Consider the following 288358-nt stretch of genomic DNA (forward strand, 5'->3'; position numbering starts at 1 on the left):
TTGTCCAATGAATACCCGTTTATCATCTGTATTTCACCTTGGTGTAGCAATTTCAATGAAATTGTACGTTAGCTCATCATAATATTGTCATGAAATCGTCAGTTATTTTTATTCCCCAAGTTAATAATTAAAATCGTAATTTGTAAAACTTCTATTGGAAATGAGCATGTTAGTAAGGAGACAGGCAGTTTAACGTCAGGTGTCTTGTGAACGTTGTAAATCGGTGAGGAGGGGGAGGCCTGTCGATAGCCAGTCGATAGCCTGTCGATAGCTTGGAGAGGCACAGTACCCTTTTGTAAAAAAGTGGAGGTTACGCACCTCAGTGAAATTTCCCCGAAAGGATAACGCCGGAACACCAGTGACGTACTGAGCAACCGCCCATTCCGCCTTGGGCATATGGATTACTGGAGTCCACCTACAAAGTATAGTTGAAGACATGTAATCAAAGAAGTGCTGCGCCACGAATAAGTACTGTACAGGCGTGGATTTGGGGAATCTTTGTATATGTCACGCAGCTTTGGCTGGAAGTCAGTAGTTAAGAAACCGACTGGTACATCGGATGGCAGGTATGGAGAATGTTGGTATTTTTCAAACGATACTGTGAGCCAGGGCTATGAACCCGTACGCTGCAGTTACAGCAGCGTCTAGTGACCTGTGTGTACTAGCCGAAGCGGGCTGAGGAAATCTGACGTCGTAATTATGAAAAAGTTCTCCAGTTGTCCTCTCCAGAGGGTCTACTTTAAAGGCGTAGGGAGAAGACATAAAAAATCCAGCCAGATGGCTCAAATCTGGCAATCGTGTCGCCATTCTGTCCGCGTCTAGATCCGGGCAGAATGATTATTGTCTAAGTTGCAGGCCAACCACGACGACATTTTGGTGGTGGATAACGGCAGCCAGCCGGTCCGCTGAAGCTGCCTATTATCTCCGCTGCACGGACGCGTCACTGCTGTGGCGGGGTGAGTCGCACCTTGGAGCTACACCGGCGCGAGGAGCGAGAGGGCTGCTGGTATCCGCTCTCTGGGTGACGTCGCCCGTGCGGACAGCACGCTGCCGTCAGCAAGGGTGCGACCGGAGCGCGAACTTCCGTCCTCCCGTGTACAGAGCTTGTCTGCGGTCACTAAGCAAGCTGCCCTGGACGGATGGATGGAGCTGAAAGGCTCATTACAACGACGGCAGCCGGTCGTTTTCCTTCTGCGCTCTTCATGAGGAGCGCGACACGCGCGTGAGGGAGCAATCTACATCTACATCTACATTTACATCTACATCTACATCTACGTCTGCATGATTACTCTGCTATTCACAATAAAGTGCCTGGAGAGGGTTTAATGAACGACCTCCAAGCAGTCTCTCTACCATTCCACTCTCCATCGGCACGCGGGAAAAACGAGCACTTAAATTTTTCTGTGCGAGCCCTGATTTCTCTTATTTTATCGTGATGATCATTTCCCCCTATGTAGGTGGGTGCCAACAGAATGTTTTCGCAGTCTGAGGAGAAAACTGGTGATTGAAATTTCATGAGAAGATCCCGTCGCAACGAAAAACGCCTTTGTTTTAATGATTGCCATTCAAATTCACGTATCATGTCAGTGATAATACAAAACGAGCTGCCCTTCTTTGTACTTTTTCGATATCAACCGTCAGTCCCACCTGATGGGAATCCCACACCGCACAGCAATACTCCAGAATAGGGCGGACAAGCGTGGTGTAAGCAGTCTCTCTAGTAGCGGCTGGTCCCGGTGGAGGTTCGAGTCCTCCCTCGGGCATGGCTGTGTTTGTTTGTCCTTGGGATAGTTAAGGTTAAGTAGTGTGTAAGCTTAGAGACTCATGACCTTAGCAGTTAAGTTCCATAAAATTGACACACATTTGAACATTTTTCTCTTTAGTAGACCTGTTGCACCTTCTAAGTGCTCTGCCAATGAATCGCTGTCTTTGGTTTACTCTACCCATAATGTTATCTATGTGATCGTCCCAGTTCACGTTATTTGTAATTGCAATGCCTAAGTATTTAGCTGAATTTACAGCCATCAGATTTGTGTCACTTATCGCATAATCGAAATTTAGCTGATTTCTTTTAGTACTCATGTGAATTGCTTCACACTTTTCTTTATTCAAGGCCAACTGCCACTTTTCGCACCATACAGATATCTTATCTAAATCATATTGCAAGACGTTTGATCATTTGATGACTTTACAAGATGGTAAATGACAGCATCATCTGCAAACAATCGAAGAGGTCTACTCAGATTGTCTCCTATGACCTTAATCTAGATCAGGAACAATAGAGGGCCTATAACACTTCCTTGGGGAACGCCAGATATTATTTCTTTTTTACTCCATCACGTTCCGTCTATTACAACGAACTGTGACTTTTCTGATAGGAAATCACGAATACAGTCGCACAACTGAGGCGATTCTCCGTAGGCACGCAATTTGGTTAGAAGACTATTGCGAGGAACGGTGTCGAAAGCCTTCTGGAAATATAAAAATTTGGACTTAATTTGACATCCCCTGTCGATAGCACTTATTACTTCATGAGTATAAAGAGTATATTTTCTGAATCCGTGCAGACTATGTGTCAATAAATCGTTTTCATCGCGGTAATTCATAATATTCGAATACAGTATATGTTCCAAAATCCTACTACAAATCGACGTTAGTGATATAGGCCTGTAATTCAGCGGATTACTCCTACTTCCCTTTTTTCGGTATTCGTGTGACTTGAGCAATTTTCCATTCTTTAGGTACGGATCTTTCAAAACGGTTCAAATGGCTCTGAGCACTATGGGACTCAACTGCTGTGGTCATCAGTCCCCTAGAACTTAGAACTAATTAAACCTAACTAACCTAAGGACATCACACACATCCATGCCCCAGGCAGGATTCGAACCTGCGAGCGTAGCAGCAGCGCGGCTCCGGACTGGAGCGCCTAGAACCGCACGACCACCGCGGCCGACGTACGGATCTTTCTGTGAGCGAGTGGTTGTATATAAGTGCTAAACATTGAGCTACTTTATCAGCATACTCTGAGAGGAAATTGACTGGTATACAATATGGACTGGAGACCTTGCCTTTATTAAGTGATTTAAGCTGCTTTGTTACAGCGAGGATATCTTCTTCCATGTTTCTCATCTTGGCAGTTGTTTTTCACTGGAATTCAGGAATATTTACTTCGTCTTCTTTGGTGGAGGAGTTTCGGAAAACCGTGTTTAATAAGTGGCATTATCATCAGTAACTTCACTGTTGTTATTGCGTAGTGAAGGTATTGATTGCGTCTTGCCACTGGTGTGCTTTATGTATGACCAGAATTTCTTTGGATTTTCTGCCAGATTTCGAGTCAGAATTTCGTTATGGAAATTATTAAAAGCATCTCGCATTGAAGTACGCGCTATATTTCGAGCTTCTGTAAAACTTTTCCAATCTTGGGGATGCTTGGGCATGCTTTCACGTTGCTGCTGCAACAACGATCTGACCCATTTTGTGTACCATGGGGGTTCAGTACCATCACTTATTAATTTATGTGGTATATATCTCATAATTGCTGTCGATACTATATCTTTGAAAGCATTCCACAGCTTTTCTGCACTTACATGATCAGATCGGAAGGAGTGAAGACTGTCTCTTAAAAAGGCGTTAAGGTCATTTTGATCAGCTTTTTTAAACAGATATACTTTTCGCTTCTTTTTGATGGTTGTAGGTGTTACAGCATTCAGCCTAGCAGCAACTGCCTTGTGGTCGCTAATCCCTGTATTCGTCACGATACTCACTATTTGTCCAGGATTATTTGTAGCTATGAAGTCAAGTGTGTTTTCGCAACCATTTACGCTTCAAAAAATGGTTGGAATGGTTCTGAGCACTATGGGACTTAACATCTGAGGTCATCAGTCCCCTAGAACTTAGAACTGCTTAAATCTAACTAACCTAAGGACATCACACACGTCCATGCCCGAGGCAGGATTCGAACCTGCGACCGTAGCGATCGCGCGGTTCCAGACTGAAGGGCCTAGAACCGCTCGGCCACACCGGCCGGCATTTACGCTTCGAGTGGGCTCATAAACCGGAGAGAATGATGCTTGTCTAAGTTGCAGGCCAGCCACGAGGACCTTTCCGTGGTGGATATCGGCGGCCAACCGGCCCACTGATACTACGTCCAACCTCCGTTACACGGACGCATCATTCTTTTGGCGGGGGGCGTCGCATCTTGGAGCTGCACTGGCGCGAGGAGCGAGAGGGCTACTGGCCCGCGCTCTCTGGGTGACGTCGTCCGGCGGACTGGAGGCAGCTGTCCGCAGGGGTGGGGCCGGAGCGCGAACTTGTGGCCTCCCGTGTACAGAGCTTGTCTGCGGTCACTGAGCAAGCTGCCCTGGACGGATGGATGGAGCTGCTAAGGCTCACTACGACGACGGCAGCCGGCCGTTTTCCTTGTGCGCTCTGCATGGGGCCCACGAGTCGCGCGTGAGGGAGCAGTCAGCCGTGTTCTGGGCCAACACCGACTCAAAGGAAGGCCTCGGCGCTTGTTCGTGACGTCACGTCAGCTAGGCACGGCGAACGCCAGGTCTGTTGCAGCCAGATACGTCTGGGCGTTCTTATCACTATAAATCTCCTATTTTTGGAGAAACTGTTAGGTATTGTTTTGGATTCTGCAGTTTTATTTAGATGAAAGATTTTCTTACTATCGTAAAGCTACAAATGAAGGTCATAGTTCTGTATTACTGAATCCTGTCGAAACAAACGTAGATCAATATGAGAAGATGCTTTGCCCCATTACAAGCTTCGCAAATTTTACATTCAAGTAACTATATTTGGTTGATACATTTTGCTATCGAAACTTACCCCAACCTCCTTACAATTTACTCGTTTCTTTTATTTATTTTCGTTTGATATCGTCACTGGCAGTGTGAACTAATTTACATGTGTAGGCCGGCCGAAGTGGCCAAGCGGTTCTAGGCGCTACAGTCTGGAACCGCGCGACCGCTACGGTCGCAGGTTCGAATCCTGCCTCGGGCATGGATATGTGTGATGTCCTTAGGTTAGTTAGGTTTAAGTAGTTCTAAGTTTTAGGAGACTGACGACCACAGCAGTTAAGTCCCGTAGTGCTCAGTGCCATTTGAACCATTTACATGGGTAAATGTCAAACTGTTGCCAGTCATTAGATTACAGTCGTTTTCAACGAAAGGAATTCTAAAGAGGAAACAAAATAGCTTCATACCTTGAAAATACTGCTGAGCTTAAACTTTTTAAACATGCACATTAGAAAAGATAAATATTCCCCTCTTGCAACTGAAAGGAGAATATAAGATAAAAAAGAATTATTTGATAAAACAAGTATCTCTCTTTTGCCTCTTCTTCTGTTCGCCACCCCCTCCCCCAACGTGTACAACCGCAAGATAATTCATTAACATTCAGTGCTCCTCACCCCATAGTCAACCAAGATACGTAAGGAAGAGCACCAATATGTTCACAGTTTCTTGTAAAAGCAACCCAGTACAAACGTAACTTCCTCAGATTTACAAATAAGGTAAAGAAGCACGAATTCTGTTGCTGCTGGACCATGAAGTTGTTTTTGTAAGTCAATCCTTAAAACAGGTGGAAATTTAAGTTCAGGAGTACACTATTTGTTAAGAAGTGTAATGAATTGCACAATTAATTGATTGCAGAAATCTCTCAGAACAACGTGTGTTGGTCAACTACCGCCAATAGTTTCACATTTTCTCGTGTCAGAGAGGGAGACGCCACCATTATGAGTATGCCTGCAACAGACCTGGCGTTCGCCGTGCCTAGCTGACGTGACGTCACGAACAAGCGCCGAGGCCTTCCTTTCAGTCGGTGTTGTCTTGGCCGGCGGCCAATTAGCCGTGGCGTGAATAGGAGCGCTACGTCCGCAAGGCTAGGCGAGCGGGCGCGGACGGTGATTCCGACGTTGGCATCGGTGCTGACGCACGTACACACGGTGTACGGCGCCATCGCCGAGCTTATCAGAAGGCCGGCTGTGTACCTCCCCATCGCACCCCCCTTAGATTTAGTTATAAAAGGGCACAGTGGATAGGTCTTGAAAAACTGAACACAGATAAATCTAGAAAACAGGAAGAAGTTGTGTGGAACTATGAAAAAATAAGCAAAATATACAAACTGAGTAGTCCATGTACAAGATAGGCAACATCAAGGAGAACTGGAGCTCAGTGGTGCCGTGGTCACGTGGTTAGCGTTGGCAGCCACCGAACGAGAGGTCCTTGGTTCAAGTCTTCCCTCGAGTGAAAAGTTTATTTTCTTTATTTTCGCAAAGTTATGATCTGTCCGTTCGTTCATTGACGTCTCTGATCACTGTAATAAGTTTAGTGTCTGTGTTTTGCGACCGCATCGCAAAACCATGTGATTAGTAGACGAAAGGACGTGCCTCTCCAATGGGAACCGAAAACATTTGATCGCAAGGTCATAGGTCAACCGATTCCTCCACAGGAAATCACGTCTGATATGTTCTATACGACACTGGTGACGGCATGTGCTTCACATGGCAGGAATATGCTGTCGACCCACCTAACTTGTACACTTGGCGAATGGGTAAAAAGATTCTTCTACCTTGCCCGATTTAGGTTTTCTTGTGGATGTGAGAATCACTCCCAAAAAAGTGATGTAAACATGAGAGTTTGTCATAAAAAAATTAAAATTTCCAATCGAAGGAAGACTTGAACCAAGGACTTCTCATTCGGCAGCTGCCGACGCTAACCCCGGGGCCACGGCACTACTGAGCTCATATTCTCCTTGATGTTGCATATCTTGCACATGGACTAGCCAGTTTGTATATTTTGATTATTTTTTCATAGTTCCACACAACTTCTTCCTGTTTTCTCGATTGATCTGTGTTCAGTTTTTCAAGGCCTATCCACTGTGCCCTTTTATAACTAAATCTGAGGGGGGTGCGATGGGGAAGTTCCCTTGTTAGATGTAATAAAGTCAGTGACACAGTTTCCTTTGTTTCTCTGCACGCTTCGGCGTAAGTCACTCCGCTCTCTCAAATCATACATCTACAGAAGGCTCGGCTCCCACAAAATCATCGGAAGAGAACAATTACTACGTTGGTGCATAACTTCGTAACGTTTTTCCATAAGTTTATTAAATGCAAAAGAGATACACATAACAGAATCTTTATTTATCAGTAACATATTCTCCTTCTGTGACTGTAGAAATCACGGGTTTTGAGGCGTAGAACTCGTGGGATGCATTTCCATCTGTAAAGGAAGCTCCTTCAAGGTTGTTCGATAGAGCTCGGAAATGGTGAAAATATGAGGCCGCAAGATCAGGTGAACAAGGTACGTGTGGACTGACTTCCCAACCCAACTCCTTCATAGTGTTTATTGTTCGTCTAGCAGAAGTCGGACAGACGTTATCGTCGAGTAGCGTCACTTCACTCGGTCTTCCTGGTCCTGTTTTTGGACTGCGTCTGCAAGACGTCTCAGTTGCTGACAAGAAATGTCAGCAGTGATGTTTACAGCTCCTGAAGCAATTCGTAGAACACTACACTGTCGCTGACCCAGCAGATGCACATTATCTTTTGTGGATGCGCACAGCTCTTTGTATGGGAAGCTGCTGTTTTGTCTGGGCTCACCTATTCCTTTCTTTTCTTTATGTTAACATGAAGACTCCATTTCTTGTCACCAGAAACAAGGCAGGAAGATCGATGTTGGTCATGAGCCATTTGACGACAACCTAAGAGAGATGCACATACGGCCACCCAATGATATTTGTGACTTTGCCTTAGAGGATGCTGTACCCAAACACCAGATTTTTTAATCTTCTCCACTGCATACAGATGTCGCACGATGGTGGAATGATCACAGGTCATCACATATGGTATTACCCCCATAGGCGGCGCAAATGTTTCTGGCTGTCTCCGCTGCTGTCACACCTCTATTGAATACAAACTGAAGAATACGTTGGAAATGTTCCGATGTCTCCACTTGGCACATAATTTTCTAGCGTCCGCAGCTCCATTCACTATTTCCAAATGACAAAATGACTATATGGGAACTCAAATAGCAACAGTAAACTAGAAAAAAAATGACAATCGATAAATAAACCCATAGCAACCGGAAAACCAACATGCACATGCATCATTGTTTCGATTTTGTTGTTGAGAGCGACATTTCAAGACTAACACGGGCAGTATAAGGCACAGAGCAGGTTTCTTTCTCATTTCTCTGATTTTGCAAGCTACGAACTTATGCATCAGTCTAATATTTTTGCAATCCTTAGTTACCATGAAATATTATTTAAAGCGAAATTAGCATGCAGGAAGGTGTCGCAAAATTATTAGCACGAACACTCATTGTGCGACCCAGTCTGGAGGCGATATCGTTGGAAAACTTGCCTTCTTTCTGGGCCTTTGTGAGCGGCTGACGCACAAGATTTCTGAATCGAGACTCGTAAGCTGGCTGATAGTCTTGAGTATAGCGATGCACAACACTGGTGAGACATTGTATTTCAGTTACCTTGCACCAATGCAATATGTTTTCCCCAATCAAAGTCGGTTCCGTGCATAGCCGTTTTGTTCCCGGGTTCGATTCCCGGCGGGGTCAGGGATTTTCTCTGCCTCGTGATGACTGGGTGTTGTGTGATGTACTTAGATTAGTTAGGTTTAAGTAGTTCTAAGTTCTAGGGGACTGATGACCATAGATGTTAAGTCCAATAGTGCTCAGAGCCATTTGAACCATTTTTGAACCTAGCCGTTTCAAAATAAGTTATTAAAGTTAGGCTTAACTTCTGCTTCCCAACCGTAAACCAACACTGCGTTCTAAATGGGGCGTCACTATAGTTATAAAAACCAGTCTTATTTTGACTTAGCTCTGTTTTTATCCAGGTTGGGACCCGGTGGCGAACTTCACGTTTTATTAACCCTGTTGAACATGTTCCAAATTCTGCAGGTGGATGTATCCGCTGTACAACAGCCCACAGAGGTAAATGTACAGGTGGGCATCAGATGTGTTGGAGCATCAAAAAGCAGATCTCTGGATTCGATTTGGATTCGACAAATTACGGAATCTGTGCGCAATAGCACGACATAGTAAAAGCATTACGAAACCCCCTAACCCTGGAAACAACTTATATTTGCAAGGTGCCGGTATAATTTTACCCCTTAACATACCATTTTAAATGTAGAAACGTAATCTCCGCATGAAGCTGAGGAGTTTGAAATCACGTGTGCCCCACTTCAGGTAAAGTAAGGCTGATTTGCATAGTACGGAGAGTAATCATTCGTACGTGGCCGACATGGACTCTATACTAACAATCATTCCCTAATTTGCATGTTAATAGTCACGTAGTATCGCAATCATTTTTAACTGAAGTGGACGCAGAGAGTTCCCAGCCATAGAGAGAAGTAGAACATGGAACGCATTACGAGAGGACGTCGCTAAGCCAATAGTTTAGCGAGGGAAAAACACAGTTTTTCGCCTCACGAAAACTCAAGGCAGTTTTCGACTGCTGAAGTTTACAGGTCCGCACAGCATCCACGCGCCGCCGTCATCATACGCCAATGCCGACCACAGCAGCCGCCAACCAAGCACGGTAAATATCGTGTTTGCTCAGGCGCCCAGTAAAAGAGTCACTAACTTGTGTGTGCACTTCAGTTCTATTGCAGATTGGAGTTATTTTAAGTATTTTCTTCTCATTCCCTCGTTTCATGCTACCCACGTATCGCGTGTGTGTTCGTAAGGCTTAAAAGTCGAGAAAGGCATCGGTAAATATACGTTGTTGTCCAGCTAAAATAGCATAGACAAAGGGCATATTTAAGTGTTGTGAGTGTAATATTTTGGAGCGCCAATTGCTTTGTGATCATTGTATTGTAAGTTACGCTAAGGGTTCATTTCTTATGTAAGAACGCTTTTGAAAAGGTTGTTATGTGTTCACGTTTATCCCGATTAATTTCATTTAGTTTTGTGAATTCATTGTCAGGATCTTCCTTATTGCAGAGGAGTTTTCAACGTCACCAAATACACACGTGAACCCAATGTATGAGGTGATTCTGTAATAAAAAATTTATTACAGGTAACAGTTGTTTGTGTGTTCCAGAGTGGAGGCTATACCTTCCTCATTGAAATATTTTAGGGCATGTATGACTGCTGTTATCCTGATATGTAATCGTGACGTCATCCGAGATCTCCTTACGTTGCGGGGGCTGATTTCCCAGGAACTTCAGTTCTGTCAGATATCTCCGTGCGTGGCAAGTAGTAAGGGTCATAACGATCGGGGGAGTACATTAGATGCTAAACGGTTGAAAAGTGACAGTGGGACCGTTCCCAGCCCGTCCCCTCTCTGAAGAATGTAAAAAACTTTCAATTAAAAAAGGTTACTTGCTGAGTTTGACTGTTCTTCATCCTAGTATAATAATACAAAACACACGATTAATTACGTCATGGGGACGGGGGTCATCGCTGTTTGGATTTTGGTGTTGAGCGCGACAGTTCAAGCCTAATGTGGGCAGTATAAGGTAGAGAGAGGGTTTCTTTCTCTGTTGTCCGGTTTTGTAAGCTACGAGGCAACGTATATTCCGGTCGACGTACTGAAACTGAAGCGCAGGTTAAGTTTTCGTACAGTATTACAATTGGATATTTAACTATCACTCTCTATAATTTATAACAACACGTGGAAGAGCTTCAACCAAATGTGAACTTTAAGGATCGCTTGCAGCTTAATACGTCAGAACTTCTAACAACCGAAGTTCAGCGCAAGAAATGAGACTGTTTGCTGTAATATCTGTCTTCACCTCAGAAGGATTATGATTTGTTGTTCAATGTACAAAATAGACATAAGACGGAAGAAATTCACTGCAATGCACGATACTTTGACTATTCCTGTCAAAATGAATATGACAATTCCACAGCGTGCAAGTTCTTGACATACGATTAACAACCACTCAAGTTTGCCAGTAACTTCAAGAATATGCAATGCACGAATAGATCTCCGCGCCTAATCAGAGTGGAGCCAGTGACAGGTGATGGCAAAATAGCTGAACCATCGAAAAATTCGTGCGTTTCTGCCAGATACTGGCGGAGAGAAGTACGGAGAAAATTTCTTACAAATTGTGCTACGAACACCAAAATGACATGAATCAAAATAAGTAACAGCATGATAACATTACTCAGCAGAAGAAAGTTGACAGGACCTGACAGAATGCCTATGCGATTGTACATACAGATTGCAAAAGAAGTTGTTCCTGTTCTAGCAGCAGTATGCCGTAGGTCGATGGAGGAGCGAAGCATTCCTAGCGATTATAAGAATACGTTTCCAAGAAGGGCCACCGAACAGATGCTCATAGCTACACGCCCATATCGATGACGTCAGTACATTGTAGGTTACAGAATACTTCTCACCAGAATGAAAATATCCTCTGTGGGGATAAACATAGAGTCTGCAAACAACGGTTGTGTCAAACCCAGCTCACTCTGTTTGTTGTCGAGATCCAGAAGGAAATAGATACAGGCACCCGTGTTGATACCATGTTGGTTCAAATGGCTCTGAGCACTATGGAACTCAACTGCTGAGGTCATTAGTCCCCTAGAACTTAGAACTAGTTAAACCGAACTAACCTAAGGACATCACAAACATCCATGCCCGAGGCAGGATTCGAACCTGCGACCGTAGCGGTCTTGCGGTTCCAGACTGCAGCGCCTTGAACCGCACGGCCACTTCGGCCGGCTGATACCATGTTCATTGACATCTGAAACGTGTGTGTTAGAGCACCGCAGAGTAACTTAATTAATAAAATCAGAGTGTACGGAGTATCAGTCTAACATTATGATTGGATCGAAGAGTCTGTAGTAAATGAAACACAGCATTGCATGCTTAGTGGAGAATGCTTTCCTTCCAACCTTAATCTAACACACCCGTACGAAATGAAGGTTCCAACCCACTCATTCCTTGCCCATCTGACATTCCACTCATCTCTTAACATCTACAACCCACATGTCAACCATCAGTTCCTTCATACGTACAAATGGTTCAAATGGCTCTGAGCACTATGCGACTTAACTTCTCAGGTCATCAGTCGCCTAGAACTTAGAACTAATTAAACCTAACTAATCTAAGGACATCACACACAGCCATGCCCGAGGCAGGATTCGAACCTGCCACCGTATTGGTCGCTCGGTTCCAGGCTGTAGCGCCTAGAACCGCACGGCCACTCCGGCCGGCCTTCATAGTAACATCCTGTTCCATACTTCTGATCGCAGAACTCTACACCTAGTGGCTTCAAGGGCTCTGGACTGGCTGTCACACCTGAACATATTCGTTTGATTGAAAATACATTTGTGTATATTAATTGAGGTGACAAAAGTCATGAGCCAGCGACACGTACATGTACAGATGGCGGTAGTATCGCGTACACAAGGTATAAAAGGCAAGTACATTGGCGGAGCTGTCGTTTGTATTCACGTGATTCACGTGAAAAGGTTTCCGTCACGATTATGACCGAATAACGGCCATTAACGGACTCTGAATGCGAAACGGTAGATGGAGCTACATGCATGGGGTATTTCATTCCGGAAATAATTACGGAATACTGGCGTTACCATTCACCATGTACAACACAGAAGGCGACGACCTTCACTTAATGACCGAGAGCAGCGACGTTTCCGTAGAGTTATCAGTGCTGACAGACAAGAAAACTGCGTCAAATGTTAACAGAAATCAATGTGGGACGTACGATGAATGTATCCGTTCGGACAGTTCGACAAAGTTCGGCATTAATAGGCTCTGGCAGTAGACCGAAGCGAGTGCCTTTGCTAATAGCACGACATCGCCTGCAGCACCTCTCTTCAACTCGTGACCATACCGCTTGGACCCTAGGCAATTGGAATACCGTGGCCTGGTGAGATAATCCCGATTTCAGTTTCAAAGAGCTGATGGTAGGGTTCGAGTGTGGCCATGGACCAAAGTTGTCAACAAGGGAGTGTGCAACACAATGATGGTTCCATAATTGTGTGGGCTGTATTTACATGAAATGGACTGGGTCCACTGGTCGAAATAAACCGATCATTGACTGTAAATGGCTATATTCGGCTACTTGGAGACCATCTGCATCCGTTGATCTGTTGACTTCATGTGTCCATACATGTCACCGGGCGCCAACTCATCGTTATTGATTTGACAAACTTCCTGGACAATTGCAGCGAATCATTTGGCCACACAGATCACCGGCCATAAACCCCGTCGAACATTTATGGGGAATAATCGAGAGAACATTTCGTGGAGAAAATCCTACATCAGCAACACTTTCGCAATTACGGACGGCTATAGAGGCAGCGCAGCGCAATATTTCAGCAGGAGTCCTCCAGTGACTTGGCATATCGAGTTGCTCCACTGCACCGTCAAAAAAGGAGGCCCGATACGATATTAGGAGGAATCGGATGACTTTTCTCGCCTCAGTGTATGTCGAAACAGAACTTTTTGCACCATCGAATTACTTTCAATCGTGGTACTCTATATATTCCGTTAACAACACTTAGTCAAATGGTTGGTTCAAATGTCTCTGAGCACTGTGGGACTGAACATCTATGGTCATCAGTCCCCTATAACTTATAACTACTTAAACCTAACTAACCTAAGGACAGCACACAACACCCAGCCATCACGAGGCAGAGAAAATCCCTGACCCCGCCGGGAATTGAACCTGGGAACCCGGGCGTGGGAAGCGAGAACGCTACCGCACGACCACGAGATGCGGGCAACAGTTAGTCACTTTGATAATTTGTACAGGTATCATTTTTCTTTTCCTGACATCTCGCTATTAGTTCGGTAATGAGTGAACGATTTGCTTGTGTGGTGTTATAAACAGAACAGTGGTAACTCACACGTGGATGTGTTACTTTAGTTTTGCTGCCAACTCAGTGCGTGTGGGGAATCATTAGTGAAGAGGAATTGGTAGTCGAAGATACACCTGTAGTGGTATGAGTCTGGTGCATCTACAGGGTTTGTAGGCCTTCTCCTCAGCCCCTCGAGGTAGTTCCGTCATTCTCAGCACTCGGGTTCCGGCGGGCTTACAGAATTATCGCACTCCACGCTCGTATCAATCAGGTTGTATGGTAAAGTATGATAATGCGGTATATTTTAGTTAAAATCACTAATCTGCTATTTTCCAGGCCTTTTTCGGAGAAGATCATGTTGTGAGAATCATCTGTACTAATTTTGAGCTTAATTTCAGTGCTCCTTGCAAACCAACCGATTGTGCCTAATCTACTTACGCCTTTTGCACTTTTATTGTACTTGTTTCACTGCGTGCTCGTGTTTATCCGTTTTCTGTAAGTTTTTTGTAACATCTTTCAATGACTGTCTCCTTGAGAGCCGCGCTGAGTGGCAGCGCGGTCAGGGGCACCATGTCACGGATTGCGCGGCCCCGCCTCCCGGAGGTTCGAGTCCTCCCTCGGGCTTGGATGGGTCTGTTGATCTTAGCATAAGCTATTTTAAGTAGTGTGTAAGTCTAGGGGCCGATGACCTCAGCAGTTTGGTCGCTTAGGAATTCACTCACTCACATTCTTGTTGAGATGGGCCTTATGTAGCCATATGGTCGCAACCGCTCATACAAAGGGCGAGTGCCTGAATATAATTGTTCGAGTTCGGGGAATTATACGTGCGACCAGTGCGAAATACTTAAGTCTTCCTGCGAGTGAAGTCAGCTGATTGTTTTAGAGAGACCTGTATGGTGTTTGTCTTTATGCATCCACACAGGCATGACTGCATGGATCCCCCATCGAGTGCCTGAATATAATTGTTCGAGTTCGGGGAATTATACGTGCGACCAGTGCGAAATACTTAAGTCTTCCTGCGAGTGAAGTCAGCTGATTGTTTTTGAGAGACCTGTATGGTGTTTGTCTTTATGCATCCACACAGGCATGACTGCATGGATCCGTCATCAAGATTCCGTATCACGTCTTGCGTGTGTTACGTGCGCAGTTTTGTATAATGATCCAAGAACGACCACCTATGGGGAGTACAGAATTTGCTACTGTCTGCCATTCACCCATGAGGTGTCGGCTGCACAGTCAATGAGCCCAGATCGCTCTTGCAGATTTCAATAATAGGTTTTGTGTGTGCGTTACGTGTATCGTGTTCGATAATGAGCGAAGGAAGATCGCATACGGTGAATGGATGAACTAATTTTTTATTACTTCTATTCATCCATATACTGTTAGCTGCATAGTCAACGAGCCCAGATCGTTCTTGCAGAATTTCATGGAAAGTAATGCGCGTCTTCGTGTGGTGACTGGTTAGGACGATTTTTTGATTTGTGTGTTGTTCGGTACAGAATATTTATGTTTGCTTGACCCCTCCACTAGCCAGCATGAGATGGCATGACATCTCGCATCACTTTTCCCGCCAGATCTAACCGGCCCCAGTATTTACTTTGTGCGTAAGCTCACTAGAAATGGGAAAACCAGTCATGTGTTTGAGAGGCGTGAGTAGGAAGGTAATCCATACAGATGAATTTAACCCCACTAGCAATGAGTGTTCGTATTACCAATACCCATCCCGTGGACTATAAAATTAAAATATGCTACGAGCCACTTAGGCACAGGAATTTAGCACCCTTAACGCCTGAAATACTTATAGTTCTAATCCCAGGCTTGCGCAGTGATCGCTAATAAATTGCATATTCGAACCACATATATCATCTTGTTGTTCAACTGGTTACTTCAAACGCCTAATCACGCCTAATAGTTCATTCTTAAGTAGATATCAACATCCCGGCCGCATGTTATCCTGTTCTAATACTGAGTTATTGTTTTACAATCTCATGTGAATAGTGCTCATGTGAGAGTCGGTAATGTAATTTTTTTGGCTGCTCGGTCCCCTCTTCTGCGTTACCCGTTGTGCTAAAGTTTCAAATGTATGGACAAAGTAATGAATTTATTCAGGAACTACTCGGGTCGACCCTCGTTGTTTATTATCTAGCACTGAATCATAGAAAATAGCGTCGTCGTATGCAATTTCAGAAATATTAATACATTCCATTCAATCTTTCACTAACGGTACTGCACAGAATAATCAAACGACAATCCACATAAACACCAAGGAAGGTATAATGAAACAATCAAACACCTCTCAATGTATAAAGACAGCGAAGGGTGGGAATTTAGTGAATGCGAGCCCGTCCCAAGCAGAGGGAATATAAATAACGTTTAAAAACAGAAAAATTCTGAGGTATTCTGTGGGCGTCCATCGTCCATCACGCTGTTCACTCAACGAAGCCCCTGGACTACCCTACAGACAATGACTACAGCGCTACATGGGTAGGCCGGTCGACGTTCTTTGTACCAACAACTGCCGTACTATTTATGACTTGCTGAGAAAGGGTTTATAAACTTCCACTTCGGTCTGGCATCTGTACAAACACTTCACGTATGGACACGAGTATTGATGCCTGTAGGGACTTTCTTGTATTTGAATCTCAGCGAATCCGGTATTTCGGAAAGATGAATAATTCTTGATATAGGACTGCGTGAAAGGATGTTGAGAGCTACCGTCAGTATGGTTCAAATGGTTCAAATGGCTCTGAGCACTATGGGACTCAACTGCTGAGGTCATTAGTCCCCTAGAACTTAGAACGAGTTAAACCTAACTAACCTAAGGACATCACAAACATCCATGCCCGAGGCAGGATTCGAACCTGCGACCGTAGCGGTCTTGCGGTTCCAGACTGCAGCGCCTTTAACCGCACGGCCACTTCGGCCGGCCCGTCAGTATGAATCTACCGATAGGAGCCTGTTAAAAATGGTGACTCTCAGCATATTTTTTCGCAGTCCGAAACCAAAAATTATTGATGGCTCACGGAAAATGACTGATTAGTCAACACGGCTTAAACCATTGAAATATTTTCTGCGAGTATCCCACTACAACAAGCTTCATAGTTACAGAGCAATATGTACAAACCGCTGACACTTCTTCTACCAGGTGACAGCGGTGTATTTCATTTCTGAGAAGTAAACTCTCGTCCTAAGTGTTGCTTACCTCCGGCAGCAGCCAGTTGTACGTTATATTTGGCGACTACATCGCCATGTTTGGCAGCTCACTTATATTTAAAAGGATGGGACCAACTACAGCGAAAACTCAAAGAAAGACGCATGTTAGAATTTTCCTTTCTTATTAAAATTCCTGCAATTGTTCGGCAACGCTATAGAGGTCTAAATCGATTAGCTGTTCTCTGAACTGATTGTATATCTTCCCTTTGGGCCGTTACCCATGTATCATGTCAGATACAAACAGTAGTCGTGGCTGTCTTTTAACCTTTTACTACCTCAGCTTCTCTCTCTCTCTTTCTCAGATGGTTCAAATGGCTCTGAGCACTATGGGACTTAACTTCTGAGGTCATCAGTCCCCTAGACTTAGAACTACTTTAAACTAACTAACCTAAGGACATCACACTCGTCCATGCCAGAGGTAGGATTCGAACCTGCGGCCGTAGCGGTCGCGCTGTTCCTGACTTTAGGGCCTAGAACCCCTCGGCCACTCCTGTCGGCTCTCTTTCTCACTCTCTCTATATCAGCCAACCATCTTTCTTACCCTACGATTACTTGTCTACAAGGTGAAACGCAAGTATTTGCCGTCAGTTCCTTGTTGTTCGGGATTCTGTCACAGGTCATTCAAGACCGTTGGAAAATGAAGGTAGGCTTTGCGGAGAACACATCGATTGGCTGTATGGCGCTGTCTATTGAACTACGTAATATATAACACTCAAGGAAAAGCAGCTATGGCCTCTACCAAAAAGCTTCAAATTTGCGTGGCAATAACAGAAAATAAAACACAATTAAAATTATTACACGGCTGTCTGACTTACTGCCACATTTAACAGTGAACATAGAAGATGTAAAAATAATTCCACATTCAAACCTTATGAGCACAGACGCTATGTTATTCTTTAAAACACATAGGAAATGTATATTTCGTAAAAAAAATTATAAAATAATTACAAAGCACAAGGGGAGACAAGCTGTATGCTGCGACTATTAGAATTTATTTGATTTAAATTTTGTATCTTTTGGACTATATTTCTATTTATTTAATCATCGCGGCGAGGTATGCGGTTCCTCTTACTTACTGAATAGTTCATGGATGGCGACAAATGACAGCAAGATGGATAGTTGGTGTGACTTGCCGTTGCGTTACGGATGTAGAGTCTACTAATTTCAGTGGCACCTCATATAGGTTTTAATTATAAGTACAATAAAATCAATATGCTTAATAGCTTTTATTACCAATGTACAGTCATCTAAACTGACTTAACGCGGAAAATTTCTGCAGGTTCAATGTTGTAACCATCGTATTAATGCAGAATTATGTTAACGGCTGCTACATATTGGCAAGACAGTATCCATTTCCCTGGTCAAGCTGTTCCCTGCTTCCTAGCAGAACGTTTTGAAACAGTTCCCAAAACTGCGTGTTTTTGTTAGTGATATGATCGTTAATCAAACTGCAACTAACGTTTTTATGATGGAAAAATATCTCTAGTTCTTGAAGGATGTGGAGGAACATGCCCTTCCCACACTTATGCAACTAACCTTCATTAAATGTCTAAGTCGCCAACTTATTTTGCGTTGTAAGTAAATGAGCGGCTATACTCGATTCTTCCCGGGGTGGCCGAGCGGTCTGGGACCGCAAGACCGCTACGGTCGCAGGTTCAAATCCTGCCTCGGGCATGGATGTGTGTGATGTCCTTAGGTTAATTAGGTTTAAGTAGTTCTAAGTTATAGGGGACTGATGACCTCAGAAGTTAAGTCCCATAGTGCTCAGAGCCATTTGAACGATTTTGAACCACGTGGCAACGTTTCTGTCCAACACGACATGTTTCCCAAACATAATTTCCAGCTTCCTTTCCGTTTGCCCAACGTGACAGGCCCCATAGTCCAAGCAATCAATTTTATAAACTCCAGAATCATTAAATATATTCTTTGCATCTACAGTACGTTGCAAAATACATTCAAAGTTACTTTTTGTTCCGAAAGACGCTGCCACTTTGTACTTTCTAAAGACAGTTGTAATCCTTGTACTCATTTCTCCATAGTAATATAAACAAACAAACTTAGAATTTTCTTTAAAAGTCATATTGTCGTAAAGGGTAAACTTATTTTCGTATTTATTAGCTATGTTCTTATATATACTACCTACAAAGTCATGTGGATGGTTATTCGCTTTTGCAATATGCCTTATTATTGCGATTTCATCCTCATGTTCGTCTTTTGATAACGGGATTTTGTAACTTTTTATACTATCCTCTGATTATGTACCTCTTGTATTTTTTAGTAATAATACAGGCTAGGCACTAGCTCTAATCCAGATTTACTTTAATAAAACATGGAAGGAAAGGACGACTGATTGCTGAGCTCCATCATTTTGAAAGTACTTTTTCTTTACATTTTGTCAACAAAAAAATGGTTCAGATGGCTCTGAGCATTATGGAACTTAATTTCTGAGGTCATCAGTCCCCTAGAACTTAGAACTACTTAAACCTAACTAACCTAAGGACATCACACACAGCCATGCCCGAGGCAGGATTCGAACCTGCGACCGCAGCGGCAGCGCGGTTCCAGACTGTAGCGCCTACAAACGCTCGGCCACTCTGGCCGGCTTTTATGAACACACTTGTAGCTATAGCCTTTTACAAATACGTACTAAATGCCAAATATAGTTTAGTAATGGCCATATAAAGCATAAATTACACTTTGAACTATGCCAGAAAGTTGACAGATCCACAAATGTCTCACACAGCGACCAAGATGCTGGGTCTCCACACCTACCCTCCATTTCATAGACTCACCAACTCAAAGCATTCGTATACAAGAACATGAGCATTCGTGTTCTGATTAGGGTACTCATCCTTGAAAAGTCGGAAAATAATCTGGTTGTCTAGAGAGTGGCTTTTTTTCAGTTCTGTTTTTTTTTGTTATCCCAGGCGTAAGCAGCTTAAATGTCTTATTAAATGATTTTGCGTCTACGGTTTGATTTTCTGGTCTGATCGAGAGGTAATGGGTAGGGTGAAGGAAGAATTAATAAATTTAAGGTCTCGTTGGGATTCGATCCCGCGACCTTCCAATTTGCAGACATCCGCGGAACCACCAGATCACCAAGTCCGAAATGGTGAAAACCACGCATTATTCATTCCAAAGTGTTTAACACGTTCACGCCGTTGCTGAGAAGTGGGTTCTCGCTGTGGGGTTTCATGCTTCCCTTCATCTGGTGTTGCCGCTTTTCCTGTTTCTCGCTGTGAGGCAGCGGACGTATTCGAAAGGCTTAGGCATCTATTTAATATATTGAGCATTTACAATGAAAGTGGTGTAAGTCCATTTCTTTAAAAAAAAAAAAAAGCAGAAATGAATGTAATTGTACACTGGATTCATCACAAATTATGTGATAGCTGAATTGTCCAGTAAGCTCTCTCGTTGTAGGGGCGCATGGGTAGGTAAAAATTGTTACTGCTGTTTCATAGACAATACATCGTTCGTTAGTGTATTTCTGGTAGCATAACTGGTACAGTCGAGCTTGAGCCACAATGAGTACACTTGGAAAGGCTATGACGTATTTGAGCCGATGACGACATATGCCACGGGGGAGCAAGGGGGGAGGGGGTGGCAGTAGATTTACTGATAATGGTTTCGAGGTCGTCCACCAACAGATAGCTTATTGGTACAGTCACCAAAGCGCCATGCCATCTGTGTCCACACTTTAATAGGAAATGCTCACAGCCAGAAAACTCCGTGTGGAGCAAACGTGTAGAAGCAAACAGGCAGCCATATCACAGAGACCCCCTCGTGCTTCCTACAGCCAACTGGACGAGTTTGAAAGGGGTCAAATTGTGGCCTTGCCTGCCTTGCCTTGCACCATTGGTGTTTCTGGAGGGGATGCTAACCAGCGCTCGGTACTTGCATAATGTTGTTAGACCCGTTCTTTTGCCGTTCTTGCAACAGGACGGTTATGTGTTGTTTCAATGGGATAATGCTCATCCACACATTTCCCGTGAAACTCATAGTGCTCTGCAAGAAGCGCAACAACTTGCCAGGCCTACACAATCTCCGGACTAGTCTCTAATCGATCAAGTGTGGGATACGAGATGCGACGAGTAGTGACTCGTGCGACTGGTCAAAAAACAACTCCTGTAGAGTTACGAGAACAGACCGCAAAGGCGTGGAATAACGTGTTCCAGGACAGTATTCCACATTTGTATGATCGTCCTTATTGCAGAGTCAGCGCCTGAAGTGGCGCAAGTGGAGGCTACACCACATTAGAGATGGGTAGTTCGCGAACGAACGTGTGTAAAGGAACGGTTCACCAAGATGAACGGAAGGACCGAGGAACGAATTCCAAGAAACGATCGGTTCATAGTTCACTTCGGTCGCGGCGGCCTACTTATAGTTCCCCGGAACGAGGAACGATCGGTTCATAGTTCACTAGTTCACTTCGGTCGCAGCGGTCACTTCGGCAGTTCTCGTTCCAGCCTCCGTCGCGTGCTCGACTCAGTCTCGGTCTCCCTCGGCCGCACTCGTCGTTCTTCGCATGACCACCTGTCTCAGTTCCACTGCCGACTGCTCCTAATTAGTTCAGTATCCAATTGTTCGTTTCGTTCACTGCGCTCGCCTATTTTACGTGTGTTCCAAACTGTTCTTGCACTTGGTTCTGGCTATTCCGCGCCCGCGACCGGTAATCAAAAAGTATTTTATACCTACGTAAATTGCATAAAAATTACGTTGTATGTAATAGGTACGTCTTTTCAGGTAACAAAAGGGCATATCAGCTCACTTCACTATATCGATGAACAGCAGAAGACATACTTGTAACAAGGCAAGTTTTTTTTGTTATTAATATATTTTTTGGTTTCATCGACTTGATTTAGCACCTAACTTTCAATAATTTGCCTGATTTTTAGTGTAAGAAAATTCATATAAAACGATTTTCGTGTATCTTTCATATACAAAACGTTACATTTAGGAAGGCTCTAATTATTTTTAAGTTTCGTTGTTTCCAAGTTGCATTACCTGCCAGTTTGGTTTCTTTGGGAAAAAAAGTGAGTTGTGGGTCATTTTGGCTCAGTAGAAAAAGCGGTGCCTCTCCATTTGAAAAGACACCGATTGCCCTAAAATCATATTTATTTATTATCCCAAAAACATTTGTTCAGAAGGAGCTTTCAAACCAAAAATTTTATTACTGCGAACTTAATTATTATTATTATTGCTGCATTAACGTTAATAATGCAACATAAAAACCTAATTTAAACTAAGCGTGTGACGCAAGTATGACAAAACCACATTTTATTTTATGCTTCCATAAAGTCTCTACTTCGCCTACGAACTCAGAGTCAACGTGAAGTATATATATAGGGTGTAAACGATTATTGTTTACAACGTAGCATAGCTATGTAGTGGAAGTCGAAACGAAGAATTTAATACAAGACACTTGTGATTTATGAAGTTAGGAAACAGCCACCAACAGGTTTAGAAGACCACATGAGCTACAGCCCATGCGCCTGGCGTGAGATTTTCATGTTCTCTTCTCCAGCTCTCTACACATCGTCATCGATTGTTTCGCAATTGTTGCTTGCATGACCTTGTTATTTCTTCACTGCCTAATTATTACATGTTTGTCTGTGTGTTGTATCTGCTCGTAACGGGCAACACATCTTCCGTAATTGGCGAGCAGTCTTCACTCGGGGCCAGTTTTCCGTGCGCCACCCAATATTATTTCCCTGCGATCAGCCACAAAAGACGACGGTTGGCTAAACGACAGATTCTGCAGAATCACAGAAATTACTTCTAAAAGTGTGTAAGAATTCTGTAATGAATAAAAACTCTATACTCTTGGTGTCCTCCATCCTTCAGTCACCTACACTACTAGTTTCCAGTTTTTCATTAGAACAATATACCAAGCACAAATGAACGGTGAACGAGTAAAAATGAACGGTTCCCAAAAAAGAACTGTCAGCAGTGAACTAGTTCCCAAGGATGAACGAGTTTGCCCATCTCTACACCACATACCACCTGGGTCGATAGCTGGTTATCTCAGAAGCGCTTGTGCTATTGACGTGTTAATATATTCACTTCATGTGCTCCATATTCCCTGTTGCAACAATAAATCCTGAGTGAAATGGAGACCTCTACAAGGTTGTACATTTTTTTGGCAGTTCATTTAAATATTAAATAGTCTCTAATACATATACATTAAACATTTGATGACGGAATACATGAAAATGATCCCATACTCGCAAAAAACTGTCGTAGAGAGTAGACACAAGAGATGCTGAATTTAATTTCATCTTTTAGAAGGTTGCCTGCTATATCAACCGAAATATTAGTACTTGAACTACATCACGACGAGATAATAGGCAGGCAGGCAGCAGGTAGCCCTTCTTCAGGCCACAAGTGGCCCATCGGGACCATCCGACCGCCGTATCATCCTCAGCTGAGGATGTGGATAGGATGGGCATGTGGTCAGCACACTGCTCTCCCAGTCGTTATGATGGTTTTCTGTGATCGGAGCCGCTACTATTCGGTCGAGTAGCTCCTCTATTGGCATCACGAGGCTAAGTGCACTCCGAAAAATGGCAACAGCGCACGGCAGCCCAAACGGTCACCCATCCCAGTGTCGGCCACGCCCAACAGCGCTTAACTTCAGTGATCTGACGGGAACCTGTGTATCCACTGCGGCAAGGCCGTTGCACGAGATAACAAACCCAGAATAATTTAAATGAGCTGTGACAGCGAAAACCTACGTTCATCTATAGACGGTACTTGGTTGTGACTGTAACTGGTTTACAAAGAACAGGTTATAACTTGTGGACTATTCTTGGAAATATCGTTAGAAATCGATTATGTTCTGTTCTGTGTTTATAAAGGAATGTAGGCATGTGTTTGAGAAGAAATATCATCTGTAACACGCTTTGCTATGGATGTGACATGATAGTGGAGGACAGAGGAGGATAAAGATGGGCATTCTTACAACAGTCTTGGTTGAGCGGTAACAACTAATTGAGGTAATTCAAAAGTCAAGTAAAATCAAGTCTAATTGTTCCGAAAATTTATTCCAAACAGTTGTACATGATATATATATATATTCAATACGTATGCTTTGCACAGATATATTTATGCTGCTTCTCTAAGCAACATTTTCGTATTCTACAAAACGTATTTACAGTACTAAAATACACAGTCAAAACATTTGATACAGGTATGAGTGTCTAAAACTAATTTGTAAAATACATCAAAAATGAAGTATTACGTTTCGTCAGACGAACCAGAGATTCATCTCTTTTTTTAAAATCACACATGGTAAACAGACATCACACTATGAGCAAGATTCGTAAATCAGACCGTATACTTCACATCCGACACAGAGTTGTTGGCATCCGCGGAGCTGGACGTTGTCCACGAAATCCGGTTGTTACGGCCGCACCTCTCGTCTGAGCAAGTTTCGTGGATTCGGTGCCCATCTTCTACGCTAGCACTCGTTTCGCTGTTGGGTGACTGGGAGTTTGGGTAATCCAATTTCGCGTAACCGGGAAGCTCGTCTGCAAAGGGAGAAAAACAGTCATTAGTTTACATAGCTCACTCAATCAACTATACCAAAACAGATGGTTCAAGGGATTGTCTAGCTGTTGAGACCACCCTCCATGATTACCAACTTTTTCTCGAAATAAAAGATCGGGGTGATCCAGATCATCTTGAGCGAACACGAGACAATCATAAATTTCTTAAAGTAATTTGTACTGAGCAACGTGTGATGTTCACATGTAAATTATGCAACTGCGCACTATTCTTTGATGAGGATGGTGCAGTAGACGTACAAACGGGATGTGTCTCTGGTTGTTTTTTCCGCTTATTGAAGCAGATGGAAATATTCATGTACTTGAGGAAAATACTAAGAAACTGTAATATTTCACAGACGCTAAAAAATTGTGTTATGCATAAGAATACAAAAGTATAAGGTGCGAGAATCGTACATGATACAATTTTTCTTCATATGCGCTGGAATGGCTTGCAAGATATGTTGGACGGAAGATACAGCCAACACAGCTAGGTATTTTAGTTGGGTGTCAGCAAGGAAAATGCTAAAGTTATGGAGAGAAGTCATAAAAGCTACTTGTTAAACAGAAGAATAAGAAAGGAAGAGGAAAAAAATTAAACAATCCTCGTATCAACGAAAAAAAAGCTTAGAAAAGATAGGAAAAATCAAAGGAGTCATCAAAAGAAAGCTGTCGCATCCGAAGAAACACTTCATCAACAGAAATCTTCTACTGACATCAAAATTGTGATGTAATTCAGGATTATCTTTCTAATCTTTGCTTCTAGAGCAAACTTATGTGCAATGGGACCACGGCTGACGGAGAAACTAATAATTTGAAATATGTTACAGAAGGATATCTTGCGTATTGACATTGTGCAAAATGACGAGATACTGCGATCATAGCCTGTTTGGCCTCAGGGTATCCAATAAAGAACAACAGTACAAATCGTCTAATACCGTGAATGCGCTATCAAAGAGAGCACTGGAACGCCTGGAATGAATCGGGACCAATGCCATCGGGTTATCTTCATAGAGGAGTACATGATTCCTCTGACCATTGACAACTGTTGAAGAAGAGTTCGTTGGTACCCACGGCCGGTTCCCGAACACTAATCGATGTACATTTGGCGCCCCTTCCCCCTCTCCCCCCCCCCTTTTTTCCTCGTACAGTTCCATCCGTGTCAGTTTTCAATACTAATTGTGATGCACACTGTGTACAAATCTTGGTCGCACTTGTCCCTCGCCGTTCGCTGTGTCGGAGCGGTTCTAGGCGCTTCAGTCCGAAACCGTGCTGTTGCTACGGTCGCAGGTTGGAATCCTGCCTCGGGAATGGAGTTGTGTGATGTCCTTAGGTTAGTTAGGATTAAGTAGTTCTAAGTCTAGGGGATTGATGACCTCAAATGTTAAGTCCCATAGTGCTCAGAGCCATTTTTTTAACTTGGCCCTCCTCTCAGCTTGGCAGCCCAAGGGGTGGCTTATGTCACTCGGGTCGTAAACCGGCCTGCTGGTACCTGTCAACGCAATTCTCATGCATGCAGGTTTACTGGTTCAGTGTGCAGAAAGGTAAGACATGTTTCGAATTTCTAACGTCTGTAAGTGTCACTGTACACTATCTGGTCAAAAGTAATCCGTATGTAATGCGGAACTGACCAGAAGATGTCGCAAGTGGCGGCCCCACCAGTATAAAAGAAGGCGCGGAGTGTGGTTTGGTCAGTAGGCCAAAAGAAGCAGTTACAGCAAAACGTGTCGGTCAAGAAAGGTCAGTGACTTCGAAATGGACAAATCACTGGATGTCAACTGAGTAACAAATCCATCATGGACATTCCAACCATTATAAAATTGTTCAGGTCCACTGTTGGTGATGCGAACTGCGAAGAACAACTACAACTAAACCAGGACCAGACAAACATCGTGTACTGACGGACATGGGCTGTTCAGCACTAAGGAGATGGTTGTATAAAATCACTTGAAATCAGTGGAAGGAATCTCTCAAGAGCTACCAGCAGTCAGCCAATACGACGACTGTGTGTAAGAAATTAGAAAGAATGGGGTACGATGGTCGGGAATCTTCTGAAAAGCCAGACATTTCTGTAGCGATTCTTGAGATGGTATAAAGACTGACGTCACTGGACAGTGGATGCCTGGAAACGAGTCATTTGGAGTGATAAATAACGCTATAACCTGTGGAAATCCGTTGGAAGGGTTTGGGTTTGGAGAACGTCTGGAGAACGTCACTTGTCTTCATCTCTATTGGCTACAGCGAAGTATAGAGGAAGTGGTTTTATGGTATGGGGGATGGCCCACTTATTGCGCTTAAGCAAAGGGTGAGTGCAGAAGTATATGAACACATTTTACAGCATTGTGTTCAACGTGCTGTAGAGAAAGAATTCGGAGGCGATGATTGCATCAGCGTGACAGTGCAACTCTGTCATGAGGCAGTATCTGCGAGGCAATGGTCTGTGGACAATAACATTCCTGAAATGGACAGGCCAGCTTACAGTCCCGACCTGAACCCAATGGAACACGTTTGTAACCTCGACTTCGTTCCAGACACCAGCGTCCCACAAAACTACCTGCTTTAGTTTCGGTTCTTGAAGAGGAATGAGCTGCCATTCCTCCACATTCAGACGCCTGACTGAAAGTTTTTCAACAGAATTCGAGTCATCATAATGGTGAAGATGGGAAGCATCCCACATAAATTTCCGCTAATGGGTGTTCGGCTGCTTTCGATCGGTTAATGTCAGTTGCAATCAGTTGATGGATCAACATCAGATTAAATGTCACCCATCAATAAAATTTGATTACACTGTTCTACAGAGACATGTACATTAGAAATGCCTGTCTTTCTTGTGTTTTACTTTCACAGTAAAAAAACTTTTTTAACGTTCATAATACTTGATGTTTCATTTTCCTCGATCTAAGCCCACACAAGTTCGTAACAATGCAGACAGAGCATATCTTTATCTCAACAGTTTATATTTTGGCTAACAAACGGATGAAGGAGATTAAGCAAAGAAAAAATTTAAAATATTTTAAAGCAGATTTTGAGACTTTTGATGACGATACCGTGGACACTATAAGAGGTAATGTATTGGTTACCCTTATACAGGTGTCTTTCTCACTTAGAAGGAGGCACTGCAAAGATATGGTCCACCTACTGGCAGACGAATCAAAACGAAAAAGGAATATTTTATTACCATCTTTAACCTATGCCTTAACTGATCAATCCAAGTTGTTATTTGAAAGTGAAACTTGGACTTTGGTCAACGTAACATCAGACAGAAAGGGAACCAGATATAGGTAATCGATGCCTGAGGAATGGCACGTGATGATATTGAATACTATAAACCTCGCTTTGTCGCAAAATGTTATCGCCATATACGAGACTGGACTCTGATGAAACGTTCTCGGCTGCTATTCGTCATTCTTGTTAACTATAGCAACTGAAGTTGATCTTTACACTGACCACATGGATGCACCAACCATGACGCTATAAGGTGATCTCGATGAAGAAGTCTACATTCGTCAACGCATACGCTACGTGAAGAAGGCAGAGGAGACTAAGCCTCCCATCTAAAGACAGAAATTTGTGATTTAAGGCAGGCTTCATGCGTTTGGTATGAGAAGTTGGATTCGAAATTACCTAGAATGAACCTATAGAAACCAGAATATGTTTCCAGTATTTGTTACAGAACTGAGAAGCAATTTAAATCCAAGATTTTATTATTTGGATGTCGACAAACGCCTCAATGCACCGGTCATTAGACTGTGCTCTGGAAAAGTCTGCTATCCGAGCCACCTCCATCAAGTAAAGCTTTAGCACGAACCGTTTTTTCCTCGATAGGCTTAAAAGAAGCCAACAGATTTCTGGAATGCAGAAACTTTGAGAAGGAGCAAGAGGAATTATACGGGAATCTTAGGAAACAAGGAAACAGAATCGCCACTTGAATGAAAAGGAGTTTGGCTGTTTCATAACTGTGCCTCCAACGTTATGTTTTAACATACCTCTGAATTTGTAAGATTCACAAATACTGAGCGTTCCGTTTCCTTTCGTTATTACATCAGTGTCTGAAAAATTGCTGACTATCTGGCTATACAGTTTAATTCACTGCGGACTGAGGCCATTTTTAAGCGCTTGCGCCAAGCGCTGTATCCTTGGACGTCCACATGAATGACAAATGGAATCAACTTCCTTTCAAGCAGAGGATGAGTCGAGAGAAGATCAGTGTTAAGGCATAACTAGAACGCTACAGTAAAGTTTATTAAGGTAGTGACTGGATTTCTCAATGTGGACGTAAGTGGTAGTTGCTGCTGATCAATAGGTGCCAGGTTTCCAGCCACAAGATACTGTTGAAAAACAGCGATGTTTCATAATTATCACCTTCAGCGAAGTGCCAGGAAAGCCCACGGAGGGAATTAAGCGTAGCCTTCGGCAGCACTCCAAGATCTCTCCCACATCACCAGAGTACGCTCGACCACATCACCGCATGCAGGAGGAGCAGGTAGTCTCAGCCCTCGCCAGAGTGCATCACCTAAAATGTGCACCGCAAAGGGAAAGCACTATTGGTGTGTGGTTTTCACGGAATGGATTTGTAGTAAGGGGCTCGTATTGTTGATTGTGCTAACATAAACTTTTTAAACAGAACAATGCCTGTTGGCATCAATAATTTAAGAGTAGGCTGAATTTGAATTTCTGTTGCGTTTGTTGCAGGATTCTGGTGCAAGTCATTTACGAGATACAATATTTTGAAAATCTCACACACCGACACTCCTACACTACATATGGTGGCACACACTACAGAGTAACACAAGTGCATACACTAGTTATGTGGATTCTGCCCTGTAACGGGACAAATGACCATGACAGGTTGTGTTCAAATTGACCACCGGTAGCGGCAATACACGCTTCCAATCTGGTATGGAACGACTGATGCACACGTTCTAGCATTTGAGTGGAAATATCTGAGCAGGTTGCAGTAATACGTCGTTGCATAACATCGGGTGTAGTTTGAATGTCCTTGTAAACAGAGTCTTTCAGCTTTCCCCTCAGAAAAACTTCTACAAGCGTCAAATTCGGGAAAAATGCCGGCTAAGGTACAGGTCCTCTTTGTCGAATCCGACGATTTGGAAACAATTCGTGAAGACATGCTGCAGTACTTCGTGCACCATGAGCTGGGCAGCCTTCATGTTGTTACCACACGTTCCTCTTAGTTGCAGAGAAATATCTTCCAGTCTCCGTGGAAGATGGTGAAGAGGTTGCGATACATGTGCGCATTCATGTTCCGCTCTAAAAAAAATGGTTCAAATGGCTCTGAGCACTATGGGACTTAACTTCTGAGGTCATCAGTCCCCTAGAACTCAGAACTGCTTAAACCTAACCTAAGGACATCACACACATCCATGCCCGAGGCAGGATTCAAACCTGCGACCGTAGCGGTCACGCGGTTCCAGACTGTAGCGCCTAGAACCGCTCGGCCAATCCGGCCGGCCCAGTGTTCCGTCTATGGAACACAGGATTATGAGCTGATGACTCACTTTCCCACACCACAAATTTACACTACATGGATGCTGACGTTCTACCTGACAAGGCCAATGGGGATTTTCAACAGACCAATAGCGGTTTACCGCGCCCTGGTTTATAAATGTCGCTTCAGCACTAATCAGGATACATGATAAATCTGGAGTATCCTGTCGCATTTCTCACGTACCGAAGTTAACACGACTCTCATAATCGTTTCCATGCAGCTCTTGATGGAGAGAGAGAGATGTGATACGGGTGTCGATGGGGAACATGTTGTGCACTTGCGTGACTCATTCCACTTTGTGAGATTGCGAGGAAGCTAATGTGCACATCGACTGCAACAGGAGCAAGAGCATTAATTTCCTCTTCTTCTGCCGGTCGGAGTGGCCCAGAGGTTCTAGGCGCTACAGTGTGTAACCGCGTGACCGCTACAGTTTTAGGTTCGAATCCTGCCTCGGGCATGGATATGTATGATGTCCTTAGGTTAGTTAGGTTTAAGTAGTTCTAAGTTCTAGGGGACTGATGACCTCAGAAGTTAAGTCCCATAGTGCTCAGAGCCATTTGAACCGTTTTGAACCTCCTCTTCTGTCGTCACTCTAGCAAGTCGCAATGCACTCAAGGAACACACAAGCAAGCCGTAAGCAAACGCAGCAACATCATACGTAGCAACTATGCGAGTTGAATGGCATAATCAAATGTAGGTTTGGAAACCTTTCTATGTACGATATCTCGAAATGATTCGCACTAGAATCCTGCAAAAAAACACCTCTGACAGTCTAATTTACCATACTTTTACTTTGTTGGTGTTAACAGGCATTTTCCCATATAAAAAACTTCATTTATTCACACAAATACCCTTTCTAAGTATTATTACAATTTGTCCATTGGCTAACAATACGAGCCGCTGACTTATCAATCCATTCTCTGAAAACCGCAGATCGAAAACGCTTTCAATTTCCGCCATATTTGTGGGGCAAGTTGTAAGTGATTCACCCTGTGTATACGGACATACTATATGCTCCGATACATCAGCAGAAAATGATGACCGTGACACTCGTCGAAACATCTTGTGTTTTTAACAGTGTCATATGACTGGTTTTCGTCACCCACTGGGTTGTTTGAAGCAAGTAACTGACCGGGCGCCCGGAGAGAGTACTGGATTGTTGGAGACGGACTTACCTGTGGCGGGCTCGACGTCCTCCATGGGCGAGGGCGCCCCGGCGCAGCCGCTGCCGGAGTCGGAGCTGGCGGTGGGGGAGGCGGGTCGCTGATGGTGACAGCGCCGGGGGACGCGGCAGCGGCGGCGGCAGCGGTGCCGGCACGCACCGCCCTCCTGCGCACACCACGCGCGTGTATTCACTACGGGTACAAGCAAGGCTGGCTTAAAGCGCAATCGTCACAAGGCACCGCTGTGAGCGCCAAGCTGACAAGGCGACCGCGCAGGCATTCTTCATCAACAATTTCGTTCAGATTTATGGTACCGTGAGTTTGCGAAATCTCTCGGCAACGGCGAGCCTCGCGGCGTGCATAAAGTTGGCAGCACACTCAAATCTCGACTGCACATGTTCAGTTGACCTGCAGTGGTAGGGTGGGGGTGGCAGTGTTGCGCGTGTGCGTAGCAGCTGTTAGTTGTGTTATCGTCTACAGGGTGTTTCCGCAAGAGCGTGCAAAAATGTAATAGGACATAGAGAATTTTCCACTGAACAATTTGAGTTAGGCAATCGGGGGTCAGAGAAGCCAGCTTAAGGAGATATGGAAGTATGTCTAGCATTGATGTTTCCCGGCTGATTTACATCTAACATGCGTACAAGTTTACACATACGATGCTGTTTATTTACATGTACATTTTTCACTTCCTGCAAAGAAACGAGGAGGACGAGCCTGCTTACTAGGAAGTGTTTCCTGGTCACTGGATTTGAAGGAGAGGTCCATTGCATGACCTGCGACATCACCTACCCTGTAGGTCCTTCATTATTTCCTATGGGATTGCTAAAGTAACTTGCTAATGAGATCACATTAGATAAGGTGATGGAATTAGTTGCCAGAATTGCAGCTGCCTGTGATGTGATTCGAACCACGCCAGGAATATTAGTAAGGGTGTGTCAAAAACTTGTTCGCCAATGTCACACTTGCATTGAGGTTTAGGTCGTCAGTTTTAGCACGTTTTGTAAGAAACAGAACAGACGCTATGTTCATTGTATCAGTGATGGTATTTGCAGTTAACTATACGTAATATAAATAAAAAATTACTCAGTACTGTGATTTTATTCCTATTGTCTCCTTAAGCTCGCTTCTCCGAAGACAGGTTCGCTAACTCAAATGGTTCAGTGGAGTATTCTCCATGTCCTGTTAAATTTTTTCACAACCTTACGAAAACACCACGTGTAGTCCGTTCAAAATTACTTGATAGTTGACGTCCGTCACTTGGCGCTGCAGTGTTGCCACATCGGCTATCGCTCGGTTAAAGGCGACACGAAAATACGGTGAATCAGCTCACAAGTGTTGAAATGCTGTTCACGTAACGTGGAGCGATGTTGGAACGCGCTAATATGAGGTACCTATGTCGGGAAAGCGAGACGCTTTTTCCACGGATGATTTTAAATGATCCATGACTGAACTGCGGCAGACAACGGGTTTTGTAACGCTGAATTTACACTGGTATCCTAACCTAACCGCAGCCTCTAGATGTGCAGTGTATCCGAGAAAACGGCGATCAGGAACATGCGTCTGAACTATTAATCACGCTCGCTTTACTGACGGCGATTGAAGCTGACCTGTGCGAGCAAATTCAAGACGGAAATAATTCTGTTTCGGAGCTAAAAGCGAACTGCAACATCTTGCATTTGGTTCGTCAGTTGACGCTATACTGACCGATGAGCAGTCCTGGTTTGAACTTGGGTTGAGTTGGCTTGTTTTAGTGGAAGAGACCAAACAGCGAGGTCATCGGTCTCATCGGATTAGGGAAGGATGGGGAGGAAGTCGGCCGTGCCCTCTCAAAGGAACCATCCTGGCATTTGCCTGGAGCGATGTAGGGAAATCACGGCATACCTATATCAGGATGGTCGGACGCGGGATTGAACCGTCGTCCTCCCGAATGCGAGTCCAGTGTGCTAACCACTGCGCCACTTCGCTCGGTGGTTTGAACTCATTGAGGGGCTATGGGAGACACGGGCAGATTCGGAAAAATAGAAAAAAATTGCAAATAGTAGTAATCAGAATCGTTTTGATAAAGGTGTAAAAATAAAATTATCAGCCGACCGGATTTGAAACCACGACTTATTGAATCTCAGCCGGTAGCTGAATGTTCAGCGTGACGGATTGTCAGTCCTCTGAGCCCGGGTTCGATTCCCGGCTGGGTCGGGGATTTTTCTCTGCCCAGGGACTGGGTGTTGTGCTGTCCTCATCATCATCCTATCACCCTCATCGACTGCAGGTCGGCGAACGGGGAGGGGGGGGGGGGGGGGGAGGCTGGGCTTGCCATACGATTAAATAAATACCTATAGAACCAGCTGCAACGATCATTTGCTGCCTTCAAAAAGTTCAGTTTCACGACATGTCGTATGAAGTTTACCTACTGCAAGCCAATCTCTGTGACAATGCTGAGTATTTGAAGCCGAATCGCATCTTGGGCAACAGAATCTAGTGGTCTTTGGCTAGTGGTGAGTACGAAATGTGCATTATTTCGATGCCATCGTTTTGTGTGTGTTGTTTTGGATATGTGTACGATGTGTGATGAATTGCGAAATAAAGGGGCCGGACCCAGGATTCACGATCCAAACACAGGACAAAGGCAGACCGGGAACTGGAAGTGAACTCACCGTTTGTTGTGGCAGTTTGGCAAAGGCGAACAGTTCGGCGGCGACGTTGAGTGTTCGTGTTTAGAGGAAGACACCTCCAACATGTGGGGTGTCAACTATCAAGTAATTTTAATCAAACTATAGTTCTTGTGTAGAATGAGTGTAGTGAGAATGCTATTGCAGAGAGAGCTTTTTTAGGAGAATAGGTTTTCCGTGGAGGAGGAGACTTCACGAACCGTGTGAGGCGGAAATTTAGATTGCGTTTCCCTGCTTTGAGGTGTCCACATCGTGGCATTGTAGTTCATTTAATTCGCAAATTCAAGACAACAGGTCCAGTTCATGGTGCACCACGAACTGGTCCGCCGACAATTTTAACAGACGAAAGCTTAACGATATTTCAGACGTCATGTTGCGGAGTCCAGCAACTGAGGAGATTATCGCAAGAAGCCGAGGTCTCTCGTACGACAGCGCAAAAGTACATAGCAAAAAAACTGGCGATGTATCCGTACAAAATTACTGCTGTGTAAAAATAACATGGTAGAGACCATGAGAAACGAATACCGTATTATGAATGGTTTCAGGTATTTGTTAACCGACATGGAGTTGATGTTTTAGATGAAACGTTTTTCACTGATGAGGCTTCGCTTCACAAATCTGGCTGCATTAATTCCAAAGATTCTCGAATTTGGTGATTAGAAAATTTAAAAGCCTTAAGACAAATGACATTGCACGCAGAGAAAATCGGACTGCGGGTTGCTATGATGCGAGCACGAATTATAGGACCGATCTTTTTTGGTACTATCGTCACTTCCGATGTCTATTGTTGCCATATAATTTATCCATTTGTTACCTTTCTGAATCAAAATGAGATCCGTCATTCTTTTCCCAACAACAAAACGCTACTGCTCAAACAGCACACCAGTTCCTACGACTTTTAGATAAAATCTCTGAAGACAGGGTAATTACAAATGGTCTCTGGCCCCGACGTCACTGGTTCTGTTTGCGCCCTACTATTTCCTTTGTCGAGCGGCTAAACCATTTGTGTATCAAAATAATCCAAAGACAATAGATGGTCGAGCGAGGTGGCGCAGTGATTAACACACCAGACTCGCATTTGCGAGGACCAATGTCCAAACCCGCGTCCGCCCATTCTGATTTAGGTTTCTCGTGATTTCCCTAAATCGCTTCAGGCAAATTTCGGGATGGTTCCTTTGAACGGGCACGGTCAGTTTCCATCCCCATCCTTCTCTAACCCGAGCTTGCGCTTCGTCTCTAAGGACGTCGTTGTCAATGGGACGTTAAACACTAGTCTCCTCCTCGTCCATAATAGATGAACTGAAGACAACGATGATTGTTTATCAGCATGGGATTACACAAGAAACATTGGTAAACGTGTTGAACTATGCCTTCGAGAAAGAGCAAAATATTTCGAGCACCTACTGTAATAATGTTGAATCCCATCTTCCAACATAACTGCAGCCACTAGCAGTGGATCCCGGCCCCTAGCGTATACAGCGACATGAATGTGCTGCCAACCTTAAGCACCCCGCAAACCGAGACAGGAAGATCTCGACTCTGCGGAGAGACTTTCCGGACGCACTGTACATGCAGGGCTGAGTCAGAAATGAAAATTACAGAAGTGGGAGATCCTGATGGTCAAGCTTTTAGAAAAATAAAACAGCATTTCTGGCACGAGTCGGGTGAGTCACTGGCTATTTATGTAACCGTATTTTCCAGCCTGCAGTTGGTGCAGCGGAAAAAGAGTACAGAAATGTCAGCCGAGGATCGTGAAGTAAAATCAATATACTGAAATTTTCTTTTTTATTTTATAAATTTTTAATTTACCAACACTGCAAATAAACCGATAAAATGCTCAGTACATTATACTGGTATACATGTGATAGCATGCGTAGCTAATATGCTCCAAAACGCCAGTGCATAGAAACGGAAGTTTCAGATAGTCATACCTAGGGTTCTACTGGTCATAAAACGGTAGGGACATAAAAGTGTTTTGGATAGTCTTTGGGCTAGGGACCATTTGTACACCCAATAGAAAGCTCGTCTCAGTGTCACTATCCTATAGTACAGGATCAAAGTATGAATATTACACACTTCCTCCTGCTTAGGCAAATGGAGCAAATGGGTTGGTTATTCTTGCAATTGATGTTGTCTACGATGGGTCTGGTCGGACCTCTTGAGGCACGATTAGTTCATGGGCGGTTCCTCGGAAAATCCGCAAAAAAATAGTTATGTATTATATTTTCGCCGTCGCCACGGGACCAAAATCCAGCTTAGGATTCCAAAACAGGTCTACACAGCAAATGGCTTTAACTCCTACGATATTTTCCTTGAAGATTTTCTTCATATCTTTACTCTTTCCCGAGATACTGAGATTAAAAGCTGCACTACTTGCAGACGTAAAATACGCACGTAAAATCCAACGTGAGGCGAAAACTTTATATATAAGGTGACATAACACGGAGAATTATGACGTAATATGTTGCATAATTGAAGCTCAACCAACACTGTTTTGCACGTGGAATCCAGTATGTGTAAAATTACTTTTGTGTTATTTCACTTTCACATAACTATCTAATTTTTACTGACCAATACATTTCTTTTCATATGAGTTACATGCCCGTCTGCAGTAAGAAAAACAAGAGGACTAGCGGAAAAGTGCTCCTTTCCAAGCACAAAAATGGGAACATGTTCCTGTTTATTTAAAACACTCCTACTGAGAAGTGGGGTACCATTTGCCTCATTATACCTTCCTCAGAACCTTTAAAAAATTTCCCAAAAATTTCGGCGTGTGAACGTATTCGCGCTTTTTGTGTTGAGAGAGAAAAAGACTGTGGTAGTCTCAAAGAGCCCGAAAATTAGCAAAGTACTGGAAGATATTAGACAGTGGTTTTGTTAAAGAAAAAGCGAAGGAGAAAGTGGCAGGATGAGAGAAAGAGAGGAATACGGTGGCATTGGAACGTAACTGACAGTGACAGAACAGTGCTAGGAAAAAAAAAGAAAAATGAAGGAGGCAGTACAACGGGGAAGGGGGGCAGGGGAGGTAGGAGTAAAGAGAATGAGAAAGTGGAAATCGGTAACAGCCAGTGATAATGAGACAATGAGCGTATGGCAATGACAACGAGGAAGACAGCGATAGTGACAGTGAGAAGAGGCAGCAGCTGTAGGAAGGAAGGAATGAGATAGTAGCAGTAAGAGAGGGCAACAGGAAGACAGTGTCACTGAGAGAAGACTGTAATAGGACAGAGAGAAAGGGAGTGTGGCTGTGACACAGCTGACAATGATAGAGAGAGACACAGAGAGAGAATGACAATGAGGGAGGCTGAAGGGGCTAGTGAGAATGGGCAACTGGGAGTGGATGGGTATAAGCGACTTGGGGCGAAGGAGTACTGCGTGTGAGCGAGATGCATTTACGGGAACTTGTTGAAGTTAGGAATGAGCTGCATGTAAGAAACGCGCGAATATACTCATTTATGTACCCAGCGATGGTGTATGCGAGTACTAAGTTAACCTGGCGTCCGACAATGCCTCATGTGTTTTCCGCTTTCCTTGTCTGGTTGAGTGCTTTCCGTTAACATTGCGGCAGATGAAACAGAAAGGTTACGAAGATTGTTTGTCGTGCCGTCAATGGTTATGTCACTGAAAAAAGAATACAGGCACACTTAGGGCAAGGACGGAGTAGTAAAATTAATTTCATCCTTTTCAAGGAACCATCCCCATATTGGCCTTAATCGATTTAGGGACATCATGGTAAACATAAGTCTGAGAGACCAGCGGGACCTGAACCTTGTTTCTCCCGTATGCATACTGAGTATACTGATTAATAACGCCGTTGAGTCAGTATCTGAAACGGAATTCATCTGTTATAGTGTAAGTTTAGCATCGCCTATCAAATCTTTTAAACGGTTCTTCGTTTCTGGAGGTTATTGGTGGATCCACAATTACAAATCGTCTGACGCAATCTGTTGATTCCTGTAGTGACAGTCGAAGCACTGCTAACAAACAGGTTTTCGTAGACATTTTCCGTCAGCATTCAACAGTCTTGGTGCGTATATAACAAAAATCCTTACCAAAACCAATTCTCTATGTGAGATGTGTCGTATTAATTCTATCGATGTGTGAACCAACCTCACCTATTAATATACCTTAAATCGCCGACTGTTCAGTGCCATATCGAGCGCTTTCCCCATGTTTCATCTGTCGTTCCTAATTACAAGACGTCGTTCCCTTGGACCGTTTTCGAGGGGAGTACGGCTGCTTTTAGTTCACCTGCCCATTGCTTAATTGTTGAAAATGAAGAAGCAGGCTCTTCACAAACCTTCGATAGCTTTAGATAATACACTCGTTGATGGTATACCGTCCAAAACAGAGAATGTTACGATGGCACCGTCTCCTAGTTCATTCATTTGAACGAAAAAGATAAAACTCCGCTTCTCTTACAAGCTTACACTTGTCTTACGTTCTGCGCGACATGACAGAAACAGAATATATGTGATGTCGACACCATTTCTCTTACAGATCCAAATCCGTATACCTCAACCCCAGCACACAAAGCAACCTTAAACGCATTAATAGCTGTAAAAGAAGTTCTTACGTGACATTAACTGCATGACTGGTGCCTTTCAGGTGAAGCCAGGTATGAAGAGACTTCCTGCCACGAAGTTTGTATTAATTGCGGTACACAGTAAAGAGATACCGGCGGGTTTCTCGTATCTACATTGCTCTCTGTATGCCTCTGTGCGCGGCCTAATCTCTTTATTCTTCATCTTACGGACCTTGTACCAGATGTTTACACGACTGAGTCTTAATTATACTCTCACTCAAATATTTGTTCTCTGAAGTTTCCTCACAAAGTTCTCCGAAAAGAGCATTTCCTTCCAAGGACCTCCGTGTAACTTCCCTGAGCAGCTCCGTAATCTTTCAGTTAAGTGTGAAACAATCAATAACCACCCTAGTAGCAAAGTTATAAATTTTATCTACCTCTTCTGTCAGTTCGTCCTGACGAACATCGAAAATACTCGAACTAATATTGTACGAAATATCACTTGAAAGTGCTCTCTCCTTTACCACTACAATCAAAAGAAATTTAAGTTGTCGATTAACTGTCCTTAGCCATCTTTCTGTGCTCGTTGCAGGTCATACATCGATTTTGTATCACTACAGTTAGTTAACTATGTAATACAGATAAATAAGTCCGCCAAATTATCATCAGTACAGTACTCAAAAGGCCCGAAATTTCCCTTCTACTTAAGCGCATTCTCTCATACTTACGGACATTTACTCAAACAAGGACCCAGGTGTAGCAATTTGTAGGGATATGAAATGAAACGATCACATCGGTAAAGCAGGTGGCAGACTGCGGTTCGTTGGTAGATTACCAGGGAAGTGCAATCAGCACCCAAAGGAAAATTCGTACAAAACATCAGATCTATCCATCCTAGAATATTGCTCAAGTTTGTGGGACCCGTACCAAATAGGACTAGCCGCTGGTATTAAACGGATACAAAGAAGGGCGGTATGAATTGTCGAAGGTTCGTCTGAGACGAAGATGCTGAAAGAAGTGAACTGGCTGACGCGTGAAGAAAGCGGAACCTATCCCGTGAAAACGCACTTAAAAAGTTTCTAGAACCAACTGTATGAATGAAAATCGGAATATATTACAACCCCTCCTCCCTCCGTATTGCTTGCACAGGGATAGCGAAGACAGGATTAGACTAATTACAGCACGCAAAGAGGTAGTTAAACAATTTTTCCCGTACTCCAAACGTGAATGGGAAGGCAGAAATCTCTAATAACTGGTACAACGGGACGTATCCTCTGCCTTGCGTTTACAGTGGTTCGCAGAGTTCAGGTGCACTTGTAGATGTAATCATTTATTTAAAAAAAAAAAAAAAAAAAAAAGAGTTTTCGTCACATACTCCAGTTGTTGGATTTCACCTGGATTTCACTGAACGTAACTTCTTGTAATCGTTCACAAATTGAGGAGTTCCGGACGTCGATTTATACCAGATTCTTTCCTCCTTGGTTCATATAAATAAATAAGTAAAGTAAATGACCAAACGAGATGTCAGAACAATGTCACTGTCCCATTAGAACTGTGTATTTTCCGAGAATTTAAGTACAAGTAAGTTCCGTATTTGAATAACTCTAGGCGAATGAAGAACGATTTGGAACTAAATCTGCTTGTTAATGAATAGAAGTTTGTTGTAAGTGTGCATAACAGTTTGTTGTAAGTACGAATAAATACGAGCTAATACGCTTGCGTAGGTGAGATGATATCGAAGCTTATGGGTACATCGTCGATGGTACTCTGCTGTACTCATTTACGTTTATTAAATAATTATCTATGCGTATTGTTAAAAATTCTATGTATCAAGTGCGACGAACGCAGAAAGGAACAGTATGAAGGGCTAATCGGCTACCGATACTTAGTTTCATTTGTATTATTTTGGAAAAGTGGATCGCATCTGTAATTAATATTATTTGCAAGACTAAGTATTTCGACTATTCTTGTCTGTATTTGAGAAATCACACTAAATTCTCGTATCTCTGTTGACAGTCGACTTCTGTCTATCGCACTGCGTACGAAAGAGCTTTTTCCCTGACTGCGTGTCTACAACGTCATCTACCACGATTCCCGCCTTTTTCTAGGGTGCGTTGTTCTGAGATTAAAAACAAAAGTAGTCATCGGGAATTAGGTACACCAACCAGATGTTTCTACAGAAATCAGCTACCGGGTTAGAGACACAGTGGCACAGGTTTCTCGACAAGTTGCTTACGTCAGAATTACACACAGTACGGGTGCCGGCTTACCTGCCGCGGGAAGTTCCTGGGCTCGGTGTAGAGGCAGCCCACGTCGCCAGAGGAACAGCAGGACTCGCTGCCGCACCTCCCCCCTGCGGGGGCGTGGTCACACTCCCGCTGTTCCAGGCTGCCACCTGCGTACATAGAAAGGATGGCGGTAACACCTGGGAGGTCAGGTTGTAACAGCCTATGTAGCAAAGCGCCACGGTTCTATTGCTCATAGAAATCGTCAACACAGTTATTAACAATATCAACTGTTCCTCAGGAGATGTTTTCATTCGTGTCAGATGCGATAGATTACAAATTAATGAAAGGATATCAGTTAAGGGTTCTACCAGACAAGTGCACAAACTCAGTCCTGTGGTCTACTCCTCTTGAATACCACTAAGGCGACCGCCGAGCTTAGCGTTCCTCGTTCGACGAATAGAACGCCATCAGCTGTGTCGGAGGTTTGGAGCACTTCTGTCGAAAGCCATTTCTGTGAAACCCGGAGCTTTTGCTACGATAAGTGGATTCTTGCAGCTAGTCTGTTTGTGTGCTGGCGAAGCCAACGAATGTGAAATAAAAAAAACCGGGTTGTGGTGACAGCGTGAGCTGTACCTTAGACCGAGAAAAACAATCCCTGTCCTTTCCTTTTGTGTTATCCCGCCATGTGTTTGTGTACACTTGTGTATTTGTGTTCTTTCTGTCTTTATGTGTTTATCTGATAAGAGTTATGTTGTAGAATTTTTCTAATAATATGTTATTTTCTTTGTAAAGATGTTTCGACATTATTTATTCTTTCCAGAAGATTTTCACTCTGCAGCGGAGTGTGCGCTGATATGAAACTTCCTGGCAGATTAAAACTGTGTGCTGGACCGACTCGAACTCGGGACCTTTGCCTTTCGCGGGCAAGTTCTCTACCATCAGAGCTACCGAAGCACGACTCACGCCCGGTCCTCACAGCTTCACTTCTCCCAGTATCTCGTCTCCTAGCTTCCAAATTTTACAGAAGCTCTCCTGCGAACCTTTCAGAACTAGCACTCCTGAAAGAAAGGATACTGCGGAGACATGGCTTAGCCACAGCCTGGGGGATGTTTCCAGAATGAGATTTTCACTCTGCAGCGGAGTGTACGTTGATATCAAACTTCCTGGCAGATTAAAACTGTGTGCCCGACCGAGACTCGAACTCGAGTTGTCAGAATTATCAGTGAATCCCATCACTGAAAATTAACATTTATTCCAAATTGAGAGAACGCGTCTATTTAGCTTCCATCTAAAGCGTAACAGCCCTCCAGTGACCAGTGGCGGGCTTCGTATCTGATCATTATCCAATTAATACAGAACATTTAGAACGTATACTTTGTGTTAAGTCCTTAAAGGTACGATCATACACCCAAATACTTGAGTCGGCCCTACCTTGCGGGTTATGCCTGCAGCAGCGCTGCGACCTGTGGTAGAAGGAATGCCTGTGGCAGTGGTGCCTCTTGTGCTGCGGGTGACACTGGCTGTACTTGTGTTCGCCGCCATTTCCGAAAGCCGTGACCGACTCACAGGCCGCTAGGAAACCTGGAAACTGCAAAGAAACATCTATTTATATGCCGTATTTGGCTTCAGGCAGGAAGCATGCAATTCGACACATATTATCTAAATTAGAGGTTCTATTACAGAAAAAAAATAATTAAATGAACTGCCGAACAAGACATGTGACGCACGCAGACGACACAGTTCTCTGTGTGTGGCAGAACGTCCACTGGGGTGCATTAATTCCGTTCGTATTTAGTACTGTTATCAGGCCTGGTAGGGTATAAAGGTGACGTAAACAGCGTGAGATGTTGAGTGACCGCAGAAGGCCACGAAGATGCCGTGTACTCGTCTGAGACAGCGTTATCAGCACCTGACTGTTTGAAAGGGACCACTTTGAGGGTCTCAATTTGGTGTCTTGGGCGAATCTCGCAATGCTCAGATTTTTGGGGCATTCGGGAGTGACAGTTAATTGACGCTGGACTGCATCCTGTAAAATTTTGGAAATTTGTGGAAAGGTCTTCTGAGACCAAACTGCTGTGGCATAGTAACTTCTTCACAACCACGCCTGCTATTCACGAACAAGCAATGGACACCTTGCGACATTCTGTGTAATCTCGCATTGTTGGCCGGAGACTGGCAGCAGCCGGACTAGAGAATCACCGCCCCACGTGTAGGCTGCCGTTAATACCACAACACAAACCGTCGAGTTTGGAGAGGCGTCGTGACCGGGAAGCATGAACTGCTTATGATGGCGTCGCACTGTGCTGAAGAATCACTGTTCTGCATTACCGCGGATGACCATGGACGGCCGTCCGGTGTGGCCGAGCGGTTATAGGTGCTTCAGTCTGGAACCGCGCGACCGCTACGGTCGCAGGTTCGAATCCTGCCTCGGGCATGGAAGTTTGTGATGTCCTTGGGTTAGTTAGGTTTAAGTAGTTCTAAGTTCTAGGGGACTGATGACCTCAGAAGTTAGGTCCCTTAGTGTTCAGAGCCATCTGAGGCGTGTTTAATCTGGACGTATTAGGTTACACAACTATTTATTGTTCTCGAATTAATAAGGGTCTTTTCAGGGTTACTGAGGCATTATTCGTTACGTTATTAGTATCTATTCTCCTTCGCTTTCTACTAGTGCCTGATCCAGATGATTTTATTTCATTAATTTTTAATGTTTTTCCATATAGGTTGCCTTTAAGTATGTTTCATGCGATGTAATGCCTCCTCGACGGATGCTTTTTGGAAGACAGTTTATGACCCTTTAACATGAGTTACATTATGTTTCCTCGTGAATATCACACAACTGATTTGTCAGGAGAAAAAGTGAGCCCATTTTTGAACTCCTATGCGACCAATATTTCACATGCGTGGGTAAGCCATAGGCGTGTCATCCAAAAGCATGAGGAGTGAGCGTGTATACAGACGTCGTCCGCATACTGTAGAACTTCGACGGTGGGGCTGAACAAAGTCTCTAGGTCGGCAACGTACAGAGTAAATAGAAAGCGACTCAGTATCGCTCCTTTCGGGCGCCCGTAAGGCGATTGGTGGGGTCCATGCAATACATTGCCCTGATCGCGAGTATATACGGTAAGGCAACCTAGAAAATTATGTATAATCCGTAAAATCACCACCGGGAGATGCGGCAGTTGCAATTTTCTGATAAGTTCTGGTATTAGTATGAGCACCAAAATCTGTCTTCCAGTCATCTAGAACGTTTCCATCCCTCCAGATGTCATTAAAGATGTTCACAAGAACACGTTCTGTATCGTCAGACAAATTGTGATCCATGTAGTAGTGGAAGTGGTCACAACCGGACGATGTATCTGATGAGGACGTTAGGGCCCTGTGGAGTTCGTCGAGAGAGAATGGTGTGGATAAACCGCCTCGTATATCGGCAGCGGCACCTGTCGCCACGAGATCGATGGGTTCCGGCATGACAGTTGAAGGTGCGACAATGGCGGCAAACTCCAGATATGCATTCGCTTGGCAGGTACCGATTTCCGTTTGAGCGAGTTCACCATCGACCACATACGTCAAACAGGAGAGTGCTCAGATAGTTATTACCAGAACTTCTTCCAGAGTTTTTTCTTGCGGGTCTTGAGAAAGCGCACAGTGGACGATTGCATCCGTTTGTTCTCTCATGTGGTATGCTGTTTAAGACGACTGCAAGCCAGTCTCCGATACGCCACCAGACGCGAACATTCTGGGTCCCCCAGTGGACTTGGGCATCCATTAGTGCGTCATACCGTGACCAATCTGCCTGCATAACGTTCCATTTACGAGATGGCCTATAGGCTGTGATGGGCGTTGCAGTGAAAGTCGATATAAGAAAAGCGTAGTGATTAGACAGCACAGGATAGGGAAGAGTAGTCCATGTAAAAAACAAAGAAAGAAACGCCGAACACAGAATCAAATCGATGGCTGAGCTCCTCTTCCCAGGTAAGGGAAGTAAAGTAGGGAATCCATCATTGAGGAGGATAAGATTGAACTCGTAGAGAATCTCGAAGGATCCTGTCACCCAGACTATCTTTATAGACACAGTCCCAAAGCCTATTGTGCGCGTTAAAATAGCCACAAAATAGGAATGGAAGTTCCAACTGCCAAACCGGTGCATACCATTTTTCAAGGGGAATATACCACCTTGGCGGCCTGCAAAGAGCCACGATGATTAGGGAACTGAGTGCAGCAAAGAAGCTGGCCGCTATCGCTTGAAAGCTATTTACATTCTCGTTGGATATCTGTACTGAGGTGCGATACAGTCCATTATTAATGAAGACACCTCTTCGACCATCTTCTCTGTCTTGGCGATAAACTTTGTATCCTCGAAAGCAGACAACAGAAATCGGTTGAAACCACGTCCCTTAGATGGCAGCCACTGCTCTCTTCCGTGTCCAAAGTGCATGCGGAAGGACACCTTTACTGGCGATCGTCGATCGTGCATTCCATTGGAGGACCCTAAAGCCCGTCACAGCTCCTAGGCGTAATTAGGGTCATTAATACTCCATTGGGTAATACATACTTTCGATTTTTCCTTCGTTTTCTACTAATGCCTGATCCCGATGATTTTATTTCATTAATTTTTAATATTTTTCCATACAGATTGCCTTTTAGCAAGCTTTATGCGGTATCTGGCCTTCTTAACGGATGCTTTTTGGCAGACAATTTGTGATCATTTAATGAGAGTTACATTACGTTTCTCTGTATAATTTTGTGCTTTCGGATTTTGAAGCATATTTTACTTTTATAGTTGCCCAGAATAATACCACGCCGGACTGATTGTTGGCCCCTGTATTTTAGGATAACCTGCTGATGCCCTGACCGGGCGAAATGCGTCGTTCTTAAGTTAATAAAAACATTCTGCAACCTGCTATTATTTTAAATAGCAGATTAATTATTGAGTTTGTTATAAAAGACAAATTAATATAATTCTTAATTCCTCTATTATTTTATCATTATTATGAGTATTACTACTATTATTGACAATTATTAATTCTTTAATAATTGAAATTATTATTACTGTGATTGTTGCATAAAATTTTTTATACCTTATTCTTTGTCAGATGTAAAAGAGAGCGTTACGGCTCTAATCTGTTCAGACTACATAAGCACTTTTGCACTACTTTCGATACGGCCACGGTATCCTTTTTTGAAAACTATTGTTTAATACGATATTAGAGTTATAGCAATAAATCAGTTTATCAGCAGTCATTCGTTGATGAGTTCCTCGTAGCACTCACTTATTAACTTGAGTCTCAGGTGCGACGTTTCGAAACAAACGTAGCCTTAGGCATTAACTGCCTTGCCGCAGTGGTAACACCGGTTCCCGTCAGATCACCGAAGTTAGGCGCTGTCGGGCTGGGCTATCACTTGGATGGGTGACCATCAGGTTTTCCGAGCGCTGTTAGCAAGCGGGGTGCACTCAGCCTTTGTGAGGCAAACTGAGGAGCTCCGATCTCGGAAACTGACATACGGCCGGGAGAGCGGTGTGCTGACCGCATACCCCTCCATATCCGCATCCAGTGACGCCTCTGGGCTGAGGATGACACGGCGGCCGTTCGGTACCGTTGGATCTTCCAAGGCCTATTTGGACGGTGTTTAGGTTTTAACACTGTCGTAACATTGATATGACTGCACTTGTGCATATGACGTATCGGGGAGGCCAATGGTTTCTGATACTACCTTTATTAGGATTGAAATAAATGGCGGTAGCTCCGTCATAAGTTGTATAAAGAAGTATGTTCTTTATTTCTTGATGGCCACTACTTTCGGGCACCTACGTTCATTTTCAAACCAAACGTATCGCAAGTGTGACGATACAGGCTAATGCCTATGTATAAAAAGTGCCCCTGCAGTTACGATCAAAGCGGATATATGGCCGACTTAACAACAGTAAATAGGATTATTTTCTAGGTTCATTGTCCTCTGCTCGCTCATTTCGATTATACCTATAATAATTATCCACCGTGTATAAACTTGAAGGAACACAATCCATTTGATTGTTTCCATCATAATCAAATATCATAAAATATTTAGAATGATATTTGAATTTGTGTTGCACACACACTGTTCGTTGCTCACTAGTTACCAGGAGTCCAGACAGCGTACGTCAACTTACCGAGGGGTGATGATCCGGCACCATTGTGTATCTGACTGGGTCGTTGTACACGGAGCACACGCTGGCGTATCCGTCTTCACACAGAGAACTCCTTCTGTCAGGTGGCACTGGCCGTATGTTGAAGTCGGCTGAAAGACAGACGAAAGCCTTTACACTACATTCAACACAAAAATCACGTGTCTCACTACTAAAAAGTTTATTCGCGAGAGAAACTGCAGTTCTGACACGTTAAGTGAAAGGTTCAATACATAATGTAATAAAATGTAATTTATAGTTGTGCGAGTTGCATTACATAAAAATATTTACTGTAATGTTCAATATTTTTTTTTTGAGCTGTATTTCACGTCCTCAATAACTACTGACTCGTTAGAGATACTGTAATCACATTTTCACTTAGGGAAATGGTGGCCAGGGACTCATGAAAGAAAGACCAACATGTTTCCGCAAATTTAATGATCACCGAGGTGGCGGCATGAACGTAGTTTTATATTAATGGAACTATGGTACTTTTCCCGCGGTAATAGCTGGTGTGTATGAAACTAATTCCAATGTGTAGCTATTTTGTAGGTCTGACAAGTATCCACGGAATAAATACGTATTGAATTTGCGGATTTTTGTATTGTTGCTGAGGCAGTTTGCACGGCACAATCTTAACGGAAACTAGTGCCGCCTAAGTTATAGTACGTGATGCAGAGATACTGAAACGTATTTACTGGACTGTATTCGAGGAATGATTATGAAAAGCAGGGACTCACAATACACAGAGTAGTCCCTCATCTCGTATTGGAAAACAGCAAGAGAAAATATTTTTTGTGGATATATGTGATGTACAACACTACTGGTCATTAGAATTCCTACACCACGAAGATGACGTGCTGCAGACGCGAAATTTAACCGATAGGAAGAAGATGCTGTGATATGCAAATGATTAGCTTTTCAGAGCATTCACACAAGGTTGACGCTGGTGGCGACACCTACAACGTGTCGACATGAGGAAAGTTTCCAACCGATTTCTCATACACAAAACAGCAGTTCACCGGCGTCACCTGGTGAAACGTTGTTGTGATGCCTCCTGTAAGGAGGAGAAATGCGTACCATTCCGACTTTGATAAAGGACGGATTGTAGCCTATCGCGATTGCGGTTAATCGTATCGCGACATTGCTGCTCGCGTTGGTTGAGATCCACTGACTGTTAACAGAATATGGAATCGGTGGGTTCAGGAGAGTAAAACGGAACGCCGTGCTGGATCCCAACGGCCTCGTATCACTAGCAGTCGAGATGACAGGCATCTTATCCGCATGGCTGTAACGGATCGTGCAGCCACGTCTCGATTCCTGAGTCAACAGATGGGGACCTTTGCAAGACAACAACCATCTGCACGAACAGTTCGACGACGTTTGCAGCAACATGGACTGTCAGCTCGGAGACCATGGCTGCGGTTAGCCTTGACGCTGCATCACAGACAGAGCGCCTGCGATGGTGTACTCAACGACGAACCTGGGTGTACGAATGTCAAAACTTAGTTTTTTCGGATGAATCCAGGTTCTGTTTACAGCAACATGATGGTCGCATTCGTGGTTGGCGACATTGCGGTGAACGGATATTGGAAGCGTGTATTCGTCATCGCCATACTGGCGTATCACCCGGCGTCATGGTATGGGGTGCCATTGGTTACACGTCTCGGTCACCTCTTGTTCGCATTGACGGCACTTTGAACAGTGGACGTTACATTTGAGATGTGTTACGACCCGTGGCTCTACCCTTCATTCGATCCCTGCGGAACCCTACATTTCAGCAGGGTAATGCACGACCGCATGTTGCAGGTCCTGTACGGGCCTTTCTGTATACAGAAAACGTTCGACTGCTGCCCTGGCCAGCACATTCTCCAGATCTCTCACCAATTGAAAACGTCTGGCCAATGGTGGCCGAGCAACTGGCTCGTCACAATACGCCAGTCACAACTCTTGATGAACTGTGGTATCGTGTTGAAGTTGCATGGACGGCTGTACCTGTACACGCCATCCAAGCTCTATTTGACTCAATGCCCAGGCGTATCAAGTCCGTTATTACGGGCCGCGATGGTTATTCTAGGTACTGATGTCTCAGGATCTATGCACCCAAATTGCGTCAAAATGTAATCACATGTCAGTTCTAGTATAATATATTTGTCCAATGAATACTTGTTTATCATCTGCATTTCTTCTTGGTGTGACAATTTTAATGGCCAGTAGTGTAATTATACTAACCATACAGCTGATGACACACAAATGTCATTTTACGACTTTACGTTGCGGTATCGTTATTCTCTCGATAGTATGCAGTAAGACAGCAGTGCAAAACTGTTTCGTACCTGTATCAACCCGTGGCAGGTGAGTGAGAGGCGTCTCCTCCCTGGAACACGAGTTGTGCCCGCTCAGAAGCGGAGTGTTTGCATTGCACTCTTCGGCTCCGTTGAGGTTGCTCATCTTGCCTTCATTGGACACTCTGCGGCACTGCGGCTGTTGGCAGAAAAACGACGATACTGTTAGCAGTGACCGAAACCGTGTTTAATCTGGGCGTATTATGTTACACAACATTTTATTGTTCCCGAATTAATGCGGGGATAAACGGTGTTTTCAGGATTACATAGGGTTTATTCGTTATGGTATTAGTATCTATAATGTAAGTTACTGAAATGTTTACTGTCTAGCCTTTCGTTATATCACGTTTTCTTAATTAAGTGATACGTTGAAAATTTAATCTACTAACTCTTACTGTACGCACTGTCAGTCGCTGTAGTCACGGCGTCTAGATGTTGCCTAGCAACAGTCACGTTTAATTGCCAGGGAACATTAGCATGCGGAGTTATTTCAGGTGTGGTTTTTTCTTTAATAACAGAGGTAAGCGGTGTACGAGGGGGACCCAAATATAACCGGTATTTATTTCTAGAGAGCATATACTTTATTATTTTCAAATACAACCTTAATCTCCTTCGAAGTACTCTCCATTATCATTAACAAACTTGTGCAAACGTTCATTCCAGTGTTCGATGCACCTTTTAAATTCGTCCTCTTTTGTATCTGCCAGCATTTTCATGACATTGCGTTTTACGTCTTCCACATCCGCAAAACGCTTTTCTCTTAAATCTCATTTCATCCTCGGGAATAGGAAGAAGTCCGAGGGTGTTAAATCTGGCGAATAGGGCGCGTGGGTCAAGGCAGTCGTCTTCGTTGAGACCAAAAAATGACGAACGCTGAGAGCTGTGTGCGCGGAAGCGTTGTCGTGATGCAGGAACCACACGCCAAAATCTCACAAAGCCGTACGTTTTCGCGACAAACTTCTGCGAAGCCGTTTCATAACCTCCAAATAGAATTGTTGGTTTACTGTCTGGTTTTCAGGGACAAATTCAGAGTGTACGATCCCTTTGACGTCAAAAAAAAAAAAAAAAAAAAAAAAAACAGATCAACATCGTTTTCACATTTGATTTCACTTCTCGAGCTTTTTTGGTCGAGGTGAGCCAGGTGACTTCCATTGTGATGACTTGTTTACTTTCTGGATCGTACCCATAGCACCATGACTCATCACCTGTAATGACTTTGTTGAAAAAATGTGGATCATCTTGGAACGCATCCTTCATTTCGAGACAGGCTTGAACACGACGATCCCTTTGATCTTCGGTAAGAAGCTTCGGCACGAATTTTGCTGCCACTCTTCGCAAATCAATGGTCAAGATGCGCTGAATTGAGCTCCAGGACAACCCCGACAAGTTCTCGAGTTGGTCGATTGTCCTGCGTCGATCTTCACTGATGAGATCACGGATTTTGTCGATGTTGTCCTCGCTTCGAGCTGTTGAAGGTCGACCGGAAAGGGGCTGATCTTCAACAACCATTTCTCCCTTTTTAAACCGAGAAACCCATTCTTACACTTGCTTTTTACTAAGAGCATGTTCTTTGCAGGCTGTCTGAATCATCGCAACAGTTTCTGCTGCTTTCTTGCCGAGCAAGTAACAGAACTTCACTGCCGCTCGTTGTTCGTAAGAACTAGCCATTTCCTCGTATCACGTCTGCACTGTACGCACACTCAAAGAACTGCCAAAGAAATCACACTTCTCACCGTTGGCAGAATGACTCAGAAGAGCTCCTACTACAACCCTCTGGCGGCGCAACCTGCTACTACAAGTATACGATGTGCAGCATTACGATTCCGGCTACTTTTGGGTCCCTCCTCGTATTACAACTCTTTGCAACTTAAGAGTTATTTCCGTTCACAGTAACGGAACATTAACAAGATCCGAGTATGTGTCTGTTATAAAATCCACAGATTACTGTTTAATTCATTAATATTGTTTTAACTTCTCGAATTAGATAGGTCTTTGAGTACAATAGTAAATGAAAGAAAAGCGTAAGTGTTGCTCTCATTGCTATGGAGTTGTTTATAAAACTTATCATTGCGCGGCTGGTATTCGGCCTTAGAACTACTCGATGAGCCAGAACATAACCATCTCTTTAACAGCATTTTGGTCCACCTTTGGAACGCAGTACAGTAACAATCCTACGCACCATAGATACGACAGATCCTTGCCAGGTTTGCAGAGGTTGGTGGCATCAAATGTCTACGCACAGATCACGCAAACCTCATAAAATTCGGGCTGAGCTGGCGCCCGATGCCACCCCAGATGTGTTCCGTTGGAGAAAATTTGATGCCAAGACAGCAACGTGAGTTCACTGTCACGTTCCTCAAACCATTGTAGCACCAGTCTGGTCTTCTCACATGGGAAGTTTTTTGCTAAAACATGCCACTGACTTCGGGAAAACGTCAAGCAATAATGTTTGCGCGTTCCAGAGCTGTCGGCTCTGAGCACTATGGGACTTAACATCTATGGTCATCAGTCCCCTAGAACTTAGAACTACTTAAACCTAACCAACCTAAGAACAGCACACAACACCCAGCCATCACGAGGCAGAGAAAATCCCTGACCCCGCCGGGAATCGAACCCGGGAACACGGGCGTGGGAAGCGAGAACGCTACCGCACGACCACGAGATGTAGGCCAGAGCTGTCATGGTGCCTTTGATTACTACTACAGGTTCCATGGACGCCAAAGTGAAAGTCGCCCGTAGCGTAATACCATCCCCACCGGTCCCCGTCCGCCGTCTGAGTAGGCAACACGTTTCCATTGATCCGTGATCCAGACTTGATGATGCAGTCCTCACTGCAATCGTAAATAACAATTTCGTTGGGTCAACTTGGGAATGCTCAGGGGAAGTCTACTGCGGAGCCCAATATTCAGCAACGTCGGTACGCTCCGACATGCGTATACCTGCACCAGCGCTGTCCACTGACGTCATCTCCTCCACTGATCACTACACTAATTCGCACAGTGGGAAAGGGGCCCCCCTCCGCTTTCTGTGATGAGGCGTGGATGCCGAACACGCTGTCGCCTAAATGTGGTTTTGCTGTGCTTCAACCAATTTGAGTGGACGCCCATCACTGTAATATGCGAATAGACGACCAGCTTCATCGTTTCCGAGATGCTCATTTCCCAGAAGCCACGCCATAACAGTCTGCCCTTGTGAGAGTTGCTCATGTCATGGGAATCCCCATTTGCGGCCTGTGTTGTTGCTAGAATGATTCTCCGTCTGCCTTCTTCAGAAATAGTGTTCGTCTGTTGAGCTGTTTGGTACTGTGTTACACGAAGGTACTACCTACTAGGTCTGGTGGTGGGCGCTGTATTTGAACTTGCTGAATGTGTCTTCACTTGTGGCATATTTTAATTGATAATATCTAATCTGTTGTGGACCACTACCTGTCCATTAGGACCACAAGATGCTTGCAGCAGCCTGTGTCTTCTTTACGCTGACCTAACTGTCTCATGAGAGCACTGGGTGATTGTCGCAACTTACTATACAAATGTTCTGAGTGCTCATTGAATCTCTTGATCCCTTATTTTTCGCCGGCCGCGGTGGCCGTGCGGTTCTGGGCGCTTCAGTTCGGAACCGCGGGACTGCTACAGTCGCAGGTTCGAATCCTGCCTCGGGCATGGATGTGTGTGATGTCATTAGGTTAGTTAGGTTTAAGTAGTTCTAGGTTCTAGGGGACTGATGACCTAAGATGTTAAGTCCCATAGTGCTCAGAGCCATTTGAACCATCTGAACCTTATTTTTCCCCTGCAGCTTTGTGAAGACAGCAAGACGGAAAAGTAGTTGGGGACGTGTTGTATGCACTGGAGCACTTTATTCTGGCAGCGATGGATTTTATCAGTATGAGTTTTACGGGACAAACATAGTCTGTAAATGATCGTGTCATCGCTCGCAAGATCTTCAGTATGCAGTATTCACAGAGGGCAGATATCTCATAAAACAGCAGTTAAAAGTCTCCCACGATGACGGAATTTCTTCCAGGTGTCTTCGACGTTATGTTTCCACGTGAGCTGCTGATCAGGAGTGATTCTTTATTATTTTACACACGACGTCCACGGTATGCGGGTGGGAGAATGATGTCTCCTCTCAGTCTGGGCCGCCGCTTTGTTAACAGAATCACCTGGCTGTTGGCAGCGTCAAACCTAATACGTCAATTTGATGCCCATTCCGAGTCTCTCCAGGTCCAGCACTCAGCGTACTATCACACCTGGTCGTTTGTGTCTGCACATCAAGGCAGTACTTTCTGCATCGATTAATTTGATAGCATCGAGTGACTGCTGTGTAGGCAAGACAAAATCCAGCACCGAGCATTGAAGCACCGCAGCAAGTACATTTCTGCACGGTGAAATGGCGTCCCCCACCCCAACAATGAAGGAGCGACCTTGTAGATAGGTGATGAGAAGTTGTAACAGGAAGCTCGGTAATCCCTGCGGGAATAGTTTCTAAATCAGACCCTGATGCCAGGCGCTGCCAGTGGCACAGGACACATCTAGGAGGATCATGACACATTGTTTCCTGCAATTAAATGCTATGGTTTTTTCTTCCACCAGTCATAGGAGCTGAGAGGCGTGGAGTGACATGCCAGGAGCCCGATCAGCTCCTGGGACAACACGGCTACAGTCGTTATTGAGCTGCGGTAGCAATATCCTCTCGGAGACCTTGCTCACCTCGGAGAGGAGGCTGATAGTCTCGTAGCTGGTAGGATCTGCTCAGTTTTTCCCCGGTTTTGGGATTGCTATTACGACTTTCTTACGAGATAAGGGATACTTCTTATGAGTCAGGATGCTGTTAAAGATACGGGCAATGTATGTAACGCTCGCTAGCGGCAATTCTTGGGCATCCAGGCGTTGATTTGATCATTCGCATCTTCCTATGTGGCAGTCGTTTGAAAGTTCGCTGTGATTGTCTCCAGATCGTCTTCTTCCGGTTCAGTGGACATATAGCCGGCAGCTTTGACAGAGCGGTTCTAGGCGCTTCAGTCTGGAACCGCGCTGCTGCTACGATCGAAAGTTCGAATCCTGCCTCGAGCATGGATGTGTGTGATGTCCTTAGGTTAGTTAGGTTAAAGTACTTCTAAGTCTAGGGGACTGATGACCTCAGATGTTAAGTCCCATAGTTCTTAGAGCCATTTGAACCATTAGTGGACATACAAACTTGGAGTCGTTCCTCCACCAGTTGAATATGGGCGTCGTTGATGTTCTCCATCATGGGTTTAAAGTTGTTTTCAGATAGCTGTAGCGTTGGCTTTTCCCATTAGAGCGTAGGCCTGACCAGCAGTAGTTGTTAACGGTGGCATCCTGGGCTTTCTCTTCGTAATGAAGTGGGCTACGTCCCATGCAGTGGCATCATGTTGAAGTGCGGCCGTCTTTTCCACCCACCTACAATTTCAGTGGCTAATTAAAGCCGTCCTGATTTGCCGCTGAAGGAGATTTTTAACTGCGTGCTGTCTTGTAAGGCGCCACTCCTTGTTCGGTCTGTTACTCTTTCAGATAAGTCGAAGACTTCCAGCAGGACTGCTGGGTTCTGTGCTAGTGGAGTGGAAGACGTAACTGCTACAATATTGGACGTAGATACACAGTTGTATTATGCGTACTGGTGCCAGCTTGGAGTACATGATCACCGATTTTGCTTTGCAACTGTCAGCGGTATTCATACGAGTTGGCTTTTAGCTGTGTTAAGACGCCTTTTTATGGTGGTGAATTTTCCCTCTGGGGAAAATACCACATGGGAGTGATCAGGAGAAAGCATGTGTACGACGTCCGCAGTAATGAAACCAGGAATTCACTTGACGATACAGACATCGAATACATACGGCAAGTTTCCATTGGCTAGGTAGCTGTGGAGTTCTTCAGGTCCACATACTTACACTCCTCATTAGTGTTCTGCTACTCAGTGTGAGGTGTGGGCAGTGCGAGTGATTGTCCAGTATTGCCGCACCGTGGCATTAAGGTCCCTGACGATAATGTACTTCCCTCTAGTTTCGAAGAGGTTAGTTGCATGCCCTTTAGGGCAACGAGGATGATGGCTTGTCTGGTCTTCAATGCAAATGAAGTGGTTTCTTCGTCGTGTAGCGCTGGCTTCGGTGCAGTATAGTGGTAGAGCAGGTTCCTGACCTAGACAGCAGTTCAACTTCCAGCTGCAGGGCGTCGGTGCGAGAGCACGCACGGTTGGGACCGTTGGTTCGCAATGTAAGTTTTAATATGTTTCAGCCACAACACAAACGTCAAAGATGAGGTCCTTCATGAATTGCGTGAACAACAGCAGGTGGTCGTACGTGCCGTTGGCATTCCAAGTCGAAAACCTGATGAGTTCAGTTAGTTTATTTCTAGGTATATGCAGCTGGTTGATTCCGCTGGTTATCATCAACATGATTCTGTTGGCTTCTTGTACTGTCGTGGCTGTGACTGATGGCAGCGTGGCAACGGTTTCTTTATTTCAGTAGGAGTTTACGAAGTGCATGTATTAGTCCAGTAACCTCTGATATGCTCTGCCGTGGTCTGTGGCACGACGTGGGACTGTAGTCTTGAAGTTTGCACCTGGATGAGTCTCAGTTCTGCATGAGTGGCAGCGGCTGCATCCTTGCCAACATTAGGGACTAGCTGATCACACCTATCCATGTAGAGCATTGCATAATAAGTATGGGGGTTGGAACTGCTGTTTTCTGCGTGGTTGGCGTTGTGGTGCAAAGATAATTTTAGGCTGCTGGTAGTTGCGGATGCTGTATTTTTTCGCGGCGTCATTGGGCTTTAGTGAAGGGGACTCGTCTGTCAGCGTCTAACGTTTTTGTACCTGATGTGGCCTCTGTAATTGGATGGATGTTAGCCTTCTATTGCAACATACCGCTGCAGATGCCGAATTTAGTGGACACTGTCCTCTGCAGTATCCATGGTCACATTTCATGCGTCTCGGTGCCATTGGACAATGACGCGCCAGATATTTTTGGCAGATTTAGCACTGGACTGGGCCTCTGCTAGATCGTAATTTTTCATGAGTGACAACTTTTCTTCAGTGACAACTACGTTGTAAGATCTCTACTTGTGGAAAAATTTTCTGTGCTTCTCTGTATCCAGAAGGCTTCGGCGAGACTTTCTGTGAGCGTGGAATCTTGAGCCACTCCACAACTGTGGTGGAGTATCCCACTTTTTACACATCTGATTTTACATCGTCGTGACGGATAGTCGTGGGGAACATTTTAATGGCAGCACTCATCCATTCTGCTTTCACAGTCGGGAACGTGTTACACTGAATCCTTTCAGCTACGATCATACTTATCCCTTCAGCTACGATAATATCTATTATTTTGGCATAATCAGCAGTGCTCGTAATCATAAACTTTAATTTGTCTCCGCCAACTTGTTTGGCGGCGAAATGTCTACCGCAGTACATCTTAAGGTAAGTATTCAGCTTTTTTTAGTCGTCCGAGTACTGCAGCGCTACAGGTGATATCTTCTCTAATTGTTGTTGCTGGTGTGTTGTTCTCCAGCCCTGCTTGTTGTTCTGCTGGCTCTTCGCCGCGTAGGGCGTTGAAAGAATTATTTGTTTCTAGCGCAGGTGTTCCACGCTCTTCCCTCAGTCTGGTTAGCATCTTCCTAGGTCACTTCCATCGGTGCCACCTGAGACTAGTGGCTATATCGGAATGTTTACTCTTGGAATCTGAGGTAAATTAATGCACATCCGTGTTGCCTTCACTGACTGAACCCGTACCAGGAAACTTCTCGCATTCCGGCTTTGTATATCGCGTCTCGTTAGCCGGAGCGACTAAGGGAGCCGCCGAGTACGGAAACTCCTTCGTCATCGAGGCAGGTGCTTCGACCGCATGCGTAAACAACACATCCTTTTGACTCGAGCTCGCGAGAACCACGAGAATGATTCCCAGTCGTCTCTGTTTCGCTTATTATGATGACGCTATCGTAGCAGTTTTAGGTGGGGAGTGAAACTTTCTGGCAGATTAAAACTGTGTGCTTGACCGAGACTCGAACTCGGGGCCTTTGATGAAAGGCAAAAGTCCCGAGTTCGAGTCTCGGTCCGGCACACAGTTTTAATCTTCCAGGAAGTTTCATATCAGCGCACACTCCGCTGCAGGGTCAAAATTTCATTTAGGTGCGGAGTGTTTTGAACTATGGTTGCGTTAGATACCGGTAGTGGTCGGTCCTGAACAACCACTGCCAACCGCAGAAAACAATTACGCTGTAATCACTACCAATTGCTTTGTATATTCCAATTTGCTTTGCGTTGTGTTTTCTTTCCAATTTGGTTAGAGTAAAGCGACTAATCGTGATGCATGAAGGGATTATTCGAATGAAAATCTCACCACTAGAAAAGGAATCAGCGACCGTTATGTCAGTTCTGCTTTCCCGAAAGCACAGAACGCGGACGTAGGATGGCAGCCCTTCGAGAGGGAGGCGGTGTTTATTCCCGCACACTGCTCCTCGCCCCTCGGACAGTCAGAGTTCCAGTTTGTTTATGGGCGCTGCCGACTACCACGATACACTGCCAGCGTAATATATACTTTCCTTATCGAGTCAGCCGGCCGGTGTGGCAGAGCGGTTCTAGGGCCTTCAGTCTGGAACCGCGCGACCACTACGGTCGCAGGTTCGAATCCTGCCTCGGGCATGGATGTGTGTGATGTCCTTAGGTTAGTTAGGTTTAAGTAGTTTTAAGTTCTAGGGGACTGATGACCTCAGAAGTGAAGTCCCATAGTGCTCAGAGCCATTTGAACCATTTGAACCTTATCGAGTCACGTGCCTGCAACGCCACCAGGCCGCATTCAGTCGCAAGGCGGGCAATGGTCTTAACGTCTGCCTCATCACAGTAAGCTCCGCTTGGACGCGAGAGTATGACAGCTGTTGTTGCTACTTCAACAAAACCATCAGGGCTTTCGCCATACGTGATTCACGGAAATCACGGAAAACACAGACGGGATTGTGAACCCGCGAGTCCAATACCTAAATCACAAACATACTACAGAGGACAGTTGCCGAGTACTGGCTGATGTGTTACATGTCATGCAATTGATCTTTTGGGCAAATGACGTCACTGACACTTGCAATGCCAAACTTCGAGAGCAAGTTGGGTATCTCTCGTTGCTTTTTGGAAGTGAACAATGAAGAATTTCCTCCTTTTATCGTCCGTACTCGGCGTAAATAAATAAATAAATAAAAATATAAAATAAAAAATAAAAATCTACACTTTATTCTGTTCCGTATAGCCCTATTCTTTATCGTCCTATTTCATTTTATGTTCGTGACCAATAAGTGAGATGTATAATGTGTTAAGATACGCTATTACTACTGAAACGTCGCCCATCCATAAAGCCTTTCTTGTAGCGTGCACTTTGTGCAGCTTCGCAGCTTTCGCTCTGCTCATGAAATACTGTGCGGCTTATGTTCTCTTGTAATAAAATGTTACTTCGATTTTATTTTATATCGCACAAATTTCTTGTATAGTGAAAACTGCGATAAATGACCAGAACAATCTAAATCTCCATCAATCACGGTAGACGAATGAGGGTGGAAAATATTTGTATGGTACTAGACACCAGTGTTTGTTCTTCTGTTGACAGATGTTCTTCAATAAAACCAAAAAGTAGAAAAATTCGTCCAGGTAACAGGCGATTCGCCATTCCTATCGTAGAGCATGTTATTACTATTGTTGCGGTGCTCTTCCATTGCCTCGTTTGCTGTTCGATGAGCATGATAAAACTTCCTCTGGTATTCATCCTTCTTACATATTCTTTTCATGCAAGAGTCACCTTTCTTTATTTTCCTTAACTGTATATTGTTTTAAAAATGTTCGTTTCTCATCGTTTATCTAACCACTTTTTTACAGCCTTGAACATATCTCAGGAAACTCTTCTCCAATGTATGTATGTTGTTAAATCACTCTGTGTTTGTCTTCTACGTCGATTACAAAACTTCATAATAACGTAGAGACATATCAAATAAGATTCGTGTGATCCGTGAAATTCCTCAGAGTACTTCTTGTAGCTAAAATCCGCCAGACGTCGTGGTCACAAGTCACTCCAGTACTTATAAAACGATAAACAGAAGAATGCTTCCATATGCAGGGATGCAGCTATACCCAACTTGGCGATAAAGGAACGAGTCAAATATTTAATCATATTTCACCATCTCATCTTGTTATTTTCCCTTACTTCTTATGTTAGGGTGAAAGAGCATCTGGTGCTCGGAACGAACCTGCAGAAGGCAGCTCACGTTGCCGTTGGCCGTGTCTGAAGGCAGTGGTAGCTCCGACCAGTTGCTTCTGTGTACGTGGGTGCAGTTCTCTGGGTGCCTGCCGATGTTATCTGGAAGCCAAGATGCGACGCGTTTAGTTGAATTTACACCTTTCTGTATTCACACAGCTTACAACTCCCTGCTTGGGTTACCTGGATAAAAGTTCTTGTCTTCGGAACAAGAGCTGCTTGACATGTATCCAGCGCAAGAGTTTGTGTCCGAACTCAGTAGAACGGTATTTGCGCAGGAGCCGCTGGAGTTGGATGTCTTCATTTCCATCTCGTGATCCGACTTCTGCGTTGTCTGGCACATGTCCTGGAAATACAGTCCACAGAACTTATTATCTTCGAGTGAACTCTTAATAGAGCCGTTGTGGTGTTCCTCTGCTTCCATGTTCAGCTCCTAAATAAAAATATCTCGCCCATTTTTCTGCTTTTCCCAGACGAAGTAATCCATTTTCAGACTGAAGTTATGTGACTTGGACATTAGCGAGTCTCGAGCACGTATAAACTCAAATGCTAAGGTTACTATTATTATTGTGTCCTGCAAGAGCTTATCATTCGTAAAAATTTGGTTAAATGTTGCTTTGCCAATGCAGTATTATTGTCTAAGAGTGATTCAGATTTCTGGACGAAATTACGTTTTCGCATAAGTGGAAAGAACTAAACGTGTATTGAGATCTGCATTGCATATACAGATTCTAAATTATCTTTTCATGCTTAGTTGCTTCGCTTGGTGAAGGAAACGAGTTAACTTCTATCGCAGTAGCAACAGTAGCGTTTTGAACTGTAAACAACACACGTGCATTTGACCAGTCAGTTGTGAGAGGGAGTGCTAAGTAGCGGAAGTGCAGCCTCAGCGTGTCTGCGCTGTTCTGTCGCAAATCGCAGAGGACTAACATCTCTAAATTAAGTATACGAGACATTCTCCAGAATGCGTGGATGCCTATCGCTACTCGACTGAATCGCTTTGACAACGTAACTGGAAGTCAAGCCAACGTGAAGCGCGGGGTGAACAACATCTTTAAATAAACGACTTTTCTGGCAGATTCACATGGCTGAATCAGCGCTGTGGGCGTAGCGCTCGTGTGTGAGAGGAGGAGAGGGTGGGGGGGGTGGGGTGGAATTCCACAACACCCCATTTTTCCCAACGGCCTTAAGTGATACTGACATTTTCACTCAACACACTCACGTAAACCCACACAAACCATACACCACTGACGCCAAATACAAATCAAACTCGCGCGCCCCACCCAGCAAAACACGCTACGAAACAAATGAACACTACACGCCCACAACAACACGTAATGGCAGCGAAAACTCCGCCTATGCTTTGAGAAATCGAAAACGTGCAGTGCCAAGCGACCATACGTTAAGAAGTAAGCCTATTTTCACCGTCAACAACACAGGAGAACTCACCACAACTTCAAAACTGTAAGTTACACGAAAAAAAATTATACAGACTCATTTCCGTTCCTAAATGGATAAGAAACAGAAAAATAAATTACGTTTTACTGTTTGCAGATGACAAGTTGTATATTGTGTAGCAGAATAGCTACCAAAAGAAATGGACAATAACATCATGTAAGGTATGTTAACTAAGGCTTACATCCACTTTTCGCCAATGAAGCTATAAATGGAAGTTTTACATAATGTTGTAAACAACACAAATGTTAATATGTAACAACTATTTTACAGTTAAAAATAAAAATTGAACCCACTGACGATAGCACGAAAGTACTGAAACATGTATGGGTGAAAAAAAAAGTGTCTTGCATAAGGCGGAAATTCTCATCCCCGAGGCCACTAAGAAGTACTGAAACATGTATGGGTGAAAAAAAAAGTGTCTTGCATAAGGCGGAAATTCTCATCCCCGAGGCCACTAAGTTCAGAATCCTTTAAGAAAGGTAGTCATAGTGACTTTTTCTTGGCAACCGTACAGTGAGATAATGGGAAATTCAGGTGGCTGTCGTCTGTGACAGGCAGCATCAGGGGGATGGAGGTGTTGTCCCGCCTGAAAATGATGGATCGGTCTTTCCCTAATCCTCCTAGATTAGTTGTGGCCAAAGCCCGTATGGCTGGGTTAAAGGTCTGTGATTTCCTATGATGGCCACTGTTTTCTGATACCCACTGTAGAAAACGTTCTAGACGTCCACCCAGGAAGCAGCATCTTACAGAAGTTCTGTTAACGGCGGCAGGAAATGGTCAGTGAAAATATCTGAATTTTGCTCTTGATTCTGATTGGCTGGAAGGCTTTGTAGCTCTCGAAATCAAGAAGTCAAATGCAGGCGTCGTAGTGGTAGGTCGGGAGTCATGGGTCCTATGGTGTGAAGCTGAGCTTTAAAAGTTGTGTATGAGATCAGAAGTTAATGATCATCAGTGATCAACTTAGTTGTTCCCTGGTTTTTGTGAGAAAGGGAGCGACTTAATGAGCGAACATTTTGTACGGAGTCAGAAGTCTCATATTAGAACATGGAGACATCAGCTAGCTGGCGGCAGTGTTTGATAACGACCAGGCATAGCAAGGTCTCATGAAAGATAATAAATTCTGTCTGTTCTAGTGGAAAACTTGTGTTATTTGCGTCCCCTTCTCCCTTTTCACTTTAGGCAAATACCTTGTTTTGTTTTTGGAGATGATAGAAATCTGTTGAGGAAGCCCGTACTGCCCATTGATCTATCACCTTCTTGTGAGCATGTCGAATCTGAGAGCTGTCGAAGGGGTTGCCTGTGCATAGTCGCCTAGGAATTGGTGGAGGATTGTCTCTGCACAACACCGAGGGTGTTACCGAACTGGTGTTCTTAGAGGCACCCTTTCCTGTTTCATTCATGCACCCTGAAGGCGTCTCTTCGTTTGTTATATTTGTCATTTTATTTGGAATGTTTACCACTTTGAGCATCTCTGCATACCGGAACATCAGTGATACGTATTCTTCGGCAACCTGAAGTTGTACCATTATTAAGTAGAGCTCAGGCAGGCGAAGGATTCGGAAGTAGCTGTAGGCTTGTGATGGGGAGAGAGGATTGTGTTATAGCAGAATAAGTAGCCTGGACATCAGATGTGCTGCAAAAGGAAGGAATTTGTTGTTTCAGATGATTTAATTTAACATTAAGGATAAGGTATGATTTTTGAGGGGATCCTATAGAGAGACAGCACTTTGGAAAAAGTAATTTGCATTAACCTTTACTTTTTACAAGCGCTAGTTCAACAATTACTGTAGCATAAAGATTTCATTGTATTTAACAATACATACATGTTGGTATCTAGTGTAAATTATCAATCGTGCGTTCAGTGTTCTATTAGCTTTCTCCTTCTACAGTTAGTTAAAGTATTTTATCAAGAGAGGCAAAGAGTAATTATTATGTAATCTACAGATTGTGCACAAAGGGCAATTTTATGTACGAGTATGTGACAATGCTAATAAAAAGTAATAGTCCGCGTTAGTAAAAGTGTCTTATCGCTTATTAAAAGCATTTAACCTAATTGCAAGGTACCCTCCTACTTATTTACAAAAGATTTCGCGAAACATAACCTTTTATTAGATGAAAAGATAGATTTGGCAAAACCTGCACCATCACATCTTGCAGTATTGCGTGAGCAGTGCCCCATATTTTCAGAAAAGGAACAAAAGTTTAATTTGCAAAACAAAATCCCGAGAAATAAGTTAACAAGGCAAGCTGCCGCGCAGTGATTTATTTCAGCTTGTCAGTCTTACAGTGCAGAGAGGTCAGACCCGAGTTATCCGCTGCGAAGGTAAGAATCTGCTGTAAGGCCTAAATGAGCTTTTGTGAGAATATTAGAAACAGTTTTCATATTCAACATTTCATATAAATTCAGTGGATGCAGGGCATAGATTTTGTTACGCAACAGTTAGGCATTGTGTGTGATGGTTTCATGAGAAAGTCATTCTGAGTGTTGCTGATAACTAATCTTTACCTTTAGTCTCATTTAGAAATAGTCAGATGTGTTTCAGATTAATCCAAATCACGTACCTAAAAAAAGAATACGTACAGAAAAATCCGTGTTTAAGCACGGTAGCAAAGGCGATTCTGGATCAGACTCGGTAATCGGAATTTCAAAAGGGCTTGTTAGGTAGAAGTTTTGACACACACACACCTTCCAAGAACTAAAATTAAATGCATACAAATTAGCTTCAGGTAGTCAATGTCGTACTCCAACTCCGTTCTCCCTCAAAACCACGGCGCAGGAGGATCGAAACAGGTGGGCTGCCAAAGCATAAGTAGACCTCGCTGGTTCAGATCACTTTCAATACCGTCACACGGTTTTCAGCGGTACCTGATGGTTTACAACCTGTATATCACAGAAAAACTGCGAATGCGCTACACTCCAAAGAGCTCATATCACATTCAATGGAGTTGCAGCCCAACTACATCCTTAAAGGAGAGTTGAGTCCCTGGGGCTTCTCAGCAGTATCGTAAGTTATCAACTTCGTCGATCTGTTACACAATGCCCTGCAAACTACCATTTTCGACCGCCAAATTTGAGTAAATGAACGCCCCGAGATCAGGGGTGGTTTTCCTGATGGACTTTATGCCACTTCCTCAGGGATTTTTGTGTCGATCCTGATTGGTTGGGCGGTTGATTTTTGGGAGGGTACCAAACAGCGAGGTCATCAGTCCCACCAGAATAGGTAACGATGGAGAAGGAAGTCGGCCGTGTCCTTTCAAAGGACCTTTCCCGGAATTTGCCTGAAGCGATTTAGGTAGATCACTGAAAACCTAAATCAGGATGCTCGAACGCGGGTTTGAAACCGTCGTCCTCCCGAATGCGAGTCCAGTGTGCTAACCACTGCGCCACCTCGCTCGGTGTCGATCCTGAGCGGTAGGGCGTCTGAAATATTTTCGTCGACCATATATAAGAAAATCGCACGATTCTAACCTCCACCGCACAGTTGTCAAGAGAGCGTGTGAGTGTTTGTAACGGGGGTTTCAATGAACTTTCCGTCGTGAGACACGTTAATGAATGCGTTGGGAAGAAGTTCGGTGAAGTTTGGTGCCAGAGTAACGTCATTAACCCACCTTATACCTCATATGAAAGTCTGAGTTTGGGCCTTTTTTCGCACGTGTCGACACCATGTTGCCTGAATCTTCTTCGAGCCCGAGGATGACGTCATAGGTCGCCTCACTTTTGTACAGTTGCAAAGAAAAGTTGTAGTCACCCCATTTTGGTATTGTAGTTTGGGAAAATGACGGGGTTCTATTGCACGGAGTAGATGCATTGCTACAGAGCACTGATTAGTGGTTTAGAAAGAGTGACTATTTTAGTCCTCTCTCATGGGTCCATGTCAGGCCTCCGAACTTTATTTAGCATGATAGTATACAGTATTGAACTCTGCCCGAACAAGCCATGAAGGCCCAACCGTACCGACCGGCCACCATGTCATCCTAAGACCAAAGGCATCACTGGATGCGAAAATGGATGGGCATGTGTCAGCACATCCCTCTCCCGGCCGTACGTCAGTTTACGAGACCGGAGCCGCTACTTCCTCAATCAAGTAGCTCAGCGCACCTCACTTGCCAACATCGCTCAGCATACCAGACGGTCACTCATCCAAGTGCTAGCCCAGCCCGACAGTGCTTGACTTCGGTGATCTCACGGGATCCGGTGTTGCCACCGCGGCAAGGCCGTTGGCATTACGTGTAATAGAGCACGGAAATAACGCTGGCGCCTTAACAAACGCGGATCTGCGGAACAATAGGTCGCATCATTTGTGTCGCATATGCCACGGCGCTAAGAGTGAGTGGACTCGCAGTCGTTGAGAGCAGGACTTCACCCAACAATACGGAGAACACTGGGCGGGAGGAGCAGGAGCGTTTCAAATGGGGAAACGAATATCGAGACCTCTGGTCGCGGAGTGCTATGTTAGGCCTCAGTCTGTTTGGCAAGGCTATAAACGAAACAGTTCGGTGACCAACCAAGACTGAAAAAAGTGGTGTTCCAAGATGTGAAGTAGAGGGCTTCGTTGAAGTGGGAGTGCACTGTGGTAGAATGCGTGGAGGATACGGTGGCCGATGCGCAGTGACCAGTTCTCGTTCAAAGTGCCGGACGAGTTCATTCGTTCGTTTGTAAAGAGAGGCCGCCATTGTTTGCTCAGTCTCGGCTGGTCGGTGGCGTGCTGCGATGACATAAACAAGGCGGAAGTTCTACAGTCTTTTTGAAACGATTTTAAAGAAATATTGGGCAAAAAAAATTATTTTTCCGTTAGTTATAGTGAAACGGTACAGTAGTTTCGCTGCTCGCTCGCACCGGGAAATACAAACGGAGCGGCTCCGCTGCCAATTTTATTGCACGACGCGGCCGGCCGTGGGTGCAACAGAACCCATGTGGACGGGAGGAAAGAAATGTGTCAGGCTTCATAATATATTTATAATGTGTCGTGTACGTGAATGTGAATCTGCACATGAACTTTTCCAATCCTCCTTACACCTTTCCATAAAGCGTGGCCAAATCTTAGCTGGGAAGTAGTTCTGTAGTATAGTAGTGCCTTACACCTGGGTAGGGGATCAGAGAGACAGCACATGCAGGCCAAAGTCAAAGACGTTCCAGTGTCACAAGATTTGGGGTGGAGAGGTTAGTCGCGGCCAAGTGTTTCGACCATCCCCTCCACTGGGGCACAGGAAGACCTCCGGGTGCCCGGGATATCCTGGGAGTGTTACAGAAGACGGGGAAGTGAGCAGATGTGCCCTCAGTGCGTCTGTCTCAATGTTCACGAGTGGAAGAGAGGTATTTGAATATTTGCACTAATTCTTTTATTTCCAGCTTCGAACTGTGTAAGGAAATGAATGTTCTCGATTAATTTCGGAAATTTGACCTCCTATGTTAATGTATCTGGTCTCCAGTTTGCCTGTTATCTTCCTCACATGGTGGATGACCCATGCAAAATATTGGGAGTCTTTGGTGGTATACATTTGGCCTACGAAATTCCATTTTGCCCGTAGAAATGTATGTGCAGATTAGTATATAATATACCCGAGTTATAAGTTGTAAAATTGTAATATCTGTAAACTGGAACAATTGTTGCAATCGCTGCAAAGTCGAGTGATAATGTTTAAAATAAATAGGTAATCAATTGTCATCAATCTTTAACATACCCTAAAAATCACAAAGGGGTCAAGTTAAAGGAATTCATTTAAAATAAAAGATATAGAATGCAGGGGCTCACACATCAGTGTGTGAACCCTCCAGCCCCTTGCCTAGTATCGTACAGAAACGTAGCGCTCTCAAGCTCCCCTCCCCAGATCCGTTGCGCAATTTTCATTCAGGGTTTGACAACATCAACTTTCATCTGGCGTCTCTAGGCAAGGCAGTTTGACGGTAATCTTTCAATAGCTTTGTAGATATTTTCATTTAAGTAAGTTATTGCGCGAAATTCGAAGAAGTTTTTGATTAAAGGAAAGACGTAGCCATAGTTTTGCGTTTGCTGCATATCACATTATATGTTGGTGCTTATGAACTTCAGCTACCATACATAAGTAAGTTATTGCGCGAAATTCGAAGAAGTTTTTGATTAAAGGAAAGACGTAGCCATAGTTTTGCGTTTGCTGCATATCACATTATATGTTGGTGCTTATGAACTTCAGCTACCATACTGAATTTTTTATCAAACTTGGTGGATGTCTCTGTCTGCCAAGACTCTTGAGGAAATTCATCTGATGTCGCACACCAATTTGCCATCGCGTGTACCAGCGATAAAGACAGAATGATGTATCCACAGCATTCCTCATACTTCATACCGGTAAATGATTTCAGGTATAGAAATACGTTTTGGCTAATGATACCATACAAAGAGTATTTCGTCATATGGTTATTACATAAAACTTCACCATGTACTGTGGTATTCCATTAACTATGGAATAAGTTGGTGTGAAAAGGGAATCGATGTGATCTTTGGAACAGCATATGTGAAGACATTACGTGTTCATTTTTATACAGAGGATATGCTTTTCCATAAGCTATTAACCTTACTTCTCCTCGGTTCCTCACTTAATAAATTTGATAAACCATGGTTTCAGAGCTCGGTCGCACTCCCATCTGCACAACATGTTATTGAGGTGACATTGTATAAACACCGATGTATTTTGGGAAAAGAAGCAAATTTGAAGATAAAACATGAGCAATGTAGGTGTTGCTTAAAAATGATGTCACACGGGGCTTCTCTGAAAGTTACACATGATCAGAAAGCGGGGCAAAAATAAATCACTACTTTTATTCTTTACAGATTTTAAGCAAAGCAGAGGTGCCAAGAGGCCTTTTTGAATGGTCAACATGCAAATGTGGGCACGGAGGTGCTCCATTTATTGTTTACAAAAAATATGAGTGTAGGCTTCAGTTTAGAATGGCACCTTCCCTTCAGCGCTCGGCATTTCCCCTACAGCGCCTGCCTGTAACCCCCACCACTACTGCTCTCCCCACGCGTGCCCTGCCGACTGCGCATTTACCGTTCACGTTAGTCTGCATGGAGCAGGAGCGGGTGGCGGGTGGCGGGTGGCGGTTGGTGGCCCGGCTTACCTCGGCGTCCCTCCTGGCGGGCAGCAGGCTGGTGGTGGCATACGGCGCAGGCCTGGGGTGCAGCGCCAGCAGCAGTCCGCGGGCGTCCACCTCGGCGTACTCAGCGTGGGCGGCGGCCAGTTCCTTGGCCGTCTGCGCCGCCCCCAGAGCCGCCGCCTTCGCTTCGGCGCCGCCCCACGCGCTGTCGCCCCCCACGCCGACGCCGCTGTCGATCCACAACGTGTCCTTGCCGTCCGTCAGTTTCAGCTGGCAGATGTCGTTTGCGTTCATCACTGGCACGGAAGGGTCGGGTGTAACAATGGCACTTGCTAGCTGCGAATTGGGCAGCCTAAAGGTCTACTCCAGTGACAAGGCACTTCATCTCATTAACATACCCTCGCTCTAGCAAGAATCATTCTCTGTGTGACTGAGTGTATGAGAATTGTAAAACTAACTACCAAATTAGAATTGTGTGAGAATACAAGTTTATTGGTGAATTTTACTGATGAAATCTTCTCCAGTTATAAGCAAAATGAAATTCTTAATCTATAACTCGAATCATTCTCTATACAGTACAAGGGCAATAAAAGTTCTGTATAAATTACTGTCGTATAGGAACACAAGAGTAGAAGTGTCGTCCTGAAGTAACATTCCGGTAGGTTTTCTAATGGTGACCACCAGTGATGTTACTTCTCCTCTACAACAATGAATGGTTAACTCGGTAAAACGTTCTTTCAAGAAGAAACTACCATTTGGCTGATAACCGGGGAAGATTTCTCCAGTGTAATTACAAGTGCATGCCGCATCTAGACTCGAACCCTTTCGCAGAGTAAAGAGGTGTCACACTGCTATGTAGCGCAACACATTAAATGTCACGCAAATGGACTAAATGGTGTGGTTAGTGATGACTCCTGCTAAAGTAACAAAGTAGGACACGTGCGATCTTCCACCGCGTTATTACCTTGCTGTTGTGGCAAGGGTCACGCGTCATTGTGAGGAAGAGTATCTGCGAGTAAGAAATAATAATCTGCTGCCAGAGAGAGTGAGTGCACTGTTGTCGTGCAGTCACTGCCAGCCACGCGAATAGACACTGCCCGTTGAAATATGGATTCCGTCTAGAGCTGGAAATACTTGTAAATCGTCGTGAACGTGATGCTCAGATACTGTATATTTATACGCCACACACCAATGGAATCCACGACAGTTGCTCATTAGATGGCAGCGCATAGTCTGGACGACGATCGACAATGTATTTTGAGCGACGACGGAAGACCTAGTAACTCTTTATCGAATTTTCCTTTACAAGGGTAGATATTCAGAAGAGCTACAACACCCAAAATACGATTATTAGTCCATATTCGTATCTTATCCCCAAAATTTTAGGCACCCGAATACAGGTTCTCCCAACTAGGATTTTCTGATACCTGTAACACCTTATATCTTTATTTTGGATTTTTTAAAATTTTGATATAATAATATACAGTAGCTTCCGTTTTTATGATTTTTGCTATAATTCTGTTCTTTTTACACGACTTTTAGCAAAATAACTTTTTCTTAATTTCACTCCAGCGTGATAGGAATTAACCTCGCAAGATTGCTAATTATCATTTTCTCGTACAGTCCTCCGCCAATAGCGACAACAAATGCTTTCGTCATCAGAAGAGGCTTCAGTCTGCGAAAAACGTATATATCGGCATTGGGAGATCAGTTATGTGGGTCAAAAATAATGAGGGATAAATAGTGAGCCTTATATGTGAATATAATCCACGTTTTCCCATGTTTTGTTTTACACAATTAATGTGCTGGCTTATGATCCCTTTTACTTCATGTTACATTAAATCGGATTCCTGCAGCGGTACAACATTAAGCGCTCCTTAACCAGAATTCCTAACTTCAACGTTTGCCTCAGGCGGGATGCGATGTTAATAACACACCTTTTAACTAAGATGTAGGTATCAGGTAAGATAACACGAAAGAGTTAGCATAACAAGAGATGGTACAAGTAGGAACACCAATCTCATGTATGACTTCATAGCTCAGATTATCAGAGCATTTCCCCTTAATGGAAAAGGTCCTGATTCGAATCGCTTAGCAGCACATAATTCAGGAGAAGGTGTAGCACTCTTAACATCCCCAGTTGCGAAACCAGACCTTTGCCATTAAACGAGAAATGCTCTGATGAACTGAGCTATTAAGCGGTACCTTAGATCGCTGTTTCTACTTGTACCATCTCTTGGTATGCTAACTCCTTCGTGTTATCTTATCTGGTAGCTACGCCTGACATACAAGATGTGTTACTAACAGAGCATCCGAAACGATGAAGTTAGAAACCCGGATTAGGAAGGGTTTAAGTCGTACCGTTAATTTTATGGAAAATAAAAAGCATTGTCAGAAGGCACACCACAAGTATAAAATAAAAGCATGGAAAAATGTGGAATGTATTTTCGTCGAAGGCTCACTGTCCGTCCCATAGTATTCGTGATCTATATAACTGTTCTCCCAACGCTGTTGCAAGCTTTTCTCCCATTCTGCAGACTGCCAATTACGGAAACACTGTCATGAAGTATCAATTCAATAAGGTAACTATACAAGTATGCTATTGACTCAATACGTACAGATTCATTGTGAATGTTATAAAGACTGTCATCAGCGGTTCAAAGAAAATAATTAACGATATGCAAGGTCCAGAGATATTAATTTTATTAAATTAAGTAAAACTCCATGTTAAAATGTGTTATCCATCTAGAAAACATATGAAAAAGGCACAAAATATTAATTAATTGCGTAGAAACTCAGTCTCATTTCTCAGTTCCTCACAACAAATATAATAATAATAAGAAGAAGAACGCAGTCCAAAAAATTAGTAATCTGTAGGAGACATCACGCTATACCGTGTAACTTGGTCTCCAGCCTTGGTAACTGCTTCAATTAAACGTGGAAGAGAGTTTCTTCATATGTACTATAGCCACTTGTTCGTGTTCAGATGTCGTAGAGCTATCAAATTTCGAGTATTCGAATGCTACATTTCACCTGCTGTCTCAAACAGTCCCTGACATTTTTTTTGTGAGGCTACGGTCGGGTGGTTTAAAGGTCCAGTCGCGGATCGATTGCTTGCGTGATCGTTCGTCAAATGAGAAATGCATGCGTGCTGCCCTGTGAACACAGCAGTTTGTCCTCTTGCAAGACAGGAGCGTCCAGAGTATACTCGTCGTGAAGAAGTAGAAGATATGGCGACACTTCGTCCTCGAGACTGTCGAAATGAACATCCTAGTTTATGTTCATGGCGTAGAAAACACCCCAAAACATTAGGGAAATTGTACTTTCGGCCTGAGCTACACATCACGCACATACACACTACGCACATTGTGAGTTACACGCCTCACTGGGCTGTCGGTGAACTTGACATCTTGGATAATTTGAACAGAGGCGAAATCGCGACTCATCACAGCACACTATACGCCCTCAGTCAGTTATTGTCCAGTTTATGTGTTGTTTGGGTCCACTGAAGATGTGCAACTTCACGTGTTGTTGTTTTGTGAACTAGCCTAATCCAAGTATCCACTGCGTACAGTTTCTTTCGCAATGTCCGCTCGAAAACTGGTTAAGGTGGAACTGCCTTCGCTGGCGTACGTACTTCCTTTTCGGAATAACATCGACTGTCATTCATAAGACTTGACACTCGTCTCGGATTTCTGTCGGCTACTCTAGACAGACAGCATTGCTACACCATAACACAAGGCAACTTCTTTCACGGTGTGGTCATAGGCACATCCATACACAGTAGTTCTTTTCTAACCATTTAATCATTTCTCAACATTGACCCATTTTACTACGCCGATTCCACACAACAGTCCGACATTTACGACCTAATTCACTATCATGATTTACGACAACGGTGGAACTCAAAGAAATTTCGGGCTTGCAGCCGGCCGTCGTTAATTAGGCCTTCACTCCGCGACGTTTCGACTGGGCACCTGTCAGCCGCTGCAGATAAGCCATCGAATACGGTGTCTTCGGTGGCTCGCCGGAGGCGGCTGGTAGGTGCTCAGTCGAATCGTCACGGAGTGTAGCTGGCAACGACCGGCTGAAAGTCCGAAATTTTCTTTGAGCATTCAATTCGACCGGAAAATTTTCGAATTGTCAACGTTGGAGAGTCAGACTACGGCCTGATACCAGTTCTACACCACCATAGCGCTCCAAAATGATCAATATGCTCTTGAAAGGAAAAAAGTAATATTTTGTCCGGTTGGTGTGAGTCACATAGCTCCTGGCGATCGTCACTAAATAGCTACCATTTTATGGACGTAATTTAACAATGGTACATTTTTGACAGATGACTATGTGGCATATGCAGCCCTTTTCTGTGTCACCTACATTTATCATCAGTTTTTGTTTATCGTCTTGTATTTGGCTTATAAATTATTACGTGCGCACCAGATTTTCCAGTTCCTTAAAGTATTTTCTATTATTGTGAGACGTAAGGTGTGGCTCGCTCGCATTCCTGGTGCCGTTCTTACCGTTCAGGTTGCTGATGTCTTTCTTGATGGCCTTCCGGTGCCTCAGGTAGTAGCCGGCGGACAGCGCCAGAGAGACGGCCAGCACGAGGCCCACGATGACCGCGGGGAACCACGTCTCCTGCACCACGCTGTGGACGCTCCTGCTCGGCTGAACCCTACCAAACACACCACACAGCACAGCCGTCACAACACACTTTCCATCAGGCGACCCGTCACACATGATCTAGATGTATATCTGATTGTTGTTGTGACCTTCAGTCAGAAGACTGTTTCCATACACCTCTCCATGCATTCTACTGTGTGGGTTGGATTGCTTGGGGGAGGAGACCAGACAGCTAGGTCATAGGTCTCATCGGATTAGGGAAGGAAGTCGGCCGTGCCCTCTCAAAGGAACCAGCGCCACCTCGCTCGGTATTCTACTGTGTGCAGACCTCTTCACCTTTGGGTAACTATGCGACCTACATCCTTTTGAACCTTGTAACTGTACTCAAGCCTTGGTCGCCCTCTACAATTTTTATCAACCCCCTCCCCCCCCCCCCCGGCCCCCTTCCACACAGGCAAGTCGATCCACTACCAAACTGACTAGTCTTCCATGTTTCGAGAAGTTTCCTGTCAACCCTTATTTTCTCCCAAATTAGTTTCGTTACTTCCTCAATAGCTATTCGATATATATAGATAACTTTCAGTGTCCTTCTACAGCACAATATTTCAAATGCTAGCAACCTAGCCGGCCGCGGCGGCTAAGCGGTTCTAGGCGCTCCAGTCGGGAACCGCGCTGCTGGTACGGTCGCCGGTTCGAATCCTGCCTCGGGCATGGGTGTGCGCAATGTCCTTAGGTTTAAGTAGTTCCAAGTCTAGAGGACTGATGACCTCAGATATTGAGTCCCATACTGCTCAGAGCCATTTGTACCATTTGCAGCTACCAACTTCTTCTTGTCTCGGTCTCTTTGCTGTCCACGTTTCTCTTCCGTACAAGATTACACTCCATGCAAGCGTTGAGGTGACGAAAGTCATGGGATAGCAATATGCACGTATACCGATGGTGGTATTATCGCGTAGACAAAATATAAAAGAGCAGTGTATTCACGGAGCAGTCATGTGTACTTAGGTGATTCGCGTGAAAAGGTTTACAATGTGATTATAGCCACACGACGGCAATTAACAGACTTTTAATGCAGAATAGCAGTTGGTGCTAGACGCATGGGGTATTCAATTTGGAAATCGTTAGGGAATTCTGTAGTTCGAGATGACAGTGTCAAGAGTGTGCCGAGAATACTAACTTTCAGCCATTACATCTCACCACGAAAAACCCAGTGGGCGACGTCCTTCAGTTAACGACCGAGAGCAGCGGCGTTTGCGTAAAGTTGTCAGTGCTAAAAAATGGTTCAAATGGCTCTGAGCACTATGGGACTTAACATCTATGGTCATCAGTCCCCTAGAACTTAGAACTACTTAAACCTAACTAACCTAAGGACAGCACACAACACCCAGCCATCACGAGGCAGAGAAAATCCCTGACCCCGCCGGGAATCGAACCCGGGAACCCGGGCGTGGGAAGCGAGAACGCTACCGCACGACCACGAGATGCGGGCTGTCAGTGCTAACAGACAAGCAACACTGCATGAAATAACCGCAGAAATCAATGTGGGACGTACGAGGAACGTATACGTTAGGACAGTGCGGCAAAATTTGGCCTTTATTGACTATGGCAGTAGACGACCGACGTGAGTACCTTTGCTAACAGCACAACATCATCTGCAGCGCCTCTCTTGGGCTCGTGACCATAGCGATTGGACCCTAGACTACCGGAAAGCCGTGGGTGGCTTGGTTAGATGAGTCACGGTTTCAGTTGGTAAGAGCTGATAGTAGGATTCGAGTGTGGCACAAACCCCACGAGGCTATGGACAAGTTGTTCAAACGGCTCTGAGCACTATGGGACTTAACATCTGAGGTCATCAGTCCCCTAGAACTTAGAACCATTTAAACCTAACTAACCTAGGGACATCACACACATCCATGCCCGAGGCAGGATTCGAACCCGCGACCGTGGCGGTCGCGCGGTTCAAGACTGAAGCGCCTAGAACCGTTCGGCCACACCGGCCGGCTATGAACAAGTTGTCAACAAGGCATTGTACAAACTGGTGATGGCTTCATTATGGTGCTGGCTGTGTTTACACGGAACCGACTCGGTTCTCTGATCTGACTGAACCGAACATTGACTATAAATGGTTATGCCCGGCTACTTGGAGACCATTTGCATTCGTAGAATTCATAGACTTCATTTCCCAAACAACGATGTCACGGGACACAATTTTTCGCGATTTGTTTGAAGATATAATTGAGACGTCAGTTCGTGCACAAAATGCTGCACCGGCAACACTTTCGCAGCTATGGACTGCTATAGAAGCCGCATGGCTATTTCTTCAGGAAAATTCCAACGACTTGTTGAGTCCATGCCACGTCGAACTGCTGCAACACAACGGGCAAAAGGAGACTCGACACGATATTAGGTGGTGTCCCATGACCTTCGTTGCCACAGTGTTTATGGTACTATAAGAAAAGAATTGCTAACATGTAAATTTATAATCGATATTAACATGTTTCACGTTTTAAGAAAAGGTTTGTTGCTATTACCAATCTTCTATTTACATCCCCCCCTTCCCCCCTCCCCCCCCCCCCCCCCCCACACTTTGCTCATTCACAGTTACTTTGCTGCCCAAATACTGATCTGCTATTTGTAGTGTCCCATTTACTAGTCTTATTCTGTTACCATCACCTGATTTAATTCGACTACATTGAATTACTCCTGTTATACTGTTGTTGATATTCATGTAACCTATTTTCAATACAGAACCCATTCCATTCAACTGACCATCCAAATCCTTCGCATTCTCCGACAAAATTACAGTGTCAGCGACAAAACTCGAAGTTTTTATTTCTTGTCCCTCATTTTCCCTTTCCAAACTTTTCCTTCGTTTCCCCTGAAGTAGATCAAATAATTTCGATTCGCCACTTTTCATTCGGTTGGATATTTACATTCAATTTAACGTAATTGTATTTATGGAGATTGTGCAAACGCATGTTTACTTTTGGTTAAAGCGATAGCAATGATTCTTATGGAAGATTACATTTCCTCTTTTGTACTGTACTACAATTAACTTGGAGCAGGCTCTCATAACTTTCAAGCTGTTGCGTGCGGGGACGACATTCAGGGAAAGGAGCATAGGTACAGCAACTGGGGTGCATGCCTCGACAGCTGATAAGACCATCTAAGCTAGGGCTGCTGCATCTCCGCTCCGATGCCTTGTGTGGCGTGGGTTTTATTCCTTGTGACTGACTGCGGCGCCGCCTTAAGTTCATGACTTTTTAATTATTTGGTGGCACTTGATGGTGGAGCTTTAATCTTAGATACTGGTCGTGCAATAAAAAAGTTCAGTTACTTACAACTGAAGCGAATTTTTTTTCCCTTACACTGTATGGAAGGCATCAGTCAATAAAAGAAGTTCCTTTTGAGGAAGCCTTCTTGATTTCACTCTCTGCATTGCTGGAGAACCCATATCAAAGCTCCCTCCACACACAGCTCCGAGGCCAGAAATGTCACCCGCAATATTTTTAAAATTAAATACAACTGATTGTCAATCCACTTTTCTTTCATGGAATATTGTCTGAGTGTTAAAGACGCAGGACAGTGAGTTTGGCGTCTGGAGTAGACATAGAGTATGCTCACCTGGGAGAACTTCGATCGCCCCCGAGCGCGGCAGCCGTGGAGAAGGGCCCGGAACCGACCACTGTGTAGGCCGACACCTGCACACTGTACACGTTATCCGACGTCAGGTTGTTGAGCAGCAAGGACGCCGTGCTGGCGTTCACGGACAGGTGCGCGAAGACGCTGCTGCCGTTCACCATCACCAGCACCTGCTCGGCAGGAAGCGAGTGTATTACAACCCATGTCACACTGGCAAATCAGACGTAACGCTACAGCATTGTTTACACTGGAACAAGCATTCGCAGACAATTCGCCATTGTTTACTATTAATCGCTTGCACCTTGTGAACAAACGTTTCCACTGGAGAGAACAGGAGACAACACGGGAAGACTAGCACAACCGTTTCAACCCTACGAACAATAAGGCATTATTTTCTGGCGTAATAATTGTAACACAGATTTCGTGCGATAGCATTAACAACGCTTATTGCAGCCACGATAGAAAACATTGATATTCATAAAGGATTATTTTGCATGGCGAGCAAACCGTCTTTAACGAAGCAAGAAAAATGGCACACCAAAAGAAAAAAAAAGTGTAGGTGAATTTGTACGTAAGACGACAGCTGTGGATGTAATAAACTTAACACTGCTTTAGAGCTTCTGCTTTCCTTCGCATTATTCCAGAATTTTTCACATGTGTCGAATGACGCATTCTGCTGGCTTCTCTTTACAAACGAGGAATACATTTAAAAGCGCAAGACTAACTAGTGACGAGCAACGCAAACGGCAGAAACGCTGCCATTCACACTCCGGTTATTAGAAAATGGATACATGTAAGCCACTAACTGCTTCGCATTTAAATTGCTGCTATAGATTCCTAATGTCTGCATGGACATATGCAATGCACCATTAAAGTAACTATAAATAATACAGGGTGCACATAAAGTCCGGGAACACTTTGAATTATTTATAGCACCAGAACCAAACATTATACAGATATCATACATATGTCATTTTGAAGAGAAACTCTGAAAGTTTTAATTTTTTCATATATACCACCAAAGTGTACTTTGGTAATTTGCCGATAGTCAGCGCTAGTCGCAAACATGGCGAGTTCAAGTGCGGAGCGAGCTTTCTGCGTGTTGGAGTTCGAAATGGCCTCCCCGACCACCAGCTATCACTCCGTGTGACCTTTTTCTTTGGGCACACATTAAGGATCTGGTGTATGTACCGCATCAACCACGTGATGTAGCAGAGCTCCGGAAGAGAATACGGGAAGCGACTGCTACAGTCGACGATGCCATGCTGGGAGGGATATGGAAAGAATTCGATTACCGTATTGACGTCTGCTGAGTCATTCAGTGTTCCCATATCGAATGTTTGTAAAAAAAATTTCCAGAGTTTCTCTTCAAATGCCATATGTATGACATCTGAACAATTTTTAGTTCCTGTGCAATAAATAACTGAAAGTTTCCCAGGACTTTAAGTACACCCTGTATAATGTCAATAAAATATCATTAATGAAAAATGAAATACACGTACAACCTGTCACATAGGCTGCTTGATATAACTTGATATACAATTTTTTAAATGGTGGACTGTGTGCTCGCCAGTGCATGATTTTTATTTATTCGCTGTTTACATAAAAAATCGGCAGTATGACATTGACACATCAGCTGTGTAATAACAGGTACCATGAACTAAAAAACGAGACTGATAAAGCTTTTCCTGTAGCTATGTTACATTTTAATCGCCATAATATATACATATTCGCATTTGTTTAAATTCAGGTGCTTTCCAACGTGGTCATGACTATTCTAGAATATCTGACAAACTTATTTTCCTTCTTTTATTCAACCATACCGAATCACTGTACTTACTAATGATCAAAAGTATGCGGATACTCGCATGTAATGCAAGATTGATGCAACGGGAGGTGGAGCCGCCAGTATAGAAACTGTCGTGGAATATCGTCTTGTCAGTAGAGAAGCAATAACAGGAGGTCGGGTGGATCATGAGAGCTCAATCACTACCAACGAGGACTAATTGTCGTGTCTAACCAGAGTAACAAATCCATCAGCAGCATTTGAACTTTTCTCAAGTTGTCAAAGTCGACCGCTTGGGATACAATTGTGAAGCGGAGACAGGAAGGAGCAACCGCTCCCAAACAAAGACCAGGCAGATCTCAAATAATGACGGACAGAGACTGTTGAGCCTTAAGGAGGCTGCCTAAAAAGTCAGACGAAATCGGCGTAAGGAATCACTCGTTAGTTCCAAAGTGCTAAGAGCAGTCCCTCTAGCAGAACAACTGTGCTTAGCGAGTTAAAATGAATGGTCTACCAGCTCCTCAGAAATCACACTTTTCAGTAGCAAGTGCGAAGTGACGCTTGAGAGGGTGTAAAGCAGATGATGATTGGAAACAAGTGGTTTGGAGTGACGAATCACGCTATACCATGTGGCTACGCGATTGAAGGGTTTGACTTCGGTCGATGCCTGGAGAACATTGCATGCTGTCATGTGTGGTGCCAACAGCGACATATGGAGGAGGTGCTGGTACATTATGGGAGTGTCTTTTGAGATTAGGGTGTGGGTATCCTACTGCACTTAAGAAAATGAAAAATGCCGAAGGATGTGAATACATTTTACAGTACTGCTTACTGGTACAGTGCAGGAAAAGTTTGGAGTACCTGACTGTATCAGCATGAAAATGTAACCTTCGAAAGCAGCAAGCACCATTGGTGAGGAAATAGTTTGTGGACAGTAACATTCCTGTAATGTACTGGTCTGCCCAGACACCCAACTTGAACCCAGTGAGACACCTTCGGGATGAGTATGAATGTCGAATTCACTCCAGATACAAGCGTCCAAAATCACTTCCATCTCTGATATCGGCTATTGAGTAAGAATGGACTGCCATTCCTCCACAGACATTAAGACACCTCACCGAAAGCGTTCCCAGCAGACCTGAAGCCATCATAAAGAGGAATGATGGATACACCTCATATTAATGTCCACTAATAGATGTCCAGATGCTTTTGATCATATAATGTACTAGTGAACCCATCTACAATTTTCAGTTGCTGAATGTGTATGGGAGTCGGGTATACGCCCTAATGTCCTTCTCACTCTCTTTGTCCATCTCCTCCTCCCTCCCCTTCTCCTCCTCCTATCTCTGTCCATTATCTCCTGTCCCCCTCTCTGTCCATCTCCTCCTATCTCTCTGCACCTTCTCTTCCGCACTCTCTATGGCCATCTCCGTCTTTCCTCTCTCCATGTCCATCCCTCCTCCCCCCTTTCTGTCCGCCTACTCTTCTCCCTCTCTCTCACCTTGAGCCTTGTTTGTTGTTACTGCCAACGAAACCATGACTTGGAAAGAAGTCGTTTGAACGGATAAACTTGTTGGGATAATTGCTCTATGGTATATGAGAAACTTCCCTGCTCTTAGATCTGGGATGATGGTAGCGCCAGTGATAGTATTTCGCATAGTTTTAACCTGCAGTCGGGTTGGATAACAAAATTTCGGATGAATCAGATCCCGTAATAATATTCTACTAATAAGCTGAGAAACCATAAATACAACTTTATTTTTATCTGTTAAAACAGATTGCGAGGAAGGAAACGAAACGACTCATTTTTTTCAGCCCAGCACAGCATTTTTTTCGTCACAGTCGGTTTTAAAAGAAAACCTCTTCATTGTTGTTTACAAAAATACATAGCTGTTTTAATCTATATTAGACTACTGCTTAAAATTTGAAGTATGTCGGTCGATAAATTTCAGGATTTTTGCCGATAGCTTTTTCCTAATAAAATACGTAGCCTATGTTTATTTGAATATCGTAGAAAAGTTCGAAGTAAATCAGTCAACAACTTTTCGACTTTTTTTGTTACTCTTTGGACCAATACACACATCCCACTAAAAGAAAGGATCTTTCGTCGTCGCACCTTATATGTGGTGTCTGTTCTTTCGGACATGGCCGAAAGAGCAGACAACACACGTAATTATATGTATCCAATAGTGTTTTGCAAAAACATTGTCCGCTTTTCTTCAAAGATTTGCATTGAAGTTCACCAAACACTTACCTTGCACTTCCTTTTGGGCTACCTCAGTCTTCTCCGATCCTAGCACTGCTACTATGAATTCGTTCGATGTCGACCGTCACACCTCCAACACCACAGGAATGGTCTGGGGTTTGTCACTCTGGTGTCTTGTATGAGATTTTCTTTGCCGACACATTGACATTTCCTAGGACTCTTCCAACAAATCTGCGTTCCCTACTAGAGATTTCACATCCGTTACTCTCTTGTTATAGGCCATAAATCCTCCTCTTCTTCTTTTCTTGTTCTTTTTCTTCCTCGGTGCGTTTCCCAAAATGTAACAGTGTTCGCTTATTTGTCTCTTTGTCTCCACTTGGCGGGTTCTTGCACTTGGTAAGGGTGGAGACGGGGTGTCGTGATGGGAAACAGGCAGCCAACGTCATCCCTATAGGTCGTTTATCATTTAAAACGCGAAAACCCGCGTTTTTCCGTTGTTTCTTGATACGTCCAAAGTACGTGTCCGTACCACAGTAGACAATTTTACGTCTTCTTTTCCACGATAGCTCCCACTCGCTACTGAACGCAAATTTCACCACTGATCACATGATCACGAAGTCTCAGTCAAAGTGTCCACCGACGTATTTTGGTTTGCATTACAGCAAGTCGCTGCTCCCTAAATATATAAATGATTTCACATGTCCCATGCTCTTTTAGTGGAATAGTATCGGTGTTTTTTCTTACTCACTAATTTGAGGTAAACTACAAAAAGTCCACAATAAATTAATTATTGTTGGACTGCTTCAGAAGGCGTTCGTGAAGCAGAAAGATGTACCAGCGTTTTAAATCATAGCAGTTTACCTGGAAGATTTGTTTAAAAATAACAACTAGTATGACTTACATTGTATCCTTGAAGCATTCCGTTTAGATACTCAGGCGCAACAGGATCCCAAAAGATACTGGCTGCAGTAGAATTGAGCCTCCTCACTCGCACATTTTCTGGGGATGCTGATGGAGCTGTACAAAAAAAGGAGGCAAGGCGGGTATTAATGCACATGCGAGCTGCGAAATCTTTGCAGGAGATATAATCTTTAACATTCTCCACCTCTCACTTCTCGGTTGCTAGTAGTAATATTTTAATGATTTTTTTGCTGTGTCTATGAACAACGAATAAATCGGGTTTTCGTTTTGCCAGACACATTTCACCTGGAACTATTCACGCATCTTCAGTGGCCTGGAGTACGAAAATTTTTTCACTTAATTTTATTACCTTTAACTCACATATGGCACCATGGTACTAAAGAGCTACAAACAGTGGTGTAGGCGGAAAAAACAACTTTACCAGCAAACGACTAGGGCGCATAAAGAACACCTCCTACACAAACTGCAAGTGTTCAGCATGAGAATGACACGCCCAGAATAGTTTAAAGTGCGAGTGTAATACAGGCTACTGACGGTCGCTGAATAAGTTAATGTGAAATGCTTCTGGCAAAACGTAAATTAAACGTTTTTAGTTGCCCGTAGACATCATGTCAAACTTGTTAATTTCTTTCGTGTTTCATACTGTACGCCGTGGTCCGAGGCATATTTCTCTGCTGAAGTTTCGTTTCGCAGTGCTAGAGACATTACTAGAATATGCAAAGACTCAGAAAACTGCATCAGACTTTAACAAACTTAGTAGACCGAACCGTTTATACATATCCACTCAAGATCGGTTCGTGGTATCATTACACAGCTGTCAAAGATCACAGAATCGCGACTACGTATGTTAGGGAGTTTGTACTGGGGAAGAATTGGAGCTATTTCCTTTACTTAAAACTAAAACCCATAACTTACCTAATTCTTATAATCAGGTCTTCTTCTTTTCTACTAAACTACTTTTTTATGCTTTTGAATTTCCATTGCCTCTCTGTACATCCTAGTGTAGAAATTATTGGATGGTTCCCGGGTCTCTGATAATAATCAGCTACTGTCGATTTATCCGTGTTTCTCTGACTCCTATTGCTCATGTGTTGCTAAAACCTGGGGTTTTGTTTTGTTTTAGGGCGCAAAAACATTTACGGTCTTACGCGCCTACGTCAGAGCTGCAGAACACGAAGACAAAGAGAGGAGTTGAAAACGACTACATATTGATCGCAATAGACGGAAGAGAAGACAGGTAAAACCAGGGACGTAGAGATAGGTCTATAAAATACGCCATAGAGAAACGGAGGTCCTAAACCAAAAATTAAATGGCCTTCGCCATATTGCTCCGACGGGTAAAAAGTAAAACGCGATTGACAGCCCGCCCGTCGTTAGCTAAAACGGCCGATAACTCAGACGTCATACACAAACGAGAGCATAAGTGGTTAAAAAAAGGGCATTCCGTCAGGAAATGGTGGACCGTCAAAGGCTGAGCGCAATGAACACAAAGGGGTAGTGGAGTTCCACGCAACAAAAGTCAGTGCCCGATACGCAACCTAGCTACTAAAACGATTTCCCCCACAGAGAGCAGGCAGAAATGAGGTCGTTCAACCCGCTGGGAGAGGCTTAATAACCCGGAGATTTTTCCCTTGAAAGGAGGACCAGTGGTGATGTCAAAGTGACACCACCTGCTGATTGACAGCAAGACACGTATCATCGGAGGGAATGTAAGAACTAGCAGGCCGAGGTGCGAGGACTGCAGCCGTGACCATCTGTTGGGTGCAGCACTAAACTACGGGCCTAGTGGTCCTGGGTTCAGTCCCGAAATGGGTGTTAGAATTTTCCTTCGTTCCAGTCGCTCGTGGAAAGCCCCAGGTCTACTCAGCCTGATATCAATTGATACCGGTCATCTTCCCAGGGGCTAACAGTCAGCTAGGGCGATACACCCACCACTCTCGCTCTCCTAGTACCACGGCGAGGAAAGGCTGAACTCCACCTGCAGCCACACCAATAGCCCGGTCACGGGCTTGCGCCACAGTCTATGTACACTGGACATTATCTGCAAGTGATTTTATACACTCTTGCTGCGGCAAAGGCGAACATAGGTCCTTCCCAGTGTTCAAATGTTCGCACACCTATCTTGTTGGTTTAAAGACAGTGTCAGTACTGTGTCAGCATTCTGATGACGTCCGCACCATAGCTGAGTGGTCAGCACGGCTGACTGCCATTCGGAGGACCCAGAATCGATTCAGGGCACTGCCAGGGATTTTTCCATGCTGGGATTACTGACAGGGAGTGGACCCCGCTCACTATGCCAACTGAGCGATTAGTAGCAGTTCCAAAAGGTCAAGAAACCCGACAACGACCGAGAGAGTGGTGTGCTAACCACATGCCCCTCCATTCCTCATCCGACGACGCCACTGGCACAGGTTTTTACGAATGAGAAGAAAAGTCTCCCTTCAGTTGATGCTTTTTCCTAGTTATTTTAGGCTTTAGCCTTTTTTTTTTTTTTGAGTAGCTCTTTCTTCTCAAACCATTACTTAAATAATCGATCTCGTCCTCCAAGTAATGTGGGTCACAGCCTCGTTTAGCCATGTCGACTAATGAAACTTCCTGGCAGATCAAAACTGTGTGTCCGACCGAGACTCGAACTCGGGACCTTTGCCTTTCGCGGGCAAGTGCTCTACCATCTGAGCTACCGAAGCACGACTCACGCCCGGTCCTCACAGCTTTACCTCTGCCAGTATCTCGTCTCCTACCTTCCAAACTTTACAGAAGCTCTCCTGCGAACCTTGCAGAACTAGCACTCCTGAAAGAAAGGATATTGCGGAGACATGGCTTAGCCACAGCCTGGGGGATGTTTCCAAAATGAGATTTTCACTATGCAGCGGAGTGTGCGCTGATATGAAACTTCCTGGCAGATCAAAACTGTGTGCCCGACCGAGACTCGAACTCGGTAGTGGTACTTGGTAGAGCACTTGCCCGCGAAAGGCAAAGGTCCCGAGTTCGAGTCTCGGTCGGGCACACAGTTTTGATCTGCCAGGAAGTTTCATATCAGCGCACACTCCGCTGCAGAGTGAAAAATCTCATTCTGGATGTCGACTAATGTTTTGATCACCCGTCTGTTCTGCTTGAGATGATGACTAAAATTTTTATGAAGGTACATGTCTGTGTGAGTGGTTATCCATAGACTTTGTGCTCTAAAGTTGCCTCTCGGCAGTAAGCTATGCCTAGGACCACGGCCTAAAACCCTGCGAACAAAAATCATCAAGGACTCAAATACAGTCGGGAAGTACTGCAGTGTATAATCATCTATATATACCCAGGAAGTGTGCACAGTAGCCGGCTTGGTGCTTACCGTCCTCGAGGGTGCGTGCCGTGATGGTGTTGGAGGGCCGGCCCTCGAGGGCCTTGTGGAAGGGCACCAGGAAGAACTGGTAGCGCGTGAAGGCGCGCAGCCCGGACACGGTGTAGCCGGTGGCGCCCGCGTTCATCACGGTCACCAGGCCGAAGGAAGGCTCGGCCGCCGACAGGTCGCGGTAGCGCACGTACACGCCCTCCACCAGCTCCTCAGCGCCCAACACCTGCCAACATCATCGCCAGTGCTAAATATCTGTTTTGCCGATGAGTTCTCAGGCGTAAACTATTGCCCACCTATCAGCCGCGTCAAGTGTTTTCAAATGCACGAGCTTCCGGCCGAGTGTTTCTCCATCATTGTTATGTGTACAGTGACTGTGGTGCGTGTGGGTTTTCATATTTTTTATTCTCTACACAAAGCATGCAGTTGGATTTCTGACCCACTGCAACATTAAGACTTTTCACCTGAGCTCTAGACGAGCTAATAGAGGGGCAGACAGAGTGCCTGTTGAGGATATCTTTCTGAAGGGATTTCCGGTTCTAGCATTTTCCAATAAGAGGATGACTGCTGACGGCACGCAGTTGTTGACCTCCAGACCTGACGCAGACGTTCAGAGTTAAATGCCGAAACTCAACGCATTGCTCCATACAGTGACGTCATATGAACTTGCTAGTAGTGACCACTCAGTCTGCTCGTCATCACTTCGTCCCTCGTATGCTACTCTGCTTCCCAAGTAGCAGAATTCATTCACTTCGCAATCCCCAGTTCCGATGCTACGTTTGTCGCTAATCTTACATTCGCTACTCACCATCACTTTCGTTCCTCTTCGGTCTACTCGCAATCCATAGTGTGAGTTCATTATACTGCTCATTCTACAGTTCTTCCTTACATTCACTGCAGCGACATTATCAGCGAAACTTATCACTGATATCTTTTCATCCTGAATTTTAATACCACTCTTGAACCTTTCTTTTATTTTTGCCTTTCCATCTTCAGTGTAAAGACTGAAGAGGTGAAGCGAAATACTACAATTGTGTCTTATACCATTTTTATTCCTATCTCTTTGTCCTTGATCCTCTTATTATTTTCCCCTCTTTCCCTTGAACCTATTTACATTGCCCGTCTACGCCTATACCTTACACCTACTTTCGCGAGAATTCCCTACATCTTGCACAATTTAACGTTATCGGACGCTTTTTATAGCACTAAAAATCCAATGTGCAGATTATCAAATGCAACGTCAGAACTGCTCCCTGGTGCCATTAGCTTTCCTAAAACAAAACTAATGGTCATCCAGCACTCAGCGCATAATGCGTTAAGTTGATTTTGCGATAGTTATAGCACTTACTTGCCCTTCATATCTTCAATGTCTCCATCTTCTTCTTCTGTGACAGGTCAGTTGCGGACTGTTACGGTACCCACGCTATCTTGGTCTGACACGATCTCTTTTCCCTTTTGCAATGCGGGTGCGTTTCTTTATCTGAAGCGGTAGTCTCAGTAGATCAATTCTTGTAGATGTTCGTTAGATTTATTTTTGTTTACCCCCAGTTTTTCTTTCACACAGCACATTTTCAGCTGCTTTTGATTATCTTAATTTCGTATTTTATCCATTCATTTACATCCCTTTACTATTCTAAGAAATGTGCATTTCAATCCTTGCATATTTTCTTTCGCTCTCTCTTCTCTCTCTCTCTCTCTCTCTCTCTCTCTCTCTCTCTTTCCAGTGACCACGATTCACATCCATATAATAGGGTTGGCAATGCGAGTGTGTTTCTTTCAGTATTTTATTGTTTAAAGTTCTATCATTTGTCCCACAGATACTTTCAAATCTATTTAACTCAATCTGCATATCTTCTTCGTATTCATAAGATATTTTACAATCAAGATAGTTAAAATATTTTACCTGTTCTATTGTCTTTTCATCAACTTCTACCTTGGTCTTAACTAAATATTTTTCACAACATGCCACTGACATAGACTTACTAGAAGATATTTTCATATCGTCGTTTGCAGATATATAGTTTAGTTCATAAATTCGTTTTTGTAAATCGGCTCTTTCTGAAAATTTTAGTGCAAAGTCTTGAGTATATAGGAGTTATTTTAGCTTTACCGAATTGTTTAGTTGTGCCTCAGTGTTAGTCCTAGTATTCCATCTGCAGACTGCGTCCTCAATGTAAATATTGAACAGTGTATAGGGTAAAATGCAGCCTTGTCTCAATCCTTTATTTATTTGTATTATTCCTGTAAATATATCTTATATACCCAAAATTAATGAGGTTCATTATACAGACCTTTGATAGCTGATATAAAATGTAGTGGTCCTCCATTATTCATAACTTTTCTCTTACCACATTATTAAAGGCTTTCTCAGAATATAGAAAGCAATATGTGTCTCTTTGTTGAACTCTCTGTTTCTCAACTGCGTCAGTCGTTGATCATCCATTTCTCAATACGGCCTGTTTCTCCAATAGCAAACACTGTACTACTGTTTCCAGTCTCCTCTTTAAAATTCTTGCAAATAGTTTATATGGTGTTTGAAGTAAGCTTATCCTTCAGTAGTATTCTCGTATAATTTTTTCTGTTTTCATATATATCGATATTACTTTCGTCTTCTTCCAATTTTCTGGTACGTCTTCTAGCTCCCAGTATGTATTAAACAAATGTAACAATTGAAGGTGTAATGACAACGCTACTACATGTTTAACTGATTCTGTACTCATTCGATTTAAACCTATTGCTTCTCGATCTTTTGTGGTTTTCGAAGGTGCTACGAATTCTTTCGTCATCGTGCTATCTAGGGCTTTTACTTTTATTTCTGAATCTTTTTCTTTCTTCTCTCCCATGTCTCCTTAGGCTCCACAAAACCAACTTGAGTATTCCTTTGGTTGCACTTCCAAAAATTTTAGCAAACCCAAAGAAGTGCTATCTATCACTTGAGCCTTAGGTAATCGCAAATCTTTCAAAATTATGTGGAACTCTGACTAATCCTAAGTCCCCTACGTCTTCCGTGTCGACTCCCATTTCTTCTTCTGTCACATCACCTACCAACGTAGAAGACTTGCGTATTCCACAGATAATGGCAGAGCACAACTGTTATTATAAAATCCAGCTCGAGCGTGTTGAGAGTCTTTCTACCAGCGGAGGGAAAGTGGATAAGATAGGAGTGAGCTTCTCGGATGTCTAGCCTACTTCCTTAGAAGATCGCAGTCATGTACTGCTGTGAAACCCCTTTAGGGGGTTGTATGGTTTTAGTAGTCTGGTGGGTAGCGTCCCTACAGTAGGATGGTGGCACACACCTGCCAGCGAAGTCGCACCGCATTTGAGCTGATGGGCTGAGCGGCATTGAGGAGGATCTGCAGGCGGCCGAGCGCCTCCCTGGCGGCCTGCAGGCGGCGTTGCTCCTGGGAGTGGGGGCGGCTGCCGCCCCCCGGGGGCAGAGTCCGCGTGGGGTGCGACGGGGGGCTGGCGCGTGACACTCCCGCGGGCGTCTCGGAACGCACCACCACAGCATAGCGCGTATCCGGCCGCAAGCCCTCCACCTGCAAAACGTACAAGTCGGTCAACACGTGCAACGTAGGACCAAATGCAGAAGCACCTTTCTCTTTAGAAACCTCTTCTCTGGGCACGAGAGCCGTTCAGCAGTAGCAGCGACAAAGGGCTTTAGGAAAAACAGGTCAGTGACAATTACAAATAAAACATCGTTCCACTGGCATGACGGCTAATGAAGAAGCGACGTATGACAAGTTTTGTGACGTCATAACGAGCAGCTACGAGCGTGAAGAAGCCAGCACGTCGAATTTTCTCAATGTACTTTGAAACGTGAATTAAAGCGATGCAAAACAGCTGTCTCCGTTATAGACGAAACGATGCAGTCCTCCTATTGGAATACAGCTGAAGGCGTCTTATTTATTTGATTTTGTAGAACAACGTTTCTGTTGCAAGATTCAATTATATCTTTAACTATGTTTTGGCATCACCTCGCGTGTGTAATAACTTTTCAAGCTGTTTCCTCTACATTATTTTCTTTGAGTGAGTTTGTCTTATAGGATATTAGGCTGTCAACCATAACTGCATATTCTTTGCAGTTAAGCTTAGTTCTTTCGCACATGATTGAGGTTGCTAATTTAATTTAAATTGTTTTCTAGGACCTTGCGTTGTCTTGCTACATCTTCTCTTCAATTGAGTATAATTCTTTGCACGTCATTGGGCTTGTTAACTTAATTTAATTTAAATTGTCTTACAGGCTGTTAGGTTCTTTATACCACCCCCAGAACATCTTCTCTTCACAATCGTTTCCACGTTTAGCCTTTGTGGTGTCACTGCCAGACACCAGACTTGCTAGGTGGTAGCCTTTAAATCGGCCGCGGTCCATTAGTATACGCCGGACCCGCGTGTCGCCACTGTCAGTGATAGCAGACCGAGCGCCACCACACGGCAGGTCTAGAGAGACTTACTAGCACTCGCCCCAGTTGTACAGCCGACTTTGCTAGGAAAGGTTCACTGACAACTACGCTCTCATTTGCCGAGACGATAGTTAGCATAGCCTTCAGCTACGTCATTTGCTACGACCTAGCAAGGCGCCGTGTTCAATTGATATTTATTGTGTGAAGCATGTATCATCAAGAGAGATGTTCTACAATTGTGGATTAAAGTTAAGTATTACATCATCTACGTACTTTATTTGCAATTCTCAAGACATTGTCCTGTTCCAGACCTCACGCCAGTCAGCGTGTAATTAAACGCGTGCGTTTCGGCCTCCTCTAGAAACACAGTGTTGGCTCTTCTGCCAACACTACAGCCTTAATGTTTTCTGGCTCGTTGCCTTTACCTTCATGTACTGTTAGGTATAAAATTTTTAGTTGAGTTACTGCTGCGAAGTCATTGCGCCTCACTCACTTTCAGTGTTGTACATCCTTTTAATGGTGATACACAGTAACAGTTTGCTGAGAACCTCGTAAGCATATAAACAGTTAACGAATTAAAAGAATACGGCAGAACATCCAAAGTTATGTGCTTTTCATTCACAATTATGAAGATGTTCGACGAAGCAGCGACAGAGGGATTAACCAACAATAAAATATGCTATTTCCAAATACCGATGCATTAAAGAAAATCTCTCACTACCGCGTCATTTTTGGTACGATTTGTTACAGTAAAATTTTGATAAATGTGACGTCGCATTTTATATATAACAGTCTGATGACAACCTCGTGAGAATATAACCAGTTAACGAATTAAATGAATACTGCAGAACATCCACAGTTATGTGTTTTTCATTCACAATTATGACGATGCTCATCGAAGCAGCGACAGGGGGATCAACTGACAAGAAATTATGCTATTTCAATATACCAATGCATTAAAGAAAATCCCTCAATAACGCGTCATTTTTGGTACGATTTATTACAACAAACTTTTGATAAATATGACGTCGCTTTTTATATCCTTTCGCTGCTGTAAGCGTGTATACAGGTCCTGCCAAGCCATCCCCATGTGTTGTGGACGTCTATAAGTGCGCCGTTTGGGTTTTCCCGCAGTTCTATGGACGTCTGAATACGTCTTCTGCCGCCCACCTCTGACTGCTGCGGAGGAGTACTTCCGTATCTCGCTGAATAAAAGGTTTTCGAGGTTGGTGTATAAGTTGGTAGCGTTTTATCATAAGTTTAATAAACACAACGGATAAACATAACAAGTACTTTTAGTCATCAATAATACTATGTTCGTGTTCACTGTGAATAGCAGTAAGCCAACGATGGGGTAACTTACCGACTGTAGAAATCACAGGGCCAATTTTCATCTGGAGAGGAAGTTCCTTGAGTGATATTTGGTAGAAATCGGAAAAAGTGAAAATCTGAGAGGGCAGTATTAAGTGAGTAAGGTGGATGAGAAATGACTTCCCAACCAACTCCTGTATAGTGCTTTTTGTCGGACTAGTAGGATGAGAAGGGGCGTTATCGAGGAGTAGCACCACTTCACACACCCTTCCTGGTCGCTGTCTCTGGATTGCGTTTGCAAGGCGTCTCAATTGTTGGCAACAAATGTCAGCAGTAATGGTTACATCTTGGGCAGGCAATTCGTAGTACACCACAGCGTCGTTGTTCCGACGAGGGCATAACATTACCATTTGTGGATGAGCGTATGTCTTTATTTGGGGAGGTGTTGCTTTGCTTGGGCTCAATTATTCCTTTCCTTTCTTTACGTTAGTATAGAGACACCATTCCTCGCCACCAGCAACGCTACAGGATAGGAACGGTCGGTGTTGTTCAGGAGCCAATTGATGACGAGCAAGCCGAGATGCACATATGACCACACGCTGATTATTGTGATGATGGCTTAGAGAATGCGGTACCGTACACCTGAATTTTAACTTTCCACACTGCATGCAAATGTCGCACCATGGTGAAGTGATTACAATTCATCAGTTTGCCAGTTTTCGAGTAGCTACTATGACGTGGATAATCGTGGATTAATGTGTTTGAACCACCTTCATCAAACACCGAAGATCTTACTGAATGTGGAAAGTCACTAATGCCAAAACCATTCTTCTTAAAACGATACAACGATTTTCCTGCCGTACTCTATCCAACGACGTTACCTCATACTCGGTGCAAATGTTTTCGGCTGCCTCAGCTGCTCTCACCGCACTACTGAAAACAGAGGAATATGCCGGAAATGTCCCGATTTCTCCACTTGACACTACATTTTCTAGCGTCCACAACTGCACTCACTATCTTCAAATGACAAATGACAAATAGCAGCAGTGAAATACAGATAAAGTGGCAATCGGTAAATTAAAATACCACAAACAAAACAAAAACGCTACCAGATTATGGGCCAACCTAATAATACGACACTTGTGTCTCATTGCACGCTCTCATTTGTAAAAGAAGAACTGAAAAAAAATCTCGTTTTGATATCGTGAGACGATAATGAGATACGACGATTGTTATGACTACATGATTCGCGAATAGGAAGGACGTGAATGGGCGCGTCGCTCGCGCCCTTCCTTCAGATAAAAAACCCACTTACTTAACTTCATTTGTATTGCATTGTATGTTAACCGAGGGCCTAGAAACGACGGAGAGGTTTCGTCCCCGCCGCAGCCGCAGTGGTCCACAACCCCACGACGACTACCGCAGTCCACTTCACCACTCCACCACTCATTCAGGGTTATTGTGCGGTTCGGCCCCCGGTGGACCCCCTCCACTAGGGAACGTCACACACTGGACGACTGTAACCGCTATGTTTGCGCGGTAGAGTAGTGGTGGAGTACGCGTACGTGGAGAACTTGTTTGCGCAGCAATCGCCGACATAGTGTAGCTGAGGCGGAATAAGGGGAACCATCCCGCATTCGCTGAGGCAGATGGAAAACCTCCTAAAAACCTTCCACAGACGGCTCTCCGGACCTCGACACAAGTCCGCCGGGCGGATTCGTGCCGGGGACCAGGCGCTCCCTCCCACTCCGGAAAGCCGTGCGTTAGACCGCAAGGCTAAGCGGAGGGGCTAACTTCGTTTACTACAATGTATGAGCTAAAGTCAACCATAATCGTTTTTACCAGTGCAAAATTTTTTTAAATATCGTGCAGCGTTCTAGTTAATTTGATGGCGGATAATGGAAGGAAATTCCATTTTTTATCGAATGACGACATCAGACAGTAAGATGTGCAAAAATCATTTTTTTCACGTAATATTTCTCAAAAAATTGGGTGATAAGAAGTTCACATCGGCCGGAATACCGTCTCTCAAGACAGGCACCAGAATTTTGCGAGCACTTCAGCCATAAGCAAAAAGGTTATGATGATGTTCTAAGAAGCAGCGACGGAAGTATTACCTAACTATAAAATATGATGATCAGGATACCGGTGCATTAAAGAAAATAACGCGTCATTTTTGGTAAGATTTATTATGATAAAATCTTAACAAATATGACGTCGTTTTTATATGTGGTACCCTACATTATGGGGAAAAGGTGAGGATGGAAATATAAACGTCTCCTGAAGTTTTACTCAATCAGTCATTGTGTATATCTACACCGCATACGTGGAAATGAATTCTCTAGATAAATGTTGAAGATGAGAAAATAATCAAGTCAGAGTTAAATATTTTGAGGACGACGATTGTGGATGTAAAACTATGGAAATGTATGAAACATGATTATAATATCTCTAAAATGTCAGAAATTTTTATCGCCTGTTCCAAGCAACTGTCAGTGTCATTTTGTCTAGGGGGAGGCAGAATGTTTTTAGCTCTTCATTTTCAAAATCTTACGCACTCTTGAATCGACTGACATCTTCATAACTTTCTTACGGATTATCTCCAGCCATTATCGATAATTACTAACACGTAAAAAACCACCTCTTCATCATTCTGGAAATGACTGCCTCGCATTCGGAGGCCACACGAGTGAGGCAAAATCTGATAGCACAAAGAAGCCGCATGTATGACTGTATGGTGCAAAAAGAACTGCGTCGTTGTCGTGGAGTAAAAACTCCCGCGACGCTGTGTGTTGAGAGCCTCCTTTTATCTCGTCAGGGCATTTCGGTAGAATGCTCCTATGACAGTAAAGTACCACATTACGGCAATCCCAAAGAACACTGAGTATCGCCTAGTCCCGATGCTGGTTGAGCCTTCGCCTTTTTTGGCGGTAGTGAATTCATAAGTTTTACTGACTTCACTTCTTTGTGTCTTGTTATAGCGATAACCCAGCACTCGTCCTTGGTGTTTAGGCGATTGCAGAGATCAGTAGTACACAGCTGCAAGATATGCGCTATTTCTTTGGTTCTATGGGATTTTCCAGTGGGTGTGAGGAGTCGCAAAACCCAGCAAGTGGCAATTGTTTCATGTTCAGAACTTCGTGTTAATTTTAGAAACAGATTTATAACTGATTTTTCACTTTTCTGGGTTCCGTACTTCAATCAGTAAGTAAAATCACTTTGTTATCCGACTATCCGTCTGTCTCTCCGGCTGTTAGAAACCTTTTCTCTCAGAAACGGGTTGACATGCCCTGTTGAAATTTATGTCGTCTACAGTCCCTTCATGCTGTCAGAAACGTAAGCTTCTAAGTAAATTGCAATAAAATGATACGGCCATCTATGTCACGTATTTGGACTTGAGCAAACTCACTCAACAAAACCTATAGGATGCTTTCCTAAGTCCTAGCACCACGAAATTTGGCAAGTAGGCCTAGCACGGTTTCACGTTGCAAAAACTGGAAAGAATTTGAAAACAGTAAATTTGTAATTTTTTTTATGTTGTCATATGATACCTAAATGTCTGTCTGCCCTCCGTCTGTTAAGACATCTTATTATCAGGAACGGATATGGGTATCAAGCTGAACATTATGTCACATACTAAGGTTAATGGTCCCTTGGCACTGTAATATGTGTAAGCTTCTGAGTCAATGCAGTCAAAAGGTACGGCCATTCATGAGAAATATTTTGATACTCACGAACTCACCCCTCAAAGCTTATAGTGCACGTACCGTTGGCATAGAATCATGAAATTTTGCAAGAAGCAAGCTTTCACAGTACGAAAAAATAAAAAAATCCGAAAAATATAAATTTGCAATTATATCGCAAGAAAAAATATTTCCCTGATCATTTGTTAACCGATGTCAGACTTGAGATTAAAACATTCTCCAAAGTCTTGGGATTCCTGGGACCGATATCTTTGCCAGTACCAATGTCGGTAACAGGCAAGATTGGTCGAGATGCTCGATTCCTAAAATAGATGAGCTGCCTATATACATAATTAAGTTTAAACGGAATTTTCAGAGCGCGAGTCCTATTGGCACAAGAACAATTTAAATTTCACTGTCGCCCCGATTGTGATACGCTGATACTTCCATAGCGATTCCCAGCTCTAGCCAGAGAGACGGACCGCCATACCGTCTGTCATTAATCTGGCTAGTTTGACCACACTGGAAGCGCCTGCTGCACCTAAAGACTGTGTCAACTGATGGTGTATTATTGGCGTATACTTCCACCGACCATGCTTTGATGGTTATGACGTTATTCCTTGAAATGAAAAAAAAAGTATCGCACGATAATCCACTGTATTGATGGACTGCACGACATCTCTTAGGCTCTTCTAGCGGCATGCCACGGTCGTGTGGCGCTGGAATTTTAACGTGTACCAAGACTGGAGAGATGTAGTCAAAACATACAAAAATTTAATTATCTACCTTTATTTTTTCGAGATGTTATTCATAAATTTCATGTATACCCTCGTACTCGTTTCCACAGCTTAAACCCTTTTCACCATACCATATCGATATTCTCAAAGAAATGTCTTCCAGATTCACACTCATGAATAACAAACATCTTATCACAGACTGTTGTTAGACTGACATTAAGGTTTCGGGAGGGGATGATATTTTGAAATTAGCAAAATACCTTCAGTTCAGCTTTATTTCTGTTACTAAACTGACCGCATTGGTCGCTAAGGTTGTGAACTTGACGTACAATGTGTTTCACCTGATAATAGTCTGCAGTAACCCTTCACTGAAATTAGAAGGCACTCTGTTAAGGAATTTTTTTCTCAGATATTTTGAGAGTAGGGCCAGTGAGGTACTCACGGTGAAGGTGTCTGGAGGCAGCCTCCTGCCGGCCACGACCCACCCGCCGTGCAGGTCCGGGCAGCAGTACTCCAGGGTGTAGCCCAGTACGTGGCCCTCCACGGGCCGCCACGTCACCGTCAGTGACGTATCCGTGACGTCAGCGACACGCGGCTGTGACGGCGCCGGAGGCAGCGCCGCGGCGCTCCAGGGCACCCCAGCTGCCGAGCCAGACGGCGTCTCGCTCAGCGACAGCAGCGCCGAATGCATGCTGCGGCCGCCACCGGAAGCTGCCCAGCAGCTGTACTTGCCCACGTCCGACGGCTGCACCTCTGCGTTTGAAAAGCAACGTCAGCGTTAGATATGTACTGAAATTGATCATGTTGACGCCACAGCCGACTGACACATATATTAATGAGTAATGAAAACCAGAAAAGCGGTATTATCACATATTTATGACATCACGACCGGTTTCGTTCATAGATCATCTACATCTACATCCATACTCCGCAAGCCACCTGACGGTGTGTGGCGAAGGGTACTTTGAGTAACCGGCCGTAGAGGCCGAGCGGTTCTAGGCGCTACAGTCTGGAACCGCGCGACCGCTACGGTCGCAGGTTCGAATCCTGCCTCGGGCATGGATGTGTGTGATGTCCTTAGGTTAGTTAGGTTTAATTAGTTCTAAGTTCTAGGGGACTGATGATCTTAGAAGTTAAGTCCCATAGTACTCAGAGCCATTTGGTACTTTGAGTACCACTATCGGTTCTCCCTTCTATTCCAGTCTCGTATTGTTCGTGGAAAGAAGGATTGTCGGTATGCCTCTGTGTGGGCTCTAATCTCTCTGATTTTATCTTCATGGTCTCTTCGCGAGGTATGTGTAGGAGGGAGCAATATACTGCTTGACTCCTCTGTGAAGGTATGTTCTCGAAACTTCAACAAAAGCCCGTACCGAGCTACTGAGCGTCTCTCTTGCAGAGTCTTCCACTGGAGTTTATCTATCATCTCCGTATTTTAAATCACTCCTATTGCCTACTCCCAGATAATTTATGGAATTAACTGCTTCCAGTTGCTGACCTGCTATATTGTAGCTTTCTATGTATTCGAAGCACATTACACTTGTCTACACTGAGATTCAATTGCCATTCCCTGCACCGTGCGTCAATTCGTTGCAGATCCTCCTGCATTTCAGTACAATTTTCCATTGTTGCAACCACTCGATATACTACAGCATCATCCGCAAAAAGCCAAAGTGAACTTCCGACGTTATCCACAAGGTCATTTATGTATATTGTGAATATCAACTGTCCTACGACACTCCCCTGAAGCACACCTGAAACCACTCTTACTTCGGAAGACTTCTCTCCACTGAGAGTGACATGCTGCGTACTGTTATCTAGGAACTCTTCAATCCAATCACACAATTGGTCTGAGAGTCCATATGCTCTTACTTTGTTCATTAAACGACAGTGGGGAACTGTATCGAACGCCTTGCGGAAGTCAAGAAACACGGCATCTGCCTGGGAACCCGTGTCTATGGCCCTCTGAGTCTCGTGGACGAATGGCGCGAGCTGAGTTTCACCCGATCGTCTTTTCCGAAGCCCATGCTAATTCCTGCAGAGTAGATTTCTAGTCTCCGGAAAAGTCGTTATACTCGAACATAATATGTGTTCCAAAATTCTACAACATGTTGTTGCTAAGTTGTGCCATTTCGTGACAGAAATGGTCTGGTCGTCGAATGTAACGTCAGAGACAAAACTCTGGAGTCGATGATCACAGATATTCGGCTGACCGCCTGTCGGAAGTATAGCGAGCTGACACGGCATGCTTGCGATCACTGTTTCCAGATTTTATGTGTAACGTTACATATGACAACCACACCATTTAAATCATGATACCGGCACAACCCGCAACCTGATGATATTCTAAGAACACATATACATAAGGCGTTCTCCTAAGAGTCATCAGGCGGAATCTCTCTGGTGCTTCCTCAGATATCTGCAGTTTCGTTTTTGTAGTGTTTACCTGGAGTCAGCACAAACAAATACAGTTTATCATGTCTTTCATACGACGCCCACAGTCAAGGGACAGTGACGGTTTGTTTTCCAGATTAAAAAAAGGAAAGGTCTTCAACGTGGAATTTTACGTGTCCATTAGTTAGGATGGTCCTGAATAGTCTAGTGTGATATTTGTTTTATCGACTTGAACTAACGGAGACAGTAAAACACGAAGAATAACCAGTACATCAGCAGCGACTGAGCGGCACTTCTCCATGGTGGCAGCTGTCAGTAAGCGCCATGGCATATACACTGAAGAGCCAGAGAAACTGGTACAACAGCCTAATATCGTGTAGGATCCCCGCTAGCACGCAGAAGTGCCGCAACACGACGTAGCATGGACTCGACTAATGCCTGAAGTAGTGTTGGAGGGTCCGCAGCTCGTGGTCGTGCGGTAGCGTTCTCGCTTCCCACGCCCGGGTTCCCGGGTTCGATTCCCGGCGGGGTCAGGGATTTTCTCTGCCTCGTGATGACTGGGTGTTGTGTGCTGTCCTTAGGTTGGTTAGGTTTCAGTAGTTCTAAGTTCTAGGGGACTGATGACCATAGATGTTAAGTCCCATATTGCTCAGAGCCATTTGAACCATTTGAACTAGTGCTGGAGGGAAGTGACTCCATGAGTCCTGCAGGGCTCTTCATGAATCCGCGAGAGTACGAGGGGGTGGAGATTTCTTCTGAAGAACACGTTGTTGCAAGGCATACCAGATATGTTCAGTAACGTTCTTTTCTGGGGAGTCTGGTGGCCAGCGGAAGTATTTGAACTCGGAAGAGTGTTCCTGGAACCACACTGTAGCAATTCTGGGCCTGTGCAGTGTCGCATTATCCTACTGGAATTGCCGAAGTCCATCGAAATGCACAATGGACATGAGCGGACGCAGGTGATCAGACAGGATGATTAGGTACGTGTCACGTGCCACAGTCGTATCTAGGCGTAATCGGGGGTCCCATGTCACTCAAACATCACACACCTCACACCATTACAGAGCCTCCACCAGCTTAAACAGTCCCTGCTAACTTGTAGGGTCCATGGATTCATTGAGTTGTATTCATACTCGTGCACGTCCATCCACTCGATAAAATTTGAAACGAGACTCGTTCGACCAGGCAAAATGTTCCCAGTCATCAACAGTCAAATGACTGTGTTGACGAGCCCAGGGGAGGCGTAAAGCTTTGTGTCGTGCAGTCATCAAGGGTACACGAATTGGGCTTCGGTCCCGTAAGCCCATATTGATGGTATTTCGTTGAATGGTTCGCACGCTGACACTCGGTGATGGCCCAGCATTGAAATCTGCAGCAATTTGCGGTAAGATTTGTACCTCTGTCACGTTGAACGATTCTCTTCAGTCGTTGTTGGTCCCGTTCTTTGCAGGCCGCCGACTTCCTAAACAACCTACGATACTGAATGTATCAGACATTAAGCTGATAAGAGCAGATTTTGCTAGCGTAGAGCGCTGAAATGGCATTTTACCTCACACGTCTCCGTCCCCCGCAAAGACCATTCGATTTCTGTTCATCATTTTCAGCAACTGTTTTTGAAGAACGCCAATGTGTAGAAATAGCACACTAATTGCTTAAAAATTGATTTTTAACGCAACTGGTGTGCTATTTATTCACATCAGAAATCTTCTTACTCCGTTCGCACCCCCCCTCCCCCCCCCCCCAGCCCATACTTGCAATCGCACTTCTTCTTTGGTACCACCTACACTTGCTTCACATTCAAAGAGGATGACTGGACGTGATGAAAGCTCAAAAAATGGTTACGACTCCTTACCACAGTGAAAGTAAAATTATGTTCAATTTCACAAGAACAATTTCAAATACTTGCCGAATATCGCAAAAAAAAAAAAGCAAAATATCGGCTCTCGGATTGCCATTTCGTTATCGATACATAGAGGAAATACATATCGCTGAAATATATAGATACTTTTTAGTGAAGATGCCGGTATATCGATACTTTGTGAACTAACCTAGGCTGCTGATATCGCGTCTCTTCTCCTTTCCTCAGTGGCTATCAAGGCGACAGTTTGAACAAGACCCGATAACACTCCCGTCTCCTGACGCGCCCAATAAATCTATTCGCCTTACTACAGGAGCGCCCTTTATCAAGTTGCAAGTCTCTTCAGTTTAGTTACTCACGAATATATGATGAATTGTCGGTTACTTGTTCAGTGACTTCAAGGTTTTCTATGCTTATTTACATTATTTCCCTCTCGCAGCGCTAGTCTTTAATTTTTTGCTAATCTTCAATAACATCAAACCCGCTTATTTTCAGCGACTAGTATTTTTTCATCCCTGTGGTAATGCATTTTATACTGAATGTCCACTTGGGGTAGCCGTTACTGTGCAACGGAAAAAACCACTACCCGACGCATTCGATATTCAGCTTTTTGGTCCTAGCCTGAAGGCGGATCATGTGGCACAAGCTTTGTTTTGGAGTAAGCGAAAGCGACACGGTTTTCTTCACCTGATAAATAATGAGCCAAGCTAGTGACAGCAGCTTGTGTGTGTACATAACTTTCAAAGACAGAACTACGATGGTATTATTACAGGATATGTTTGTGACAAGTGAGAGGAACGTAACACTCTTATCAACAAAATCGTCATGAGAGGAAATAAGAATAACAGAAAACAGTCAGTGGTGGCCGAAGTTTACAAAATAATCCTTTGTATGAAGGGAAATGTGTGTTTCATTGAATAACTACAAAGAAAGATGGTTTAATATGAGAGTTGCGTTAAGCTAGCACTAATAATATTCTGTAGAAAAACAAGGTCCTTCATTTATGGTATTCTGTATTCGATGCTGAACTCAACTACATATAGTTCAGATATTATTACTAGACAATAAAATTTTAACAACATAATGTCTCTTAATAACTATAAAATTGTTACTAAGGAAGGTCTCTTTGAACCAAAATGTAACCGGCCGCTGTGGCAGAGCAGTTGCAGGCGCTTGAGTCCGGAACCGAGCTGCTTCTACGGTCGCAGGTTCGAATCCTGCCCCGGGCATATATGAGTGTAATGTCCTTAGGTTGGTTAGGTTTAAGTAGTTCTAAGTCTAGGGAACTGACGATCTCAGATGTTAAGTCCCATAGTGCTTAGAGCCATTTCCATTTACTTCAAAATGAAGTATTTTGGTTTGTAGGAATTCGGGTTCTATCTGGGATAATCAGTTCGGTTGCGAGTGATGTCATGAGGCTGATGTTACTGTAGCGAAGGCCCCTCAACACCGAGAGACGTAGGCGTTTGTACGCTTTTATGGACAAACTGTGGGCTCGTGTTCCTAAGGTGAAGCAGTGATCGATAACAAGCGCAGTTAGTACATCTTGCAGTTCTGATTATGCACGACATCACAGATAAAGAACGATGCTGTCATGCCCCAGTAATGCGAATGTGTGGCTAAACAGGAGGCCCATTATTCGGTGGCAAGCAGCGTCGTGACCTGCTAAGATTAATTTCGGTGGATCATTTTTAAGCCGTATTAACATGACGTTACTCTAAAGGAACGACACTGATTGGCAATTTAAATCGATGAGTGGTGACCGACTGGATGGCAACGTAATCGTACAGTGCTCTACTCTGAAGCAGAGGAAACTGCAGTAAACGGCTGCGAGCACGTATGACCAACGGTACTGCTTGTTATCATGTAAGATCATCTTTCTACTGCAGTAGACACTCCCAGTGCAGACTCAAACTCATAAAATTCAGGGAAGATGTAGTATTATTACTGTTATCATAGACGAACTAGCGACATGTCCTGGCTTTACAGTGGTAGCACCAAGCATCTACCGCTGAAGGACTTGTTTGGGTTATCAGTAAATTTGTTTACAGGCCACTGCGTAGAATAATGATTAAAATTCACAGAACAGGGTTAGATAACTGAACATTATAGCCAATGTAAACGATTCAAGCAACAAACCCCTGAAAATGTTACGTGTACCACGTGTAAGTGGCGTTTGGAACGGCATCTCGTCATAATGATGGGACCTATGAGCTATTGCGCCGCCTGGTCCACCTGTCTCCTGAAGCTGCAACGTTCAACTTCACCTCGCAGTTTTGACACTACAACTGCAAGGTCGCTGGCGTTGGCAGAAACGAATAAACGGAAGTCGACAGGAAGTGTTGTGTACAAATCCGATCTGTGACGATACTGAACGACGGACCCATCGGACACCTTTTATTATGACACTCACATGTAGTTACCATTGCTGGCAAACTGGTTAATGCCAAGCGTGAACGTGTATTGTTTTTCTTTCAGTCCTTGCTCTAAGGGAATGGACAGGCTACTGGCTTGTTGATGCACGGAACCAATACTTACAAAAAAAAAAAAAAAAAAAAAAAAAAGGTTCAAATGGCTCTGAGCACTATGGGACTTAACATCTGCTGTGGTCATCAGTCCCCTAGAACTTAGAACTACTTAAACCTAACTAACCTAAGGACATCACATACATCCATGCCCGAGGCAGGATTCGAACCTGCGACCGTAGCAGTCGCGCGGTTCCGGACTGAGCCCCTAGAACCGCTCGGCCACCGTGGCCTGCCAATACTTGCATATATATCTTTAAACCCGACAGTATATTTACAATGTGCAGGCGATACTTTTATAGGCTCGTAGGTCGATACTTTTTCTGTCAATATACCGACATGTCGGTACTTTTATTCGATAGATCGACGGTCTGTGATTTCATTTCTTAAATACCGATATATCGGACTGGAGTCCCGATATTTTTAGAAACATCAACAGTCCTAATCAGCACATGTTATTTCTCCCAGTTCTTCGGTGCCCGATACATGGGTCGTTCTACCTCCAAACTCGTGTAACCACGGGGGACTGTCTTGTGCCAGTGCGTGAAGTATGTACCAATAAAGTATACACACTTAACAACTGACAAGTGTATTTCTATTCTGTTCGGCTCTTAAAAGGCAACCTCCTTGCTTAAGAAGCTAAGGAAGGCACAGACACACCACGCAATAGTCGATTCAACAGTGACCAATATGTGGCGGTAGATTAGGAAGGAGACTCACATAGCAATTGAAGCACGTATCAACATGAAATTAATTTTATCCGTAGTGGATGCTGTCGAACTCCATGACTGTTCCTTCATAAGGTGTAGAAAAATTTGCGTCACCAGTCACAATAAAAGATTATTTATTTTTCACACGACTGGTTTCGGACTTGCGCCCATCCTCAGGTGTTTATACATTCATGTACATGTTTATACTGCTAGTGATCACTGTATAAATACAAAAATATTATTTGCTGGTGACTAAAGAGATACAAGTGTTACAGTTGTAAGTGACAAACACCTGGGGATGGGCGCCAGCCCGAAACCGGTCGTGTGAGAAATTAATAACCTTTTATTGTGACTGGTAGCGGAAATTTTTCTACAACATATCGTGCACTAAAATAGATGACGCTGTTGCGAAGAAAGACATTTACAATGACAAAAAAGAATACAAGTTTGTACCATCCGGAGACTTTACCTACATGATTAAACATCTTGATAGAAAATGCGTAGGACAGAGAGTAAAGAGCCTCACAGGCGACGACGTGAAGGCACTGAAAACGAAATGAAATGTCGTGTGACGAGGGCCTCCCGTCGGGTAGACCGTTCGCCTGGTGCAAGTCTTTCGATTTGACGCCACTTCGGCGACTTGCGCGTCGATGGGGATGAAATGATGATGATTAGGACAACACAACACCCAGTCCCTGAGCGGAGAAAATCTCCGACCCAGCCGGGAATCGAACCCGGAACTATGCTGCCATAACAACAACGACAGCAACCAGCCCTTGGTACTGTGGACACGGCTGCCGGCAAGGATTGATAGTCATTATATCCCGTTTGATATTCAATCAAGGTCGATTCAAACATTATTATCATCCGATCAACATCATTTACCATCTCCTCTGTACGACTGCGATGAATACGAATACCTAAATCAGTTGGCTGCAAAAACCAACAGGATTTGACAAAAGAGTTACAAAGACACATCACCTGTCTGAAATACCTATTAACAACCTGAGCACACGTATCGATATTATCAACGACATTTCAATATAAACGAGACTACCTGCTATTTTAGTCGAAACAAAAGTATCATTATAAGGAGCAACGTGAACTATAAAGTAATTATTTTAATAGAATGAAATTTTCACTCCACAGTGGAGTGTGCGCTGATATGAAACTTCCTGGCAGACTAAAACTGTGCCGGACCGAGACTCGAACACGGGACCTTTGCCTTTCACGGGAAAGTGCTCTACCGAATGAGCTACCCAAGCACGACTCACGCCCCGTCCTCACAGCGTTAATTATTTTAATGTTGGAATCCTATTGTAATCATATTTGCTATATTTTCGTACTAACTGTGAAGTTATTGTAGTTACATCTTTTCCTTTTATGTATTACCATACCGTTTTCCCTTCAGATCTGTAATATCTTTAGGTGGCTGAAAGGCTAAAAAACCAATATCACAATTAAAAATAACTTGACACCGTCAGTGATTCGGTTAGAGGAAAACCGTTGCTAAGAGAGTCAAGTAACGTGGGCATCAACGTTTTGATGACAAGTCTCTATCATTGTGTGGAGGAGACTAACAGCAGATGGGAGCGTCACAGTGGAGCAAACAGGCGCCAGTTTAATGCTAGATAACGGCAACATGTAAGCAGGCATACCATGCAGAATCATGTCGTCGTTATGAGCTACTGATCCATCCACAGCACGTAGCACTTGGCACAGATTAGCAGCTGTGTTGAATCACTACAACTTGAACCATGAAGTATGGAGGAAGGTCAAAAAAATAGTTCAAATGACTCTGAGCACTATGGGACTTAACTTTTGAGGTCATCAGTCCCTAGAACTTACAACTGCTTAAACCTAACTAACCTAAGGACATCACACACATCCATGCCCGAGGCAGGATTCGAACCTGCTACCGTAGTGGTCGCGCGATTCCAGACTGTAGCGCCTAGAACCGCTCGGCCACACCGGCGGGCGAGGAAGGTCACCTGGAATGTTGTTGGATCGCGCTAGACATTAGTATATACCGATGGTAAATTTCGAGCGCGCTAAAAACCACAGGACGCGATGTCTCTAACATGGCAACACGGCATCTTTCAGGCAGGCGGTGGATGAATTTCTCGCCTGGTGGTTTTTTACGTGGCATGAAACTGGGTCCCAAATACGACTACCGTTGTCTCTGACCAGCACAGGGCGTAGAAACCTACTGTTCGATCAGGTGCATCCTTTTGTTTCCTCGCAGCTCTTTACAGGTTAAATTGCACCTTTCGCACGATTCTTGATGTCCAGCGCAGAAATAATGAGCAGTTGCTGCACCGCTGCGCTCCCATCCGTATCTATATTCCCTGCTGGTGAATCAGACTTACACAAGGAGTCCGTCAATTTTTCTCTCTAGTAGTGGCGAATTTCCTCAAACTGAGATACTCAGCCGGCCGATGTGGCCGAGCGGTTCTAGGTGCTTCAGTCCAGAATCGCGCTGCTGCTACTGTCGCAGGCTGGAATCCTGCCTCGGGCATGGATGTGTGCGATTTCCTTAGGTTAGTTAGGTTTAAGTAGTTCTAAGTCTAGGGGACGGATGACCTCAGATGGTGTCCCATAGTGCTCAGAGCCATTTTTTTTTTCAAGATACTCACACCACTAACTTACTACGCTGGCTCGCGGCTGTACGAGTTCTGTTAAGGAATGGCTAAACCACTGCACCCGGACCGTGTTAGAACAACTTTAGGAAGTTTCAGCAAAGATGAGGATAGTGGTGCGGTGTACGACGTCACCTCAAAGACGTCATCGAGGGATAAATGCACGCCTTGGACTTAACTCCGACATGAGCTGGTGCTCCTACTGAGCTGGTGCATCGTGAGGTTCCAAATGACTTTCGAAGGGTGGTGGAGTCCGCGTTCCGACTTCTGAACGCCGTCATACGAACGAAAAGTGGGCGATGCACGCTGCTGGACAAATGAGCTCATCGTCCCCCCCCCCCCCAACCCCCCCCCCCCCCCCCCTTGAAGGCTCAAAGGATGTTTACCGGCCACCGTCTGATCGTCTGCCTTGCGGTGTCATGCGGATGTGGTATGGAGGTGCATGTGGTCAGCATACCGTACTCCAGGCCGTTTGGCAGCCTTTCGAGACCATGGAGCCGCTACATATCTTCTAGGAACCCCTCAATTAAACTCACTAGGCTGAGTGGACTTCGCGCCAGGAAAAAAAACCTTTGGTAGCAGCAGGAATCGAATGAGGGTCCTTCGTATGGCAGCCTTCTACGCTGACGGCTCCCCTACGTAGGCGAACTACACGCCTCTAGATAGGTGTGTCTAGTTCGATTGTCCTTCACTGTATGATGGGCCGTGATTCAATGACAAACGTGCTGCAGCCTAATTTCCCGCTTTTTAGGGTCCACAAATGAAGGGCACCAGTCCTTGCGGGTGAAGTAATTATCACAGTTCTTTGGCCATGTGTTATTACGGCCACTCCAATATCATTTACTCTAAGAATCTGGAGTTTGGCTGTTTGACTGCCGAATACGTGACAGAATTCTTTGATACAAAGCAGTTATCAGATAAAGGAGGAAGGGAGTTTATACAATAGATGTAGACAGCCACAGAAGCTCTGCGAGTCAATAATTTACTAGTAGATTACGATCATTTATTTCAAGAGAGAGAGAGCGAGACTTGCCCTGAGAACTTACCCTTGATGACAAGCGTTCCGTTGACCAGCACTACTATCCGCCCACCGGGAACCAGAGGATCGTCATTCTTCTGCCACTGCACGGATGTCTTCGCGGTACCAGCCGTGAGGCAATGAAACACTGCTGTGCCCTTTGGTGCGATCTCCATATCTCGAGGGCCGATGTCAATAATAGGAGGAAGCTCGTCGCCAGGGGCCAAAACCTAAAGAGCATTCATTCCAATGTAAATAAAAATTTCAAAATATCTGATAAAGTTGTCACACATTATCTCCATTAATGAAATTTTTGTCTGCTTCACATACAGACATACAGATAAATAACGGGATGTAACTTTTAATTTATATATGTCTTAGGCCTTTCATCGACTTGTCCTCCAGAAATATGTAATCTGTTCCGGTTTTATTATCAGTGATTTTCATTGATGAATTTTCCTTCAATCAGTCAGGAACGCAAACACATCAGGTCAGTAATACACAGAGATTGGAATAAAACATGGGAACACGCCAAGATATACATGCCTGAGTATAAATGTAGATGCAGGCCAGGTTTCGCTGTTGTATCTGACCATGTACGGCACATGTATAATGTGCTCAATACGTTGCGAGTGTGAGTCGTGAACAGAACAGTGTTCTGTGTAATCGTGAGTACGCATTATGTCGAAGCAAAATGACGCAAGCACGGGCAAACTGTTCTAGTGCTTCGAGAGGCATCGTATCGAAGATTTATTCTGCCTATATGGTAAATGGAAAAACACGGTCCGCTAAGTGAATACGTGAAAAGAGGTGTGTATTGTATGATTGTGAAGGACGGTCATTGAAAACGATTGTGACGATAAATAAGAGGTCGACAGATGCACAAATCACTGTAGAACTGAATCTCTCAATTACGTACATGTGAGCACCAAAAGAACACGAAAGGAGTTTTATAACCAGGGAATTGCAGGGTGAGCTGGAATTCCAAAATCACTCATCAGTGATACAAATGCTAGTAACAGGAAACCGTAGTTTCGGAGCCATAAAACCTGGAGTATGGGGCAATAGAAGGATATCATTTGGTTGGACTATTCTTTCGCACTGTTTCAAACACCTGGTCGAATTTAAGTCCCATGAGTGAAACGTGGTGGGGTTTCGATGATGAATCGTGGTATTCCAATGGGCGACATAGTTACACTGCAAGGTGGCAATAGTTCCATGGATTATGTGGCCAGTTTAGCTGACAAGGTCCATTATATGACACAATGTTTTGTTCTCAACTGTGATGCTGTGTTGGAAGAGGACAGGCCCTTGATCACACAGCTCGCATCGTTCAGATATGGTTTTCGTGAACATTGGATGAAATGCCTGACCACCACAGTCACCATGTCTCAATATTATTGAGCCTTTGTAGTTTACTTTAGAGGGAAGGGTACGTGATCGCTACCCATCAGCGTTACCTGAACTTCCCACTACTTAGCCGTAGGATGGTAAAATATTCCCTTGAAAAACAGAGGAACTGTACCTTCCCATTCCGAGACGACTGGAAGATATTTTGAATCACAACGGTTTTCCTACACCGTTTTAGGCATGGTAACTCTACCAAGTGGAGAGAAAGATGTATGAGACAGGTGAAATACCCTCAGGCTTCAAGAAGGATGTAATAATTCCAATCCCAATGAAAGCAGGTCATGACAGATGTGAAAATTACCGAACTATCAGTTTAATAAGTTACAGCTGCAAAATACTAACAAGAATTCTTTACAGACGAATGGAAAAACTGGTAGAAGCCGACCTCGGGGAAGATCAGTTTGGATTCCGTAGAAATCTTGGAACACGTGAGGCAATACTGACCTTACGACTTATCTTAGAAGAAAGATTAAGAAAATGCAAACCTACGTATCTACCATTTGTAGACTTAGAGAAAGCTTTTAACAATGTTGACTGGAATACTCTCTTGCAAATTCTGAAGGTCGCAGGGGTAAAATGCAGGGAGCAAAAGGCTATTTACAATTTGTACAGAAACCAGATGGCAGTTATAAGAGTCGAGGGGCTTCAAAGGGATGCAGTGGTTGGGAAGGGAGTGAGACAGAGTTGTAGCCTCTCCCCGATGTTATTCAATCTGTATATTGAGCAAGCAGTAAAGGAAACAAAAGAAAAATTCGTAGTAGGAATTAAAATCCAGGGAGAAGAAATAAAAACTTTGATGTTCGTCGATAACATTGTAATTCTATCAGAGACAGCAAAGGACTTGGAAGAGCAGTTGAACGGAATGGACAGTGCCTTGAAAGGAGGATATAAGATGAACATCAACAAAGGCAAAACGAGGATAACGGAATGTAGTCGAATTAAGTCGGGTGATGCTGAGGAAATTAGATTAGGAAATGAGACACTTAAAGTAGTAAAGGAGTTTTGCTATTTGGGAGAAAAGTAACTGATGATGGTCGAAGTAGAGAGCACATAAAATGTAGACTGACAATGGCGAGAAAAGCGTTTATGAAGAAGAGAAATTAGTTAACATCGGTTATAGATTTAAGTGTGAGGAAGTCGTTTCTGAAAGTATTTGTATGGAGTGTAGCCATGTATGGAAGTGAAACATAGACGATAAATAGTTTGGACAAGGAGAGAACAGAAGCTTTCGAAATGGTGTGCTACAGAAGAATGCTTAGATGGGTAGATCACATAACTAATGAGGAGGTATCGAATAGAATTTGGGAGAAGAGGAGTTTGTGGCACAACTTGATAAGAAGGGACCGGTTGGTAGGACACGTTCTGAGGCATCAAGTGATCACAAATTTAGCATTGGAGGACAGCGTCGAGGGTAAAAATTGTAGAGAGAGATCAAGAGATGAATACACTAAGCAGATTCAGAAGGATGTATGTTGCAGTAAGTACTGGGAGATGAAGAAACTTGCACAAGATAGAGTAGCATTGAGAGCTGCATCAAACCAGTCTCAGGACTGAAGGCCACAACAACAACAACAACGCATCGTGTTTATGGTGTTTCAGTTGAAGTTTACATCCGCAATAACGTGGCGCATTGTAACCTTTCTTTCTGACTGCTGATCATGTGTTACATTAGTTGTTCATCTGATTCTGTTTGTTTTACTGAATTGAGCATAATGTGTTTTCTCAAAATTTCGAGAGAATATTTTCAAAGAAACACTTAACAATTCCTTTTAAAAGATCATTGTAAATTGATATGCCGCTTCCTCTGTTGTAGGATTTATTAAAACACTAGTATCCCCAGCAAAAAGTATCAGTTCCGCTTGATGAATGTTAACCGGAACGTCATTCCCTTATGTAAGTAATTGGAGTGGGTCCAAAATTGAACCCTATGGAACACTCTTTGTAATTCTCTTTTTTTTTTAGCCAACTCAGTACAGTTTTCTTTCCTTGCAGCATTGTACCATTCAGCACAAGATAACGCTGAAATAGAGGAATATACAAAAGTCTTTCCAATAATCGAAAAATTTTTACCACCTTTTGGCTTTTGCTGATGTTCTGGCACTCATTGCAAACAATATTGACGAAGCTAAGGTTCAAGTATCCAGCCTACAATCAATTGCTGCTAAGACTGGCCTAAAAATAGCAAAAAAATATCATTTAGCAAAACTGAATTCATCACAAACATCAAACACGCTCCTCCTCATATTGAAATACAACAAGAGAAAATCAAGCAGTCGAAGAAATTTAAACATCTTGGGGAAATAATTACACCTGACGGTTCAGAAAATGCAGCTGTATGAAGAAGGTGTTCTAAACTAGAAGGTGATTTTCATCTGTGCAAAGACTTATACAAAAGCAAAAGCCTGTCTTTAAACCTAAAACTTTGTCATTATAACACCGTAATCAGACCGTCAGCTTTGTATGCATCAGAATGTCTAAATATGACCAAGAAAGGACCACTACGAAAACTTGAAATAAAAGACCGGAAAATTTTGATGATAATCCTTGGCCCTGTCAAAGAAAACGGAGAATTCCGGCGAAGACACAACTGTGAATTACACGGACATACAAAAGACATTGTTACCAGCATGAGGAAGCGGAGAATAATGTTTTTTGGTCATCTGGAAAGAATGAACCCGCAATGACTTACTCACTGCATACATTCATCAATTTCAAAAACAAAATCGTATTCAAAATGGGTAGGCCAAGTTAAAAAGTATTTACAGGGAGCTGAAATTTCATTTGATGACATTCGGGATCGAGAAGTTTTCAGAGAAAAAGTCTAAATTACTAAAAACCTTATTTCGTTTGCTACGCCAGTTCCACGTCCTGCCTGCAAATGGTCAAAACGGAGAAAAGAAGCACAGTCAGCCGAAATGAAAATCTACTGGCAAAAGAGGAAAACAGGAAAGCACAATCAGGGAAGAGATAAAATTCTTCGTGGTGCATAGCAGGCCGAAACGATAGCAAAAAAAAAAAAAAAAAAAAAAAAAAAAAAAAAAAAAAAAAAAATGTACAATGAGGAGAATGAGGAGTACCTTCTGCCATGAAACATGTCATGTGATTAGCAGAGTAAGTAGTAGATGTAGTTACACAGGACATGCGGCAGTAGGGTACAGCAGAGTGTGGTGACTACCTGTATCTCGGCGCTGCTGGTGGCAGATCCCGCGGCGCTGACGGCGGAGCAGACGTAGCGGCCCGCGTCCTCTGGCTTGGCGGCCCGCAGAGTCAGGGTGCCGTCCGCGGCCACGGCGAGGCGCGGCTGGCCTTCGACCGAATCCTGCGCCTGTCCCTGCTCCTGGGAGCTGCCGCTGCCGCTGCTGCCTGGGAAGAGCAGCCGGCGCGAGCCCTCGCGCGCCCAGAAGACGGAGGGCGGCGGCCGGCCGTGGGCGGCGCAGGGCAGCGACGTCTCCCCGCCCTCCGCCACCGTCGCGTCCGATGGCCGGCGCCAGAACGTGGGCGGCGCTGCAACACCCGCCACCACACACTCACCTGGCGTAGCTGACTGTAGCGCCCGATGCACTACCCCTCACAGAGAAACCATCAGAACCGCCCCATCGTTTTTAAAATGTAAGCATCTCGGGTTAGTTTAAAACACATGACTTGGTTGGATGAGTAGGATGAGTGATGCACACCGAGGCTAGCTACCACCTGAACTTTCACTGCAGCTTAATCCTGCCAGGCGACCGCATATCTCAACCGTGCACGTGTTAACAATGGATTGCTGACGCTCATAGAACTTATTTGCTCGACGTTTCCAACCGAGGGGCTGGTCTGCGTATCGCGTGAGGGAGCGGAGTTGCTCGCCGAGCCCACTTAATATTTTCGCCATTGTGGGCTTGTGTACACATGCCGTTGGCCGCGTTGGGTATCCGCTAGGTTCAAAATGGCTCCGAGCACTATGGGACTTCTGAGGTCAGCAGTCCCCTAGAATTTAGAGCTACTTAACCCTTTGTTGCCTGACGGTACCTAAAAGTACCAGTAAGTTTTGACTCTCATTATTTTCTCGTGGTGCAGTTTCGTGATCTGAGAGCCTGTCGGTACGTAACAGTAACTCTGCTCTACTGTTTCATAGATGTTATTGTGCAATACATAGACCTCTCTGGCGGTCAGAGCTTGAAATTGTTTTTCGCGCGCTGCTGTGAAAACAGAAGATTGTATGTGCTTGTTTCCATGGTGTTGCCTGAATATATTCGCAATTTATTGAAACTTCCGTTGAGTTTTCCATTGTACGTACTTACCTTCTTTGTTTTTTTATAACAGTTTGAAGCATTACATTACAAGTGAATGAGATAAAGTGGAAAATATAAGGCGGACTTATTAGTACCGTCAGGTTGTGCGAACACTTTATTGTAGCAACAACGCGTTACCTCTCACTAGTTGTTCTGTCCACTTTTTCTCACACAGAAATCCGTAAATACATTTCCCTGTGGCACAATTAGAACAAACAGGAAAGGTTTGCCAGGGAATTTACCTAAAGAAAAATGTCTAAATCAAATCACAGAGAGTCATCTTTAGACCTAACAGTATTTCAATGGAAGGAAAATAAAGTAGTGTATTTTGCGTCAAACTTCCATGGCATTGAACAGAGCGTAGTGACAAGAAAACAGAAAGATGGAACTAGTATGACTATACAATGTCCAGTTATTGTATGTGATTACAATAAAAACATGGGTGGTGTGGATCATGCACACAGATTACGTTCAACTTATGGTCTTGACAAGCGATCAAGGAAATGGTGGCACCGTCTCTTCTGGGGAGCAATAGAAATCGCTTTTGTCAATGCTTACGTCATTTTCAGTGATCTGCATGGGGCACTGCCACTGCTGGAATTCAGGCGTGCTGTGGCACTAGGGCTAATGAATGTACAGCAAGCGCCAAATCTCAAAAAGAGAAACTCTGGTAAAGATGAAATAACTCTCCCAAAGAGAAGGAAGGATAACTTTTCTGTTCCGAAGGATGTACGTCTTGGCAACCGAGGAAGCCATTTTGTAGTGTTCAGTTGTAAAAGAGGACGATGTGAAATGTGTGCGAAAAATAAAATTCAGTCGAGACCACATTCACAATGTAGTACATGTAAAGTATATTTGTGCTGCAGTGAGAAAAAGAACTGTTTCCTACAATTTCATGAGGTATCACTAAATATGTGATATGTATATATTGTCAAAAATGTATAGCTAAGTTACTATGTATTGTGAAGTTGCTCTAGAATAAATCTATGCGAAATTTAAAAAAAAAATCAGAAATATCATATTTCTGTTAATTAATTTTTTAATGTAAAAATATTTAATATTTATGTGGAATAAAGTACAAGTTATAAAAATTGGAGCATTTTTCTGCGCATGTTGTGATTCTGTCCATGGAGTCTGACGGTACTTCTGAGTACCAGGAGAGAAAAAAGTTGCAAAAAAGAAAAGAAAATTTTACAAAAACTCCTACCGTCATTTGAGGCCACAATAGCATAAATTCTGCATAGAAAATGTTAAAAAGTAATTTTTTTCTTATGTCAGGAAACAAAGGGTTAAACCTAACTAACCTAAGGACATCACACACATCCATGCCCGAGGCAGGATTCGAACCTCCGACCGTAGCGGTCGCGCGGTTCCAGACTGAAGCGCCTAGAACCGCTCGGCCACAACAGCCGCCTATCGGCGTGGTGTAGGGCGCCTTACTACAGTTCGCGCTCCTCCCGTCGGAGATTCGAGTCCTCTCTCGGGCTTGGGTGTGTGTTGTCCTCAACGTTTATAGTTTAAGTTAGATTAAGTAGTGTGTAAGCCTAGGGAGCGATGATCTCAGTAGTTCGGTCCCTTCGAATTCACACACTTTCGAACATTCGAACACATGCTGTGACGCCGTTATCCATGTGCTGTGGACGTGCTCGACTTGTGTTTTCCTGCAGTGCTGTGTGCTGTGTCGTTGACACAAGACATAGCCTGAGCTAAAGCACCACCGGCGCAAAGATGCGAGCTGGTGCCAGTGCCATAAAGACTCGCCACTTGCACGAGTTCCAGCAGTGCCTCGGGCAGCGCTGAGGATGAAGATATCGACTTCATCTCGGCCAGTTGCTAAGTACAATCCGACAATGACTGGACGACAACGGACAAAGCCTCCTCGGCAGGGAGATGAGCAGCTCTCTCCCACTTGGTTATAGATCATCGTCAAGCACTTAGACAGAGAATGTCGTTTAGCGAACTCTTAGAAGTGAACATACAGTTATTGTAATTGCATTTGTTATGCACTGTGAAGGTTACCTACGATTATTTGCACTTAACTGTAGAGGGCCTTCTTTGCGTGGTATTACAAGCAGTGTGGCTGAATTCATTATTCGACTAGTCACAAAGATAAGTAAACCATTTAAGGGGCTCCGGAAAGGCTCAAAATCATGAAAAGTTCAATTTTTACTTTTTTGCGTTTTCTGAATCTGCAGACTATTACCTTTTAATAGATATATAATTTATTCAATTCTGAAGACTACAACTATTTTTAAATTTCTTTTGAAATGTGTTCTACATGGGCGTGACCCACTGTGGCGCTGTTAAACTGCTGTCAAATGGTGTTATTATTAACGTCCGTGTTCATCAGGTACATTTTAGTGATGTGAGATAAAGTATGTGTTGTGGCTAACCTGTGATGGTTCAATATATATCGCTGGTGTGATTGTCGATTGTTTCATGTTTATTTACTCTGTCGTTATCTCGAAAATACTCGTAATTAATTCTGTTTCTTGAGTCTCTGTTTTGTTGAAGTATAATAATGAGTAAAAGTAAAGTTATTAGAAATCCTCTGAAGGCTTTTAAGAAAAGGAGAAATGCTGGAAAGCCAAAGGTATGTGTTATTACTGTAAACAATAAAGACGATAATCAAGTGAGTGAACCTAACTTCTCAAGTACACCTGCCCATAGCAGTCAAAGTGGGAAAGAAAACACTTCACAGAAGAAGCTTGGTTCAATGAGGGAAAACTATGAATGTTTTATGGGCGAATCGGATGTGAATGAAATATTTGATAAGTCGGTTCTCAAAGGAATTTTTTCAAACTGTGTAAGATGTATTCATTGTAGTGAAGTTGGTCTGGAACTCTCCATAATAAAGCACGTAGGACTTGCTAGTGAAATACAACTGAAATGTGATAAGTGTTCATACATGACCACCTTTTGGAACAGTGTTGCAGTAACTGCAACTGAAGAAAATGGTAGCAAAATCTACAAACACAACGAGCGAAGCTTGCTTTAGACAAGGAACGCCTTCGGGTTGCAGACAGGGCTGTAAAGAGTCTAGAAATACAAGCAAGAGTAAACAGGAGGAGGAACAAGAGGAAGCTGGAGGAGGAGTTTGCAGAGGATGAAGATAATCCATCCTATGGACCTGGAATGCACTAAAAAGTTAATCCAATCTTTGTCGCTCGATTCCCAAAACTTTTATTTTCTCATACTAATTACATGTTTTCTAAGGATCTTCCAAACATATTTGTTTCAAACTTTCAGTAAATGTTACACAGTACGTTCTGCATAATTTAACACAGCCTTTTTCCAAAAAACTGTATATTTTTGAATATATAAATAAAAAATTGCAAAAAAAATGTTGTGAATTTTCATTACAATTGAAAAAAAAATCATCTTTAATAACTGAACTAAAATTTTGCAAAATCCCTGTGTTAAGTTGTAGCCCATATTACAATAAATAATCTGTAAAATGTTCAACTTCCTACCTCAAATACTTTCTGAGGAAAGATGTAATTTATAAGCGTTATTTTAACATTGCAAGTATAGGGCGTTCCGGAGCCCCTTAACTCATTTGTGTCGGAGGTACTAATTTGTTGGAGTGTTGTAGAACCTTCGCTCCCCTATACTGTTACCTGACCCTGGGGCATAGCTACATAATAGTGGCAGGTAGGAATTGACTTAGTGGTGTACTGCACCAGAAGCCGTTTCACGAACTCACAAACACGATTTACCGCAACAACAGTGGTAACTCGGCCCCTGCCGGACGCTGTGGCCGAGCGGTTCTAGACGCTTCAGTTTGGAACCGCGCTGCTGCAACGGTCGCAGGTTATAATCATGCATCGGTCATAAATGTGTGTGATGTACTTATTGATTAGGTTTAGGTAGTTCTAAGTCTAGGGTACTGATGACCTCAGATGTTAAGTCCCATAGTGCTCAGAGCCATTTGAACCAATTTTAAACTCGGTCCCCGCGAGGGGTAGCAGAGCGGTCGGGGCCCCTTGCTACGGTCCGCGCGGCTCTCCCCGTCAGAGGTTCGAGTCCTCCCTCGGGCATGGGTGTGTGTGTGTGTTTCCTTACCGTAAGTTACTTTGAGTTAGGTTAAGTAGTGTGTAAGCCTAGGGACCGATGACCTCAGCAGTTTGGTCCCATTGCAACTTACCACAAATTTCCAACTCGGCCTCCACAGCAGTAGCGACGAGAGCGACGACGCCTTTCCAAAACTGGCGAAGAGGGTTTACGAAACAATGGACGTTTGAATGCGTGCTCAGCCGCCAATCTCCCACTGCTGCGGACGAGTTTCTTCCGTATCTTGGTGAACAAAAAAGTCTCGAGTTCTTATCGCACAAGATATGTGCCTCGTTGCGTACTATCATTTGGAAAAAAAACGACAGTAGTTATGACCACATAATTCATGATGGCCAATGACGTGACCGGACGCGAAGCACGCAACCGTCCATCTGATAAATATCTCAACAACTGGAGAACGGAATGAGATTACCTTCTGCTCTCAGTTTTAAGGAAAATTTCCGTATCTTTCCTACATTTCATTTACTGCACTGTATGACCTCTTACACGCACTGTCTCTCACCACACGCACCAGCATGTGGGGAGCAGTACAGCCGTAACAAAAGTCGTCTCAGCAGGGAATGCAAAGGGCTCGGCTGTAGCAGTGAAAGCGTTAACAAACCGCGCACTCTTTCCTGTTCTGAATCTTTGTATGGCGTGTGGTTTAGTAACTGCGATTGCTAACAGAGAAAGGATGTCCAACTCATCATGTTATCGGTGGCTGTGGAAAGGATGGGCATACTACAGTTCTAGAATCAATTCTTCTCTCGGCTTGTATGGTGGCGAAATTGCCTTGTCGAAATACGTACGTTTCTCATTTCGGCTGCCTTCGTTTTGATGCTGTGCTGACTGTATTTACTTGCAGCCAAGAACGGACGTACAGAGGAAAGGCTATGCGTATGACAGTTGAAAAATCATTGATTCCCTATGCCTCCATGGTTGCGGAATTGAGTCTTCAGAATCGGCACACTTCTTATTTCTGCTGTCTGACCTGTGAATACTGAACTATAGAAGTTAACTTAGAGTCAAACACAGGTGTACTAACAAAATGGGGAGCAGCTCTGCCACGTGTTGCTGAACCACCTGAAATACTATTGGCATTCGCGAAATCCTTTGTGCGTTGTGCGAAATTCAGTTTGGGTTCTCGCATATAACGCCGCCTACCTTTCTTCGGTGACAGTAGAATTTCTTTTAGATTGTTATTGTCCATCACAATTCCGGGTTAATAGTTCAAGCCCGACTTATTTAGAGCCTACGTGTAGAGGGTAAACGGAATATTATATTTTAATTTTGATTGTTTTGTGGAAGTTCTATTTAGAAACCAAATGTTAAAACCACGAACCGTCTTGCTTTGTCTGTTTTCCTTTGAACTGTTACAGTAATTTCTTTGATTCGCCATTACAGTGGCGAGGGTACACACATGAATTGCTAGTTAAGGTTATGAGGGTCTCGTATAATTATATGGTGTGCGATTTCTGGTTGTCTTGTATTAATGTCATTCTATTTTAGGCCTGAAGGGACCGAGAGATCTCTGAGCTAAATCAAGACAGTAGCCTTATGTTAACATACCATTTGTTTCCACCTCTTTTCTGCGTTATTCTTAGGAAACTAATATACTTGGTAAGATTTATTTTCGTATTGCTTATCTTACCTGAAACTTATGTGTACAAACTTTAAAGCTTTTGGTTGATACTATGTCATTTTCAGTGCCGTAATCATGGATGACTTTATAGTGGCTGTTGTAACACTTCTTGTCATGTTTCTTGTCAGTGTTAAAATACCGTTGAGGCAAGTAAATAATATGAAATGTTTTTTTATTATTATTTTGATCAGCACCTTACGACTCCCACATCCAGGCTCCCTACGATTTCAGTCTCTCCTTGGTACTCAGATAGGCTTCTGTCGAGTATAGCGTAAACATCACGTACCGTACCTACTGCTTGGGCTGCAATACTTTCCCTGTAGAGTGGGGTAAACTTTCAGGCGGTGGGACATTTAACGGCCAAAACGACAACACTGAAATTATCGCAATTAACGTATTTTTATTCCGTGTTTCCTTGTTAGGTAGACTGAATTTGCTTCATAGAGATCTTCTATTAAATATATTTGCGTGGTATCTGTTTTGCGGACACATCCGAAAGAACAGACGCCATTTTCATTCTGCCGACACTATGAATCAAAACACGAAGGAATTAAAGACATTAGCTGAGGTACCGGACGTTTTGGCCGAGCGGTTCTAGGCGCTTCAGTCCGGAACCGTGCTGCTGCTACGGTCGCAGGTTCGAATCCTGCCTCGGGCATGGATGTGTATGATGTCTTTAGGTTAGTTAGGTTTAAGTAATTGTATGTCTAGGGGACTGATGAACTCAGATGTTAAGTCCCATAGTGCTTAGAGAGATTTGAACCTATAGCTGCGGTGATCATGGTTTTAAACCAATCGAAAATTTGTGCCAGTCTCCTGCTTGCTAGGAGGATGCCCTGACCATCACGCCATCCGGACACAGGACCGCCAGTCACGGGAGACGTGCTAGGGTAGTATGTGCTGCTGTGGTGACCGATGAGTCCGGATATTGTGGAGGTCAGCGTTTCTGCAGCACGCTGGAGACCCGAGTTTGAATCGGTACAAATTTTCAACTTGTCACATCGATTTAAATAAATGTCCTTCGGCTGTTAACGTCTTCAATTCCTTTGTGTCTTGCTATTATGACGAGAAGGGATGCCACAGTTCCGTTGAGAATAAAGTTGATGCCTGTATTTTCGTTATTAATGAAGTACGACAACGCGCTGCCGTGAGTTCAATGAAACTCTAATCATTGTCTGACTACAGTATAAACAGATAACAAATGTGTTGCGGAACGATGAATTCTCTTCTTCTGCTGGCCGAGGTGGCCGAGCGGTTCTAGGCGCTACGGTCTGGAACTGCGCGACCGCTATGGTCGCAGGTTCGAATCCGGCCTCGGGCATCCATGTGTGTGATGGCCTTAGGTTAGTTAGGGGACTGATGACCTCAGAAGTTGAGTCCCATAGTGCTCAGAGCCATTTGAACCATTTTCTCTTCTTCTAGGACGAGAAGTGCTCAGCGACTGCTCGTTATTGTGCTCCAGCTGAACCACCCCTGTCGCTAGACGATCGGCCCAATGAGAAGACTGATGCACAGAAGAATCTCTTAAATTATCAGAGCCATTTCGTGTAAGGGCTACAGTTGTATGAAGAAACATGAGGATCCTCGTGAAATGCTCCTCGGACAAATAAATTTCTGATAAAACAGACAGAGAGAGAAAGAGAGAGACAGACAGACAGACAGAAAGAAAGACAGCGAGAGAGAGCACCTGAAGGTCATCAGTCTGTCGATAGCGCTGCTGCTCTTGAGCTACGACGAGCCTTGCCCGGAGTTGATAGTCAGTCCGTGGAGACCTGCCGAGGGAGCAACCAAGACATGTGTGAGCAATGCGAATAGAGCTGCAAGTTCGCCTGCGCAGCAGTGGGGTAGTGTGGTTTGGTGCCGGCCTGAACTAGCAGCCAATGGAACATGTTATCAATGAGCGGACATGGGTTCCTCTTCCGAGTGGGTGGACACTGACTGGTCTCTTGGGGAAGCCATGCTGACGGTACACAAGTGGATACTATCCGCGGAGTGTGCTGTTGGGCTACGGAGCACAAGAAGGCCGTCTTGCCAGTGGTGCTTGACCAAAACATCGGTTGTGCAGTCGCTTGCATTCTGGTTGTGGTTCACCTTCAAGCTGTCCTAACAACTGGAGAGTACATTGTTTTCATGTTTACAGTTGTCCATACGGCCCGACCACTGCTGGCCGTAATTGTCTTTGGCTGAAGTGCGTTTCATTTGTCGAAGACTTATGTGAATTAGACCTTGGGGGGTGTACTCCACGTTGTTGTCAAGTTATATTTAGATGAGTGATCTCCATACAGACTGAAGCGTCGAAGAAACTGGTATTGGCACATGTATTCAAATACGAGGTGCGGCTAGAAAAAAAACCGGACTCATGCTGGAAAAAACATTTATTTACAATTATTTACAATTTCATGTTATCTCCTTCAATCTACTCTCCTCCTCGGTCTCTACACCGCTCCATACGAATTTTCCACTGTTCATTGCAATGCTGCAGATCATTTTCGGTAAGTCTATACATTACTTCCGTCGCTTTTTCTTTTACTGCTTCAACAGTCTCAAATCTAGTTCCTTTCAAAGCTGACTTGACTTTAGGGAAAAGAAAAAAGTCTCAGGGGGCCAAATCAGGTGAGTAGGGTGGATGATCTAAGATGGGAATGTTGTGTTTTGCCAAAAACGTCTTCACTGACAACGCACTGTGAGCTGAGGCATTGTCTTGGTGAAGGATTCATGACTTTTTTCTCCACAAATCGTTCCGTTTTCTCCGTACTCGCTCACGTAGGGTAGCCAGGACGCTAATGTAGTAATGCTGATTCACTGTTTGTCCCTCTGGTACCCAATCAATGTGCACAATCCCTTTGATGTCAAAAAAAAAACAATCATCATTGCCTTGAATTTCGATTTTGACATTCGTGCTTTTTTTTGTCGTGGAGAACCAGGAGTTTTCCAATGCATCAATTGGCGTTTAGTTTCGGGATCGTAAGTAAAAAACCACGATTCATCGCAAGTAATAACATTTTGTAAGAAGGTGGGATCACTTTCAATGTTTTCCAGGATGTCAGAACAAATCATTCTTCGGCGTTCCTTCTGTTCAATTGTGAGACACTTTGGAACCATTTTTGAACACACTTTGTTCATGTTGAAACTTTCATGAAGAATCTGCCTAACACTTTCCTTGTCAACTCCTGTTAACTCAGACACTGCTCTGATTGTTAAACGGCGATCTTGTCGAACAAGTTTACCGATTTTTTCAATGTTTGCATCAGTTTTTGCTGACAATGATCTGCCAGTGCGAGTGTCATCACTGGTGTCTTCGCGGCCATCTTTAAATCGTTTAAACCACTCAAACACTTGTGTTCGCGATAAACAATCATCGCCGTACACTTGTTGTAACATTACAAACGTTTCACTTGCAGATTTTCCTAGTTTGAAACAAAATTTGATGTTAACACGCTGTTCTTTCTGTACACTCAACATTTTCCGACGCACAGACAAAACGTCAACTACTTAAAACAGACGCCACGGGCAGACTGAGTGCAGGAGGCAGATGAAACTCGAGCAGTAGGCGGAGCGAGAGTCACGTGACAGGCCACGCGACTTTCACCCTTATTGCATTCGTTTTATTGTTTCACCAGTATTAGTCCGGTTTTTTTCTAGCCACACCTCGTACATGGATATGTAAACAGCCAGAATGCGGCGCTGTGGTCTACAACGTCTATATAAGGTAACAAATGTCTGGCGCATTTGATAGATTGGTGACTGCTGCTACAATGAAAGGGTATCAAGACATGACGACTGCACGACACAGAGCTTTACGCCTCGCCCGGGTCCGTCAACACTGACACAGGACTATTGTTGCCTGGTCGGATGAGTTTCTTTTCAAATTGTATCGAGCGGATGGACGTGTACGGGTATGGGAACAACCTCATGAACTCATGGACCCTGCATGTCAGAATGTTAAAACCGGTGGAGGGTCTGTAATGTTGTAGAGCGTGTGCAATTGGGGTGATATGAGAAACCTTTGCGTCTAGATACGATTCTGACATTTGACGCCGGCCGCTGTGGCCGAGCGGTTCTAGGCGTCTCAGTCTGGAACCGAGCGACAGCTACGGTCGCAGGTTCGACTCCTGCCTCTGGCATGGATGTGTGATGTCCTTAGATTAGTTGGGTTTAAGTAGTTCTAAGTTCTAGGGGACTGATGACCTCAGATGGTAAGTCCCATAGTGCTCAGAGCCATTTGAACCATTTTAACACTTGACAGGTACGTAAGCATCCTGTCTGCTGCATCCATTCATGTCCATTGTGCATTCCGACGGACTTGAGAAATTCCAGTAGGACAATGTGACACCCCACACGTCCATATATGCTACAGAGTGGTTCCAGGAACATTCTTCTGAGTTTAAACACTTCTGCTGGCCACCAAACTCCCCAGACATGAACATTATTGAGCATATCTGGGATGCCTTACAACGTGCTCTTCAGAAGAGATCTCCCAGGTTTCATAGTGTCCATTCTCTCCAGCACTACTTCGAACATTAGTAGAGTCCTTGCCATGTCGTGTTGCTGCCCTTCTACATGCTCGAGAGGGTCCTAGACGATATGAGGCAGGTGTTCCAGTTCCTTTGCCTCTTCAGTGTATCTAACTGGATGGCGCAGTGGTTGTCTTTGCTGTAACTGTCTATCTTTCCTGTATTCCAGGATAGTATAAACTTGTTCTGGCTTACTTAAGTTGTCTTTTTGGTGCTGCCTTTGGCTGAGTGGCAGAGTTTTGTGTCAGTTCTCATTTGTAGTTCATCTGTGAATTGCATCCTGAACTTATGCCCAGCTACCCTATTCCATTATTGTTCCATCCTGCTTGTAACGTTAATTAGTTGTAGGCTTTATTTTGTACTTTGTGCTCTCCAATTATTCTTAAGTTACATTTATTTTAAGGACCAGGGATTTTGACGAACCACTTTGGTAAGATATGAAGCTCATGTGCCTTTGTTGAATTTCAATGCAAGTAATATTTCCTTATATTTTTACTAAGTTCATGCGCCTCGATTTCCTGGACTGTGTTATTAATAACCGTTTTTAAACTTGATAAGTACGCTCCAGATCCCCCAGCCGCGTACCACTAAAAACATTTCCTCCGCCACTTTGTATGTGTACTTTAGGTAAAATATTCGCATGTAGGACGTACCGCATCCTGGGCGTCCTTTCTATAATCTCACAGTATCAATCATTTTTGAAACGCCCCTGTTTCATTTAGTTCGAGTTTGTGAACGCCCTACGTGCTGACGCTTCCGTGAATTAATAAATCGCACAACGGTTTCTCAGGGATCTTAGTTCGCTTAGCTTACTCGGGTAAAACCGATACGCCAACTTCCACACTGTCCGAGGAAAGCGCAGGTGACAGTGGTCTGCCTACCCGTCGGTGTACTGGTTCCTACGCAACAACAGGAACATCGCTTGCGTCGTTACGTCACATACCCTAAATTTGGAATAAGTGATATGATCCAGATGTTCGCCGCTAATCTAGTTTTCGGATATTAGTAGGTTCTTTGATTGACTTGTGGGAACTATTAAACTAAAGAAAATTTTAATACACATACCAGCCACAAGAAGCCTACACTGCTACATTACGAAATTCCGCCCCAGACGCCTGTCTTGTAATAAAGAAGAACATTCTTGTCAATCCCTCTTGCAAAAGCATTTATATTAGCAGCTTTTGCAAATAACATAAAATTTCAAATTGAGCCACACAGTATGCGTAATACGAGGTTTGGTACTTAAACAGTGGCAACTATTTAGTGACAACCGATTCAAAAGAGTTACATATTTGGACCTGTTACTGTCCTTCAGAGTAGTCACCAGCGTTGCCAGGGATGTGGAAGGCGTAGTGTAACGTTAGCAGAGCCTGTTTTGTTGATGGTGCGAATGGAGCGGTCTACTGGCCGTCGAATCTCTGGAACAGTTTTGAAACGAATGCCAAGAAGTGGTTGCTTCATCTTTGGAACCAAATCAAAGCCACAAAGACATAAGTCCAGGGAGTATGGTGGATAGTACAGTACTTCCCAGTCCCATCGACCGAACAGAGCAGCCACAGCTTGCGCAGTATGCGCCCACGCATTGTCGTGCAAAATGATGGGAGGGTTGCGCAGAAAGTGTCGCCGCTTCCTCCGCAAAGCTGGCCGCAGGTGATGCTCCGAAAACGAACAGTAATACTGCGCATAGACGGTCTGCCGTAGAGGAACGTAATGCGTTAGGATAACACCATCACAGTCGTGCACGAGAATCATCATGACTTTAGACCACTCCATTCGCACCAACAACAGAGCAGGCTCTGCTAACGGTATACTACACTTTACACGGGTTCTACGCAACGCTGGTGACTACTTTGAAGAACAGTAACAGGTGCAAACATGTAACTCTTTTGTGTCGGTTGTGAATAAGTAGTTGCCACTATCAAGTTCCAATCCTCGTATATTCGGTTTTTCGACAAATTCCCGAACTGTTATTCCTAGGCGGAAGGATCAGCATATGGTTCTTACGTATCATCGTTTGCGGAATGTAGTGTGCGATATCCTCCACCCCGTCTAAGACTTTTCAACAATTGGATAATACTTGCGAAATACGTCGTATGTCCCTCGCAGATATTCTGTCTGAGGAAAGGAAGACCAGAGTTCAAATTAAGTCCCTCTCCCAAAAGATATTATTGATACACACTTTGCACTGGGGGGTGAGACAGAAAAAGAAAAGAATGTGTTACGTCAATTACTTGTGATTGACATAATTATCCTGTCTTTTGAAGTGATTGTGAAACGAGATTCGGCTATCAAGAGGCCATTTGATCTCTTTTGATGAAGGTTAACTGGGTGGTTGTTACGCATAAAAATACGAATATTTTAATGAGGTAAGGGGTTTGCTTCGCTTTCTAAATCAAATTCCGCCTTAACGACCACTCCAGTAAAATCCCCAACCGGCGTTACTTCTGGCACGTGCAAACCGCAGCGTCTTCTGCATTTGTACAGAGCTCTTCCCATTAGGGGTTTCCTTTCCAAAAACGTTTCTTCTGAAAGCTTCTTTGTGTCTCAGGTGCCCCGGGATTTCCCTCAGAATTCTTTTTTCTCCTTTCCTTAGCAAGTTTCTCACGAGACGGGACTCTTAATGCAATGCAGAGAAGGCACTGAAGATTTACGTCAATTTCACATCTGAGGCCCTCAATTTCCCTCAAGATCATCATTTACACAGAACACTTGCTGTGTGTGTGTGTGTGTGTGTGTGTGTGTGTGTGTGTGTGTGTGTGAGAGAGAGAGAGAGAGATACTCGAATATCATTTTAGGCTGGGAGATTCTCCAGTTGCCTTGTCTAACTGTAACGATGTGGCCGAGCAGTTCTAGGCGCTTCAGTCCGGAACCGCGCCGCTGCTACGGTCGCAGGTTCGAATCCTGCCTCGGGCATGGATGTTTGTGAGGTCCTTAGCTTTATGCAGTTGTAAGTCTAGGGGACTGATGACCTCAGATGTCAAGTCCCATAGTGCTTGGAGACATTTTGAATCTAACTGGAACGAGTGATATTTGTAGACGGTTGTGGCGAATGTGTGTAGAACGTGTGTGGTTCAGAATGTCTGACAACGAAGTGCTGAAAAAAAGTAGACATAAAGTATTTTTAGTTGGTACAGTTTCACTTTCGTACAGAAATAAGAATGAATGCAGCCGTTCGGCTGTGTTTAATACAGAATCAAGACAGGACAATGTCTTCTTTTCTGAAGGAGCTACGGAGTCTAGCATGCATGTCCGACATAAAATCGATCGCATCTGTTCGACAATACATTAAAAGGTGATCACGTAGACCTTCTCCCCACGTGCAGCGATATCCTCTACCGGAACAAGTGATTTGAGCAGTTAAAATTTTTATCACCCAAGGTAGAAACACCGAAATTACGATCTGTCAAGAACGAGATTAGATGTTTAACAGCGGCGTTTATAAGAATGGCGAAGAAATCCGCTTCTAGACGACTTTAAACGTTGAAATTCATGGCCCACAGTGTCGAGGTTTTCGCTTGGCTCGTAGATAACATTTATACGAATAATATTTTATTGTTGTTATGTTGGTACAAGTCGTTCCATGAGATAATCCAAGTACCAAGTTCTTAGGCGGAATAGATTTGTCAAACAGGCCTTTTAAAGTAGTCATCTGTGAGTAAGTTACGTATTTGTTTTGAATGGATTACCGTCAACCAAAATTTATTGAATGTGGTGAATGTTTGTACTGTGACTGTTGCTTTATTTTAAATTATGAGTTTGACATACATTTCTTGAGAATGGTCCATTTGGAGCGCATCCCAAAACTGCAAAAAGACACGAAAACATTGCGGAAGTGTACAATGTGGTGCAGGATGATCGGGTATTATAGGTGTGTGAAATTGGTAAAAGCATAATCATATGAGAAACTAACTAAGAGTATGGTACATTTTGCACGAAAAGTGAACTATACTGCCAGCAACTGCAAATTGGCATGAAGTCTATTGCATACCTGAATGTGGAAATAGAGTAAATAGGAGTAATACCACCTATTCTGTGTGTAAGGGAAGATTACTCTGCACGTTCCTCATTCATAAATCACCTTTTAACGTTGGTTGTTTCTGAGAAAATGCAGTAAGGCCTTGTGCAAGAATGAAAAACCTTTAAATTCGACAGCTACAGATTTCGGGCCTAGGGCAACTACGAGTTTTCAATAGCGATAATACGGTCGGGAACCGGCGAGTTTTATGCGACTATGAAATCCATGCGTTCATGAGGACCATAGTCAACGTCATGCAGGATCTCTGCGCCCCCCAGGTCTAGCACCTGAGGGGGAGGTATTTTTTCAGTCCGCTATGCAGGATCGTACGGCAATGTCACGTACCTTGGGTCAGGAAACGGGCTTGTTTACAGCTAGACAAGTGCTATGACGCAGCAGACAAAGGTGCGCAGACAATGGAGGGACCATAGGCATCACTGGACACAGGATGGCACTACGTCACCTTTTCAGACGAGTTCCCTGTCTACGTAAAGCCTCACGATGGACATATCCACATGCCGAGGTTCCGAGGAGAACGAATGTTGCAAGACTGCACTCGTCATCATGCAGGCCCAAAAAATAAACGCTCTCCCCTGGTAAACATAGCCAGTAGCAAGGACGTTAGGTTGGTGGATGCGTCCCACCTTCAGAGTCTACGTGAAGTTAACTTTGAAAAGACAACGCAACAGCGCATGTTTCCCATGATGTGCTGACTTACCTGGATGCAGAAGGTGATCAACTACCGTCCTGGTCAATATGTTCTCCAGACCTCTCACACACTGAAAACATCTGGTTGTGGCTTGCAGAGAGACTGTCCAGCCACTACCATTAACGATTTCTGACATGGAATGACCTCATCCAAGCTTATTTAGACTCGATGCCCAAATGGTCAGAGCCACTGTTGCAGCCTTAGGTGGCAGCTCTGCATAACGAAAGCCCACGTACTTGTATGTCACACATAAAACACACATGTCCTCTTTCCCCTCTCTCTGTCCATCTTCCCTCCTCTCTCTTTGTCTACCTCCTCCTCACTCCATCTCCTCCTCCTTCCTCTGTTCATCTCCTTCTCTCCCTCTCTCTGACACTCTCCATCACCCCTCTTTCCCTGTTCCTTTCTCTTCACCCTTCTCTCCCTCCATCTTCTTCTCTCCCTCTCTTTCTGTCCATCTTCTCCTTTGGATTTCAGAGACACTGTGCCAGGGTGGGGTAATGTTCAGCGCATCTGTCTAGAGAGTAGGAGACCCAGGTACCTTTAGTATGAATTTTCATTCGTCACTTCAGTCTTCAAATGTACATCACAGTTGGTTAGTTACATTGGTTGTGCGCTGCAAGGATACCAATACAATAAATCAAAACAACGAGGAATGAGACAATTTAGAGGTTATAAAATTCAATTTTTGTGTGGATCTGGTAGCAAAAACATTTATAGATGACTTCACAAGGCGAATCGTCAGAAAACATGGAAGCTTGTAGCTGAAGTTCACAATGTATGATAATGTATGGATAAGAGCTTTACCCAAAAGACTACGCCGGCCGGGGTGGCCGAGCGGTTCTAGGCGCTACAGTCTCGAACCGCGCGGCCGCTACGGTCGCAGGTTCGAATCCTGCCTCGGGCATGGGTGTGTGTGGTGTCCTTAGGATAGTTAGGTTTAAGTAGTTCTAAGTTCTAGGGGACTGATGACCTCAGCAATTAAGTCCCATAGTGCTCAGTGCCATTTAGCCAGAAGACTACAGTCTCACGAGGTCGGTGACAACCGCTACCATGAGTTACCAGGCCAGTTTATGTACAATCCGTTCTACTAGTTGTTTTATACGTTAAAATATGTGTATGTTATGTGACTAACATACTCAATGATGATGGTGTCCTCTTGGGTAAAATATTCCGGAGGTAAAATAATGCCCCATTAAGGTCTCCGGGCGGGACTACTTAGGAGGACGTCATTATCAGGAGAAACCAAACTGCCGTTATACGGGTTGGAGCGTGGAATTTCGGATCCCTTAATCGCCCAGATAGGTTAGAACATTTAAAAAGGGAAATGGATAGAATAATGTTAGATATAGTGGTAATTATTGAGAAGCAAGTAGGTTGCAGTAACTACGGAGATGAAGAGGCTTGCACAGAATAGAATATCATGTAGAGCTGCATCAAACCAGTCTCTGGACTGAAGACCACAACAACAACACGTAATGTGACTACCGAAACAGTATTTTTGTCTATTCATATGGCGGCCGATGTCGGACACAATGTTTTACCCCTTTGAAGACGGTACGCGCTATTGAATATCTGATCACAAGATGTAACGCATCGAAGGCCATTGCCCTGAGAGCAACGATCACACATTATCCTTCTTCTTGTCTACGAGATTTTGTAACGTCGTGTGAACTGAAAATGGTTTGGAGTTGAGTGACGTTTCTATCAGATTCGCTTATTCATTCAGATATATAAAACTTGAAACTCCAAATCAATGTTCTGAGGCTGGAAAGCCAGTGCCGGATTTGCAAACAGACTGAAATTAATTCATGTCAAAAACATGTTACAAATTTTTATTTTATGCTGCAACCTGGAGATATGTTTTCGAGTCGTCCTATAAAAGCCTAGTGATTTACGTAGACAACTGATGATAATTTTAAGATAGAAGTCTTTGCTTCATTGTTTTTGATCTGTACATAGAAGATCAGCGTCGTTCAGTGGCGATTTAATGAGAGTTTGGGACGATAGATAGATGTAAAGTTTGCCAATCTCCTCATCCCTACTCTACGTATTCTATTACTTCTTTTAATTTCCCTTTTCACGTTGTAGAAATCCAAATCTGCACTCTGAAAATGGAAATTAAAATTAACAGACGACGAGGAATTTTGGTACACAGCAGAGAACATGATAACTGGTAAACAGAGAAGTAGTGAAACATTGTGGAATGCCCTTAAGGTGGGGTAGGACGTCAAAGGGACCGACTTGGAGCGGGAGCGGCACCACCGAACATTTTAATTTCCATTGTCTATACATTTACAAATAAATTCATAAGACTTTGTCAGCATGACCAGGAATGATACAGGATTCACACTCATAGCAGTGGAAGTTCAAAACCGTCGCAAAAATTTTTTTTTACATGTGAAATTTCATCATTTTTTTCACTTACTATTGGCGATATTTTTTTCTATAGGTTCACTTTTCTTCATAAGTAACAGAGATTCTTCGATGAATTTTAACCAGCACAGAAACCATATTTGCAGGTGTACGAAAATCCAGAATTTTCCATATCTATTAAAAACTGTGTTAAAAATTGGGATAATTGACTATAAAATTTGAGTTTTTTTCTAAACGTGAAGTTGAAAATGTAGCATCTCATTCATTTTTTCGTAAATTAAATAAATTCTAGAGTTTTATTCATTTGGAAGTATGGTTTGTATGCTGTGCAAAATTCATCGAACAACCTCTCTTCTTTTGAAGAAAAGTGTACCTATAGCAACAAACGCAGCCAATAGTAAGCGACAAAATGATGAACTTTCTCATGTAAAACAAAAAAAAAAAAAGAAAAAAATTGTTACTTCCACTGCTGTGACTGTGAATCCTGAATCCTTTCTGGTTTTTCTGACAACGTTTTATGAATTTTTATGTAAAAGTATACACAAAGGAAATTAAAATGTTCTCTGGTGCCTCTCCTGCTCCATGTCGGTCCCTTTGACGTCCTACCCCCCTTAAATCAGTAGCGAAAGATAAGATCAATAAAGTCGTCCATTGTTATTGTTTGAAGTACCGTCGTGCTTAATCTACAGAGCGCCCGTGAAGCGAAGCACTTTAAAATACAAGTATCCATATAAAAGAGCAACTACCAAAATCAACCACAAAATTGTTTCAAAACAAAATTTAAAGATTCAACATATTTAAATTATGACTTGTAAAACACATTTGCGTACTTAAACCTTGCAGTGTGGTACAGCAGCACTCTGACTTACGTTTTCAAAATCCTGAAATGAGGATGACGGTTAATTACAACTTACGTAAATCTGTTACACGTTGTAAGTACAGGTTAATACCCAGCAGGCAGTACGCAAACGTTTGATGTTCACAGACAACCATTTCTTCTTTCAGGAACACGTTCTACAACTTCTCAACACTAAAAGATCTCGACTCGAGGCTACAAGAGATTATCACGTAAAAAATAAATAAATAAACAAGCAAAAGTCTGAACTTGCCCTGCGTAAGTCCCACACAAGTTATACTGCGTAGTTCAACAATAATTTAAGAGTCTTTTTCCTTAAAGGATGCTCTTGAACTCCGTAACAGTTCCTTCAAAGGATAAAGCTGTATAACTTTATTCAATAATTTAAGAAATTATGCGGCTGTTTGATGTTAAGTTACAGTTATCGTTCAAAGTGTCCTGAAATTTGGGCCTTAACTCTTCACTATATGATGCACCGTTGGATTCAAAGACAAAGATGCTGTTTATCGAAATGGCGTTTGATATATCTTTCTCCAGAAGTCTTATGAGGACATTGTCTGGCAAAATATGAAAATCGTGGGCGTGCTTTTACATCTTGATCACATTATGGTACATCTGCTTGAAAATAGCTGGACGCTGTAAGTACGCACGATGAATAAGATGGCGAGGCATTCCAAAATTAGTCTGTGTCTGAGGATAATGGATGAGCTACGCTGTATTCAGTTACGACACCCACAGACACTGTTGGTAGTTTTATAAGAAATTAACGATACTTTCTCTGGCAGACTGTCCAATTTGGGTCTACTACTTAGACAACTTACAAGGTTCGTTTGGGCAAATAAAATACTGAAAATCAACTCAATTAGTAAAAAAGCAGGTATTTAAAAATACGGTAACTCAGTGAACAACTTAACACGAATTTCAACGTTACAAAATTGTAACGAAATGTAAGAGGATCAGTGCTTGATGCAAGGATTGGCAGTTGCCGCAGTTACATAAGAAATGTAACACATGGCGGATAAGCAGAACAAAATAAACATCGTCGATGATATCACGATTTCCGAGCAAACAGTTCAATCAGACACATTTGTTAAATATGTGGGTGTTTGTGTACGGAGTGATTCAAAGTGGAACGGCCATTTGAAATTAATTTGGAGGATGGCAGACACAAGACTAAAATTCTTTTGGGAGAATCGTCACGAAATGTAGTCCAAAAGTCCACCCACGAAGGAGATGACTTAGAGAAGTATTGACCGGCCCATACTTGAGTATTGCTTGTCGGTCTGTGCCAGTACGAGGAAGAATTGATAAAGTAAATAGAGAACATTGACAAAGAGTACTGAGTTTCTTCACAGATTCGTTTAGTAAACACGAAATCGTCACAGAGATATTCATCCAGCTCTAGTGCCAGACGCCACAAAAGAGGCGTTGAGCATTAGCGAGTGGTTACTTCAAAAATGGTTCAAATGGCTCTGAGCACTATGGGACTCAACATCTGAGGTCATTAGTCCCCTAGAACTTAGAACTACTTAAACCTAACCAACCTAAGGACATCAAACACATCCATGACCGAGGCAGGATTCGAACCTGCGAACGTAGCAGTCGCTCGGTTCCGGACTGAAGCTCCTAGAACCGCTCGGCCACCGCGGCCGGCGAGTGGTTTGTTGCTAAGTTGTTGAGACTGTACATTCTTAGACAGATGAACCAATAAAGGCTTTCTCAGGAGAAACGGTCAGTATTCAGGAAAATGATGGAAAAGCCTATTTGAAACGAAAAAACTTCATTTGGTCATATGTCCTATTCAGAACGGTTTCGGAGGAAAACAGATGAACATTACATTTGTGTTTGGGCCAGTGGCGCTCATGTCTATTTCTTACCCCCCCTCCCTCCCAAACCTCTTTGACGTTTCATTCTAACCCAACCTATCTCGTTGCAAATCTCATTCTGCAAAAAAATTATCCCGTTGAAAGTGCAATTGTCCTTAGCGTGTTGTAGGTAAAGTGGTGCACTTGGGATGGAGGCTGATCAGAGAGAAGCATCGGTTAACTGCGTTTTTACACGTGCTGCCACACATCTTACACTAATGAAGATGTGGAGTATGTTTACAGCTTCCGAGATGGTAGTGCTACTGCTGCAATTGAAGTATACCACGGAGCTATCCGACACGTTCCATTCCGCATCGTAGACTTTGTAGCAGAGCTTTCAGCACTTTGAGAGAATCAGGTACTCCTGCAAGTTCCCATTTATTTCTGAACGTATAGTTTCAAATACCCGTGCAGTAACAGCAACACATTGTTGAAATAGGCAGCGTAGTCCTACTTCCAGTACATGGCAACTTTCTGCACATATCAATGTCCCACGAACACCTGTATGGTAAACAGTACATGCGAAAAATTTCTGCCCATTGCACTTACAGCGTGTCCACAATCTTCACATTGGCGAAACTGCCACACGAATTTTGTCACTGTATAAACGACAATCATCAATTACTTTCTTTAATACACTGAAGAGTCAGAGAAACTGGTAGTCCTACCTAATATCGCGTAGTGACCCCGCGAGCGCGAAAAAGTGCAGCAACATGACGTGGCACGGTCTCCACTAATGTCTGAAATAGTGCTGGAGGGAACTGACATCATGGATCCTGGACGGCTGTCCATAAAACCGTAAGACTACGAAGGGTTTGTGATGTCTTCTGAACAGCACCTTGCAAGGCATCGCAGGTATGCCTGATAATGTTCATGTCTGGGGAGTTTGGTGGCCAGCAGAAGTTTTTAAGCTCAGAAGATGGTTCCTGAAGCCTCTCTGTAGCAATTCTGGACGTGTGGAGTGTCGTATTGTCCTGCTACAATTGCCCAAGTCCGTCGGAATGCACAATGGACATGAATGGATGCCGGAATCGGACAGCATGCTTACGTACGTGTCACCTGTCAGAGTCGTTTCTAGAGGCATCAGGGATCCCATATCACTCCAAATGCATACACCCCATACCATTACAGAGCATCCACCAGCTTGAACAGTCCCTGATGACAAGGCGGTACATGAATTGATGAGGTTGTCCCATACCCGTACACGTCCATCCACTCGATACAACTTGAAACCAGACTCGTCCTGCCAAGCAATATGTTTCCAGTCAACAGTCCAATAACGGTGTAGACGGGCACAGGCGAGGCGAAAAGTTTTTTGTCGTGCAGTCATAAAGTGGACCTTCAACTCTGAAAGCCCATATCGATGATGTTTCGTTGAATGGTTCGCACGCTGGCAGTTGTTGATGGCCCAGCACTTAAATCTGCAGCAATTTGCGGAAGGGTTGCATTTCTTTTAAGTTGAATGATTCTCTTCAGTTGTCATTCAGCCCGTTCTTGCAGGATCTTTTCCGGTCGCAGCGATGTCAGAGATTTGATTCTTTACCGGATTCCTGATATTCACGGTACAATCGTGAAACCGCCGTATGGGAAAATCCCCAATTCATCGCTGCCTCGGAGATACTGTGTCCTTTCGCTCGTGCACCGACTATACCACGAGGTTCAAACTCACTTAAATCTTGATAACATGCCATTGCAGCAGCAGTAACCGATCTAACAACTTCGCCAGACACTTGTCGTTTTATATAGGCGTTGCCGACCGCAGCGCCGTATTCTGCCTGTTTACATATCTCTGTATCTGAATACGCATGCCTGTTCCAGTTTCTTTGGCGCTTCAGTATAGAGAAGACACGTAATGTACATCGTGGTTTATATTCTGTATTATTCAGTACACTGTTAGGTTTAAACTTGTAGACATGTACAGCCAACCCTTGATGAGTGCACAACACAAAGCTTTACGCCTCGCCCGGGCGCGTCAACACCGACATAGGAGTGTTCATAACTGAAAACATGTTGCCTAGTCAGACGAGTCTCGTTTCAAATTGTATCGAACAGATGAACATGTATGGCTGGGAGACAACCTCAAGAATCCATGGTACCTGAATGTCAGCAGGGGACTGTTCAAGCTGGTGGAGACTCCGTAATGGTGTGAGGCATGTGCACTTGGAGTGATATGGGATATGGGACTCCTAATACGACTCTGACCTGCGTCCACTCATGTCCATTGTGCATTCCGACGGACTTGGGCAATTTCAGCAGGACAATGCGACACTCCACACGTCCAGAATTGCTAAAGACTGGCTTCAGGAGCACTCTTCTGGATTGAAACACTTCTGAAGGCGACCAAACTTCCCAAATGATTCAAATGGCTCTGAGCACTATGGGACTTAACTTCTGAGGTCATCAGTCCCCTAGAACTTAGAACTACTTAAACTTAGCTAACCTAAGGAACTCACATACACCCATGCCCGAGGCAGGATTCGAACCTGCGATCGTAGCTGTCCCGCGGTTTTAGACTATAGCGCCTAGAGCCGCTCGGCCACCCCGGCCGGCACCTAATTTCCCAGACATGAACATTTTTGAGCATATCTGGGCTGTGGTGCATCACGCTGTTCGGGAGAGATCTCCAACCCCTCGTGCTCTTACGGATTTATGGTGTCAATTCCCTCCAGCACAACTTCAGACATTAGACGAGTTCATGTCACGTCGTGCTGCGGCACTTCTGCGTGCTTGCAGGGGCCCTACACGATATTAGACAGGTGTACCAGTTTCTTTGGCACCTCTGTACTGTACTACCACCTAGTGAACAGTATAGGGTACTACTTCCAATCGGAAGTTCCCACCGTTTTTGCTGTACCTTCGCGCAGAGGCATTGTATAGCTGAGTGTTGCTCTGTAGAGGAGCCTTTCAGTGCTGTTTGAGTGACATTTTGTGATTTTTTTCCTCAAAGCTATAGTATAAGGTAAATACTTTTGATTTACCCAAATTTATGAAGGAAAACGTAAAATTGGAACGAGGAAAATTCCAGTGTGAAACAAAAGGAGCCATTTCTGCAGTAAAATGGATGGATAACCGCCCAGTCACTTTCCTGTCCTCAATTCATGACCCATGAGGAACAGGCACAGTGAAAAGGAAAAACAAGGATGGTACTAGTACAGAGATTTCTTGTCCTGAAGTTGTGGCAGAATACAACGAAATAATGGGTGGTGTCGAAAAGTTGATCAATTACGAGAAAGGTACGCTATTGGCAGACGCTCTGTAAAATGGTGGCACAGAATATTTCATTTCCTGGTGGACGTTGCTGCAGTGAACAGTTTTATCCTGTGGTAAATAAGTAAAAGAGAAAGTGGACAGCATGATCAGCTCACATACTGGATCCATCTAGCCAGACAATTGATCGCTGGCTTCTCATCCCAAAATGGCGTGGACAAAAACCTGTCTTTCTCGCAAAAAGGGGTAAAGTACCTGAAGATATTCGTCATGTGGCTGTAGGGGAGCATCAACCCATTTTAGGAGAAACCTACTGGACGTGCCGTCATTGCAGTACCAAAGCTGCGGAAAAGAGTACTCGCTGTGTTTGTACATATTGTCAAATACCACTTAGCATAGACCCGTGTTTCAGAAAATTTCATGGCAAGTAATTGTGAACAATCACTGTAGCAAGAGAAGTAAATTTATGAAATAAATGGGTAATATATTGAAAAGGTTGTTTTTGTCATTTAACTCCAAGGAAGGGCAGTGGGAAGACTACTTCCCACCTTGTTGTGTGACCTCACTTTCACAGTTGGAGCAAATTTGATATTCTGTATGATAAATATACCTATCTGTTAACTACTATCTGCTCTCCATTCATTAAAAAAACTGCTCAATAATTTTGCCGACGAAAGGGTTAACAACAGATATGACCAACTGTCAGAGTCTAGTGGAGAGGAATCTCTAGTAGCTGTAGATGTAGGAAGTATGCGGCAGACCTCAGTAGTTACGGTGGCTAGAACAGTTGCAAAGTCGAAGAGGAAGAAGAAGGTTCTGCTGTTAGGTAGTTCTCATGGCAGAGGTGTAGGCCATTGTTCGGATAGATAGTAAGCTGTTGTGGAGAGCCCATGTCCAGGATCTTGTTCAGAAACTAAATGCTGCTTCATTTACCATTTGAACAGTATCTGAAATAAGTGACACTTCAACACGAAAAGTAGTCTGCTTCGCATATTTTCATACGCTTATGTCGTATGGTATTATTTTTTGGGGTAATTCTTCTGATTCAAAAAGGGTATTTTTGGCTCAAAAACGGGCTGTTCGAGCTATATGTGGTGTAAGTTCGAGAACCTCTTGTCGACCCCTATTCAATAGTCTGGGAATTCTGACATTGCCCTCACAGTATATATTTTCTTTAATTTCGTTTGTTGTTAGCAATATTAGCCTATTCCCAAGAGTTAGCAGCTTTCACTCAGTTAATACTAGGCAGAAATCAAATCTGCGTGTGGAATGCACTTCCTTGATTCTTGTGCAGAAAGGAGTGCAGTATTCTGCTGCATCCATTTTCAACAAGCTACCACAAGAACTCAAAAATCTTAGCAGTAGCCCAAACTCTTTTAAGTCTAAACTGAAGAGTCTCCTCATGGCACACTCCTTCTATTCTGTTGAGGAGCTCCTGGAAGAGCTAAAAAATTAAGCAAATTCCAGTGTTACATTGTTGATTTTCTTTATTTAAGCTTACGACTTGTCACTTGAATATGTTTTTTTATATTTCATTTTATCTGTTTCTAATATCGTGTTATAATTTCATGTATTGACTTGTTCCATGAGCATGGAGACTACCCCTTAATTTGGTCCCACGGAACAATAAATAAATAAATAAAAACGAAAGTTTCGGAAGGTAGGGCATCTTACAACACAGTTAAAATACACACTTGCCAATATATGAACTAGAGTGAACCCCACGACCAGGGTACAACGAAATGGAGGAAGAGGAAACGTAAGACTGAGTTCGACAGCCTTGAATATTCCTGTCCCCAGATGTCGATGTCGAGTAAGCCTTTGGCAGAAGACAGCGGCCACTCACAGTGCACGGTGAGCGCCGCCCTGGCGGAGATCCTGCCGGCGGGGCTCTCGACGTCGCAGATGTAGACGCCCTCGTCGTCGGCGGCGACGCCGTCGATGCGCAGCGACTTGTCGTCGGCGATGCGCGCGCGGCCCACCGGCATCCGGCCGTCGTCGCGACGCCACAGCACAGTCGGCGCCGGAACGCCGCCCACGCGGCACTCGAACTGCACGGCGCCGCCCTCCAACACCGTCGCGTCTTCCGGCTCCTTGCTGAAGAACGGCTTCACTGCAACACCAACATTATTCGCGCTGCAAAAAAATGGTAGGAGTAGTACCTCATTACCTCATTGACTTCAATTCGCAGGAGGATTTTGGAGCATATACTGTACTCGAACATTATGAATCACCTTGAAGAAAATGCCTTATTGATACATAACCAACACGGATTCAGAAAATATCGTTCTTGTGAAACACAGCTAGCTCTTCATTCCCATGAAATAATGAGCGCTGTCGATAAAGGATCTCAGATCGAGTCCATATTCCTAGATTTCCAGAAGCGACTATTAATCAAATAGCGTGCATATAGAGTATGTGTGACTGGATTCGTGATTTCCTCTCAGAGAGGTCACAGTTCGTAGTGACAGACGATAAATTATCGAGTAGATCAGAGGTGATATCTGGCGTTGCGCAAGGTAATGTTCTAGGCCCTCTGCTGTTCCTGATTTATATAAATGATCCACGTAATAATCTGAGCAGCCTCCTTCGATGCAAATGACGCTGTAATTTACCGTCTAATAAAATCATCAGACGATCAATTCCAATTACAAAATGATCTAGAGATAATTTCTGTATGGTGTGAAAAGCGGCAATTAGCACTAAACAAAGAAAAGTGCGAGGCCATCCAAATGGGTACTAAAGGAAATCCGATAAATGTTGGGTTTATGATAAATCGCACAAATCTAAGGGCTGTCAGTTCGACTAAATACCTAGGAATTGCAATTACGAACAACTTCAATCGGAAAGACCATAAAGATAATATTGTGGCGAAGGCGAAACAAAGACTGCGCTTTGTTGGCAGAACACCAGGAAGATGCAACAAACCGACTAAAGAGAGAGCCTGCATTACATTTGTCCGTCCTCTGCTGGAATATTGCTGCACGGTAACGGATCCTTACCAGTTAGGATTGACGGAGGACATCGAAAAAGTGCAAAGAAGGGTAGCTCGTTTCGTGTTATCGTGCAATAGGAGTGAGAGTGTCACTGATATGATACGCGAGTTGGGGTGGCAGTCACTGAAAAGGCAGTTTTCTTTGCGACGAGATCTATTTACGAAATTTCAATCACCAACTTTCTCTTACGAATGCGTAAATATTTTGTTGACACCCATGTACGTAGGGAGAAATGATCATCATAATAAAATAAGAGATATCGGAGCTCGAACGGAAAGATTTAGTTCCTTTTTCCCAAGTGCCATACGAGAGTGGAATGGTAGAGAAGTAGTATGAAAATGGTTCGATGAACCTACTGCCAGGAACTTAAGTGTGAATTGCAGAGTAACCATGTAGATGTAAATGTAGACAGTTAAATGGAGAAAAACAGTAACCTAACGTAACTATTCTAACCTGGGATGAATAGAAACGAAACCTCCCAAACCGGAATATCATTCAAAAATAGGTGTCTCCCTGGAGTAGTTCAGACATCTCGTTCATAATTAAATCCCACGATTTTCTAGTAATTATTGTCTGCCACTCTACAAAGTGCAGACTTAACATTGACCGAGAGCAAGAGGAAGTACTGTGATTTTAGCAGTCACTATTCTGTACATCTAGAGACTGACAACATTATCTGTCTGGATGTACTTATTTATTTGTTTACGATTGTGACATTCTCAAGCAGCAACTGTAACAACAATGTGAAACTAACAATATTTGAATATACACCGATCGGCCAGAATATTATGACCTCCTATCTAATAGCAGGTATGTTCACCATTGACACTGATAAAAGCGGCGACTCCTTGGTAGTTCGCTGGAGAGAGTTGGCACCACATCTACACACGCAGGTCACCCAACACCCGTAAACTTCGGCATGGGGTAGGGGCACATTCAGTCGCATTCCAAATTTGTTCGATCGGGTTCAGATCTGAGGAGTTGGGGAGCCAGGACATCAAATGGAATTCGCCACTTGTGTTCCACGAACCACTCCATCACTCTTCTGGCGGTGTGACATTGCGCAACATCTTGTTGAAAAATGCCACTGCCGTTGGGATCGTGATCGCCATGAAGGGGAATGTGGACTGCATCCAGTTTACGATACTCCGTGATTGTCAGGGTGCCTCGCAGGAGCTCCACAAGACCAAAGGAAGCCCGTGTGAATGTTCCCCAGAGCGTAACGGAGCCCCTGTCAGCTGTCCCGCAATACAGATATCAAAGGAGCTGTTCCCCTGGAAGACGACGGATTCGCGCCTTCCCATCGGCATGATGAAGAAGGTATCAGGAATCACCAGCCCATGTAACGCTCTGCCACTGCATCAACGTCCAGTGCCGACAGTGTCGTGCCCATTTCAGTCTTATCTGTTTATGTCGTCGTGTTAACATTGGCACATGCAAGGGTCGTCGTCTGCAGAGGACCTTCGTCAGGAGTGTTTGGTGCACAGTATGTTCACACACACTTGTACTCTGCCTAACATTAAAGTCTGATGTTAGTTCCGCCACGGTTCGCCGCTTGTCCTGTTTTACCAAAATGCTCACCCCACGACGTCAGATATTGTTATGAAGAGTGGCCGCACAACCCCACGACGATGGGGCGTGGTTTCACCTTCGTTTCGTCACTTCAAGATACTCAGCGCAACAGTCCTCGAGCACCGGACAAGTTGTGCAGTTTTCGAAATTCTCGTGCCGAGCCTCCGGGCCATCACAATCTGCCCTCGATCAAATTCAGATTGATCGCGCGACTTCCCCATTCTAGACAGATACAGCATGCTCACTGATACTAAATGCGCCGTGCGCGTGTCTGACTAGCAGTCGTTCCTCGCCAGGTGACGCTGCTATTGCCTGAACGAGAATATATAGATAGCAGGTCGGTGGTCATAATGTTCTGGCAGATCAGTGTAAATCAGACTTGTAACGACCAGTAAATCCGGCCACAAGCCAAATACCGAATATTCTTCTGGCTTTCTAGCCGAATATTCGGCAAAAGTATTCGGCCGGTGCGTGGCGCGATAAGTTGTATCGACGTGTTTTCTTCTTGCTCCTTTCGAATGGGCAAGAAATTACGGATCAAGGTTCGACTCCGTAGCGTAGCGGTAGCGCTACCGCCTACCACGCACGGGCCCGGGTTCGATTCCCTGAAGGAGACTGGGTGTTTTGTGTCCTTCATCATTTATTTCATCATGATTGACTCGCAAGTCACCGAAGTGGCGTCAACTAAAAAGCACTTGAATACGGCTGCTGAACTCCCCCGAATGGGGCCACCAGGACAACAATGTCATACGATCACTTCATTTACGGATCAAGATACAGATGTAAGTAATCTTTCAATACCAAAAAAGCAACTGAGTTTTGAACAATGTGCCGAAATACGCAAACCATCCGATATTAATGATCTCAAGGCTAAAAAATACCATCTATTAACTGTCGAAATGATAGCTCTCGACAATGGGGCAGTAAATACAATAGAAAAGGCTGGTTTTGGAAGACTGATTAATAGCGCTCTACCTCCCTTACCTTTCAGACAAAATAATTCCCTATATCATAAGGTCGTTGAGACAATTAAAAGAATACTTTCAAAGAGTGATTATATTTCCGTGACATGTGACATGTGGGCGTGCTTGAGTAATCAAAACAGTTCTTAAGTTTTACTACGCATTTTATTGCTCGTGAATTCAATGCCAAAAATGTAATATTTAGCATTAAGCATTTTGAGCGAATACACATAGCAGAAAACATAGCGACCACTTTATAACAAATTTCAAGTTTATGGGACATGCAACTGGCAAAAATTCATGTCGTTATTCATGATATTGGACGCAACATATAAATAGCTATTAGTAATGCATACTTGGCCTCAGTGCGTTGTTTCATTCATACTCTGCAATTAATTGTTGACGATTGTCTGAAGGCTCACTCAAATGTGAGTAGCAACAGGTAGGAAGATCGGAACTCATTTTAATCGTTCTGACACTGCATTCTATCCAAAAAGACATTCTTCTCCTTCAGCATGAATTGGTGTACGATGTCAGTACGCGATGGAATTCCACCTATTATATTCTTGCAAGTCTGACGGAACAAAAACGGGCCATTCCGCTCTGTCTCACGGACTGTGATATTGCCAATCTGACTGCTGCACAGTGGGAGATTTTAGAGAAGCTTATGAAAATATTGCAACCATTTGAGAAAATAACAAAAATTACAAGTTCCGGATAAGCTTACATTTCTGAAATTATTCCGTACGTTGTTACACTGATGCGATATTGCGATAAAAAGAGCACGGCAGAGCTAACACGCACATTAAGCCAGGTGAGGCTTGTCACGCAACAAGTGTTGTACGAAGGGTTTGAAGGCATCACAACAAGTAAAAATTATTTAGCAGCTACTGCTTTACACCCACGCTTTAAAATGAATGTTTTCGCCAGTCAACTGCAAAGATGCAAAGTAAAGCAGTATATTTTGATCTATACCCTAAAGATGAACTGTGTAACACGCAGCGACGATAGCGCGAATTAGTCCCCTATTCGGGCCAAGAGGGTGAGAACCGGAAAGCAGAGCCTAAGCCAGACTATTCACTCATCTTTTATGGATTGCTCTGAAGACATGGTTGCATAAAAGACACAACTCATACAGTGATATCGAAAGAAAAACTGTAATTGTAACTGAAATACACCTTCATATGAGTATTAAGGACATGTCACGTCATAACAATCCATACACACGGCAAGCAAGAAAAGATAAATTTCCATGTTTGGTAAATCTTGCAGCAAAATATTGGTCGGAGCCAGGAAGTAGTATTTATTCAGAACGTCTCTTCACTGAAGCTGGGAGTGTGTACGAGAAGAAAAGGTGTAAACTACTGCCTAAAATGCAGGAGAATTAGTCTTTCTGTACCACAATCATCCATTTCAAATTTTAATTACGAGAATTCAAGTGCATAAACATTTTGTATTTTAAAAAATGTGCCCGCAGAATACATAAATTTAATTTATTTGATACCTAGTTCTTTGTTAGTTTTTATAATACGGAAGTTGATTATTAATATAAAATAAATCAATATTTTCATTTTACCAGCTATCTGACTACAGCAAAACTTCTTACGTAAGTATTTGGTATTCTGCCGAATAGTACCTATAAGAGGCCAAATGGGATAAAAGTAGCCGAATAGCCCAAAGCAATATCGAATAACAGCCGAATACACGTTGCAAATCTAATATAAATATTTTTTGTGAATATTTTATAGTTGTATTTCATGGCTTGTTGTACACTCTGCATTTAATCACATGAGCATATAATTTCAAATCGTTGAATCACAAATGTGGCATCCATATTCGTGGTAATAATACTTATACAAAAGATGTAGTATGCATATACTATTGAAATATGCTTGCCATTTAGGTGCCAAATTCATCGACTTTAAATATATTAAGTGAAGAACTATCAACGGTTCGGTACTAAAAATTTCTGAACAGTTTCTGTCAAATTTGGTTTTGGTACTTACACATTTTCAAAATGGTTCAAATGGCTCTGAGCACTATGGGACTTAACTGCTGAGGTCATCAGTCCCCTAGAAGTTAGAACTACTTAAACCTAACTAACCTAAGAACATCACACACATCCATGCCCGAGGCAGGATTCGAACCTGCGACCGTAACGGTCGCGCGGTTCCAGACTGTAGCGCCTAGAACCATTTTCAAACTCACCACATCAGTTACTACAAAAGGCAGTTTCAAAACCCTTCCCCCTTTTGGATGAATTTCAGCAGACGCCAAAGCATTTAAATATTTGTTTTTCTAGGCTTTTAGTGAATTAATCTAACTGGAAAATTATGAGTGTCAAACTGGTCGACACTGTGAGTTGATGGTTTGCTTAATCTGTCACAAACATTACCTAGAACTTTGTCTTCAAGTACCAATCGAAACTGTGTTGTTTTAATTTAAGTACTCGGAAATTAAACTGGCAATTCCGTTTCATTAACAAACAGCCCAGTTGTAAAGCGTACTTTAATCTGACTGGCGCTTCGGATAACTGAAGACGTAGGGTTATGTTCTCGGAATTTATGTGACGAATAAGACTGTGCGGCTGGTCCCGGCGGAGGTTCGAGTCCTCCCTCGGGCATAGGTGTGTGTGTTTGTCCATAGCATAATTTACGTTAAGTAGTGTGTAAGCTTAGGGACTGATGACCTTATCAGTTAAGTCCCACAAGATTTAACACACATTAGAGCATTTTGAACGAATAGGAACAATAACTGTCTAAGTTTCTCCAGAAGAAGACTAGGAACTTGACGGAAATAAAGAACCACCTGGCACTGTTCTAAGTCAGGAGATTATGCTAGGATCAGAATATATGGAAAAATTATGCAGTCATTTAGACCGGATGCATGTAGGATCTCTTATTTAGAAGGCTCTGTTTGTGCTCATGGATACGCTATTGTTACAGCCTTTCGTGTGTCAGATCTTGTCCCAGGTACTATTAAGTGAAACAATATTTGTTTCTGCAGTTCTGGAGCTCAAAGTTTGAAGATGACAAATTACCATTTTTGTACAACAAATAGACAACGTCACAACCAAGTGGCTGGCTCATCTTATTATTGTCGCAAGCCACCAGCCATCTTAATGCCATTCACTGTTTTAACAACACTATTAATATATGAAAACGGCATAAATAGATAGACTGAAAACTGTATCTGAAATTTTTATGACTGCGGCTGCAATTAGACGACCTTCGCTTGTCGTTTTAATATCAGTAACTACACATACATCAAAATATCAACCATACCGCGATCTTGAGAAAGGGCCTTGATGAAAACGCTGTTTGAGCCCTACAATTTTAAATATATCCATCCATCACAAACACTGCCGTGTAATCCATAATGTCTACATTAGAGCCACAGTTGAACATTCTCTGACTTGATTTTCGTCACGAAGCATCTCCTCAGATCGCGTTTCCTATTATCTACAGATGTTAGCTGAAGTGATGAGACAAAACAGCATATCAGTCCTTTTGTCAACGAGAAAAGCTAACTGAGAGAGCATATTATTTTATACATTACTGGCTATTAAAATTGCTACACCACGAAGATGACGTGCTACAGGCCCGAAGTTTAACCGACATGAAGAAGATGCTGCAATATGCAAATAATTAGCTTTTCAGAGCATTCACACAAGGATGGCGCCGATGGCGACACCTACAACGTGCTGACTTGAGGAAAGTTTCCAACCGATTTCTCATACACAAACAGCAGTTGACCGGTGTTGCCTGGTGAAACGTTGCTGTGATGCCTCGTGTAAGGAGGAGAAATGCGTACCATCACGTTTCCGACTGTGATAAAGGTCGGATTTTGGCCTATCGCGAATGCGGTTTATCGTATCGCTACATTGCTGATCGCGTTGGTCGAGATCCAATTACTGTTAGCAGAATATGGAATCGGTGGATTCAGGAGGGTAATACGGAACGCCGTGCTGGATCCCAACGGCCTCGCATCACTAGCAGTAGAGATGACAGGCATCTTATCCGCATGGCTGCAACGGATCGTGCAGCCACGTCTCGATCCTTGAGTCAACAGATGGGGACGTTTGCAAGACGACAACCATCTGCACGAACAGTTCGACAACGTTTGCAGCAGCATGGACTATCAGTTCGGATACCATGGCTGCGGCTACCCTTGACGCTGCATCACAGACAGGAGCGCCTGCGATGGTGTACTCAACGACGAACCTGGGTGCACGAATGGCAAAACGTCATTTTTTCGGATGAATCCAGGTTCTGTTTACAGCATCATGATGGTCGCATCCGTGTTTGGCGATATCGCGGTGAACGCACATTGGAAGCGTGTATTCGTCATCGCCATACTGGCGTATCAGCCGGCGTGATGGTATGGGGTGCCATTGATTACACGTCTCGGTCACCTCTTGTTCGCACTGACGACACTTTGAACAGTGGACGTTACATTTCAGATGTGTTACGACCCGTAGCTCTACCCTTCATTCGATCCCTGCGAAACCCTACATTTCAGCAGGATAATGCACGACCGCATGTTGCAGGTCCTGAACGGGCATTTCTGGATACGGAAAGTTTTCGACTGCGGTCGTGGCTAGCACTTTCTCCAGATCTCTCACCTATTGAAAACGTCTGGTCAACGGTGGCCAAGCAACTGGCTCGTCATAATACGCCAGTCACTACTCTTGATGAACTGTGGTATCGTGTTGAAGCTGCATGGGCAGCTGTACCTGTAAACGCCATCCAAGTTCTGTTTGACTCTATGCCCAGGCGTATCAAGGCCGTTACTACGACCAGAATTGGTTGTTCCGGGTACTGATTTCTCAGGATCTATGCACTCAAATTGCGTAAAAATGTAATCACATGTCAACTCTAGTATATTTGTCCAATGAATACCCGTTTATCATCTGCATTTCTTCTTGGTCTAGCAATTTTAATTGCCAGTAGTGTAGTTCGTCAGACTGATGGATGGTTATGTGCAGGTCTGTGTGCTAGTCTATCATTCCAAAACCTCCTCTAATGTGATTTACTACTCCTACCTCCGTCCATACGAATTCTTTATCCTGCCCTACACTATTCACCGTGTCTCACTTCTCTTTTCTTCATTCGGGATGTATTCCGTCAACCTGTCAATTCTTTTAGTCAAGTCCTGCCACAAAGTTCATTTCTCCTCTGTTAGAATCATGACGTCTTCCAGTTACTCGACTTTCCCACCTCATTTCCAGCGCTTCCTTGTTCCACATTTCGAAAGGTTCTATAATCTTGGGCTACATTCTCGGACTTCTTGCCACGTCAATTAAGGAAATATCTCCAGCATTCGACGATTACCTTCAGCGTCTCCGTCAGGAGCAACTGGCTGTCAAAACTGCAGCTGTGGCGACCTTATTGTAGCCCAAAGAAGGCTTCTGATTGATCGGTAATTACGTCATGCTATTGCAGATGGTGTCAACTTCTGATCTGGTTGTGGCACCGTTCCCGCCGTAGCGTAAACATTGCGACGAATATCACTGACTTTTCTTTGGTTCTAGATCGCGCTTTTATGCACTGCTAAGATTATATCCGCTGTCTCACACTTCTTATTTCTGCAGCCTCTTTAATTACCGAGTCCTAGTAGGACAAAGGTTTCATGTCGTCAAGTAGTATTTTACGTCTGTGAGGCTGTGCTCCGTTACTGCAGATTTCACCAGTTCTCAGTTTATAATATGCCATTGATTTCTGCACAGCGGTAGGAAACGGTGTAACTGCTTCCACTCTCACAAGGGATGTTACAAATCCCAGAAATCCTGAGGCCGAAACTGTCCTCAGCAGAGCATAACCTATTTTATATTCTTAGGAGGTCGGAAGATAGATCTGATACCTCGTCTTCCCAGGACTCCGCCTATTTTTCTGGGCGTAGCGCCGCAGAAGGGAAGGAGTGAAATTGGTGGCTGTTCACGTGAATTTTCAATATTTTACCGGTTCCTTACCTTGGAGAACGCTGACTTCATATCACGTGACTCAAAGCCGTTCTTTCGGAACACACTTCATTTGATTTATTTAGGAAACCAGGTGGCCCTCGTCAGAAACGGTCTTTGCTCTGTTCAACGGTGCATCTCTTCTGGACTGGATGATGAAAACTCTGAGCGCTAAGATGTAAATCAGTGTGCGTCGGCTAGCAGTACACTGAATGGCCGAGACGTCCATCCGACTTTCGCTGTAGCAAAACATCTGAAAATAGCATTCTTCCTTCCTTTTCTGTCTCGAAGGTGAACTGGATCTTTCGGTGCATACTGTTCATATGTTCCAGAGAACAAGAATTTCTATGCCGTATGTCCAGACCATACGCGTGTCGTCAACATAACAATAAAATAAATACTGTAAGTGGGCTGTTTAGGTTTTTATGTTGGTAACACCACGTAGAGCTCTGTATGAAAATCACTGATTGTACTGTGTGCAGTCTGTGGCTGGTTGGCATTGTTGAAATATTCTCTATTGTACTATTGGGCAGTTGGATGTGAACAGCGCATAGAGTTGTGCAGTTTGAGGTGAGTCGCCAGTAGTGGTGGATATATATATATATATATATATATATATATATATATATATATAATGACTTTCGAACACTATTAAGGTAAATACATTGTTTGTTCTCTATCATAATCTTTCATTTGCTAAGTACGCCTATCAGTAGTTAGTGCCTTCAGTAGTTAGAATCTTTTATTTAGCTGGCAGTAGTGGCGCTCGCTGTATTGCAGTAGTTCGAGTAACGAAGATTTTTGTGAGGTAAGTGATTTGTGAAAGGTAAAGGTCATTGTTAGTCAGGGCCATTCTTTTGTAGGGATTATTGAAAGTCAGATTGCGTTGCGCTAAAAATATAGTGTGTCAGTTTAGTGATGATCAGAGTAAGTAAAGAGAGAAATGTCTGAGTACGTTCAGTTTTGCTCAGCTGTTTGAAAATCAAATAACGTAAGAGGTTTTCCAGCACAGTAATTCACTAATTTTTCTAAGGGGATGTTTCAATACAGACGAACTGGAGCCAAATTTAATGTACGTTCCTGAAAATGTTCCATAAAAAAATTGGCCATTGCTAGAAACAACATAGTCATTCCTTCCGTCATTACATAAAATTTACCAATCAGACGCCGTCTTTGTTCTACGTAAGGCCACCACAGCAGTAGTTTTGCCAGGCAGTTGCTCCTGACGAAGACGAGGGAGGTAATCATCGAAAGCCCGAGGTTTACCTTCAATAGATGCGACAGTGCCACCACGAAAGACCGTTCTATACTCTTCTCGTCTGTACTGCACACTGTACGCGCGTCAGTTCCATAAAAGACTCCAGATAAACACTTACGAAAAAAAAAAAAAACTCTTAGCTCTTAAACTTGTATTCGATGTTAATTTTTCGAAACTTGTTCCCCTGATCTATAGTACTTATTATAAGTATGGGTGCAATCATGGGTTACGTTAAAATTCTGAAAACAGGCAATAAAACTTTTTTGGCTTATGGAGAAGCACAGAGAACCTTTGTTGATGAATATTATACTAATCTTAGTCCTACTGTGACATTCATCGACACAGCAAAGGAATATTTGGAATGGTGGACGTATTTCTAGCTTGAGAGCCCAGCGCGGCCTTACCGTTGACGGTGAGCTTGGCGACTTTGGACTCCCTGGAGCCCGCCATGTTCTGCGCCGCGCACTGGTACTGGCCCTCGTCTGCCTGACGGACGTCAGAGATGAGCAGGTTCCCTCCGTCCACCAGGCGGAGCCTGGAACACAAACAGAGAACTCACCGTTACCGGCAGCACAAGTGGCATCGCATCCACTAGCCCACACACACCTGTACACGTGGACGTGTCTGCCAGTGGGAAAATGTCACAGGGTGTTATTGTTGTGGTCTTCACTCTGAAGATTGGTTAGATGCAGCTCTCCTTGGTTAGATGCAGCTCTCCATGCTACTTCATCCTATGCAAGCCTCTTCATCTCCGAATAACTCTGCTACTGACGTCTTCCTGAATGCTTACTGTATTCATCTCCTTGTCCACTTCTACGACTTTTACCCGCCCCCCCCCCCCTTTCACACACACACACACACACACACACACACACACAGAAACTTGCCCACAGTACTACACTACTGGCCATTAAAATTGCTAAACCACGAAGATGACGTGCTACAAACGCGAAATTTAACCGACAGGAAGAAGATGTGATATGCAAATGATTAGCTTTTCAGAGCATTCTCACAAGGTTGGCGGCGGTGGCGACACCTACAACGTGCTGACATGAGGAAAGTTTCCAACCGATTTCTCATACACACACAGCAGTTGACCGGCGTTGCCTGGTGAAACGTTGTTGTGATGCCTATTGTAAGGAGGAGAAATGCGTACCATCACGTTTCCGACTTTGATAAAGGTCGGACTGTAGCCTATCGCGATTGCGGTTTATCGTATCGCGACACTGCTGCCGCGTTGGTCGAGATACAATGACTGTTAGCAGAATATGGAATCGGCAGGTTCATGAGGGTAATACGGAACGCCGTGCTGGATCCCAACGGCTTCGTATCACTAGCAGTCGAGATGACAGGCATCTTATCCGCATGGCTGTAACGGATAGTGCAGCCTCGTCTCGATTCCTGAGTCAACAGATGGGTACGTTTGCAAGACAGCAACCATCTGCACGAAAAGTTCGACGACTTTTGCAGCAGCATGGATCAGCTCGGAGACTATGGCTGTGGTTACCCCTGACGTTGCATTACAGACAGGAGCGCCTACGGTGGTGTACTCACCGACGAACCTGGGTGCACGAGTGGCAAAACGTCATTTTTTCGGATAAATCCAGGTTCTGTTTACAGCATCATGATGGTCGCATCCGTGTTTGACGACATCGCGGTGAACGCACATTGGAAGCGTGTATTCGTCATCGCCATACTGGCGTATCAGCCGGCGTGATGGTATTGGGTGCCATTGATTACACGTATCGGTCACCTCTTGTTCGCATTGACGGCTCTGTGAACAGTGGACGTTACATTTCAGATGTTTTACGACCTGTGGCTCTACCCTTCATTCGATCCCTGCGGAATTCTACATTTCAGCAGGATAATGCACGACCACATGTTGCAGGTCCTGTACGGGCCTTTCTGGATACAGAAAATGTTCAACTGCTGCCCTGGCCAGCACATTCTCCAGATCTCTCACCAACTGAAAACGTCTGGTCAATGGTGGCCGAGCAACTGGCTCGTCACAATACGCCAGTCACTACTCTTGATGAACTGTGGTATCGTGTTGAAGCTGCATGGGTAGCTGTAGCTGTACAGGCCATCCAAGCTTTGTTTGACTCAATGCCCAGGCGTATCAAGGTCGTTATTTCGGTCAGAGGTGGTTTTTCTGTGTACTGATTTCTCAGGATCTATGCACATAAAAAGTGTGAAAATGTAATCACATGTCAGTTCTAGTATAATGTATTTGTCCAATGAATACCCGTTTATCATCCACATTTTTTATTGGTGTAGCAATTTTAATTGCGAGTAGTGTAAATTTGTGATCCTTTGATGTCTCAGAATGTATCCCTGTGAACTCAAGCTATGAAATTAATTTTTTTTCCCCAGTTAGGCTGAGTACCTCTTCATTAGTTGCTCGATCTACCCAAAATCTCCATTATTTTTCTGTAGCAGCATATTTCTAAATCTTCGATTCTCATCTTGCCTGAACCTCTTAATCCCCACGTTTCACTTCCGTACAATGCTATGCTATAGAAAAGTTCCTTCAGATAAGACTTCACAAGATTTAAATTCAAATTACGTGTTAACAGGTTTCTCTCTTTCAGAAACGCGTTTCTTGCAACCTCCAGTTGTCATTTCACATCTCCTCTACTTCGGCCATTATCAGTTACTTTGCTGCTGAAGTAGCAAAACTTATCTATTACTTTTAGTGTCCCGTTTCCTACAGGAATTGTCTCAACATCGTCTGATATAATTCGACTAGTTTTTTGATGTTCTTTTATAACCTCTTTTCGAGACAGCATCCATTCCGGTCAACTGCTCTTATAGGCTCCTTCCCATCTCTGGTAGAATGACAGTATCAGCAGCAGACCTCGAAGTTCTGTACTTCTTCTCCTTGAACTTTCATACTAATTCTAAATTACTCCTCGGATTTCATTATAGCTAGCTCAGTGGAGAAAGTGAGTAACATGTGGGAAAGTCTATAATCGTGCCTCATTCCCTTGTTATCAGCTGCTTCCCTTTCATTTCTTTGACCCTTATAAGTGCAGTCTGATTTGTGTGCTAGATGTGAGGAACCTTTCGTTCTCTGCATTGTTTCACTGCTGCCTTCAGAGTTTCGAAAAGCATATTGCACTCAACATCATCAGAACCTTCTTTAACGCCGGGAACACCCCATACGTCATTCTCTAACACAATCTAAACTTCGCAGGGTGAAATTAATGGGATATCTGTTTTGGCTTAGGTGACGATTTCCTGTAGTTTCCGAGAACATGACGGTCAAACTTTCTACGCTACTTGACCAGTCCGCTCGATTGTCGTGAAACGAAGCAAGTCTGTAGCGCTGCGGCTTAGGCCTCACTTTCACATATTTGCCGCGAGAGCGGACTAGAGAATTGGCGTGTCATTTTCTAGGGAACTACAGAGTGGCGGCCCCTGAGCCAAAACAGGTATCCCGTTACTTTCACCATTCTGAATTTTCACTTTGTCAGAGACCGATCTATGGTGGATCCCCTTGTAAATCTAGGAACAGGTATCTGTACCTTTGAGTCATATGGCATTTTGAGATCATAACGTTGCACAGTGGCGGTCAGCGTACTGACCTGGTGGAGGCGCGCAGGTCCAGCGGCTGCCCGTCCCTTCTCCAGATGAGCGCTGGTTCCGGCAGCCCCTTGGGTGGGCCGCACTCCAGCAACGCTGTCTCTCCCGCGGCTACCCGGGTGTCCTTCGGCTCCGGTCGGAAGTCCTCGCGGAGGTCTGCAGCAGCACAAGTCACTCGCTAACACATGGACAGGCCCAATAGCAAGTACACTGTTCTACAAAACTACGGTTCTATCGTGTGCTCTATGCTACCTGTAGCTTAGTAGTGCAGAACTGCTATAAGCCATAGACATCCGGCGAGTGCAGGAAGTCGACATGCCCGTTACGATGTCACATTGTGAGACATACCGGCCAGCCACCGTAAACCTGCCAGCGCAGTGATAAAACAGGCATCTTACAGAACACACCATCCGATTTCTACACCGATGGGCGGCAGAAATGTCAGGAACGCGAGAAGAAGTGGTACATCACCAGAAGTGAGCCGGTGTTTTTAGCAGAGATAATCTCAGACTGGCGAACCTACAACGAAAAGGGGGCTACGGCAGGCACTGCTGGGTCAGCAAACAACCACCATGAACCTAGTCAGCCACCAGCGTTGTACCATCTTCTTGCATCAAGCACTGCTTCTGGAGCCTCGTGCCTCTCCACTGGTGGGCCACTTCTCAGCTCACTCCAGCAGCAGCCCGATCCCTGCGTAGGGGGCAGCAGGTCATGACCGGGTTGATATAACTGCTCTCTTTTGACACTGAGGCAGCCGCCATAGTGTCTTGCATCACTGTTCGTACAGACGAGACTTGTAACAAGGAACAGCGGGGTACACATAAGTGCGTCACGTGCTGCTAGCTGGTCACAGGCGTCAGCATTCCGGGGTGCATACATACGTAAGAGCCCACAGGCTGGTCGCCAGCGATCACTGCGCCACATGAGGCTACTGTGCCATACTCCCAGACAGGCGAGGCCACCACACTGCAGCTTCAGAGCGTAGCTGCGTGGGTTGTAATAAAGTGACTGACTGGTTAATATTATTTAGCTAGACTGCCACTGCCCTCCATCCTCACCACGATCTACCACGCCCGCCCAATCGTGCGCAGAACTTCTCTGTCTGACCCCGATCCTATCTCTGACTCTTCAATCGATTATAAAGACCAAAAACTATATCTGTGACAATAATTATTGGTTACTAACCCAAATCAAGAAAGAAAACGTTCTTCAGTCCAGGAACTACATCGATACCAAATACAGAGATGGAACTGTCGAAGACGTTGCTGGAAATGTAAGGCTGGAGCATAGCAAAGCATGGAACTGAAAAACAGGCTACGTGAAAATCAGGAGAGGCACAAATTGGAAAACGTGCAATGCGCTGCTCTCGGTAAATGTTAAAAATTAAGTAGGCAGATAAGTAATAAATAAAGAATTAGTAAAAGTAATAGGTGAGGAAAGAAGTTTACAGAGGACACTTCCAAAAAAAGGCATAGGTATGTGGGACAATATTGACTGGGCTACATACTTTGAAATTCTGAAGATAACACGGATAAAGTAGAGGAAGCGAAAGATTATTTACAAACTGTATAGGATTCAGACTGCAATTATAAGAGTCGAACGACATGGATGGGAAACTTTAGTTGAGAAGGCAATGACACAGGGTTGTAACCAATCCCCCACGTTATTAAATCTGTAGATTGACCACGGAGTTAAGCAAATCAAGGAATAATTTAGAAAGGGCATTAAAGCTCATGAAGAAGGAATAAAACGACATTGTAATTCTGTCAGAGACAGCGAAGCATTTGGAAGAAAAGTTGGGAAGAATGAATAATGCCTTGTAACGAGTTTGTAATATGAACGTCAGCAAAAGAAAAACAAAGATAATGAGTGTAAACTAATAAAATCAGGTGATGGAGAAAGAATTAGATTACTAAACGAGAAACTGAAAGCTGTAGGTGGGTTTTTGCTATTTGAGCAAAAGCATAGCTGCTTATGTCCAAAGTAGAGAGGATATAAAATGCAGACTGACTACATCAAGAAAATCATCCCGGAAAGAAAGCATTTTGTTCACATCGAGTACAAATTTAAGAGTTAAAAGGCTTTTCTGATAGTATTTTTCTGGAGTGTAGCTTTGCACAGAAGTGAAACGCGGACTAAAAGCAGTTCCACCACGAGGAGAACAGAAAGTACTGAAATGTGGGGTTACAAAAGACTGCTGAAGGTTAAACGGATAGATCGAATAACAAGCGAAGAGGTGCTGAGTGGAAATGGAGAAAAAAGGAATTTATGACACAATTTATCCAAAAGAGGGGTTCCGATGACAGGACACATCCTGAAGAAACAGGAAATCGTCAATTTGATAGTGAAAGAAAGTGGTGGAGGTGAGGGATACGAAAGCTTGAATACTGTACGCAGACTGAAATGAGTTGAAGTTACGGTCCTACTCAAAGATGCTGACGGTTTTCAGGATAGACTGGCATCAACCGGTGTTCAGACTGAAGACCACAACAGCAACACATATGAAACATAGGCTACGGTATCCACGAACAGTTAACCTGGCGCTGCAAATAGCAGTCGCGGGAGGAGGTAGCGAAGATGGGCTAACACTGAAATACATTAAAAAAACAGACAGCAAAAGATGTAGTGTATAATTATTAAGTGTAGATGAAAAAAATAATCGAAACAAAGATGATATAAAAAACAAAAAGTTCAGATGTTTTTTATTCCAGTCTTTGATTACAATATCAATTATTTTGACGATGACCGGTTTCAGTCAGTAATGACCATCCTCAGATCTTTTCTACGCCATGTCCCAAATTTATAAGGCCGTAATGTTTATATGTCTTGACGATGCCATTACGGCCTTATCACTTTAGAACATGGTGTAGAAAAGATCTGAGGATGGACATTACTGACTCAAACCGGTCATCGTCAAAAGAATTGATATTCTGATCGAAGACTGGAATAAAAAACATTTGACAGTATTGGATCACTGTTCATACACGCGACTATGTCGCAGCTGGTGAAAAAAGTGCAGAATGAAGAAAGTGTAACAAGATTACGAAACAGTACACAAAACATGCAGCTTTCGCAGCTGTTGTTACAAAGATACTCGTTACTGGACAGTAAAGTGAAAGATTTAAACATCAGGTACGCTTCATGGAACACATCATTACAAAAATAAAATGTTGAAAAGAGGAGTTGCTTCTGATAATTTGAAAACTTCAGTTGGTACGAATAACTAACAACAGGAAAGCTAAACACTTGCACAGTACACTCTACTAAAATAAGTAAGAAGTAATTTCGATAGATATAAGGAATGTTTCCACTCTCTGTCAAGCAATGTTACCACATAAGAACATTTTTAAAAGTGCAGGAAAATTTTGGGTGACTTCTTCAGAACAGCTTAAGGAAAAAACTAGTAAGAATGAATAAAACCGTGAACTGAACTCACTGAAACGAAATAGCGGGGATGAAACCAGTGTAAGGAAACGACTTGAAATCAATTCAAAACTGCTGTACCTGCAACTGAAAAAAAAAATCAATTGCCTGATAGGCTACAGCATCACTTCGTGATAAGCAGGCCGGCCGAAGTGGCCGTGCGGTTAAAGGCGCTGCAGTCTGGAAACGCAAGACCGCTACGGTCGCAGGTTCGAATCCTGCCTCGGGCATGGATGTTTGTGATGTCCTTAGGTTAGTTAGGTTTAAGTAGTTCTAAGTTCTAGGGGACTAATGACCTCAGCAGATGAGTCCCATAGTGCTCAGAGCCATTTGAACCATTTGATAAGCAGGAAACACAGGTAGGAATTCTGGTATGGCAGTTCCTGCACCAAATCTATTTCCCCAGTGACGCTATCCCACATACCCAGTAGGGAAAACTTGTGGCTGTAGTTGTCAGTGTTCCCGGTAACGGCCAGATATATCATCTCGCATGCAATATGCAATGTCCTCACACGTTGCAACTGTCATGGGTGGTCAGAACAGTTTTCAGTGTAGTTGTGAGTGCATTCTGTCGGTGTTAAGTGAATTCGTGTGAACAAACTGTTGGTACTCGTACGATGGGTGCTTCCGTAACCAATCTAAGAGTTTCATAAGCGGGGAGGAATTGCCGGGCGAACTGAAATTCGTGAATCAGTCTTCAATGATACTCATTTCCGTAACAAAAAAACTTAGAGCCGAAGCTACAAAAACTAGACTACGGACAAACGGAAGAATGTGATTTGATCCGGTGATCCTTTTGCACACCGTTCCTAAATTTTGGCCGAGTTTACGTCCCAAGAGTGAAACATGGTATGGATATCATTGGCGATTTGAGCAACCATATCGTTGTATTTCTTCGACCCCTTGGTTACTCTGTAAGCTCGCATAACTGCCAAAGATTATGTGACCAGTCTGGCTGATCAGCTCCATCCAGTGTTACCCAGTGACTATGTCCCTGTTCACATAGCTTTCACCGTTCAGGACCTCTTTCGTGAGCACGAGGGTGAAGCGTCTAATCTTCCCTGGTCACCAAAGACACGAGATCTCAATTTTATTACGGTATACTTCGGAGAGAAAGATGAGTGATCACTATCCACCAACATTACCAGTTTTCAGGGAAGAATAACATAAGATTCCGTTAAAAACTATAGAGAATTGTATTTACTCGTTCCGAGAGAAATAGAAGTTGTTCTGAATTCCAACTTTATTGGGAACTGTAATATATTGCGATTTTGATGATGGCATATTTTTTCCATCACCTGTACCTCTACAATTACATCATGGGAAAACATTTAGCTCAGAAGATATGATGTTAAAAACGTAAAGATGCGTAAAAATCTAGCTGCCTTACGTCTTCAACCGTAAAGGGTTCCTTAATGTCAAATATTTAACACATTAACTCATTTGTAAAGTAATCAGACGCTTGAAGCTGCTCTATACATAGGAGTTGGATTCTTTAAATAATCGGTGCTTGGGGGGGGGGGGGGTGTTACTAGTCAAATACTATTACACTACACTGCACAAGAGCTCTTCTCAGTTACCCGGAAGACACACCATCAAATCATATTGTGTGAAGCTCCTCCATTCTAACAGGTTGCGGATAAGACGACTCCTTGATGATCGGAGAGCACTAAGTATATTTTAAACGGATGAAACTGTTTTAATTCAACGGATTTTCTTTGGCATGTAACAGGAGAATGACGGAGTACCATAGGCCACTTCCGTGCTTAAGTCACGGCCTAGACAGGGTATCACACATGGAACTGAGTTTCTATCCCCACAGGCAATCCCATCAGACAGAGAACTGTACACCACAGACGCATTTGCGTACAAGACACAACTCTGATCAGTTTTCAATGTGTACACGATCCTAAACATCTTTAAATCTTGTAAAAGCGGTAGACACAGACATTAAATTGTACAATACGATAAGTTTAATGCTCTTTTCCAACAAGAGTATAAAGAAAAATGATAATCCACGTCGATAGGGAAAATTCACGCAAAAGAAAGGGAGAGTATTCTATAGAGTGTGTAAAAGTATAAGGTACTCTTGAGTTACGACGATATGAAACGGTTAACCTTTGAAGGATGGAAAAATCGAAATTTTTATATAACTTTATTAAATTTTATTTTCTAGGCGCAACAGTCTGGAGCCGCGCGACCGCTACGGACGCAGGTTCGAAGCCTGCCTCGGGCATGGCTGTGTGTGATGTCCTTAGGTTAGTTAGGTTTGAGTAGTTCTCAGTTCTGGGGGACTGATGACCTCAGCAGTTAAGTCAGATAGTGCTAAGAGCCATTTGAACCATTAAATTTATTCTCTTTCCCTTTAATGCGTTTATAAAGAAAAATGACCGCTACACGTTAAATTTTTGTAGTCGCTGTCGGTACGCTACCATGCCACCATTATTTAAATTACAGAACTCCAGTAGTGTAAAATTCTTGCTTCCAGTGACTCTGTCTGAGATAATGCGTGTACATGGATAGCACTGCTTGTTTCTGCCATCTGTAAACGATCACTTTTGCTTCTGTTAATTTTATATTTGGTGAAGCTTTTGTTCCTACTGAATGTTTGATGCCTAAGTACTACAGATTTTTTGAGAGTCTAGATGTTCGTTAGTGTGCAGTAAATGCTAACAATGCCACATATCAGAAATCCGATAAAGTAAAATTCAAGGGTAACTAGTTCATAAAAAAAGCAGTTCATGTTACTGACAGGAACCTATATATCAGTTCTTCAGGAGAAGGATTGCCACATAACTCACCCAATCATTCAGATTTTTTTGTTGGCAGTGATGCTAACGTAGTGGATACTAAACCCATCCAACTAGCTGTTTGTTCAATTACTTTCATGTAATCTGCACTACCATATTGTTTACATTTCACCACTTCCTTTACCAAATATGATGCTTCGATAATTTGTTACTGATTATGAAATTATGTCACAATATCCCCTAGAATTTTGCACATAACGATGAATTAAATGTATAATCCTACAGTTAGGCAGATGTCATTTCCTTTAACCATTTCTATACTCATTTATATAAAATGTATTTATTTTCGTACTGCCCTCATGTTACAAAATGAAATTTAATTTCTTTTTGCTGAACTTTGTGTTCACACTTTCACCAAAGAATCTATAAGTTCTAAAGGGAACGCCAAGAGGAGGTTTGAAAGTGAAGATATGCAGCTGAATGAAGAGATAGCTTCAGTAATTCTCTCAAATATAATTTAATATGGCTCACATCTTAATTTGCAATTTCCCTCAAGCTGTATTTTTCAGAATTTAGGTACACATACCTCCTCAAGTTTATGAAGCATTTCCATAATTTCTTTTCTGTGATTTACCTTTGTCTATACATGTATAGTATATTTAAACTTACTGCAGCTGCAATTAATTCTAGAGAGTTTTTGTTAGGGAAAGTTCTAAACATTAAAATATAACATACAATAAATAGTTGTGGTTAATATACTTAATGTGCGGAATTAAATAGCTCTAGCATATTAGCCGACACGTCATACGTATCTGGTAAACTTTGGTATCCTTCATATGCAAACTACCCGAATTTGAAGGCATTTCAGAACATCTTACTATTATTATTAGATTTACAATTATTGTTTATTATAAAGACCAATATGTCATTAACTGTTCATGATGGTTCAAATGGCTCTGAGCACTAAGGGACTTAAACTGTTCAAAATACTTGCAGATTGTTTCGAAAGTATTGTGCATTAACTATGATAAACTGCAGAACAGTAAAACACTTGCAAAAGAGATAGTGCTAGAAAGAAATACTGATTTTCACGGAATATGGAGCCAACAAAGTAGATTGCGTCCTTAAACATATGACTGAAAGGAGTCCCTGGTAGCACATTTAATTTCCTGTAAAGACAAGATCATGAGGAAATATTATGTGTGAAGCTTATCTAGGAAAACTGTTATCATCACTGATGAGTGAATGAGAATACCGGACAATACATCGAATGCTGTGTGGGCTTGTGGAGGTGGAGGTTCTCTCTGATCGTCTGTGGCAATGATTAATAATCGTTCAAGAATTTGTAAATTTTTACTCTTTTTCATGAAACGCAACTCAGGACATGTTTTAAATTGAGCATGAATTTTAGCTTCCACGACCTTTTAATGAGTACGTAGAATTACTCAGCCTGGCTCCTGCAGTTGATGGCCTGAGGAGGAAAGAAGGAGACCTACCCTAATGCGTTATTTTCAGACTGACCCCTCTCCGCCAGACGAGACTCATAATGTACCTGCTCGCCTCTCAGGGCGCAGGAAGGGCAGACAGAAACTCGTAAACATGTAAATTAAGTAAAAACGTCCATCAGCGCCGGAGCTGCGGACCTCATTTGAGAACATCGGGACAAGTTCCCAGCCGCCAGCGACCGCTTCCAACGTAATTGAAATTCGGGGAATGACAAGGCATACATGCATGATTAATCCTTTTGACTTATTTTAGAGGCAGAGGGTAGCGTTTTACGATGCTGAAAGACTCTCTATTGAAGAAACTTGTGAACCTTTACACTCTTTGAACTGATTAGCATAAGCAGTTATTTGGTACGTCAAATGTTCATACTGTAAATATGCCGTAATTTTTGTAATGTCTTACGATATACATTGAGGTAACAAAAGTTATGGGATAGAGATATGCACATATACAGACGACACCCAGGGGACACCGCATTAACGGGGGGGGGGGGGGGGGGGGGGGCGGGGAGGGGGGAGGGGGGAGGGTTTGGGTGCTTCGATGAAGTCAAGAGCGATGCCGACAGTAGCAAGAAATCAGGCATGTTGGAGGGCCTTGAAGTGACAGCCCCCGTAAGGCGGCCAGGCCAAGTAAAAAGTTACTGGCAAGCTACATAGGAAAACCCGGACGGAAAAGCGTACGGCGAACCGGGAAAGGAAATTGGTTAAAGATTTTGGCATAGCGGATCATGTAAACTTAATAACAATGAACGTCGGAGGGATATCGACAAAGGTAGAAGACCTACATAAAATATTAGAAGAGTGGAGTTGTGATATAATATTTATCACAGAAACTAAAAAGAAAATAAAAGGAACTAAAGATACAGGAAATTATACTATGATAAACAGTGGAGTAGAACAAAGCCAAAGAGCACAAGCTGGGGTTGCCATAATAATAAATAAAAAATGGACAAACAGATTGATAAGCTATGCATGGATAAACGAGCGGATTTGCAGCATAAGATGTAAGATTTCTAGGGGAAATCTGATCTGTATAGCAGTGTATGACCCAGAGGAAGGGAGGACGAAGGAAAGCGAAACCTTCTACGAAGATCTACAGAAAACACTAGATAGGACAAATAACAATGACTATATTGTAACTGGCAGAGACTACAATGCAAGAACATGAAGGGAAAGAATAGATAATATAGTTGGCTATTCTGGAGAGAGTACAGTCAACAGCAATGGAACCCTGTTAAGAGATTTTGAAACTTTAAACGACTTCAGAATATCAAACTCTTTCTTTAAACACAAAGACATACACAAATACACATGTGCTGCCAGAGGATTTAGAACCACAATTAACTACTTCGTAACAAACCAAGAAACAGCTGTTTTGTTTCAGGATGTGCGTGTATATAAAGGGTACACAGACCACTTCCTGCTACAAGTAAAAGTTGCCTTAAAACAGAGATGGCATAAAACACATAAAAAATCCCCAGAATAACCAAGGAGGTATATAAAGTCTACTTACTAGAATAGGAGTCAATCAAGAATCTTTATCAAAGACGCTTGGACACAATGTTGGGCACAGTTCCAGAATCAGAGAGTATTTAAAATGAGTGGGAACAAATTAAGAACACACTAAGAACTGCGGCCAGTAAAGCTTTAGGTAAAACGAAACAGAGGAGGAGGAAAAAGGCCACATAATTTGGACAAAATAAATTGAGGAGGCTGTTGAATTAAGGGGAAAATTATAAAAAAAATCTACAACACCCATCTCAGGAGAATAATGACGCATACAAGAAGCACATAGCAGAAATGAAAAAAGTAAGCAGGAAGCTCCATCAAGACGTTTGGGATAACTTTGTTGCCAGGACCGAAAATGATGTCCATGGGAGACAAACACTTGCATACAAAATGGTAAGACATTATAACAGCGAAAAGGATGTGGCAGATATCAATGTAACAAAGAACAAAGACTGGCTGCATTATTACAAGGAAATGTGGACTCATGAAATGAGCACAGAAACTGATGAAGATCTTGAAACAAAACAAAATCATCTTGGATTCCAAGAATTAGAATACGCTCTCTGACACATAAATAACCCAAAGGGAGAAGGAAGTGAAGGCATTAACAGCAAACTAATAAAATATTCTTCAGTAGCATTTAAAAAAGGTTCCTCAGATTTTTGAATCTTTGCTGGATAACAAAGGAAATATCAAAACAATGGAAGATCTCACTTATAAAACCAATATTTAAAAAAGGAGACAGAGAAAAACCAGAAAATTATAGAGGCATATCACTATTAAATACAGAGTATAAGATCTATGGTAGAATAATAACCGAAAGACTATAACCCATAATGGACTGCCTGTTGTCAGAAGAGCAAAATGGATTCAGAAAGGGGAGAATCTGTACGGACAACATATTTATGCTACAGCAAATTATAGAAAACTGTAAGGAATTCCATAAAAAAACGCACATCCTTTTCGGCGATAATGTAAAGGCTTTTGATAAAGTAAATAGATAGCTAATGTGGGAAATTTTAATAACAAGAGGTATACCAGTACACATTGTACAGGAAGTTCAAAAGATCTATCCTAATACAAAAATCCAAATAATTGGGGACAATGAATAAACAACAAAGATTATTAATTTAGGTTTGTTTATAAATAAATACTTCTGCTACCAGTCACGATTTTCTTTATTTTACTATTTGCACGACGCGTTTCGAGAAATAATTCCCATTTTCAAGTGCGTTTTTATGATGTGTGTTAAGCCATTTCTTTTGATGTTGTCAGTGTGTGTGAGTCTGCTTCACTTTGTTGACTTTTACTGTAATACATAAGAAACGCGATTTTTAGTTGGGTGTCAATATTTTCTGTGAGGTTAGTGGCTAAAGTTTGAGAACAATTTGTACTTACAATTTTCTAATGGTCCATTTGTGTAGAGAGTCACACACACTTAACATCACACACAACTTGTACATTTTACACATCGAACATATCTGATATAAACAAAACAGTTGCAAAGATCTTCTTATAGGTAGTTCACAGAGATAACATTATAGGTCTTCCACAGATTATGATATGCTTTTGTACAGAGGTTAATTTATCTTTACAATTTGGCTCATGAATTACTTATACTGATTTTACATTTTTGCTTATTTCTATGTTTTACTATTTTTATTTAAGTATATTATCAAAACATCTGAAGAAATTCACTGATTCATTTTCAAGTTTTTCATTTAATATTTTATCTTCATATTTTCTATAATGTGAATATATCTCCAGTTCTTCAAGCAAATCCATTTTATGTCCTTTATCTAGTCGGTGGAGTACTTTGACATTTTGCTCTATTTTTCCAAATGGGTGTCCTGTATTATGTATGTGTGTTGCTATTGCTGATGTAGCGTGTTTGTTGTGGGTGTATGCTCTAATGTGCTCTGTGTACCTGGTGTTGATATTTCGGCCTGTTTGTCCTATGTAGAACTTGGAGCATTCCTGGCATGTTACCTTGTATATTCCAGAGTCTGAATATGGATCATGATTACACTTTATATTATGTATTAGTTTTTGGTGTAGTTTATTGGATGTAGAAAACCCAATTTTTACTCTGTGATTTTTGAAAATATTTGCAATCTTCTGTGATACATTGCCTATGTATGGAATGCTAGATATATATTTGTTTTTCTCTTTTTCTTCTGTGGTGCAGTTTGTACCTGGGTTTCTCTTCATTTTGTCTAAGATTGTGTCAACCATGGAAGCATTGTAACCATTGGCAACTGCAATCTTCTTCACTGTGTTTATTTCTTGTTGCATATTTTCTTGGTTCAATGGTATTTTTGTTGCCCTATGCAGCATTGACCTGTAAGCTGCTTGTTTATGAATATTTGGGTGACATGAGGTTGCAGGGATTGTGGTGTCAGTCATTGTGTTTTTCCTATAAATTTTGAATGTGCATGTGTTGTTGTGTCTTGTAATATTTAGGTCCAGAAAGTTGATATTTTTATTTTGCTCATGTTCCACTGTAAATTTGATTTTCTCATTTAGATTATTGAAATGATTAAGAATGTCTGTGATGTCTTTGGTATCTCCTTTCAACATGGAACCTACAGTTTATGACAGAATTTGCAGGCATATCCAGGAAGTAGTCGACAAAGAGTACTTGACGATTTGCAACACACATAACAAGAAACTACAGACCTTGACATCCAAACAAGACAAGAGATCCAACCTTGAGATAACTGACAAAAACAAACACACATTTTACAGTAGAGTGGTAAACAACACTGACATAAAGTTCAACCAAAGAGAAAACGACCTACTCCAAAAAGGACTAAAATACAACATAGAACCTAACCTCAACAACCATACACTGAAACAGGTTATAGCTGCAACTAAAAGTGCAGCAGATGCTGCAAAATTAAATTCAAATACAAAAGCAGCAATAGGACACAAAGTAAGCAAGCTTCTTGAGAAAGAAATGAATAAAGATAAGTTTAGATCTAAATATACAATAAATGATACAAAAACTTTAAAATCTATAAACAATAAACTGGAAAACAACCAATCCATAGTTGTAAAGTCAGACAAAAGTAATACATTAGTTGTGATGAAAGAAAAAGAATACATAGACAAAACAAATGAATTTTTTGCTGCTAATAACATTCAGCACATTGAAAAAGACCCAACCAAACAATTCCAAAGTAAAATTAAGGAACAATTAAAGAACACACATTTCCTGTTGACAGAAAATGAAAAGAAATACCTTACATGTATGAATCCAAAAGCACCACGCCTAAGAGCACAACCAAAAATACACAAAAATGGATACCCGATACGTCCTGTGGTCAACTCTATAAACAGCCCAGCATACAAACTGTCTCAAAAACTGAACAACATACTGGTGAAAAATTATACATATGAAACAACATATGCCATAAAAAACAGCATGATTCTAGCCAAAGAACTAAGAACCAGAAAGCTCCCCCAAGATGCACAGTTTATATCACTTGACATCACCAACCTTTATTCAAACATACCCATACAAGAAGCTCTAACAGTAATACAAAAGAACCTTATGCAACACAAGAAACTTTCATACACAGAGATTGTAGAATTTATGGAACTCCTTCAGCTAACCCTAAGTTACAACTACTTTACCTTTAATGACAACATTTATAAGCAACCAGATGGCCTAGCAATGGGATCATGTATATCCGGTACCATAGCTGACATATACTTAAATCACTTAGAACAAAAATTATTTGACAGCCAAGAACCCTGCCTAAAGAAAATAGAATTTTATAGGAGATATGTAGATGACACACTACTGTTAGTGAAAGGAGATACCAAAGACATCACAGACATTCTTAATCATTTCAATAATCTAAATGAGAAAATCAAATTTACAGTGGAACATGAGCAAAATAAAAATATCAACTTTCTGGACCTAAATATTACAAGACACAACAACACATGCACATTCAAAATTTATAGGAAAAACACAATGACTGACACCACAATCCCTGCAACCTCATGTCACCCAAATATTCATAAACAAGCAGCTTACAGGTCAATGCTGCATAGGGCAACAAAAATACCATTGAACCAAGAAAATATGCAACAAGAAATAAACACAGTGAAGAAGATTGCAGTTGCCAATGGTTACAATGCTTCCATGGTTGACACAATCTTAGACAAAATGAAGAGAAACCCAGGTACAAACTGCACCACAGAAGAAAAAGAGAAAAACAAATATATATCTAGCATTCCATACATAGGCAATGTATCACAGAAGATTGCAAATATTTTCAAAAATCACAGAGTAAAAATTGGGTTTTCTACATCCAATAAACTACACCAAAAACTAATACATAATATAAAGTGTAATCATGATCCATATTCAGACTCTGGAATATACAAGGTAACATGCCAGGAATGCTCCAAGTTCTACATAGGACAAACAGGCCGAAATATCAACACCAGGTACACAGAGCACATTAGAGCATACACCCACAACAAACACGCTACATCAGCAATAGCAACACACATACATAATACAGGACACCCATTTGGAAAAATAGAGCAAAATGTCAAAGTACTCCACCGACTAGATAAAGGACATAAAATGGATTTGCTTGAAGAACTGGAGATATATTCACATTATAGAAAATATGAAGATAAAATATTAAATGAAAAACTTGAAAATGAATCAGTGAATTTCTTCAGATGTTTTGATAATATACTTAAATAAAAATAGTAAAACATAGAAATAAGCAAAAATGTAAAATCAGTATAAGTAATTCATGAGCCAAATTGTAAAGATAAATTAACCTCTGTACAAAAGCATATCATAATCTGTGGAAGACCTATAATGTTATCTCTGTGAACTACCTATAAGAAGATCTTTGCAACTGTTTTGTTTATATCAGATATGTTCGATGTGTAAAATGTACAAGTTGTGTGTGATGTTAAGTGTGTGTGACTCTCTACACAAATGGACCATTAGAAAATTGTAAGTACAAATTGTTCTCAAACTTTAGCCACTAACCTCACAGAAAATATTGACACCCAACTAAAAATCGCGTTTCTTATGTATTACAGTAAAAGTCAACAAAGTGAAGCAGACTCACACACACTGACAACATCAAAAGAAATGGCTTAACACACATCATAAAAACGCACTTGAAAATGGGAATTATTTCTCGAAACGCGTCGTGCAAATAGTAAAATAAAGAAAATCGTGACTGGTAGCAGAAGTATTTATTTATAAACAAACCTATTGTATCTACAGTCGCAGGCTTTCAAAAACCATTTATAATGGATCAAATCAGATTAATTTAGGTGTTCGACAAGGTTGCAGCCTCTCTCCACTGCTTTTTAATATACACATTGACGACATTAAACGGCAATGGAGAATGAAATTGAAGAACTATACATATAACTTCAACCAAAAAGATTACATTATGACTTTCTTATTCGTAGGTGACCAAGTGTTAATTTCGAATAATGAAGATGGACTGCAGAGAGCTGCTTACGAATTATACCAAACATGCCAGATATATAATACGTCAATATCAATACAAAAAACAAAAGCCATGGCTTTCTGTGGAAAAAATCGAGTAAGAACAAAAATAATAGTAGACAACAAGGTTATAGAGCAAGTAGAGAGATTCAGTTTTCTAGAAACCATGCTGTCGTACAGTGGAGACCTAGATCAAAAAGACAAAACTGAGAAATTTAACTACTTAAACGGGAGACCAAGAGATGAATACACTAAACAGATTCAGAAGGATGTAGGTTGCAGTAGGTACTGGGAGATGAAGAACCTTGCACAGGATAGAGTAGCATGGAGGGGTGCATCAAACCAGTCTCTGGACTGAAGACCACAACAACAACAAATGTCACTATCAGAAGAGCCCTACAACGTAAAGTAAGAACAGAAGCGAATCTAGAATTTTATAAAGTTACGTCAATACCAACATTACTATATGGAGGTGAAGAAGAAGAAGAAGAAGAAGAAGAGAGATGGCGGTAGTATCGCGTACACAAGATGCACAAAGACAATGCATTGACGGAGCAGTCAAGTGTACTCACAACAGATGATGTTTGCTAAAAGGTTTCCGACGTGATTATGGCCGTATGACGGGAATTAACAAACTGTGAACACGGAGTGGTGGTTGAGCTAGACCTATGGGACACTCCGTTTCGGAAACCGTTAGGGAATTCAATATTCCGAGATCCACAGTGCCAAGACTGTACAGAGAACACCAGATTTCAGCCATTATCTCTCAGCACGGACACCGTAGTAGTCGACGGCCTTTACTTAACGAACGAGAGCAACGGCGTTTGCGCAGAATTGCCAGTGTTTTACAGACAAGCAACACTGCGTGCAATAACCGCAGAAATCAACGTTGGACGTACGACAAATGTATCCCTTAGGACAGTGCGGCTAAATCTGGAGTTAGTGGGCCATGGCAGCAGACAACCAACGCGAATACATTTGTTAGCGGCACGCCAGCGTCTGCAACGCCTCTCCTGGACTTGTGTCCAAATCGGTTGGACCCTTGAAGATTGGAAAACCGCGGCGTGGAGGGATGAGTCACGGTTTCAGTTGGCAAGAGCTGATGGTATGGTTCGAGAGTGGCTCAGTCGCCACAAAGCCATGGGTATAGTTCGTCAACAATGCCCTGTGCAAGTTGGTAGTGGCTACATAATGGCATACATAAGGGAATGGACTCAGTCGTCTGATCCAACTGAACCGATCATTGACTGGAAACGGCTATGTTCTGCTACTTGGAGACTATTTGCAGCCGTTCATGGACGTCCTGCTCCAAAACGACGATGGAATTTTCATGGATTACAATGTGCCGTGTCACCGGGCCACAATTATTCAACAAGGATTTCAAGAACATGCTGTACAATTCGAGCGAATGATTTGGCCACCCAGATCGCCCGACGTGATTCACATCGAATATTTAGACTATAGGACATAATCGAGGGGTCAGTTCGTGTGGAAGTTCCTGCATCGGCAACAGTTTCTTAATTACGGACTGCTGTAGAGGCAGCGGGGCTCAACATCTGAGCAGAAGAATTCCAGTGGCTTGTTGAGTCCATGCCACGTCGAGTTGCTACACTAAACTGGGCAAAAGAAGGTCCGACACGATATTAGGACATATTCCATGACTTTTGTCACCTTATTGTATAGGTCTGCAATTTTCCTCGTGATTGAAATCCCGTTTTCTCATTTGGGGCTATACCAGTTTCTCATTTCCGCATATGTAAGTGACTTCCTGTAGCTACACTTTCTGATGCAAAAGAAGTAAGTCCACTGGTTTAACCATTGCTCCTTCTGGTTCGGTTACGATTATTCAGATATGTAGAACAGAACGAAATCAAACGATTTTGACGTTGGACTCACTACCAACTCTGGGCGGTGGGTGCTAACCGTGCCACACCACCCAGGGCGGCAAGCTCTTTTTTTATGGGGGGGGGGGGGGGGGGGGGGGCGGCAAAACGATTAATTTTAATGTGATCCAATGAAACATGACACTGAAAGTCTTGCGTAAATGAAGAATTGTGAGAATAAGTTGAAAGTACCAATCATTGATAAAATCTAGTGACTTACCGGAAATTATGTACAGCATTGTGAAATAGATGAAAAATGAAGAGCTGCGGTTCGTCCCCTTGGGTGCGCCTTTCAAAATAGGGAAACTTGCTAGGGGCAGTGTTGCCAACTCAGTTAGCATCATGCGTCTACCAAACACAGAAATGTCGCTAAGTTATGTTGCTCTTCTTCTTACCATGTTGCTTAAAATAATTTTTGGTGATTTGTCTGTAAATTGTTTTAAGATTTTCATCATTTCCTTTTCTTTCTCGTTGTTGTAACCATAATAAGTAGATGTTACTATTAAGATCAGACGGAAAAACCTATCAAGTCTCTTTTTTTAGAGCTGTAGTATCTGAAGTGCACTGCACCAACTGTCTGTCCAGTTTCGACGTATTTCAAACTGTTTGCGTTGCTGTAACTATCACTTTTCGCTACAATAAATAAAAGTACTTTCAAAACAGCTTGCTTTGACCCATAAATTGCGGTCGTGCTTATCGGAAAGCACGCATTCTGGATATCCGACCACACCAGTTTTTTCCTATGCGTACTACAGACACGCTAAATAGGTACTGGTGATTTATACACTATTCTTCAACGAATAAAGCATCTACATGCAAGTCAGTGGTTAACCCATTAACTTACACTTAATCTAGCAGAAGCGCCACCGGTATCACCGACATAAGACTGCTTTGCTGCTTGCTGCAGATCCCGCGCCGCACGCCTCCCTTCCCCCCCTCCTCCCCCCCCCCCCCCCACCACCACCCTTTTGCTCAGCCGACGCGAGAAAGTGAACGGATTTGCCTTTTACGTTCCGCGAGCTACACAACTCAGTTTTCGATGACACATTTAATTTAGGAGCAATAATTCAAAATGTATTACACCGTAACGTTTTTGACGTCGGTTTCACTGACGGGTGCTCCAGACTTGTCTTCGGTCTTAAAGACGTATTCACGTCCAAAAAACTTGCCGTTGAATAACGTGTGTGAAAGTAAGACGTCACGGATGAAGTACAATGAAGAAGGTTGACTCTATCTGAAAATGGAAGGGCAGGGGGTGGTGGAGGGCGCGGCGCTTGAAATTTTCGCACGAAGTGGCAAAATCCCTGGAGCCACCCCTGGTTGGACTAGTAATCGATGATGTTCGATGTCGTATCGATGATGTTCTTCGTAATGATTGTCACCAAGTATTCACGTTCCGAAATATTGCAGAACGAAAAGATGAAAAAGAAAGTCGTCATCTGTCGATAATTCATTTCAGTACCAAGTCAATGACACGATCTCGTTTGAATTCGCTATACAGGCGTTATCGTTAAGTCTTAATTACGTAGAGTCGCACAACATACTACGTAACGCGCAATAATTAAAGCCGCACAGCAACTGCTCACTCGCAGAGGATTAAGTTCGCTAATTGACATGTGCCAGTACGTACCCAACACGGCGCCGGCGTAATTAGTGTAAAGTGTCTGAAACAGTGGTAACGCAACATTCGTCTCTACGCGGATGTGAAAAAAGAAGGCGAGGAACTTTCGTAAAGCCGAACGGGTTAGCAGCAACTCTCGCCAGTATTAATCACCAGTGGAAAAACGAAAAAGGTAAAAAAAGGAAACATGTTTATACAAGATTTAATTACATGAGCTCGGTGTTTGGTCTGCAAGTGTGAGTCTGAACTAAAACTGCCGAAGGTATTTTTCCGACGTAAAATCCGTAGCATCGGATTTTCTAACATGTAATGGTTTTTTCTTCTTTGAACAGATCGACACGGGCATTTTTATTGTTATTATTTTACGCACATTGATCGAATACTTCAATAATCCCGCGCTGCGATAACTAAATACTGCGCTAACCAGATTATTCAGGAATCAGATGCAGCAGTAATAATATTCTCCAATAACAGCATCCTGCAGCTATATCAGCTGAATTCGATATTTCCATTGCTCTGGCAGTGTGGATTAAAATAGGAAGGTCTTCATACCGCGTATGATAGATGCAAACAAAATGTTTAGCGTAATACCGTGTGAGGAATGGTTGATGTAGGATTTCAAGGATTATCCTAAATTACTGTGGTAGCTGGGATGGTTCGTTCGGAACTTTTACGAACGATTTCTGTCCCCTAGTCTTCAGTCCGAGCTTATGTCTCTTATGACACCGGCGTCTACGTTATGTGAAACGTAAACCTTGTTCCCTTTTTTTTATTTAAAGTATAAGTTACTAAACAATTACAAAATAGTCAACCCAAGAAATATTTCTGCTGCATAATGTAAGCGTTTTCAGTGATATTACAAGAAGTCTGAGGACATAGAAACAGGAAGAAAACATTTCAAGAAATTTTTTGATGGCCAATAATAACAAAAAAAGGTGAGGTCGGATATGGATGAAATGAAGACCTCAGAAAGAATACACAAAGTGAAAAGATAGACATAACAATAAACTATAAGAAACAAAAGATTCTCCAAAGAAATTTTTAATCATGTTTACAAAAATTAAGAAAAAGGGTCGATATATTCGAGGAACAAGGAAAGATATCACTGAAATGTTCATAAAATAATGCTCTTTTCAAAAACGGAATTATATCTCTAAATATCTGTCTATGAAGCTATTTTTTTACATCAAACGTCATTTGTCGCCCAGTCAGCTCCACAAATTATTTTACTCCTTGACCTCCAATCATGTTATTTTTGACACAGCAACGCTTCTTACCTCTGCCCATCTTAACATCGGTTTATCTCATTCACTCTCTTCGCAGGAACCCAAGTTATTTGTGGCAGCCTTACCTCGGGTAATCTAATGCGACCATATCTTCAGATCAGAGCAAAAGGTCTCTTTTTGCTGACTCTTCGAATTATTTCTGTCATCGTTATTTTAGTTCGTACTCAGCCCGCAGCATCGTCTCAAAGAACGGTATTCTAAGCTACATACTTGTGCTCTGTGGAAAGTCTACACAAATGAACATCTTTGTTTTTTTCTGATGTCGGTATGGTATGAGGTGGAGAGTATCTGTCTCTTTATGGGTTATCCTAAGTACTCTTTTGTGTAGCAATATCTTAAGATTTCCTAAACAATGAAATTTAAATAGTAGTTGCTTAACTAATAAAAAGTAAAAGAATTAAGAGTGACCAGAAAGGGAGAAAGGAATGGGAGAATTGACAAAAATTGGCACAAAAGAATAATTTCATCCGAAACCTATGCGGCCAAAGCTCAAGTTAAGACACTGGGCTCGCTTTAGGGAGGAGTGTGGTCGACATTCCGGTCCAGCCTTCCCGATTTAGGTTGTCGGAATTGACGAAAAGTCACCAAATAAAGCAGAAGTGATATCTGGCGTTTCCCAAGAAAGTATTATAAGCCATTTGCTGTTCCTAATTTGTATAAATTATTTAGGAGACAATCTGAGCAGCCCTCTTTGATTGTTTGTAGGCGATGCTATCACTTAACGTCAGGTAAAATCACCAGAACAACAAAACCAATTACAAAGTGATTTAGACAAGATATCTGCACAGTTTAAAAATGGCAATCGATCCCAGTGATGAGAGGTCATTCGTATGAGTACTAAAAGGTATCCGTTAAGTATCAGTTACACAATAAATCGCACAAATCTAAAGGAAGTCAATTCAACTAAATACCTAGGGATTACAATTATGAACAACTTAAAATGAAACGATCACATGGATAATGTTTTGTATAAAGTGAATCGCCGACTGTGTTTTATTGGCAGAAAACTTAGATCATCTAACAAATCCACCAAAGAGAATACATGTACTACGCTTCTACGTCCTCTGCTCGAGTATTTCTATGAAGTATGGGATCCTTATCAAGTAGGATAGACGGAGGACATCGAAAAATTTCAAAGAATGGCAGCTCGTTTTATATTAAAGCGAAATAGGAGAGAGATGTCACGAATATGATATGCGGCTTGGGCAGAGAATCATTAAAACACAGGTCTCTTTCGTTGCGGTGATATATTTTCACGAAATTTCAATCCTTTCTGCGAATGTGAAAATGTTCTGTTCATAGCTACATGCTTAGAAATGAATGATCATTGTAACAGAATAAGAGTAATCAGAGCTTTCACGGTAAGATTTATGTGTTCGTTTCTCCCGCAGGTTGCACGAGATTGGAACAGTGGAGAAAAAGTGGGGAAGTTGTTTGATGAACCCTCTGACAGTGTGAATTGAAGAGTATTCGTGTAGATGTAGATGTAGATATCTAAGGTTTCTATAGATGATATAAGTCCCTAGATGGTTCGACGGTAGCACCATGATTTTCTTCGACATACGAGTCTAATGCAAATATATCTTCCGTCTTTAATAAATACTGACAGTATGTTTTAGCCGACAAGTGCCTCTTTGGAAAGATCCGTCTCTAATGACCTCGATGTCGATGGGACGTTAAACACAATCTTGCTTTCTTTTGGAAAGGTGAAGAAACAAACGAAAAGAAAAAAAACTAAAATAAGAAAAAACAAAGAAAACAAGAAGCAGAGTAATTGTATAAAAGTATCCGAATACATAACCAGTAATAAGACATATGTACTGAACGATACCTAACGTCTACCTCTTTCATGAGGAAATTGGGTTATTCGCGTTAGAGGTCACACAGTGTAACTTGGCACATCCAAAGAAACACATTATCTGTGCAGGGCGAGTTCGCCCCTTCGTTCTCAATGGCCGGCCGCTTTGGTTTGCTGTCGCTATCGGCAGCTCAGCTGTACATTTCGTCTGTTAGAGGCGACCGTCTCCCTCAGTTGTTTACGCGCTGGTTGTCCCATTGACCAGTCTAGTCAGAGACTACTGATTTATCGGATTATTGGTCGTACTGGCATAGCCTGCTAATGCTGACGTTTGCAGGCTCGCTGTCTGTAGCCTAGAAGTTCTACTTGTGCGGAGGCTTCAGCTACTAAACTCCACGTCCCCCGACGCGCGGAAGCCATATGCAACGGAACCCTCACGACTATCAAAAAAAGGTAAAATGTTCAAATGTGTGTGAAATATTATGAGACTTAACTGCTAAGGTCATCAGTCCTTAAGCTTACACACTACTTAACCTAAATTATCCTAAGGACAACCACACGCACCCATGCCCGAGGGAGTACTCGAACCTCCGCCAGGACCAGCCGCACCGTCCATGACTGCAGCGTCCGCTCAACTACGTGGTGCTGGTACGCGCCGCATTATTTTTTGCGCACACTACCACGAATATTTTGTGTGTAGAACTCCTGCTTCTTGCACAGCGACAGCTTCAGTAATAGACATGACAATTACCGAGAATGGTAGTGCAGTGACTAAAACACTGGACTCGAATTTCTGAGCAGCAGTCTTCAATTCAAGTCTGGGCATCCAGATGCGGGTTTTCTGTCCAATACATAAAATAGTCTGCTGGCCCCTTACTGCAATTAAGAAAACACTATTGCAGAAGGTTGTGAAGATATTCTACATAATTGTGTACTGTGTGCAGTAGAAGAACATTTCAAAGACGACCATTTTTAGTACCAGCATGATAATGCAAAATGGTTCAAATGGCTCTAAGCACTATGGGACTTAACATCTGAGGTCAACAGTCCCCTAGACTTAGAACTGCTTAAACCTGACTTACTTAAGGACATCACACACATCCCTGCCAGAGACAGGATTCGAACCTGCGACCGTAGCAGCAGCGCGGTTCCAGACAATGATAATGCACCCGGTCATAAAGCAGCACCTCTGGTGCTGTGGTTTGTGGACAATAGAATTCTTGGAATGTACTGACTCACCCAGAGTCCCGAACTGAACCCAAAGTGAACAGCTGGAACGTCGACTTGGGTATATATCCTAGAGCCCAACATCGCTACTCTCTCTCTGCCTTCGGCTCTTGAGAAGAAACCGGCTACTACTCCACCACACACATTCCGACAATCTACTGAAAGTGTCCCCACCATAATAATATCCTCTAAACTGTCTCCGATTACTTTTGATCAGATAGTGTACCTGGAGTCAGGAGATGGGACCCTTTGCAGGAAGACATGTACCCACACGGACAGTGCCACGGTTTCTGGAGCACCACGGATTGTCAGCACGCTGTCCTCTATTGCGGCTTCCCGTGACCTGGCAACAAAGAGTGGCGGGCCGACAGCCACAGCAATGGCTCCATATTGATCGTCTATTCCGCGTACAGAATCTCGATGGTCGTACCCATTCTGGAGGCTCAGTAGAGAACGAACTTTGCCTGTTTGCGTTCCTCAGTCATGCAGGCCAAGCGTCTGAGTTGATGGTATGGCTTTTTATGCCTGTAAGTCTTGATCGAATTTGATAAATATATTACAGCCAGCTGGTTTCGACGCTAACAGAAAATCCGGTATCTTGCTGAAAAAGTAAAGTTGTCATCATTCATTGTGGCTGCTTGATCTTAAGTGACCGCAAAAATGTCTGATGACGACTCCACGTGTTACGTTCGTATTAAAATATTGGATTTTTGGTCCTGATGATGCTTCGTTAGAGTCGACACTGATTATCTGAAACATACTCATCAGATGCGATTAAGCGTTTATGGATGTATGAGTATATTTCAAAAACAGGGCGCGCTCCAGTTTCGCGATGTCGATTTTCACCGTCACGGAAGGGGGTGCCATTGGGTACATTGCACGGACACCTCCGGTTCGCATTGTCAGCGACTTGGACAGCAGCTGCTGCATTTTGACGTGTTGAGGACAGTGGCTGTGGCCGTATTTCCGAGGTCTCTATGAGGTTATTTTTCAAAAAGATAACTCACGACCTAATGTTGCCATGCTGACCTGACTTACCTCCATACGCAAGCTGTTCAACTGTTGCCCTGGCTGGAACACTCAGTCACTAAGAATATCTGGTCATGAGTTGCAGAGAGACTGACACGCGATCGCTCGGCAACAACTACCACTGATGATGCAGCACCGTATCTGCTATAAAATCTCAGTTCAATTCGGGACAGTGTTGCTTCCCGAAAAGGCACCTGTCTATACTAAATTTCGTATGCTGTATACTCTTAAACCGCTAAAAATCTAATAGTGTAATCTTCCTGTTTTACTGTACATGCACAGTACATGAAGTTTCACTATCTGGTGTCCTTTATGGTGTTGTAGTTTTAATGGCCAGCAGTGCACTTCGAAGATATTCTGGAATGAAACATCCTGGCAGATTAAAACTGTGTGCCGGACCAAGACTCGAACACGGGACCTTTGCCTTTCGCGGGCAAGTGCTCTACCGACTGAGCTACCCAAGCACAACTCACGCCCCATTCTCACAGCTTTACTTCTGCCAGTACCTCGTCTCCTACCTTCCAAACTTTCTATGGATATTTTGGAATGTTTCCTTAAATGCGAACATAGTCAACTATTTTTCCCCATACATAGTTAATACCAGAGTCAATAACCCCAATGGCAACTAGCGGACAAAAACTAACCTCATTTCCTTGAAGAATGAAGAAATTAAGATTATGGTTCAATGACCCGTCGATGACAAGGCCATTAGGGACTGAGGACAAGATAGAATTTGGGAAGGCTGGGCACGCAAAAGAACCACTCTGGCATTGCGTTGAACGACTTAGCGAAAATCAGCGAAAACCTTAATCCGAATGAGTTGATGGGGTATGAACTACTGTAGTCCAGAATGCGAGCGAGGGTCCTATCACTGTGCCATCTAGATCCCCTCATCGTCACTATTAAGTGTTACCAGAATCCACCCACACCCCCTTCCACCCCCCACGAACCGTTCAAAGAATCGAATTTCAATGTACGAAAAAGCTTCAAATGTCTAACTAATTTACAAACGAGATAATGTGTTAAATTTTCCTGGTTTTCGCTAAGTACTCTCATTATTATCACCATCAAACAATGAATAAGTATAGTCTGGGTAATTCAGACTCCGTCATAAAAGGTAGTGCCTCTCGTAACTCTACTTTTATGACGTCATATCTCCTGAAATGTGTGTTGTACAATGGTATAATTTTGCACGTGTATTCAGTGGAATTTGTGTATGCTGTCTGAAAACGTGTTGCGAATACAGTTCTTCGTAAAAAAGCAACAAATGAAAACGTCATGTTTGGTGCTGCAGTTTCACTATATGGACAGCGAAAATGTAGTAAGCGTTAAACTTTTTTCCTTTAATCATTTGATGTGGCGGTCATCGAGGAAAAGGTTCGAACAGGTTTGAAAGCATGTATGAAGTTTATTGCAAATTGTCAAGTGCTCTCCTCCTCGAATACTGGATGCATATACTCTGAGTAATTTGTGGCCCGTGTATTACGCTGCTTCAGTACGCTGGGTGACAGTGTGATTACGTTACGATCTTTCAGGGATGACGCAGAATAGTAAATATATCAATTTGAGGTAAGTGATGAGGTCTGGAAAGGAACGAGTGGAAACTTACACCCGAAAATCGTTTTGATATCTCTGACAGTGGAATACATGTGCAGGTACTGTTGTTGCGGTGGTTGTAGGATAGGCAAGTCACAGAGAAGGTAATGTGGACCAAAGCAAAAATAAATATGCAGTAAACATGGACCCTAAAATGCGTACGCTAAATGATACGAGCAATTTCTCACCTTCAGTACGGCGGAATGTATCTCATCCACTGCAAGCTCTTTCGTTTCCATACTTGTGGAGGAGATAGTACGGAGCAAACTAACAAAACAGCTCCAGTGAATATAGGTTCTAAAATGCATACCTTAAGAGCTATGGATAGTTGTTCGAGTGGAAGAGATGTGTATTTCAGTAGCGAAGATGAACAAATGCTCATAGCGCTTACAGGGTTTATTTTGGAGCCCTTGTTTTCCAGACATTTTTCTCTTGTATTGGTCCGTATTACCACCTCCGAAAGTTGCCTGTGCTACAGTAAGCATCGGCAGTACCTGTACATGTATTCCGCGGACACAGGTATCGATTTTCGCTTATAAGTTTCTACTCAGTCGCTTCTGGACCAGGATCCCTTGCTTCAAATTATTCATACATCTATCGTTTTCTATGATCCCTGAAAGTTTGTAACTTTATTACTGAATCACATTGTATATAAAGAGTATCTGTTATACTTGGGCCAGCCGGTGTGGCCGAGCGGTTCTAGGCGCTTCAGTCTGGAACCGAGCGACCGCTACGGTCGCAGGTTCGAATCCTGCCTCGGGCATGGATGTGTGTGATGTCTTTAGGTTAGTTAAGTTTATGTACTTCTAAGTTCTAGGGGACTGATGACCTCATATGTTAAGTCCCATAGTGCTCAGAGCCATTTGAACCATTTTTGTTATACTTGTTTTACTGTGTTTAAACCCTCTACATAAAGTTATACTTTTTAGTCAGAAGATTATGACACCATTTTACATTTTTGTTTATGGTCAATAATAGTTATGTTAAATATTTCAAATCAAGTATGTACTGCACCTGTAATCTGTTAGATAGGCAGCCTACAACTGAAAAATGGCTCTGAGCACTATGGGACTTAACAGCTGTGGTCATCAGTCCCCTAGAACTTAGAACTACTTAAACCTAACTAACCGAAGGACATCACACACATCCATGCCCGAGGCAGGATTCGAACCTGCGACCGCAGCAGTCGCGCGGCTACAACTGAAGTTGTGCACCATGCACAATGCGCAATGAGCCAGCTCAGAATCCGTGGCGCATTCTGTTCTTACGTTTCGATAACTGGCGATCAGAGGGTTTCCTTTCGACAGGCCGCATAGTGCACAATTGGCTTTTCAATCCAGCAGAATCACCGTGACCACTGAGCCAATCATCTCATCGATGCACCAGTATGAGGCAATCCGTTTGGTAAAACACCGTGCCCCACTGCATGAAGGAGTCCTAACTGCATACTGAACATCCTCGTCCAACAAGAGTCGTCGACCCTTCAAGGCGTTTTTAAAGGGACTGAAGGCGTGGCGTTGCATGGGGGGAGATCAGGGCTATAGGACGGGTGCTCGAGGGTCTCCCAATTGCGTTGCCGTTCATGAGGCTGGGCTCCCAAATCGACCAGCGTCCTGAGTCGATCCGCGACCAGCACTGAACTTGGTGCACCACTCCACAAAGATGGTTTTCGACAGTCATGCTGCCCCATACATATTCTTCATTCTCCGAAGGATGTCTACGACGTTTGTCCTTCAGCACCCAAAGAAAGAATAACAGCACGTTTGTCCCGTTCGGACATATTTAGCAGTAAAGTCGCTGTAGTTTACGATTTCGCATTAATTGCACGCACCTCGAAAGACTCGAATACCACAGTAACACAGGTCGGTGCTTATTATATATCCACTTCGCAGTCGCGCTGCGTTCCATATACGCTGCAGCAACGCCCTCAAACGGAAACTTACATTTCTCCTCTTCTTCCTCCTCCTCTTGCTATCCCTCTCCCATTTTCTGTTAAGAGTCTAATTACTCTTGCCGTGGCTCACAGATAAAGGGGGAAAAAAGCGAAGCAGAAGACCTAGATGGAGCGCGTTATCACCTGCTGCGTGTCGTAATAGAGCGGGGGGACGTTTAAGCGCAGCGGTCCTTCGCCCCTAACGGCCTCCAGGGAGGAAGTTCTCTGAGAGGCTGCTACCGCCTGCAATCGGCAGGATGTGAGGAAGGGCGGCAACGGGGCATCTGGGTGAAGGGGGGTGGGGGGTGGGGGGGGGGGGGGGGAGCGCCCAAGTTGGTAGCCGCCACCGTTCAAACCTCCCTTCCCTCCCGGGCCATTACGCCCATCATTTTACGCCCCACGGCAGCAGTTGTAAGGGGAAGGGTGGGGGTTTCAAGCGTTCAAGCCTGCCGTTCAGCCTCTGCCGCCACTGCCAGATTTAACATAGTCTCGCGATTGGTGCTGAATATAAACCGGTGCCCTGCTGGCACAGCGACAGTAATAGCAGTACACTGGCCTTTAGGCCCCATAAATATAGATCTACTCTCCAAATCACTATAAACTCATAGCCCTCCGTAAATTCCATAGTTTTCCCATTTTTCAGTATCTAAATGTGTAAAAAAGGAACCCTTGCAGTATAACGTTGTTCTCGATATGTCTGTCGTCTGCTAAGACACCTTCTTCTCAGGAACTGGTAGAAGTACCAAGTTGAAGTTGTAAGTAGGCTGTTTAGGTTTTTATATTGGTAACGCCACGTAGCGCTCTGTATGAAAATCACTGGCTGTGCTGTGTGCAGTCTGTGGCTGGTTAGCATTGTTGTAATATTCGCTATTGTAGTGTTGGGCAGTTGGATGTGAACAGCGCGTAGCGTTGCGCAGTTGGAGGTGAGCCGCCAGCAGTGGTGGATGCGGGGAGAGAGATGGCGGAGTTTTGAGAGCGGATGATCTGGACGTGTGCCCATCAGAGACAGTAAATTTGTAAGACTGGATGTCATGAACTGATGTATATATTATGACTTTTGAACACTATTAAGGTAAATATATTGTTTGTTTCTATCAAAATCTTTCATTTGCTAACTATGCCTATCAGTAGTTAGTGCCTTCAGTAGTGAGAACCTTTTATTTAGATGGCAGTATTGGCGCTCGCTGTATTGCAGTAGTTCGAGTAACGAAGATTTTTGTGAGGTAAGAATTCATGAAAGGTAAGGTTATTGTTAGTAAGGGCCATTCTTTTGTAGGGATTACTGAAAGTCAGATTGCGTTGCACTAAAAATATTGTGTGTCAGTTTAGTGAATGTCTGAGTACGTTCAGTTTTGCTCAGCTGTTTGAAAATCAAATAATGTAAGAGGTTTATCAGCACAGTAATTCATTAATTTTTCTAAGGGGACGTTTCATAAAGTTTATACCAAGTGCTGAAGTCCATGGTTTCCTCGGCGGTGTAAGAAACTTGAGGTTCTAAGTCACCACAATGAAAAGATACGGCCCTACTTTGGTGCTCGCAACCTCACTGATCAATACATATAGGGTATTTCCCGTTGACCTTGAATCATGATATTTGACAATCAGCGAGGTTTCACAACGCAAGTAAAGAAAGAATATCTGAAAATTGTTAATCTATAATTGCATCACGTAAAAAGCATTCTTTGGCCTTTTGCTGGCGGTCTTTCTTTTAAGACACTCTTCTCTCAGGAACGGGTAGTGGTATTAAGTTGAAATTTATATCAAATGGTGACGTCTGTGGTACCTTCACACTGTAAAAATATTAAGCTTTTAATTCAATGCAATGAAGTCGGTAACGAGCTCTTTTTATCAGGAATTTTTAGAGGTATCAAATTGAAATTTATACCATATACTAAGGTTTACAGTCTCTTGGCTGTGTAAATAATTTAAACTTATAAGTAACTGCAATCAAAAGATACGGTCGTATGCGTAACCTATTTGGGACTCGTAATCTCACCTATAAGAAAGCTACATACACATTAACTATTTACATAGTTGGCGGGCCTGGTGGTCTAGTGGAGTTGGTACGGTAGCTCAGAGTGCCCGGTAAAAGGTCTAGCTGCCCACTGTAATAATAATAATAATAATACTGAGTGAAATGTTCAACGATGAACATGAAAGGGCTTCATGCGAGGTCCGTCCAGACCAAATAACGAAAACAATGCCTAACAAATAATTATAGGGAAAGCGGCGCCAAACCGCCTGTCTGGAAACTGAGACATCGTAGTATCGAATCTCCGTCGAGTACCAGATTTTTCGGTCTTCGTTTTAGTTTAGTCTGCACTTCTCGATGACGTGAGGAGTCACTAAAAATAACATGCGGTTCAGTTTCCACGTCAAATTATAGGTCCCCTTTACCAGACTGGACAATACTGGGGTAGGTTACAGACATGGAAGGCACCGAGTAGCCTCCAATAGAAAGCCTTGAGTAAGGCCATTGCGTCACATGAAATTATATTGGTATTATCTATACCGTATACATAATCAAGTGCCGGCCGGAGTGGCCGACCGGTTCTAGGCGCTTCAGTCTGAAACCGCTACGGTCGCAGGTTCGAATCCTGCCTCGGGCATAGATGTGTGTGATGTCCTTAGGTTAGTTAGGTTTAAGTAGTTCTAAGTTCTATGGGACTGATGACCTCAGATGTTAAGTCCCAGAGTGCTCAGAGTCATTTTTGAACTATTTGCGGATCAACAGTTGCAGCGCTCCACTACTCTGCATTGCGATCACATTGTGGATTATTATTCTCCTCTGTGACTAAACAGCAACAATACAAGCAAGCTCAACATACAACTCCACGTATCAATGTGCCCTGAAAGGCTGTCTAGAATCTATACCAACTTACTGGGTCATAACATTAAGCCATGTTTTCTCCAACAAATCTCAAAAGGCAGGAAGTTTTCTTACATGGATATAAGAGAATACTGGGCAACCGCGGTTTTCTTCATGACCATATCAGAAATGCTACATCTAATAGGCTAAAATGCGTACAACCAGCACCAAAACTGCTGCAGAACCTCTTGCTAAAGGATTTGATATACGCCATAAATGGGAGCAAATATAGATTTTTAAGTGGAAAAAAGTGCTCACCCTATCCCGCAGTTGTGTCAACACACCTCGGACCAATCAACACATGGGTCAGAAGTGTACTTTAACATCATATCCAGGCAATGCAAGGAGGTTCCTGCCACTGATTCTGTTCACTGAATTGAGGAATCAAATTTAAAATTATAACCTATTGTATCGTATATGCAGTGCTCTTTTTCTGGGGAAACGTACCCCTAGACTTTCCTATCCGCAAATTAACTCGTTTGTGATGTTGGAGGTTATAAAGGTTTGACTACAATTTATTTCACGGACTTAGATCAGATTTATTTCTTTTTCTCATGTTTTCACTAGCATGCACTCCTGTCTAATTACAATGTAAACTACAAACACGCTTGGAATAAGCATAGTTCCTTGTCTACTGCTAATATCCACCCCATAGCCTGTAACGTAAGGTCTTCTGGCAATTGTAGCAGTACGGCCTACGGCTGTTCCAAGCAGGTAGTATAGGTAAATAATGTTTCTGCTGAAGCTATATGTAACACACCGGTAAACTGTCTGGAACAATGTGATTTTTTAATGGTTTCTGAAAGAAAATTGTATTTCCGTGTAATAGTTGAGGCATCGGTGATGATGGGACAGAGAAAAAAGGTATTGCTACATTAATGGAACAGCATTCCAGACAGATTTTGGTTTGGTATTGAGCTGACTACAAACCTGAATTACTGCTGATGTAATAAAATGAGACTTCCCATCACATGTGAGTCACTCCAAGCTGTTTTTAGACAAGCTATATTCAGCCACCAAAGAACGGTCAAGAGTGAAAGCAGCATGGACACCTCTGTAAAGCCGCGCGGGATTAGCCGAGCGGTCAAGTGCACTGCAGTCATGGACTGTGCAGCTGGTCCCGGGGGAGGTTCGAGTCCTCCCTCGGGCATGGGTGTGTGGTTGTTTGTCCTTAGGTTAATTTAGGTTAAGTAGTGTGCCTACTTAGGGACTAATGACCTTAGCAGTTCAGTCCCAGAAGATTTCACACACCTATGTAAAATGGAAATTCTGAAAACAGGCAGGATGTTGGGCACCAGATGGGTAGCATCGGGCTTCGGAAGTATGGCAGCAGTGTGGAACAGCCTTAAAACATTGGTTGCTCGCTTCACTCCTGCAAAAGAGCCTCAAAGCAAATGACAGTGCTCTGCACAAAAATTTATAGCAGTGTGCCACTAAAGTTGATTTCATTATCGACACAACTCCAAAGTGCGGTGCCCTTCAAGAACTATCAGAAGTAACTATTGAACTACAGTCGCGCCGGCCGGTGTGGCCGTGCGGCTCTAGGCGCGTCAGTCTGGAACCGCGTGACCGCTACGGTCGCAGGTTCGCATCCTGCCTCGGGCATGGATGTGTGTGATGTCCTTAGGTTAGTTAGGTTTAAGTAGTTCTAAGTTCTAGGGGACTGATGACCACAGATGTTGAGTCCCATAGTGCTCAGAGCCATTTGAACCATTTTTTGAACTACAGTCACCAGACATCACACTACATTTTGCCAGTTGTAAGGGGAAAAAAAATCAGCTGTTGGTATTCGAAGACAGGGAAGTGAGCAGTGGTCCTCATTACTGTGAATTTCTCAAAACAGTAGAAGAGCTGAACTTCAGAGGAACTACACTGGAATGGTGAACAAAACGGCCGTCTTCAGCACAGCGTTTGTGTAAAACACCGAATGGAGAATCGCCGTCTGCAGACAGAGGATACTACTATTTCTGAATATCCGTAAGTGAAAACACTGGAATAAAGTACAGTGAAACAAGTATAAAGACCTTATGAAGTCGTTTTTATTTTGCAGAATGAGGGATATTTACAGGATTTCGGGATTATCTGATCGAGAAGAAAATTCAACTATCTCTCCTTCCACTTCTCAACACAGTGAAATGTGTTCCCGTATCTACTGGTGAAAGTGAACGTGCGTTTTTGCAAATGTATCTTATTATTACATATACAGAGAGCTTCATTCTGCCTTTCTACTGTCAGTAGTCTCATGTTCGTTAAATTGGGTGGTCTTCCACTGCAATTGTTTCAATCTACGTGCTATGCACGCTTTTTGTTTATGAAACACAGACCTATTGCTTATTGATACCAAGAATAAAGTAAGAAGGGGTGAAGACTACAGCAGCGTTGACCTGAGAACAATTTGGAAACTTATACTGTTAGGTAATATTGATTACAAGGTAGTTTTACAGTTAAGTAATTAATTAGCTATACTTAATATTTCAGTAATTGTCGCTGCATTGCTTCTGGCACGAAGTGCCCCAAGCTTGTTTTTCGGAAAAGAGACCTGGATATATGTAAGATATTTTCACCCTATGTTTTATCTATAAGCAGTATTTTTCATTAGCACCATTGTTTTTTTATCTTCATAGTAATTCCATGCCCTAAATGAATGTAATTGGCCCAATAGCCGACCGAGCGATGTGGCGCACTGGACTCGCATGCTGGGAGACAAAGGTTCAAACGAGAATCCCGCCATTCTGATTTAGGTTTTCCGTGATTTTCCTAAATCGCTTCAAGCAAATGCCGGGTTTATTCCTTTGAAAGGGCACGACTAACCTAACTGAAATTATCCCATATCATCCGGCCATTTTCAAGTACGTCTCCTTCTGTTGTGACTCTTCAATAGAGTATTCGGTATTACTGCAGTAGTTGAAATTTTTTACAGAACTCAATTAGTCTTTCTCCTCTCTCATTCCTTCTTACAAGCCCATATTCTTCTGTAACCCTTTCTTCTGCTCCTTTCCCAACAAGCACATTCCAGTCCTCCGTTACCTTTAGATTATCATCTCCCTTTACGTCCTGTATTGTACTTTCAATATCCTCATATACTTTCTCTATCTCTTATTTTCAGCTTGCGACGTCGGTATGTATACCTGAATTATCGCTGTCAGTGTTAATTTGCTGTCAATTCTGACGAGAACAACCCTACCACTGAACTGTTCAAATAACACACTCTCTTCTCCACCTTCCTATTCATAAAGGATCCTACTCCCGTTATACCATTTTCTGCTGCTGTTGATATTACCCTATACTCATTTGACCAGAAATCCTTGCCGTCGTTCCATTTCGCTTCACTGGCCCCTACTATATTTAGCGTGATCCTTTACATTTCGTTCTCAGAGATTATCTAGTTTCCTTATCAGGTTCAAGCTTCTGACATTCCCCGCACCGACTCGTAGAACGTTCTCCTTTCGTTGGTTATTCAATCTTTTCCTCATTGTCACCTCCCCCTTGCCAGGCACTCCCGGAGATCCAAATGGGGGACTACGCTACTGCCAATTAAAATTGCTACACCACGAAGATGACATGCTACAGACGCGAAATTTAACCCACAGGAAGAAGATGCTGTGATATGCAAATGATTAGCTTTTCAGAGGATTCACACAAGGTTGGCGCCGGTGGCGACACCTACAACGTACTGACATGAGGAAAGTTTCCAACCGATTTTTCATACACAAACAGCAATTGACCGGCGTTGCCTGGTGAAACGTTGTTGTGATACCTCGTGTAAGGAGGAGAAATGCGTACCATCACGTAGCCTATCGCGATTGAGGTTTATCGTATCGCGACGTTGCTGCTCACGTTGGTCGAGATCCAATGACTGTTAGCAGAATATGGAATCGGTGGGTTCAGGAGGGTAATACGGAACGTCGTGATGGATCCCAGCGGCCTCGTATCACTAGCAGTCGACATGACAGGCATCTTATCCGCATGTCTGTAACGGATCGTGCACCCACGTATCAATCCCCGAGTCAACAGATGGGGACGTTTGCAAGAGAACAACCATCTGCACGAACAGTTCGACGACGTTTGCAGCAGCATGGACTATCAGCTCCGAGACCATGGCTGCGGTTACCCTTGACGCTGCATCACAGACCGGAGCGCCTGCGATAGTGTATTCAACGACGAACCTGGGTGCACGAATGGCAAAACGTCATTTTTTCGGATGAACCCAAGTTCTGTTTACAGCATCATGATGGTCGCATCCGTGTTTGGCGATATCGCGGTGAACGCACGTTGGAAGCGTGTATTCGTCATCGCCATACTTGCGTATCACCCGGCGTGATGGAATGGGGTGCCATTGGTTAGACGTCTCGGTCACCTCTTGTTCGCATTGACGGCACTTTGAAAAGTGGACATTACATTTCAGATGTGTTACGACCCGTAGCTCTACCCTTCATTCGATCCCTGCGAAACCCTACATTTCAGCAGGATAATGCACGACCGCATGCTGCAGGTCCTGTACGGGCCTTTCCGGATACAGAAAATGTTCGACTGCTGCCCTGGCCAGCACATTCTCCAGATCTCTCACCAACTGAATACTTCTGGTCAATGGTGGCCGAGCAACTGGCTCGTCACAATACGCCAGTCACTACTCTTCATGAACTGTGGTATCGTGTGGAAGCTGCATGGGCAGCTGTACCTGTACAGGCCATCCAAGCTCTGTTTGACTCAATCCCCAGGCGTATCGAGGCCGCTATTACAGCCATAGGTGGTTGATCTGGGTACAGATTTCTCAGGATCTATGCACCCAAATTGGGTGAAAAGGTTATCTCATGTCAGTTCTAGTATAATATATTTGTCCAATGAATATTCGTTTATCATCTGCATTTCTTCTTGGTGTAGCAATTTTATTGCCCAGTAGTGTATTTGGGAAATTTTTTCCAATGGAGAGATAATCCTGACACTTTTTCAATTACAGGCCACATGTCCTGCGGATGGACGTTATATGTCTTCAGTGAAGTCGTTTCCATGCTGCATCCTGATGCCGTTCATTTTGCTGATTCTTCCGCCTTTACAGGGACTTTCCCACCCCCAAAGACAAGAAAATGCTAAGAAACTCTGTCTGCTACTCCGCCCTCTCTGAGAAGGTCGCCGGCAGAATCAGTGTACTGACGTGAAAATAATGTTATCGCATATGCTTAAGGCATCTAACTAACGGCAGTCTTCCTTTCTAAATTCCGGATTATCCGGATTTTCCAACAATGTGGGTGACCTTCAGTAGCACCCACTCCGTATGACCGAGGTTCCTCTGTGTTTGCATTTAGGAACTCGAAGGTCCTTCGAGAGTATGTGTAAGACGTTTTGCCAGCTGGACATGACTTTCAAAATTAATTCTGCACGCTCGGTGGGGAATATTATCATCTTCCTCGCAGCCACAAAGCGACGCGCGAGCGAAAGACTCCTCGGCGCTTCACCCGCCCCCTTGACCGGAGCCTATTGTCCGCCTCATTTGCCGAGCCAGTCATCGCTGCGAACAAAGGCACCGCCTGCGCCGGCCCTCGTGATGACCCCCGTTGAATTAAACACGCGCCCATCTGCTCGTCTGTCTGTCTGCTGTCTCTGTCCGCCGACTGTGCGCCAGGAAATCTGAGCCCGCGCTATTTATGATTCAGGCGGGGACTCTGCCCTTATTGCGGACTGCTCAATGGATCGCTGGCGTAGTGACAAGCCAAATACGAGGCATTCAGGCACTGCCGAGCGGCTTCCAGCAATCAGTGTGCGCTCCGGACGATCAGTCGCGGCTAAGTGAAACACAGCTGCTTGTCACGTTAATATCACACGCGTCCTTTGCTGCACAAGCCGTACCTCGTGAGCCTCCGTAACTGTTCACATACGGCATATACCACACATTTTTATTCTAAAGACATGAATGCCAAATGTCGACTGCAGGGCTAAATATCATGGCAGTGCTGCGCAAAAATTCCACTCATTTTATACCACTCATTTTATACACCGACTGCTGAATCTTTGCACTTGACATTTACGTTTCAAGCCAGCAAGGTACCAGGTTAACTACTGAAGAACGAGAAACTCAAGGTGTAAGTAGGCTGTTTATGTTTTCTTATTGGCAACGTTACGTAGCGCTCTGTGTAAGAATCACTGGCTGTGCTGTGTGCAGTCTGTGGCTAGTTTGCATTGTTGTCTGCCATTGTAGTGTTAGGCAGCTGGCTGTGAACAGCGCGTAGCGTTGCGCAGTTGGAGGTGAGCCGCCAGCAGTGGTGGATGTGGGGAGAGAGATGGCGGAGTTTTGTAATTTGTCATGAACTGCTATATATATTATGACTATTAAGGTAAATACATTGTTTGTTCTCTATTAAAATCTTTCATTTCCTAACTATGCCTATCAGTAGGTAGTGCCTTCCGTAGTTTGAATCTTTTATTTAGCTGGCAGTAGTGGTGCTCACTGTATTGCAGTAGTTCGAGTAACCAAGATTTTTGTGAGGTAAGCGATTTGTGAAACGCATAGGTTAATGTTAGTCAGGGCCATTCTTTTGTAGGGATTTTTGAAAGTCAGATTGCGCAGCGCTAAAAATATTGTATGTCAGTTTAAGGACAGTCATGTATAATTGTTCTAAGGGGACGTTTCAAAGGCCCTAGACGTGGGGCGTTAACGTTCACAGCGCGGTAATCACTGTCGATTTTGACGTCAAAGCGCCCACGTTGCCGGCCTCGTTTGGTGTGAACATAAACTACGTCCATTGTGTATGGTTTCTAACGTCTACTTGCGTTATGCTGTGATTCGTTTCGCTGAGGTTTAGAAAGTTTTGATACTAGGAAAATAACACCGAAAAAATTAATTCGCTTAGTGACAATCCTTTGTGATAAGATATGCCGCTAGACAGCGAGGCACTGAAGTTACTACGGTGAACTATGAGTTATGCGAGCAGCAGAAAGAATACACAAGTATTCATGAACGGCTATGAATTCCCGCCGATAAAGTTGTGGAACGACCGTCAAAAGATTTTCAAAAATCGTTCAAATGGCTCTGAGCACTATGGGACTTAACTGCTGAGGTCATCAGTCCCCTAGAACTTAGAACTAATTAAACCTAACTAACCTAAGGACATCACACACATCCATGCCCGAGGCAGGATTCGAACCTGCGACCGTAGCGGTCGCGCGGTTCCAGACTGTAGCGCCTAGAACCGCTCGACCACTTCGGCCGGAAAAAAGATCTTCGAATAAGAGCAAGAACAAAAGTAAGCAACTGAGTTTTACTGCAGAAGTTGAAAGATGTAGACGTGAGCCGCAACGGATCCGATCTGTCTGGATCAGATAACATGTTTTTAGCGAGTTCTGGAAAGAAGAAAAAGCAGCCTAACAGTCTCCATCTTAAATTCTTTTAAGAAAGGTGCAATTCTCAGGCATGTTTCTGCTTAAAACAGCAGGAAAGAGTATCCTACGGTAGAAAAGTTAATAGTGTCATTAAGACAAATTGAACTTTTCAGGGATGCGAAAGACGCACCAAATATTGTGCTGAAGCGTACGGGCTTGCGTTACAAAGCGCTAGACGAACACAAAGTCCTGTTAGAAAAGGCGCATATTGGTACGGCTCAAAGCATATTCTTCCACAAAATTATGGGCAAACACATTCATTAGATTTGTGCTAATGGCGATGTCTATGAAGACGCTTTTTGCGCTGATTCCGACTACAGCAACGATCGAGAGCTGGATGGAATTGTGCCATCGTCACCTAAAATGGTGAGTGAAAAGCTACAGATATCGGTTAATCATTGTCATTATAAAACTTAGAGTGAGATGTTACAATATCGCCTATTATTTACTTTGAAAACTATGATCCATATCGCTCATCATCAAATGCTTATTTTCTGCATTTCTTTGCTGCATTATGGAAATCGTATGCTTTGTTATGATTATATCTACATTATTATGCTGCTGTTTACTCAATAGCTTTTATTTACGGGATAGAACAGAAAACCAATCGCCGGCCGAAGTGGCCGAGCGGTTAAAGGCGCTGCAGTCTGGAACCGCAAGACCGCTACGGTCGCAGGTTCGAATCCTGCCTCGGGCATGGATGTTTGTGATGTCCTTAGGTTAGTTAGGTTTAACTAGTTCTAAGTTCTAAGGGACTAATGACCTCAGCAGTTGAGTCCCATAGTGCTCAGAGCCATTTGAACCATTTAGAAAACCAATCTTCTGCTATGTGTGTAGAGGTGCGACATCGTTCTTGCTGTATAGCCAATCTAACTTACATAATGCGGACTGTGAAAAGCACTGTACTGTACATGGTCAGGGAAGGGGGGAGAAGGTTGTTACGTATGCCTTTTGACGACAGTGTGAAGGAGGTTGAGCGGCCAGGACTTCAGAGTGGACATCCAACGCTGCCGTTAAATGACAGAACAGGAAATTAGGTACAATGAACCGAATATATTTCAGTTTATGACATACAAAGGGCGCGCCTAGGGTCGGAAGTTACCAGGTTTATGCCAGTCTGGGAGGTCGAACAATTAATTGAAATGGTCAACGGAGATGAAAGCGGTTCATGTTAACTTACGTTGGTGGCCGGTCGTGAAAAGCAGAGCCAAAGGCCCTGCCTTCCGAAAAAACGTCTGTTCTGCTCGGGGTCTGGATTACAAGAGAGAGAGGCAACCGTGTTCCGCACTGCAGAACACTCCAGGCGTCCACACACGTGACCTGTCTCCCACGCACGCTATTGGCTAAAACCAATGGCATGAATTCGCTAGCAGTTTCAGCAGAGGTCTCAGGGCGTCTCTTGTCAGCAGTCTTAAAAATGGTTCAAATGGCTCTGAGCACTATGGGACTTAACATCTATGGTCATCAGTCCCCTAGAACTTAGAACTACTTATACCTAACTAACGTAAGGACAGCACACAGCACCCAGTCATGTAAGCAGTCTTAACTGGACAGAACTGTCTCGGTTTTGAAACACAGGCAACTTGTGTCACATAGGCACAGCGTAAGTTGCTCTAGGACTAAATATGTAAAAATTTGACTGGGCCTTTGAAATAAATTTTTTAAACCAATTCCTTAAAAGGTTTCTTGACTGGCTGCCACCATATACAGCAATGTTTTGCTGGCTCAGGTATAGAAACTAAACTAAACTCTTTCCGAACAAGCTTTGGAAGGCCCAACGGTACAGACCGGCAGCCGTGTCGTCCCCCTGAGTCCTAGGGCTTCACTGGATGCGGATACGGAGAGGCATGCCGTCAGCACACCGCTCTGCCATCAGTTGTCAGTTTTTGCGACTGGAGCCACTACTTCTCAGTCAAGTAACTGCTCAGTTTGCGTCACAAAGGCTGAGTGCAACCCGCTTGCCAACAGCGCTCGGCTGACTGGACGGTCACCCATCCAAATGCTAAGCCCAGCCCGACTGCGCTTAACTCCGGTGATCTGACGGGGACAGGTGTTACCACTGCGGCAACGTACAACAGTCACCGATACTCATCATGAGGTTGTAGCTCATTCTTCTGTCCATGTTCAAGTACAAATGTATTTGCTTTTGGATAAGTTCCGTCTTGAGCTGACTATGTTTTCTTCTTCTCCAACCGGACGTGTTTCGCTGAGGTTACACCGTCATCAATGGTTTTTTTGTTTCCTTTGCGTTAAGTAACAGGAAAAACTGCCTTTAACTATCTCTGTGTATAGAATTTCAGTTTTTAAGTAAAGTATTCTCCAGCTTAGAAAAAGAACGCATGCTGTGGTTTCTCCAATTTTCTGTGTTTTCCTTTATAGCGACTTTTCTTTTACGGTTTCTCAACTGCAAGTATTGACAATACAGGAAACTTATTTACATGGAAAGAATGGCCGTATTTTTTAACTGCGCTGAGTTAGAAGCTTAATTTTTCACACCTTCAAGGGAAAGTAGACCGTGGTATTTGACAATAATTTCAACTTGATGCCTCTAGCGGTTCCTGAGAAAGAGGGGCCTTAACAGAACGGTTAGAATGATGGATAACAGATATCAAAAATATTGTTTATAAATCACGAATTAATATTTTCCAGATTTTTTCCTTTACTTGTACTGTGCAACCTTGCTTCTTGCCAAATTTTACGGTTCTAGATCAACGGGAAGTACCTCACAGAATTCGATGAGCGGGTTTGCGAGTGTCAAAATATGTGGAATAAATGGCTGTATCTTTTGACTGCTTTGGTTCAGAAGCTTAAACTTTTACTCCGTCAATGGACTGTCGACCTTCGTATGTGACATAATTTTCAACTTGGTGCCTCTGCCCGTTCCTGGGATAAAAGGTCTTAACAGTCGGACAGGCAAAAAGACTGACAACACTGTGATCCTATAAGGTTTTCGTTTTTTAGCGACCGAGGTACAGGATCTTAAAAATAAGTAAATCTAGTGAAATGCGCAGAACTGTGGAACCCTCAAGAACTGGTCTTACAGTTTGGGCGTTTGTGTTAGATTCTCACACGAGGTCATTTTTAACTGTCCGAAGACAGTCATATCGATTGATAAAGTAACTCGCCACCCCGGAAGATATTTATTAATAGTGATCCACGTAATATACAGCAAATTACAATGATAAAACAAACAGCAAATGGAGAAAAAACTGTTATGTACTAATAAAAATTAAGAACCTGATTCCACTATCTGCCATGACGTAAGATCGTATTGGCTTAAATATGTTGTCTTCAAAACGTGAACTGTAACCTTCTTTAGTATATAATATACACTCCTGGAAATTGAAATAAGAACACCGTGAATTCATTGTCCCAGGAAGGGGAAACTTTATTGACACATTCCTGGGGTCAGATACATCACATGATCACACTGACAGAACCACAGGCACATAGACACAGGCAACAGAGCATGCGCAATGTCGGCACTAGTACCGTGTATATCCACCTTTCGCAGCAATGTAGGCTGCTATTCTCCCATGGAGACGATCGTAGAGATACTGGATGTAGTCCTGTGGAACGGCTTGCCATGCCATTTCCACCTGGCGCCTCAGTTGGACCAGCGTTCGTCCTGGACGTGCAGACCGCGTGAGACGACGGTTCATCCAGTCCCAAACATGCTCAATGGGGGACAGATCCGGAGATCTTGCTGGCCAGGGTAGTTGACTTACACCTTCTAGAGCACGTTGGGTGGCACGGGATACATGCGGACGTGCATTGTCCTGTTGGAACAGCAAGTTCCCTTGCCGGTCTAGGAATGGTAGAACGATGGGTTCGATGACGGTTTGGATGTACCGTGCACTATTCAGTGTCCCCTCGACGATCACCAGTGGTGTACGGCCAGTGTAGGAGATCGCTCCCCACACCATGATGCCGGGTGTTGGCCCTGTGTGCCTCGGTCGTATGCAGTCCTGATTGTGGCGCTCACCTGCACGGCGCCAAACACGCATACGACCATCATTGGCATCAAGGCAGAAGCGACTCTCATCGCTGAAGACGACACGTCTCCATTCGTCCCTCCATTCACGCCTGTCGCGACACCACTGGAGGCGGGCTGCACGATGTTGGGGCGTGAGCGGAAGACGGCCTAACGGTGTGCGGGACCGTAGCCCAGCTTCATGGAGACGGTTGCGAATGGTCCTCGCCGATACCCCAGGAGCAACAGTGTCCCTAATTTGCTGGGAAGTGGCGATGCGGTCCCCTACGGCACTGCGTAGGATCCTACGGTCTTGGCGTGCATCCGTGCGTCGCTGCGGCCCGGTCCCAGGTCGACGGGCACGTGCACCTTCCGCCGACCACTGGCGACAACATCGATGTACTGTGGAGACCTCACGCCCCACGTGTTGAGCAATTCGGCGGTACGTCCACCCGGCCTCCCGCATGCCCACTATACGCCCTCGCTCAAAGTCCGTCAACTGCACATACGGTTCACGTCCACGCTGTCGCGGCATGCTACCAGTGTTAAAGATTGCGATGGAGCTCCGTATGCCACGGCAAACTGGCTGACACTGACGGCGGCGGTGCACAAATGCTGCGCAGCTAGCGCCATTCGACGGCCAACACCGCGGTTCCTGGTGTGTCCGCTGTGCCGTGCGTGTGATCATTGCTTGTACAGCCCTCTCGCAGTGTCCGGAGCAAGTATGGTGGGTCTGACACACCGGTGTCAATGTGTTCTTTTTTCCATTTCCAGGAGTGTATATAATAATAGTTCTTTAATGTGTCATATTGCATGATCGTGCTACAGCCTTTATTCTTATATCCCTTGATCTAAAATGATGCAATATCCAGAAGGGAATTCATAAATGAATTTTTCAGCTAAATTTGGACGTTTCCAAAAAAAAAAAAGAAAAGAAAAAAACAACAGATATATCTATGGATGAGACTTAGATCCACAACTTCGCGCCGGGAACGAAACGGCCATCAGAGTCCTGATTAGTAGTTGGTCATCTTGTAGCTAAACGGAATAAGCCAGCTTCATCTGACGCAAAAGATGACGTATTTACATAACTTACTTTTATTTGCTAAGCTGCAAAAAGTCAAACGTAAGTCTTCTGTATGAAATAATGTGGAAGAAAATATCTGAATTGCTAAAAATAAAAATAAAAAATATTAAACACCCACTAGGACAAAGAACCTTACTTCAAAGACGTCTTGCAAATGGAAAAATGACGGAGTCTGAAGTGTCAGTTGCTGGAACACCTACCTTATCCACCAGATTTAGCACCGCTGACTTCCACCTGTTCGAAACTTAGAATAATGACGGAAAAACCTTTTGGAAACAACGAGCAATTAATGGAAGTTTCCTTCCGGAGCTGTGCTTCAAGGATGGAAACAATTCACCATCGCAGAAACGTTAGACAAAGGGTGTGTACCTAAAAGAGACTACGCCGAACAGTAGCTGCATTTTAATCTAGTAAAAATCTTCATTCTTTCAACCCCTGACAGACATATTATCCTTGTCTTCACGTATCAGAGAACCAAGATCAGATCTTCAGGGAAGAAGGCCTCTCTTATCTGTATAATGTTCACCCGTGATCTAGCCGCAGGCGCACGGACGATCTATAAAACGGAAGCCGAGGCGCCCTCTCCGGTCCCCAAGTCCTCTGGCTATGGGACTTTAAGACATTCAGTGCCTTCTGGGTCCTGTCCTTCAGGTCCTTCAGGTGCGGTGATCACGACAGTTCCGATTCAGAAATGAAGCCCAGGAACCTCACCAAGTCCTTAAATGTCGAACGATGTCCATCTCACGCAAGTCATATATATCAAAAACACGACGAGAACGATTAAAATGAACACACATACATTTATCTACGGAAAATTACGCACTTCTTTGCAGTCCGCTTTTCCAGCGTCTTCGTTGGAAGTTGTTAACTGGCGCTATCCACCTTGTGGGTATCAGGCTGGCCATGGAATCTGACAGAAACAGCCAGATATGCACTCTCTGTGCTGAGGCTCGAGAACCGCCACTCAGTATGCGAACTCCTCATGGTCCCTCAGGCAAATAAGTTATTCGCTGCTCCCGATTCACCACCAATCAGCATTGTTGTTCGCTCATTTTTGAAACGCCTTTTCGCCAGTTGTTCACGACAGACAAGGCCGTTTGAGAGCGACGTGAAGCGTGTCTCTGTGCGGGGCAAATACAAACCAAATCCAAGGTTTTAATCGACTGCCACCATGGTTAGTGCAGAGACCCAGAGTAATCTTATATCCAATGCGGTGCAGGAGAGCCTACGTACCTGTGTCTGTTTTCAATGCATCGTTTTATCACATATCTACTGATCAACATAGCTTTCGGGACTGAACGGTCAGTATTCAGGGTTCATGGCGGAAACACCATTCAAAGCAAGAAATTCTAGTAACACCGGCTCAGAAGCACTTGCGTGCAGAGCTATGAGCACTTGTTCTTCTTCTTCGATACAATGAAATAAATCTCTTCTACTGCAAGCTCTTTGCTTTCCATATTTTAGGAGTAGGTAGTATGGACTAAAAGAGGAAATAGCTGTCTAGTAAACATGGGCTGTAAAGCGCATACCGTAAGAGCAGTAACCATTTGTTCATCTTCGCTACTGCGAAACGCTTCGTTCTACTGGACAAGTAGTAGTAGCTCTTAAGGTACGCACTTTAGAGCTGCGTTTTAGTAGACAATTCTTGCTTGTTTTCCATGCTACTTACACCTAAAACATGGAGAGCAAAGAGCTTCCAGTAGAAGAGCTTTCTTTCACAGTTTCACAGACGAAGATGTGCTCACAGCTCTTAAAGTCTGCAGTATGCAGTATGAGTCCACGTTTGTTAGACGTTTTTGCTTCCTATGTTCACATCTGTCATATCCCTGAATATTGATCATTTCTCCTGACACACTGTATAGGATGGGTCTTGACAGAGGGAATCCGTTGGGGGAATCCGTTGGTTGCTCTGTTGTTTCCCGTGATCGTGTCCTCAAGATCCGACTGCCAGAAGAGTTCACTGTATTCGACTCAGAATTATACGAGGCCACTGGAGCAGATGGGATATGTTGCGACTGCTAAATTCCTAGTCTCTTCCGACGCCCTGAGTGCCTCCACGACCGGCCGGGGTGGCCGAGCGGTTCTAGGCGCTACAGTCTCGCGCGACCGCTACTGTCGCAGGTTCGAATCCTGCCTCAGGCATGGATGTGTGTGATGTCCTTAGGTTAGTTAGGTTTAACTAGTTCTAAGTTCTAGCGGACTGATGCCCTCAGAAGTTAAGTCCCACAGTGCCCAGAGCCATTTGAACCAGTGCCTCCACTTTCTAAAACAACTGGACCCAGCAGATAATGTAGCCCGGATACCCACGACGACTTTTCCAGGGCTCGGAAATGAGGCATCTTTCTGCTGGGTACCAGGACACACACGCATCAAGGGGAAAGAAATGGCGGATGTAGCATCCAAGGAGACGTGTCGCGATCCTCAGTTCATTGCGCCATCGCAATACATGCTGTCATCTCGCTGTACAGGTACAGAGCCATACGTCGATGGGAAGAAGAATGAGTGGAAATGACAGACAATAAGTAGCGTGTGGTAAAGTCTACAAGTCGACCATGACCTACCACATTCCAGATATGCACACGGAATGAGGTCCTTCTCGCTCGGATTCGCTTAGGACACAGGCCTTTGACGGACGGCTACTTGCTCCGCTGAGAGGACACCCATTGTGTGGAACTTGTAGCGTACAGATTATGTATTTTGAAGTCGGACAAGACAGCAGCAACTCATAGCCCTCTGTTTCAACGCACAATAGCGTGAATGTGGAAAGTATGTTAAGATTTTGTGAAATGACCAATTTTTTCTCTAAAACTTTGGGGACACGTTATCGGGGCCGCTATCTCACCTGCTTTTTCTGTAAGTGATTGGCCATGCACATATTCATGTGTATCTGTTTCAGCTTACCTCGTGTCTTATGTGAATTTCAGTTGACAATTTTCGAACGTTTCACGAGTTAACGCTGTCTTACAGAATGTGATCAAGTGTGATCGTACGGGTGATTAAGCAATAGGCAGAGAAAGTGAGTGCAATTTCATCTTAGATTGCCTCTTACTTCCCTTATCATATTTTCTATGTTTTAAACACAATGGTTTCCACTCGTTTTGGTGAGGCACAGCAAATTTTCCCGTTGAGGGCCCCTGACCCCCAACGCACAAAAACACTCAGCCACCTTCCCACCCACACAAACACACACACACACACACACATACATACACATACACATACAGGAAGAGTAGAATTTCACGTCTCTCGGGTGCCAGGGCGATCATTAGGGATGGAACGCACGCTTAAACTGGACAAGGGAACGGATGGGAATCATCCATGGCTTTCTTTAAAGAACCGTCGGGCATTCAAGTGTCTTTTTAGGACGCCATAGAAAACCTGTATCACTGTGGGCTGGCGGATTTCTGTGACCGGCTGTTACGACACACGCGTTCGGTGGCAGTGCGCAACCTTCCCTGGCAGCCACTGCGGGCACCCCCTCTGAAGGACACGTGCTGCTTGCCTAGAGCCGGGTGTTTGAGATACAGCTCAGAGCCCGCCTGCAAACGGCCTCCGCTACCGCGGCAGAATACACACGAAGGCGCTGACGCGATGCTTCGTCTCTGTCCGCGGTGGGGGACCAGAAAAATGGCGTGCGTTCGCCGTCGCACATAAAGCACCGGCCGCTGCCGCGCTTATGTAGGCGTAAGCACGACTGTTGTCGCAGACGCCGTGTCCCCACACTTTGCCAAGGGAGTTCCAGATGGGTCGCGCAAAAGACTGCACGACACTTGTTTGTGCGCCGTAAGTTTCACTGTTTCAAGTCATGTACACGGTTTCTCACTTTAGTAAGTCCCCTACTGTGCTAAACTCTACGATTATATTATCTCTTAATGAGCAGGTTATGAAATCATTTTTACTTTCAGTCAATATTTATCTGAAACACTACTATCAGAGGCGATACAAAAGCTTGTCTGAGGGCGTTGCTCCAGTGTACATGCGACGTAGCACGATTCCGATGCGGATATATAAGCACCGTCAGACAGTCAAGCGATCAGCGTGAAATTCGTGAGGTAAATCCAAAACCGTGAACCATGACGGCGTTATTACCAAATGCACACAAACAGGACCAACGTGCTGTTATTCTTTTCTAGCCTGCCGAAGGACAAACATCGGTAGACACTCATCCGTGAATGTAGAATGTGTATGGAGCTGCATATGTGCCAAAAACCACCGTTGTGGGGTGGTGCGCCAAGCTGGCGGCGATTCAAGACGTCGATCGGTCTGGCAGGACAGCCTCATCAACGGTATCTGAGGTGAAAGACACTCGAGGACCTGCGCTATAGGCCTGATTTCTCCCTATGCGATTATCACATCTTCGGTCCCTTAAATAGGCCTTGAAGGGGCTACGATTCCTGTCGGACGAGGATGTGCAGCATGCAGTTGTGAACTTCTTCATGCATCAATACAAGGTGGTTTGGGCCAAACGTTTGGCGTTGAAGGGATGATTTCCTCGATGTCCACGATATGGAAATGAGCGTTTGGCGTCATTGGCTGGGAGGCCCCGTTCTGGGCCGGTCCGGCCGCCATGGTGCAGGTGTAATTACATTCGACGCCACATTGGGCGACCTGCGCGCCGGATGGGGATGAAATGATAATGAAGACAACACAACACCCAGACCCTGAGTGGAGAAAATCCCCGACCCGGGCCCGTAGGACGGCAACCCGTCACGCTGACCACTCAGCTATCGGGGCGGGCAATATCCACGGTGATTTTGACTCATTCACATACCGATCCTGGAATGTACGCCCTCCGAACAAATATTTTTTTATCGCTCCTAATAAAAATCAATTTTTTTTTAATGTAGCAACTACTTGTACGAAATGACACTGTTTACAAATGTGTGTGTTTACTGCCGCGGGCCGAGGGAAAGACGGCTTCTCGTAGGCATAACACAGGAACTAGAGGGATAGAAGAACTTACGAATCTCTTCTAGCTAGTTCTTAAACCGTATCTGAATCAAGTTTTGCTTTTAACGGGAAAACGTCTATTCGCTCGTCGGTCCTACTTTCTTGTGTGGAAAAATACCATCAAATATGAATAGCTAGTACTTACGAGATCAATAATGAGTAAACAATGGTAGATTGGTTTTGGTTTTGCTTTGCTTTAGGGCGCAAAAAGAACTGGGGTCATACGCGCCCAAGTCAAAACTATTGAACACAATGGTAGACGACGTCTGAACGTGTTTGTGGAGCAGTATTTCTTTTGCCTCTGGCGTCATCGCTCCAGAGCATTCGCATGCGTGTGATTATTAGCGATTACGTTTGTGTAATGTTATATACGGTACAATAACATAAATGTGACCAGCGCCTGCCTATGTTCGACGTCAACATTCAATAACCACTCATAGGTGCCACGTTGCAGTCTGTCAGTAGAGGGTATATAAAGCGTGTCCGGGCCACGCGGACAACAGTGCAGTCGTTCTCGTAATGCGAAAACGGAGCTATTTATCTGACGTCCAAAAAGGTATGATCATTGCCTTTTGACCAGAGGTGGAAGCATTTCCGGAAGGTCTAACTTCGTAAACTGTTTGTGAGCTGCGGTGTTTAAAGCATACTGTGCGTTACAAAATAGCGCCGAGGCAACTGTGGTGCACCACGGGCCACAGATGACAGAGGTTAACGACAGCTGTGGAGATGTGTACGGGCTCATAGGCGTGCAACCGTTGAGCTGTTAACAGCTCAGATCAATCGAGGGGCTACCTACAGTACCTCCTCAACGACAGTTCAGAGAACATTGTCGTGTATGGGTCTTCGCAACAGGCGCATGGTTCATGTAAGCATGCTGCCTGCTGTTCATCAGTGACGACGAAGGCTGCAGATGGCAAATTAACACCATAGTGGACGTCAACTCAGTGGAGACAGGTGTCCGTTTCAAATTAATCACCTTCTATACTCCATCGCACAGATGGTCCTTGGGGTTACGGAGTGAAACGTTGAAAGCAAAGGGTCTAGGACGAAGGAGGTAGCGTTATGCCCTGGGGAATATATTCGAAGCATTTCTTGCACGATCTCGTCATTCCGGTAGGCACAATGAATCAACACATGTATGCATTTATCCATGGGGACCATGTCCACCTCTTCATACAGTTTGATTTATCCCCGGCACGATGGTATCTACCACAAGGACAATTCAACGTGTCACTAAATCCACAGTATGCGTACGTGATTCTGAGAGCACCAGGATAAGTTTACTGTTCTCCTCTGGCCACTAGACTCCACTAATATAAACCCAATGGAGTATCTAAGGCAACACCTCGATCGGACACTTTGCGCCATGGATCCTCAAGCAATAGACCTAGCGCAGTTGGCTGCGACACTGAAGTCAGCGTGGCTTCACGCCGCTGTCGGTACCTTACAGAAAGTCATTGACGCTCTTCCTACACGTCTCACAGCGGTCCGCGCTGCTAAACGTGGTTATTAAGGGTTTTGACAGATGGTCGCATTAATGTGACTGGACAGTGTAAATTGGTGTAGCGTGGAAACGCATTTAGACAGGAAATTGGGTCAGGTGTCATTGCGAAGAGTTTACGGTACACTACTGGGACCTAAAGTGAGACAATATAAGTATTCGCGGAAATGTAGGTGAAAATCTGTATTAAACTGAAAACTGCAGAATAATGAAAGACATGATATCGTAGTACTCGTCAGCATGCTTGGAAGTATAGAAAACGCGTGTCACAGGAGAACTCACTTCGAAAGGAATCATGAACGCCAGTCCAGTGATGGGCGAATGCGAGAGCTATGGCAGAGTCGAAAAAGAAACGAAAAAACGGATTAAAGCGATTACGTACCTGACCATCCCACATAAAGGGATCAGTGTCATCCAAATTTGTGATTTATCTATTCTGTAACCATTATACTATTCCGTGTAACCACTGCATTAAGGAATTGATAATTAAACTACACATTAACACGAAACTCTGGTTTTTATTTTATTGCTACATTTTCACTATAAACCTGCGGCACGTACAAAAGAGTGATCAGTTTTGATCAGTTTTTGCATCCTCTTTGTACCTGCGCCGTACGACATGCGATACGATACGTGATTCGACACGCGATACAAGCAGAAGCAACCAGATTTGGGATGATCATAGAAATGTAGTGAAAGCGACTTAACTGGTTCGATCTATGACAACAGCGAGCCAACACCGGTAAGTATATCTTTTGTACCACCCAGTGCAACGCGGAGAGCTCATTGCTTCACGTAACTGGTCACACGAAACATGGGGAGATAAATTTCAAGTCATATGTGCTGTGTCAAAAATTGAAAATTCTTTTCGTATCATTCTATATTAAGACATGGCCGTGTTAGGTTCGGAGCTAAAGGGAAACCTCACCACAACGAAGTACTATGCGAACGCCTTATCATTCTAATCTGCTGGCAGGCATCGCGTATCTTATCATATATGTATCGCTCCAGCGGAAACATGAGTGTCGCATCAACAAGCAGAGCGTCGTGCGACCTGTGTCACATCGCATATGGTATCGCCGCAGTGAGAATCGTGCCGTAGACGTAGACACAGGAAGCAGCCACGAAAAGAACTCTTATTGTGTTCTTTTGACCTACAAACTATGCAGTGTCACAGGATTCACTAGTCTGACGTGAAAGCTCATTTGAAGCAAAAATAAATTAATAAATTAATTAATTAATAACAAAAAATAAAAATCACATGGACGTTCAGAGATAGAACCCATTTAATATCACTTTTGTACGTTTTTTTCTTTTCTTTTTTTTTTTTAATAACTCATATACCGCGGCCTCTAGCGAAAACTTGACTCAGTATAAAATTAAACTACATTAAATTTTCTACTAAAAAGACCTATTCATTTTTTCTCCAGAACTAACAGTTTGCGCGAAGAGAGCGAGCGAATATTCAAACTCTGGAGCGACGCACGTGCGCTGTAGTTACGTAGTTTCTGTAGGCAGATTTGTGATAGTTTCCCAACTTCACACACACATACTTCACAAGTGTCCTGTATCATATTGTTGGTCTCAACTTCCTCTACACCACTGTGGTCTGTTGTACAAAATGATAATGCACTGAATAACACACAAAATAAATAACAATCTACACTCAGGTGAGAAAACTCATGGGATATCTCCTCTTATAGTGTCGGACCTCATCTTCCTCCGAGTAGTGCAGCAGCTGGACATGGCATGGGCACAACAAGTCGTTGGAAGTCCCTTGCAGAAATACTGAGCCATACTGCCATACTGAGCCAGAAACAATTGGTCTTGCGGTATCGTTCTCGCTTCCCGCCCACGGGGTCCCGGGTTCGATTCCCGGCGGGGTCAGGGATTTTTCCTGCCTCGAGATGACTGGGTGATGGTGTGCCGTCATCATCATCATTCATTCCCATTAGGTCGGAGGAAGGCAATGGCAAACCACCTCCACTAGGACCTTGCCTAGTAAGGCGGTGTGGGTCTCCCGCATCGTCTCCTACGCTCCTCGGAGTATGGGACCGCATCATCATCATCACTGCCTCTATAGCTGTCCATAATTTGTGCTCGAACTGCCCTCTAGACTATCTCACATAAACTTTCGATGGGGTCCATTTCGGGCGGTATAAATGGCAAAATCATTGCCTCGAATTGTCCAGAAAGTTTTTCAAATCAATCGCGAATAATTTTGGCCCTGTGACATGGTGCTTTTTCATCCATGAAAATTTCATCGTTATTTATGTACATGAAGTGCATGATTGGCTGCATATGGTCTCCAGGTAGACGAACATAAACATTTCTAGTCAATGATCGTCTCAGCTGGACCAGAGACCCCAGTCAATTCCATGTAAACACAGCCGACACCATTACAGGGCCACCACCAGCTTGTACAGTACCTTGTTGACGACTGGGTTCCATGGCTTCGTGGAGTCTGTGTGACACTCCAACCCTACCGTCAGCTCTTACCAAATGAAATCGGGATTCATCTGATCAGGCCATGATTTTCCAGTCGTCTAAGGACCAGCCAGATACCTGTGGTCTAGGGGTAGCGTCTTTGATTCCTAATCAGAACGTCTTCGGTCCCGGGTTTGATCCCCGCCACTGCCTAAATTTTGATAAATAATCAGGATTGGCAGCCGAAGACTTCCGGCATAAGAAGTCAGCCTCATTCTGCCAACGGCCTTGTCAAAGAGGGCGGAGGAGCGGATAGAGGTTCAGGGCACTATCTTGTCCTAGGGGTGGGAAATTGCCCCTAAAGGCGGAATAATCAGCAATGATCAACGACATGAGGATGCAGAAGGCAATGGAAACCACTGCATTAAAGACACGTAACGTGTATCCACAGGACATGTGGCCTGTATTTGAAGAAGTGTCATAATGATCTCTCCATTGGCAAAAGATTCCGGAATAGTCCCCCATTCGGATCTCCGGGAGGGGACTGCCAAGGAGGAGGTTACCATGGGAAAAAGATTAAATAATCAACGAAAGGATAACGTTCTACGAGTCGGTGCATGGAATGTCAGAAGCTTGAACGTGGTAGGGAAACTAGAAAATCTGAAAAGTGAAACGCAAAGGCTCAATCTAGATATAGTAGGGGTCAGTGAAGTGAAGTGGAAGGAAGACAAGGATTTCTGGTCAGATGAGTATCGGGTAATATCAACAGCAGCAGAAAATGGTGTAACAGGTGTAGGATTCGTTATGAATAGGAAGGTAGGGCAGAGGGTGTGTTGCTGTGAACACTTCAGTGAGCGGGTTGTTCTAATCAGAATCGACAGCAGACCAACACCGACAACAATCGTTCAGGTATACATGCCGACGTCGCAAGCTGAAGATGAACTCATAGACAAAGTGTATGAGGATATTGAAAGGGTAGTGCAGTATGTAAAGGGGGACGAAAATCTAATACTCATGGGCGACTGGAATGCAGTTGTAGAGGAAGGAGTAGTAGAAAAGGTTACAGGAGAATATGGGCTTGGGACAAGGAATGAAAGAGGAGAAAGACTAATTGAGTTCTGTAACAAGTTTCAGCTAGTAATAGCGAATACCCTGTTCAAGAATCACAAGAGGAGGAGGTATACTTGGAAAAGGCCGAGAGATACGGGAAGATTTCAATTAGATTACATGATGGTCAGACAGAGATTCCGAAATCAGATACTGGATTGTAAGGCGTACCCAGGAGCAGATATAGACTCAGATCACAATATAGTAGTGATGAAGAGTAGGCTGAAGTTCAAGACATTAGTCAGGAAGAATAAATAAGCAAAGAAGTGGGATACGGAAGTACTAAGGAATGACGAGATACGTTTGAAGTTCTCTAACGCTATAGATAGAGCAATAAGGAATAGCGTAGTAGGCAGTACAGTTGAAGAGGAATGGACATCTCTAAAAAGGGCCATCACAGTAGTTGTGAAGGAAAACATAAGTACAAAGAAGGTAGCTGCGAAGAAACCGTGGGTAACAGAAGAAATACTTCAGTTGATTGATGAAAGGAGGAAGTACAAACATGTTCCGGGAAAATCAGGAATACAGAAATACAAGTCGTTGAGGAATGAATTAAATAGGAAGTGCAGGGAAGCTAAGACGAACTGCAGGAAAAATGTGAAGACACTGAAAAAGGTATGATTGTCGGAAGGACAGACTCAGCATACAGGAAAGTCAAAACAACCTTTGGTGACATTAAAAGCAACGGTGGTAACATTAAGAGTGCAACGGGAATTCCATTGTTAAATGCAGAGGAGAGAGCAGGTAGGTGGAAAGAATACATTGAAAGCCTCTGTGAGGGTGAAGATTTGTCTGATGTGATAGAAGAAGAAACAGGAGTCGATTTACAAGAGATAGGGGATCCAGTATTAGATTCGGAATTTAAAAAAGCTTTGGAGGACTTACGGTCAAATAAGGCAGAAGGGATAGATAACATTCCATCATAATTTCTAAAAACATTGGGTGAAGAGGCAGCAAAACGACTATTCACGTTAGTGTGTAGAATATATGAGTCTGGCGATATACCATCGGACTTTCGGAAAAGCATCATCCACACATTTCCGAACACGGCAAGAGCTGACATGTGCGAGAATTATCGCACAATCAGCTTAACAGCTCATGCACCGAAGCTGCTTACAAGAATAATATACAGAAGAATGGAAAAGATAATTGAGAATGTCCTAGGTGACGATCACTTTGGCTTTAGGAAAAGTAAAGGGTCGAGAGAGGCAATTCTGACGTTACGGCTAATAATGGAAGCAAGGGTAAAGAAAAATCAAGACACTTTCATAGGATCTGTCGACCTGGAAAAAGCGTTCGACAATATAAAATGGTTCGAGATTCTTAAAAAAGTAAGGGTAAGATATAGGGAGAGACGGGTCATATACAATATGTACAACAACCAAGAGGGAATAATAAGAGTGGACGATCAAGAACGAAGTGCTCGTATTAAGAAGGGTGTAAGACAAGGCTGTAGCCTTTCGCCCCTACTCTTCAATCTGTACATCGAGGAAGCAATGATGGAAATAAAAGAAAGGTTCAGGAGTGGAATTAAAATACAAGGTGAAAGGATATCAATGATACGATTCGCTGATGACATTGCTATCCTGAGCGAAAGTGAAGAAGAATTAAATGATCTGCTGAACGGAATGAACAGTCTAATGAGTACACAGTATGGTTTGAGAGTAAATCGGAGAAAGCCGAAGGTAATGAGAAGTAGTAGAAATGAGAACAGCGAGAAACTTAACATCAGGATTGATGGTCACGAAGTCAATGAAGTTAAGGAATTCTGCTACCTAGGCAGTAAAATAACCAATGACATACGGAGCAAGGAGGACATCAAAAGCAGACTCGCTATGGCAAAAAAGGCATTTCTGGCCAAGAGTAGTCTACTAATATCAAATACCGGCCTTAATTTGAGGAAGAAATTTCTGAGGATGTACATCTGGAGTACAGCATTGTATGGTAGTGAAACATGGACTGTGGGAAAACCGGAACAGAAGAGAATCGAAGCATTTGAGATGTGGTGCTAGAGACGAATGTTGAAAATTAGGTGGACTGATAAGGTAAGGAATGAGGAGGTTCTACGCAGAATCGGAGAGGAAAGGAATATGTGGAAAACACTGATAAGGAGAAGGGACAGGATGATGGGATATCTGCTAAGAGATGAGGGAATGACTTCCATGGTACTAGAGGGAGCTGTAGAGGGCAAAAACTATAGAGGAAGACAGAGATTGGAATACGTCAAGCAAATAATTGCGGATGTAGGTTGCAAGTGCTACTCTGAGACGAATAGGTTAGCACAGGAAAGGAATTCGTGGCGGGCCGCATCAAACCAGTCAGTAGACTGATGAAAAAAAAAAAAAAAAAAAAAAAAAAAAAAAAAAAAAAAAAAAAAAAAAAAAAAAAAAATTTGCTTCTTGTACTGCAGCACGATAGGAGGAAGCTTTTCCTTCTGCTGTTGCGCTAATTGTTGCTGAAGCTGTTGATGTTGCTGTTGGTCTTGTTGATGCGGAAGAGTTTGAAAACGGCAGCTCAGGCGGCGTAGACGCCGCTCTCGCATTAGTAAGCCTAGTTTGTCTTTTCTTCGGCGGCAAGACAAATCCCCCTTCACCGACACCGGTGATTTGGGAAACATCGCTCGTTGTGGTGGCTTCTCTGTCCCTCTTGGAGTCGTTCGCAAGTTGAATAACATCCACGTCTTCTTCTTCACAGGCTTGCCAATGAGTAGTCCTTACGTATCAGGTAGCATTTGCAGTGTCGTCGTAGTCTGAGCGACCGATGGGGCCGCGGACGGTTGATACCCCGCCTGACGACGATTGGCCGATTCCTGAACTGTAACGGCAACTGCCTCGGCCACGCACGTAAACAACGCGTCCTCTAGCTCCCACATCCAACTCTCTAGAGCGCAGTCGGAACACAGCTGTCTGCTAAATAACTAGCAAACATTAACTAACTAACGTATGGACAACTGACTTCTTACGCTATCAGCCAGAACATTATGACCATGTTCCTTAGCCGGTATGTCCTACATCGCCACAGATAGCAGCGGCGATGCACCGTGGCATGGAAGCAAGGAGGCCTTCGTAGGTCGTTGGAGCGAACTGGCATCAAATCTACTCACACAAACACCTAACTCCCGTAAATACTGAGAAGGGGGCGATGAGTATGGCGCCACATTCAATCACATCCCAGATGTGTTCAATCGGTTTCAGATCGCCCTTGCTGGGAGACCCTGCACACCAACTGGAACTCGCCAGTGTGTTCGTCGAACACTGCTGCCCTTGTGACATGGCGCATTGTCTCGTTGAAAAATGCCGCTGCTGTCAGAAAACATGATTGTCATGAAGGTGTGTATGTGGTCTGCAACTAGTGTACGATATTCCTTGCCGTCATGGTGCTTTACACGAACTCCACTGGACCCAAAGACGCCCACGCGAATGTTCCCTAGAGCATAATGGATCCGCCTCCAGTTTGTCTCTGTCCCGCAGTATGGGTGTCGAGAAGCTGTTCCCCGGGAAAGTGACGTACTCGCGCACTCCCATCGGCATAACGAAGAAAGTATCGGGATTTGTCATACCAAGCAATGCTCTGCCACTGCGCCAACGTCCAGTGCCGACTGTCACGTGTCTGTTTCAGTCGTAGTTGTCGATACCGTAGTCTTAACATTATCAAATGCGTAGGTCGCCTGGAGTGTTCGATCCATTCTGTGTTCAGACAAACTTGCCCTCTGCGCAGCATTAAAGTCTGGTATTAGTTCCGACGCAGTTCGCTGCCTGTCCTGTTTTACCAATCTGCTCATCCTAAGACGTCGGACACCTGTAATGAGGGGTGGTCGTTCAACCCCAGGACGTCTGGACGTGGTACAATCTTGGTTTGATCACGTGTTGACCGACACTCACCAAAGCTCCCCTGGAACACTCCGCAAATCATGCAGTTTCCGAAGTATTCGTGCCGAGCCTCCGGGCCATCAAATTCTGCCCTTGATCAAATTCAGATAGATCATAAGCCTTCCTCATTCTACATCTACATCTACATCCATACTCCGCAAGCCACCTGACGGTATGTGGCGGAGGGTACGCTGAGTACCTCTATCAGTTCTCCCTTCTATTCCAGTCTCGTATTGTTCGTGGAAAGAAGGACTGTCGGTATGCTTCCGTGTGGGCTCTAATCTCTCTGATTTTATCCTCATGGTCTCTTCGCGAGATATACGTAGGAGGGAGCAATATACTGCTTGACTCTTCGGTGAAGGTATGTTCTCGAAACTTTAACAAAAGCCCGCACCGAGCTACTGAGCTGTAACGAAGCGCGCTGCTCTCCGTTGGATCTTCTCTATCTCATCTATCAACCCTATCTGGCACGGTTCCCACACTGGTGAGCAGTATTCAAGCATTGGGCGAACAAGCGCACTGTAACCTACTTCCTTTGTTTTCGGATTGCATTTCCTTAGTATTCTTCCAATGAATCTCAGTTTGGCATCTGCTTTACCGACGATCAACTTTATATGATTATTCCATCTTAAATCACTCCTAATGCGTAGTCCCAGAAAATTTATGGAATTAACTGCTTCCAGTTGCTGACCTGCTATACTGTAGCTAAATGATAAGGGAACTATCTTTCTATGTATACGCAGCACATTACACTTGTCTGCAATGAGATTGAATTGCCATTCCCTGCACCATGCGTCAATTCGCTGCAGATCCTCCTGCATTTCAGTACAATTTTCTATTGTTACAACCTCTCGATATACCACAGCATTATCCGCAAAAATCCTCAGTGAACTTCCGATGTCATCCACAAGGTCATTTATGTATATTGTGAATAGCAACGGTCCTACGACACTCCCCTGCGGCGCACCTGATATCACTCGTACTTTGGAAGACTTCTCTCCATTGAGAATGACATGCTGCGTTCTGTTATCTAGGAACTCTTCAATCCAATCACACAATTGGTCTGATAGTCCATATGCTCTTACTTTATTCATTAAACGACTGTGGGGAACTGTTCGAACGCCTTGCGGATGTCAAGACCCACGGCACCTACCTGGAACCCCGTGACTATGGCGCTCAGAGTCTCGTGGACGAATAGCGCGAGCTGGGTTTCACACGACCGTCTTTTTCGAAACCCATGCTGATTCCTACAGAGTAGATTTCTAGTCTCCAGAAAAGTCATTATACTCGAACATAATACGTGTTCCAAAATTCTACAACTGATCGACGTTAGAGCTGTAGGTCTATAGTTCTGCACATCTGTTTGACGTCCCTTCTTGAAAACGGGGATGACCTTATGATCTTTTCTAATCCTTTGGAACGCTACGCTCCTCTAGAGACCTATGGTACAACGCTGCAAGAAGGGGGGCAAGTTCCTTCGCGTACTCTGTGTAAAATCAGTGTACATTACATGTGCTACATGCCGGAATGGCGCTTATAACCATGTGAAGCTTTTTGCTGCAAATAATCGTTTCTATCACATCGCTGATCGTCGACCACTCTTCCTGCGACATATAGTAGTGGAGACAGTGCATGCACCGCAGAGTGCGCGCGCGGGTACTCACAGGCGACGGAGAGGGTGGCGTTGCGCGAGTAGGCGACGCCGGCGGCGTTCCTGGCGACGCAGCGGTAGACGCCGGCGTCGGCCTCCTTGCGCACGCGCAGGAAGAGCAGCGAGCCGGCGGGCAGCAGCACGCGGTGCTGCTGGGAGCCGTCCAGCGCCAGCGGCGCGCCGTCCTTGAGCCACGACACGGAAGGCGGCGGGCGGCCGTCGGCGCGGCAGTTGAGCGTCAGCGGCTCGTTGCGCGACACCAGCGCGTCGCTGGGGTGCTCCGTGATGCGCGGAGGCCGCGGCTCCTCGCCTGCGGAAAGCGCCGACGTCAGGTCTCGCACGTCACACGGGGCGTCTACAGGGGTCGGACAAAACTAGGGAAATACTGCGAGAAACGGACGTCTGAAACTGAAGAAGCTAGCCTAGCCTGCAGGTTGCGCTGCTGCGCCGAGTGGTTGCAAATAAGTGCAGCTACTCACGGAGGTCCGGCGAGAGCTCTAACTATCGTATGGTGTTTAGGTTAGGTTAGGTTGCGTTAATGTGGAACACAGCCGACCGAAGTGGCCGTGCGGTTCAAGGCGCTGCAGTCTGGAACCGCAAGACCGCTACGGTCGCAGGTTCGAATCCTGCCTCGGGCATGGATGTTTGTGATGTCCTTAGGTTAGTTAGGTTTACCTAGTTCTAAGTTCTAGGGGACTAATGACCTCAGCAGTTGAGTCCCATAGTACTCAGAGCCATTTTTTTTGTGGAACACATTTACACTCAAAAAATAAAAATAGATCCAATTTTGGCCACCTGGGGCAAATCTGGCGCTGTGAATGCAAGAAAGGTATCGAAATGTTTTCATATGTAAAGGATTAGGAAAAGGACCTAGTGAGAAAAGATCAAACACCTGAGACAGGCGCAATGTTGATTGAATTATTAACCGCCGCTTACACAGTTAGTTCAGTATGATTTTATGTATATGGACCGACGCGGTGAGTGAACATTTGAACCAAGGCTGGAAATCGAACCCAGGTCTCGTGCTTACTAGGCAGGTGTCTTTGCCTCTTTTTTTACTTTCCTTTTTCGGCACAGACACAAATTTCAATATAGTGAACATCGGAAAAAAAACACGCACGAGGGAACTTTCAACACTACCCACCCGCTTTGCAGTCCAACACCGTGACCACATTTTTATTTACTGACTTGTTTATTGTTTACCGATGCGCTGACCACTGCGCCATTCTTTTTTCACAAAGCGCGAGCAGTCGCCTTACCTTTTCTTTCTTTTTTTCCTTGTTCTTTTCAAATGGCTCTGAGCACTATGGGACTTAACATCTATGGTCATCAGTCCCCTAGAACTTAGAACTACTTAAACCTAACTAACCTAAGGACATCACAGACATCCATGCCCGAGGCAGGATTCGAACCTGCGACCGTAGCAGTCGCGCGGCTCCGGACTGAGCGCCTAGAACCGCTAGACCACCGCGGCCGGCCTTGTTCTTTTCTTTCCTTTCTTTTTTTTTCTTTTTGCAGACAAGTGCTCTACCGCCTGTTTCGATTTAAACAGCAAAAACTGTCTTTTTGGTGGAATTACAAAATCAGATTAACAATTTATATATATATATATATAAAATCTGAACAGCATAGCTATAGACCAGAGTGACGGAAAATTCACATTGTAATAAGAAGTAAGCTTTGGAAAGTCAAACACACGTCAGGAACCAGAAAACAATGAAATTAAATTAAAAAGAAATACTTCTCCAACAATGCATCTAATTTCAATAAATATTTTTCACAAATTAAAGCAAGTCCCGATTCATGTTTAACATTTAATTGAGGTTAAATTTCGGTAACAAGCACTTCATTGTCATACCACAAATAATATTACTGTATTGCTTAAAAGCTATTATACTGTACATTATTCTCCCATAACATAGAGCAAGAAACACACAGCACAATGGACAACCATATTTCAAATCACCCCCCCCCCCCTTTCCCCCGCTGCTCTGTCATCTTTGTACGTCTTCTCTTAGGCATATAGTATCCATCGCTTCTTATCTTATAGTCATTCTTTCATCGCATCGATAATTTAACTTCTCCTACCCTGAATGTTTCAGCTATGTGCGGAACCTTGAAACGCACTCCATAGGAAATTGAAGAAATACTGTCGGTATTTCGCATTGCTCACGATCTTCAGATATTATTCCTGTAAAAAGGTCCAAAAGTCCATCACATTGGTTGGGCCATCTCTGGCATTCGATTTAGTACATGGGCAGTACGTCTCGTCCGGGAAGGGTATAACCCCTGGTCCAATGTTGTGTTGTCCCATTCGAAGAAAGAAAGCGATCATTTGTGTCGCCAAACGCCGCACTTCTGGCGAGGGGCCGCGTATGAGTCGGTGTTCTCCGTTGTCCAGAGTTTGTCACAGAGGATACAATGGTGAATCTTTCATATGACTCGCATGAAGTCTGGATAGGAAGACATTTTTACCATCTACTCTTAGGTACTACATTGCAGGTTTCTCTGTGTCAAAGCAAATATGGTGTATTGTTCGCCTTACTACATGCCAATTGATACCTCTCAATAGGATTGCTGTGTCGTTCTGTCGTTAGTATCCCATAGATGCCACGCGCCGTTGCAGCCCTGGTTTCCGGCACAGCCGTCTGATCGTAGCTGTACTCTACAAAAAAAGCGCATATGGTGGAGAGAATGGAAATGTGATGGACCGCCACTGGCACCACTGGAGAAACTGGTGCTAGTTCTTCTATTAATATTCCTGTCAGGAATCATTGTGCACATATACAGAGTGGTCCATTGATAGTGACCGGGCCAAATATATCACGAAATAAGCATCAAACGAAAAAAGTGCTCCCTGCCGCCGTTGGATAAGCAGCTGAGCAGCAAGTCGTATACTCCTAGCTCACTCATTTGTTACATAGTTTAATTCTTAATTTCTTTGCGCGTTTTTGGTACTTGCATTGTTTAATTCATAAATTTCGAGCGTATTATAGTATTTGAGAGTTGTAGCATCGCGTTTTAGTACCTGAATAGTGTAAATTCGCGTAGTCGCTTGTCTACTGTTTTGTTTTGAACGGCCAGTGTCGGTTGGTCGCAGTCAGTGTGCTCCCTGCCGCCGTTGGATAAGCAGCTGAGCAGCAAGTCGTATACTCCTAGCTCACTCATTTGTTACATAGTTTAATTCTTAATTTCTTTGCGTGTTTTTGGTACTTGCATTGTTTAGTTCATAAATTTCGAGCGTATTATAGTATTTGAGAGTTGTAGCATCGCGTTTTAGTACCTGAATAGTGTAAATTCGCGTAGTCGTTTGTCTACTGTTTTGTTTTGAACGGCCAGTGTCGGTTGGTCGCAGTCAGTGTGCTCCCTGCCGCCGTTGGATAAGCAGCTGAGCAGCAAGTCGTATACTCCTAGCTCACTCATTTGTTACATAGTTTAATTCTTAATTTCTTTGCGTGTTTTTGGTACTTGCATTGTTTAGTTCATAAATTTCGGGCGTATTATAGTATTTGAGAGTGTAGCATCGTGTTTTAGTACCTGAATAGTGTAATTTCGCTTAGTCTCCTTCCGCCGCCGAGCAGTGTCAGCAGTGCGCAAGTAGCAGCATTACTGCATTTACTAGGCAATCTTGTATTTTAATAACCGTTTAAATTTTGTCGATTTGTTTGCGCTCTCTGTAGATTAGTTCAGACGTTCTTAGCAAAACAGTTTTTAGCATGGATAGGAACTGCAACTGCTGTGTTCGGATGCAGGCTGAGTTGGCATCCCTTCGCTCCCAGCTTCAGGCAGTGTTGGCTTCGGTCACACAGCTTGAGGCTGTTGCCAATGGGCATCACTGTGGGGGTCGGGATGGGGGTTTGTCGGGGACGGCCAGCTCGTCCCACGCATCCCCTGATCGGACTACGACTGTGGTTGCCCGGGATACTGCCCGCATTGAGGCTGATCCCTCACCTGTGGTAGAGTGGGAGGTCGTTTCAAGGTGTGGCAGGGGGCGAAAGACATTCCGGAGGGCTGAACGGAAAGCCTCTCCAGTTTGTCTGACGAACCGGTTTCAGGCTCTGTCTCAGGCTGATACTGATCTTCGGCCTGACATGGCTGCTTGTCCTGTTCCAGAGGTTGCCCCTCAGTCTGCAAGATCCGGGCAGTCGCAGAGGGTGGGCTTACTGGTAGTTGGGAGCTCCAACGTCAGGCGCGTAATGGGGCCCCTTAGGGAAATGGCAGCAGGAGAGGGGAAGAAAACCAATGTGCACTCCGTGTGCATACCGGGGGGAGTCATTCCAGATGTGGAAAGGGTCCTTCCGGATGCCATGAAGGGTACAGGGTGCACCCATCTGCAGGTGGTCGCTCATGTCGGCACCAATGATGTGTGTCGCTATGGATCGGAGGAAATCCTCTCTGGCTTCCGGCGGCTATCTGATTTGGTGAAGACTGCCAGTCTCGCTAGCGGGATGAAAGCAGAGCTCACCATCTGCAGCATCGTCGACAGGACTGACTGCGGACCTTTGGTACAGAGCCGAGTGGAGGGTCTGAATCAGAGGCTGAGACGGTTCTGCGACCGCGTGGGCTGCAGATTCCTCGACTTGCGCCATAGGGTGGTGGGGTTTCGGGTTCCGCTGGATAGGTCAAGAGTCCACTACACGCAACAAGCGGCTACACGGGTAGCAGGGGTTGTGTGGCGTGGGCTGGGCGGTTTTTTAGGTTAGATGGCCTTGGGCAAGTACAGAAAGGGCAACAGCCTCAACGGGTGCGGGGCAAAGTCAGGACATGCGGGGACCGAGCAGCAATCGGTATCGTAATTGTCAACTGTCGAAGCTGCGTTGGTAAAGTACCGGAACTTCAAGCGCTGATAGAAGGCACCGAAGCTGAAATCGTTATAGGTACAGAAAGCTGGCTTAAGCCAGAGATAGATTCTGCCGAAATTTTTACAAAGGTGCAGACGGTGTTTAGAAAGGATAGATTGCATGCAACCGGTGGTGGAGTGTTCATCGCTGTTAGTAGTAGTTTATCCTGTAGTGAAGTAGAAGTGGATAGTTCCTGTGAATTATTATGGGTGGAGGTTACACTAAACAACCGAACTAGGTTAATAATTGGCTCCTTTTACCGACCTCCCGACTCAGCAGCATTAGTGGCAGAACAACTGAGAGAAAATTTGGAATACATTTCACATAAATTTTCTCAGCATGTTATAGTCTTAGGTGGAGATTTCAATTTACCAGATATAGACTGGGACACTCAGATGTTTAGGACGGGTGGTAGGGACAGAGCATCGAGTGACATTATACTGAGTGCACTATCCGAAAATTACCTCGAGCAATTAAACAGAGAACCGACTCGTGGAGATAACATATTGGACCTACTGATAACAAACAGACCCGAACTTTTCGAATCTGTATGTACAGAACAGGGAATCAGTGATCATAAGGCCGTTGCAGCATCCCTGAATATGGAAGTTAATAGGAATATAAAAAAAGGGAGGAAGGTTTATCTGTTTAGCAAGAGTAATAGAAGGCAGATTTCAGACTACCTAACAGATCAAAACGAAAATTTCTGTTCCGACGCTGACAATGTTGAGTGTTTATGGAAAAAGTTCAAGGCAATCGTAAAATGCGTTTTAGACAGGTACGTGCCGAGTAAAACTGTGAGGGACGGGAAAAACCCACCGTGGTGCAACAACAAAGTTAGGAAACTACTGCGAAAGCAAAGAGAGCTTCACTCCAAGTTTAAACGCAGCCAAAACCTCTCAGACAAACAGAAGCTAAATGATGTCAAAGTTAGCGTAAGGAGGGCTATGCGTGAAGCGTTCATTGAATTCGAAAGTAAAATTCTATGTACCGACTTGACAGAAAATCCTAGGAAGTTCTGGTCTTACGTTAAATCAGTAAGTGGCTCGAAACAGCATATCCAGACACTACGGGATGATGATGGCATTGAAACAGAGGATGACACGCGTAAAGCTGAAATACTAAACACCTTTTTCCAAAGCTGTTTCACAGAGGAAGACCGCACTGCAGTTCCTTCTCTAAATCCTCGCACAAACGAAAAAATGGCTGACATCGAAATAAGTGTCCAAGGAATAGAAAAGCAACTGGAATCACTCAATAGAGGAAAGTCCACTGGACCTGACGGGATACCAATTCGATTCTACACAGAGTACGCGAAAGAACTTGCCCCCCTTCTAACAGCCGTGTACCGCAAGTCTCTAGAGGAACGGAGGGTTCCAAATGATTGGAAAAGAGCACAGATAGTCCCAGTCTTCAAGAAGGGTCGTCGAGCAGATGCGCAAAACTATAGACCTATATCTCTTACGTCGATCTCTTGTAGAATTTTAGAACATGTTTTTTGCTCGCGTATCATGTCATTTCTGGAAACCCAGAATCTACTATGTAGGAATCAACATGGATTCCGGAAACAGCGATCGTGTGAGACCCAACTCGCCTTATTTGTTCATGAGACCCAGAAAATATTAGATACAGGCTCCCAGGTAGATGCTATTTTTCTTGACTTCCGGAAGGCGTTCGATACAGTTCCGCACTGTCGCCTGATAAGCAAAGTAAGAGCCTACGGAATATCAGACCAGCTGTGTGGCTGGATTGAGGAGTTTTTGGCAAACAGAACACAGCATGTTGTTATCAATGGAGAGACGTCTACAGACGTTAAAGTAACCTCTGGCGTGCCACAGGGGAGTGTTATGGGACCATTGCTTTTCACAATATATATAAATGACTTAGTAGATAGTGTCGGAAGTTCCATGCGGCTTTTCGCGGATGATGCTGTAGTATACAGAGAAGTTGCTGCAATAGAAAATTGTAGCGAAATACAGGAAGATCTGCAGCGGATAGGCACTTGGTGCAGGGAGTGGCAACTGACCCTTAACATAGACAAATGTAATGTATTGCGAATACATAGAAAGAAGGATCCTTTATTGTATGATTATATGATAGCGGAACAAACACTGGTAGCAGTTACTTCTGTAAAATATCTGGGAGTATGCGTACGGAACGATTTGAAGTGGAATGATCATATAAAACTAATTGTTGGTAAGGCGGGTACCAGGTTGAGATTCATTGGGAGAGTGCTTAGAAAATGTGGTCCATCAACAAAGGAGGTGGCTTACAAAACACTCGTTCGACCTATACTTGAGTATTGCTCATCAGTGTGGGATCCGTACCAGGTCGGGTTGACGGAGGAGATAGAGAAGATCCAAAGAAGAGCGGCGCGTTTCGTCACTGGGTTATTTGGTAACCGTGATAGCGTTACGGAGATGTTTAATAAACTCAAGTGGCAGACTCTGCAAGAGAGGCGCTCTGCATCGCGGTGTAGATTGCTCGCCAGGTTTCGAGAGGATGCGTTTCTGGATGAGGTATCGAATATATTGCTTCCCCCTACTTATACTTCCCGAGGAGATCACGAATGTAAAATTAGAGAGATTAGAGCGCGCACGGAGGCTTTCAGACAGTCGTTCTTCCCGCGAACCATACGCGACTGGAACAGGAAAGGGAGGTAATGACAGTGGCACGTGGGGTGCCCTCCCCCACACACCGTTGGGTGGCTTGCGGAGTATCAATGTAGATGTAGATGTAGAACGAAAGTTTTTCTGGCTTGAAGGGGGAAACCAGATGGCGTTATGGTTGGCCCGCTAGATGGCGCTGCCATACGTCAAACGGATATCAACTGGGTTTTTTAAAATAGGAACCCCAATTTTTATTACATATTCGTGTAGTACGTAAAGAAATATGAATGTTTTAGTTGGACCACCTTTTTCGCTTTGTGTTAGATGGCACTGTAATAGTCACAAAAATATGGCTCACAATTTTAGACGAACAGTTGGTAACAGGTAGGTTTTTTTAAATTAAAATAGAAAGCGTAGGTACGTTTGAACATTTTATTTCGGTTGTTCCAATGTGATACATGTACCTTTGTGAACTTATCGTTTCTGAGAACGCATGTTGTTACAGCGTGGTTACCTGTAAATACCACATTAATGCAAAAAATGTTCAAAATGATGTCCGACAACCTCAATGCATTTAGCATTACGTGTAACGACGTTCCTCTCAACAGCGAGTAGTTCGCCTTCCGTAATGTTCACACATGCACTGACAATGCGCTGACGCATGTTGTCAGGCGTTGTCGATGGATCACGATAGCAAATATCTTTCAACTTTCCTCAGAGAAAGAAATCAGGGAACGTCAGATCCCGTGAACGTGCGGGCCATGGTATGGTGCTTCGACGACCAATCCACCTGTCGTGAAATACGCTATTCAATACCGCTTCAACCGCACACGAGCTATCTGCCGGACATCCATTATGTTGGAAGTACATCGCCATTCTGTCATGCAGTGAAACATCTTGTAGTAACATCGGTAGAACATTACGTAGGAAATCGGCATACATTGCACCATTTAAATTGTCATCCATAAAATGGGGGCCAATTATCCTGCCTCCTATAATGCCGCATCATACAGTAACCCGCCAAGATCGCTGATGTTCCACTTGTCGCAGCCATCGTGGAATTTCCGTTGCCCAATAGTGCATATTATGCCGGTTTATGTTACCGCTGTTGGTGAATGACGCTTTGTCGCTGAATAGAACGCGTGCAAAAAATCTGTCATCGTCCCGTAATTTCTCTTGTGCCCAGTGGCAGAGCTGTGCACGACGTTCAAAGTCGTCGACATGCAATTCCTGGTGCATAGAAATATGGTGCGGGTGCAATCGATGTTGATGTAGCTTTCTCAACACTGACGTTTTTGAGATTCCCGATTCCCGCGCAATTTGTCTGCTACTGATGTGCAGATTAGCCGCGACAGCAGCTAAAACACCTACTTGGGCATCATCATTTGTTGCAGGTCGTGGCTGACGTTTCACATGTGGCTGAACACTTCCTGTTTCCTTAAATAACGTAACTATCCGGCGAACGGTCCGAACACTTGGATGATGTCGTCCAGAATACCGAACAGCATACATAGCACACGCCACACATCAACACGATGTCGACCTTTTCCGCAATTGGTAAATGGTCCATTTTAACACGGGTAATATATCACGAAGCAAATACCGTCCACTCTGGTGGAATGTTACGTGATACCACGTACTTATACGTTTGTGATTATTACAGCGCCATCTATCACAAAGCAAAAAAGTGGTCCATCTAAAACATTCATATTTCTTTAAGTACTACACGAATATGTAATAAAAAATTGGGGTTCCTATTTTAAAAAACGCTGTTAATATCCGTTTGACCTATGGCAACGCCATCTAGCGGGCCAACCATAGTGCCATCTGGTTTCCCCCTTCAAACTAGACGAGTTTCGTTTTTTGTAGCTTTTTCGTTTGATGCTTATTTCGTGATATATTTGGCCCGGCCACTATCAATGGACCACCCTGTATAAGCTGAACAGGATAACTATAAACCAGAGTGACGTAAAATTAACATTGTAATAAATAGTATGCTTTGGAAAATTAAACACACGTCAGAAACCAAAAAACATTACGTTAAAAAGAAATACTTCACCAACCATACTTCTAATTTCATTCAATATTTTTCATAAATTAAAGCAAGTCCGGGTTCACATATAACATTTCAGTGAAGTTAAATTTCGGCAACAACCACTTCATTGTCATACCACAAATAATATTACTGTATTCCTTGAAAGTCATTAAACTGAAAGAGTGAATGAGGAGGAATTAAAGTCGCCTCTTGGCTCCCAGAGTGCCGCCACAGAAGGAGAAGAGTTCAGAGATACCGATGCACAAGGAAATTTAGCTGTGTAAAGAAACCATAACCTCAGTTAGCTATTACTTTGGTGTTACTACAGAAAGAGCTATCACAGTGGTGATCATGAATACACTCCTGGAAATGGAAAAAAGAACACATTGACACCGGTGTGTCAGACCCACCATACTTGCTCCGGACACTGCGAGAAGGCTGTACAAGCAATGATCACACGCACGGCACAGCGGACACACCAGGAACCGCGGTGTTGGCCGTCGAATGGCGCTAGCTGCGCAGCATTTGTGCACCGCCGCCGTCAGTGTCAGCCAGTTTGCCGTGGCATACGGAGCTCCATCGCAGTCTTTAACACTGGTAGCATGCCGCGACAGCGTGGACGTGAACCGTATGTGCAGTTGACGGACTTTGAGCGAGGGCGTATAGTGGGCATGCGGGAGGCCGGGTGGACGTACCGCCGAATTGCTCAACACGTGGGGCGTGAGGTCTCCACAGTACATCGATGTTGTCGCCAGTGGTCGGCGGAAGGTGCACGTGCCCGTCGACCTGGGACCGGACCGCAGCGACGCACGGATGCACGCCAAGACCGTAGGATCCTACGCAGTGCCGTAGGGGACCGCACCGCCACTTCCCAGCAAATTAGGGACACTGTCCTGGGGTATCGGCGAGGACCATTCGCAACCGTCTCCATGAAGCTGGGCTACGGTCCCGCACACCGTTAGGCCGTCTTCCGCTCACGCCCCAACATCGTGCAGCCCGCCTCCAGTGGTGTCGCGACAGGCGTGAATGGAGGGACGAATGGAGACGTGTCGTCTTCAGCGATGAGAGTCGCTTCTGCCTTGGTGCCAATGATGGTCGTATGCGTGTTTGGCGCCGTGCAGGTGAGCGCCACAATCAGGACTGCATACGACCGAGGCACACGGGGCTAACAACCGGCATCATGGTGTGGGGAGCGATCTCCTACACTGGCCGTACACCACTGGTGATCGTCGAGGGGACACTGAATAGTGCACGGTACATCCAAACCGTCATCGAACCCATCGTTCTACCATTCCTAGACCGGCAAGGGAACGTGCTGTTCCAACAGGACAATGCACGTCCGCATGTATCCCGTGCCACCCAACGTGCTCTAGAAGGTGTAAGTCAACCACCCTCACCAGCAAGATCTTCGGATCTGTCCCCCATTGAGCATGTTTGGGACTGGATGAAGCGTCGTCTCACGCGGTCTGCACGTCCAGCACGAACGCTGGTTCAACTGAGGCGCCAGGTGGAAATGGAATGGCAAGCCGTTCCACAGGACTACATCCAGCATCTCTACGATCGTCTCCATGGGGGAATAGCAGCCTGCATTGCTGCGAAAGGTGGATATACACTGTACTAGTGCCGCCATTGTGCATGCTCTGTTGCCTGTGTCTATGTGCCTGTGGTTTTGTCAGTGTGATCATGTGATGTATCTGACCCCAGGAATGTGTCAATAAAGTTTCCCCTTCCTGGGACAATGAATTCACGGTGTTCTTATTTCAATTTCCAGGAGTGTAGTAAAGCATCATACTTGATCATGTCTTCTACAATACAGACACATCGTAGACACCTCTTGCGTGGCATAGAGGCATGTAGTATGTGATAAAAGTATCTGGACGCCCCTACGCAATGCAGAGTGGATCACTAGATGACACGAGAGGCGGACCCGCCATTACAAAAGGAGGTGGGCTGTACTGTGTTGTCATTAGAGAAGCAGTAACAGCACAGTGAGTTGGTCAGAAAGGCTCAGCGATTTCGAACGTGGACAAGCGATTGCGTGTGTAGCGGTACTTTGCGGGCAGGCGTGTCAGTTAGCATCATATTAATTAAAATCGGGGATAAATAGACTTTATTTTGGAAGAATTAAAAAGGGGAAAGTAATACGAAACTTTAATAACTGCACAGTATCACTAAGAAGCAATATAATGAAAAGTAATAAAAAGCAAAGTGGCAAAGACCAAGCGGGACAGAAAGATATAGGGGCGCGTTTGTTTTTTAATACATATATAGAAGTACATGTAACACATTGTTGAGCTCTCTACGTTCAGTTATCGCGATCGGGCTAGTCGATGAAAAAGTGGTACGCGACTGCGCGAAATTCGTTAAGGAGATTATTTAAAGACTCTTCAAGCACGTTTAAAATACATTACGTGTGACAAAGTGATCTAAGACGTTTATTGTTGGGTGGAGTGAAAATGATTTCGACAACATAATTCGAACATTGTGTTAGCTGGGAAAAATACTCTTGGGAAACTATTATGGTTGTGGAACCCACGAAAGTTGTACGCAATGGAAAGCTATAGTTTACGTAATTCTGCATTTTATGAAATTGTGAAACGCGTGTGCGCGGAACATTAAGAGAACCTTATCCTTGGACGGTTGCGGGGGTAACTGATACAAACAACGCGCCAGCATAAAAATAGTTCGCTTATTAACTACCAGATATTGATTAACGGGACCTAAAATACTAAAAACAGTGCATACACCGTTAAATTTAACCCTACGTGAGAAAGACAATCACATCCAACGTTTCGAGAGCGAAGAATAGACATTTAAGTGCCGAATTGACAGCCTGGATCGTGTCGATATTTGGACATCATATGACACGCGTTATTCAGAACAAGATATCGACCATTCTAATACTGAAAAGAAGGAGAGGATCATCAACGCCAATCTCGATTCATATTTCATATTTAGTTAGTGAAAAGAAAAGTGTTAATAAACAAACTACATTTCAGTTTTATCCACGACTTTGGCTTCATTACTTAGTCTCGACTACATGATAAACAATATCTGTGGAAGTTGTATACAACGTATCGTCATAATATTTAGCCAACCAGTATTGTGGGACACCAAAAGTGTAAATGCATGAAATTGTTCTTACGGCGAATGTATAATGTGTTAGTGCGACGAACTATATTGAGAAACTGAACATCCATTACGTACTTGCATGTTTATCTGCGAAAATGGTCCTTGTCGGTACATCAGCATAGAGTTCGAATAGAATCGCTGGAACATTGCAAACCGTTCAGATTAATCGAACGTCTAAATACTCATAATGCTGGTATCACCAGGATGTTTTCTTTCTACTCACCCCCGTGGGAGTGATTGAATTAAGAGTCAGCCGGAATAACATTTAAATCAATTGACGAACATTGAGCTAGCGTCGCGAATTATCAAACGTCCACTGCCATGTAGGAAGGCGAGTGACACCACGAGTGCTAACGTCGGTTGAGAGGTGTTGTCGTGATCGTATTGAATGACATTGAGCGGTCAAACGTGTCACTTTTAATATCAAATATGAGGGACGTTCAAAAAATAATGGAACGCATGTTTTTTTCTCGGCCAGTTTCGGTTGAAAAGAATGTAGGATTTGGTGTGGGACATCACGGAATATTCCCGCTTCAGCCCCTATAGCATCGTTAAGCTCCGATAGGTGCTGGCGCTGTATGCAGCCTTCGAAATGGCGTCTCTAACGGAGATACGTTCGGAGCAGACAGCTGTCATTTTCTCTGGGCAGGAAACTCATAACATCGGTCATATTCATAGGACTTGCAGAATGTTTATGGATACCTGGCAGTGTACAAAAGCACGGTGAGTCGTTGGGCGAGGCTACTGTCATCCTCGCTGTAAAGTAGCGGAAACAAAACGGCACTCCATGGAGTGGCGCCACACCACGTCTCCTCAGAAGAAAGAGTTCAAAGTCGCACCCTCAGCTGGTAAAATCATGGCGACGGTGCTCTGGGACTCTGAAGGAGCTATGCTGTTTGACGTCGTCCCTCGTGACGCAACGATCAACTATGAAGTGTATTGTGCTAACATCAAGAAACCGAAGAAATGATTTCAGCGCCTTTGTCGCCACAAAATTTCCCCTTCGCCATGACAACACAGGATTCAAACAAATCTGCGCACCCGAGAAGAGCTCACAAAACTTCATTGGACTGTTCTTTCACATCCACCGTATAGCCCGAAATTCGTATCTTGCATCAGTTTGGTCCAATGAAGGACACACTCCGCGGGAAGCAGTAAGTGGATGACGGGAAGATTAAAGATGCAGCAAGATGCTGGCTCCGACCTCGACCAGTAGAGTAGTACCATATGGACATAAAAGACTCTCCGAGTAAGGTGGCACTGAACGGATATTATGTTGAAAAACAGGGTTTTGTAGCCAAAATAGTCGTGATTAATATACAGTAATGAATCCTGAATAAAAAAGCCAACCAGCTTTCAGAATTAAAATGCGTTGCATTACTTTTTGAACGAACCTTGTAAATCAGAGACATTTCAACCCTTCTAAAGCTGCACTTATCGGCTGTTGGTAATTTGATTGTCAAGTGGAAACGCGAAGGAACATCGACAACTAAAGAAAGCCTAGGCAGACCTCATGTACTGGCAGGTAGGAACGGTCGAGCATTGCTGAGTACGATTATAAAGAATCGAATAACTTCAGCGGCAGGAACCCCTCGCGAGTTCCAAAATGCTACAAGCGTCTGTCTAGCACAGTTACTGTCCGCAGGGAGTTGAAAAGAATGGCACAGAATGGTCGAGCAGCTCCTCATAAGCAACATAATTCTACAGTCAATGCTAAGCGACGCTTGGGTGGAGTACAGAGCGTCGACACTGCACAGAGAATACCTGGAAACGAATGATTTACTGTGGTGGCTCACGCTATTCCACGTGGAAATCCGATGTAACGGTTTGAGTTTGGCGAATACCTGGAGAATACCACGCGCCGCCATTTGTACTGCGAGTAGGCGATGCTACGGTATGTGGTGCTTTTCGTATTTAGGGTCTGATCGTTTGTTGCATTTACAAAAAACGCCAAATGCGGAAAAATATAAACACATGTCACAGCGTTGTGTACTGCGTAGAGTAGAGGAACGCTTGCGAAATGATTGTATCGGTGTGAAAATGCACCCAGTCATAAAGCAGCAACTATGAAGCCATGATTTGTGGACAAAAACACTCCCAACGCAACACCCAACATCATTACTTAAGACACCTCACTGAAAGTGCCCCAGTATAGTTCACCCGTCATAAAGGCAAACGATTGACACACCCAGTGTTAGTGCCCAGCAGTAGGTGTCTGGATAGTTTTGATCGGATAGCGTCCCTTACAAAGTACTGTCTTGTGCCATTTTGACAACTCACAGAAGTCTATTTTGTGGCATAGAGATCTATTTCGACGAATTAGAGTGACTGTCTCTAATGCAGTTGCTCATGACTGCATCTTCCGCTCCGTGTTCAGTAGATCATCCAAAATCGTTTGACTATTTGCGGTACGTAAACATGTGCCATCGTCGCTAGATATAGCTAATGCTTACATCTACATCTACATACATACTCCGCAAGCCACCTGACGTTGTTTGGTGGAGGGTACATTGAGTACCACTATCGGTTCTTTCTATTCTAGTCTCGTATTGTTCGTGGAAAGAAAGATTGTCGATATGCCTCCGTGTGAGATTAATTTTATCCTCATGGTCTCTTCACGAGATATACGTAAGAGGGAGTAATATACTGCTTGACTTCTCGGTGAAGGTATGTCCTCGAAACTTCAACAAAAGCCCGTATCGAGCTACTGAGCGTCCCTCTTGCAGGGTCTTCCACTGGAGTTTATCTGTCATCTCCATAACGCTTTCGCGATTACTAAATGATCCTGTAAAGAAGCGCGCTGCTCTCCGTTGGATCTTCTCTCTCTCTCTCTCTCTCTCTCTCTCTCTCTCTCTCTTCTACCAACCCTATATCATACGGATCACACACCGGTGAGCGGTATTCAACCAATAGGCGAACAAGTGTACTGTAACCTACTTCCTTTGTTTTCGAACTGCGTTTCCTTAGGATTATTCCAATGAATCTCAATCTGGCATCTGTTTTACCGACGATTAATTTTATATGTTCATTCCATTTTAAATCACTCCTAATGCCTACTCCCATATAATTTACGGAATTAACTGCTTCTAGTTACTGACCTACTATATTTTACCTAAATGATAAAGGATCTTTCTTTCTATGTATTCGCAGCACATTACACTTGTCTACATTGAGAGTCAGATGCCATTCTCTGCACTATGCGTCAATTCGTTGCAGATCCTCCTGCATTTCAGTACAATTTTCCAATGTTACAACCTCTCGATATATTACAGCATCATCCGCAAAAAGCCTCAGTGAACTTCCGATGTTATCCACAAGGTCATTTATGCATATTGTGAATAGCAACGGTCCTACAACACTCCCCTGCGGCACACCTGAAATCACTCTTACTTCGGAAGATCTCTCTCCACTGAGAATGACATGCTGCGTTCTGTTATCTAGGAACTCTTCAATCCAATCACGCAGTTGGTCTTATAGTCCATTTGCTCTTACTTTGTTCATTAAAAGATTGTGGGGAACTGTATCAAACGCCTTGCGGAAGTAAATTAACACGGCATCTACCTGGGAACCCGTGTCTATGGGCCTCTGAGTCTCGTGGACGAATAGCGCGAGCTGGGTTTCACACGATCGTCTTTTTCGAAACCCATGCTGATTCCTACAGAGTAGATTTCTAGTCTCCAGAAAAGTCATTATACTCAAACATAATACGTGTTCCAAACTTCTACAACTGATCGACGTTAGAGATATAGGTCTATAGTTCTGCACATGTGTTCGACGTCCCTTCTTGAAAACGGGGATGACCTGTGCCCTTTTCCGATCCTTTGGAACGCCACGCTCTTCTAGAGACCTACGGTACACCGCTGCAAGAAGGGGGGCAAGTTCCTTCGCGTGCTCTGTGTAAAATCGAACTGGTATCCCATCAGGTCCGGCAGCCTTTCCTCTTTTGAGCGATTTTAATTGTTTTTCTATCCCTCTGTCATCTATTTCGATATCTACAATTTTGTCATCTATGCGAAAATCTAGAGAAGGAACTACAGTGCAGTCTTCCTCTGTGAAACAGCTTTGGAAAAAGACATTTAGTATTTCGGCCTTTAGTCTGTCATCCTCTGTTTCAGTACCATTTTGGTCATTGAGTGTCTGGGCATTTTTTTTTTTTTTTTTTGATCCACCTACCGCTTTGACCTAAGACCAAAATTTCTTAGGATTACCTACCAAGTCAGTACATAGAACTTTACTTTAGAATTCATTGAACGCCTCTCGCGTAGCCCTCCTCACACTGCATTTCGCTTCGTGTAATTTTTGTTTGTCTGCAAGGCTTTGGCTATGTTTATGTTTGCTGTGATGTTCCCTTTGCTTCCGCAGCAGTTTTCTAACTAGGTTGTTGTACCGCGGTGGCTCTTTTCCATCTCTTACGATCTTGCTTGGCACGTACTCATTCAATGCATATTGTACGATGGTTTTGAACTTTGTCCACAGATCCTCAACACTATCTGTACTTGAGACAAAACTTTTGTGTTGAGCAGACAAGTACTCTAAAATCTGCTTTTTTGTCACTTTTGCTAAACAGAAAAATCTTCCTACCTTTTCTTTTAATATTTCTATTTAGGCGGTAATCATTGATGCAGTAACCGCTTTATGATCGCTGTTTCCCTTGGAGGACCCAAAATGTATTCAGTTCTACTTTTCGCTAGTAGTACTTGTTTGGAAATCCGCAATGCCTACGTATATTCCTTCAGAAACAAAACAGAAACTTTTACTAACTGCAGCGAGATTTCCGTCACTGAATATTCTGTGTATTAAATCCTGTACACCGACGTTCTTACTTAATGACGACGACGTACGTGTGACGCACTTCCGGCTGTTACGGAGTTAATTCGGGAGCAGATATCTATCACCCATTCATCTCAGGCCGTACGGTAGCTAGGGCGGTTAACACACACGTGCGCCGTACGTTATCGCAAACACACAGAGAAAAAAAAGACTGGCTACCACATCCGTACTTATAAATCAATGCTGTAACGCTTGGACTGTGTGAACGTCCCATGCTGCCGCAGGAGCTCCGTTAATTCCAGCCAATTAACTCAGAGCGGCGTTTCTTTACAAGGCACCGTTTAAGTCACATCCGAAAAACACTGCGGACCCACCGCACTGGACATTCTGTCTCTTTTTTCCCCCGACAGTAAGAGGAGAACTGATCTCATTTTTCTCTGAAGTCCAGTGAACACTGTTTAAGGATTGTTGTTCTCCAGAGCTACAGTACATTGCCCTGCCGGTCCGAAATACTCACTGCTACTGTTACGGTCATGATGAGGACCAACACGTGCGTGTCGTGTCTCAACCAAACATAGTCACGAGTACAACAAATAGATTAGTTTGAAGGTTCAATCTGATTAAATTGTTTGTGCAGCTATGAACGATTTTTGAGTAAAATTTGCTACATTATAGGATTAGAGTTGGGTCTCAGGATATAATTTTTAGGTTGCTTCTTTCACTGCATAATATCATAGTTACAAACAACGTCAATGACCACGTAACGTGATGAAAACGATATTTTTGAAGCACTTCAATGTGTGAAATAGAATTAGCCAAAGGTACTGCATCCACTGAGTTTCGCTCCTGTAAATAAAGATGTTTGCTATATTAAAGATGATCTAGGTCTGCTAAAGCTCGATATCGGGTTCCATGTGTATGTGACACGCCTCAAAATGGGGCAGCCTGTACAACAGCAGAGAAGGTATGTAAGGAACATCTGTGATGACCCGACTAGATCAACGAAGCAAATCAACGCCGCCGAGCAATGTGAAGTGAAGTGAAGTGAATTATCCTGCGACGAGTATCGTGGCGCAAAAGTCAAATTTCTAGGACTGCGTAAATAAGGTGTCCATCCCAATAACATCTGGGATGGGGTTTTCAAATTAACCAAGCCTTGGAGTTTGACGTTCAGTTTATTAAGATGCCGCCCACCATCACATCCACTAGAGCCGAGAAACTCTGCGAGAAAGTGTGCTTCACGGAATATCAGCGCGGGCTCTGAAGAACCAAAGAGCATCAGTGAGCGTAGTGGGCATCGCGAGTAGAAGTCACAGTCTCAAAGGCTATGTCCCGACAGACGCACTCACTGACTCATCACCGCCCAGTCAAAACTACTAAGGATAGAAACTTGAAATTTTCACAGGTCGTTTATCTTATACTGTAAGAGATGGTTGAGAAGGGATTTTTCGAAATTCCACCCCTAAGGGGGAGAAATAGGAACGAAAGTTTCTTTCAAAATATGTCGCTATTAAGGCAACTTTGCAATCTGACCTACGAATATTGGTATTTTGTTTCCCGGTGAGAAAGGGGTTGAAACAGGTGATGATATGTTTTATGAAAACTGGTATTAGGCTTCTTAGTTATTGGCTATGAACTGCAGATTAAAACTGAAGAAACTGCAAAAAGGCAGCAATTTAAGGAGATGGGACGCAGTAGAAGAATGGATAGCTTTGACAGATGAAATAGTGAAGGTAGCAGAAGATCAAGTAGGTAAAATGACCAGGCCTAGTAGAAATCCTGGGGTAACACAGGAAATACTTAATGTAATCGATTAAAAGAGAAAATACAAAAATGTCATAAATGAAGCAGGCGAAAGGGATACAAACATCACAAAAATGAGATCGACAGGAAGTGCAAAATGACTAAGCAGGAATGGCTAGACGACAAATGTATGGACGTAAAAGTATATATCACTAGATATAAGATAGATACTGCCTACAGAAAATTAAAGAGACCTTTGGAGAAAAGAGAACATTTGTATGAATATCAAAAGCTCAGATGGAAACAAGTCCTAAGCAAAGAAGGGAAAGCAGATATGTGGAAGAAGTGTATAGAGGGTCTATACGACGGAGATGTACGTGAAGGCAAAATTATGAAAAAGGAAAAGGACATAGAAGAACATGAGAAGGGAGATATGGTGCTGGGTGAAAAATCTGACAAAGCAATGAAAGACTTAAGTCGAAACAAGGCCCCTGGAAAAGGCAATACTCCGTTAGAGCTACTGATAGCCTTGGCACAGCCAGCCGTGAGAAAACTCTTCCATACGGTGAGCAAGATATATGAGACAAGCGAAATACCCTCAGGCATCAAGAAGCATATAATAATCTCAATTCCAAAGAAAGCAGATGCTGGCAGGTATGGAAATTACCGAACTATCAGTTTAATAAATTACGGCTGCAAAATACCAACACCAATCCCTTACTGAGGAATGGAAAAACTTGTAGAAGCTAAGCTCGACAAGATCAGTTTGAATTCCGGATAAATGTAGGAACATGCAAGACAATACTGACCGTACGACTTCTCACAGAAGATAGGTTAAGAAAAGGCAAACCTAGGCTTATAGCATTTGTAGACTTAGAGAAAGCTTTTGACAATGCTGGCTTGACTACTATCTTTCAAATTCTGAAGGTGGCAGGGTTATAATACAGGAAGCGAAAGGCTATTTACAGTTTGAACAGAAACCAAATTGCAGTTATAAGGGTCAAGGGGCACGAAAGGGAAGCAGTGGTTGAGAAGGGAGTGAGACAGAGTTGTAGCCTATCCCCGATGTTATTCAATGTGTGTATTTAGCAAGCAATAAAGGAAACAAAAGAAAAAGTTGAAGTAGGAATTAAAATCCAAGGAGAAGAAACGTTGAGGTTTGCCGATGACATTGTAATTCTGTCAGAGACAGCAAAGGACTTGGAAGAGCAGTTGAACGGAATGGACAGTATCTTGAAATAAGGATATAATATGAACATCAACAAAAGGAAAACAAGGATAGTGAAATGTAGTCCAATTAAGTCCGGCGATGCTGAGAGAATTAGATTATGAAAAGAGACACTAAGGTAGTAAATGTGTTTTGCTATTTGGGAAGCAAATAACTGATGATCGTCCATGTAGGAGGTTATAAAATGTAGGCTGGCAATGGCAAGAAAAGCGTTTCTGAAGAAGAGAACTTTGATTTAAGTGTCAAGAAATCTTTTCTGAAAGTATTTGTATGGAGTGTAGCCATGTATGGAAGTGGAACATGGACGATAAACAGTTTAGTCGAGAAGAGGATAGAAGCTTTTGAAATGTGGTGCTACAGAAGAATATTTAAGATTAGGTGTGAAGATCACGTAATTAATGAGGCGGTACTGAATAAAACTGAGGAGACGACATATTTGTGGTGCAACCTAACTAAAAGAAGGGATCGGTTGATAGGACACATTCTGATTCATCAAGGGATCATTAATTTAGTTATGGAGGGAAGCGTGGGGGGTAAAACTCGTAGAGGGAGACCAAGGAATGAATACAGTAAGCATATTCAGAGGGACGTAGGTTGCAGTAATTATACGGAGGTGAAGGGGCCTGCACAGGATAGAGTAGCGTGGAGAGCTGCATCAATCAAATATTAGGCCTGCAGACAACAACAACAGCATCAACAACAACAACAACGTGTTTCATTCTAATATTCAACCCCTAAGAGAGTGAAAGAGGACCAGACTGATGCAGTTATTCACCATCGCCAAGACCAGCCCAAACCACTAAAAACAGAAACTTTAAAGTCAGAGAGCGTGTGGATCTCACAGTATAGGCATCATTTAAGAAGAAACTGTTCGAAATTCCACTTCTAAGGAGGTGAAATATCGGATCAAAGGCTTTGTGAAAATATGCTGCTATTAAAGCAATTTTGAAGCTAGAACTAGGAAAATTGGTATTTGGTTTCTTATTCAGAAATAATTAAGTACCTATTTCAGCGTTTTAGGAAAGTCAGCCACTGATGAGGGGAAACAGAACGTGAAACCTTTGTCGAAAATAAATCATTATTAATGATTAATACAACATTATGAACGTTACAGCTACGAAAATTGCTATTTGACTTCATGGTTAGAAATTAAAAATTTTGTATTTCAGTGTTTTTGGAAATTCAGTCGCCTAAGGAACTGAAACAGGAGATCAAAATTTTTATGATATTGTTACATTATGAAGCACTTCGAGGCTAAATATACGGAAATTTGTATTTGGCTTCTCTGTTAGAAATAAATAAATACACGTTTCACTGGTTTTGGAAATTCATCGCCTAAAGGGATGAAGTAGAGGGATGAAAACTCTTAAGAAAATATTTTGTTATGCTAAAAAAATTAAAGCCGAATTTATGAAAATGTATATTTCATATATAAAAAATATCTGTTGGGGATAAAAGTTTCTGTGGAAACATCACCACATGAAGGCAAAAGGCGTGATTAAAAAAAATCCTGCACCCCAGACACACTTTTTGGTCAGAACTTATATGGCCTTAATTAACGTGAAAAGTTTAGACGTTGTTGCAATTTTTGGACAACACAAAAATTGGGTTAAAGAAAAACAAAAAAAGAAAGAAAAAATCTGTGCAGACCATACAGTCTATGGGAGCGAAGAAGTGGGCGTTAAACTAGTTAGTTGCAAACAGCGGCACGGTACTAGCAACAATTCACAATCTGGCTGGACTCAGGGAGGGAGTACACGTAGCAGCAAAACTCGCAGCATGTGAAGGAGGCGGCTGGGTCGGTCATCGAAACACTGTGCAGAAAATGGAAACACCAACTTGGCTGGACTCTACATTAATAAAACCTCGTAAAATTTATGACTGTCGGAGGTTACAAAACAAAATATTTTGTACTTAATTTCGTACATAACATTCCGTGGGAGACCTAATAACTGCTATTAACTACACGCATTATGTACTCCTGAGAATAAAATTAAGAGTAGTAATATTTATGGTTTAGTAGCAATGTAACTTTTCCCCCTCTAGTGTTCTAGGGTTAATGATGGGTATGCTGCAGACATACCCATTCACTCAAGATAGTAACTGCCGTGATCACAAGAATGATTACGGGCGGTCGCCGAATCAAAATCGGAGAAGTCGCTGTCGGCGGTGGCGCATCAGTTGGTTCTTGCCATCATTTTCTTCCGGATGTTTTTGATATGAAACGTTCAACTTCAAAATTTGTTCCAAAACTGTTGAATTTTGACAAAAACAGCAGTTATTGCGAATGACTCAATAGTTGATACATCAGTTTAGCAACGATGAAAAACTACCGGAATGTGTCATAACAGGTGATGCAACAACGGTTTACAGATGCGAAGTCAAAAATGAAGCCGAGGTGGCCGAGCGGTTCTAGGCGCTACAGTCAGGAACCGCGCCACCGCTACGGTCGCAGATTCGAATCCTGCCTCGGGCCTGGATGTCTGTGATGTCCTTAGGTTAGTTAGGTTTAGGTAGTTCTAAGTTCTAGGGGACTGATGACCTCAGCTGTTGGGTCCCATAGTGCTCAGAGCCATTTGAACCACCTAGTATAACTTATCCCAGGCCAGTATTCGCCACCTGTTCGATCAACTGGATACGAGAGTCAGCACCTGCATTGCCGTCCTTGGAGGCTAACCACGTACTAATACAGGTGTTTCAGGTTGGGTCGACACCTGGTACCTCGTAACCGATTGTGCTGTTGATCTATAAATGTAATCATTTCATATGCTCCATATGCACTGTTGCAACAATAGAACTTGAGTGAAATGGAAACAAATTTTTGACATTCCCCACTGACTTAAATGAATGCCCCTCGCTGCCAGTGCCTGTAATTCCTTCGTGTCTGAACTGGAAACGTCTATAAGGAAGTACTATTTTTCCTAGCAGTGTATCATATGGGCGCAATTTCTATGGAGATAACATTGATGCAGACAAACAAAAAATTCAGAGAACCCACATTATTAGAATATAGTTGATCAGTGTTTGGCACAAAACTTGCAGCTTGACCATTGAATAACTAAATGATACTGTGTAAATAGACCGAAAGGTACAATATCGCTTGTCAGCGCGATCGGCCACTAGTCATTGTAAAGAGTTATAGCTGCCAAGACCTCATAGAATGATTTACAGTGGTTGGCATTTGGCAGCCAACGGGCGGTGCACTTCCCGCGAACAGTATACTACTGGGGGCTGTATTACCACCGTTGGCTCTTTCTGTGATGCCACCCCTACTGCACAGCGGGATGTGCCAGCCACTGAAGGTGACTTCATCACCAAAAGGTATCAATCGGATTACCTGTAAATTAGTAAACAACATATTTCCAACCACTCTGCAACCATCTCCTTCCCTAAGGTGTTGAATGCGCTGTTAATGATAGAGATAAAGGCTGTGGATGCATGTTAGCTTCCATAATTCTGTGTGTGGAACACCGATACGTGTAGAAATTCTGACTATGCTGTTGAAAGACTACGTTCTACCAACCAAATAACGACTTCAACTCCATCCACACTCCGTTCGTTTGCATTTTCGTATGAAACAAGTAAACCCACGATTCCTTAAAGAAACCAACTCCCGTGTATAAAACAGCTTGAAAAGGGGGTGATGAGCTGAAGTGTTATGTATTTGACATTAAACGTGTACGCGAGGAAATGTGTGTAAATAAGTTTGAAATTATTGGTAGAAGTAGTTGGAATTCACTAAGTGTTCTCATTACCGAAACACCGCATGAATATAGTCTGGATAATCTGCGCTCCATTTTTAGCAGAAGTTAGTTTTTTAAGCATCTAAATGTCTATGACGCTATATCTCCTGAGCTGTATGTCGTACAATATTATAATTTTGTCGTTACACTCAGTGGTATATGTAGATACTGCCTCCAAATTATGTTACTAATAGACTCAGTAGTAAATACATAATAAACTCAAATCCAACGTCTGGTGCTCAAGTTTTACTACTTGAACATCGAAGGTGTATAAGGGACGATTAAAAAGTTCATTTTCGGAGGACTTACAATTCAGAATTGGTATGCCAATTAGGCAAAATCGCCGTGAGAAACATTCTTCACTCTCGAGTTCATGTGTACCAGTGTTTGTCCTTCGGCAGCCGTGAAGAGAATAAGAGAACGTTGGTCCTGTTTGGAAGAATTTGGTAATAACGTCGCCATAGTTCACGTTTCCACGTTTACCGCATGCCTGTCAGAATGACACGAGTGCTGCAGTAATCCCTTGCCTACACGTCGGAGACAACACAACAAGTCACGCAACTTTCGGCAACATTGGAGCTTTTACATGAGAGCGAAAATTGATTGTGAATCAGGAAATCCGACAGCTAGAACCGCATTTCCAAAATAGGTACTGGAATGTTCACAAGTGTCTTTCGTCTTCAGAGCAGTGTTCTGTGTAGTCGTGAGCGCACTATGTATGAGCTAAGTGAATTCGAACGTGGGAAAATTGTTAGTGCTTCTATCATGGGAGCTACAGTTTTGGTTTTTCAACGGTCACCGTATACAATATTTTTATCGTTTACAGGGAAAGTGGAGAAACATCATCCGCTAAGCCACAACGCGGACTTTATTGAGTGATCTTCACAGACGGTCATTGAAGAGGATTGTGACGAAAAATAAGGACGATATCAGCAAAAGTCGCTGCAGAAGTGAATGTCGCACTCGCCAACCCTGTCAGAACCAAAACAATGCGAAGGAACCTCCGCAAGCAGGGAATTGCAGGGCGAGATGAGTTTACCGTAACAGTAAAACGTAGAGCCTACGCAATAACTTCTGGACTATCGAGAAATGGAAGAATGCGATTTGGTCGGGTGAGACTTTTTGCACATCGTTTCCAACTTCTGGCTGAGTGTACATCCTAAGAGTGAAACATGGAGGGGGTCCGTTGGTGATATGAGTAGCTACACTATGTGATCAAAAGTATCCGGACACCTGGCTGAAAATGATTTACAAGTTCGTGGCGCCTTCCATCGATATTGGTCGAATTCAATACGATGTTGGCCCACCCTTAGCCTTGATGACAGCTTCCACTCTCGCAGGCCTACGTTCAATCAGGTGCAGGAAGGTCTCTTGGGGAATTTCAACCCATGTCAGTCGGTGAGGCGTTCCAAAACATCCCAAATGTGTTCTATAAGACACAGGCCAGGACTCGGTGCAGTCCAGTCCATTGTAGGTATGTTATTGTCGTGTAACCACTCCGAAATTGGCCGTGCGTTATGAACAGGTGCTCTATCGTGTTGAAAGATGCAATCGCCATCCACAAATTGCTCTTCAACAGTGGGAAGCAAGAAGGTGCTTAAAACATCAATGTAGGCCTGTGCTGTGATAGTTCCACGCAAAACAACAACGGCTGAAAGCCCCCTCCGTGAGAAACACGACCATACCATAACACCAACGCCTCAGGATTTTACTGTTGGCACTACACACGCTGGCAGATGACGCTCTCCGCGCATTTGTCATACCCACACCCAGTCATCGGATCGCCAAATTGTGTACCGTTATTCGTCACTCCGCACAACGTTTTTCTACTGTTCAATCGTCAATGTTTACGCTCCTTACAACACGCGAGGCGTCGTTTGGCATTTACCGAAGTGATGCGTGACTTATGAGCAGCCGCTCGATCATGAAATCCAAGTTTTCTCACCTCCCGCCTAACTGTCATAGTACTTGCAAGGGATCCTGATGCAGCTTGGTATTCCTGTGTGATGTTCTGGATAGATGTCTGCCTATGACATATTGCGACTCTCTTCAACTATCTGCGGTCTCTGTCAGTCAACAGACAAGGTCGACCTGTACACTTTTGTGCTGTACGTGTCCCTTCACGTTTCCACTTCACTATCGCATCGGAAACAGTCGACCTAGGGATGCTTAGGAATGTGGAAATCTCGCGTACCGACGTATGACACAAGTGACATCCAGTCACCTGAACATGTTCGAGGTCCCTGAGTTCTTCAGAGCGCCCCATTCTGCTCCCTCACGATGTCTAATGACCACTGAGGTCGCTGATATGGAGTACCTGGGAGTAAGTAGCAGCACAATGCACCTAATATGACACAGTGTATGTGTGGTATTTCACGAGCACCTTGGTTACTGTGTACGTCCGAATTACTACCAAGGATTATGGGACCGTTTCAGGTGATCAAGTGCTATTCCGTAACGCAATGCTCGTTCACCAACGGTGATGCTGTGTCCCAAGGCGACACGACACCTGTCACACAGATCGCTTCATTCAGAACCGCTTTTGTGAGCACGGGGATGAAGTATGAAGTGTCTAATCTTCGCTGGCCACCGCAGAGTCACGATATCTCTGTTTTACAGTGGTCTGCTTTGGGGAGAAGGCTGGGTGGTCACTATCCATCTCCTTCATTGTTACTTTGCAGGAAGAATGACATAAGTTTCCCTTAAAAACCGCACAGAGGCTGTAGCTATCCATTCTGTGACGAGTGTCTGTTGCTCATAATGTCAACGAGTTTCCCACACCATATTTAACACAGTAATGTGTTATGTTCTTGATGTTTTATATATTTTTGTCCACCCCTGTACTTGCGGCATCAGTAAACTATCCAGTAGAATTTACCACCAGATCACACTCACAGTCATAGCTAAAAAATTCAGTTATTTCAATTCAAGCGCACACCTCAACTCGCACTTTAAAACAAAAAGGGCAATAAATAAAGCTGTAGGTAGCGGACAACCAATACACGGAATAAAACATATGTGTAACCGGCTGTATCTCTGTAATCAATACCAGATGTAGAAGTATGAAACCAAAATTTGGTTGTTGTTAGAAACTGATAAACAATATTTTACTCTAAATAATCTCCATTGCTGTTTATACATTTCTCGCACCTCTCCGGCAGGCTATGATTACCACATATATATACTAAGATGGTATCTGTTCTTTCGGACGTCCGAAAGAACAGATGCCATCGGTGACCATTCAGCTCGTTAGAATGAAATTACAATGGAATGAACACCCTTAGCTGCTTACAGGCGTTGACATACGTCAACGGGGACAGATGAAAGTGTGTGCCCCGACCGGGACGGGACTCGAACTCGGGATCTCCTGCTTACATGGCAGACGCTCTATCCATCTGAAAGAACAGATACCATCTTAGTATATATATATATATATATATATATATATATATATATATATATATATATATATATATATATATATACAGGGTGTTTCAAAAATGACCGGTATATTTGAAACGGCAATAAAAACTAAACGAGCAGCGATAGAAATACACCGTTTGTTGCTATATGCTTGGGACAACAGTACATTTTCAGGCGGACAAACTTTCGAAATTACAGTAGTTACAATTTTCAACAACAGATGGCGCTGCAAGTGATGTGAAAGATATAGAAGACAATGCAGTCTGTGGGTGCGCCATTCTGTACGTCGTCTTTCTGCTGTAAGCGTGTGCTGTTCACAACGTGCAAGTGTGCTGTAGACAACATGGTTTATTCCTTAGAACAGAGGATTTTTCTGGTGTTGGAATTCCACCGCCTACAACACAGTGTTGTTGCAACAAGACGAAGTTTTCAACGGAGGTTTAATGTAACCAAAGGACCGAAAAGCGATACAATAAAGGATCTGTTTGAAAAATTTCAACGGACTGGGAACGTTACGGATGAACGTGCTGGAAAGGTAGCGCGACCGCGTACGGCAACCACAGAGGGCAACGCGCAGCTAGTGCAGCAGGTGATCCAACAGCGGCCTCGGATTTCCGTTCGCCGTGTTGCAGCTGCGGTCCAAATGACGCCAACGTCCACGTATCGTCTCATGCGCCAGAGTTTACACCTCTATCCATACAAAATTCAAACGCGGCAACCCCTCAGCGCCGCTACCATTGCTGCACGAGAGACATTCGCTAACGATATAGTGCACAGGATTGATGACAGCGATATGCATGTGGGCAGCATTTGGTTTACTGACGAAGCTTATTTTTACCTGGACGGCTTCGTCAATAAACAGAACTGGCGCATATGGGGAACCGAAAAGCCCCATGTTGCAGTCCCATCGTCCCTGCATCATCAAAAAGTACTGGTCTGGGTCGCCATTTCTTCCAAAGGAATCATTGGCCCATTTTTCAGATCCGAAACGATTACTGCATCACGCCATCTGGACATTCTTCGTGAATTTGTGACGGTACAAACTGCCTTAGACGACACTGCGAACACCTCGTGGTTTATGCAAGATGGTGCCCGGCCACATCGCACGGCCGACGTCTTTAATATCCTGAATGAATATTTCGATGATCGTGTGATTGCTTTGGGCTATCCGAAACATACAGGAGGCGGCGTGGATTGGCCTCACTATTCGTCAGACATGAACCCCTGTGACTTCTTTCTGTGGGGACACTTGAAAGACCAGGTGTACCGCCAGAATCCAGAAACAATTGAACAGCTGAAGCAGTACATCTCATCTGCATGTGAAGCCATTCCGCCAGACACGTTGTCAAAGGTTTCGGGTAATTTCATTCAGAGACTACGCCATATTATTGCTACGCATGGTGGATATGTGGAAAATATCGTACTATAGAGTTTCCCAGACCGCTGCGCCATCTGTTGTTGAAAATTGTAGCTACTGTAATTTCGAAAGTTTGTCTGCCTGAAAATGTACTGTTGTCCCAAGCATATTGCAACAAACGGTGTATTTCTATCGCTGCTCGTTTAGTTTTTATTGCCGTTTCAAATATACCGGTCATTTTTGAAACACCCTATATATATATATATATATATATATATATATATATATATATATATATATATATATATATATATATGTGTGTGTGTGTGTGTCACCAGCCACTTGACCATCTTCTTCTTCGGTGCGAATGCACAAACAGTGCCCGAATTCTTACGGGAATCGGCAACGCGCCGCGAGTAATGAGTATAATGGGCGGGACAATACGTTGAGAATGTGTGTTTCGCGTGAGGCGTGCTGCAGTCGCGCTATCCTCTGTGTCTTCGGTGGCTGAGATGGACTGTAACGTGCCCTCTGTAATAAAAAAAACTGAGTTAACAGATCAACAACGAACTTAAATGGATGTCTTACGACGTCCGCTCGGAGCAGATACAACGAACTAAAGCGAACAAAAAAAAAAAAAAAAAAAAAAAAAAGAAAGATGGATAGAGCGTCTGCCATGTAAGCAGGAGATCCCGGGTTCGATTCCCGGTCGGGGCACATACACTCCTGGAAATTGAAATAAGAACACCGTGAATTCGTTGTCCCAGGAAGGGGAAACTTTATTGACACATTCCTGGGGTCAGATACATCACATGATCACACTGACAGAACCACAGGCACATAGACACAGGCAACAGAGCATGCACAATGTCGGCACTAGTACAGTGTATATCCACCTTTCGCAGCAATGCAGGCTGCTATTCTCCCATGGAGAGGATCGTAGAGATGCTGGATGTAGTCCTGTGGAACGGCTTGCCATGCTATTTCCACCTGGCGCCTCAGTTGGACCAGCGTTCGTGCTGGACGTGCAGACCGCGTGAGACGACGCTTCATCCAGTCCCAAACATGCTCAATGGGGGACAGATCCGGAGATCTTGCTGGCCAGGGTAGTTGACTTACACCTTCTAGAGCACGTTGGGTGGCACGGGATACATGCGGACGTGCATTGTCCTGTTGGAACAGCAAGTTCCCTTGCCGGTCTAGGAATGGTAGAACGATGGGTTCAATGACGGTTTGGATGTACCGTGCACTATTGTGTCCCCTCGACGATCACCAGTGGTGTACGGCCAGTGTAGGAGATCGCTCCCCACACCATGATGCCAGGTGTTGGCCCTGTGTGCCTCGGTCGTATGCAGTCCTGATTGTGGCGCTCACCTGCACGGCGCCGAACACGCATACGACCATCATTGGCACCAAGGCAGAAGCGACTCTCATCGCTGAAGACGACACGTCTCCATTCGTCCCTCCATTCACGCCTGTCGCGACACCACTGGGGGCGGGCTGCACGATGTTGGGGCGTGAGCGGAAGATGGCCTAACGGTGTGCGGGACCGTAGCCCAGCTTCATGGAGACGGTTGCGAATGGTCCTCGCCGATACCCCAGGAGCAACAGTGTCCCTAATTTGCTGGGAAGTGGCGGTGCAGTCCCCTACGGCACTGCGTAGGATCCTACGTCTTGGCGTGCATCCGTGCGTCGCTGCGGTCCGGTCCCAGGTCGACGGGCACGTGCACCTTCCGCCGACTACTGGCGACAACATCGATGTACTGTGGAGACCTCACGCCCCACGTGTTGAGCAATTCGGCGGTACGTCCACCCGGCCTCCCGCATGCCCACTATACGCCCTCGCTCAAAGTCCGTCAGCTGCACATACGGTTCACGTCCACGCTGTCGCGGCATGCTACCAGTGTTAAAGACTGCGATGGAGCTCCGTATGCCACGGCAAACTGGCTGACACTGACGGCGGCGGTGCACAAATGCTGCGCAGCTAGCGCCATTCGACGGCCAACACCGCGGTTCCTGGTGTGTCCGCTGTGCCGTGCGTGTGATCATTGCTTGTACAGCCCTCTCGCAGTGTCCGGAGCAAGTATGGTGGGTCTGACACACCGGCGTCAATGTGTTCTTTTTTCCATTTCCAGGAGTGTATTTTCATCTGTACCCGTTGACGTATGTCAACGCCTATAAGCAGCTAAGGGTGTTCATTTCATTGTAAAAGGATTGCCACGAGAAAGAAAGTTCTTCTTTTGAAGGGAACCAGTCAGAGAACCATTTTCGTACATTTTCATACGAACTGAAGCGTTGTTCAGCGAGAGCGTGTCCCAGAGATGCAAATAGGTGGCAATCGGACGGAGCCAAGTCTGGAGAATAAGCCGCATGCCCTAGTATTTTCCATCTGAACTCCTCGATCGTTTTCCTGACCCGTTTTGCTGTGGTGAGGCGTGGGGCGGTGGGGGGGTGGGGGTATCATGGAGTATTATGAGTTTGTATTGCCTTTTTCCATATTTCAGTCGTTTCTCACGTACTGCTCGATTTAAATTGATCAATTGCTGTTGGTAGTGATCAGTGTTAATGCTTCGACTATGTTTTAGCAGCTCATAATAGATGACATCTTTCTGGTCCCAGCAAAAACAGAACATTGCCTTCTTTCCAAAGCGATTTGGTATTGCAGTGGATGTCGATGGCTTTCCCAGATTCACCCATGATTTACGACTCTTAGGATCCATTTTACAACACCTGTCACTATTCCATGGAGAAATGACTTTCTTTTGTATCTGGTGAGCAGTATTCTACAAGCTGTCTTTCGATTTGCTTGCTGTCTTTCATTCAGTTCATGCGGAACCCATTTCCCCACTTTCTGCACTTTTCCCATAGTTTTCAACAAAAGAGAAACGGCTTCCTGCGTCACATGCAATTGTTGCGCGAGTTCCTGTTAAGTCTGAGTATCATCTTCATCCAATAAAGCCTGCAATTCATTGTCTTCGCACTTTTTGGATGGTTTCCCGCACTCGTCACTTCTCACGTCAAAATCACTACTTTTGAATGTTTTGAACCACTCGAAGCATGTTGGCTGAAAGCTTTGACAAGCTTCCGATGCAATTGTGCAGCAGTTTTCTTCAAATGATAACAGAAAACCAACGCCGCCCGCAAATTGTAGTTCATAGGCACAAAACTCGACCCGTTTACGGATTTGGAACAGATACCAATGAATGGAACTTGGGTTACTGTTTGTCGACATTCGTCGTCAGTCTTTACGGGAACCAGATGGCGCTGCAGACACGGCCTCACGAGCCCTACACTGACGCCTAGCACCATCTATAGGGAAATTCCGGTTTCATACTTCTGGTAAAAACTGGATACGTTTTATATGGAATGTATATATAACCACCTCCTAAAATATATTACCAGCTCCTAAAGTATTTCTGCCGAAACGGCCTGATTATCATAAGTGAACTGTAGATATTCTGTTTGATTTGTTTAGAAGATACGGACTTGGAAGCGACTTTCTATCACAGCTTGGAGTGGAGCGCTGCGGTGGCTGTTTGCAAACAGTACTGGTCATAACAAAGATGCAGTTTTGAATATTAGCCTTGAGATGCGAATTAATGTCAGTCTGACTCTATTATTACTGTCCGGAACGATTTAAGAAAGACCGCCAACACAAATCAGAGCAGCGGTTAACTCAGGACCGGGCTCGTATTCGGGAGGTCAACGGTTTAAATCCCCGTCAGCGATCCAAATTTAGCTTTTTTTCCGGAAATCGCCAAGGGCACATTCTGGGAAAGGATACTCTGAGAACCAATCCAATACGTGTTTCCTTCCTTCCAAGTTCCATTGGCCGGCCGAAGTGGCCGTGCGGTTAAAGGCGCTGCAGTCTGGAACCGCAAGACCGCTACGGTCGCAGGTTCGAATCGTGCCTCGGGCATGGATGTTTGTGATGTCCTTAGGTTAGTTAGGTTTAACTAGTTCTACGTTCTAGGGTACTAATGACCTCAGCAGTTGAGTCCCATAGTGCTCAGAGCCATTTGAACCATTTGAACCAAGTTCCATTGCCAGAATCCTGAAACGGCTGCTACAAGATTATCGACAGTTACAGACCTTCTCCAAACGAATCAGTGTTGCAGCAGTTTCAACTGTCGCCCATAGGGGTGTCTTACTATAATAAACTTCCTAGTTACACGGTTTAAGGCGTGAAAATAAACATTTATGAAGAGGAGTTTGAACAAAAAGAACTGTTGCAATTAGTAGTTAAACAGCTTTAATGATAAGGCTCTCAACATAATTGAAATTACTGCCATCGCAGTGCCGATTTCAGTTGCACTGACGTCAAAGCGTAGCATATATTCAGAAAGGTTTTGCCGTTTCCCTATTCATCTCAGCCCTCCCCCCTCCGTCCCTCTGCGTGCCTCTCCCTCTCTCTCTCTCTCTCTCTCTCTCTCTCTCTTTCTCTCTCTCCTGCACGAACCACTTTGAAAGGCTCGCGGTGAGTGACACAGACAGAGCAGCCTTACGTCATCTCTGCTTCGCTTCTCCATTATTCCTACGCCATTCCGTTCCGGCCGCCTCCCGACTTTTGCCTCGTAAAGGCGGCCTGTTTTCGTTGCTCCTCCGGCCGCTAGCAGGTCTCTTAGCGCTGCTGTCGACAGTTTGAGGGCTGCGTCTGTCATGCCTGACGTGGAAGCCTCGGGCGCGCCCGGTTGTTTCTGGTAATCCCTTCCCCCATTAATAACCGCGGCGGACCAGAGACGGAAATAGCAGCAGCTCCGAAGTAGCCTTTAAATCTGGCCCTTTCCCTTTATTTTCGAGGTAGCGAGTCTGCACCTTCGAAAACAGTGACTCGGATATTTAAAAAAACTGTATCAAGACATTCGACGTATTCCAACTGGCTAACTTTATTCAAGCAAAGTAATAGTTTTTGAACAGAATCGATCATGAAATAAAAGTTTCAACACCGTAACTGTTGCTTAGGACTATTTTATTTATTGTTATTACTACACGCGGCTGCGTTCCCACTATCAGCTACGATGGATAATGAAGATATGTATATTGCAGGCTTGAAATTGGAACTGTGCACTGGTGCAGCTGAGAATGAGGCGTGAAATCTCGAAACCGATCATGCATTAAAATTTGTAACAACATAACCACAGTAGGAGGTTATTTTATTTACTGTTGTTACTATATGCCGCTGCGTTCCCACCATCCTATACGATGGACTTGGGAGATATTCATGACAACTGATCGTATCTGATAAAAATATATTACCTGTCAAAGATATTAGCCACCTGGTTTGCAGCGATTGTCTTCATGACAACAGCTTGACAGGTTGGCTACTTTACAGGAATGAGCGCTTGAGAATGGGACAGCGACCAATAACTAGAGTGCGTTCGAAAATGTGGATGGCCAAACGAGGATTTCAGCCTCTGCTATCTCGATCACAAGTCCAATTACTTCATCTTTGCGCCATCCTCTTCGCCGAAATGAGAAGGGTCTGCTGGAAACTAACAAAGTCAGTGGAAAACAGTGAGTACATTCCTGAAGCAGAAGAGCGCGAAAGAGTTGACCTGCTACGTAGAATCTCTTAATGACGTAATTATAATATCTTAGCAGTAACAGGGTAAACAGGGGAACCAGACAAGCAACACTAGCTCCAATATTAGCTGCACAGGGACGACTTGAAAGGAGTTTAATTATACCCGTAACTTTCTTAGAGATGGAAAAACAAAATGTTTGTGGTATCGGAAAAACAAGAATAGACTGTAAAGATCAAAGAATAATTAGAAACATTTTCAAAAGTGTGACGCTTCACATGGCTAAGTAACCACACAACTCAACCATGTGTGAAATTTGAACCCTAGAACTTAACTGACTTAAATGATGATTCTGAGTTTAAAATGCATCTGTAGCAATTACATCTCTGATTAACTAGCCCTAAGCTGAGATCTGCTCAACCTCGGACATGATGTTAGATTACTGGGAGACAGTAATGATGCAATAAATGATGCAATAAATGGAAATTTTAATGTTCCAAAATATGAGCAACACATACTGCTTTCGGATTACACACTGGACAGTCTGATGAAACGACTGAACAATAACGTTTTCTCATGTCATACTGCCTGTACTTAGAACTTCCTTATAAAGAATTGTTGTCTTTCCTGTCCTATGACTGGCTAACAATCGAGGACAGACTTTTGACGGGAAAGGGATGGCGTTAACCTGAGGGTAAATATTCATAGAGGCAGACATATACTGTACAAGAACGGCGTTTTATTCTATATGAGTTGTTTGGCACTATCTTCATAGTGCTTGTGATACAGTGCCGTACACGTTGCACATTGACAATTAATAACAAATGTTATGACATCCCTATAATACGTATTTATTCGTTACCAACGGCTCAATAGACTACTAAAATTGTACCGATTCAATCGCAAGAAGTGTGATTAAAATTCAGGATGAAAGAATACCAATGCTAATATTCATTGGTGACATTGCGGTACTCAGAGCAGAGAAAGTGAAAGAGGGAACTTTTTTATGAAGTTTCAGCTTAATGTAGCAGGGAGGACCAGCAAGATCGATTACTAAATTTTATTTTTGCAGTTTCTATAACATCTGCATTCAAGTAATTTTATTTGTGGTATGTTCGTTAACGTTTAGAAAAAAAGGCTTCGGTTTGAGAATGGATAATGAAGTCCGAAACTAGGCGCCACAAATAAATTTTTTTTAATGTAACTGTGACGGAAACCGAAAAAATGACATAATTAAAGGACGTGTTAAATGAAATGAACAGTTTAATAAGCTCAGAATACGGTTAGAGAATAAAATGAAGAAATGCGAAAATAGTGTGGAGAAGCAGAAGTGAGAACAGCGACAAACTTAACACCGGCAAAGTAGACAAAGTTATGGAATTCAACTACCTTACCATCCAAATAATACACTGAAGCGCCAAAGAAACGCTTATAGGCTTGTTTATTCAAACACAGAGACAAGTAAACATGCAGAATACGGTCGGAAACGCCTATATAAGACAACAAGCGTCTGGCGCAGTTGTTACATCGGATACTGCTACTACAATGGCAGATTATCAAGATTTAAGTGAGTTTGAAAGTGCTGTTATAGTCGGCGGACGAGAGATGGGACACAGCCTCTCCGAGGTAGCGATGAAGTGGGGATTTCCCCGTACGACCATTTCACAACTGTACCGTGACTATCAGGAATCCTGTAAAACATCAAGTCTCCGACATCATTGCGGCTGGAAAAGTTCCGGCAAGAACGGGACCAACGACGACTGAAGAGAATCGTTCAACGTGAAGGAAGTGCAACCCTTCTGCAAATTGCTACAGATTACAATGCAGGGCCATCAACAACCGTCAGTGTGCGAACCATTCCTGCCTCGGGCATGGATGTTTGTGATGTCCTTAGGTTTGTTAGGCTTAACTAGTTCTAAGTTCTAGGGGACTAATGACCTCAGCAGTTGAGTCCCATAGTGCTCAGAGCCATTTGAACCATTTGTGCGAACCATTCAACGAAACATCATAGATATGGGCTTTCGACGCGAAGGTCTGCTCGTGAGCCCTCGATGACAGCACGGCACAAAGCTTTACGCCTCGCCTGGGCCTGTTAACATAGACATTGTACTGTTGATGACTGGAAACATGTTGTCTGGCCGGATGAGTCTCGTTTCAAATTGCATCGAGCCCATGGCCGTGTAAGGGAATCGAGACAACCTCATAAATCCATGAACCCTGCATGTCAGCAGGGGACTGTTCAAGCTGGTGGAGGCTCTGTAATGGTGTGGGGTGTGTGCACCTGGAGTGATATGGGACTTCTGATACGTATACATACGACTCTAGCACGTGACACGTACGTAGGCGCCCTGTCTGATCACCTGCATCCATTCATGTCCATTGTGCATTCCGACAGACTTGAACTGTTCAAGCAGGACAATGCGACACCCCACACGTGCAGAATTGCAACAGAGTGGCTCCAGGAATACTCTTCCGAGTTCAAACACTTCCGCTGGCCACCAAACTCCCCAGACATGAACATTATTGAGCATATCTTGGCTGCCTCTCAACATGCTGTTCAGAGGAGATCTCCAACCCTTCGTACTCTTACTGATTTATGGACAGCCCTGGTGCATTCATAGTGTCAATTCCCTCTAGCACTACTTCAGACATTAGTCGAGTCTATGCTACGTCGGGTTGCGGCATTTCAGCGTGCTCGCGGGGATCCTCCACGATATGAGGGAGGTGTACCAATTTCATTGGCTCTTAAGTGCATATGACAGACGAAGTAATGAACACATAAAAAGCTGACTAGTACAGCAAAGAAGGCATTGCTGGACAGAAAAACTCTTCTAGTATCAAATGTAGGCCCCAATTTGAGAAGGAACAGCACGACGACGGAAAAGAAGCAATTGAAATGTCGTGCTAAATTGAAAATTAGGTGGCCTTGTAGGATAACGAAGGAGCAAGTTCTCAGAATAATCGGTGAAGAAAGGAATTCATGGGAAACATTAACAAGAAGAAGGACAGGATGATATGACATGTGTTAACACATCAGGGAATAATCTCCACGTTACTACACGGAACTTTAGAGGAGGGCGGCAACTGAGAGGGGGGGGTGGAGGGGGGGGGGGGGGATACGACGATTGAAATAAATCCAACAGTTGAAGCTGAGATGAAGAGCTCGGCACAAGTGAGGAATTCGTGGTAGACCGTATCAGGACAGTCAGAAGACTGGAAAAAGAGACTCTGTCGGGACGAATATTATCGACGACTGTGACGGCGCGATACATTCTGCGTGTACGATACAGCTATAGAAAACGCAAGTTGATCTGATAGAATATTAGCGACCTGTGTCCGAAGTGAAAATGTCGAATTTTAATGACCACATGAAATGTCTGGCTGTTACAACCAGTTCACATCGTCAGCTTTTGGGCAGTAACGTAGACTGAAGGTTTTGGGGGTTTGTTTGCGGCCACATATTTATTGGAACAATTTTGCTTCTATTGTCATGTATTTTCACTTGTCTCAGTTTTCGGTTGTAAAAAAAATGGTTCAAATGGCTTTGAGCACTATGGGACTTAACTTCTACCGAGCGAGGTGGCGCAGTGGTTACACACTGGACTCGCATTCGGAAGGACGACGGTTCAATCCCGCGTCCGGCCATCCTGATTTAGGTTTTCCGTGATTTCCCTAAATCACTCCAGGCAAATGCCGGGATGGTTCCTCTGAAAGGGCACGGTCGACTTCCATCCCCATCGTTCCCTAATCCGATGAGACCGATGACCACGCTGTCTGGTCTCCTTCCCCAAACCAACCAACCAACTTAACTTCTGTGGTCATCAGTCCCCTAGAACTTACAACTACTTAAACCTAACTAACCTAAGGACATCACACACATCCATGCCCGAGGCAGGATTCGAACCTGCGACCGTAGCAGTCCCGCGGTTCCGGACTGCACGCCTAGGACCACTAGACCACCGCGGCCGGCTTTCGGTTGTAATTATGATACAACTTGTAATATTAGCACATAGTTATAACAGTAGCAATTTGAAGGTGCCTGCTTTTCTCTCCCTTCTCTGTCCATATCGGTACCGACCGGCCACCGTATCATCCTCCGTCAGTCTCGGCAGTGTATGCAGTAAGCAGGGACGTGGGTTCATCACACCGCTGTCCGGCCGTCTTGTTAGTCTTCGTGATCTGGAGTCACTACCACTCAGTCAACAAGGTCCTCAGTAGGCACCACGAGACTTCGTGCATCCCGTTGCAATCCTACCACCAAAGAGGCAGTACTAGAAATGGAATTCGTATCCTCTGCATGGTGGTCAGTAGGGCTGACCACACAGATAAGAAGGCAGATTACTGCGATAGGAAAACCTAAATACGCTGTGAGACGGAAAAGGACGCACCACGAAGAAAGTATCCGAATGACAAGGAAATCCGTAGATGTGAGGCATACGTACAGAAAAAAAGGTATACGTACAGTTTCAGAAAAAATTGAAAGATTTTTCCAAGAGAAAGAGTTTCACAAATTGTGGAAATCAATAAACCGTTAGTCAACCTGTGGCCTTTATGAAAGCAGTTAATCGGTTTCGCTTTGACTGACAGCGTTTTTTGATGTCCCTCTGAGGGATATCGTGGAAGATTCCGACCAAATGGCGCGTTAGATCTTCCAAATCATGAGTTGGTTGGGGGCCCTGTCCATACTGCTCCAAATGATCTCGACTGAGGAGAAATGCGACAACCTTGCTGGCTGTGGAAGGGTTTGGTAAAGACGAAGAAGTGTAGTAAAACATCTCACCGTGTACGGGTCGGCATTATCTTGCTGCTAAGTCACCCCAGGACTGCTTGCCATGAAGAACATTAAAACGGAGCTGTGCTGTTAGGCTACCACGGATAACCAAAGGGGTCCTGTTATGAAATGAAATAACATGTCGGACGATCACTTTTTTTATTTTCGGGCTCTATGGCGGCCGACAGTCAGGTTGGTGTCCCACCGCTGTCCAGCGGATCTCCAGACACGTCTTCACTGTTGACCGAGACTCGTTTCAAACTGGGACACAACAATGAAGACAGTTCTCCTCCAGTGAAAGAGATACCTGACCAAAGACGTGTATGGAGAGGTCCCAGGCATCGGGTGGGATACTAACGTGACTGTCGCCCATCGTATGGCCCGACAACCAGGACTGATGAGCTGGGGTGCCATTTCATTTCATAGCAGGACCGAAGATAACCTTAAAGCGCAGCGGTACGCCGACGATATTCTACGCCCCGTTTAGTTGCCTGCCATGGCAAATCATGTTCAAATTACATATCAGCAAGATAGCGCCAGCCCTCACACGGCGAGAGCTTCTACTAGTTGTCTTTTTTGTTGCCAAACCCTAACTTTGCCAGCAATGTCACCAGATCTCTCCCCAATTGAGAATGTTTGGAGCATTATGGCCATCTAAACAGCTCGGGATTTTCACGATATAACGCGCCAATTGGACAGGATTTGGAACGGTATCCCTCATGACATCCAAAAAATCTGTTAATCTCAAGTCGAGTAAGTACTTGTATAAGGGCTAGGGGTTGACCAATGAGTTACTGACTTGCTCAATTTGTGAAGGTCTTTCCCTGGAGACCGAGCGAGGTGGCGCAGCGGTTAGCACACTGGACTCGTATTCGGCAGGACGACGGTTCAATCCCGCGTTGAGCCATCCTGATTTAGGTATTCCGTCATTTCTCTAAATCGCTTGAGGCAAATGCCGGTATGGTTCCTTTGAAAGGGCACGGCCGACGTCCTTCCCCATCCTTCCCTAATGCGAAGAGCTCGATGACCTCACAGTTTGGTCAACGAGGGAAAAATGATTGCCTATATGCCTCTGTACGAGCCCTAATCTCTGTTATCTTATCTTAGTGGTATTTCCGCGAAATGTAAGTTGGCGGCAGTAAAATTGTACTGCAGTCAGCCTCAAATGCTGGTTCTTTAAATTTCGTCAGTCGCGATTCACGAAAAGAACGGCTCCTTTCCTCTAGAGATTCCCACCCGAGTTCCTGAAGCATTTCCGTAACACTCGCGTGATGGTCAAACCTACCAGTAACAAACCTACCTGCCCGCCTCTGAATTGCTTCTATGTCCTCCCTTAATCCGACCTGATAGGGATCCCAAACGCTCGAGCAGTACTCAAGAATAGGTCGTATTAGTGTTTTATAAGCGGTCTCCTTTACAGATGAACCACATCTTCCCAAAATTCTACCAACGAACCGAGGACGAATATCCGCCTTCCCCACAACTGCTTGTCCCACCTCATATCGCTCTGCAATGTTACGCTCAAATATTTAATCGACGTGACTGTGTCAAGCGCTACACTACTAATGGAGTATTCAAACATTACAGGATTCTTTTTCCTATTCATCTGCATTAATTTACATTTATCTATATTTGGAGTCAGCTGCCATTCTTTACACCAATCACAAATCCTGTCCAAGTCATCTTGTATCCTCCTACAGTAACTCAACGACGACACCTTCCCGTACACCACAGCATCATCAGCAAACAGCTGCACATTGCTATCCACCCTATCCAAAAAATCATTTATGTAGATAGGAAACAACAGCGGACCTACCACACTTCCCTGGGGCACTCCAGATGATACCCTCACCTCCGATGAACACTCCCCATCGATGACAACGTACTGGGTTCTATTACTTAAGAAGTCTTCGAGCTACTCACATACTTGGGAACCAATCCCATATGCTCGTACCTTAATTAGGAGTCTGCAGTGGGGCACCGAGTCAAATGCTTTCCGGAAGTCAAGAAATATGGCATCCGTTTGATACCCTTCATCCAAGGTTCGCAAGATATCATGTGAAAAAAGGGCGAGTTGCGTTTCGCAGGAGCGATGCTTTCTAAAGCCGTGCTGATACATGGACAACAACTTCTCTGTCTCAAGGAAATTCATTATATTCGAACTGAGAATATGTTCGAGAATCCTGCAACAAACCGATGTTAAGGATATTGGTCTGTAATTTCGAGGATCTGTCCTTCTACCCTCCTTATATACAAGCGTCACCTGCGCTTTTTTCCAGTCGCTCGGGACTTTACGTTGGGCAAAAGATTTGCGGTAAATGCAAGCTAAGTAATCATCCAAAAACAGTAGAGTACTCTCTGTAGAACCGAATTGGAATCCCATCAGGACCTGGCGATTTATTTATGTTCAACCCATTCAGCTGCTTCCCAACCCCAGGGATGTTAATCATCTGTTTGCCTGTACATGTACATTGCACCTGCCAATATCCGTCCATTGTGATAATTCCTTCGTGGTGCGTCTCTTTTTGTGTCTTAGAGTGTACAATACGGATATCTTGTCAATGATGCTAACAACGGTGGCAAATGTACCGGGAGGTAATGTTCTGGAGTGAAACGGCGGTCAGAATTAGGCCTGACAGCGAACCGCCGGCCCAAACGAATTTACGCGCCGCTGTGGGCAGTTTATGAGCGCACGGCTGCCGCGGCTGGGCAGAGTTTTTGCCTCGGCGCGGCGACTTGACGAAGCGTGACTAACGCTGAGGACCCTGAGTGCTGTGGCACTGGCCAGCAACTCCCAGGGGCGCGGCTTCCGCCTTCCCACACCGCGCGCCGTGCTGTGCGCTGTGCGGTCGCTCATTTCTCCCAGCTGCTGTGTCTCTGTGGAAATGAAGAAAAGTTGTCGCGAACTTCACACAAAAAGGAGAAATCTGAGTCGCGGGAAGGCCGTGCCTCATCAACTCCAGCCCTACCACACCCGCGTGCGTCTGGGCAACTTCTGAGATGGCAGAGAGTCGCATAATCCTTTATGATTTTTGTCAGTTGCATGAACTACTTTTCTCTTTACGTACCGAGCGCCAACTTTGAACAACACGTTCACACAGTGAACGAAATTAACACATGTTCATTTTCTTGTGGCATACGTGACTTTTTTTTAAGATAATAAATATTTTCTGGCAATTGTACTAATTTCTGTTACCAAGTAGCTGAAACGATCGTTTAGCCCCCAGTATGCCTGTTTGACGTCTTCCACGAGAAGCAAACATATTTTCAATATCTATACATATTAGGTGTACAACTTTGCTTCTGCCGTTTTTTCTCGAAGTTCGAGGCTTTATTGTGAAAAACTTACAAAAAAACTACGACTCAAAATACTGATCATCGCTGGCCACTACTTTCTCCCATCACTTGGGCAGGGGCAGCACCCACGGATCCCACAACGGAAGAACTGGGCGGCTTTTGATGAGGTCCATGAGTTGATCCAATTTTGCACTTGTTCGCATGACCGGAAATGTTGATAAAGGAGGCCCTGTACCATTGATCGAAAGCTTTTACAGTCAGAGGCATAAATGTCTGGAGAATAGAGATAGTGGCGTAGGACTTCCCACTTCAACATTTCCAAATATGTTTTGACGGGTTTTGTGACACAGAGTCGAGTAATCTCATGCGAAAAATCACCTTTTCATGCCTATCGGGGTATTGTGGCTGTTTATGTTTCAGTGCTCGGATGAAATGCATCAGTTACTTTCGATAAAGATCTCGTGTGACTGTTTCGCCAGTTTCAGTAGCTTCGAAAACCGTCTCTCTTCCACCGCTAAGCCAGTCTTCGATATTAAAACCGCCGTGGTTCAAGCGTTAAACCATTCTCTGCACGCTCTTTCACTAATAGGTACCTCACTATAGGTATCACCCAGCATTCTATGAGCCCCATCAGAATGTTCCTTCATGTTAAAGCAGAAAATTTAAACTTCCGGCAAATGACGAGAACTAGGCTCTTAAGCCGATATATTCAATCGAGAATAACTTCATACATCTGTCACAAGACGACTAATCTTTTGATGGCGTTATGCTTCAAATGCTTAAGCTTATTATACGATACTTACGACCTGTCACCTGCACTATTACTGCCGCTACTGCCATCTATTGCAAAACGGCAGACTTAACATTATAAATATGTATGTAAGTACCTATGTACTAGATTTCCTGCTAAACTACCAGACCGACTGTTTGGAAAGGATCGCAGGGGCAGGAGGACGAGGACATAAGGATCATGGACCTACCAAAGGGGTTGGGGGTGAAAAGAAGTAGCCCATGAGGCGCGAATGTACAGACTCTATTCATCCAGTATTTGAAATTGAGAGCGCTTAGTGAATTGTAGCAAACTTAACACATAATTTAAACTTTAACGAAACTTTGTCTCTCTGACAATCCTCCACAAAATCACGAAGAAAAAAAGTTTATAGCTTACAACATTTTCGTTGTACACACATATCAGGAATTCCGTTTAAATGTATTACTGCTTTACAACTATCTTTACTCATGGCACATTATTCACACAGAATTCAAGTATACCATTGAATGTATCTGCAAAATTATGTCATTGTACGACCCATAGTTCAGGAGATATGACGTCATAAATACTGATCTGCGTGAAAAAAAACTGCAGGGCAAAATTCGCTAGAAATACCGGTGAAATATATAGACAAATATGTTTGAAATATATTAAATGTGTGTGACATACATGTGAGAAGTCTGTATGTGGAAAATCCATGGGTAAAGAACTCAGACCCATGGATCGCTTTCTACCACACTTGGTACACATTTTAATGACTATCTGGAAACTTCCTGTTGAGCTGGAAGTGATAATGTGCAGAGAGGAGAGGGATCAGAGATGAACACACACAATGAGAATGGAGGCCATGGACACAGGTATGAGGCAGAAAGTGATAGAAACAGAAAGGAAATAGGGGGTGATGGTCAAAGAAAGGGGGAGTAGGGAATGGACAAAGGAAACAAAGACGTTGACATAGACGACAGAGAGGGTAAGAGGAGGCGGACAGGAAACGGAGCAGCAGAGAGGTGGACAGAGAGAGTTGGGAGCGGCAGGTGGACAGAGAGGGGAGTAGGTGGAGGTGGGCTAGTGGGACTGGAACAGATACATACCCGCAAATTACCCAGACAATAACAAGTGGCTCAAGGGGTTCAAGTGGCTCTGAGCACTATGGGACTTAACTTCTGAGGTCATTAGTCCCCTAGAACCTAGAACTACTTAAACCTAACTAACCTAAGGACATCACACACATCCATGCCCAAGGCAGGATTCGAACCTGCGACTGTAGCGGTCTCGCGGTTCCAGACTGTAGCGCCCAGACAATAACCATCCAGTATTTGAGATTGAGAGTACTTTGTGACTTCCGACTCACTTTCCATAGAATTTCAAACCTTCAGGAAACTTTATCTCACTGACACTCCCCCTCCCCGCCGCCCCCTCCCCCAACGAAATGGTGAAAGTTCATAGCTTACCATATTTTCTTGTTCTCTGTTCGTGCTGCAAAATTTCAGCATCATGACATAATAAAGGAATGACACGAAGTCATGTAAATATGCGTAGATCTGTAGTTACGCTGGCTAGATCGCATGAACCTACAGCAAGTGAAGAGTGACTTCACTGATCACAGAGTGTGCATGACGTGTTTCGGAACTATTTTTATCTTCAGTAATCTAAGTGGAAAGGCATCCCAAGGACATGAGAGTTACGAGTTGTGAACATAACATGAAATAACAGGTCTGTCATCTCATGTTACGTACACAACCGATAACATTCTTGTTCTTGAGCTCTCTTTGTACTTGGATTGCTTAAGACGGAAATAATTCCATAAATCACATATGTTTGGGATGCATAAACTGGTGGGACCTCACATCAGAGTTGCTTAGGAATGTAGTGAGTAAGAAGTACCATTTACCAACATTCGTGCCCATATTATTAGCAACCACAGACTTTGCATCTTCATGTTTTCGCGGTGTAAAGACTGTTCGTAAAATAGCTGGCGTGCAGCCACATAAATTCAGTTTCTTCTTCTAATATTTTGGCTGAATACCGTCCAGCCATCTTCAGAGTGAGCCGAGGTGCCTATCGCTCCAGCACTTGCTCCGTCTTTGGCGGCACACGCATTGGTTCGGTCCACGGCTTTAAAAGGACGGTGCAAGATCTGGAGCGATAGTCACCTCGACTCACTCTGAAGAAGGCTGGGCGGTATTCAGCCGAAATATTAGAAGAAGAAACTGAATTTATGCGGATGCACGCCCGAAATTTTATGGAACAGACTTTGCAGTTTATGAACGAACTTTACTCATTCTTAACGGAAGCAGATAAAAAGGTATGAACTAACTGATGCAGACTGCATAATTGTGTGTAGTCTATGTTACCGGAATGTCTTTTGGATTTGTGTTTATATCATCATAATTATTGTTTTAACAATTTGCTTTCTTCTTTACAGGACGTTGTGTGTAATACTAATTTATCTACGGTGATGGCTGTAAGGGGAATACTCAAAGGTCAGTTTGAAAAGTAGATTTCCAGTGCAGGTTTTCAGTTATGTTGTTCACAATTTCTGCTGGCAAACATTACGGTTTTCAGAAGACTGTCGGCTTAGCATCATCGTTAAATTACCGAAGGGAGGAAATCTAATCGGAAGTGCAAACTGGAGTGGAATTAGGCTTTTCTTGGTACCATGCACTGTCTTTGGCCTCGTTCTTCTGAAAAGGATACATTGATTATTAACTACTGCACACCGAGAAAAATAGCGGAATATTGTAAACCTATACGGAATTCCTTTCTATCTCATTGGTGTTCTCACATATCTACATAGACTCCTAGACTCTAGGTGTGTATGAACAGAAGAGGGTACACCCCTTTCTTTAGCATTCTGATAAGCGTCAGGAAACGACGCATTTTCTCGCTAATCCTTTACATATTCCATAGACTCTAGAACGATCTATCCCAATTGTTAAGCGGAACTAGCGTCTTTCTACCCTCAGTAAACAGATAGTGGTCATTCTTCCATTACAATAGTAATCTCTTCTGTATACTTGTCTCCGTTTTACTCCAGTCGTGACCAACGGTATACAGGTTTCTCTACTGGGGATAACACAGAAATACTGACACGGTTACATAAATCTTTTATTTATTTTGACAGACATACATGATTTAAAAACGAAAATCGAGCATAATCCGCTTACTTCCATTCCGTAATGCCATACTGGATTAATATTTTGGACTAACTCATCAAGTCAAGCGTAGATTTCCAAAGCCATAATCATGTAATACAAGTTAAATTATACTGTAAATTGAAAAACATCCTGCAGAAGCCTTTTCAGGAACCTGGTTATGCCAATACTTCCTTCACGGTATATTTATTCCTCAATGGAAATTGTCACAAACGACATAACTGTTTGTCAAACCAAGAGCACAGTTTATGGAATCAATACTAGCATTAAGAGTAATCTACGTGAATATTATAAATCAATTGTTTTGATCCAGAAAGTTGCCCATTATATAGGGACACACGTTTTCAATAAATCATTAGCTGCTGCTACAAGTGTAGCTACTAATACAGTAAACTTTAAGAGGAGCCAACAGGATTTATGCGTGGCACACTCATTCTAGTCCATTATTGAATTTATTAGTAATACCACCAGATGTGTATGTTGTCTGCACAAAATTCTGTGCAGCAATGTGATCTGTGCGAACAAGTGTTGAAAACTGCTTTCGTTCGAAGAGGGTAAGGATCATCTTATGCACTTCATTGCATACATAATTAAACGACAAGTTTGGTATGTACTTTTGAAAGGAAATACGTTACAGATTTCTTGATTATTCTCCGTCCTTGAAGACCAATCCACTTTTAAACTGTTGAAAGGACCATTAGCATACCGCTTCTTGTTTTAAAGAGTGTGTCAGGACTCTCTATTACATTGAAAACAATATAGTCAACTCTATTCTTTCCATTGTGTAAGCACTCATATATCGATAGTAACAATCTGAGGGCGAAACATGGGAGCGCGATTCTAAGCATTGTTGTGAGACCAGGTCTGTTTGTGAGAGTGGAAGTAGTAGTGTCGGTCGAGAGTTCAGAGACTGAAGACGTGTCACGCTGCCCTCACGTCGGTGAGGGCAGATCTTACCACACTCAAAGCCTGATTTTTGTTGTATAGCCAGGAGAGATTCAGATGGCTTAACTACACTTGGATAGAATTCAAGATAAAATTCGCAAGCATAGCGGGGAAGCGATTGCAGCGTTAGACTCGTGATTCCTGGTTTTATCCATACTGGATGAGAGGTCGTGGTTGTGAATGTTAATGTTAAAAAATATATCGGCTCAACCACTTGTTTATAGTGCAAAACACTAAGATGGACGCGTTTCGGAAGTCAAGCTTCCATCATCAGAATAATAAAAAGTAAAAGAACCTGTTAAAACTCGCTAAAATGGAACATGCACCAGGCACAATAAAACTGATAATAAAATTAAAACATCGTGGCTACTTCCCTTATCGCAGCCGTGTCTTCCAAGGTGCATCTCCACATAGTTGTCAAAATATAAAAACTCTAAAATGGTGTCGCCTATGGTGTTCCATATCTAACCACATGCCTCTCCTCTATCGTTGTAAACCGCCCGTGCGTCTTCGTTGATAGCACACACCACGTAGCCAAACACCGTGATTGTTAGTCCGAATTTGCAATAATCCCATGGTTTGCTTGTCGTTATCCTATAAATAATAATCATTACTCTGCACATCTAAATAATATGTTTTGGATATTAAATGTCAATGTAACTCTGAAATAGAAATAATTTGTTAATCTGGCACTAAGACATGATTGATACCTATGTTACTGTCAGTGTCTGTTATTTCCGAAGTTTTAAATAGATTTAATTTATGAAATACCGCCTCACAAGTTATTTAGTAGTTAACAGGACACAAACAAACTCCTTTTTATTAAATTCATCCTTAGTAACAATAAGCTTTAGCCGCTGCTGCGAATTGCTGTAAACGGCATGGAAAAAGGCAGTCATCCAAAGAGGTGAGTGGAAAACGTAGGGCCAAAACAGAGACACTAACACACCAAAACATGCCATGTATTCTAATCCAGTAAATTCCATTGCACCAGCCAGGTTCTGCATCACCTGAAAATTGTTGTTCAAAAACGCAGTCAGATAGTTTAGGTATTCATTGTTACAGGTTCATTTGGTCCTGCGGTTTTTCAAATTCAAATACGCAGTAGGATAGCTTATAAAAATGCTAGTTTTAAGTTTTTCATGTAACGATTTGTTGAGGGCTTAAATGACAGTGAAACTGACACACATACAACACTCACATAGTGTTATGCAGGTTAAATTCCGTTTACTGATAGCCTAGGTTGCTTATCGAATCCACTTTCACAGACGAACGTAGGAACGTCACATATTAGTTGCATATATGTTGAGTTGTGTAAATATGTATTGTGTATTTTTGTTTTTGTGACATATCCTACAGCCTCGATGGCCTTCTCATTAAGACCCTCCAACGGATGAAAACCAGATATTATTTCTCTAACTAACTACCTATTTTTAACATTTACTATGTGTTTCTGACGGTAAACTTTGTAAACTTTTCTTCAATTAATAATAACAAGCATACTCCACCATCTTTAGATGTCGCAGATACACGGTCAAGAGGCGATGGAATATGCAATCCGCCGAGATAACTTCAAGAATTACAATAAGGACCATGTTCAGAATATGTTATGTAGATTCCCTTTTTCTTCTTTTTCATTAAGGTGTGAGGAATACTCCAATACATTTTAAATATGACTGATTTACGGTGTGTACAGTATATGTCCTGAGGCTTAGGTTTATGGCACACCACATAATGTGTAATAACGAGCTCCTCGCCAGACCGTGAAGGCCCAGGTGACGCCTACCGGCCGCCGTGTCATCCTCTGCCTTGTGGCGTCATGCGGATATAGTATGGAGGGCAATGTGGTCAACACACCGCACTGCCGGCCGTTCTGCAGGCTTTCCAGATCGTGGAGCCACTAGTATTCGGTCAAGCAGCTCCTCAGTTGACCTCACGAGGCCGAGTGCACCGCGTACCAGTCCCCCCCGCCAAGGACGAATCGTTGAAAGTTCCTGGAATCGAACCGGGGTCCTTCGCATTTCAGCCATCTATACTGAACAATGTTTTTTTTCATTTTTTTCGTCATTGTTCTCGTAATTAGGTCTCTGCGTATGTCACAGGACGCCCTTTCAGGTTATTATAGCTTTTTATGTTTTTGGTTTTATTATTATTTTATTATTATTGCAAAGGGCAACAAACCCTCTGACCGCATAGGCTGAGCTACTGTGCGGGCACCCACTCAGCTACCGAGGCGGGCTATACTGTGCAGTGTCATCACGAAACAGGTTTCTGCAAATGAATTTCCGTTCCACGTCATACAGAAGGAAGATCGCCCGCTAAACGCGTGATAAATTTAGCTAGCTTTAACGGTCGAACTAATTAAATTTCTAAGCAACACAATGGCTTTAATTAGAGTTAAGAATTACTGTGCTTCTGAATGTGTAAGAAGTTTCGCCTGCGTACAATCAACTTAGAAATACTTATTAAAAATTAAGGTGGTCCATTAAAAAGAGACTGCAGCAGAAAAAAGTTAAGGACTCAGGGGGATTAAGTATTTTTGAGTTCTCTGCAGTATCATCTATATCAGAGCCACTCCGTCTTAAACATTTGCCATGCATTAATGGTGCTAGCAACTCGAAAGCTGCATGAAATCTTCATAATAACCTGGATATTGTTCGTATGTTGTAGATATCTAGCATACTGATTCATTAAAAAACCACCGAATAGATTTCGTGAGCATCATTAAGGGCAATGAATTTTGTATCGAGATTGGGCAAAAGCTGCTCGTGATGTATTTCACAAAACTCAAAAGCTCAAAGGATTAGCTATTATAAACAGATGGGATTGCGACTACAGCCTTTTGCTGGGACGACGAATATAATTATTACTGTAATAGAGTAGCTTAGTAGTTTTCAGATAAGGAACAGAATGTAACATTTGCCTGTAGAAGGAAGCTAATAAAGGGAAAATTAAATTCTATTTTATGAAAATATAACTGAAGCAATACGTCTGTAAACAAAATGTGGATTGGATTGGGATAGCGAGAAAAAAAAAAAATCTATAGATTTCTTTAACACAAACGTTGTAGTATTGTTACAGAATCGAGACAATTTGTAATAAAGTCACAAGTGTACTTCATGTGATTAATCTTTAGTACTAAGCCCAGGTGAAGCAGTTCTGAACCCGAAGGTAAGGGTAATGCTCTTCCGTTATTCAAATTGCTTCAATGTCGTTTGTTCAGGATAAGATGAGCAAAGACAGAAACGACAATTTTAATGATGAGAGGAGAAACTGAGATCGGCTTAACCTGACCTGCTCATTACTGTCAAAGACCAATGTTAACACACATGTATAGGACAAGTAAATGGGATAAAAATGAATTGGAATACCAATACCTTTATGTAAATGCAATGAAGGGATATTTAATTTCAGACAAAAAGCGAGATACGCAGGGACAAGTCGGTGCCTTAATTGCGTAATGTAAACGACAAAGCTCTGAATTAGAAACTATTGGATTAAGTTACTGTGAAGTTTGAAAGTGTGATATGAGAAATCTACGAAAGACCCAGCGTGTGACAGTACAGGAGGTGGCGCGCCAGTAACTTACTCCAGCCTGGAACGTACGTCAAATTTAAAAGTCGTGTGTGTAGAGCAATTATTATGCTAAAACTGATGGATCTCTGTAATAGACAGGTTGTCGTGGGTACATGTTACAGCTGTTAAACGCTAAACGGCCACACTTCTTGGCCATACCGGTTACCACGAACATGCAGTGTTGCGCTCCAGCGCATGACACCAACAACTTGTACATACACAGCCTGTGTATCACAGCCATCCGTATCAATTTTAACGTCATAAAGATCTCGCGCCTGTCTCAGGCGTCGTTTGATACAGACGTGCTCTCTGTGTACAACTGACGATGGGTATGTGCTTGAATACCGGTCTGGCAATTAAATATTTCAACATGCAGCTCAAGGTGTGTAGCAGGATGTCTTCTAAGAAATACTTATAAACTGTGGAGCTCCAAGCATTCCAGATAGTATTTTTGTACTTAATGTTTGGTCTCTTACACGCTTATCAGTTAATTATTGACTATGACTAAATACGCCGAAAACAATGTAAGTAAAAAATATCAGATGTAACATGCAATTTGTTTCTTTTCCAATCATAAAACTATAGTTTTGATTTGTAGCAACGACAAATAAATTTATTTCTCTGTGATTCCTCTTCGTGGAAGGAACCTTAGAGGCATTTCATTAGCGTACTGTTATTCGATACCACATTCAAATGTTTTATAATTATGATTTATTCATATGATCGATATCGAAATTACACAATTTCTTCTTCAGATGTGCCTATGGCAATCCAACTCAACCGAAACACTGATCAGCATAAAGTGATCCGAATTGTAATCTCATAGAAAGGGTATAGAGATACTGTAAGCATGAAATATGGCGGTCCTTGTCAGTAGCCAATTTAATTCGGAGCATACTTCCAATAGCTCGACGGGTTTTCCATGTTGTCACGTTTTCTCCTAAATTTCAATTTACCTTCAATACTACTTAATTGTGACCTGAGTATTTATCTGCTCCTGGAAAGGTCTTACAATCCTATATCTGATTTAAGAATCCCTGTCTGACCATGATGTAATCGCAATGGAATCTTCCAGTGCCTCGAGATCATTTCCAAGAAGATATACTTGGAAAGATCCGTGGGTATTGGAAGATTTCAGATGGATTACGTCATTGAAAACAGAGATTCCGAAATGAGATATTGGTTCGAAAGGCGTATCCAGGAGCAGATATACAACTAGACCGCAATTTAGTAATGATAAAGAGTAAAATGAAGTCCAAGGGAATCGTTCGGAAGAACCACTGTGGAAGGAAGTGGGCTACTAAATTACTAAGTAAGGATGAGGCGCAATGGCAGATCTCTAAAAATTTGCATGCTGCGGTAACATTCTACAGCAGGCAGTTCATCTAAATAGAAGTGGACATCTCTAAAAAGAGCCATCAGAAACGTTGGAGACACGAACGTAGATACAAGGAAGGCAACTGTGAAGAAATACTGAGTTACAGGGAAAATACTTTTGGTCGACGAAAGAAGGAAGTCGAGAAGTGTTCAATGAAAGACAGAAATACAGAAACATAAATTGCTTATGTACGAAATAAAGAGGAAGTGATGAGGAACCAAGGCGAAATGGATGCAAGAATATTTACAGAAAGATAAATAATCGGTGGAAGTGTTGATTCACCACATAAAAAAGTTAAAATAGCCTTCGCTGAAACGAAAAACAGGGGTGGCTACATTAAGAGTGCGGTGGGAATTCCACTGTTAAACGCAGAGGAAATGACGTATACTTGGAAACAGTACACTGAAGGCTTCTATGAGGGAAAGGAATTGTCTGATGCAATGCAAGAAGACACTGAAGGTGATGTAGAGTAATAGGGGATTCATTATTAGAATCAGTATTTAAAAGAGCTGCAAAAGACTTAACATTAAATAAACCAGAAAGATAGATAAAATTCCGTCGGAAGTCCTAAAATAATGGGATGAAGTAGCAACCAAACGACTGTTAAATCCATGAGCCATGCGACATGTCTTCAGACTTTCGGAAAGATATGACACACACAATTCCGAATACAGCAAAAGCAGATAAGTGCGAGAACCATAGCGCAATCGGCTTAACAGCTCCAGCATCCAACTTGCTGACGAGAATAACACAAAGAAGAACTGAAAAGAAAATTGAGGGTCTGTTAAATGACGACGAGTTTGGCTTTTGGAGAGATGTGGGCAACAGAGAGGCAGTCCTCACCTTGCGAATCTTAATGGAATCAGCAATGAAGAAAAATCAGACATGTTCATAGGATTTATCGATCCGGAAAGAGCGTTCGGCAGTGTAAAATGGTGCAAGTTGTTTGAACATCCGAGAAGAATATGAGGGAATAACGGGTAAAATATAGTATGTACAAGAAAGAAAGAGGTGACAGTAAAACTGGAAGAACAACAACGAAGAGCTCAAATTAAACAGGGAGTAAGACAGGGCTGCAGTCTTTCACTCCTTGTTTTCGATCTGTACGTCGAAGAAATAATGATGGAAATAAAAGAAAGGTTCAAGAAAGGGGTTAAATTTCACGGTGAAAGGATACCAATAACAAGATTCGCTGATGACCTTGTCATCCTAGGTAACGCTGAACAATAGTTACAGAATTTGGTCAATGGAGTTAACAGTCACGTGAGTGCAGAATATGGATGGAGAGTGACCCGAAGAAAGCCGAAAGTAATGAGAAGTAGCAGAAATGAGGACAGTGAGAAAATTAACATCAAAATTGTTGATCACGAAGTAGATGAAGTTAAGGAATTGGAAGCAACGTAACTGACGCTGGACGAATCAAGGAGAACATAGAAAGCGGACCAGCACAGGCAAAGAGGGCGTTCCTAACGAAAAGAAGTCTATTAATATCAAATGTAGGTCTTAATTTGAGAAGGAATTTGTTGAGAATGTACGTTATACGGTAATGAATGACGTACTGTGGGAGAACCGGAACAGAAGAGAATCGGAGCATTTGAGATATAGTGCTACAGAAGAATGTTGAAAATTAGGTGGCCTGATAAGGTACGGAATGAGGATGTTCTCGGCAGAATCGGCGAAGAAAGAAACATATGGGAAACAGTGACAGGACGTTAGGGAATAAATTCCATAGTACTAGCGGGAGCTGTAGAGGGTAAGAGCTGTAGAGGCAGAAAGAGAGTGGAGTATATCCAACAAATACCTGACGATTTGGGTGCGAGACGTACTCAACAAAATATTTTCCTATGGGAGTAGAATGTTGATGATTCAACTTTCGTGAAAAGATCTCGCGAAGCAATAACCGCTTTTGATTGCCACCCCAACTCACGTGTCATATTCGTGCAACTCACTCACTTCAAGCTAATACAAAACGAACTGCCCTTCTTTGAACTTTTTCGATGTACACTGTATTCCCTGTCTGATAAGGACGACACACTGCTCAGCAGTGCTCTAGCAGAGGACGAACAAGTGTGGTGTACGCAGTCTCTTTAGGACATTTGTCGCATCCTCTACGGGTTCTGCCAATAATATGCTGCCTTTGGCTCGTCTTCCTCACAACCTTTTGTGTGGGATTATTCCAGTTTAAGTTGTTCGTTATTGTAATCCCCTGACATATAGCTAAATCGACAAACTTTGAATTTGTGTGGCTTACCGCGCAGTTAAAATTTAACGGAATTATTCTAGTACTAACGTAAAGGACCTGTCACTTGTTATTGTGTAGAGTCCATTACCACTCTTTGCTGTTTACCGATATCTTGTCTAAATCATTTTGCAATAGGTTTTCATCTTCTGATGACTGTAGTAGACGGTAGAGGACAGATTCTTTCGCAAACTGTGTGAGAGGGCTGCAAGGATCCTTTCCTGAATCTGTACTACTACGATAAGGCTAGCCGGTTTTCAACGTTGTTCACGAAATCACGAAAGTACTTGAAGAGTCTACTTCAGATATTCACACGACTCTCTAATTAACATTCGGACACACACACCATAACTTTTTAAAGATACGTATAATATACAAAGATGTAAGTAATACATAAAATGGAATAATTTCCCACTACAGAACTTGTTTCTGCTTGCACATTCTTCCTCAATAAATCTACATATGCATCATACTCCACATGCCACCTAATGGTGTGTGACGGAGGGTAGTTTCGGTACCACTATCCCCTCCAACCCTTGTTCCACTCGTGAATAGTGCGTGGAAGAATGATTGTCGGTAAGCCTCTGTATTGGCTCTAATTTCTCGAATTTTCTCCTTGTGGTCAATACGCGTGACGTATGTGGAGGAAAGTAATATGTTGTCCGACTCCTCCTGAAAAGTGCTGTCCCGAAATTTCAATAGTAAATCTCTCAGTGATGCATAAAGCCTCTCTTTTAATGTCTCCCATTGGAGTTTGTTTAGCATCTCCATAACGCTCTCTCGCTAGCTAAACGATCTCATGACGAAACGCGCTGATCTTCGTTGGATCTTCTCTGTCTCCTCTATCAGTCGTACCTGACAGGAATCCCAGATAGATGAACAATACTCAAGAATCGGGCGAACAAGAGCATTACAAGCCGCTTCTTTCGTGTATGAGTTACATTTCCTTAAGATTCTTCCGATGAAACTCAGTCTGGTATCTGCTTTTTCCACTATCTGTTTTATGTGGTCATTCCATTTAAGATTGCTCTGGATAGTTGGGCCTGGTTATTTTACGACAGACGCTGTCTCCAGTTTTTTGTCATCAATAGTGTAGCTGTACAGTAGTGGATTTCTTTTCCTATGTATGCGCAAAATGTTACATATTTTTAAAAGAAAAACAGTGTGCTGTTTTGTTTTCTTCTTCGCAGTCGGTTTTCACAGGAAAGAGGAAAGTTGTGTTTACGGTTTAGCGCCTTATGATTATGAGAAAAGATGGAGAGTGTGAGAGGAGGTGGACAATGAGAGTGAGAGGAGGAAATGGACAAAGAGAGAGGGAGGAAGAGATGAACAAAGAGAGAGGGCTGGAGGGCATTAGGACGTATGTCCGATTCCCAAACACGTTTAGCAACTGCGATGCATTGCTGGGTTGGCTAGTAATTTATATACGTAGATTAGTTGCAGCAGAGGACTATAACACTTGTTTGGTGAATCCCACTCGGCGTCTTTCCGGAGGTTACTGACAACTGTGAACTTTCTGACAGGAAATCGTAAAACTTGTTGCACAACTGCAACGATACTCCAGAGACACGTCATTTGTATAGAAGTCTCTTGGAAGAAACAGTGTCAAAAGCCTTCTGCAAATCTAGAAATAGGGAGTCAATTCGAGATAACTTATCGATAGCACTTCACGTGAATAAAGAGTCAGGTGTGTATCACAAGAACGACATATTCTTAATCTGAAACTGACGCTTCGGCTGAGATGGACTGCCACAAGTACACTATGTGATCAAAAGTATCCGGACACCTGGCTGAAAATGACTTACAAGTTCGTGGCGTCCTCCATCGGTAATGCTGTAATTCAGTATGGTACTGACCCACCCTTAGCCTTGATGACAGCTTCCACTCTCGCAGGTATACGTTCAATCAGGTGCTGGAAGGTTTCTTAGGGAATGACACCCCTTCTTCACGGAGTGCTGCACTGAGGAGAGGTATCAATCCCGGTCGGTGAGGCCTGGCACGAAGTCGGCGTTCCACAACATCCCAGAGGTGTTCTATACGATTCAAGTCAGGACCCTGTGGAGGCCAGTCCATTACAGGGATTTTACTGTCGTGTAGCCACTCCGCCACAGGCCGTGCATTATGAAGAGATGCTCGATCGTTTTGAAGGATGCACTTGTCATCCCCGAATTGCTGTTCAACTGTTGGAAGCAATAAGGTGCCTAAAACATCAATGTAGGCGTGTGCTGTGATAGTGATACCCAAAACAACAAGGAGTGCAAGTTCTTCTCCATGAGAAACACAACCTCCGAATTTCACTGTCGGCACTACACACGCAGGCAGATGACGTTCGACGGGCATTCTCCATACCCGCATACTGCCATCGGATCGCCACATTGTGTACTGTGATTCGTCACTCCACCCAACATTTTTCCACTGTTTAATCGTCCAGTGTTTACGCTCCTTACACCAAGCGAGGAGTCGTTTGATATTTACGAGCGTGATGTGTGGCTTATGTCAAAGTGCCTGCAGTGGATCCTGATGCAGTTTGGAATTCCTGTATGATGGTCTGGATAGATGTCTGCCTATTAGGTATTACGACCCTGTTCAACTGTCGGTGGTCTCTGTCAGTCAACAGACGAGGTCGGTCTGTACGCTTTTGTGCTGTACGTGTTCCTTCACGTTTCCACTTCACTATTACATCAGAAACAGTGGACCTAGGGATGTTTAGGAGTGTGGATATCTCGCGTACAGGCGTATAACACAAGTGGCACCAAGTCACGTGACCACGTTCGAAGTCCATGAGTTCCGCGGGGCGCCCCATTCTTCTCTCTCACGATGTCTAATGACTACTGAGGTCCCTGATATGGAGTACCTGGCAGTAGGTACCAGCACAATGCACCTAATATGAAAAACGCATGGTTCTGGGTGTGTCTGGATACTTTTGATCACATAGTGTAAGTCTGAAGTTGAAATAGTAAAGTTTCGTAACCGGTTATGTGAATTAAATACCATGAATAACACAACTGAATGTTTTATACAATAACAGTACACTAAATAAATAAACATCTAGGTGGGGTCAAGAGTGCAATTTCAGTCAGATGTCGTGAGCCTTCGGCGATGGAAGTGAAGTTCCATCACTTCGCTACGCCACGTATCCATTCTCGGGTGATACAATCTGTCCTCGTAGACAGTGATGGTGCCGTACCAATCTACGAGGACCGTTCAATAAGTAATGCGACACATTTCTTTTTTCTCAAAGTTCGTTGGTTTTATTCAGAATTCCCACACGCCATATTATTATCCCCCAATCTCTTAGCTGCGAAACCCTATTTTTCAACATAATCTCCGTTCAACGCGACGGTCTTACGTCACCTTACAGTGAGGGGTTGTATGTCCGCATGACGCTGCTCTACTGCTGGACGTCGGAGCCAACGTCTTACTGCATCAATATCATCCCAATCTTCAAAGTACTGCTTCCCAAAGCGCATCCTTTATTGGACCAAACATATCGAAGTCGGAAGGTTCGAGATCCGGGCTGTAGACTAGATGAGGAAGAACAGTGCAATGAAGCTTTGGTAACTCCTCTCTTGTACGCAGACCTGTATAAGGCCTTGTGTTGTCATGGAGAAGGAGAAGTTCTTTTCCATTTTTGTGGCGACGAACTAGCTGAAGTTGTTTCTTCAGTTCCTGCGAATAGCGTAGTACACTTGACGGTTGATCGTTGCACCATGAGGGAGGACCTCAAACTGAATAACCCCTTCAGAGCACCAGAAAACTCTGGTCCCTTCAACCCCTACAAAACAACCAACCAGCACCCGAAAAGCGCTGCCATGATATTACCGACTGAGTTTACGGCTGTGAACCTTTACTTCGGAAGAGGAGTGGTGTGGCGCCACTCCATGGATTGCCGTTTTGTTTCCGGTTCGAATTGACAGATGCAAATTTCATCGGCTGTGACGATGTTCCACAAGAAACTGCGACGACCAGCAAGGAATTGCTCACAGATGATCCTTCGTTTCACTTTATGGTCTTCTCTTAGGCAATGTGAAACCCAGTGGGTGCAAACTTCTGAGTACTCCAGCTGGTGGAGGAGTGTGCCAGCACTACCAACAGAGACGTAAAATTGACCAAGGAGGTGTTTCATTGTGATCGTCGCATTGAGAATGTTCGCACGTTCCAACATTGCCGGAATCAGAGCTATGTGCGGCCAGCGGGCCTCTGGGGGATAGGTTTGCGCCACCTTGTTTCGACGCCTCGCGCAACGACTCACGGTGTTTTTGTTCATTGCCAGGTCTCCATAGACATGCTGCATATGCCTGTGAATATCTGCAATGCTATGGCTTTCTGCCAAAAGAAACTCAATGACAGCTTTCTGGTCGAAACGCACCTTAGTTACAGATGTCATTTTGAGGGCTACCTACAGGGCCGCCCCGTATCGGAACTTCATAAACCTATAGGAGCTGGAGCGGGAATATTCCACAGTGTGCTACAATAAATTCTGCATGTCTTCAGCCGAAACTGACCGAGCAAAAACTGAGTTGAAACTTCCTGGCAGATTAAAACTGTGTGGCGGACCGAGACTCGAACTCGGGACCTTTGCCTTTCGAGGGCAAGTGCTCTACCACCTTTTTTTTTTTTCTTTTCGTTCATCTCATTTTGTTCGTTATTGTTCGTTGTATCTGTTCGGGGCGGACGTCCCATGACGTTTGTTCACGTGCATCGCTCATCCATTAACTCAGTATTTAACTTTTTTTTTTTTTTTTTTTTTTTTTTTTTTTTTTTTTTTTTTTTTTTTTTTTTTTTTTTTTGTCCGCAGAGGGCAGCTAACCCTCTGACCGAACACGCTGAGCTACCGTGCCGGCGATTCTATCCACTGCGCCAACTGTGTAGCAGCATCTAAACTATCCAAGCACGACTCATACCCTGTCCTCACATCTTTACTTCCGCCAGTACCTGGTCTCCTACTTTCCAAACTTCACAGAAGCTCTCCTGCACTCCTGGAAGAAAGGATACTGCGGAGACATGGCTTAGCCACAGACTGGTGGATGTTTCCAGAATGAGATTTTCACTCTCCTGCGGAGTGTGCGCTGATATGAAGCTTCCTGGCACATTAAAACTGTGTGCCGGACCGAGCCTCGAAAATAAGTTGCATTACTATGGAACGCCCCTCGCAGATGACGAAGTTCTTGGCGGGACAGGTCATTCGTAATTCCCTTTGTAAGACCTGTAGGGTTACCAGTGCGTACAGATTATGTCCAGCGGATCGTAATTGAGCTAAGAGAGGATGCTGAGGTTACACTTCCTCCCGGGCCGTGTGGCGGCCCCCACGTGCGCAGACGGGGGCGACGCAACCAGATACTCCTGCGGCCCACCACGGGCCAGACAATGGCCGCTTCCGGGCGACTGAGGCCTCCCAGCTCGTGCCACGCTCTGCCCGGCGTGACCTCTGCACCAGGAGCCGCAGGTTGTACGTAGCGACTATGGGGAACACGTCTCTTGGCTAGTGTGGCGCTTGTGTGGTCAGCTCCGCCGGTCCCACGAACGACTTCACTCTATTTGTACTAGACTTATGGGCGTAATGCCAGCCAATTGTTGTGTTCTTTTTATAGAATCAAATAGAGACGATGTAGAAAGCGTTACCATCAGAAGAAATGAGGAAGCAGATTCAACAAGTCTGCTACTTATTATTTACGTAGCTATTTATTTATGTAGCTCCTTCAAATTCTGAAGGTGGCAGGGGCAAAATACAGGGTGCGGAATGCTATTTACAATTTGTACATAAACCAGATGGCAATTATAAGAGGCGAAGAGCATGAAAGGGAAACTGTGGTTGAGATGGGAGTGAGGCAAGGTTGTAGCCTATCCCCGACGTTATTCAGTCTGTAAATTGAGCGAGCGGTAAAGGGAACAAAAGAAAAATTTGAAATCGGAATTGTTGTTCAGGAAGAAGAGATAAAAACTCTGAGGTTTGTCGATGACACTGTAGTTCCATCAGAGACATCAGTTCACCGGAATGGGCAGTATCTTGAAAGGAGGATATAAGATGGACAACAACAAAAGCGAAACGAGAATAATGAAATCTAGTCGAATTAAATCAGGTGGTGCTGAGGAAATGAGATTAGGAAGTGAGTCTCATAAAGCAGTGGATGAGTTTTGTTATTTGAGCAGCAAAATAACTGATGATGGTCGAAGTAGAGAGGATTTAAAACGCAGACTAGCTATGGTACGAAAGCCGTTTCTGAAGAAGAGAAGTTTGTTAACATCGAGTATAGGTTGAAGTTTCAAGATATCTTTTCTGAAAGTGCTTGTAGTGAGTGCAGCCATGTATGGAAGTTAAACATGAACGATAACAGTTCCGACTAGAGGAGAATAGAAACTTTTGAAATGTGGTGCTACAGGAGAATGCTGAAGATTAGACGGGTAGATCGCGTACTGAATAAAACTTAGGAGAAAAAAATTGTTGCACAACCTGACTAGAAGAAGACATATTCTGGGACATCAGGAACTGGAGGGAAGCGTTGGTAGTAAAAATCGTAGAGGGAGGCTAATAGATGAATACAGTAAGCAGATTCCGAAGGATGTACGAGTAGGTTGTAGTAGTTACTAGGAGATTCAGAGGCTTGCACACGATAGAGTAGGATGGAGAGCTACTTCAAAACAGCCTTCGGACTGAACAACAACAACAACAACAACAATGGGAAAACAGTAAACACACTGCGTAGGCTGTGAAAGAATTTTAGAAAGGAATGTAGCTTCATTATCAAGAGGAAAAAAACACTCAAGGTTCACCAATGACATATGTAATTCTGGCCCATACCCTACACACCTCAGGTAATGTGAGGGACATAGGTCGATCGAACGCATAACATTACAGTGCCACACACTCACACACGCAAGACATGTGTCATAAATCAATGACAAAGTGCAAGCTTTAAGCATGGTTAACTGCATCACTGATGAAATACCAAGAGCGCTACGTAAGGCTTATAAGCAGCAACCATCATACACAATACCACGGCTACACACACACACACACACACACACACACACACACACACACACTACACCACATTATATATGGGAAGACGAAGATTCAAACAGTGATATGTAAACAGGTGACCGTACAGAACAGATGGCGACCTGAAGACACCAGTATCTCCAGATACAGATACATATACGGCATAGTAGCAGATCACACGACTGCAAGAATACTGCAAGTGATATATTCACGGAATTCATAAGTAAGTGAATAATAAGAAATAAAACAGCGAATGATCTTGTTTGTACAAAGCTGAAGAAGTAATTCTTTAGTTCTTTGGATCACTATTTGAAAATATGTAACTGTGTAGTACGTAAACTGCATAGTAATCCAAATGTAATACACGTAAACCTCATAATACTGTATATGAAAACACATTTGCAATATAATATGGTGCAGCTACAGAAACAGGAACGAACAAGACAGATAAGTAATGCACTTCGGGGAGCCGTCCGGAGTGGCCGAGCGGTTCTAGGCGCTACAGTCTGGAACCGCGCGACCGCTATGGTGGCAGGTTCGAATCTTGCCTCGGGCATGGATGTGTGTGATGTCTTTATGTTAGTTAGGTTTAAGTAGTTCTAAGTTGTAGGGGACTGATGACCTCAGAAGTTAAGTCCCATCTGAACCACTTCGGGGAGAAAAGGCTCGAGATAACATTTCCGAGGCTGCTCTCCTGCTTATGGTGAGGGCAAATTAAGGAAGTAATTGTAGTAAGAAAACAGTACCGTCATATCTCATACAAAAACACGTAGCGCTAATCTCATGACATACGTACATACAGTAGTAACCATGCGTTGATTCAGGTGAGACAGGCTCGAAGTTGTTACCGAAGCCCTATTACTCGAAATGGCAGGTTAAATGGACCTCTTTTAGTTTCTAAATATTTTCCTTTCGTCTGTGGGACCTCTTTTCTTAGATAAATCATTTGTCTGTTACTTTCTTCATAAGAATATAGTAAAATTACATTAACAATGTAATTATGTAAGAGACTAGAAAAATAACAGCACTGAGGGAAGTTGTAGAGAAAAACGAAGAGTCTATTTCCGCCGCTTTTTACACTAATGGCCATTAAAATTGCTAAACCAAGAAAAAATGCAGATGATAAACGGGTATTCATTAGACAAATACATTATACTACAACTGACATGTGATTACATTTTCACGCAATTTTGGTGCATAGATCCTGAGAAATCAGTACCCAGAACAACCACCTCTGCCCGTAATAACGGCCTTGATACGCCTGGGCATTGAGTCAAATAGAGCTTGGGTGGCATGTACAGGTACAGCTGCCCATGCAGCTTCAACACGATGCCACAGTGCATCAAGAGTTGTGACTGGCGTATTGTGACGAGCCAGTTGCTCGTCCACCATTGACCAGACGTCTTCAGTTGGTGAGAGATCTGGAGAATGTGCTGGCCAGGGCAGCAGTGGAACATTTTCTGTATCCAGAAAGGCCCGTACAGGACCCGCAACATGCAGTCGAGCGATATCCTGCTGAAATATAGGGTTTCGCAGGGATCGAATGAAGGGTAGAGCCACGGGCCGTAACACGTCTGAAATGGAATGTCCACTGTTCAGAGTGCCGTCAATGCGAACAAGACGTGACCGAGACGTGTAACCAATGGCAACCCATACCATCACGCCGAGTGATACGCTATTATGGCGATGACGAATACACGCTTCCAATGTGAGTTCACCGCGATGTCACCAAACACGGATGCGACCACCATGATGCTGTAAACAGAACCTGGATTCATCCGAAAATATGACACTCTGCCATTCGTGCACTGAGGTTCGTGGTTGAGTACAGATTCGCTGGCACTCCTGTCTGTGTTGCAGCGTCGAGGGTAACCGCAGCCATGGTCTCCGAGCTGATAGTCCATGCTGCTGCAAACGTCGTCGAACTGTTCGTGCAGATGGTTGTTGTCTTGCAAACGTCCCCATATGTAGACTCAAGGATCGACACGTGGCTGCACGATCCGTTAGAGCCATGCGGATAAGATGCCTGTCATCTCGACTGCTAGTGATATGAGGCCGTTGGGATCCAGCACGGCGTTCCATATTACCCTCCTGAACCAACCGATTCCATATTCTGCCAACAGTCATTGAATCTCGACCAACGCGAGCAGCAATGTCGCTATACGATAAACCGCAATCGCGATAGGCTACAAGTCGACCTTTATCGAAGTCGAAAACGTGATGGTACGCATTTCTCCTCTTTACACGAGGCATCACAGCAACGCTTCACCAGCTAGGCAACGGCGGTCAACTGCTGTTTGTGTATGAGAAACCGGTTGTAACCTTTCCTCATGTCAGCACGTCGTAGGTGTCGCCACCGGCGCCAACCTTGTGTGAATGCTGTGAAAAGCTAATCACTTGCATATCACAGCATCTTCTTCCTGTCGGTTCAATTTCGCGTCTGTAGTACGTCATCTTTGTGGTGTAGCAATTTTAATGCCCAGTAGTGTATTAGCTTTCAGTAGGAAACGACCCACCATAGTTATGAAGGCGGTGGGTCACCGTGTAATATTAATACATTAATAATGAATAAAATGTAATTCTGACAGAGGCAGAAAAAGGATTTGGAAATACATAATGTCCTGGCAACGCATGTGTACTCATCAGATGTGTATCGTGTCTACCGAAGCCAGTTTCAAGGGGAAGAAGTGGGCTATGGAAAACTTGTATGGGCAGACATTGCTGCAGGGCACGGGGCTCTTGCTGAGATAAGCAGCTTTTCACAGCGAGTCAGTTTGTAAGATGGCACAACCAGCAAATGTGAAAGATGAGAAACCTGGTTGTTGTGGCAGACTGATCCGTAGTGTAGGCGCAGTGGTTTGCACACTGGTGTCGTATTCGGGAGGACGACGCTTCAGGTCCGCGTGCGACCATCCTCAGTTATGTTTTTCATAATTTCTCTAAATCAACCTTGGCAAATACCACGATAATTCCTTTTAAGGGACACTGGCTATTTCTTTCCCCATATTTAAAAAATAAATCCGAAATATAGGATAGGTTGAAGGAGAAGTCAACGTACGTACTCTAAGAGTTACCTGAATCGTCTTGGGCTCTGAAGAAATGTTAATCGTTTCATCTCCACTTAAGTGTCACTCCCCAAAAATGTCACAACTGTTCCCCGACTTTGGAGATATCCGGCCAGTCTCACCCTAATTCTCCGAAGTGGTTTTCGGATGGATCCAACATGGCTAGCTCACAGGTTAGTTATTTCCTCCAACTTCTGTTGATCCTCCACGAACCACTTTCATGGACACTGTCGCATCCACCACAGAACAGCTGCTCGCATTTTCACTGAAACGACGGCAGCAAAGAGATTTCCTCACAGCCGCGAATTAGTAGTAATCAGAAACGGTGGGTGTGAAGCACCAGAAATCCGATTTCAGCGATGGTGGCCGTGGTTTTCCGACTCGTGAGGGGACAAAAACTTGAAAGTGAATCAGTGAATTTCTTCAGATATTTCGATAGTATACTTAAATAAAAATAGAAACACATAGAAATAAGCGCAATTGTAAAATAGACATAAGTAAATTATGATCAAAATTGTTAAGGTAAATAACCTCTGTACAAAAGCATATCATACTCTGTGGAAGGTGATCTATAATGTGATCTATGTTGACTGCTTGTAAGAACATCTGTGTCACTGTTTTGTTTATGTATTTGAGTGTGATGTTTAGTGTGTGTTGTGTACATAGTTCCGCATAGTCAGCGCGTACACAACTTTCCCACTAGAGCGCACCCCGCTAAGCACAACAGCGCAGGCGCAGTCGCGCATCCGTCTCCGCACTACGAGATGGCGCTGCCATAGAGACGGACCAAATTCTGCTTCCACCGATCCGCGTATTAATATGTAACGCAGTCAATGAGATTGCTGCTAACGTAGAACCTTTTCTCCTCGCGGATCGCACTGGCGCAGTGATACATGAACACGCGAGGCATTATAACGAGTGTACAGACCTCTGATTAGTCAGTCTGCATTTGTCTGCACCAATCTGTACCAGTCTGCACTAGTCTGTACCAGTCTGCATTAGTCTGTAACAGTCTGTACGAGTCTATAGTCAAGTTTCAGTCTGCACCTAATAAGATTACCATATTCCTGTACATAGCCATAAAGATAAATGTATAGACACTTTTGTCAAGTATCAGAGATATTAGTGAGAATAAGATTAACGTACCTATACAAAAGGAACTTCAGATTGTCAATTGCAAATAGCATCCAGAACCAAGTTAAGTAATTTTTATGCTTGTTATTATTTTAATAAATGTGTGTGAAAATGAATCAAGTTCTGTTTAAAGTTGGTCACCATCAATCTGCTACTCTAAGCATGCAAGTGGCATTTCTATCGTCTGACCTAATGGCAGAAGATAAACACGCCATGATAAGACCACGAGACATATTGCTGACACTCGCCTACTTCATTAGAGTGAAAAGTCAAATAATCTGATGGTGTGTGTACTGAATTTCTTACAGTATGCACACCACTGTGTGTGTGAGACTCTGCACAAATGGACCATAAGGAAACTGTAAGTACAAATTCTTCTAAATTTCGCCACTAACTTCACAAAAAGATCGAAAACCAACTAAAAATCGCGTGTTTTCTTATATATTGCAGTAAAGTCAACGAAATGAAGCAGAATCTCACACATCGACAGCATCACATAGGAACGACATAAGAAAGACAAAAAACGCACTTGAAAATGGGAATCATTTCCCGAAACGCATCGTGTGGCTCTGAGCACTATGGGACTCAACTGCTGAGGTCATTAGTCCCCTAGAACTTAGAACTAGTTAAACCTAACTAACCTAAGGACATCACAAACATCCATGCCCGAGGCAGGATTCGAACCTGCGACCGTAGCGGTCTTGCGGTTCCAGACTGCAGCGCCTTTAACCGCACGGCCACTTCGGCCGGCTACGCATCGTGTGAAAAATAAAGAAAATCGTGACTGGTAGCAGATGAGTTATTTATAAACAAACTTATTGTTTACACAGTCGCAGGCTTTCAGAACCATTTATAATGGATTAAATCAGATTTTTGAGGAGGGAAAGAGAGAAGAGAAAGAATGATGAGGTTCTGGAACGAGAGGAAAATAATGGCCAAGAAGCCCTTATGTTCTACGCGGTCCATAGTTGACCAAGTTCAGCAGGGAGAAAAAATGATACAATAATGTGTAGCTAATGGGGAACGGAAGAGGAAGAGCAGGAGGATGAGCAGTAAGACAAGACGAGGGAAGGGGATACGACTGCAGCAGTGGGACAAAGGCCTCGGTCACAAAGGCCCGGTTGTCGCAGGAAGCGGCGGCGGCGGCGGGTGGGCCTGGCGTGGACGCCGCCTGCTGCTGCCTGGCGTCGTGGGCGGCCGGCAGGCGGAAGCGTCAGTCACTGCCGCCCTCGTGTGGCGGAGTCTAGCGGAGTAAAGCCAGGCGCCTGCCCCACTCTGCCAGCCTGTCAGCGGCGCGGCGCGGCACGTGCTAAGTAAAGCCCGATTCACGCTGCGCGTCGCGTGTTAATGGCGCAGAACGGAATGTCAGGACACTCGACATTTGCACTGCAGGCAAAACGGTGTCTAGTACAGACCACCGAAAAAGATAGCCCACGAATACTAGCATCAAGGACTCCACAATAAATGCGCCAAGGAAGTGTTTTCGCAGTGGTGGGGCCTGAGAATCACGCTAATGTACCACCGAAACTAGTCGTCGGAGACAGTTAAGACATTCTCAAGATACACCTGTGGTGGTACTTTTTCTCATAAAGGGTGAAAAGTATTTAAACCGACAAACCCTCGTAGCTTGTAGGGAACATCAAAACAAATATTTTTCCCTAATGTCATTTTTTCCTATTTAAGCTGGTGGAGGCCGTAGTTGTTAGAGGCCGTATTACGATCTTCAGTTGCTAGAGGGCGTATTACGCTCTTCAGTTGTAGGCAACTGCTGTCCACCAGTGTAGTAGTGCATTGTCTCTGTTTACTAATGGAGCTGTACGCCTGGATTGTGTATACTGATATGATTGGTGCGTTCTACGTAACGCACCACAACGGACGAGCTGCATAGCGGGTTTATCAACAACAATATCCTAATCGCAGTATCCCGCACCATACGACCTTTCCTGCTGTGTACCAACGTCTGCATGAGACCGGGTCATTTAGCAGATTACCTGGACAGGGACGCCGTCGCACGATTAAGAACGTTGCAATTTGAGGAAGCTGTCTTGGAGCATGTGGAGCAGGATCCTTCAATGAGCAGTCGTGCAATTGCACGTGACATGGGGAGGAATCAGACGAATGTAAGAACAGCCCTTTGAGAGCAATTGTTACGTCCATTTCACTTACACCGTTTCCACAACCTGGAACCAGTTGATTATCCACTCAGAGCACAGTTTTCACAGTGGTACCTGGAACAGTGTGAAATGGATCCTACATTTCCATCCTCTGTGTTGTTTACCGGTGAAGCAACGTTCGGGCGTAATGGAGGTTTCAACATGCACAATTCGCATCTTTGGAGTCAAGATAACCCACATGCCACAGTTACTAGCGCTCATCAAGTGCGGTTCTTGTCAATGTGTGGGTCGTTGTTGTTGGGGGCTGTCTAATTGGGCCATATCTGCTAACTAGGCCATTAAATGGCAGGCACTACTACAATTTTCTCACCAGAGCATTGCCAGAATTGCTGGAAGACGTCCAACTCCCTACAAGACAACGCATGTGGTTCCAACATGACGGGGCGCCGGCACATTTCAGTTGTCGTGTGCGTCGATTCCTGGACCGACGTTTCCCAGAAACGTGAATTGGCAGAAGTGGTCCTGTACCATGGCCTGCTCGATCCCCTGATATGTCCCCTCTGCACTTTTTTGTGTGAGGAGAGATGAGCAACCTTGCTTACGCAACTCCTGTTGCATCAGAAGACGATCTGGTTTCCCGGATAGTAGCAGTAGCAGGAACAATTCAGGATACTCCTGGGGTTTTGCCCGTGTCAGACAGAACATGAGCCGACAGTGTAACCTTTGTTTATGTGTCAATGGAGTCATTTTTGAAAATCTACTGGAATTGAAATTGCGTTGTGTTAATGAGTTGTATCTTGGTCACAAAAAAATGTAGAAGTGTTTGTTGGTTTAATCAATTTGCCACCAGAGAAATCTTCCTCCACCGGTTTAAATACTCCTCAAAGGAAAAATGACATTAGGGAAAAATATTTGTTTTGATGTCCCATAGAACCTCCCAGAGTTTGTCGGTTTAAATACTTTTCGCCCTGTTGTTGTTGTTGTTGTGGTCTTCAGTCCTGAGACTGGTTTGCTGCAGCTCTCCATGCAACTCTATCCTGTGCAAGTTTCTTCATCTCCCAGTACCTACTGCGGCCTACATCCTTCTGAATCTGCTTAGTGTATTCATCTCTCGGTCTCCCTCTACGATTTTTACCCTCCACGCTCCCTTCCTGTACCAAATTGGTGATCCCTTGATGCCTCAGAACATGTCCTACCAACCGATCGCTTCTTCTTCGCCACAAACTCCTCTTCTCCCCAATTCTGTTCAATACCTCCTCATTAGTTATGTGATCTACCCATCTAATCTTCAGCATTTTTCTGTAGCACCACATTTCGAAAACTTCTATTCTCTTCTTGTCTAAACCATTTATCGTCCATGCTTCACTTCCATACATGGCTACACTCCACACAAATACTTTCAGAAACGACTTCCTGACACTTAAATCTATACTCGATGTTAACAAATTTCTCTTCTTCAGAAACACTTTCCTTGCCATTGCCAGTCTACATTTTATATCCTCTCTACTTCGACCATCATCAGTTATTTTGCTCCCCAAATAGCAAAACTGTTTTACTACATTAAGTGTCTCATTTCCTAATCTAATTCCCTAAGCATCACCCGACTTAATTCGACTACATTCCATTAACCTCGTTTTTCTTTTGTTGATGTTCATCTTATACCCTCCTTTCAAGATACTGTCCATTCCGTTCAACTGCTCTTCCAAGTCCTTTGCTGTCTCTGACAGAATTACAATGTCATCGGCAAAGCTCAAAGTTTTTATTTCTTCTCCATGGATTTTAATACCTACTCCGAACTTTTCTTTTGTTTCCTTTACTGCTTGCTCAATATACAGATTGAATAGCATCGGGGAGAGGCTACAACCCTGTCTCACTCCCTTCCCAACCACTGCTTCCCTTTCATGCCCCTCGACTCTTATAACTGTCATCTGGTTTCTGTACAAATTATAAATAGCCTTTCGCTCCCTGTATTTTACCCCTGCCACCTTCAGAATTTGAAAGAGAGTATTCCAGTCAACATTATCAAACTCTTTCTCTCTAAGTCTACAAATGCTAGAAATGTAGGTTTGCCTTTCCTTAATCTAGCTTCTAAGATAAGTCGTAGGGTCAGTATTGCCTCACGTGTTCCAACATTTCTACGGAATCCAAACTGATCTTCCCCGAGGCCAGCTTCTACCAGTTTTTCCATTCATCTGTAAAGAATTCGTGTTAGTATTTTGCAGCTGTATACTCGACAATTCATTACAAATGGTGTCACTCGCGCTGACTGTCAACGGGATAGAATGGAACATGATGGGGCATCGTCACCATCAGGGATTCTTTGGAGGAGGTTGCGGTGCGAGGAGACAGGGAGGTTAGAAGTGGTGGTGGAGATCCCACTTGCACCTTCTGTGCTGAAGCAAGGTCATCCAACAACTTGTCGCCTTCACTTTCTTCGGCCACTTTCCTGTAACACGCGAACAGATGAACGGCTTCGCCATTTCCTAGACATTCGTTTCAGACCCCTGCCCTTTGTCAAAGTCAATATGTCCTTGTATTTACGAATCTGGAGGCCCGAATCGTCTGTCGAAAGATTTCCTATTAGTATCTGGTCCGGTTACAAGTTTTACTTATCGCGTAACGAGCCCGCAACACCTCCAAGCGGGACAGAGTCTCACGGTGGGCAGTATTCAAATGGTTCAAATGGCTCTGAGCACTATGGGACTTAACTTCTGAAGTCATCAGTCCCCTACAACTTAGAACTACTTAAACGTAACCTAAGCACATCGCACACACCCATGCCCGAGACAAGATTCGAACCTGCGACCGTAGCAGCAGAGCTGTTCCGGACTGAAGCGCCTAGAACCGCTCGGCCACCCCGGCCGGCGGGCAGTGTTCATCTCGTACTTCGGTTCATCATCGTTTTTTAACAGTGGAAACTATTCTGTTCCTCCCACATAACATGCCTGGCTCTAACATTTCATCAGTTGTTTTATATCTCGATTCACGCTAGAGTACTAAGAATACGCAAAACATTATTCCGCAAATCAGTAATTACCTGTAACTTCTTTCAGTTATTGAAATATTGTTAATTAAGAGGACAGGTGTGGAAATTACTGAGCTATCAGTTTATCACGTCAAGGTTGCAAAATACTAACACGAATTACTTGCAGAAGAATAGAGAAACTCTTAGAAGCTGGTGAAAACCAGTTTGGATTCTGGAGAAATGCAGGGACACGCGAGGCAATACTGACTCTACGACTTGTCATAGAAGCTATATTTCGAGATGGCAAATCTAGGTATATAGCACTTGTAGACTTAGAGAAAGCATTTCACAATGGTGACTGCAATACTCACTTTGAAATTCTAGGGTTGGCAGGGAGAAAGTACAGGGAGCGAAAGGCTATTTGGAACTTGTGAAAAAAGAGCCGAGAGCCATGAAATGGAAGCAGTAGTTGAGAAAGGAGTGAGAAGGGGTTGTAGCCTACCTCGATGTTATTCAATCCGTACACTGAGCAAGCAGTAAAGGAAACAAAAGAAATATTTGGAGTTTTAATTACAGTCCAGGGAGAAAAACTAAAAATTGTTGAGGTTTGCCGACGACATTGTAATTCTGTCAAAGACAGCAGCGGACTTGGAAGAGCAGCTGAACGACATGAACAGTATCTTAAATATCAGCAAAACAAGGGTAATGGAACGTTGTCAAATTAAATCAGGTGATGATGACGAAATTAGGTTAGGAAATGAAGCATTCAAAGTAGTAGATGAGTTTTGCTATTTTGGCAGAAAAGTAAGTGATGACGACAGAAGTAGAGAGGATATTAAATGTAAATTGGCAATGAAAAGAAAAACTTTTCTGAAGAAGAGAAATTTCTTAACATCGAGCATAGATTTAAGTGTCACGAAGTCTTATCTGAAAGTATTTGTATGAAGTGTAGCTATGTATGGAAGTTAAACATAGACGACAAACAGTTCAGACAAAAAGAGAACTGGAGCTTTTGAAATGTGGTGCTACAGAAGAATGCTGAAGATTTCATGGGTATATCACGTACCTAACAAGGAGATGCTGAATAGAGTTGGGGAGAAGAGAAATTTGTGGCACAAACTCATCAAAAGAAGAGATCGGTTGGTAGGACACATTCTGGCACATCAAGGGATCACCAATTTAGAACTGGAGGGAAGCGTGGAGGGGGTGGGGGGGGGGGGAGGGAGGGTAAAAATCGTAGAGGGAGAATAGGAAATTCATACACGAAACAGATTCAGAAGGCTGTAAGTTGCAGTAGTTACTCGGACACGAAGAGGCTTGCACAGGATAGAGTAGCATGGAGATCTACATCGAACCAGTCTTCGAACTGAAAACCACAATATCAACAACAACAAAAATAAAATAGCGTACTTTTTGCAGTATTCGATATTTTCTTGGACTTTTATTATTAATGTTGTGTGTTGGATCCGCTAGAGGTGAGTGCCAAGGCAGAAAGCAGAAATGACTAGATGAACACGTACTCTGAATTTCTCTGTCGTTACTTAACTTGGAACAGCAAGTCCGAGAGAGTCTGTTAATAAGCGCCTAATCGCCATGCAAAATCACAATACACGGAAACTACTGCAAGCATTCCTCATGCTTCGTCTTGGTTGGCCTCGCTGGTGCGTCTCCTTGTGCCGGCTCGGTGGCGACACTTCGTGCGCGTTCAGCAGGAGATAAGTGTACTCGAGATGATCGCGGATTTGCGGACCCGTCACACGGTTTACTGCCAACCTCGGAACGCGTTCTTCCTGGTGTGGTATCGATATTGTACGACATCACAGTAGTGTTCAAAGTCACTGTTTACTAGAACTCTAACACATAAGTACGAGATGTAAATGTACTCGTATTTACAGGATATGTAAGAGGCGACCAAAAAGTTTCCCCTTGAGGGCATTTCTGCAGCGTATACGCAACGCAGAGCCATTTCGAAGTGGATTTATAAGCACCAACACGTTGACATGAGATCAGTGTGGCATTTGTGGCTTCCCGATGTGCGCACGGAAAATGCGGCATCGTGAAAATTGCGATGTTAGTACCAAACGCGTCCAAACAGGATCAATGTGGCGTTATATCTCTCCTTCGCTGCAGAAGGACAAACACGGGAAGACATCAATAGGAGAATGAAGAATGTGTATGGGGCTGCAGGTCCGTCGAAAACCATCCTTGTGGAATGGTTCTTGGTACTGCTGCTTCATGATAACCCACGTAAAAGTTGTAGTAACGCAGATGTTACGCTAACTAAAGTGAGAGACGCTCAACCACCGTCTCTATAGTTCTGATCTCTCCTCACGCGACTATCGCTCTCTTGGTCGCTTAAAAGAGGCATTGAGAGGTCGGCGATTCCCATCGAACGAAGATGTGCAGAAGGAAGTTAACGACTTCTTCATGCAGCAGGACACGGTACCTTCAACATGATGCATCGGTGGGGTAGTTGCCTCAATTCTCATGGTAATTTTTGCCTCATTGGCATATTGATTGTGGACTGTAGTGACATCGAACAGAAATTTTCTGATGAGCTCTTACGTCTATAATCAGTCTCCATCCATTATGCCTGTATTCGAAATAGTACCTACCTTCTTGAACTTTGTACGGTAATCTTAAAATGGATACCCATAATCGAGGCGGGATTCGAAGTATCAACCTCACATCATGACGCGGGCGCGTCCCCCAGACAACACAGACCGGACGTGTAGAGAGTACAGTGATGTAACATTTTTTAAGTGAAATATACAGTAAATGTGCTATAATTAAACTGGATTAATATCAATATAGGGCAACGTTAGTTGCTTGAAGTACACTGCTAGCTATTAAAATGGCAGCAACAGGAATGATTGTAAATACGAAACTTTACTTTATGGACGTCCATCTTATTGCACGGAAGAGGGATGATATACAGGGTGACAATTATTGAACTACATGAAATAAAATCGTAATAACGTCTGAACGGTTTGATTAGGACGTTCAAACTGCACCGTTGGTCGCGGGGAATTAGTATGCGTGCATGGTTTGGTTTAGTGACGGAGCCCACTTGCATTTGGATGGGTTCGTCAATAAACAAATTTGGCGCATTTGGGGTACTGATAATTCGCATTTCGAGATGGAGAAGTCTCTTCATCCTCAACGGGTGACTGTGTGGTGTACAATGAGCAGTCACGGAATAATCGGTGCGATATTCTTCATGGCACGGTGACTATCGAATGGTACGTGAAGGTTTCGGAAGATGATTTCATGCCCATTATTCAATAGTGACCCTGATTTTGACAACAAGTGGTTCATGCAACACGGAGCTCGATCACATCGAAGCAAGAGAGTATTTGATATTCTGGAGGCGCACTTTCAGGGCCGCATACTGGCTCTGTGCTACCCATAGACCACTGCAACGGCCTTTATTGGCCGCCATATTCTCCAGAGATGAACACATGCGACTCCTGTTTGTGGGACTATGTTAAACACAAAGTGTACAGGAATAACGCCAAAACCATTTCTGAGCTGGAGACAGCCATTCAGGAGGTCATCGACAGCATCGATGTTCCGACACTTCAGCGGGTCATGCAGAATTTCACTATTCGCCTCATCATCGGCAGTGAAGTCAGGGATATCGAAAACGTCATAAACTAAATATGAATATCTGTAGTGACGTTTACATGTTGAATAAGGTGTGTGCACGCCGCAGATTGTAACTAATTTACGTTTTTTATTTTGTCCTCTAATTGTAATCCTGTATATGAGGCAAATACAACACGGCGTCGAGTATAGACTCCTGGTGAGTACTTTTTCTCATATGAAACTTTACTTATTGCGCGTAAAATGTATAATAGATATTATAGTCCAGGTAGAAGAAATAAAGCTTTGAAGTTTGTCAATGACTTTATAATCCTGTCATACACAGCAAAGGACTTGAAAGAGCAATGAAACGGAAAGGACAGTGTCTTGAAAGCAGGATATAAGATGAACATCAACAAAAGCAAAACGAGGATAATGGAATATAGACTAGTTAAATCAGGTGAGCTGAGGGAATCAGATTAGGAAAGGAGACAATTAAAGTAGTAGATGAGTTTTGGTATTTGGGCAGCAAAATAACTGATAATGCTCGAAGTAGAGAGGATATGAAACGCAGATTGGCAATGGCGAGAAAGGTGTTTCTTATGAAGAGAAGTTTGTTAACATCAAGTTTAGATTTAAGTGTCAGGATGCATTTTCTGAAGGTATTTATCTGTAGTGTCGCCATGTGCAGAAGTGAAACATGGCTGATAATCAGTTTAGACATAAAAGAGAACAGAAGATTTTGAAATGTGGTGCTACACAATAATTCTGAAGATTATATGGATGGATCATGTTACTAGTAAGGAGGTACTGAATAGAACTGGGGAGAAAAGAAATGTCTGGCACAACATGATTAGAAGAAGGGATCGGTTGGTAGGATATTTTCTGAGACATCAAGGGATCACGGTTTACTACTAGAGGGAGGCCAAGAAATGAATAACGTAAGCAGAAGGTTGTAGGTTGCAGTAGTTACTCGGAGATGAAGAGGGTTGTACACGATAGAGCGACGTGGAGAGGTGCATCAAACCAGTCTTTGGACTGAAGAACAGAACAACAACAACAACAGAATAACCACGTGATTAAATTTTTAGGTGATTTTGGGGTGTACAGCATGTGAAACCTAGCACACAAATCTACGCCTTCGACAATTACAGTGGCTGTAATCCAGCTGTATCATAGAGTCTAACTCAACCGGGATGACATACACTGGTAGGTCATTCCATGCTGCTTCACCCTTCTGTCACAGTTTATTAATCGCAGAGGCTGGTGGGAGGTGGTTCACCAGTCTCTGTGTAACCTATGACCAGAAGATTTCAGTAGGTGGCAGATATAGTGCATATGCTGGCCAGCTGAACCATCGAGTACATTCTGTAACGCTATAGATCAGGACAGCAAGGGCCACATACAACGTTGCGTTATCTTGTTGAAAGATAACACGGAGACCCAGCAAACAGGGTACAGCGACAGGCTAGCTATAAATGTAATGCCTGCCGTCCCAGTTACACGCCATGGGAGCCAGAGGTGATTTTGTATAACCAGTGGCAACCCATATCTTCACATCGTGCTAGTGGCCACCGGTTTTGAGGGAGTAGGAACGATTTATTAAAATTTTTACTCTGATTAATATGTCTGAAGGCTGCTGCTTGTTGAGAAACCGCTCTGACAGCCTGTTTCATGTTCCAGCACGTGATGCCGCCCTAAGTATGGTTCTCGCAGACAGCTGATGGGTGGACTCCCGTGAAAGTGTCGCTCCCAACTCTCGGCCAATAGAAGCTCAGGAAAGGCTCACTTCGGACCCAGCCAGCCGAGAACCGAGGCAGAGACGCTTCGTTCTCTTGGCCAATAGCTTCCGATCCGTTAATACGTTCTTCGCCTACTTTCCTCTGACCCATACGGAACTCTGGCTGTAACGGCTATCTCCAGACGTATGGCGTCTTACCCATTTACATCACGTGTATACCTTTTGACGGAATAAATGCCGCAAGTCTTCTACCAGAGTTATTTCGCTGTCATTTACCGTGCAACTACCCTGGATGTTCACATATCTTCCTGTCCTCGTCTCATTTTGGAGAAAGTCAGGTCGTGGGCCTGATTGATGAATTAAATCTGGAAACTTTCCTTCTCAGAACATACACGCGGATACGACCTGGCGATGATGCGCACAGAAGCGGAATTCGTCTGAAAATACGACGGGATGCCATTCTTGCATCGAACTTGGTCGTTGGGTGCAGCTGTGTCGACAAACCTCTCTCTGCTGCCACGAGAAGGGATGCCGGAGCAATGCGCAATCTTTGCTTACACACAGAACACAGATGGAGTAACCCCTAGCTGTCTGCATGGTGCTGCATACGTCGTCGCACTGTCATCGTCGATACCCGTCTTGCTGCAAACAAGCCCAGTTTATAACTCAATGGATGTGACGTGGATGTATCATCCTGCAACTTTCGAGCGAACAATTTGCTAGTCGCGTGCGGCGTTCAGATCTTGTGTGAGCTTGGAGACAACCGTCCTTAATACACATATCCGAAAACCTAGTAAGAATCCTGCAACCTCGATCAAAGCGAGCAGCAATATCGCGAAAATGTAAACTGCAGTCTCGATAGACAACGACACTGTCGTAGTCGTGCTGGTAGACATTTATCCTTCTTACACGAGCATAACACGATGTTCTCCCTCTCAGACAACATTTAGATGCGATTTTTGAACAATAAACTCTCTGCGTAATCGTTGCTTACACACAGAACATAGGTGGAGCTACTCCTACCTGTCTGCATATCACAACATGTACTACACCTCATGTCAATTATGCTTACGGTAATACACGTATCCTTGTTAATTTTCTGTCTTAATACGAGGAACTGGTGGATAGTAATGCCTCTGAATTGTTTATGTGACAACTCTTAAAGCTTTTTCAATAAAACAAACGTTATTTACAGGGTGTTTCAAAAATGACCGGTATATTTGAAACGACAATTAAAACTAAACGAGCAGCGATAGAAATACACCGTTTGTTGCAATATGCTTGGGACAACAGTACATTTTCAGGCGGACAGACTTTCGAAATTACAGTAGTTATAATTTTCAACAACAGATGGCGCTGCAAGTGATGTGAAAGATATAGAAGACAACGCAGTCTGTGGGTGCGCCATTCTGTACGTCGTCTTTTTGCTGTAAGCGTGTGCTGTTCACAACGTGCAAGTGTGCTGTAGACAACAGGGTTTATTCCTTAGAACAGAGGATTTTTCTGGTGTTGGAATTCCACCGCCTAGAACACAGTGTTGTTGCAACAAGACGAAGTTTTCAACGGAGGTTTAATGTAACCAGGGGACCGAAAAGCGACACAATAAAGGATCTGTTTGAAAAACTTCAACGGACTGGGAACGTGACGGATGAACGTGCTGGAATGGTAGGGCGACCGCGTACGGCAACCACAGAGGGCAACGCGCAGCTAGTGCTGCAGGTGATCCAACAGCGGCCTCGGTTTTCCGTTCGCCGTGTTGCAGCTGCGGTCCAAATGACGCCAACGTCCACGTATCGTCTCATGCGCCAGAGTTTACACCTCTATCCATACAAAATTCAAACGCGGCAACCCCTCAGCGCCGCTACCATTGCTGCACGAGAGACATTCGCTAACGATATAGTGCACAGGATTGATGACGGCGATATGCATGTGGGCAGCATTTGGTTTACTGACGAAGCTTATTTTTACCTGGACGGCTTCGTCAATAAACAGAACTGACGCATATGGGGAACCGAAAAGCCCCATGTTGCAGTCCCATCGTCCCTGCATCCTCAAAAAGTACTGGTCTGGGCCGCCATTTCTTCCAAAGGAATCATTGGCCCATTTTTCAGATCCGAAACGATTACTGCGTCACGCTATCTGGACATTCTTCGTGAATTTGTGGCGGTACAAACTGCCTTAGACGACACTGCGAACACCTCGTGGTTTATGCAAGATGGTGCCCGGCCACATCGAACGGCCGACGTCTTTAATTTCCTGAATGAATATTTCGATGATCGTGTGATTGCTTTGGGCTATCCGAAACATACAGGAGGCGGCGTGGATTGGCCTCCCTATTCGCCAGACATGAACCCCTGTGACTTCTTTCTGTGGGGACACTTGAAAGACCAGGTGTACCGCCAGAATCCAGAAACAATTGAACAGCTGAAGCAGTACATCTCATCTGCATGTGAAGCCATTCCGCCAGACACGTTGTCAAAGGTTTCGGGTAATTTCATTCTGAGACTACGCCATATTATTGCTACGCATGGTGGATATGTGAAAAATATCGTACTATAGAGTTTCCCAGACCGCAGCGCCATCTGTTGTTGAAAATTGTAACTACTGTAATTTCGAAAGTTTGTCTGCCTGAAAATGTACTGTTGTCCCAAGCATATTGCAACAAACGGTGTATTTCTATCGCTGCTCGTTTAGTTTCTATTGCCGTTTCAAATATACCGGTCATTTTTGAAACACCCTGTATATTCTACAACTATGTTCTTCATATCTGCAGCTGCCTGCTGCTAGAGGATTCTGAACTGTAGTGTGTAACACGGCGGTGTGTAACGTAACTACGTGGGTGCGTGACGAACAGCGTACTATAATCTATTTTCAAATTTGAGGAGTTTGGCCACACGTGGAGAACCCTCTCCTTCAGCATGACAATCCCAGACCACACACACACACACACACACACACACACACACACACACACACACACACACACACACGCTGTGACAGCAGCAACAATCTGACACCGTGGGTTCACTGTCATCGATCATCCTTCATACAGTCCCGCCTTAGCCCCATCCGAGTTTCATTTATTTCCAAAACTTAAAGCACAGCTCCGAATGTTTCACTTTGATAGTTATACAGCAGTGCAAGCAGAGGTGAGGTTCTGGTTCCGTCAACAAAGTCAAAACATTTCACTGTGAAGGTAACAACAAACTGTTTTCTCGTTGGAAGAAATGTGTTGCTTGCGTAGGTAACTATGTAGAAAAACAAATTCGAAGACACGAAGATGTAGAATGTTAATAACGTTTGTGTTGTATAAAAATCTTTAAGAGTCTTCACGCAAATATTCGGGGGCATTACTTTTTACCACGCCATCATAGACTTGTGC

General features: G+C 43.7%; 1 protein-coding gene and 1 pseudogene across 1 annotated transcript; both read right to left on the reverse strand.

Moving 5' to 3' along the window:
• Nucleotides 1-23570: 23570 nt before the first annotated feature.
• Nucleotides 23571-23688, reverse strand: LOC124546395 (annotated as a pseudogene).
• A 342-nt stretch (nt 23689-24030) lies between these two features.
• LOC124545891 (roundabout homolog 2-like) lies at nt 24031-211150 on the reverse strand. The gene is made up of 22 exons (XM_047124851.1): nt 211090-211150; nt 208850-209146; nt 150968-151121; nt 147785-147915; nt 136480-136746; nt 110301-110629; nt 105744-105945; nt 95017-95327; nt 87737-87979; nt 84441-84666; nt 81081-81196; nt 76170-76357; nt 72443-72597; nt 67947-68218; nt 59573-59735; nt 59382-59491; nt 49138-49285; nt 46787-46914; nt 42070-42226; nt 40681-40805; nt 31232-31385; nt 24031-24535 (listed from the first exon to the last, which is right to left on the reverse strand). The coding sequence occupies exons 1-22, from the start codon at nt 211148-211150 to the stop codon at nt 24333-24335; spliced, it is 4140 nt and encodes a 1379-aa protein (XP_046980807.1). The 3' UTR covers nt 24031-24332.
• Between the last annotated feature and the right edge of the window lie 77208 nt (nt 211151-288358).

The sequence above is a fragment of the Schistocerca americana genome, chromosome 8 (assembly GCF_021461395.2).
Source record: "Schistocerca americana isolate TAMUIC-IGC-003095 chromosome 8, iqSchAmer2.1, whole genome shotgun sequence".
NCBI lineage: Eukaryota > Metazoa > Arthropoda > Insecta > Orthoptera > Acrididae > Schistocerca > Schistocerca americana.

Coding starts and splice junctions, on each gene's coding strand:
- LOC124545891 (XM_047124851.1), bottom strand. CDS start 211,150: ATGGGACAACACAACATTGGACCAGGGGTTATACCCTTCCCGGACGAG. Junction 76,358..81,080: donor GAATGCTTCAAGGATACAAT/GTAAGTCATACT, acceptor CCTGCCGAGCAG/GTGCTGGTGATGGTGAACGG. Junction 72,598..76,169: donor GGCGATCGAAGTTCTCCCAG/GTGAGCATACTC, acceptor TGTGTTTGGTAG/GGTTCAGCCGAGCAGGAGCG.